Raw genomic sequence first — 227350 nt, 5'->3', positions numbered from 1 at the left:
GCACTGGCAGGTTTCCTGTGCCCTCACACACACAAACACCAGGCTCTGACGCTGGCACCAGGAGGGATCCATTAGGAGGACACCGCACAAATCTCAGTGTGATGCTGCAGCTCCTGACAAAATGAAGGCAAGTATCTGGTTCAGATCTGCACTTAAAACAATCCAGAGGGCCATTAGTATTCATCCGACGTGATCCAGATGGAGTAATAGCAGCTGTATGAATAAAATTAAAATTGGAAAGCTGAGGCTGCCTCACACTTAGGAAGCGGCTGAAGATTAGAGCTGGCACTGGCAGCACTTCAGCAAAGTTGGTCCCTCAGTCCAGCTGTGTGAGCAGGGCTACACACTTCCCTGGGCCAGTGCCCCTCTGCTCACCATGGCAAGGTGGCCAGTGCTTGATGTGCTCAGAGCCTGCCGTGCCAGGGGGGCTCCAGGGCATGGGGACAAGGAGCACCCTCACAGGAAGACCCTTTCCTTGGCCTGGGAACATTGCTGAGCCTCCCCTGAGGGCAGCAGCATGCAGGGAGCCCGGCTGTGCTGGGCACAGGGGAGCAGGGAGCCCCGGGGGCAGCACCCAGGGGGCACAGGAATCCTCTCTGAGCAGCAAGGGGGTGAAATCCATACTGCTTTTAACCAGGCTGCAAGTTTCAGGCTGTAGTTCATTAATTCAAGGAGACAGAATTGATGTCCTCCCCTTGCCATCGATGCAGTCAAAGGGTCTCTCCAATGTCCCAGTGCCACCATTGTATTCCAATAGCCCTGAGTGCCCCTGCAGAGCTGGATCATTTGGATCATTGCTTCCTCCAGGGACCCTTCGGAGGAGCTGTAACAAACCCACCCAAACCCCGCTGGCCCCGGGGAGGAAACTGCTGTGTGAGGATCTCAAAGAGACCGTGGCTGGCTGAGTCAAAACGCCGATTTTTGCCAAGAGTCCCTAAGCACTATTATTCATGGTTGCTTATGAAACCCCTCATTAGCTGGAAAAGCTAATTGTTGTTGTTGAAAAAACGAGCAGTGAATCTCCAGGTCTGGCGTTCTGCCACCCCAGGAACCTGGGCTTGTTTACTGTGAGGCTCAGCATCCTTTGCTGCTGCAGTCAGGAAAATATTCCCCAACAAACCCCACCTTTCCCCCCCGTACTACTGACTGTCTTGGCTTTTTCCCTGCCCAGATTCTATGCCCAGATACACTCAGGGGCACGAGGGGATGCCAAACTTTGTACTTTGTGACTGATTTCAGATAGATTCTGGACAGCAGTAAAGTGACCTCTGAAGCGCCCATAGTGTGGAAAACATCCACATGCAGGAGAGCATCTATGCCAGGACCCGGCATGGAAATCCTCCAGCTCCCTGTGCCCACCTCAGGAAGAGGCACCACTCTGGGGTCAGGAGCAGCACCAGGGCACCACCAGTTCACAGATCACCCCTCCCATCCAGCTGCTGGGAGCAGCCAGGCTTCAGGCGGGAGGAAATTGTTTTGCAGGTATTGTTGTGCTAACAAAAGCTGTTTCTGCTTCTGAGAATGCTGTTTTGCTTAATACCTGCTTTCTGCAGAGTGGCAACGTGATGGAGTAATAGCCCTGGCACAGCTATGAGGGGTCTGGCTGGTGACAAGAGAACAGACAGCTGTATCCATCAGGAAAGAAAGAAAACAAGTGTAAAGGAAATAAGTGCTCCACGTAGGAATCCCCTGACAACATAAGGTTTTAATCTTCAGGATTAAATGGTGTTTTGATCCCTTACTGCACAATAAATGTATTTGCAGGGGGAAATGTGCCAATTTTCTTCTCTGCAAAGAGAAAAGAGAGCTGGACCTGAGCAGTGTTCTACTTACAGGAAATAAAATGCAGGTTTGTTTTGAAAAGTTATCTGATAGAGGTGACATGAGACCCAAATCCTGTGGTGTGGCACAGAGCACAACTGGCTGGAGCGCCTGTCCCAGTTCCCTGTCCTGCACCTGCTTTCTGGGGACACTGGAGATCACTCAGTGGCTGCACAAACACCAGAAAATTAACTGCTGATAAGAAAGTGGGAAACTGAGTCCCAGGCAATAGAGGGGGCAGAGCCAGCCCCCAGCCACTGCTGCCAGCCCTGTGGTGTCACCAGCTCTCAGCCTCTGAACTGAACCCTAAAACCAGCCAGTGACCCAGGAGATGAAATTACTCCTTGGTGTCTTCCTGGGATTGTTTCCAGGGCACAGGGAAGGCCAGCACACACCGGGCACTGAGTGTTTATGGCAATGAATTATTCAAGTTGTGTGGAGCCAGGCATCATTATCCCCATGTGAGATAAAGGAGCGGGTGCACATCTACATGGATGCAGATATAACACCGGCTTTAGAAAGAATTACAATTCTTCCTATTCTCCTCCCAAACAAAACCCCCAAGATGCAATGCTCTGTTTTTTTCTTCCTTTGAAAGAAAAGCAGTGAACGCCAAGTCCTGCCAAGCTCCTAATGAGAGGCTGCTGTGCCTCACATCCCTGCCCAGCAGCCACTAACCCCTGCTCCACCCTGGCTGCAGCCCTAAACTCGCCCAGGGTGACCCACTGCACAGCAGTGCGGGCCTGAAGAAGTCCTGCAGGAGCTGCTGAGGTTTCCCAGCTGCTTCTGGCTCTGTCTGAGCCCTGCATTGCTGTGTCACCTCTGTCCACGCTCAGGAGCAGCCCACGAGCAGCAGCCCCCACACCCAACCATGAGCTGGGGGCACCACGAGCAGCCCCAGGGCTGGCAGAGCTCAGAGCATCCCTGAACAGCCAGAACACCTGATGTACCGTGTGGGTACAGCAAAGCACAGTGACCCTGCTGCCCAGAGCCCCCCAGAGCCCCGCAGAGCCCCCCAGAGCCCCCCAGAGCCCCCCAGAGCCCCCCAGAGCAGGGGCACCACAGCTCCCAGTGTCACCCCCACCACAGCCACCCTCTCCAGGAGCTCTGTGAGCCAGGGGAGCAAAGCTTCTCTGCAAAAGGAAAAAACACCCAAACCCCCTGTGAAGCGTGTGATAAACATGAGTGTAAAAGAAAGCAGTTGTTTTAAAAACGAGTAAGAAATCCTTCAGTGCTGTCCCTCTCTGCAGGGGTGATGGAGGGGGCCAGTGCTGCTATTGATCTGACCCACAGCACCCCGAGCCAGCTCGTTACCAAAACACAAAAACAATGTTCAGCAACACAACATCTTGTTAAGTGGGGAAGCTGGGGAGCCCTCCTGCTTCCCAGCAATCATTCCAGCACGGCTGCCTGAGCACAGCCCAGTGGCACCGCTCCTAATGGGGTTATTAATAACTGCCACAGCCCACGGAGGTGAAATAATGTGCTTGCTTTCATCCAGAGATTAGAATAAACCTGGGGGGAATTGTCTGGGTGCCCTGCCCTGCTCGGTGCCCCCATGCTGGCAGAGGAGCAGCACTGCTGACACCGTGGCCATCAGGATGCCCAGGGCACCTCCCCAGCACCAAACCCTCCACAAAAACATCTCCATTTTTGCTCTAAAACAAATGCGCTCGGTGCTTTCTTGTAGTTACACTTCAAGACCTAAATATAACTAAAAGCCAGAGAGAGGAGAGTGTGTTAAGAGACTGTTCAACTGCAGGCAAGAAAAATCCCAGTCCCCACGTATTAATTTAAAGTTTGAGGTTTTTATGGGGATGCTGCTGAGACAGACACAGCTATGAGTAAATATGTCAAAATAATCTATCAAGTGGAAAGCTGGTCCCTGAGCTGTTCAATGCAAGAGGTAAATTACACAAAGATTATCACTAGATTTCCAAAATGCCTTCCAAAAAAAGAGAAAGAAAGGGAAAGGACAAGATCTGGGTATCTTTCCTAAGGCTTAGGCTGTTCCCAGCTCTTTCTTGCTTTCAGAGACAGTCATTAAATTTTGAGGTTCCCAGGCAGAGGGGACCCCTGGTGTGCTGGAGCTCCTGACCAGGGCAGGGGCTGCTCCCCTTCCCCTCCCTGAATACCCCCAAGCACCTCGGCCCTGGCTCTGGTGGGAAGGATGCTGCCAAGCCCCAGGGTCACACCGAGCTGGGAAGACTGGATAAAATTTGCCCACCCGGCCAGAGGGCTCCGAGTCACTTGCTGGTAGAAGGGCTAAATGAATCCATTTAATAAAGAAAAACCCTGCCTTCAGAATGAAACAAGATCCAAGATCTCTCTGAGCAGTGTTTCCCTCGAGGCTTACCAGCGCTGTGTTTTCCATCACAAAAATAATGTCCTGTAAAAGACTGATTAGTCAGCTGATAATTGAGTTCTTAAATGTCAAAAACAATATGGTATGAATATTCAACAGATCATGCCATGAAACTTACCTGTTCCATCAACAATGACTAACAGTTTCTATCCCCATTGTTCTTTTCCAGATATTATGTTAATTTGACTTTTCTGAGGTGATGAACAAGGCTCCCTTAAAACGCAGTTTTGCAGGTTAATGTGTAAGGGGCTGCTTAAAAGAAAACAGTTTGGAAGTGGTGCCTGACTCCCATCCCTGTGCATTAGCTGCAGCTCGCAGCTCAGGGAGAGGGCCAAGTGAACCACGACTGCTCAAAGCACACAGAGTTCATATTTTGTCTGCTGAGAAGAAGAAAGCCTGGTATGTAGATTGAAAAAAAAAAGTCAAATTTTTGTGCTGCTTGAGGTTAAACGCAGCCCAAGGGTCAAGGTCACAACACATTTCAGACATCATTTAATTTACCAGGGGAAAACACAGGCTGTGCTCCATTCAGGGCTGTATCTCTGGTTTTTAAAGGGAAGCAGGGTGGTGATGTTGGCTATAACTCCATTCCCCAGCACCCTTGGGGACACCCACCCCAGCCAGCAGGAGAATCCTGTGGGAAATGGTGTCACAGGCTTTGCTCCGACCTGGGGGTCACCAGTGGAACCTGGCACCCAGAACAGAGGCAGCAGCACGTTTTAGGGCTGAAGGATTGCATCTCTGCATCTTCCTAAGCGTGTGTTTAATTAACACCTCATCCTAACTGGGAGCTGGGGAGCCTGGCTCTCAGTTACCCAAACCCAGATTTATGGGCTCGATGTGGAGTGGTTAGCAAAGACATTTAAAACCCATCAGGCCCTGGGAGAAGCAGATCCAAGCAGCCCAGGCTGCACTCATTATGCTGGAGAATACAAAAATAAAGCCATCAGGCTCACCAGACAAGTAGATTATTTGTACTATATTTTTAGTGATTAGTTTCTTTAATAATGCCTTTTGCCTGCAGTGGGAGAAACTCTCCATAGTGCTCTCATGCACGGCTCTGCTGATGGATGATGCTCCCATGTGACCAACCAAACTCAATTTTAATGTTTCCTGATGCCACTGAGAAGAATGAAAAGGCAATTATCATTTTCCTCCAGCCTCAGATGTTGCCAAGCACGAAGGGGTGTGGGCTCCCTGGTCGAGGAACTTTACACTCGACTTCTCTGGAGATTTTCAAACACATGAGCCAGCTGCAGAACTGTCAACCTTTTAGGGGAAAAAGCAAAATGGAACTTTGGGTTTTATCCCCTCAGTCTCTCTGTGCCTTGTATCAGTCACTGTCTGAACCTCCCGTGCATGATGCACTCGAGAGGAGAGGAGAGGAGAGGAGAGGAGAGGAGAGGAGAGGAGAGGAGAGGAGAGGAGAGGAGAGGAGAGGAGAGGAGAGGAGAGGAGAGGAGAGGAGAGGAGAGGAGAGGAGAGGAGAGGAGAGGAGAGGAGAGGAGAGGAGAGGAGAGGAGAGGAGAGGAGAGGAGAGGAGAGGAGAGGAGAGGAGGATGTCCCACAGCTGCTCTGGGTGCTCTCCATCCCTCCCAGATCCCAGGTGCACCTCGGCCCTGGCCTGCAAGGCATCTTAAGCCAGAGCTTAAGAGGGCAGATCAGTGTCAGACTTGTCCGTGGTGCAGACTGACTGCAGGAGCCATTACTGAAAATGATATATCAAGGACCTCTTTAGAAGCTTGCTCTGGTGGGACCCAGAACCAGGGAGGGCACAAGGGAAGAATCTGCCTTTTAAATACCACTATTTTGTAAAAAATCCGCCTATAAAAATGGCATTAAAAGGACCCTGTTTAAACAGCATCAATATTCCACCCGATAGAAGCCAGAGATTTGGGGGAATTTCTTTCAGTCTTTGAAGGTTTCCATCTCACACAAAACTCTGGGTATTGTTATGGACAAAACCCCGTCACTCACATAGTTCCAGCATGTCTGGTGGGGGGGCTGGAAAAAGAGGGATTTTTTCTTTCCTGGCAGGGTGAGAGAAGGTGACCTCTGGAGTTAATCACCACCAAGCCTCTCCTTTGCTGCCCAGGCCGCTGTCCCTAATTACACCAACCTATTTTTCATGAGTACAATGGGAGAGAGTTCCGAGGGATCAGGGCTCCTGTGGGGAGGAATTAACCTCCTTTCCTGTGCTGGGATAGAATGGCTGTTTATTCCTCCCCCTGGCACCATCATTCTCAGCAGAACAGCCGGGGGAACACGAGTGAAGCACGGGGCAAGCACAGGGCAGGATGCAGCCTGCACACAGCAGGTACCCGGCCAATTCCTCACCAGGCACTGCTAGGGAAGTTCCAGCCTCTTCCCTGGAACGTACTGCAATTACCAAAGCAATTGGAATTTTTAATCAGCGGCGCCACGGAAGCGTTTCTGACTCGGTCGCCGGTGTAAAAACCATGGAAATAACCCCAAAATGAATCCCTTGGGAGGACTGGGAATGGCCATCCCCGTTTGGAACGGGAGGATTTCTTGGCAGCATCGCCTCTCCCAGGGGCGCCAGCACTGCCAGAGCCGGCAGGGGAGCTGGGGGGACACCCAGAGCACAGAACAGAGCACAGAACAGGGGGAGAAGGGGCTGGAGCCCCTGGCTGCCTCCCCAGGACAGCCCTGGCTGGGTGCCAGCCACACCCCGGGGATGCTGAGCATCCCTGCCCGTGGTGTTCCTGCCCTGAGCCATTCCTGAGCCATTCCCGATCTATTCCTGAGCCATTCCTGATCCATTCCCGATCCCATTCCTGATCCATTCCTGATCCTTTCCTGCTCCATTCCCGATCCATTCCCGAACCCATTCCTGCTCCCATCCCTGATCCATCCCTGATCCATCCCTGATCCATTCCCCTGCCTGTGTCCCCCTCCTGCCCCGATCCCTTTCCCCCGTGACCAGCTGCGGGTCGGGCTCTTCTTTTCGCCTTCCCCAGGTCTGCAAACCGCCCTGCTCCTACTGCAGGAAACAGAAAACTAGTTTAACATCTCATTTATTTCATAGAGGAGAAAGTAATTCCCTGCTGAATGATTGTCCTGAACCAACAATTCAGAAACAGGAATTTACAGTGCCTGCCGGAGCTGGGAGTGCATTACTGTAGTGCTGCTCCATGATGGAGCTGAAATATGTTTTTTTCCCTCCTGTTAGCCTGAAGAGAAAAGCCATTAAATATGATTAAGGTTAAGAGATTGCTAAAATTACAAACAGCCGCCATTCAATTATTTTGGTCTATAAAATGCAACACAGATTGGAGTTATTTCTCCGAAATGTGTTTTTAGAAAATAACATAACACAACTAATGTGGTTTGATGTAGCAAATCAGGTTTCAGATACTCCTTGTAATGCAAAACTAAAAGGTTCATAATTTAGCTCAGAGTTCGTAACTTGAAGTCGTCAGGTGGCTGCTCTGTTAAAAAAGTGGGGGGCAAAAAAAAAAATCAATCCTGCCCCAACAAATACACTGTGGAGTTGTCTAAAGCCAGAGAGTCAATCAGTTTTAGCACCCATTAAAGCAAAGACAGAAAAATGCAACAACTTGGCATAACAGTCACACATTTTTTATGGAGAATAAATCTCCCCAACAGTTTCTGCAATTTCTAATGCGGCCTGAGGTGGGTGTGAGGGACGTGCAGGGATGGAGAGACTCTGCTGGAGTGTGAGAGGATGGTGGGCAGGGCTGCTGGGGTGCCACGGAGGCTGTGGGCAGTGGGGAGCACCCGTTCCCCTCCATGCCTCTGGTGCACACAGTGCCAGGCTCACCGTGCCCCAAGGAAACTGCACTACCATGTATTTTCTGTCAGCAAGGTGCAAGGAGCTGAAATAATTGGAAAGTTGGAAAAAAATGTGGATGGGGATATAGCAACGACTAGAGACTGGTGTTATTATAGTTAATAAAATATGAGAAATTGCATTATTCTGCTGAAAGCAACACAAACATCACGGGGTCCCTGGAGTCTGGCTCCAGAGCTGTTTCCATCAGAGTGAGCTGGGCCTGGAGCCAGGTGTGAGTGGGGAGCAGGGCAGGGCAGGGCAGGGCAGGGCAGGGCAGGGCAGGAGCTCTTTCACGTGCTGGGCACTCACACTGTGTTGGTGGCTGCCCCATCCTGCAGCCAAGGAACCATCCAGCTGACCCAGCCACATCCAGGCCTGGCAAATTCCTGCCCTGTGAGGATTTCTCACCCCCCAGATGCTGGTTACTCACCTGCCAGCATCTGAGTGCCTGGGGGATTCACATATTCCCACTGTGGTTGTCCCAACGGCCCAAAGTGATGCCCAGAAAAACATTTACTTCCACTTGTCAGAGTTTATACACAAGATCCTTTTGTAGTGGGTTGAAAAGGGTTAATGTGTGAAAAAAAATCATTTGATGAGTAACTGCATGATTAGGACCCAACGGATTGATAATTTCTTATAAATGTATAAATAATTCGCTCTGCTAATGTGCTTATAACAACTTCTCACATACCCACCTGTGTCTCACAACAGCTACTCACTCCTTTGTCAGCCCCACATAAAGCACAGAGGGCAGAGAAAAGGCAGCAGCCACTCCTGAAGCAGCCAGGGCTCAGCTGAGCAGGAGGTTTTCCAGCAGAAACCTCGTCCAAAGCACTGCACCTCAACATCTCGCCCTTGGGAAGATGCTGGCAAAGAGCAGCTGATGGATTCCTCAGCTGGTCAGCAGCTTCTTGCCACAAATCCAAACCTTCTCCACCTTCCTGGCAGGCACTGGCTGGTCAGGACATTATTTCCTCACCTTTTCCACCTCGAGTCCCTCAGGAGAAGCCTTGTGGAAACACAGATGGGGAATTTCCAATATTCCAGCCCAGCATTTCCCTCCCTGCCCTTTCCTGCCCCGGGTGCCTGACTGCCCTTAGAGCAGCCCGAGGACTCCCTGCACCTCCCTCCCCGTGGCCAAACTGCCACTGGGCACATGGACCAGCACAGAACTCTCTCTGACAGGTAATTAGCTGCAGAAAAAAGCAAATGAAAACCAGAGCCTGGATTAATAACAAGGCTCACACACGTATTTGTCTGGAGATGCACAATGAATTACTTTAATTTACCAAAAGCGCCTGGTTTATCTGCAGATGGGAGCAGATACATCTTCATTTCTGCTCATCTTTGGGAATTGCAGCAGCAGCTGGGGAGCGAGGCAAGGCTCCAAATTCCCATTGCCTCGTTGTGCCAGCAAGCACAGCCCTGGCACTGCCTGGCTGCACCCACGGTGACACCGAGGGGACAGTCAGAAAGGGCAGGGGCAGATGGATCCTGGTAATTATTGCTATTTTGAGGGGAAAAAGGAAAAGAAAGTGCCACTGCTTCAAAGGAACCCTATGAACTTCCAGGGGAGCTCTGTGTGATGACAAAGGGCAAGAAGAGATTCAAACAGAAGCAGCAGGCAGCCCTGGCAGAGCAGCACTGGAGGCAGAGCCATGGGCTGGGCTGGGCTGGGCCGTGGCTGCTCCTTGCCTGGGGAGGCAGCAACAAGGTGGGAGCGAAGGTGAGCTTTGCATTTTCCTTCAAGGCTCATTGCTTTGGAGTTTCGAGCTTAAAGCTGAATTTCAATTACATGACCAGTAATATTCCCTTAATGAAAAGCACCATCCTCGGCCCGTGGGCTGCAGTGGGGTGGAAGGAGAGGAGAAAGAAGGATTGAGCATCACTCCTGTGAGACAGGCACCTCAGCTGCCTGTGCCCCACTGCCCCCCTCCCTCTCAGGATGGTGATGCCGTGCAGGGAACATTGTGCCAGGCAGAGCTCCCTGAATCCCAGTGAGGTGATGAAATTTGGGGAGCTGGGCATTCAGAGTGTTGGCAAAATCCACCATGAGCATTGCTGTGCGGGTGGGAGGGATGCAGGGAGGGGTGGATGCCTCCCATGCCCTGCTGGGCACCCCTCCATGGCAGGAGGGAGGGAAATGCAGCAGCACCCGGCCCATCAGGGACTGCGAGGGCTGCCACACACCCATCCCAGCACAGCTCTGCTCCCAGCTCTCCTCCCACACTCCCTGGGCCTCCCTGCCTCACAGGGAGCAGCATTACTGTAGGATTAGGATTCCATCTGATGCCCATCAAAGGCTCTGGTCACCACCTCTGCTCAACACCAGACCTTTCAGGCACCATCAAACTTAACAGGGCTTGACAGATTTGGGATTAAACACAAAAGCCAGACAAATCCATACTTTCACAGGAGGCCCCAGTGGATGCACCAGGACAGGCAGGATTAGGGGGAGAAAAAAGGGAAAAGAGGAGAGAGACACTCGCAGAGTCTGGCTGGTGCTGCTCATGCCAGGAGCGCTGTCCCTGTGCCAGCAGCTCTGCCTGCTCTCCTCCCCAGCCAGGATGCTCTTTGCTTGGTTTGCCCACTTTCCCCAGCCCATTCCCTCTCTGCCTGCTGCAACAAACACCTGGAAGCCGAAGGCTGCAGAGCTGAGCCTTGCAGCAGAGCTCAGGCATTCCAGGGTACAAGGTCTGGTTTATAAACCACTCTTCTCCCTTAGCCAAACAGAAGCTCAAAAGCAGCAGGTCTGATTGAATTACATGTTTAATATTTAACAAGGGGTCAGGTTAGATAATCAAATAGTCTTTTTTGTCTGAAAATTAGTCCTGAGGTCAGTACAGAACCCGCACAGCTTCTCCTCTGCAGCAAGGGGGGCTGTTTCTCACTGTTGCAGTAATGATCACAGAAGGCTTGGGCAGGGAGCTCAGGACAATCCCAGGAAAGTCCAGGATGTTTTTAAAATACCAGTAGAAAAGAAACATAAAATACACTTCATCACCAAATGAAACTTTCTTGGTGTCATGGAAACAGAATTTTGGAATTAACAGGTTTGCCTCTGTCATAGCTTGTTGTCTCACCCTGCTCACAGGAATGAGAAAATGAAGGATGGAGTTTGTCTTGGAAACTGCAGTAAATGGTCACCCAGGCCTGAACCTCTTTTAAATTTTAAATTAAGAGATGCAGAGGATCAGATGATTTGTTCTGACAGACTGAAATAAACTCCCCCTGGCTGCTTTGGCACCTCCAGCCTCCGACTGGCCTGGCTGCCCTGGCTGCCCACCCTAAAGCCCTGAGCTGGCACAGGAGCAGCCAGCACTGGTTTGTCTGGGGCTGGGACCCTCCTGCCCCTGCCCCTGCAGCAGGGACAGCCTGGCCTGGGCAGGGCACTGACATCATTCACCTGCAGCTGTGGACAGGCAGATCCATTCTGTGAGCACACTGGAGCCATGGCCAGTCACTGCTAGCAATTCCCAGTAATTAAACGGGAATTAATTGATTAACCAAGCAATGCACTTGCTTTATATATGGTGTTTTTATTAGCAAACCCTGGTTACTTAAGTAATTTCCAAGGCATATTTATTAGCGCTGCATAAATCTGAGTAAACAAGTCATTTTTAATAGTGGGAATAATTAAAAATGGCTACGTGTGTTTATTGAAGAGCACACCCTGCCAGAGCTGTGTTTGAGGTGGTTTTGTCCCTCCAGCCTGGCACCCTGGGCTGTGCCACCTCCTGGAGTAGCCATCCCGGGCACCAGTAGCCCACTGCCCTGGGAAATCATCCCCTCTCCGTAACAAAATGCCCCTTTCCAGATTTATTTCCACCAGGACACGCCCCAGTTGGTGCAAGGACAGCTCCCCTGTGCATCCCACCCTGGCAGCAGCAGAGGAACGTTCTCCTCCATCCCCCCAGTGTCCCCCACACTCATCCTCACCTCCCCACCTTGCACAGAAAAACTCCAAAGGCGTTTTTTTTTGAGGGGGGGGGTCTCATGATTAAAAAATTGGCTCCCCAATGCTTTATGCATGCATCTGTTATGCTAAAATAACCCTCCTTCCTAACCATGCCCACCTGCTGTCTTTTTCAATTTTAAGTATTTCTAAGTAGCAATCAAATCAGTATAATTTGTTCTTTATCTCAGAAAAACCATTGTGAAAGAAAAATGTGACCATTATGTTACATCAGGGAAAAATAGCAGCCCTTTCTTTGCAGCCTTCTCTCTGTTCTATCAGATCTCAGTCGTCATTATGCCCGTCAGATTTAATATTGCTCGAATGCTCCCAGCTTTCTTTAATCACCGCAACCTTTCTGCCATCCCCCAGCTCCCCCCTCCCCAAGGTTAAGGCTTTTTCCCTTTCTTTTTTAATTCAGATACATAAATACGCGTATTAGGAATGCGTTAAGGGTTTCCAGGAGACGGCTGGCGGGGCTGTTCCCTTGCCATCAGCTGCTATTGTGCAGGACGGAGGGGCTGGGGCTACGAGAGGAGGGATGCTCCAGGCAGGGCCGCCACCCACCGCTGCTCCCGAGGGATCACAACAACAGCCCCGGCAAATATTGATGCTGTAATCAATGCTGAGATTAGGATTGACTGTCGGAACACACCCAGGTCGCTGTAAAAACATCCAGTGCTGCAGATTTCAATAAAGCCTGCGGATCAGAGGGCAATGGTAAATGATTATTTATAGACTCGCTGCAGAGGCAGGGCAGACAGGGAGCCCATTAGAGTTCGGATCAATCCCTCCACGTGCCAAGGGCTGGCTGCCATGCTCTGGGCCAGGCTTTGGGAAGATCTCTTTGATTTCAAGGATGGGCCAGCAGAACCTTTCATCCATTTCCAACCACCTGATTCCTTGCAGGCTTAGTCCCCTTCCAGTTCAGTGATTATTTAAACATCTTCCCAAATCGCCCAGGTGGTCTCTGGCCGCCCTGAGCCCCAAAACATCCCTCTGGAGCCCCAGACTGGCTGTGATGGAGCTGAGCCCAGCTGTGCTGTGTCCAAGGGCTCTTCCCAAGACAGGGCTACAGGACCACAGGGATCACAGGACCACAGGGACCACAGGACCACAGGGACCACAGGGAACACAGGACCACAGGGACCACAGGGACCGTGCTGGAGCCAGCACAGCTGGGCTGCTCTCTGCATCCCAGCACAGGACTCTGAGGAACTGACCCTTGGAGAAACTTGTCCTTCAGCCTGCAGACCTCAGATCAGCTTTGGCAAGAATAGATGCTAAAAATAAATCCTGTCCTTTCCTTCCTTTTTGACTTCCCAAAAGCCAGGCTAAAAATAAGAGCTATTTGCAGGAAAATCCCCCACCACTGAGACTCCTTTTCCCCGTCTCTCTCCCAGGACACAACACTATTGCTGTTAAGTGACCTGTGAGCGCATCTTCAAGAGATGAGAAAAACAGCACACAAGGTTCAGAGCATTAAACAGGCGCCCAGGGATAGGGTCAAACATTTCTGATGATGAGGGAGCTCCCCCTGCCAGCTCTTCAGCCCACTGAGGGATGAGCACTGACCTGCTGACCCGTGCCCGGGACTGAGGGGCTGCAGGACCAGCCCTCCTGGCCTCCACCCCCTTGCTGCTTTCCCACCCAGCACACCCTGCACACGTGCTCTCCAGCCAGCTCAGCTACACTTCACGGAGCAGAGTTTCCATAAATAAAAATTAAGCAAACACTTAACAAGCGTCATGCATATTAATACCCTCCAGGTGAAGGTTAGCATGAGCTGTGATTGTGGCAAATCCACATTTGATTAGATTGACTTGAAAACAGGGGAGATAAACAACCCACAAAAACCTAAAAATTACTATAATTTATTCTTTTGACCTCTACGAGTTTCTCAGATTTATACAGCTTCAGCCTCCTTCCCTACTCAGGGCACTTCAAAGGAGCAGTTGGTGGCACATGAAAAGCAACTCCACTCCCCTGGCCTCTGGAATGGCTCCCCACAGGGAAACACAGCCTCTGTACAGTCACTCAGAGTGTTTGACTCTGCCAGCTTGTAAAAAACTCCTTGTGGAAATGAGAGACCTGGTACAGGTCCCTGTGCTGAGCCTGAGTGGGACATTGTGGCTGTGGGATGAGCAGGAGGGGTTAGGGATGGGACGTTGTGGCTGTGGGATGAGCAGGAGGGGTTAGGGATGGGATGTTGTGGCTGTGGGATGAGCAGGAGGGGTTAGGGATGGGATGTTGTGGCTGTGGGATGAGCAGGAGGGGTTAGGGATGGGACGTTGTGGCTGTGGGATCAGCAGGAGGGGTTAGGGATGGGACATTGTGGCTGTGGGATGAGCAGGAGGGGTTGGGGATGGGATGTTGTGGCTGTGGGATGAGCAGGAGGGGTTAGGGATGGGACATTGTGGCTGTGGGATGAGCAGGAGGGGTTAGGGATGGCAGATCTGACCCGGGGATGGCTCGAGTTGCCTTCTCTCACAGCCTGGCTGTGGTGCTGCTGGGAAGCCAGCAGGATGAGGTTTGGGGAGCAGCATTTCCCCCCTGCCAGCCCCAGACACAAACACAAACTGTCCAGCAGATCTTACCTTTGCAGTAACTTCCCCACAGCCCAGGCAGCTCCCTCGGGGCCCAGGCACACATCTGGGGGAGTGCAGATGTTTGACCAGACCCCTCAGGGGATGAACAAAGGATCTCCCAGTTCCTGAGCAGTCACTGCGTTCCCACCCTGTAACCCAAGCCATAAAGGACATTCCAGCTGCAGACAGAGCAACAGCAGCTGTTAAAAAACCCCAGTAAAGGCGCTGCGGCAGGATCCAAAGTGGCTGGAAGTTCTCCTTGGGATCCCTGCTCCACTGCTGAGCAAAAGGAGCAGCTGCCGTGGAAGCCGGGCCATTGTTAGTCATTCCTGTCCCGTGGGTGGTGACAGTGTTAATCACAGCAGTCTCTGGGAGAGGGATGCTAATGAAGATGTGATGGGGCAGCGCTGTCCGCAGCCATTTCTCAATTCATTAGCATCCTGTCACTCCGAGGGGCGACCGCAGGGACCTGTGTTCCCACCTTTCACCAAAACATGACAGGATAATAAAGCAACACTATTTTTACTGGGGAAAAGCCAAGTACCTTCCTTAAGCTCAGTGTTTGTTGTGGTGAGTCCCTAAAACTGGGAACAAAAAAGAGGGAACAAACCCCCAGCACCCAACCAAGCAAGAGCTGCCTTGCAGCCCTGGCAGGGCACCACAGGCAGGTCCATTCCTCACTTCAAGGGGCTGCTAAACCCACGGCAAGGAGCAGGGAATTGCACGGAGTGAGCCTGCGAATCCGTGGCTGTCCAAGGCAGGACAGACCCTGGCAGCTGAAAAATGCAGCAGGCAGCTCCCACAGTGCCAGTGCCCTCACACCTGCACAAACTCTTTATTGGGTGGCAAGGATATGGAGAAGGGAACGGGCAGCAGTGCACAGAACTCAGATCTCTGGGTCTGAGGTCCAGACTGTGCTCCCCCAAGCAGACAATTGTCAATGTCCCCCAATACTTGTGCTCCCTCACAGCAGGTGAATGGTTCCTCCTTGGTAGGGCTGATTTATTCCAGCAGCTCCAATCATGAACAAGGACATTTCTCTACTGAAATCAGAGCGTGAAATCACGCTGCATCCTCAGGAAAGATGCAGTGTGCCATAACCAGCTTTAGGTTAGGGAATCCAGTCCTTCCAGCTGTCTGATGGGTGCCTGAGGTAACGTGGTAATAGATAAGGCAGTTTCCATTGTAGCTGTGAGCATCCCTCTGCTCTGGGCAGGCTTCCACGCTGCTTCCATCCCCATGACATCCAAACTCAACGCCTCTGCTCTGACCATGTTACCAGCAAACACTCGGGTGGGCTGTGAAGCTCTTGCAAATTCTCACTAAATCTGGGGAGTGTGCCTGTGTTTGAATGGCAGCATCTGCTTTTAGTGAGATGCTCATGAGCAGCAAGTTTGGCAGATGCTGGTGTGACAGAGCAGCCAGGAGGTCCCTGGCCATGTCAGGTTCCTGAATCCAAGAGAAATCCCATTGCCTCCCTTCCTATAACAGCAGAGCAGTCAGAGCTCCGAGGCAGAGAGGGGAGAACACGTGTTGGCAGTGCCTGGACAGCACCAGAGACCTCGCACTTCCCTGATTGAATTTCACTCCTCTCCCTGGATCCCTGCTGGCTTCCCTGCCAGCCTCAGCTGCAGCACAGCATCATCTGAGCTGTGAACACACAGCCAGCACATCCTGCCCTGCCCGAGCCCTCCCCAGAGCTGCCAGCTCTCCACAGCCATCACTGCAAGGCAGAGAGCTCCTGTGGATGGCTGGGACAAGGGACAGGAGATGCAGAGAAGGCAAGCAGGGAGCACAGCACATCCAGAGCCAGCCCATTTGGAGACACGGCTGTGCCCGGAGCCACATGGGGGTCCCAGCCCCGCATGGAGCCACCCAGCAAGGACAAGCCTGCAGCAGCAACCTTGTGAAGCAGCTGACAAGGAAAATGCGTTTGCTGCCCTCCCAGATGAAAGGGAATGTTCAGTGCACACTCTGACAATACAGGCCTCTCCTGATCTGATGCTCACTCCTCTTGAAAACACTCAAAAAAAGAATAATCTTGCTCCCCATCCTCCTCTCGCAGGCTCACACAAAGGCACCAGCTCTTCTCCATGTGTCTATTTTTTTTTAAATAAAGACCATGCACTTCCATTTAATTAAAAGTATCTACGTAGGAATGAGATTAATTAATTCTCCTTCTACCCAAGAGCCCTCTCATTGTGTTCACTTAAATGAGGTTTTAAATGTTGTCTCTGTGCCGTATCTGGGCCAGTTGTCTCCAGACAACACTTGGAATGTTCTTCCAGCTCGTGCTATGCCACCCTGCATCTCTTACAGGGAAATGAAGAGCACAGGGCCAGCTACTCCCAGCTTTGGAGGATGCTCAGAGTAGAGCTCAGGACGCAGCTGGCCATCTCCAAGGATCTGCTCATCCTCCCTGAACGGCGCAGGACACAGCAGCCCCCAAAACCCTGGAGGTGCCAGGGCAGAGCTGCCAAAGCTGCACAGCACGGCTGGAGCACGGGGGAGGGAAGCAGCAGCTGGGGCAGGACCTTGAGCCCCTCGCCACCGGTGCTGATGGTGAGTGAGAAGCACCAAGGCAGCCCCTCCACCCCTCCCAGCCCCAGCTCCAGCTCCTCTGATGCAAATCAGTCAATCCACAGTCTGGGAGATGCTGCTTCCCAACCTGACACTTTCCGTAGCCACCCGCCCATTTCTCTGTACAGGTCAAGCACAAAGACACTGAAGGATGACAGCTGACACGAGAACTCAGCTTTAACCATCCCAAATAAAAGGAGAGGGAACAAAGAAAATGAACAAGCTCCTCAGCCTCGGAGAGGTGACCTCAAGCAGTGCTGCAAGAACGGCCTTGTCTATTCTGCCTGAGGAGTAGCACACACTCTTTGCACCCAAATCCCACCTGTTGCAGGGGAGACACCTTTCTGCTGCTTGGGGCTGCCTGTGGTCATGGCAGCGAGCCCTGCTCTCCCCTTTCCAAACGGCTCCCCCAGGTAAACCCCTGGCAAAGCCCCACGTTTGCATCTCCCACTTCCCAGAGGCAGTTCATGTTTCACCCAAATTCCTCATGATAAATCCTTATCTGAGAGCCCGTGGCAAGCCTGTGGCGACTTTGTTCACTCAGATTAGCTCCACACAGATTAGCTCCTTGTGGCACTCAGCCAGTTCATACGGATTTCTGATAAATGTTTTGACAGATTTTTCTGACTTTGGGGGAAAAACCCGAGAGGAATGGAAGGGAAGAAGAAAGAGAGTCTTTGCCTGCCCACACTGCAGACAGCACTGGAGATGTGGAATATTCATTGCCTTTCAGCCAGGCAGGGTCAACAAGCCGGCAAACACTTCTCCACCCCAGGTAAGAGAGAATTTCTGTTTCCCTGGCCCCGCCCCAGCAGCAGCTCCTGGGTCTTGCTGCTTTCCTGCCCCATCCCACGCTGCCTAGCCTGGAGAAGCCAGGACTCCACGGAAGGATGCTGCTCTGCCTGTTCCTTCCTCTGCACCCCGAGGGGGACTGGAGGCTGCAGGTGGATCTTTAAAGCCGATTTGGGATGCCCAGGCAGCACTCACCTCCTCTGGATTTATGTCTCTGCAGCAAATTCAGTAAATTCAGTGGATCGCCTTAACCTTTGGTGTTGTCTCTCCCCTGTAACTCTAATCTTTTATTAATCTCAAATATGAGCTGGGACTTTCTGGATAGTGAAGTGACAATGAGGCTGGCAAGTATGTCACCTTTAGGCCACACATGGGGACTGAGATGCTCTTGGTGCCACCTGCAGCCCCCGCCTGTGCAGGACGGGGCTCAGTGAGGATGAGGTGCCTGAGCTCCAGCTCCTGGGGTATCCAAATCTCCCAAGGGCTTGCAGAGAGGAGCACACAGCCTGCCTGAGACAGGGCTCTGATCTGCCTGGGGATGGAAATTTCCACCATCCCTTTCATGCTCCCGTTTGCTCTCCCCGGGTTTCTCTGCCTGCCATTAGCCTTCAGAGCTCTGATTTGTCGGCCTGTCATTTGGACAAATGTTGACGGGCAGAAACAAGCAGGGCTTTCTTTTCCCCCCCTCCCCTTTTCTCTCTTTTTCCACCTTCCACACTCTCCACTGCCAGTGAGAACATCAAGGGAAAAGGATGAACAACTGACCCATAAAATAAATACAGGGCTTACAGTTTCTGATAGAGATTAAATATTGTAGGAGTCATGACTAGATAAAAGCCAGTGGAAGGAAAAGTCTCAGACCTCAATAGAGCATTAAATAAAAAGAAAGCAGCACATATACACACACCCAGACACAAGAAGATGTGCTGCAAGATTTATGGGGAGTTTGATAATCTGAACTGGTTTTGCTCCAAGCAAAACCTCAGGAGTGCAGCTCACACACAGCCCCGAGGAGCCTGAGGAGATGAGTAGAGGCAGAGCCATGGGCTGGCAGCCTCTGTCCCCAGTCCCAGAGAGGCCCCAGCAGCTCTCCCAGTGCTGGACACGCTGACCAGTCCACAGGCTGGGCAGACCATGGGAGCACAGTGCTGCTGCTGCTGGGTGATGGCAGCTCCTCCAGAGCTCCAGGGCTCTGATGGGCACATTTGGGGGGATCTGCTTGTGACCCTGCCAGTCTCAACAGCAGAAGATGATGCTCCAAGGATTTCCACTGAACACACAAAGGGTCCAACAACCTCAGCAAACCCTGCTCCCTTCTGCTCATTTCCCTTTGCCTCACTGAAAACTCTCTGCTAAGCTCTCCAGCCACCAGCTCCCGAACCTGGAGCTTGCCAGGCCACCACACATTTGATTTCCCCTCCCTCACCTTGCAGACCTGTGAAGTTTGGGGGTTGCTGTAAAGCTGCCCACTAGCCATGGCCCGAGCACAGTGTGTCCCCTCCCCAGGACCAGGAGCACCCTGGAGCTCCAGCCCAGCAGCCAAGCAATCAGGCAAACACCAGGCAGTTCAAGCAGCAGCACAGGGAGAATTGGAGCCTCTCTTGGCCACAAATTAGACATTTAAAAACTGAGGAGAGCGAGTGGCGAAGATTAAATGCGTTATAGATTTGCTGGAGGAGAGGCGAGCGAAGCAAAGGTGGATCATTGACACCCCTCAGGCAACTGGGTGAAGATTTGTTTATGTACTGGTGTGTAATCAAGTAGGAATGAATGCGAGACACGGGGCCTTAATTTTTCATTTGCAATCAAGGCCACGTACACACCTTTTCTTAGTCACAGAAAAACACTGCCACGCTCCCTGTCCCTGCTCAGCAGCATTACCCGGAGAAGGGACAATTACCAGGGATAATCGGGCTGATTGTGGACAGCAGCAGTGGGGGAAGGAATGCCCGGGCTGCAGGGATGGGCTGCCAGGCTGGAGGATGTGGGGAGAGGCCAGCCTGGCTCCCAGCAGGTCCCAGCCACCCCTGGAGGATGCTCTGGGCACCGTGCTCCCCTGGCTTGGAGCAGGTTATGTGGGAGGAACATGAATGCCAGAGCACAGCATGCACAAGGGCACGTCTGAGGAAGGGCAGTGTCTGAGCAAGCTGTGCCCCAGTGCAGGGCACGGGGCAGCACCTCCTGTCCTGGGACAGACACAGGTACAGAGAATGGAAAGCTGAACAAGGGCAGGGTGGAGAGCAGCTGGAGCAGAGAAGGGAACAAAGGTGCAGGGTCCAGAAAAGAACACGGAGAGCCACAGGCTGAAGATTACCTTCTCCACCTCATTGAGATTCCCAGGCAGGTCCCAATTTAAGGAGCTGCTGCCAGGCTGTCACAGCTGTGGTGCTTGGAGGCAGCGAGGTGCTGTCCCCGAGGGAGGCTGAGAGCCGAGAACAGAGCGGAGAGAAGGGCTCTGATCAAATATTCCCTTTGCTCCTGGCAGCCTTCACATCTCCCGTGCTCGCTCCGTGCCTGCTCCGGCTGTGCTCGGGCAGGCTCGGGGTGCCAGTGCTGCTCACCCCGCTGGCTGCAGGGTTCCCAGGAGGAATGCTGGGCGCTGCAGGGTTCCCAGGAGGAATGCTGGGCGCTGCAGGTGTCCTGGCATGTGGCACATGCTTAACCCGGGGCTCTGGAGCCCAGGGCTCAACAGCCCAGGTGTGGCACAGCATCATCACCCCCAGTGCACAGGTACCACTGCAGAGAGGGAGAGGAGGGGATCCCAATCATCCCAAAGGATGCTGGCAGCCTGCACCTGAGGGCTTGGGGCAGCACTGGTACTGTTGGGACACAAAGCAGGAAAACAGGATTTCCAGGGTTTCTCTGGGGACAGGGCACAGAACAGCTTGGAGCAACTGTGCCAGCCAGCACAGGGAGTGAAGTCAGGAGGCAGATGTGGGTCTGGCTCACAGCAGTGACAGAAATGAAACATCCCAGGGCTGCTGAATCCCTTCAGTTTTCCAAACTGAGGCCCAGTTTCCTCACCTTCTGGGGTGGAGGGTGTCCCCCAAACCCCACCCAGGCTGCCCAGTGCCCAAACCCCATTCACCTTGGCTTGCAGAGCTGAGGGACTGTTGAATGCCATCTCTCCCTACCCTTCCCTGTCCACATTCTGCATCCCTGTTCCATCTGTAGGCATTATTCCAATGCTGCCCACATCACTGCAGGTCTGTGACTTACAGGGCTGCTGCCATCCTGCAGAACAGGATAAGGAGCTGGAGCAGGAGCATGTGGCTGTGGGCAGATAGGCAGAGGCACACGGGTTAGAGCTGATATTAATGTAGCTCGGCCCCAGTGACAGGGAAAACAGATGGAGAGCTCTGCAGGCAGCTCCAGCACCGAGGTGTGAGGCACTGAGAGTCCTGAGCAGAGCTCTCCTCTTCCTCTTCCTCCTCCTCCTCCTCCTCCTCCTCGCTGGCACAGCTGGCCCTGAGCACAGTTTGCTTATTTAACTCAGGCTCTTTATTGCACTAAAGTTTGCTTATTCAACTGAAGTTTATTTTTTCACATAGTGTTTGTTAGTGCATCTAAAGTTTATTTTCCCTCCTAAAACCTGTTTGTTTACGCAAAGTCAGTTTATTTAACTGAAACTAACCGAGGAGCTGCTCAGTTTGCAGCCCAGCTGCAGGGCCTGCAGAGCTCTGCAGAATCAATCCCCTTTCCTGCCTCTCCCCCACAGGGCTCACAGGATTCCAGGAGAGCCCTCCAAGTGCTGCAGGGATCATCTCCACGGCTGACTCTGGAAACAGGACAAGCCCGGTTTAAACCCTTAGTGGTCAGGAGACTGAAATTCTTTTCCTGCTTACACTAATTCAGATGTAAATTTTTAAGCCAGCTGTTGGGGATTAGATGGAATTCGGGTTTTCCCTTCACTGAAATGACAGAGGCAGATAAAGCTGCTGGGCCCTGCCCGATCGATGCCACCTGGAGCAGGTGTTATCCCAGCAGCACAGCACCAGCCACTGCCTGGAAAATGGGATTGGATCTTCAGAAAAAGCTATTAGCCCCTTGTCAGGACCCTCTGATGAGAACTGACTGGCCAGCACGGATCGATGCTGCCAGCTCACGCCTCGTCCCTGCTCCCCTGTATTTCAACCACCCAGCCCAGATCCAGGTACATGTTACCTGCTGTGAGTTTAAGTGTCATTTATTGCTAATTACTTCACGTGGAATAAGGTTCTTGGAAACTTCAGCCTGGCAGAACAGGCTGTAATTACACAAGTCAGATACCCAGTTACAACAATTCCTCCCTGTATTTGGTTAAAAAGGGAAGAAAATTAAGAACTGTATTACTGACCTAATAAAATAATTTTGCAATTAGGACCAAATGACTTCTGCAACTCGTGAAAATGTGAAATTAAGGGCAAAGACTACATTCTTATTTGAAGTAATGATTATTTTCTTCATTTTCATAAAATCCTGGCAGTGTCCTCAGCTCGGGGTAATGGCCCAGGCTCAGCAGCTGTGGGGTCACGCCTGGGGAGCGTTTCTGCAGTTGGACACAGGATATAGGGGTCACCAAGCCTTGCTGATCAATTGTTACTCTTTCCAGCCTTCCCCATCCAAGCTCTTTGTATCTCAGTATCTGAGAAGTTAATGCCAAGGGTTTCATCATGATCCTGCATGCAGGTACAGTTTCCTGCCACCTGCTTGTAATGCCCGTGTAGGGCAAGAAAAGCAAAGGACCAGAGTGTTTAGATTCAATGGGAAGAAAAGCACCACTAAATAACCTTAAAACCCTGAAAGACGTGGACCCCTGGGAGGATAAATTACAGACCCCACAAGTGTGAGACACAATTAGTGCTGGCTTGAGGACAAAACCATCGTGAGCCAGCACTGGGGGCCTGCGAGCTGCAAACCTCTTCTGCACTGAAATAATTGCAATAGCCATGGAAACCATCAAAGCTGCTCTGCTCATTTCAGGTAAAAGAGATGCTTTTTTGGCTCTGCCCCACGGGTTTTCCCTCAGTGTCGTGATTTCTCTCAGAAAAACCTTGTTTGTGCCATAAGCAGGAGAAGCAGGGAGTGCTCGAGGGCTGGCACACACACCCTGGTCCATGCACGGCTGCTGCTGCACGGCTGCTGCTGCACGGCTGCTCTCGGGGTGAGCTCCTCCACCAGCAATTGCCTTCCTCCTCATCCTTTGTGCAAAACAGAAAAGATTAATGATCCTAATTTCAGTGCTGCAGCTGCCTCGCAGCCGGGTTTGGGGGGCTGTGGTGGGGGGAAAGGAGGGAGGAGGAGGAGGAGGAGGAGGAGGAGGAAGAGGAGGGCACTGCCCGAGGCTGAACCAAACGGAGCCTCCCTGGCAGCACTGGCTGGGGGTCCTGAGGAAAACAGACACCGTGTGTCACCACCTGGAAATGCCAGGTGTTTTCAGGACAGGTGCCAGGAAATCTGGCAGCACCAGGACTGAGTGGGAGACAAGAACGGGGCGAAGGAGGTCACACATTTCAACACTCACCTTCCAAGAGAGGATTTAAGGATTTGTCTGCTATTAAGAACTTGTGTACCGACCTACCCCAGCTTGGGAAGGTTGGAATATCAGTGTCAGATCAATTTTCTCCAAGGCATTACTCCTCAAAGGAATTAGCGATTATAAACAAGAAAGTTATGAAATCTGCTCTATAGTATAGGCAGGTTCAATCCATCAGGTTTAACTCCTTGTGTCCTGGCAGTGCTGGGTGTGACCTGCTTGGTCCCAGCTCCTCCTGCCCACGCTGCTGGTGGAGCTCCAACAGTTGTCCCTGTAACAGCCCGGATAAAGAGTGCAAAACAAGATCTAGTTTTGTAACATTAACTTTTTTTTATTAAGAAGACAGATATTTTATAGTACTTCTTTTCCTTTGTAAAAATGGGATACATGAACCAATACAAAATGTGAATGGGAACAGATGGATATGTATTTTCTTACACTGTAACATCTTCCATGGACACCTTAAAACAGAACTGGCCTAAGGGGAAAAAATAAAAAGGCCGGGTAAATAAAGAACAAGGTTGTTTATCATCAGTTCCGCGTTCTTCATTTGTGATCCTCCTTTAAACAAGGTTGTTCTTTCTTCACGCTTCAAAGTCCTAATGATCTAAAGCTGTACAAAGTAATACTCAACAATACATTTCAACAGTGCACTGTATACTGAAGAAAAATTACATAAACCGATATACAACTAAAATTAATAATTTCCTGTTTTTTCTCCTGTTTTTATGCGGGTTTTTTTTTTTGTGTTTTTTTTTTTTTTAATTATTTTTTCCAATGCGTGGGGCCGAAATTTTGCAATCTACCTGAGACGGAAAACACCAATCAAACACATGAACCTGAGACATGTCAACATTGTAAGTCAAAGTTACATCGGTAACACTGCACTACGGTACACTTCCAAACAAATATGGGCTGCTCAGGGCCAGGATGCCCGTCCTGTGCCACCGGGCCACGGAGCCCCGGCTCCAGCCTGGCTGCTTCTCACCACGATGGGGTTTGGCAATGGTGCTGAGGGCTCAGGACAGAGCTGAGCTCGGCAAAAGCTGCTCGGGAAAAAAGGGTGTTGTGCGAGGCTCTGCTCGTGAAGAGGGCACAGACGGAATTCTGCTGGGGAATGGTCGCCCCCCCCCCCGCTCCCAAAGGAATCCCACTTTGTAATGGTTCTGCCCAAAGACAGCAATTAAAAAACAAACGCACGAAAATGGCCCCCCCCCCCCAAAACCCCTAAAAAAATCCCCAAACCTGACACTAAGATTAATGCTTTCCTTAAATAAATCAGATACATTTGCCACATAAACACAATAAAAAAGTATCGCTCGAAATCCATGATTTACTCACCAAAAAAAAGTCAGCATATATAACTTTATGCCGTCTTCCCGCTGCGGTTTGCTACCTGTCGCTTACAATTCCGACTGAGCCAGAGTCTCCTGTGCACCTATGGCTTTAGTGGTCATTAGCACGCTCCTTTCAACACCAATTTTACTCAGCAGGTAGAAAAAAAAGGCAGTTTTGTTCATCCAGCCGCTCTGCAGGCCTGGGCTCACGGGCCAAAGGGGCTTTACCTGCTGCCCCCACGGCTGCCAAGCGGGGAGAGGATGAGGAGGAGCCCCCTCATCCAGGTGGGCTCTGCCCGCCCAGCAAGGACCCTGCTCCTGCCTCCCCAGGGCCGAGCAGCATCTCTGCCGAGCTCCAGCCCATTTCCCAGCCGCCACCATCGAGAGCACCTGGAACAGCCACAAAAGGGGGCTCGGGGGGTGGTGTCCGAGCCCTGACGGCAACAGGGGAACGGGACATGGGCACACTGAACTGCAAACTACGCATCTAAAATGTGCTGGTTCTCCTCCGATGAGCTCGAGTTCTGAACGGAAACCGGTGAAGAGAAAAAAGGGGAAACACCTTCAGAGAAACGCACCTACTCCACGGGGTCCCAGCTGGCAACTCCAGCAACAGGAAAGGGGAAACGAAGAGCCACAGAAACCCGAAGGGAACTAACGCACAGAAGCCCCTCTTCTTCCCAGCCTCCCCCCGACCCGAACGAACAGAAATTAAACAAGGCACAGAATCTTCTGCAAATGACTTCACTAAACTAAATCCAAGCTGGACTTGGCCAAAAAAAGAAAACCCAAACGAACTGAGGTGTCGAACAGCAGAGTGTACTTTACGAGGAATATTTTTACACAGCAAATCCCAGACCTTCCCGGCCTCACCGCTCTCCACCCATTTGCTTTTTTTTTCCTTAAAAAAAAAAGACACAAGCTGGTTGCAACTTCCAAGATCACTGTCTTTGTAGCGTTTAAATAGGGCCAGTAGTAACCGTCCACGGTTGGACACCTCATGGGAACCAAGGCTGCTCTAGATGAAATATTCTTTCTTTTCCTCGGAGTTGTTTTGTCCCCCCTCTGCGTTGATGATGGCTGTGTCTGCGTCGGCCGCATCATCTGCTCCTTTGGCTTCGTGAGTGAAGTATGTACCTGCAAGGCAAGTGGAGGCCCAGTGACTCTTTGGGGGTCTTGCTGGGGTGCCGAGGGAGTGACTGACAAAGGAAACAGAAGCGCCACTGGTAGAAACTGGGGGTTCTGTCACATCAGACATGACGACACTGCGGGGACACACGTGCCTGGCCTTCCATCCTCCAGCTTTGGTCTCTGTCTTACCTTTATGTCTGGCAAAATATCGCCCTAGAATGATGAGCAGGCAAAGCATGGCAAAGACGACGACGGCCACGACGCCACCAACCACGGCATGGTCCACGCTCCGTATGGCGCCTTCCTCACCCGCGCGGGAATCTGTGGGGACCAGAGCAGGAATGAGAACCACGGACTGACGACGGCGCTCTCGGCGGGCTCTGGCTGCAGCTGCTCCCAGGATGGGCAGAGCTGCCCTCAGGCTCTCCAGAGGAGCAGGGGTGAAGCACGGAGCTAACTAGACAGATGAGTTCAGGCAGAGGAGCTGTGTCCGGAGCCGAACTGATCTGGCGGCTCCACTCGCGAGGTGTTCTCCGCTAAAAGCAGCAGCACTATGACTACGCACGTGGGAGACAGCAGGAGAGGGCAGGAAGGGCACATGGAGTCGTTGGTGGGGATCTCTTTTGGGAAATTTCCCTATAGTGCTCTCCAAATCTCAGCCTTCCTGGTGGGCGGGGCACGGAGAAGAGCAGTACAATACGGGAGTATTAATTGTTAGCTCTGAGAAACGTCATTAACGAGTGCCCTGCTGAAAACATTTCAACTTCCCAAAACACTCCTTGCCCCAAACCCAACCCACCCAGCATGGAAAATGTGTTTACAGCCATCCTCTGCCCCTCTGGGTCCTACCATGAACCCCCCACCTTCACTGCTCAGTGCAACCCACAGTGACACAGCACTCCTGACCCAAAAGCTGAGGCCCAGCCCGAGGCCGGCAGTCAGCAGTAACTGCACAGTGCCTCCGAGTGCTTTCCTGTGTTTATTTAACTCCTCAGCACACAATTAGTTTCCTTTCAGAAGCGCCTCTCCCTCGGGATGCCGTCACCTGGGAGAGGGATGAGTGATGTGGCGGAGGACCCGCTCCGGAATGAACCCCGGATGAGCTATGGCCATGTAAAATGAATGTATAGCAGTGTAAACAATTTTAATTTAAGAACGCAGCTACATCAACCCTTGCTGCAATCCTAATGGCAACTGAGATTTATAACGCAGTAAAAAACAATTATTCTCCCGCTGATTAATACATTAACATTTTGGAATAGAAGCTAAACCATTGTCTCTTTTTTTTAGCGAGTCAAGCGCGACACCTCTATTAAAATGATTTACTGGCCATACCTTACAATTTAAGCACAGCAGCAACAGAAACGGTAAAAATCTTTTAACTTTACATGATTTGTGAAGTCATATGTGAAGGATTTACCATTTAAATCTTTCACTACAAGAAGCACATGGCCCATAAATCTGCCCTGCCTGCGCCTGCCTGGACACCTCGGAGAAATGCGTTTTGCCAGGACGACTGAGAGAGCAAATGCAAGTCAATTTTTAAGAAAGATTTATCTCCGTCTCCCTCCAAAGAACAGAGCAAATCTCTGAAGCCTCCACCTCTAATAATATTTGAAGTTTATCGATCAAGCGTACAGATCCGTGACAGCTAAAGGTAATGGGGCTCTTTTGAGCCGGGACCTGATACAAAGCTCTCGAGCAGCAGCTGGGATTTACGCTTTCCATCGATATTTCCAATTCTGCTCCAAGATTAAGGAGTGAGGGACCCAAGTAAATAACTTGGGACCAAGAGCGCCATAAAGCGCCTTTTAATTAAAACAATTTAAGAAAAAAAGCCCCTTTGAGTAACCTCTGAGAGCAGGAGCCTCAGTGTGGGCAGGGAGATGCTGGGATGAGCTGGGGCGTGGTGAGGGACGCTGTGGAGACCCTTCCAGCAGCTTGGCTGATAAGGTATAAACTGCAGCCAAAAAAGATTATTCCCCTGCAAACCAAAAGCCTTCACTGTCACATTGCTGAACCCCAGGCCATGGCACTGTGGTGACAGTGTGCCAAGGAACCCAAAAGCACAGCAAAGGGGCACCTTCTGTCTCACCTCCAGTGGGAACAGACCATGCTGTGATCACTTCCCAGCATCTGCTCTGTGGCGAGCAGCTGAGCACCCCTGCATGCTGAGGGAAAGGTGCCCATGGACACTGATGGGGTGCCGAGCTGACCCCGTGCCCAGGCACAGGATCTGCTGCTTGCCCAGGGTGGCAGCTGGGAAAACCAGTCACACCAGAGCTCCCAGTCCTTCCCACTGCTGCTCCAGCTCAGCTAATCTGGCCTCTGTGAACCTGCTCTCTGCAAAGCAACTAAACCGGCTCATCTGCTGGAGCAGCTGCTTTAGGCACGCTTCACTCCATTTTTTTCTTGTTTTTTTAGAAACTTTGTGCCCAGTTCCGCTCAGAGCAGCCAGCAGCATCCCAGCCTGGGCGGATGAGTGCCTTGTTGACATCTGGAGCAGCTGAGGGGCATAAACACGCTGAGTTATGGCTCTGTAATGTGCTTCCAGCAGGATTTTGCATCAAGAGGCATTTTTTCTCCATCATCATAAATTAAGGTTCTGCAAAGACGAAGCTGTGTGCTGGTGCTGGCGGCAGCCTCCTCGCTGTCCCACTGCTGTGGAGACAGGGCTGTGCCAGAGCCTCGTGCCTCACACACCCCTCGTGGCTTCCCCTTGACGGGCATCGTGCCAAGAGCAGGGACAGAGGGCTCCCCTGACAGGGGACTCTGGCCCAAAGCCTTGCCAGGTTTGCTCAGCAGGGTTTGTTAAGCAGGAGCTCCTCTGCCGAGACGTGCAGGGCCATTTTTCTCAATTGTTCCTCTTAAGAACCCCTGCGAGGTGCCAGCCCCAAGTTCACACTGTCACACACGTGGCTAAGCACATCTTCAGGCTCACACAGAGCCCAAAACACTCGTCCTGCAGCCTCTCCTCTCCCTGCCTCATCAAACCAACCCTGTATGCTCTGGCAGCATGATCCAGCACCAAGAGCTCTGCTGCCAGCACAGCAAAACCCAAATCCAGAGCCAGCGACCCCGACCCTGCTCCCAGCAAACCTGCCTGCGTGCCACCAGCACGGCAACAGCCCCTCCACATCCCATCCCTTGCTATTTCTTTGGTAATTAACAAAGTGTCAGGTCCATGGAGCAAGGAATAATTCCCCAAAGCCAAGGAGAGACTTGACCTTAACAACCCGAATCTGCTTTAAATGCTGTCTCCAATTCACCCGAGCTATTCCCGCCTCCTATCTCTGATTAAACCAGAAATCACAACTTTATTGCTGAAGAGGGAACAGTCGAGATGGCAGGAACTGACAAAATGCCACATTATTTGCTAATCCTAATATGTTATTCTTCCTCAAGATTTGCTTTTCTCAGCACCAATTCAATTACAGATGCTACAAATCCTTCTGACATTTAATTCCCTCTTGTCAGGGCGCAGTAAATGTATACATGCAGAGCTTTCCCATTAGGATGTTAATATATATTGGAGCAAGCTGGATCCTGGTCTCTCCAGCGAATCATCGGGAATTTTCCTATGAGGGTTTTGTTTTGGGTTTGCTTGTGAGTTTTTGTGGGTGGGGCAGGAGGGAGGGAAGGGCAGGGAAGGAACAGACATCACAGCATGTTGTCACCAACATGTCCCCTCAGGGCTACTCTGCAGCTACGGTGCACCTTGGCTGAGCCGTTTTTGGGTCGATGCTTTGCTTGGCACCAAAGCACCTTAAAGGAAAACTGCAGCAGTAATGGCACAATCCACTTGCCAGAGCTCAACTCATGCAGGAAAAAAAAATCAATTTGTCTTTCCAAGTGCTGTGCTGCTCCCCCAAGGGACTGGCATAGCTGTGCCCCACCACAGGGGATGCCAGGGTTTCAGGGGATGCAGTTCTGGGCCCGTCTGCCCGTGGTGCAGATCCCTGTACAGCAGCAGGAGAGCTCCAGAGCCTCTTCCAGGGTGGCCACCGAGAGACTTGGGTAGCTTGAAATTTGTTTTTGCTGATTATTTTTACCAGCTGCTCGTGCAATCAACAAAATAGTGATTACACTGCTGGAATGACAACCTTGAAGTTTTCCTTTAAACAAAAAGTGCGGCTCAGCAAACAGCACACAGACAGGAGAGAAAGGGGTCTGGGACTGGCTCCTACTCATCACAGAACTAAGGAACTAATTCCAAAGGTCAGGAGCAGGACGGAGCAGATGCTGAGCTGGGGACTGTCCATCTAAGCACTGATAATCATCATCTGCAATTCACACCTGCACGTTCTCAGCTTTGAGGGGGCTTTGGGGGACCCTCTTAAAGTGACTGTATTAATGATCTCCAGGTTTCTAACAATCCTACCAATGTAAGTGTTAAAACCAGCTTTGTGGGATCTCAAGTAAAATGTTGGTGATGGTGAGAGCATCACTCTGACACTCTGGGCCAGCACTTACACTGAGGTTTAGCAGAGGGAAGACTTTCCAGCTCCCAACTTCTCAGTGAAAATGTTCCACTCAATTCCATTTTAATGAGACTTTAAACATAGATGTATCTACGAATATTCCACTCTTTTTGTCAGCAGCAGCATCTCAAAGACTAAAAGCAAGACTGGGTTGGAGCGGGCTGCCTGTATTTTAAATCCTCCTACCCACACTAGCAGACCTATTTGGGTGAAACCACTCCAGGTTTACCTTCAGTGCTCCCCACGCTCCCAGCCGTGGGTCCTGTGAGGCTCCAGTGGTGGCTTTGGGCTCACCTTGGTCACCTCTGCACACACGAGCATCCTGCAGTGCCCGGAGGCTGCAGCTCCTTCCAGGGACCTCTCCACCGCCGCTGGCACTGCTCCTGACACTGCAGCTGCTGCCCTGTGTGCTCCAGAACCCTCCCCAGCCCAGGATTTAAGGGACCCCTGCTGCGTGGTGCTTCTGCCTCCCGTCCTTCCTCCTCACCTCCCTCCAGCTTCACCCTCTGTAGCCCAACTGCAACGTTTTGGGGTATCCTGGACAGCCCTCACCTTCCTCTATGTGCACTTCTGCTGTAAAAGCAGAGAACAGAGGGAGATTTCCATGAAAATGTAGTTTAGACGTTAATTTTGGCATATTGGGATTTATTGCTGCACTTGCACAAAAATTTAACTTCTATTTCTGGGTGAAAATTAATGTCAGTCGCCTGACATTGGATGGTGTGGGCTGAACTTGTGGGCAGGAGCAAGCTTATACACACCGACCCCATTGACAGCTCCTGAGCTTCCCAGATGTGCAGGTAACAGCTGCATCGTGGCAGGGGAAAGGAAACCTTTGCCAACGGCTTTGAAGAATTCCTGAACAAGTGATCTGGTCTAAATCTGGTTACAGCTTAGTTTATTAAATGATTATCACATCAGTATGCCTGAAGATCCCACAGGTCATGATTTGGGTGTTTAATGGCCTTAAGTCACTTGAGCACTCCTGAAAACCTGGTGAGCCAATTATCCCTTTTCCCTGGAGATAGGAAACATCAGGATTGCACTGACACTTCCCAACTGAATCTGGGGTCAATTCTTTTGTGGAATGAAGTTTTTGAAATGATGGAGCAGCACTAGAGGTTGGATTAGCAGGGGGTGCTGGTGGAAGAACAGGCTGCTGTTACTCCATGAACATTACAGACCACTTAGCCATGACATGGGAGGACAGAAATCACTGCCTGTCTATGACAGGATGAGCTATAATGTTATTCATTCCCACAGCGTGGTGTGGAGCAGGCTACCCCTCCTCGAATTTATTGAGGGGCCGTTAAAGAGCAGCGTTAACCTGCCTGTCGTATCGTAATTGAATTTGGTCTAATTTAAACCAGAGAAATTTGAGGAGTTCATCCTTCTTCAATCAATAAGCTCCCCTTCAGCGACCCATTTCAAGATCGCTTCATAAAAAATAACACTCCTTGTTTGAATAAATGTGCTCACCCTGGCAGAGCTCAGAGCTGCAGGGCTGCATCCACAGACTGCTGTCAGGAGAGGGGAGCCCAGCTCACAGCCACGGCCACCGACCCACCAGCACCCCTCGGCAAAGGTGCTGATGGGGCTTTGGGCAGGGACACGGCCCCTGTTTGACAGGAGGTGCCCATGCTGTGGAGCAGAGCCAGGAGAGCTCGGGGCAGGTCCCTGGAGCGCCGTGCCCTGCCCATGGCAATGTCTGTGTATGCAGCATGGCACTGTGTGTGTGCACACCGTGGCACTGTGTGTGTGTACCGTGGCAGTGTGTGTTTCTGTGTGTGTGTGCACCATGGCACGGTGTGTTTCTGTGTGTGTGTGTGTTTCTGTGTGTGTGTGTGTTTCTGTGTGTGTGTGTTTCTGTGTGTGTGTGTGTGCACCACGGCAGTGCCTGTAGGGGTTCACCTGCACGCCCAGGTGTGCACAGCACACACACGCCCAGGTGTGCCCTCACAATCCCCGGTGCTGCAGGAACCCTGCCTGCAATAAGGAACCGAGAGGTGCCAGGCCAGCCCTGTCCGTACCCTAAGGGCTCAGGACGTGAGGAACAAGAGGAGGATTGCGAGAGGCACGGACACACGGAGCTCTGCACTCAGGCTACCTGGGCGGGAGGCAAGGGATGCATTACTTAATTGCACAGTCGGCAGAGCCTCGGTGGAAGCTGTGGGCGGGACAGATGTACCTGGAAGGAACAGCACACTGAGCAAACACGGCAGCACCTCACACCCGCCACGCCACGGTCCCCGAGGGGATGGGCAGTGCCCTGCATCCCTCGGGATGGTACCCAGGGCTCCCGGGATGGGCAGTGCCCTGCATCCCTCGGGATGGTACCCAGGGCTCCCGGGATGGGCAGTGCCCTGCATCCCTCGGGATGGTACCCAGGGCTCCCGGGATGGACAATGCCCTGCATCCCTCGGGATGGTGCCCAGGGCTCCCGGGATGGACAATGCCCTGCATCCCTCGGGAGGGTGCCCAGGGCTCCCAGAATCGCTCCTGCTGGAGCAGAGGAGTTCCCGACAGAGAGCTCAGCTCCAGCACTCACCTGGACCATCTGACAGCCCCAGGGTGCTGAGCCCGGGCCAAAAACGTGACCTGGTTTTAGTTCCCACCATTCTGAACTGGGGCTATGGGGCAGAGGCCTCTGTTTGTAACAGACAAAGGCCTGGGGCTCTCTCCAGTGCCTCCCCCATACCTGACCCAGTATGATCCTGACCACACCTGACCAGGAATGATCACCCTTTGGGCAGGCAGGAGTAACCTGAAGAGCAACAAGTGAAATTTTGGAATTCTTACTGGAAAAAAATCAGTAGCCAAACCACATGTTCCAAAAAGGCTTTGGCAGCACGGAGAGGTGCTCAACGTGGGCAGCAGCTCTGCCTGTGTTGGGTTCTGTGAAGGTGGGCGAAATTTTGGCTTCCATTCCCGACTCAGAAAAAGGGCTACACTGAGCTGTGTGCTCAGGGAAAGGTGTGGGCCCCTCTGAGCAGCACAGGCTGGGGAGCAAACACCCATTCTGGGCAATTCCTTTGAGGAATTTTTTCAGGTTCTTCTCTTAATTAACCAAAAGATGTATTTTTCCCTAAAAAAACAGAATTTTAAAAAGTAAAAGAACTTACTAGAACAAAACATTTTTCCCCATCCACCCGGGGATGTTCACCAGTGCCCTGGTGCATCTTACCTATGGGATCTGTCCCAGGCCTGCAATAATAATTGTTAGCATTGCTCAGGTTAGAACACACCCGGAATGAATCCATCATTTCTGACCTCTTGGCCAAAGCACACCTGTAGTGGCTTATGGGATGGGAGGTTCCTGATTGGATCAGGTGAGAGGGAACCATTTGATGGACTAAGGTGACGACTTGGGGGTTTTTTGGGTATTTTTTTTTCTCCATGCTGAACCCCTGAGAGGAACAGCACTGGGCTCCAACCCCCTCTGGGCTGGGCTCTCCCCAGGGGGAGAAATGGCTGCTCCTGCCCCATGGCCAGGACTGTGCACCAGTCACAGAGCCCAGCAGGTACCAGGAGTGCAGGGATGCTCTGCAAGGGAGGGCAAAAAAAAAATATGGGTGAATTTCTATAGGAAAACCTGAAAAACAGAGATTTAGGTTTGTACCACTGGTACAGGCTCTGCTCTGAATGCACCCAACTGCATCCACTGAAGATGTTATTATGCTTTAATCTCAATCAGCACTAATTGGCAAGGTCCAGCCAAAGAGGATGCATTTATGCCCCTTTCAGTCCAGTGTGAATAAAGAGGCTTGAACCATTTACTTGGTTTGGCCTCACTGATGAAACAATCACCTCCTTTTTACCCCCAGTATGATGCTGGTATGATGAGGAATCCCTGAGCAGCCAAGGGTTAGTGCTGGCCACCTTTTTAAAGGGGGGTTTCACACAACACGGCAGAGCCAAGTGTTTTACAAACAAAGATTCAACTCAACCGGTCTCCAAATCAGCGTTCAAAAAACCCCAGCCAGGAGGGAACCACAATGGTTGGCCTCGGTGCCCTGCACCTCCTGCCCCATGTCTGAGGATGCCACACAGAAATGGGTGCCAAAACCAAAATAATAATAATTTAAAAAAAATTAAAAAAAAAAAAAGGGGGGGGGGAGGATAACCCCAACAGAAAGGAGAGCACTTCCAAGCTGCGAGAGCGTGGGGGAAATGGCTGTGCCACAGCGACTGCACAATGCAACATGGGCAAGATGCAGAAATCAGAGTGGAACCAGTGTCTAGCAAAGGACAGCAGCAGGTTACCTAGGACTAGCCCTTACCTGAGAGATCCCCATAGTCCAGCTCCTCGGCCGAATTGGGCAACTGAGTAAAGCCTTACAAGTGAAAACAGACTCGTTTTTCTCTGCGTTTCTCAAGCGACAAAAAAACAACACACTTAAGAACTGAGGATGAATTTCTTGGGGGGGAAAAAGAGAATGTGTCAGTCACTTGCCACTGTCTGCCAGGGCGGGCAGAGCCATCGTGTGACACCAGTGGCCTTTGTTACAGACAGAAACGCTCCTCGCTCTACACTGTTGGCACACGAACCATGGCACTGAGACCACCCATAACAGCATGCAGAGCCCGGACTCTGCCTTGGGCCACCACCGGGACAAGCTCCCAATTTAGGCCAGGCTGATCTCGGCCCTGCAGACAGACAGCAATGGAAAACTTGCCTCCAATTTTGCACCCAATCCAATTAGTTCTGGTGATGGTGACAAGTCTGGACATTGCTCGATGAGAGAATGCAAATATTGCACAGTGCATGTCATGGCCTGCTTGCAGGCTGTGGGCTGTGTCCTCTGCCAAACCATCGGACAAAACAGCTTTTTTTTTCACTTGCCCAAACGTGATGGATTTCTGGGAAAAGCATCGGTCCTCAGAGCTGTAAAGCAATCAGGGAGGCAGGTGGCTGTGGCCAGCACAGGCAGGCAGTGCTGTCTGTGAGGGCACTCACTGGTTTGGGAGTCTGAGGAAGTGCTGGGCTCTGCAGGCAGAGCATCCCCAGGGCTGCACATCCCAGCACCAGTGCCAGGGCACACCAGTGCTGGGAGGCCACCCAGACTTACTGAAACACTGGGGCACTGTCACCCTGTGGGCTGCGACTTCCAGGGCTCATCCTTGCTGCTGGCCACTAAAAGCAAAGGCATAAGCAAAGAAAAAAAAATCCCCATGAAGAGATCCCACATCCCTGGGCACTGGGGAACCTGGGATGGTCAGGCTGCTACCACAGCTGGCTGACTGTTAAATGGCCAAGCTGTGAGTGCAGTATGGTCAATGTGCAGACTTGGCTCCACTGAAGAGCAGCAATATGTATATTTATATGTATATACACTGCTCTTTAAAAATGAATCTCATTTGCAGTGACTGGTTTTTAAATACATCAAATCACCAGGAAGCTACGTTGGAATTACCTCCTGAAGTGGGAAGCCATTTAGATTAATAGCAGGAAATTTGTTTGTGTGCCACTCTCGGGTTTCAGGAGCCTTTTCCTATAAGTGATGTGTAAATATAACAGTTGACTCACAGAAGCACTGGCCATACAAAGCTGCACTTGGCAGAGGAGCCCTTCAACTTTTTTCTCTCCAAAATTGCTTCTGTAGAGAGTTCCCTTTAAAGGAACTACATTTTCTCACTGATGAAAAAGGGCAATGTTGCATTTTTTATGAAGCAGAAAAAAAATCCTTTTCAGAATGGAATTTGCAACAATTCCACCGTTCCGTTCTCCCTGCACCTGGGACACTCACAAATGCCACCGGGCAGTGTTAAAGCCTGTTGTGAGGCATTTAAATAGGTGGCAAATTACTTCTTGATTTTTCTCATTAAACTTTCATACCGGCGACTAAAGCCCCTTCTTTTCACTTCTGAGGGGATGAACTCGAAGCCTGCCACTACTCCTGTCAGAGAAATGGAAGGGAACTTTTCACTGGGCTGCATTTCCCTGGAAATGATCAACCCTGGGCAGAGTCCTGCAGCTCAGCCAGGTGCCCCCACGGGCACCAGGCACCCTGGCTATATTTGGGTTTCTGTGGGCTCCCACGCTACAGCCAGATTTTAAGGAAAAGCTGATTTCTCTCCCATCTCAGGCTCTAAATAAGCAATTAGGGATTCCGTTTCATGCCATGCTGCGCAGACAGCGCTCTGATGTTTTATTCAACCGCCCCAAGGATGGAGCTGTAAAATACATTGAGGAACGGATTTACTATTAGCTGCACTTTTAAGTAGGGCATTTCCAAGGGGGAAGGAGGCAGCTGGACTGGCAGAGCTGCTTGGTGATGGCACTGAGAAAGCTCTGAGCCCTTTTCCGTGGTGTATGAGTGCAGTATGGGCCTTGGCTTCAGCCAAGCAAAACTCATTTTCAGGGACTGAGCACCCTCAGAAAAAGGAACAAGAGCGTAACACAACAGTGTTACTTATTCTTGTACCAAACCTGCTAAGGCCACAATTAAAAACCCACACAGGCCTTCAGGGAAGATATTCCAGCCTGTAAAATAATTTACCTGCTGCATTATGGGCCAAGCATTTTCTTATCATTCTTCATTTGTGATTGGGGTGTTTTCCTTATTTAAACCTTCACTCCAGGCTTCCTGCTTTGCCAGCTTCAGAGGAGGCTTTTCCAAATGGCTCCAAACCCTGCCTTTCCATGAGAATGAGCAGGAATTCTGCCTGTGCTGAGGCAGCATTACCTGGTTCTTGCCTTGCCAGGGTGGGGAGCAGCCCTGAGCCCCCCCATTGCTGGGCAGACAGATGGACATCCTGGGGAATCACTCCGAGCATTTAAAGCTCTCTGTTTACAACAGGGTAGTGGCAGAATTTGGAAAAGAGCTGGATGCAAAGTCTGTGTGTCCAAGGTCATGGCTGCTTGTGTAGGGGGCAAACATGAGCTGGGCATCTCACCTGAGGGGCTCCACAAGGGCCAGCAGCTCGTGAGGGCCAAGCTCTCTGGCCACTGAGGGGCAGCAGGGGCCAGGACATTAAAAACTGGCCCACTGATTTCGGTGGGGAGAGGGGCGGGCAGGAGAACTGCACGGGCATGGCAGGAAAAGCGCTTTGTCCCCAGCCTGAGTGGCGCAGACACTGCAGGTTCTTACACTCCTGGCTCCACCGAGTTCTGCCATTCTGCACTCCAGCTCAGACCTGGCACCTGTGATTTCAGCCCCACGGGCACCCTGACCCCACGGGGCACACCGACAGGGAGCAGGGCTGGAGCTGGGGAGCCCCAGGTGCGTGGGGTGGGAAGCACAAGCCTTCCTGCCGGCCATGACCATGCTGTTATTGGAGCTCTGGCAATGAACAGTGCAGAGAAAGGAGAAAGTGCATCAGAAAATTCACAGTTAAGCTCTCATTTTTCAACAGAAGAGTTAACAACGTTCGTGCGTCAGGTCACTCATGCATCGCTGCCGTCAACTCCATCCCCTGAGGGCACGGGGATGGCAGGGCCTGGGCTACACCTGGGACATGCACACACACACAGGACTCCTTCCCCCCAGTCCTCTAGGATACACTCCAAAACTTTCAGTGGCTCAAAACCCTCTTTCCCCGATTGAAGCATTGTGCTGGCTCCACACTGGCCTTACGTTCCATTTTCTTTGCTAGCAAGCTCTTTTTTGGGTTGGTTTTTGGTTTTGTTTTGGTTTTTTTTTGTTTTTTTTTTTGTTTTTTTTGTTCGGTTGGTTTATATTCTTTTTTCTTCCCCCAATTCATTTAAAATCGTTTTTGGAGAAAATCCATTTGGCTGTATTCATGCCCATGCATTTCTAGTCATTCACAGACATGCTCACTCCCATTGGACATTGGAAAGAACAAATGGCCAACATACAGAAACACCTGGTATACTCCATACACACTCCAGCAACACAAGCTTGGAAAGAAATCCAGAGTCTTCATGGGAAAAGCACCCCACAAGGGCAAGCATGGGGGAATTCAGAACAACCTGGCTGGTTTTAAGGCAGGAAAGTTTGTGGCAGCTCGTTTGACTGGGACAGGTTGTCATTTCAGCTGGCCACGTCCCTGGCAGCGATCCTCCCCACGGAGGGGGAAGTCCTCTAGTTAAAAACAGGCTTTTAATGGCTTCCTCAGAACAAAGGAAAAGAAGGAAAGACATGAGGAATTGCTTTAAAAAATGGGGCAAGGGCTCACCACCGAGCATCTGCCCAGCCTGTCCTCACTGCAGTCTAATACATGCCAGACTGACCCTCTGCTGATGCAGAGACATCTAGAAGGGATGCTGGCAGTTGTGCTATCACCAGGGCTATCTGATCTTACTCAAATTTAGGGATCAACATCTAGCCACCAACATGTAGCTACAAAATCAGCAACGCTGGCTCTTACATTTGACACACACAGGGCGATCGTCACACAGACAAAACACCAGTGTGCCCGAAGATTTCCCATCTTTATGCCAAGGGGGAAAATGCATCCAGGCAGGTAAGTTATTTGGGATAAGAAGTGCAAGCCCCTCCATCTGATATGGCACATTGCTACTGAATGGCTGCTTCACTCAGTCCTGCCTGACCTCACCCAAGCAGAGCCTCGAGGGGAGCAGGCAGGACAACGGGGTGCTCTGTGCCAGGGATTTCTGTCAGTAAAAAATCAGTCAATTTATCAGAGTTAAAAGAAACTAGAACAGCAAAGTTCTAGTGGATTAGCTGTAATTAAAAATTGTCAGAGGGGTTTTGTTTGGTTCCTCAGCTGAAAAGTAAGCCTGTGCCAAATTTGGGATGCTCAACTCCCAGCCTGCAGTGTGTACGTAGGCTTGCTGGGGAATGCAGGAAGCTCAGGAAGCTGTCAAGCTGTTAGCTAGACTGCCTGCAGCAGACGAGAAGGGTTACTTTGCTAGACTGCTATGCTGAGAGGAAAGTGTTGCTATTTGTTTTCCCCATCTCCTTCTGCAGTGTAGTAACACAAACTTCCCTGCCGACCTTGGAGGCGAGCGCTCCTCTGTGGAGCATCCCGGGGTCCCAGTGCTGCCCTAGGCCAGCACACCTGCTGGATGCCCTGTCTCAAAAACTAACTCAAAATGCAGGAAAAACAGTCAAAAATCTAAAACAAAAACAAACAAAAAAACCCCAACAACAACAAAAAACCACAAAAAACAAACAAACAAAAAAACCCCCTTTTTCACGTGTGAAGTGACTCTCTCAATAGGTGGAGAAGCACCTGGCATTGCCTGGACCTGGATGCCACTTCCAAGGGGTTTGTGCTTGCCTGGCACCAGGATGATCGGCTGGGGAGCTCGCAGCAGAAATGACAAGAGCAGACAGACTTCCCAGCCTTAGAACCCATGTTGCATTTATGAGATGAGTCCACCTGAAACACAGTTTTCCCTTGAAGACTCCGGTTCCCTTTTTGGCTTCCCCTTCCCAGGCTTGTCTTGCCACTCAGCAGTGCTGAGAAATAAGATAAACAGGAATGTGATACCAACCGTGAACTGCCGGTTCTGTCGTCGCCGTTGTGTCTACACACGGGAACAGAGGATTGGAGGAAGGGAAGAAACAGGAGGAACAGCATGCAAAAAAAGGGAAAATGGAAAAAATGGAACAGATAATATATGAGCAAGCTTTCAAAGAACATTGCGTGACAAGCAATAATAAAATGAAAGGCAAAAAGCATTTGAAGTGAGTTGCACTGTTTAGAAGACATGCCTCCAGTTCAAAAGCTATGAGCCTGAGGAAAACAGTAAATTTTTCTCTTTTTCCAGGTCCTTGCCAGAACAATTACTGGTGGTTGCAAAGTCAGGGGAACAGGAGACAGGAGAGAACACCAACACCAATGGTTTGGTTGGCAGGGACAAAACAGAAGCTCCAGAGCAGGATGAGGAGCCGAGGCTCAGCATGGCACTGTTACACACTCAAACACTGCCTCATCAGAGCAGCCATGGCCAGGAACAGTCTGCCCCTGCCTCTCCTCCAGCTTCCCAGCCACCACCTGCATGATGAACCACTCTTCTCAGCATAAAGTATGTTCTACAACTGGCAACTGTGGACAAACATTACCAGTCCCTCTGCTGCAGCAGGTACCCGGTTGAACAGCTATGGGTAATTAAAATATCCTGGATTATTTTTTGTTGGTTAGTCTGAAGCTGACTCCACTCCATATGGACTAGATCCCACTGGAAATTTCTTGGGGGGCACTGCCTTGCCAATGGAGAGATGTTTTGTCTTTTCCAGGTGCTTGCAACAGGCAGTTTTAAAAGACTGACCCAAATCTGAAGGCTTTTTCTGACAGTTATTTCCTCCACACCAATAGATCTAAGCCCAGTGCAAGCACATCACCCAAATTTACCAGTTTATTTAGCTGCTGGAGGCTGTTTACTTTCCCTGGAGGTGGGTATTCCGTGGCAGGGGTCAGGGGCTGGAGAGGGCTGGCTCCTCAGAACGTGTCACTGGAATAAACCCCTGGAGCCAAGGGCCCTGCCCAGATGGAGGCAGGCAGTGTTTGAGTGAGTAACAGTGTGAGGGAGCACACAGCAGCCCCGAGCTTGTGTTTTGCAGCAAGGACAGACAATTCCCAGCGGCGTTTCCCCCTGGTGACATGCTGGCACACAACCCTGCACGGGCCCCCTGCGTGGGCACAGGCAGCAGTGGAAAAAGGAGGACCTGGGTTCTTGGCAATTTAGCTGAGGACAGCCCAGGGCTGAATTCCTGAAGCAGCAGCAAAGACAAGAATCATACAAGGAATACACAATACTTACAAATACAAGGTCTACATGCTTTAATTATGGAAGCAAAACAAATAAACCCTGCACAGTTTAGCAAACTGCACCGAGATTTGCATAACAGATTATCAAGCCGTCATTAGCCTGTTTCCACTGCCAACATAGGCTGTTCTCATCTTGGCAACCAAATCTAAGGCACCCTCAAGGAGGCCAGCCCTTGCTCTCCCGTGGGAGCTCTGGGGCTGCAGGGGAAACCTTCCAAAGCCACGAGGAGACCAAGAGCAGGGCTTTGCTTTGGTTTTGGGCAGCAATCCCCATTTGTTTTAACCAAGCAAATGGTGGAAGGGGAAATGGTGGTGGAGGTGGGGGGGAAAGCCATTGTTTAGAGGGGCTGTAAAACTGAGTATTAACTCCTGGGATAGCATCCTGGCATCTATAAATAGTCTCAATTTACTGTCTTCCTGAAATAAAAAAAGTTATGTCAGCTTTTACACTAAATAGAGAATCTGCTGGAAGCAAACTGGCATTGATGTGCTGGAAGAGATTATTAGTGAAGAAACAGTGCAAACTGGACAGTGCATCTCGCTTCCCCGTCCGGGGACAGAGACCGACAGGTTACACAAAATAAATAAAGTTCTCAAGCGGTTGTAAGTGCGAACAAAGATCCACGTCAAACAACATGTTGGCTGCAGCTGGAATGACAAAGTTATGATTAGCAAATGGCTGGGATGGTTGCAATAGGAAACACAGACCGGTTAAAGTTCAGAGTGAGCTCTCGGGGAGTGCTGGGCAGCCCCAGGGCTCTTTGGGGATTGTACACACCAGCACTCAGAGGGAGTGACCCCGTGTCAAACACGTCGTGTGTCCACATCAGCACTTGGCACAGGAGAGAAAACAGTCACTGCTGCTTTGGTACCAAACCAGGGCATTCCTGCAAGTCTGTGTGTGTGTCCCAGCCCCTCCTCACCTGGGCAGGGACATCCCAGCCCTGCAATGCTGCTGCTCTCATGACCTGCAGCTTCAGGCTGGACTGCCTAACTCTGAAGGTGTTTCCTCAATCCTGCGTATTGCCACCAGCTTCTGCTTTGCTTTCAAGAACAGCCACACTTCCACATCAGAGCAGGCACACAGCACCCCAGGGACCAGCCCTCTGCCCCAAGTCCTACAACAAAAACCATCTCTTCTCCACAAGTGCTGACCAACAAGAAGGATTTGATACACTCCTGACTTAACCAGTGTTGACCAAGGCCAAGGAAAGGCTCTGCTGTCACAAAAAAGCACTGCTCTGGTCCCAAGCCATCAACATGCAGATCAGCTACACAATCACCCAAGGCTGACAGCTATCTTTAAAATGGAAAGTGGTGATGAAGAATGGGCTGGTTCACCAGGTGCAGCAAAGCCAAGAGGATGTAGGAATCACATAACCAAACAGACTCAACGTGGGATTTTCTATCTTAAGATCAAGGCTTCCTTCCCAAAGCCAATCAGTAGGATGCTGTTCAGGAAAAGCAGAACAATGCTGAGGCCCTCCAAAATCTCCGTGTACAAAAGCTCCTCAGAGGCCTGGTTTATAGTTACAGAAGGCACCCCAGGGAGTAACCATTGGCCTCTACAAAGCTGCAAATTTCACTTTATTGTGATTTCTGTGTAGCACTGGCCGTAAGAAATAAATATCTGCCAGCTAAGACAACTCAGATGACACCCAAGCTCTAGGCACTCCCCACCTCATTAGGCAGCTACACGAGGGCACACACACATATACACACACATATTTATAAAATTACTGCGTGGAGGCAGCTGGGCCACATTTCTCAGAGTTATGAGCTCCACTGCTGAGCCTCCTCGTTTTCTCAAATGGATTCTCTCCAACTTCAAACTGTTTGCAGAGTGTGACAGACCAAGCCCTTTAAACTTGGCCGTAATTAGTCCACAGCCTCAAACAGAACAAGCACGATGGAGGAATATTAAAACCCCAGCAGCAAAATTGAATTCCCCTGGCTGAATGCTGCAGCTGCAGTGCTGCAGCCTCGCAGAGGTGCTGGGGCTGAGGAGCACACACAGAATTACAGCAGCACATCCACCAAATAACGGCAAAACACGCTGCTGCCTTTTAAATTTAAAGAGGCTTTAGCAAGTATAGATATCCATTCAATATACTGCTTTTTAAATTGCTTTCTGAACTGAAACCAAAAGCCAATCTGATCCCTGACGCGTGGAGCTCTTATTCTTCCCGATTTTCCAGACTACTTCACATGTACTGACCAGGGCGAGTGTGAATTCCTGCCCATCACAGCCCGAGGGAACAGCTCTGCAAACGGATCCCTGCTCTGCTTCAGCTCTTGGGGCTGATGAAAAGGCTACAGAACCCCTCCTGGCATCACCCTGGATCCAACTTCTGTGGGACAGCAGCACAGCTGTCACAGCCCACAGCAGTGTGAGAGCTGAGGGGTGAGAGGGCTCAAACATCCGAGTGCAGTGGCACAGCCATCCTCTCCCTGAACACATCCATCCTCTTCCTCACCTCAGCCATCCTCTTCCTCACCACACGCTCCTCCCAGGACGGATGGAGATGTCCTTTGCATCCCAAAGCCCTGATCTGCCCTGTGCAGAGCTCCAGGTTGGTGCTGAGTGCCCTGTCCAGGCATGCAGCAATGGGCCCTGGGGACAGCTTGATCAGTGGACCAGATGTTTCACAAAAATCATCACAATCTGTATGGATACTGTGTGTGACCAGAACAAAAACAGTCTGAAATTAGCACAGTGGCTCCAGCCATGCTTTTGCACGTTTCTCCATACAGATTTGGGAGGATTTGAGTTTGACTTCTAGCCCAAGCTTGCACACACCCCAGGCTTCTGCTCAGAAAGGTGATGGTTAGTGCATTGCTTATGCTGTGTCACCAAAGGTAAGGCCACATATGACAGGTCCTGCCCGCTAAAGGCTGGACAGGGCACTGAAAGACTGAATTTTATTTCATTTTATTTCCTGCCCCAGGCCTGTCAGCTCTGCCTTTAGCCCCTTTAATGCGGACACATCCTGGATGAAAATGTCAGAAAGGCGCAGAATCATCTTTAAATTAACTTGACATTTTACCAGGGACAGGCAGAACCTTCAACAGAAAGCAGAAGTTAAATAATAAATAATTTGGGGGAACAAATCCCTGTGCTGCGTCCCTGCACAGTGGCACCAAGCACCTGAACGTGTCACAGCTCGAGAGCAGCCTGGGAATGCTGAGAGCAAAGCTGAGAGCAAACCAGGAGCCCTGGCTGCTCCTGCTGGTGTGCCCGGCTCCTGCTGGCATCTCCACATCCCTGGCAAAGCCAGAGACTGCAAGAGAGTCCAGCCAGCCAGGCTGAAGCTGCCCACTCTGAGCTGACTGGGGAGCAAATGTGTTTTTGTGATTAAATTCCGTGTCAGTGCCTGCAGCAGCCCCAGGCAGCAGTGGCTGTACCTGAGCCAGTGCTTCAGCCATCCCCCCCTCCCAGCAACCCACGGCAAGGAAACCTGACAAAAGGATGGCTGGGACTGCGTTCCTCCTGCCCACCAGCCACGGGGATTACTGCTGGAATAAACCCCTGCAGCTGCAGCTTTTCACACCACCAGCTGTAATTAGAAAAGGACAAACTCCTACTGTGGATAAAATAATATTTCTTGTTGTGAGGAAGTTTTTTGGCATGTGAAATGCTCTGAAAACCTGCAACACTATTTTAGCTCAGAGAGTTCACGTTTCCACGTGCTGTTATTTTTGAAGCAGCTGTGGGGACACAAAGGTGTGCTGCTCAGGAGACAGTGCCTGTCCCCACGGGTGACAGCAGAGTTCCAGCACCACGTGCCCCTGCTCCAGAGCTGATATTCCAACTCAGCATCCATTCTCAGCTCCTGCACACCTCCAAGACAGACAGAGCTTGCTCCTGCTTGAACAAATCCTGAGCCTCAGGAAGGGACTCCGAGCTGTTTCCATGGGATGGGCTCGGTGCTTCCCACGTGCACTCACTGAGGGGGCTGGAGCACCTCTGGGAATTCTCAAGGGGAATTCACTGCCTGCAATGTTACAGTCCCCTGAAATACACACACCCCCACACCTGCTACTCCAAGGGATCAGTGGGATTGAAAATTGGCCCTAAATGGGAATTCCAGGGAGGACATGGGGAGCCCCCAGCCTGCAAAGGATGCTGCTGCAAAGGATGGAGAGCAGAGCCTTTGCAGAGTCAGCAGCATCTGCTGCAGGGCTGGCAACACCAGCAACCTGCACGTGTCACCCCCAAACCATGACACCTGTGCCATTCCACCTGTGGAGAAAGTGTGGGAAAGGCAAACGTGCAGCTGTGGATGCTGCCGTGGATCCTGGGAGGCTGGGACAGGGAGGAGAGCCCTGGGACAGGCAGGAGGGACCTGGGACAGGCAGGAGGATCCTGGGACAGGCAGGAGGGACCTGGGACAGGCAGGAGGGACCTGGGACAGGCAGGAGGGACCTGGGACAGGCAGGAGGATCCTGGGACAGGCAGGAGAACCCTGGGACAGGCAGGAGGGACCTGGGACAGGCAGGAGGGACCTGGGACAGGCAGGAGAGCCCTGGGACAGGCTGGAGAGCCCTGGGACAGGCAGGAGGGACCTGGGACAGGCAGGAGAGCCCTGGGACAGGCTGGAGAGCCCTGGGACAGGCAGGAAGGACCCTGGGACAGGCTGGAGAGCCCTGGGACAGGCAGGAGAGCCCTGGGACAGGCAGGAAGGACCCGGGACAGGCAGGAGGACGCCCTGCACCTGCCCTGAGGTGAGGGCTGGGCTGTGATTAAGAACCTTCATTTCCCAGGAAACAAGAGCTGCCCAAGCCCAGCATTTCAAGGAGCGACTTCAGGGTAATTCAAATGATGCTGTTTGCTCTGCTGTATCGTATTGTACATCTTAATGAAGAAAGCCACAAGGACAATTTAACTGATAAAAAAGGGCTCAGCAGCGATAACGGCTGAAACACCAAAGGATGGCTGGAATATCAATGCTGCTGGAGGATACATGGAAAAGATCAAGCTGTCACGCAGGAATCTTTTCAAGCACCTACACTAAAGTGACAGAGGGAAAGCTCTAAAGGTCGTGGTGTCTGGAAACTTTACCACTGCTCAGCTTGTCCTTCGCTGCAGAAAGCATCAGGTCAGCTTTCCAAGAGCTCCCCCAGAAACGCCCTGAACAATAAATCAAAAGGACAACTCCAAGGGCAGAATTTTCTAGGGTCACTTGCTACAAACTGCTTCAGTGCAGCCTCTCTCCCCATGTTTTATTCAATTAAAGCAAGACAATTGTTTTTCAGAACTACTCCATGGTTCCAGGGGACATGAACTAGGTCAGGGTTATACTAAAAGTAGGGGGAGAAAAGCAAAATGAAACAGATTTCAAGCCCACCTCATCCTAGGGACTGGATTCCACTGGGCTGGCTCCAGATGCCTGGATTGCCAGCAGCTCAGAGAAAACCCTGCTGGCTCCCACCTCTCCTCTGTCAGACTGAAGAACGCTGGAGCATTTGGGTGAGAAAGGGAATTAAGGTATCAGGTGTCTCTCAAAGCTTTGAAAAGTGTTCCAACACTGCTATGTAATTCCAGAGATTATGTTAATTTGACCTAATTTCTTCAAGCTACAAAATCTCTTAACTACTGAGGGGCAGAAGCTGGTGTGGCTCCGTGCTCCTGAGCACTGAGTGGAGAGGACACACACACATCTCTGCATGGCAGAGGGAGGAGGAGCCTTGGCTGCTCTGGGTGGGAAAAGCACACTGAACTCACGGGCAGAGGATGGAAAGATGCATGTCAAGAAGGCTCAGTGCCAGGGAAGAAAACAGCGATTTCTGTTATCAGCATTAGTGACTCTTCTTCCGACAAATCCTGAGCAGGAACTGCTGGAATCAGGGAGCAATATCACATTTTCATCACTTTTCCAGCCTCCTCAGCAGCTCAAAGCCAAAACAAAAAAAACATCAAGAAGGCAATGGAGACCCACTGGGTTCTGCCACCAGAGTGTGAGCTCCTCCAGCCCTGCAAACGAAGGTGAGAGAACAGTGCTGGACAGACACGTGCTCCTTTGCCCAAGGGACCTCTGCCAGGCTGGTGACACGGCCATTTCCAACTGCAATCACCACCTCCCTCCCCTTCTTATTTTCAATATAAAAAAAGCTGGAAAACTACGTGAAAGAAAGCCCAAAGGCTACTGAGCATCCACAGACAAGCCACTCGCAGCAGGAACAGCAAACAACCAAACTGCTATTTATTGGGAAGAACCAACCACTGCTGGGGAACTGACACAGCAGGTGAGGACAACCAGGACAGCACAGGCTTTGGAAAGCAGTGCTGGGGCAACCCCTAAAACCACAGGCTGCTAACAACCCAGCTCCCAGGAAAAGGACAGTCATCAAGGGTTTGCAGGCACCAAGATCAACTGAAGGGGTTATCCAAGCATCAAGACACAATTGTTCCTTTTAGCCTTCCAAATTCCACTGAAAGCACGAGCAATTACCGTCGAAGAAAGAAACCCGTGAGCACGTCCAGGCCCAGCTTCTCTGCCAACAGCCCTTAGGGAGGCTTTGAGAAACCTTCAAACCTCCTCTGAAACGAAAGCGGGTTAAGTCGAGGGATCAAAAACACGGAGAAGGGAGAGCGGCCACGGCAGAGCAGGGCCAGCGTGCCAGGCTGGGTGCCCGCACCTGGGGCTACTGGGAGCACCTGCAGGAGGAATCAGAGCACGGTGAGGGCTGGCAGGGCGATGCTTGGTGGCCACTGCTGGGGTGTAAGGCACGTTGGGACACAGGCTCCGCCGGCGCTCCCTGCCAGCTCGGGTGCAAAAAAAACCTCGAAAGGAAAAGAAGCCACGAAACGCCCTGGGCAGGGTGGTGAGAGTCAGCTGAGCAGCGTCATAAAAGCAAATAAAACGTGAAGGCATTTACACAAGGGGTGGTTTACAGCAACAGTAAATGTGCCATTAGCTATTCAATGGTCCATCCTCACCTGCCGTTTGTCACCTCTGCCTCAAAAAAGTAAAAAACAAAAAACCAAACAAAAAAAACCCAAAAAAACCCACAAAAAGCAGCAAGCAAAAGCAAAAGCAGCGGTTGGAACAGGAAAGGTCAGAGAAATGACAATGCAAATGGTTACAAATAAATCAGAAGGGTTTTCCTGATGAGTCAGGTCTGTGAGGAGGTATGAGGATGTGTCAGAGAGGTGTCATGATCTTGCTGGTTGTTTTTATTCATCTTTTCTCACAAGACATGGAAAATCTCACAAGCTGAAAGGCAGCTCCTGGAGAAGGGGCCTGTGGATGGCATTCACTCAGTAAAAACAACTGGTGGAATTCCCTTTTCTGGGAGAGTGAGGGAGAAGCTCATCACAGAGAAAGACCAACACCTCAGCACGAGAAAAGGCACCTTGAGTCACATCAGCGAACTGAATGGCCAAAGCCCAAACTTTCTATAAATTGCTCAGAAATTGTAGTGACAGGATGGAGCTGGAAGGACTGCCCGTGCTAAGGGAGCTCGAGGGCTGCTGGCACCCTGCCTTTGAAGTACCCAATGCTGGCCACCAGTAAATGAATTAATCACTTTTCCTGCCATGACAATTCCCACGTTTCAGGAACACCCACACCCACAGCAAGGACCAGGGCTCGTGCTGTGGGTGGGTGTATTCCAGGGAAAAAAAAAATAATACTGCAAGTGATTGGTTTGTTGTTTTTCCCCAGGCTTCATGCTCTGCTTATATACATAAAAGACAATAAACATTTAGGACATTTCCAATGGTTATGAAGGTACCATACCTGTGATGGTGGTAGGGATGGTGGTGGTAGTGGTGGTGGTTGTTGTGGGAGGAGGGATAGTTGTGGGGGGATCTGGATAAAATATAAAAAGGAAAATAATAAACAAGCAAATTAAGAAAAAAAACAGGCAGAACACAACAGCGGTCAATCGTGATCAGAGGCAAACAAGGACGCTAAGAAGCAGTGCAGGGGTTGGGGGCTTTCCTTGCTAAACCCCGGGGGAGAGCCCAGCAGCTGCAGGGACAGCAGGGCCAGATCCTCTGCCCACGCTTATTCTGGCTGGAGAACCTGGCCCCAGCCTCTCCCCCCTTTCTGCCTTCTACAAATGCTAAAAAAAAAATAAATAAATAAAACCCAGCACAAATTAGTCAATGAGAGAGAGGAATGGAATGGGAGAGGCATAAGGAAAATAAACTGCACGCTTTCCACAACAAAAAGACCGGTTTGCACACACAAGGAGACACAGAGCAGTGCTTTGGGGGCTGGCTGGGGATGCACCTGCACACCTGGCTGGGAGGGTCGTGTGAGGGGCCCTGCTGTGCTGCACAGCCAGAGCACTGACAGCACACCACCAGATCTCACTGCCTGCCCAGGGCCACGAACCTCACTGCTCTCCCTCTATGAACACACGGCAGCAGGATGTTAAAAACAACTTCAAACGTGGTAAGGAATACAGAGAAACGACAACATCATTGCTGAATATCAATTCCCAGGTATGAGGAATTCCACCAAGATCTTTTAATTAAAAAAAAAAAATCAATATTTTTCTGACAATTTCAGTTGCACACTCTTGTTTTCTGCTGCTAGGGCATCGTTAATGAGATGTTTCTCCCTGTGACCATTTCTCAGATGGACTGGCCCTGTTGAGATTCAAACCCTGCTGCTCGTCACGGGATTGATGTTACACACAGGGACACATCCTTATCAAAACTATCGGGCAGGAGAAGGTAGATATGAGAAGATGTAAAAGAAAAAATATGTATCAATGCCCAGATGATCAAACTGAATGCGCTAAGTAGTCAGGAAGACTTTGAACTACGGATTCATTCGGCAATAATAGAGCATGAAACCTTTCACGGGCTTTTGATTTCAGGTTTCCTCCGTAGCACGTCAGCTGCTCCTCACTAACACATCTGCTACTCTTTTATCTCTGAGCAAGCTCCCTTGGATCCCCTAATTAAGATATCTGAACTTTAATTATATACTGCACCTTTATTATATTCCACCCAACTTCCCAAGAGTTAAGGAACGTCACCTCATAGCTGGCTGTGCTGTGAGCAGTCACTGTCTCCTCTACACCCCACACATCTCCCTGGGAGCAGAGGGGACCCTCCCAGCTGAGGCACAGCAGCCCTGGGGAAGGGCTCCAGACTCACCCTGACCAGCCTGGGACTGGCTGTGCCGTGGGCTCTTCCTCCATAAAAGAAAAAATTAAAAAATTTAAAAAAAAAAAAAAAATCTGGAGTGCTAATGGAGCTGGAATTTTCTAGCAGTGTATCTGCCCACGCCCATGGGGAGGAAAAGCATAAAATGAAATTTAGAAATGAGCAGGTGTGCAGTGTGTGTCAATGTGATCCCCATGCCATGTGGGCAGCAGGGAAGGTGCCGGGCACAGCTCAGCTGCTGGAAGCCACAGCACAGCCTGCAGAGATGTCCCTTAGGAACAGAAGTGCCTGAATGCTGCCTCTCCTGGGGCTGTGCCACACCCTGCTCCGTGTCCCCAGCGTGGCCTGGGCACCTCAGCAGCCACAGCTGGCCCAGCAAGGCCAGCCAGGCACGGCCACCACAGGGACAGCACACACACCCCAGTGCTGCTGGGGATCTGGCTGCTCCTGGTGGTGAAAAAAGCCAGGGGCCAGAGGTGTAAGAACTCCTCCAGAGCAGGGTGAGACCCCCAAGCTGAGCCTCCCCTCAGCAGCAGCCCCAGCCTGGCTCTGAGCCAGCTGACAGCCACAGCCCAAACACCCCCTGCCCACACTGGGCTTCTCCCTTTCACATCAAGGGTTAAAGGATTCCTGCTGCTGTCCAGAGTGGCAGAGCCTAGCAGGATGGCCCCAAACGTGCAGGAACTGGAGATGATGGGTGTGTAAAACCCTTCTCTGCCCACCAGCAGCCCTCCTCTACACGGGCAACACATCTGCCAGATGCCTAAGCTGGAACCCACAGGTCTCCATCCCCTGGGAACCTGCATCTCCTTCCAAGTAATGCCATCTTGGGTCCCCTCCTGGGGATTTAATCCCAGGAGGAAGCAACCCCAAGGAAGTCCTGCACTGTCTATTCTCACTCACATGCAAAATGCAGAGTAATTATATGAGATTTCCCAGGAGCTCTAAACCCCAGGTTAGTAATGCTGGGAAGTTCCTGCAGCCCTGCCTTGGCCCAGGATGGGTACAGAGCCCTACAGCTGCCCCACAGCTGCTTTATGGCAGCAGCTTTCCTGGTTTCCACCCCGTGGGGAACTGCCTGTGTCCTAATCCAACTGCTCTGCTCTCTGCAGCATTGGTAGTTTTTTTCCAACAGTGATGTAAACAAGAGGAGTTTTTATATTGTGAGCATGCAAATTACCAATCATAAATGCATATCTGACTTCATTTTGTAAACTGGAGTCTTGTGGAGTGAGAGGCACTAGAAAAACTACCTACATGAGGGGGTACATGAGTTTTGTCTAAGCTCAAAGCTGTTGCTACCTTGATCTTTAGGCGACTTTCTAAGTCTGCAGAGGTGGCATTTGGAGAGGCATGGGAGGTTCTCCAGCCTTTCACTGGATCAGAGCAACGACCAGAGAGCTCAGACTGCAGAGCTCCAGGTGGCTGCTGCATGGAACAAACCTCAAACCCAGGTTCTGCCTCATCTGAGTGGAACCGCAGGGAGAGACCAAGACCCACCAGGAGCTCAGCCCAGCCACACACACCCACCCTTAAGAGAGAAAGTTTAGATATGCAGCCCAAGGAACAAGCTCATCATTAAACTGGGGGATCACTCTGCAAGTGCCTCCTGAATCTCCATTCCGTGCAACACCTCATGGCAGGAGCATGAGGTTTACAGCAATGCCAAAGTAACCCAGGGGAAAAGAAGAATTAAAGCAGGTACTTAACAGTGCTTTAAATGATGCTGAGGCATGTTTTAGAGTCTGCCCAGCTTCAGACAGGCTGAAGGCATCTCATTCCTCCAGTTTATTTACTGGTGTGTAATTATCTGGGGATGCTGGCTGATTAACTGGCTAGTGAAAGGCTCGGGACCCCTCGGACCATTGTTCAGGCATTACCAGAAGGACAAGAAATCACTGAGAAGTCCAAGGAGAACTTCGCAGTTCTCCCCACGCCCCTGCTCTGGCTTTTCCTGAGGCTTGCCCTGGCAGCACGGGGCAGGCTGTGTGCCCCCCGCACACAGTGAGAGCCCCAGCTCAGTGCCCCAGTGCTCTCCCAGCCCCTGCCCCAGCCCAGCGCAGCCTCGGCGCCTCAGCAGCCGCCTGCAAACCTGGCATTGAGCAGAGGTAAAGTTCTGTGACGGCTTTGGGAGCAGGGCATGTTGCAATGAGGTGTAAAGGATCTAGAAGAACGGTGGTTTTTCTCACGTACCGTATACAAACAGCATGTAATCCGCATGTGATTTCCCCACCGCGTTGGAAGCCTCACAGCGGTATGTACCATTATCTGTTTTGTTTAGGTTACTAATGAGAAGGTTTGAACCAGACACTACAACGTGTTGAGGCATCTCATCATCTACTCTTAACCACCTCATGTCCGTAGGCCTACAGAGGAGGGAGAAAAAGAAACAGTCACATTACTATTTTCCTATGGTCAAGATGGCATCTTCAAAAGTTCATCCACAGACAGAAAGCCCAAACCAAGAAAAACTGTAAAGAAACAACACATACTTTTTTGCACTACTCAAGCCCAGATGCTGTCAGGCTTCCTCAATTTAAATTTATTTTAACCCAACAGGAAACTGTATCCAGAGCTTAAATTTTCTGAAAACACTAATGCAAGCAGGAAGAAAGTTCATTAGTGGTTAATCATTCGCTTACTCAGCAAACCTGAAAGCTCTGAGGCTACAGACTCAGTGTTCATCCACGGGGTGCTCTGAGGGCAGAGCTGGACAGCAGAACAAGCAAGGTTTTGTCAGGTTGGAACCCTTCCACAAGAGCTGCCAGGGACCTGGCGACCTCAGCGGGGGCTGTGCCGGGCACTGAGAGAGCTCCAGCCTTCTCCTGTCCCCCAGCCCGCCTGGCAGCCCCTTCCTGCACCCCACCCTGATGGAACCCGCGGGGGCAGGGGGTCTGCATCACTCCGGGAATGAAAGGAGCCTGGTTCGTTAGAGCTGGTAAAGACTGGAAGCACTGAAAGGCTTTGGGGGGGGGGGGGGGGTGTCTTTTGGGTTCGTGAGGGTGTTTAGCACCATTATTATGATGTCTTTAAGCAGCAGTGAGGGGACAGATCAGCTCTTTCTCAGCAAGAAAATTCCAGCATCCTTCAGGCCACTCAACTCCCCTTAAAGGAGAGTTTCCTGCAGCACAGCATTTCTCAAGGCTGGCAAGTGAGGCTTCACATTGCTGGGGGTATCCCACGGCTCAGGCTTTTCCCTGGGTCCAAACAGCACATGACAGCCATGATGCAGCAGCTCCTGATGCTTCAACATCCCAGCCATGCTGCTGGATGGATGCAGCACCAAAGCAAACTCAGCTGGGCCTTGGCTGACTGGTTTTGGACACGGGCTCAGAGTTCTGCCCCTTGCTGCCGTGGCACATGAGCCACGGCGTGGGCAGCAGAGCCCAAATGCACTTTAACTTCAGGAAGGGTGGGAAGGGTTTGAATGCTCCTGGCTACAGTTTTTAAAGGGCTCTTTGTGCCGTGGAGTCCCCAGGGTTCCCAGCTGGTACACGACACAGCAGCAGCTGCTCAGAGAAGTGTGTCCCTGGGTGCCCCACAAGTGACCATTTCAGCATCTTCCCACTTCTGCCATAGTTTTAGGGAGTTGTGTCAAATCTAACAGAATATCTGTATTAATACCAAATAGAAATATCTCCTCTCTGGTCTTTTTTTCCCTCTGAGCTTCCTTCCCCCAATATTTATATTGCAGAGAAATCACTTCGCTTAACTGGAGAAACCTCTCCCTTCATCTAAAACCTCTGTAAAAGATTTCATGAAACCTTTTTCTCTTAAAAAGATGGAGCCAAACCCAGCTCGTTATTTTACTGTGTATTTTCTTAGCTTTGGGAGACCCAGGTAGAGTGACCTAGAGAAGCCAATTCCCAGCACATCACCAGCACCACGCAGTGTGCAGCAGCAAGCTGCCAGGGAGATGTGTCTGTCCTATTTAACATGGGAATGTCTTACTCATAGCCTGCAAGGAAAAAATGTAGAGAAGCCTGTTCATTAGATTCCCAGCTGATAGCGAATGGGAGGCACTGCAGGTACCCAGGGGAGCAGGAATGCAAAGGGGCTTGGCAGGCTCTGAGCAGGGAATAGCTCCTAAACGGAATTCAGCAGGGACTGCCAGCCTCTGGTGCACGGGGAAGGGACTGGCCTGGTGCCCAACAGAACAATCTGGGAACTGGGAATCAAGCAAGTACTATGGGAACCAAGAAAATACCGTGGAAGGGAGGATGGGGGCAGCCCGAGCCTCCTCGGTGCTGCCCTGCCCACAACGCTGAGCTGGACGGGGCCCAGCTCCCCACGCCCCAGCTCTGGGCACACTGCCAACGAGGCACTGGCAGATCTCAGGGATGTTTGCAGAAATCTTATGGACATGATGAAAATAAAGAAGGATAGTAAATACTTGACAGCCACAAATCCAAGTGGAAGAGAAAGTATTTTGAAAAAAAAAAAATAAAGCCGACAAAACTTAAATTAGAACAGCAATGAAAGTGTGAGAAAATCTACCCTCCCTTGCCAGGATTTTCCTGATGCATAAATTTCTTCAACTGCCTAAGAAAGCCTCAAGGGCTTGGCAAGAAGAGGAGAGAGAATAAAACTGGTATTCTAAAAAAACCACAGGGGGCACCGAGGGGGAGGAAAACCATCACGGGGCCAGCAGGAGCAGAGGGATGGAGTGCCTTACCTGGGGTCCACCCCAGCTCCCCACGGCCCGGGGCTGGCATCCACACAGCAGCACCTCTGGGGCCACACCTGCAGCCCCCCACCTTGCTCGTGCACACCAACCCAACCCAACCCAGGATGGGCTGCACATTCCTGCCACCCAAGCCATTCCCTGGGGGAAGAGGTGTCCAGCTGGGAGCCTTTCCCTTCTGCACCCCAAGGCTGCTGCAGGGTGGCCGGGAAGGGCTCTCCAGGAGCTCCTCCAGTGGAAATCCCTCGGCCACGAGGTGCACAGGAATAAAAGCAAATCAAGCCAGGTGTCTCCAGCAGATGTTTGGGTGCAGGAAGCTTGTCTCTCCTTCGCTCTGGGACATTGTCTTCGCAGCAGAGAATGGCAGCAGGAACAGCAGCCACACCAAGGTCCCGTCACCACCCTGGGCCACCCCTGGGAAGGGTCCAACTTACTGTGGCTTTCCAAAGGCTGTGCACGTCAGCTCCAGCGGCTCCCCTTCTCTCGTCAGGCCTTGCAAGGGGTAATTCTGAGAAACCCGCACTTGAGGCTTATCTGCAGGACACAAAACACGGCTCTGTGAGCCCCGGCTCGCCCCCAGCAGCAGGAGGGGCTGCAGCCCCCCGTGCTGCCCGGCTCATCCCGAGCTCCCTTCCAGGTCAAGGGAACTTCTTTGATGCTGGGGGGAAGCTGGAGAGGCGTGAGGGATGGAAGGGTTTGTGGTGTATCAGGATTCCTGCACCACAACGCCCGCAGTCCTCGAGTGCTAACGCTGGGCTGGACGAGAGATGCTCGTGAGAGACACAAACAGAGCCACAGGCACTGCAGCCTCTGTGCAAACAACACGGGGCTGCATTCCAGCCAGACACAGCTCCCCTAAATCCCACAACAAACACTGAATTAAAGCATGGACGGTTAGGGAGCCAACTCAGAAACACTTTAGTAAGACCCTGCAGGAAAAAAAGAGCCACACCACAAACCTAGAGTCCACAATTAAAAAATTCATTACCTCCCATGACTGAAACAGAGATTAAAAACGCAATCTGAGCTGTAGCTAAAACATTATCAGTTCAGGGAATCAATTCAGGGCTACAAGTGCCATTAAGCCATAGATATTTTTCAGGAATTTACTCAACTGTAAGGAACAAAGGAAGGAAAAAAATCAGCATGCATAAAGGTTGAAACAATTTAAATGTTTCTATTTCCTTTGAGAGTAACTGCTACCCAAAATATTGGCTGGCTGCATTTTATTAAGTGTGTTTAACTCATTAACATGCCTCCTATGGAATAATAGAGATTAGGAAAAAAAACCCGCGTGTCAGGATTTAACCAATTTAAACTCTCATAATTTTCAGTAATGGAATAAGCTACACAAGTAAATCCTCTCCCGAGATGACTCTACCACAACATTTCATCAACTAATCCCTGTTACAGATGCTTCCTGCAGCTCTGGCACAGGGCTGTCCCTGTGGGCTGGGGGCAGAGGCAGCCCTGTGGGATGGGACTTTGGGGTGTCACTGCTGAGGGGACAAGTCCCAGCCCCACAGGAGAGGAGGCAGCTTTGGTGTGCCTGGAAACGCCCTCCAGCCCTGGAGTGGCAACAGCTCTGCACAAGGAGCAGGGGAGGACGAGTTCACTCCGGAGTTACACAGCAAATAAATCACCAGGCTCGTCCCCAGCACTGCACTCACCATCCCACTCACTCACTGCACTCCCCATCCCACTCAGGCACTCACCATCCCACTCAGTGCACTCACCATCCCACTCACTCACTGCACTCACCATCCCACTCACTGCACTCACCATCCCACTCACTCACTGCACTCCCCATCCCACTCAGGCACTCACCATCCCACTCAGTGCACTCACCATCCCACTCAGTGCACTCCCCATCCCACTCACTCACTGCACTCCCCATCCCACTCACTGCACTCACCATCCCACTCACTGCACTCACCATCCCACTCACTCACTGCACTCCCCATCCCACTCAGTGCACTCCCCATCCCACTCAGTGCACTCCCCATCCCACTCACTCAGTGCACTCACCATCCCACTCAGTGCACTCCCCATCCCACTCAGTGCACTCCCCATCCCACTCAGTGCACTCCCCATCCCACTCACTCAGTGCACTCACCATCCCACTCAGTGCACTCCCCATCCCACTCAGTGCACTCCCCATCCCACTCACTGCACTCACCATCCCGTCCACCATTCCCACCCCAGAGCCACCTGCCCCCCTCTCCAGCAGCATGCATGGTGCTTGTATCTGTGCAAGGAGCACGAAACCTCCCCATTCCAGTTCACTGAAACACCTCCTTCTGCTGCCTGCCTCTCCTGCTGCATCCCCTTTCCATTAGGTGAGTTTAGTATTTCTAATGAGCTGTTTACTAATGACAATTACCTATGGAAATCAGGGGAATACACCCAGCTCACTGTACTGAGAACAAACTGCCAAATCCATGGGTGAGCCCTTCCAGCCCCATGGGGTTCAGTAACCCCGGGGAACTGGACCTGTCCCACTCGGATCCAGGCACTGCCGAGGTGTCACCTGCAGCAGGAGCCTGGGTTTATCAGCACATGTGCCAGCACTGCTGAAACCAAGGGATTCCCAGAGGAGCTGCCACAGCAAAGCTGGGAATTACACAGGGCATTAAAAAATGTACCCTGAAGGATCCAGAGGGATGGCTGGACACTCCAGAGAACCAGCTGGCATTAGGCTCATGGCATGCACAAAAAATTTCACTCACTCAAGAATCTGGAGGAGCAGTGGTGTCTTTTTCCCTTTGTTTAAGGACGTGCCTTTAGACAATCTTAAATTCTCCTTGCAGTGCCCAGGCCATGCCAGTCAGTGTATTTGCTGCAGATGATGGACTCTGAGTGCAGTGAAACACTCCTGGCTTGTGAAATGCCGAGTGCTGTGACATTTAACAGCACATGGACAGGGCAGAGCTGGCTCCAAGGTGTGCCCCAGCCTTTGCCACCACCCTGGTGCCAGGGACACGTCCCAGCAGTGATGCCTGCAGCTCTGTATGACCAGCTCGGATGGTAACACAGGACACCAGGCAGGCAAGAAGTGGCACTTTTCACCACCAAGGGCACGCCAGCACCCCGAAATCCTCAACTTGGAACTTCCTAACATCACACCACCGGATTGTCACATAAAAATAAACACCGGCATCTGCACACCCAGGGCCCTGCCTGCTCCATGGCAGCCAATTAGACCCAACAACCCAGAGCTATTTCCTACCATGCCTCTTTCCAGCAGCTTAAAAAAAAACAGCCTCGTAATTTAATAAGGCACCTTTATTAAGCTAAATTCATTCAAAAGCTCAGAGTGATATACAAGGTTAAATACCAGTCGTCTAAAGGTTACACTGTAGCAGCAGCCAATTTGAAAAACTTATTACAAAGCCATTCTGCATTTGATGAGATTCTCTCACAACAGGCACCACACGTGCCAGTGCACCGGGGTCTGCTGGGGGCTGCAGCACCCCAAAACTCTCATCTCCCCAAAACTCTCATCTCCCAAAAACCATCACCTCCCCAAAAACCATCACCTCCCCAAAACTCTCACCTCCTCAAAACCCTCACCTCCTCAAAACCCTCACCTCCCCAAAACTCTCATCTCCCCAAAACCATCACCTCCCCAAAACCCTCATCTCCCCAAAACCCTCATCTCCCCAAAACCCTCACCTCCTCAAAACCCTCACCTCCCCAAAACCCTCACCTCCTCAAAACCCCTCACCTCCTCAAAACTATCACCTCTCCAAAACCATCATCTCCCCAAAACCCTCACCACCCCAAACCCTCACATCCCCTCAGGATGCCCCAGGCCACCAAAGCCTGCATCCCCCATTGACTTTCACAGCTCTCAAGCTCCGTGCTTGGGAACTTACCAAACCACTCCAGTTATTCTGCATTTGTCCCAGTTCTTCCTTTTTTAGCTGCTCGCCCATTTTTGTGCCATCAGCAAAGATTATTAACAGTGACTTTTTAAGAACTTCAAATGCTTCAACTGAACAGCATCAGGCCAAGCACCCAGGCCCCTGCATTCCCTCTAAAAAAACCAGCACTGCTGATTACTCCCTAATGACTATCCTTTGAGATCTGCCAGTTAGTGATTTCTTAATCCATTTAAACATGCACTTCATCGATAATGCTTAGATGTCATTAATCAGCCGAGATAAAACATTACACCGAGTTCGGGGCCTCACAAAACCCTAAGCCTATTATTTCCACCCGTTTCCTTCCATCAGGCCAGGCAAAGACCTCGAGGGCAGGCGAGCTCCCTGCCCACAGCAGGCAGGTTTGGCCAGCCCAGGGGGCTCCGGGGGGCTCACCAGCCCAGCCCATCCTCCCCAGAGGTGGGAGGGCTCTGCTGGGGCTGGCCACAGCCAAGAGGCTCCTTCCCAAGCCCTGGGAAACCAGCACGTGGTGGTTTTGGCAGCGCCAGACCCCGGCCAAGAGGGAGGCTGGCAGCAAGGAGTGATTGAGCCGAGCAGGCTCTGGGCTCTGCCACAGCTCAGCTCCCTCTGGCTCCAAGGCTCAAATGCGTTTTCTGCTCCCTGCACGCCTGGCTGACTCACCTCTTGGCACACCTGATGCCAGATGGCATCCCTGGGAGCAGGACCTGCCCACTCTAGGTAAATCCAGCCTCAGCATTTCCCACGTAATGCTTCACACGTCTCCCTTCAGGTGGGCATTGCTTCATCCAGCTCCTCATCCCTGCTCCCTTCTGTGCCCAGGAGAGCTGCTCAAAAAACTGACTGTGGCAGTCTCTGATCCCACTCAGGGAAGAGCAGGGAAAATGTGTTTTTCAATATTAGAAGAAGTCAGCAAAGTTACCACTGATCCTCAGGTGTAAACAACAGGCACCTTAATTCCAAAATCCAGGGGGGCTGCTCATCAGGAATGCACTCTGCATCAGAGCCAGCCCAGCCTGGCAATCCCCTGCCTGCTCCTCACCTCTGACAAGGACAAGAGGCTGCACTGCTGATTTTCAGCCAAAATACAGAAATCTATTCAATAAATAGATCCCGTGTCTAAAATAAGGAATGAGCAGGACTGGCAGATCACAGCTTGTCTGGAAGAGCCTGTCAACCCCAAACACAACGCTGCAAAATTCACCCTTAGCAAAAGCAATTTAATCATTTTGCTTGTTGCAGGATAAGGAATGCCAGAGCCCGACAGGCATTTTGGGGATAAACACTTCTCTTTTAATATTTAAGCACACTCTGCTGCTTAATGCCTGCAAATGGCAGAGCCCCGGCCGCCCCACACGCTCTGTGCTCCCAACAACATTCCTCTGAGAAAACCTTATTAATGAGCTCACAAACGAGCACCCAACTGGGAAATGTCACAAACAAGAGTGGCTAATGCCCCAGAAAATCAAATAACTGAACACTCGGCTGATTGTGGTGCTTTTCATATTCACTAAAAGAAAAAAAAAATAGCTTTAAATCAAAGTTTCTGAAGGGGTCAACACCTCGCTGAACAAAACAACTCATTTATTCGCTTTTAGCGATCTCCAGATGATAAATTACATTGATGTTAATAACTTCACTGCAAACTGTGCAATTAATATTTGTACTGGACGGAAATGTAAGGATTACTGGAGATGAGGCAGCAAACTTATGTGGCCGATTTGAAACATAATTGGGAACAAAACGTTCTCCTACTGCAACAGCAGAGGCTGCAACAAGACTCCACTGGGGCAGGCTTTAAAGGTACACGTGTAGGTATTACAAAAATGAATGCACAGGTAATTATAACTTCAGAAAAGGACAAAAAGGCAGCCCAGAGAAAAGGCCAAAATCCGGTATCATGTAATGAGAGCACCACACGGGCTCACCTCCACGTCTCCCAGAATATCTGCTTCCATCCAGTTCCTTAATGGTATTTTAATGCATTTTGTTGCTTCATTTCCTTTCTAAAATTACACCCAAGGCAGTGGTGTCCCCTGGCTCACTGATGGGTCTGAGCCATGGGCAGAGCTGCTGCAGCAGACCTGGGGACATTTCCACGCCAGGGCCAGGGCTGAGCGTGCTCCTCAGGCATGGAAGTGTTGTTGTGGCCACTGTGAGTGCACAGCACACTAAGTCCAGCCCTGCTTTGCTTCTGAGGATGTCAGGGGAGGGTTTCACACATTACACTGCTTGTTTGCAGAGATTCCTGTTCATAACACACCCTACAGCCACGTGAAACATTCACCTCAAACTTCACCAGGGCCACGCTGTGCCAGGGCAGATAAGCAACAAATGGCTTACTCCATGAGTAGGGCAAGTTAACACCCAGCACTGCTGTTTTCTGCTTTTTTTCTGGGAAAACAAACCCCACAACTTACGAGCTGCATCTCAGAAAAAAACATCTCCCTACTCTGAAATTTAGTCAGACAAAAAATACCTCATTATCTGAACAGGCTCCATCCATCATCCTCCTGTCCTTCCCCAACACATTTCATGCTCCAGTTGGATACATTAATGCAGAGAAATACGACATCTGCTGAGAAAAACATTTTCTTGTGCCCTGCTGATGTTCTGAAGGGGTGGATCCGCTGTGCCCGCGAGGGGAGCAGGCAGGATTTGTGGGGAGAGGATGTCAGAGCACAGAGTGGAACACACAGCCCAGCTAACTGCCCTGCTGCAGGGAAAGCAGCTGCATCCACATGGGATGAGCAGGGAATTCCAGGTGTCACTGAGCAGAGGGCTGGAGCCTGCAAGGACACGCCACGGGCAGTGGCAGGCAGGAGCTGCATCCTCTGCTGCACATCCCACGTGCAAAATCAACGGAGAGGTGTCAGTGCAGGAGCCCCAGGGCTCAGCTCCACAGCAGCACTGATGGAGGTGCCTTGTGCAAGGACAAGAGGCTCTCCCTCCTGCCCACACTGTCCCCCTGGCCAACAAACCACCACTGTCAGGCAGGAGAAGCTCAAGGCTAAGAGTTTGCTCTGAAATTGCCTTTTCTTTAAGCTAAAGCCCTGCAGCAGGTATGAAGTGCAGGTGTCTGGCCATGCTGCAGCCCATGGAGTCCTGGAGCCACAAGGTCACAAGGCAGGACAATTCTTGGGCAGGGGCTCCTCTCTGGCCATCTGCTGCTGCCCACTCAAGAACAGACTGGGGCCAAGCCCCCACACTGGAACATCATTACTTTTAACAAGCACAGAGTTTAATTCAGAACATGAAAGCAAATCAGTCTGAGCTCCCTTCTCCTGCCCATCCCCATTCCCTCTCGAGGAGCCTCATTCCCACAAACGGCTCTGGAACAGCCCAAGGAGACACAAAAATCAGCAGTAAGGGCAGAAACGTGCACAGGATGCAGCAGGGCCTCCAGGGCAGGAGCTGAACAAAGAACTGTGCTTTAGGGGTGCTTTGTCCTCACGGCATGGGCAACCCCTAAGGCTGCAAAGCAAGGAGGGATTTACTTGAGGAAGGAGAGAAAAAAATGTTAGGGTTTTTTTTTCCCAAAACAACGGCCCTCTCCCATTCCACCAAATCACCAGGATTCCAGAGAGATTTCTGAAAGGAAGCCTCAAGGTTGTCCAATGCCCTTTCAACCCAGTGAGCTCCAATCCCCTCACACAACAGGGTGGATGGCATTTTTTGCTCTTCCCCCGTTAAGTATTTGATCAAGCCTCACAAAGGTGCTAATGTATTATTAAAGCTAATGGAGCTCTACAAGAAATGTTAATGGACATTAAGTTTGCATAAATGAATTACACATTAGCACAGTCGCAAGAAATCTCGGATCTGTCAATTTAGGCAGTATCTGATCATTCCTGTTTTCCTCATTACAGGAACATTACTTCCCGCTAGTTTCGGAGATACGAGAATTGTAACCAAGATGTTCATAATGAAACTACATAATGAAGCAGATGAAATAAATTAATACAAAACTTCCTCTCCTCCTTTCAGGGTGATGTAGTTGAAGGGACCCTACAAAAACAAAGCCTTTGAATTGAAACCAGGGTCTGGTTTTCCAAGCACACGGCCTCGCTGTAGGGACCATCCTGCTTTGCTTTTGGGAGATGTTTCAGAACACAGGGATGCATGTACACAGCTCCAAAATTTCCACCAGGTGCTTTTGGGACCACAGACATTTCCAGGTAGCTGCTTGCTGCTGTCATGTACAGTGGAGCAGCTCCTAAGGGAAGTGAGATGCATTATTAACAATGAACATGTCAGGAGCAGCACAGGAAACAGGCTGGCTTCCACCAGTGCTGCTACTACAGATTCCACACAACTCCACACTCTGATGTAAAATCCAGGTGATGCTGGATGCTCACAGAGGGCACAACACTGGGTTTCTCCTGCACAATACCCAGTTTTTGCCACGGTGGCCAGCTGCTTTCAAAGGAGAGTAGAGAAGCACTTTTCAGAGGTAAGTAGGTTGCTACAAGAAAAATACTCAGATTTAATCTGTTCTGACAATTAAAAAGCGCAGAAACCTCTGATGCAAATTCTATGTACAGAGAGTTATTTCATCAGAGAACAAAGGTAAGTATTTATGATATCACAGAGGGCTGGGCAAGTCATGTTACCTTACACTGTGATTCCTATGTAACAGGACATAACCCCGTCAACGTTGGAATTTCAACACGTAGGGAATGGCTCCTGAGCTCCCAAGCACACAATTTCGCATATGAAGAGAATGAAAGGCTCTGCTACTCACACATGACTTCCAGGTAGCGCTGTGTCTGCAGGTCTTTGACAGCAGGGTGATCCACCAGGCAGATGACGGGGACGCCGTCGTCCTCTCGCCCCACCTTGAGCAGGAGCTGGCTGGTGACGGTGTACATGTCTGACCACCGCTCCACCTCCGACTTGCCTGGCCAGGGAGCACAGACAGGGCACTGAGCACGGGCTGCAGCACCCCTGCGGCCAGGACACCTCCCTCCTGCTCCCTCTGGACACCCATCCCTCCTCTCCATCCCCGCCACGCTACTGAGATCATTTACAGTCCCCTTAACACCATCCCCAAATCCCCAAACTCCGGAATCAATGAGCTACAAATCCCCTCCCACTCCCGAATCAGCAATTAGCTATAATTAGGTTTAACAGAACAAATTAATTGTAAGTAGTATGGGTAGGTGGGGGCTGTGTTTGAGGGAGGGGAGCCCAGCTCTGGACCCGCTGCCTGAGGGAACCCGTGATGGAAACGAGCAGGAAGACAAGACAAAACGAGACAAGACAAGACAGGAGAAAAAGGATTTTTCCAGGAACTCAGCAAGCACCCGCTGACAGCACAGCTCTGCTCTGATCTGTGCCTTTTTATTTAGGAATTCACAGGCAAAATGCTAAGAGTAACTTCTGTAGCAGAGCTCTGCCAGACACCAAATATTGCTGTATAATATATGAGAGTGAAACAGGTGACACACGCAGACACCCCTTGATATTTGGAGGAAAAGCTTTCCCATGAGCAAAGCCACACTTCCTGTGATTCACAAACTCACAGCCAAGTGTTTAAGTCTCTACTTTGTTAAAAAAAAATATCTGAAGACTGAGCAGGGTGAGGTGGTATTACATGAAGCTCAGCATTCTTCCCAGAGAACCCAAAGCTGGGATTTGATTGCTAACACAAGAAAACTCAATCGAGAAGCTGGACAGGTGAGGCAGAAAGGGACAAACAGCTTGTGCTGCTGCCCACTGCCGTGGGGAGGGGATCCAGAGGGGATCCAGAGGGGATCCAGAGGGGATCATTAACTCCCTGCTCACCACGGCGCTGGGACTCAGCAGGCACCACTTGGCCAGGCAGCAGGTTTGCATCCCACCTGTATCAGCATCCTCCCAGCGTGTGGCCTGCTCAAATGCTCTGAAGTGTTGGGCTTAAAGAGAGGATTTTATCCTGTCCTTGCAGGGGGGTGGGTTTGAAGTAATGAGTCTGGACTTCTGCAGAGAGTCCGTCAGTGTCTCAGACTGGGTAAAGCACAAAGGTGTTGTCAACCAAGCTCACATCTACATGCAGACTTAAACCAACAGCATGTCACATGCAATCAGAGTCAGTGACTTGAATGTGCAAGTACTGGGAGCCACCAGACTTCAGGGAGTCAGAGAAACCCATCTTAGATGAATATTCAGCTGAACACAGGGAAAAAGCTCCACAAACAAGGGAGCCAGACGTGAAGGTGAATTGCAAATCTTTACAGCCCAAAGCACAGACCATCCCTCTCGTACCTGAAGCAGGGCAGAAAGCCACACAAGCCATGCAGAAATGAATTCAGTGCACAGCTCCGGGCTCCTCAAGGTCACCTGCAGTTACAGCAGGACTCCAGAGCCCGGCACTTGAGGCTGGCAGGTAGGCAGAGGACCAAATGGAGTTCAGCCCCCTGCGTTAGGGAATAATCTGTCTGCCCACACAGTCCTTTGTTCCTCAGCTGGCGCTCAAAGAAGCTCGCTCTACTTTTTTTTCTTTTTTTTTTTTTTTTTTTCCCTTAAACTGGCAGCAGAGAACAAACACCCAGCGTTACATAAATCACTCCAGCTCCCTGAACAAAGCAAGGGGCTGAGAGGACACATCTACCCGTGAGCTCCTTGTTGCCTTTGAACCATCTGATGGTGGTGGCTGGTCTGCTGGCCATGGCAGTGCAGTTCAGCTCGATCTCCTCTCCCTCCACAGCCGTCTCCTTCTCGATATCAATTACCAGATTGCGTGGTGGGACTGCAACGGGAAACACGACACAACACATACCAGGTGAAAAAAACATCTTTTGATCGCTAACACAAGACAAAACCTTGAGGAAAACCTGTAAAATCTACTGAAGGAAACAAGGAACCAGCATTTATTTGATGTTTCAATCAATCAAACCCTTTGATAGGTGGTTTTGCAGTAATTGGAGTGAGCACTTTCACTCTCCACCTAATAATCACCGCAGTCTCACAAATTATTGCTTATCAGGGTTGTAACTTTGTGTTCCCTCTCGCAAGCAGGCACGGTTCCAGGGAGAGCCGCAGCCTCCTGTGCTGCTCGGGTGTGTGCTGCTATTTAAAAATCCAGCTTGACTCCGTGCACATTTCCTGACTCCTCTGACAAGGAGAGGAAACACAAAAGCTGACACTTGGCACTGCATTACTTACCAAGCCTCTAACCTCCACGGCAATTTTTCTCTCCTGCTGTTCAGCTCCAAGGCTCAGCCGTGGGCATGGAAGCAGGCCAGCAAACATCAACCTCATTTAAGATGCTCGGAAAGCCACTGAGCACAAGCCTGGAGCCGAACAGCATCCCTTGGGGACAGCCCTGCCTGCCATCACACCCCAAAAACCACCCCACAGCACCCCAAAAACCACCCAAAGAGAGCAGGGAGCTGGCTCTGCACCCAGCCACAAGGGCCACGTCCTTTGGGGTGCAGATGTGCTGCTCTGCCCAGGCACACATCTTCCCCAGATCAAGAGTCTCCCAAAACACAAAGCTGGAAGATTGTACCCAATGAAAAAAATCATCCAGTGATAGTGAAAAGCAACCTGTAACTTCAGGGATAACAACCACTGCAGCACAGCCCAGAGATGGGACAAATGAGATTAAAAATTAAGACAAGGAAACAGGGGAATCTCTTTCCCATGAAAGCACCAGCAGCAAGGCAAAACCCAGGAAAAAGTGAACAGTGAGAGTCCTTATGGCAGAGTCACGGCTTCAGAAAATCCCAGAACTTCCAAAGGAAACTCAACTTTGCTCTGATCAATGTGATTAAGCAACTGCATAGTTCAGATGTGACTCACAGGTCTTCAAGCTAATGAAGAACAAATATGTATAAATACCATCCAGATGATCAAATGGACTAATTAGTCACTTGTGGCTTCTCTCTAAAAAGAACAGAATGAGCTACATATTTGAGACTTTCACATGTTCCAATTAAGCATGAATAAATCTCCATATTGTGTCAGAGAGGACACGAAAGTGCTGCAGCAAGCGTGCAGCTCCCTGGGAACACTGGCTGCAAAGGGGGCACCGGGCACCCCCTCTGCCCTCCCGAGCTGTCACAGAGCAGCCAGCAAAACCAGTCCTTGGTGCAAGCCCAGAGCCATCAAAGGCTGGGGGATGGCCACGGGATTCCTGGTGGGGAACAAGTTCCTGGGAGGAGCAGCCAAGACCAGCACACAGTGCCACTCCCCCGGCCTGGCTCGTTCGTTCCCTTAATTAGGGAGCCACTAATGGAAAAGACAGGCAAGAGGAGCCATCCCTGGCTCACAGTGCCCAACCTCTCCGTGTGAGCGCTGCACCCCTCCTTCATCTTGCACTAATAAACCTCCCTCAGCCTTGCCTGCTTCCTGAGCTGAGGTGTGACCCGAGTACACGACGAAGGTGACAGGAAACCACCTCCTGTATGGATGTGGGGGAAAGGCAGCACACACACACACTGGCCACGCCACAAAGGCTTCTCAAAAAACAACTGAAGTACAAGGCAAGAAAACGCTCTTCCCTCACTTCTGTACCACGGCTCGTGCTTAAAAAAAAACCAACAAAAACCTGCATTATGTCTCCCACTTGAGAAGCATGCAGTGCTGGCTTACAGGTGAATGAAATGAGGATTCTCATTTCAAACATCTTCTCAGCGCTGCCAGCAGTGAAATTAAATCCAACAAACTGTTTGTGCTGGTGCACGATTAGAGGCAGGAGCTGGGAGAGCTTCCCGTGCCTGTGAGCGCTGGGAAGTGCATGGAAACTTTGAAGGTGTTGGTAACTGTAATAGCTGGAGTAAAACTGCTTATAAACATCACTTAACAACGTATAAAAACCTAAGACCCAAATCTCATTAAGCAAAAGAAGGAAGATTTAAACTAATCAGCAAGTGAGATCGCACATTAAGTCACCCTCCCTGATTCAGGTTCTCCCATTAATGGAGCCTTAAAAGCTGCTGCTAATCGGCAGGAGCTGCTCTGATGGAGGAGCTGCTGTCACTGCCACTGTCCCTCCCGTGCCTGGCCATCAGCACTCAGGGCTCAAATCCCTGCTTCAAATCCTCTCCAGGTGGCTGGAGCTCTCCCAGCTCGCCCAGACCCCCATCCCCCTGGCCCAGTGTGCCCAGCAGGCTCCTCACCCAGCACAGTGATGGTGGTGTAGATCTCCTGGGGTGGGTCAGTGTAGAGCTGGCAGAAGTACCTCCCCTCGTCAGAGATGGACACGTTGGTCAGGGACACTCGGAGCTCGCTGTTGGAGAAGTTCACCAGCTGGAACCTGCTGTCCTTCAGAGCTGTGGGGCAAGCACAGCCTGGGTGACTGCACGGAGACAGGACACGTCCCCTTCCCACCCCTCCACGTCCCAAAGGTCCCCACAGACAGCAGCACACCGAGGTGAGCACCCCTGGGCTCCTGACTGGCTTCCATCCTGCTTCCCACCTTGAAGCTGGCCCTATAAAATCTTCTGGTTCTCAGGTAATTTCAAATAATCAACGTGAGCCAATCACCGGGCACAGCATCAAATCTTTGGATGTGGTTTTATTACCAGGCTGAGGGATGTAAAATGCTTATGGTGTCTACACAGCCCCAGCACCAACTGCAGGCACTCAGGGACAGCCTACATGAGGAAGGAATTGGGAAAAGCAGAATGTAAAGTCTGTTTCCTGTCCTGTGGCTTCCCGGGCACAGAGCACAGCCCTGTCCCCACAGTGACACTGACACAGACCATTCAGTGTCTCACTGCAGCCACCTTGGCACTGTCACCACACGACACACTTATCCACTGGACATGCAAGTGATGAGAGATCTCAGTTATTTCAGTTTGGGTATAAAGCAGCACAGATTGTCCTGAAATTTTCAGTCTTTGGTCTGAAGAGATTACTCCTGAGAGCGCTGCGCTGTCTCGGTGTCGCCCTGCTCAATTTGTTTGTGTCAGCTAAATATTTGGCACTCAATTGCAATTCACCCTGAATTACAACAATCAATTCCCATTGCAAAGTAAGATGCTCTGACTTTTAGAGGGGACTGTGAAGTTTTCCATTAGGGAGAAGATGATGGTTGTCTATCTCACCTACCTGCACAGAACCAGCTGAACTGTAAGTGCCCAGCATTGCACAAACAGGAGAGATCTCAGCCAGTGCCGTGTCCTGAGCACAGGTGAGGCTCAGAAGGAGTCACGACCAAAGGAGGAAGGACAAACTTACGCCTGAAGTCTCTGAAGTAGATGGTCTGCCTGTTGGGGTTCAGGAGCTGGATCACCGAGTCATCGCTGTTCTTGACGCGGCAGCTGATGGTGGCCACGTCCCCCTCCACCACTGTCACATCCTCTGTCACCAGGTTCTGCCCATCACCTGCAGCACACAGCAAAGGCAGGACTCAAGGTCAGACATGGCACCAGTGGGTTTCCTTTGGGAATGAAAAGCTCCACTGCCACCAGAGGACGAACATGGGCCAGCGAGCCACTGACTCTGGGTCCCCATGCAGCTGGGAGAGAGGAGCAGTGAGAAAGGAGCTCTGTGATGGGAACAGAGGAACACGAACTCCTGCCCCACACAGAAACACCAAAAATCCCCTTCCTCTCCCAACAGACACATCTTGTTAAATTACCCTGAAAGAACAACTCGCTGTAAGAAGCACTTATCCTTTGACTGGAGCAGGCAGACTTCAGGGAATCAGTCGTTACTCACTCTGTGTAATCAGTAGGTGCTATTAATGTCCAGAGGCAGGGAAAAAAAAAAGGATCCCATGCAATTATGCCGTGGGAGCCTTGTAATCATTTACAGGTCAGCACCCTGAAAAGTCTCCTCCTAATGAATCGAAGCATCACCCGCACACTGAGACATTTGCCAGAGGAACAGGATGGCAGAGGGAACTGTGCCCTGCATTTCAATTCCCCCATAACCACTGGGAATCAAAGTGGGAGAAATATTGAGACTTTGACTGGCAGTGTTCCCAATGAAGCCAGGACACCTGGCCACAGGCTGGGTGCTCAGAGAATCCTCTGCTGCTCCACAGCTGCCTCAGCCACGAGAAACCCGAAAATGCTGGATTAGGATAAAGTCTGCACACAGGAAATCTGGGGATCATATTTAAACCCCAGTTTTTCTCTCATGCTGCATTTTCTTCATTTTTCTTTCTTTCCAACTTGCCTTTATTATTTGACATCTCCTGGAAACAAATGTTTGACAAAAAGGTGCATTGTTTGGAAAGAGAAAGATTGATAAACCATCAAACTCCTCTCCACGCCTGATGGGCAGCGAGCTGAAGTCTGGGCACATTTTTCTGCCCTCTCAGTAAATATTTTAGATAGATTCTCCAGACTGATGACCTTTGAGGAGCAACAAGAGGATTTACTACCAAGCAGTAACCCCCACATTGGAGCACAGACCCCCAGCCCTGCTCAAGAGGGGCAGAGAGCCTGTCCCAGACACCTGCCTGGTCCTGCCCAAAGCCCCCTGATCAGAGGATGAGCATCCAGCCACCCCAGCACACTGTCAGCACCCTTCACAGGGCTTGGGGACACACGTTAATGGCTGGACTCGATACTCTCAGAGGGCTTTTTCAACCTCAATGATTCTGTTCTCAAATCCCCAAGCACTGTGCAGGCCCCAAAGGCTGTCACAGCACAGCCCTGCCCTGCCTGTGCCAAATGCTGCCCTGCACAGCCACAGCCAGGCCCTGGCATCAGTGAAATCAAACATCCCCAAAGTGGTTCAAGCAAAAATATTAAACGTTACTAACTGCTTCTGGGGAATAATTTTATCAAACCCATTCAAAACAAGGTTCTTGCACAAGGATCAGCTTGATATGTTCTCATAAATGCAATATTCCCTACAAATCATTAACAAAGCTATTAAGATTCGATTTCCATCTAAGCAATTATTGCCAGCATATTTTTTTACATTTACTTTAAAAGACTCAATCCTATTTTCAATTCATTAAACTGTTCCTTGCGTTTACTGAATTTTACATCAGCTTAGAAGACTATTTGAATTAATAAGAATTACAGTAGAAGTAATTTAGAAATAAATTATTTGAAGTTCAAGCCACTGAAGCTTTTCACACCGGGATGCTGCTGCCTGAGACCTGCCGAGGGATGGCTGCAGAGCCCAGCAGCTCGGAGTGGGCTGGCACCACATCCCTCTGAACAGGGCTTTTGTGGGGTTAACGAGGGCAGGGAGCACGTAAGGACAGGCTGAGCCCCTCCTGGGCTTTGCCTCTTTGTTCCCCATCAAAGGGAATCTGATCAGCCCCGTCTGCTCTGCTGACCTCAATGTGCTTGGCCCCAGCCAAGGCGTGCCCCCCTCCAGACTCTGGGCATCTATTCCCATCTGCTCCCAGGAAAGCTATTTCCATGAGCAGCAGCGATTACAAGCTCTAAATGAAATAAAAAATACAGCACAAGGCAAGAACTCTTCAGACCCGTCCTCGTTGTTAACACGTCGGGAAGTTTCTCAGTAAATATTTACTGTCAGGGTGTATGTATTTTGAGGAGCAATAAAGTACACACACAGCATGACAATATTTTGGAACAGAGAAGGACAGGCTGGGGAGGGGAGATGGAATTTATGGACTCAACAGGGAATCTCAGGAGCTAGGAAAAGCAAAGGAAAATTACTGTTGATAACCAATATTAAATCCCTAGCAATGCTTTGGAAGGGCACAGCACAAGCAGATCCAGTGGAAAGCCCCCAGCAGAATGAGATGGGACAGATTTTCATCTGTTACACGTGAAGGGACTGTGACAGCACAGTGTCCATGTGTCCCACCAAAGCTTCCTGCTGGGACAATGAGGGACAAACCCTCACCCCAGTGCGGGATGGACAGACACCAGGACAGACAGACTGGGCTTGGAGCCTTGAAAATCTTGGCTTGGAGTACAGGGATTGCTCCAGAGGGAGTGGAACAGGAACACAAAGAAGTCACAGTCTGGGGGGGTCTCTGGGGTGAGCTCCTGTCTAACACATGCACCAGTGTTAACCAGCAAGGGAAACACCAAATTAAGTGTCTGCAGTGCCAGGACGAGGGAAAATACAATGTGTGCTTCCTTCATTACCCAAAGCAATTCTCCAGCCTCATTTACTGAATGTCCCTTGGCAAGGTGAGAAATGACACCTTGTTTTATACCTGCTGGAAGGGGGGTGAGGGGGGACACAATGCTTGAGGGACGCTTTGGCTGCAACCTGTACAATTAATTTCTGCACTTGTCTTCTTGCCTTAGACCACTGCAGTCTCTCCTCTCAGGGCTGCAGACAGACACAGACGAGTAAATTGTGTTTCAAACAAGTTCCCCCCAGCTGGACACAGCCCAGGGACCTTGGCTCATACGCAGTGGTCACATTTAAAATCAATTCTTTCTCCGCTTGTAGGACACTGGGATAGAGGGAAGCGACAGGGAGAGAAGAGGAAAGATTAAAAATACGTGCTGGGGAGCATGGTTTTTCAATTTCCATGGAATTTCTAACCACAGGTGCCCCAGCGTGTGCTGGCTCAGCCTGCAGGATCCCGACACAAATGCTTTCCAAGGAAGAGAGTTTTTCATTACACCTGAACTATGTAAGCCTGTAAAGCTAAACAGAATTCCTTGTAATAGATTGAGTCAGAAGAAACAGCTCACACAGATACACAAACTGTCCACGTGCTCAAGGGAAAAAGCAACACAACGCTCCATCCCCAGAATTAACACAATTTGAATGTCAACATTCATCTATCAGTTTCAAGCACCTAAAAGGAACGTGGTGGTTAGAGCAGAGACAAGTGGGTTTATAAACACTGAGCATCCACCTCCCCAGCAGCTTTGCCTCCTCTGTGCTCCTGCTCCTCCCTGAGCTGAGCAGCTCCTCTGCTCTCTCATCCATCACTGAGAGCTTCATCTCCTCCCTTTAACACAAATATCACCACTGGCTTTCCAGGAAGAGCAGGAGCCAGAGACTCCCGGGCATGGATCAGACACAGGAGAAAGGAGGGACCCAAAAGCCTTTTCACTGCCCTGCAGATGTGCTAGAGGAGAGAGAGGAGAGGAGAGAGAGGAGAGGAGAGGAGAGGAGAGAGAGGAGAGGAGAGAGAGGAGAGGAGAGGAGAGGAGAGGAGAGGAGAGGAGAGGAGAGGAGAGGAGAGGAGAGGAGAGGAGAGGAGAGGAGAGGAGAGGAGAGGAGAGGAGAGGAGAGGAGAGGAGAGGAGAGGAGAGGAGAGGAGAGGAGAGGAGAGGAGAGGAGAGGAGAGGAGAGGAGAGGAGAGGAGAGGAGAGGAGAGGAGAGGAGAGGAGAGGAGAGGAGAGGAGAGGAGAGAGGAGAGGAGAGCTGCCAGGGCAGGGCTCTGTGCATCCAGGCTCCCAGCCCTGAGACTCTGCTTTACACAAGGCTGCAGTTGTCACACTTGAACTCGGGAAAAGAACAGACAATCCACACTGATTGTGCTGGCAAGGAAAGGCAATTGCTGCTGATGGAGCTGATGTGGGGGCATCTTTTCCTGGGCAGCAGCTGGAGCCCAGGCTGCCCACGGAGCACAGGGACAGGCGTGGGCAGAGCTGCAGCAGGAGGCTCCAGGGAATGCCACCCTCCTGCAGCCCCAGCAGAGCCAGCCTGGAGCCCTCCACGGTGCTCAAAGCACCCAGGACAGGGTCACTGCCACAGCCTGCGTGCAGGGAGGGCACGAGCAGAGGCAGCTGCTGCTCCTTGAACTCCTGCACAAGGAAAACCCTCCAAGGCCACAGACCCTGGAGCAATTCTTCTGTCACTGTGACCCTCACCCCAGAGGAAAATCTTGTTTTCCACCAGGATTCGCAACTAACCTTTTGCAACAGCAACTTTCTCTTCTAATAAGATGTAATTACCAGCTTTGTGACCCTGAGTCAAGCCTCTTTGAGATTTTCCTGCATTCAAGTAGCTCTTATTCCCTCTTCAGCATCTTCTCCACGGCCAGAAACAGACTCAGCAACTCCAATTCCCTGGCAAAGAGCTCTTCAAAAAAAAGTGATGGTGGCAAACAAATAGAATTCTAGAAAGATCTCCCTTTTGAATTAGTTCTGTGCAGGTCTATCAGCTGCAATTCAGGACTGGGGAAATTCAGCCCATGACAATTCCTCCCTGAGCACCAAGAGGAACAAGGACTTTCCAGCAAGGTGCTGAAAAGGTTTCCAGCTGAGCTGAACTGGACCAGGCTCGCTCAGTGATGATGGGGATGGGGTATGGCAGCTCCACGGCTCCCTCCGAGGCAGAGAGCTCAGCAAACTGACACAGAAACGCTCACCTGGTACCTGGATTTTCACTTTCAGATTTAATGCCTGTTATCCTTTCTTTTATGCTGCAGCCAGAGAACTGCTCTGAGGAAGGGCACTGCCAACAGACAACTCTGCCGTGCCAGGTTTGGGATCCCCAGCGATGCTCAGAGCCCCAGTTCCCACTTAGGAGGGGGAAAAGGAGGAGTGGGAGAAATCTGCACTCACAGAAGCGCTCCCGAAGTGTTGATTTCCCTGAGTGTCCCTGGCGCTGAGAGCAGGGACAGAGCAGCTCCTGCTGCCAGGATTCATCCCCTGGCACAGGCAGGGCTCAGCCCAGCACTCCCAGGGACCTTTCCCCTCCTTCTCAGCACAGATTTTCCTGAGCAGCACTTTCGGCACCTCCCGCTCCTCTCCCCGCTCACACTTCCCCTGAGCTGCTCTCCACGCTCAGAATGTGCAAGATGGTGCTAAAAATTCCTTATTGTGAGGAGCGAGTTTACGCTGTGAAACAGCCACTTCACAGAAATATACGGCAAATTCAAGCGAGTTGTGCACAGATATTAAATTTGTGGGGAAAAAAAACCGCCATTGCCACCTTTATGGCTTTTCTGGCTTAAAGAGTAAGAATAAAAGATGACAATAGCTCCGAAATTACACTGGAGGCTGCGCTGACTTTAAACATAGTGAATATCTATGTGATGCAATGGCATCAGGGGATTCTTTCCACTGGCTGAAACCAAAATGGTGCAGGAACAAAAAATCCCGTGTTATGCCCAAATTAAAGTATTTCTTTGGATCTGAGGAACATTTTTTTTTTTTCCTGCCATGAAGACCTGTGCAGCCGTGGCCAAAGCGAGTTTCAGAGTGAAGCAGCTCCTCCACCCTCCCCTGACACTCCTGGTGCCGCCAATCGCCCCGTCGGCACAGATTTATGATCTGTCACCTGTGCTGGGATTAGATGTCACCCTTGTCTTTCTATTACCCAGATATTGATAGATCAAACTCCCTGGCCATACGTCGCCTGTCCCCTCAAAGGTTACTGCTGAGGATCAATATCCATCTGCCCTGTCACTGACCAGAGGGGACCGGGCAAAGCAGACCTGGGAACGGCAGCACAGCCCTGCACATCTCAGGGCTGTGTCCCCCATTTCTACCGTGCCTCTGTGAACAGCAGCAGCTGATGTGCATTGGCTGGACAGCAAAAGGTCACTTGCTAAAGGCTGTCCTTGTCCCATAGGGGCGGGGGTTTATCCAGGCGTGCCCCAGGGTGTGAGCAGCATCTTCCAGGGGGGCTCCTGGGGGACCCCGAGGGACAGAAGACAGGAACACCAAAAGGGCAGCAAGGGCAGAGCTGTGAGTGGCCCCTCTGCAGAAATAATCAGGAGCCCTCCCCTCGTGTTCCCCCCATACTCAGCTGTCACCCCGCCGAGGACACCACCCCAAAATCCGCCCGTGCCGTGCCCCAGCTCTGCTCGGAAGCAGCATCAGCAAGGGAGAGGGTTTGACAACACGAGACGGTCCCAGCAGGCTGCTGCCTCCGTTCAGTGTTTAAATAACACTCAGTTAGCACCAACACACGTCTATTATTAATGGAGCCCTAATACAGAATTCCTTATCTGCATTTATCTTCCAGCTCCATCGCTACCAAGGACACCCAGAGCCCAGATCCAAGAAGGAGATCTCGATTAAACCCCCGTTTCAAACACAGCTGGAATTTCCTTTCCCTGCCTTGACTTACTCCATGAGGAGGAGGTGGCTGCAGCTAAGAGGAGGAAGCACAGATCAAATATTCAGTTTTCACAATCAAAGAGTGTTTTGTGCATTTCCCTGACCACAACAACACCTGCCTGACACTCCTTTCTGTCTGAGCCACGGGGGCAAAGCTGCAGCAGCCCCTGCCAAAGCCTGAGCACAGGAGGAGAGAATTTACATGTTTGCAGGTTTGTCACCACCATTGTCACCTCTGGTTTTGCCACCTGCCTCGCACGGAGCTGGCACTGCTCACACCCCGAGCTGGCACACGGCTCTGTGCAGGGAGCTCCCCATCTGCTCCCTGTCCACCTCAGCACATCCCTGCTCCTGGGGTGGCACTGGGGACAGGGACACAACCGGGGAATGTCCCACTGGGGACAGGGACACAACCGGGGAATGTCCCACGGCACTGTCCAGCAGCAGGGAGCCCCTCCATGGACCCCACCATCCCAGCCCCGCAGCTCCAGACACTCCCTGGCCCCTCCAAGCCCCCTGGGATGATGCCACTGCTGTCAAGGTGTGCACGCTCCATCTCTGGCTCCTGGCACCTGCCCCAGGTGTGCCCCAGAACATCGATTCCCATTAGTCAGAGCGACAGGGCTCCCAGGAACAAGGAATCCTGTTTCAACTCAGATGATGGGTTTCATTTTACTCTAATGAGCAGATATGTCTTATATCCATACCTGTAACCCATTTCTTGCAGACTTTTTCACATCCTTTTTATTTTTTACTGTCAGTAGCATCTGTCACAACGTGCAGCTTAATAATCTCTTTTAAACCCAAGAAATCTGTATTTCCATAAAGCACCCACAATGAATTCTGATCAACATCAGCCTGGTCTCTTCCCTATAAAAAGGACCTCCTTTCAACTGCCTGCATATTTAAGTCTGAAATTTTTAGCTCGCCACTGAAATAACCAAGAAATGAAAGACAAAATTAATAATGAATGTGCAAACCTGTAGAAAATGTCCTCAAAGCAAGGGACCAACAAAGAATACACAGCAATACTGTGGGACTTTTTGGGGTATCCTGGCCTGTTCCCACCGTCTGGCTCAGCATGCAGCCAGCCTTCAATCCCAGCACTGTCCTGCCCATGTCACACACAGCAGTGACTCGGGGAGCCTTTGATAAAACATCTGCCCAGCTGTTATCCCAAACCTGGGGTGGAAAAGCACAAGACAGAACATTTCCCAGCTGGAATGACCAAGAGCTTGCACATGGCAGTGCCCTGACTGCTTCCAGCCCATCAAACACTGAACACTCCAGGTCAGGCTGAGCTCCTTTCACCCCCTAAAGTTCATTCCCAGTTTGCCATCAGGGGAGGAAAGCTGATCCCACCTTCCCTGAATTCCCAGCCTTTGGAGTGGCTTTGCTCACAGGTTCCATCTCCCCAGGCAGGAGCACAGATCAGAATGCCACAGCCCTGGATTTTGGAGCCCTGTTGTGCCCACAGTCATTCCCTGCCCACCCATCACCTGGAGGGCCTCCATGCCATGGAAGGGCACTGTCTTTACAGGTCTTTTCCTTCACTTTCTTTTTTTTTTCAAGTATGTCCCCTCCTTTCAATTTTTTTAGAGATGGCAGACAAGATCTTTTCTCAAAGGACAGACCCCCCCAGCAACAGACACTCCCCAAAACAGGTGAAAGAATCTCAGCAGCCACATTACGATCAAAGGGAGGATTCCTTCCAATTTCTACTTCCCAGGAAGGATAAAAAGGTATAAGAAAAGCCTTTAGTCTAGATCCCAGATCAGACATAATGATGAATGCTCACCTAAAGGGCAACATATTTGTAAGTTTTAAGTCTCTTGCAACACCAACTGTCCTGATTCATCCCCACGATAAAGGCAGCCCTGAGAGCTATTTTACCATATTTATTATTTTACAGAGGAGGAAGGAAAAACGTGGAATCAGCCCTCAATCTGCCACCAGTCGGATTTATAAATGTTAGTGTGGGACCAGTGCTAATATCTTTAAACATTAATCTCCTCACTGCAGATCCTGCACGTCCCCCTTCAGCCTCTGCCTGCTGCCTCGTCCAGGCTTGGGGAAATAAAACACATTTTGGTAGTTTTTTTCCCTTCATCTGTGGGATTTGTTTTGACTAAACCCATGAAAAGAAGAGAAAGGGCAGATGCTCCTGAACACATTCTTGCCTGCTGTCAGTGCTTTGCCAGCTGAGTGGAAGGCACAAAGCTCTGCTCCAGTGTTTATTTTTAAAGATGCAGCTTGCCTGATCCACACTCATTCCTCACGCCTTGTTTTCAATAGAGGCTCTGTTCTCTTTGCTGGCTGCCAGGACAAAGGCAGAGCTGGGAGGAAGGGAAGAGAAACCGTGTTGTGCACACGAAAATAAACCCTTGGGTTTATAAACTGCATCAGGCCAATCCCTCTCACTGCCTCTGCAGGTGCAGCGACACGACTGCAAAGCATATGGCCAAAAAAAAAAATACAGCAATGATGAGAGGGAAAACAAGTCTGGATGGGGTCCCCATCATCCCACCCTGCTCAGACCTGCACCCAAAGGCCCCAGATGCCCACCCCACCCCACAGCAGGCACACCGAGCACAGCACTCTCCTCTCCCAGCAAGCTCTTTGTAAATTTTATCACTTATTTCTTAAAGTTGCAATTGCCTTTTAAAATTAGATTGTATTTAGTTCTTAATTAAATCGTCATCGTTCTGCAAAACCCCACAGGCTCTGAGGTTTAGATTGTCATTTTAAACAAAAGTAAAATGGTAAATGCCTTTTCCATCCAACACCATTAGGTATAATTAAGCAATGGGTAAAGCATACATCGTGCTATAAATGTCATTTAGTTTTACAGTGAAACTCATCAACATTTATCAAAACACTGCCTCGAGAAAGAACGAGACAGCTCCAGAGAGTGACTTCCACTCGCTGCTGCCTTTGAAGCGTCTGCTCCGAGGGAGAGCTGCAGCAAGAAAAGCCTTCCCGTTTTATATTTTTATCTTTTGGGCTGAAATGTTCAATTTCTGCCACGCTCCCATATGTGGCAGGACGGGTGGTGAAGGAGGGGCGTCCTGGAGAGCCCCAGGGGTGGATGAGCAGCCTCAGGTAGAACAGAGCCCCAGGTAACACGGAAGGGGATTTATGGGGGCAGGACAGTGCCACTGCTCTCCCTGGGGACAGTGTCCCTGTCACAGCCCCGTGGGCACTGGGCTGCCCAGATCACCCCCACCTGTCCCAGAGCCCTGAGCCCTGCAGGATGGAGGGCTGCGATAAATGGCATTTCACTGCTGCTTTCAGGTGAGCTGCCACCAAAGGGACGTGGAATGCAAAGAAAGACAAACACCAGCCACGCACACCACCAGGCACTGCTTCTATTTTAAAACCCCGGCGTTTCTTGTGCTCTCCTGAGAAGCATTGAAACAGCCAAAGCGAGCCCGTTCAGCAGCAATTTTCAATGTTCTGCTCCTCCTTGATATCCCCACGGCAAACATCAGCTCCATCCCCAGGGGCTGGGCACCCGGCTCCTGTGCCGAGCCTGACGCTGCAGCTTCAGGCACCCGGCAGAAAAACAGATTTGAAATTGATGCTTCATCATTACCCGTCATTAAAAAATTATGCTGTTGTACAATCTCACAAGCAGCAAGGAGCGAGTGCTGAATGCCTCTGCAAGTGTTATTAATTCTCCCTCCCCGCCGTGGTGCATGGGGGTGTTTTTGGGCGGTGAGGTTCTCTCCTCCTCCCTCTCTTCCTCCTCCTCCTCCTCCTCCTCCTCTCCCTGGAGCCCTCGGCATCTCGGCTGTGCTGCAGCTCTCTGCTCCATCTCCACAGTGTTGGCAAGGCAACAGGAGCAGGGCTTGGAAGGGCTGGATCCCCCAGCACTGCCCCAAACACAGCCTGGATCCACTCCCAGAACCATCCCAGGGCTGGATCCCCCAGCACTGCCCCAAACACAGCCTGGATCCACTCCCAGAACCATCCCAGGGCTGGATCCCCCAGCACTGCCCCAAACACAGCCTGGATCCACTCCCAGAACCATCCCAGGGCTGGATCCCCCAGCACTGCCCCAAACACAGCCTGGATCCACTCCCGGAACCATCCCAGGGCTGGATCCCCCAGCACTGCCCCAAACACAGCCTGGATCCACCCCTGGAGCTCCCAGAACCATCCCGGGCTGTGCCTGGCAGGGGCTGTGCCTGGCAGGGGCTGTGCCATGCTGCTGGCTCCCAGATGGCACCCAGGTGTTGGAACCCTGGAAAATGAGAATTCTAGACTTTGTGTGCTGACAGGCACTGACCCCCAAGGAAATACTGCATTTGAGCTGAGGCCGTGGGGAAGGGCTCCAAAAGGGAGTGATGGATCACGGGTGTGTGGTTTGAATGGAGGTGGGTGCTATCACATGGTGGAAAACTTGGGATTTGAGGTTTTGGAATACGGCAATGTGTAGAGAGCAAGGTGGAGGTTTTGTCTTTCTTCTCCACCTTCCTCTTCACCCAGGGACCACTGGGAGCAGTGGGGACCTGAGTGCAGCTCCCTGTGCAAACTGCACACCTGTTACCTGCAGGGCTTGGCCACACCTCGGGCAATTCCCAGCGCAGCCCCGTGGCTGCCAGCCTCACTGCCAGCCTGCAGTGTCCCATGTCAACGGGACAGCAACTGGGAACGGCAATGCCTACAGAGCAAAGGTGACAGCAGAGAGAGCCTCGCTGTGCTTGCCATCTTATGGAAAACCCCCCAAAATCAGTCAAAATACACAAGAAACTCATTCTTCCCCCAGTTTTTTTTTTGCCCTTCTTGTTCCCAAGTGTTTTCCACCTCTTCTGCTCTCTCACACCCGTGGGAAGCCCTTGCTGGCAGCCTGCACCAGGATGTCCTTAAGATCAGGGCAGGCAGGGGGGACACACTTTGTGCTGCTCCTCTGCCACATTTCCAGGCTCAGATACAAATGAATTTTGGTCAGCATGCACCCAACTCTCCCTCCTTTCTGACAGGCAGTGTCAGCAGCACCAGCAGGGAAACAAACTCCTGATGTCCAGCCCACTGCAGCGCCCTGAAGGAGAAGGGAATATGGATTTGCAGGTGGAGTGAGCAGTGCAGCCAGGGATTTGGGAAATGGACACTACATCCAGCACCAATCCTCCAGGTCACCTTGTTTGAAAACCGCAAATACAGAGAGGCCACTCCACCAAAAATCCGTCTTCTTAACTGCTTGAAACTAAATTTAAAATGCATGTATGCAGTGTTCCTCTCTGCTCGCTATTCTGAGCTTCTCCTTTGGCCTTATGATAAAAGAATGCAGGAAATTATAGCCAACCTTCCCCCAGCCCGGAAAAGGGAATTAATTACTGCAAGCACAAAGTCAGCGCTCTTCCAATAAAGCAATGCAATCCATCCAGGCTCTGAAAAGCAAGGAAAACATCCCGGGGGCTCGATACCTTGCTAGCCATTCACAGCATGGATATTGCACAACAGCTGTGCCCGGGACTAGCACAAAGCCAACATTATCTCTGCCATTATTAGAATTAAATAAAGCTCTTCTTCCCAGTGTGCCCAGGATTACAAAGCACCTCAAACCCCTGCAGGCTCTCACCATGGCCCCACCGTGGCTTTGCTGCTTTCACCAGGATTACAGGGACTGCAGTGACCAGTGACAAAGTTCCTCGAGGTGCCACCAGCCCTCAGTGGCACCCACAGAGCAGCTCTCTGGAATGTTCTGAGGAGCCCAGAGTGGGCACAGGGCAGGGATGTGGGGCTGGGGGGGTCACTGCTCACATCCCAGCTCCAGATTTTCCAGCCCTGCTCTCCTGGGCACAAACCTGGGCAGTACGGGGAGCCCCCAGAACAATCTGGCACCCCACGTTCTGGCTGCAATTTCGGATAAATTCCAGCTCTCTCATGCCCACGAGGGAGCAGCTGGGCAGCACAGGTGAGTCCCCAGGCCAAGGTGCACCAACAACCTCCCTTCCTTCTACTGCACACACACTGAGTGCATTTCAAATACAAATACACTCCAACCATCAAAGGCAGGCAGGCTCCAACCCTCCTGCTGCCATGTCACAGGAGACATGAGACCTTTTACAGATGTTGCCAACAGCAGCTGAAAATCTACCAGACATTTGCTTAGCATTTCTTGAAAGAACAGTTTCAATTAGACACATTCTTCACAGTTCTCTTCTCAAACCCCAACAGTTTGAAGAGATCTGCTTGTTTTTGCCAAGTTTTCATGAACTGTAAGCCTGGCCCCCTCGCACTCAGCTCATCAAGGGTAGGATATTTAAAACAAGGCTCATTTTCAATGGAAATGCTCCACAATAAATAACTCAGCAGTGCTGTTGTGAAAATTTCAGATTTCAGCAGCTGACTTTTAATCAGGAGCTGCATTTGCACCTGAGAGCAAGAGAAATCCTCCCCTTAATCACTTGCATTTAAAAGCACTTTATAAAGCCTGCTCTCACTCCGAGCACAGTGTGTCCAGAACACCCCTCCTTCAGCCCCAGCTACCGTGACCTTCCAGTAAACGCTGCTCTCCCCAAACTGGATGACACACCACATTTTGGAGCTACAAATGAAGGACAATTCCTCACGGGTATTTTTCTAGCAAGGCACTGAAATGACAGTCTGGCTCAGGCTGGCTTTTAAAACTGGTTTATAAACGTTAAAAGGGTTTTTTTTGCTGAGGAGCCACTTGGGCAGATCGTGTAGTGAAGGTGCTTCTGGGCTGGGGATTATTTTTTTTGCTACACCTGGCAGGGCTGTGTGTTTCTGAGAGGTCTGCAGGTTCTCTGGAGCACGGGGCCATCCATCACTGGGGTCAGGCACTGGCTCGGATTCCAACCCCTCGAGCCCCAGCATCCTCCCCGGAGCATCACTCCTCCCTCAGCTCACCCCCTCAGCCCCGGGATAACCAGCCTGTGAATGGAATGTGCTCAGCTCGGCTGATGAGATCAAACACTCCAGTTTTGTGGAAAAATGCTTTGACACAGACACCATATGCTCAACACCCACAATGAGGCAGGTGACTTCAACCAGCAAAATTTCCTTTTCCTACTGCCTGCACTTAATTTGGGAGTGAGCAGCTCATCCTGCTCTCGTAGCCTGATCTAAGCAGTGTGCATGGGATGGATGGTGGAGCACAACAGGTTCTTCTCCAGGGGGGCTGGATCCTCGCTGTGGATACCCTGCAGCAGAGTGATGAATGGCTCTGGAGTTTGGGCTGCTCACGAGAACTCAACAAGCCATCTTGAATCTGAAGGTTTTATGGGTGTGCTGTTTCATGTAATTTCCCAAAAAACGAATTACACTGTGCTCATTAGCAAACGGCAGCGCACAAAGCAGAGGGCTCTGCAAGCGGATTACACACGGGGACAGCGGATAACGACTCCAGTCAAATTCTATTTTAATGTGCCCAAAGAAACAATAGCGCAATCAAACGGGGGGAGGGAACCAGAAAAGAAGGAAATTCATCTGCCATACTCTTCCTTTCCACCCGAAATGCAATACAAGGAATTAAACTTGTCACTCTCAACTGCGAACCACACGACAGAGAGGAACCACGTGCGAGCCCAGGAATCCGTCCCTGCACTGCCAGAACAGAACTCTGCAGGATGGGAAGCACTGGCTCCCTGAACCTTGCTCCAACTGCTTTCCCCAGGGAAACTCCAAGTTTGCAGTCCTTTACCCCGAACGGGCAGAGCCTCGTGGAGGCACAGCACACACAGCGTGCCCCAGGCTGTCACAATCCACACCGGACCTGCTGCCTCACCCAAAATCCCAGCGACAAGTGTCTCACTCGGGCCCAGAGGGGTTTTGTTTGTCTCCTAAACAAACACCAACGCAATATTCTCTGATAGTTACCCACACAGCCACGACCAGCCTGTGTCTGAGCCCCCTCATCAATAACCCACTGCAGAAACCAACACTCTGCTTACTCAAACTTCACTTCTTATGTGGGACCTACCACGCTCTAGAAAATAAGGAAGCTTTGAAACACTGCAATACACATCCCAGGCTTGTAAATAAATGGGAGCTTGGCCACCTGCCTATGTGACACGGTGCCTGTCGCCAGCACAGCCTGCTCCCACTGTCCCACTGCTGCTTCCCAAAGTCCCACTGGGGTGGGCACCTCTGGGAAAAGCTCAGTCAGAGCAGCTGCTCCATCCCTGCCACCCACAGCTCCTGAGGATGGTGCTGGTGGCTGAAGAAGCAAAACCTTTGGAAGCAGCAGGCGAGCTGGCTCAGCTGGGAACAGCCCTTGCAGCAATTTCTGCCCCAAAAAAGGCTCAATTGCGCCTCGTCCCCATGGCCAGGGATCACTAATGGTGAAACCCCAAAGAGCTGCAGCTTCTCAGCCCTCTTCCCTCGCTGCCACCTCGCTCCCCTGGCCAGAGCCCGGTCACCCTGCCAGAGCCGGAGGGAGCAGGGACTGTTCCCAATGGTGATCCCAATTAACAAGCCCACAGCTATTCACGTTCAAAGGCTTCGCAGCTTCCATTGAACGTTTCCCTTTTGTCTTCCTGTCCCTTCCCAAAGCCAGGGCTCATTACTGCTGCAGCCCCGGCTGTAATTGCTTGGGAATGCGGCTCTCGGCACAATACCCCAGAGAAGCTGCTTTATGAGGCTCCTCATGCTACTGAAGAATGCCATGAAAACCCCAATCCCAGATGTCTGGCTCTGAACCAGGGAACTTGGCCGGCCTGCCGAGATTTCCATCGCGCTGCTGCAGCACCGTGCTTATGTAAGGGCGGCACTCACAAAGGGACACTGTACAGCACAGCCTGCCCGGGGCCGGCTCCCCGACAGGGAACGAGCCCTGGCAGCACCTTCCACCTTTCGTGCCCTGCACACGACCTAGAGAGGAATTGTGCACCTGCACTTTGGTTCTGCCCAGGTGAAACCACGAAGGCACCTTCTGCCCACAGGGAGTGAGCAGCCAGAGCATCCTAAAGCAGGGCAGGGTCAGGAAACACCCCCTGCCCGCCGGGCTAGTGGCCAGATGTGCCAAACTCGGGCAATCTGGGCAGTGTGGATGGCCAGAGCCATGGGACAGCCTCTCCTCACAGCCAGGAAAAACACCTTATGGGTGAGCTCTTCAGCATCAGAGAGGCAGAGTGACAACAATCTTCTTGGAGCAGAGAAACAGGTCAGGAACAGCCCCACAACTGCAGCAAGAGAATTGTGCACAAACACCCCTCCAGTAATGGGCAACCAAATGACACGGTGCAATTATCCACATTAACAGCTCTCATGTGGCTCAGAGCATTTAGAGCAGGGTTTGGAACAAAGCCACATGCTCCAGTTTCTGCCTGAACTGGAAGGGATGACCAAGGGCAACGGGAGGCAGTATCACCAGAAAAGCACTGATTTCTCTGCAGCAAACTGTCAGCCTGCTCCTGCCAGGACAGCCACGGACTGACTGTGCCATCCACCCAGCAGAGCACAGGGCAGTGCTGCCACACGAACTGCGCTGCCCACAGTGTCTGCAGCAGCAGCTTTTCACTGCCAGCAGCACTCCAGGAACAGAAAATAAACAGCGAAGCCTCTCAGAGACACTGCCAAGCTCAGACAGCCAGAGCTCCCCGCAGCACCACGAGCTTCCTCTGCGTCCCCAGGATGCTCTGGCACACCTGAACACACAGAACTGCTGGCCACCACTAACAAAAGGATTTCTCTGAGTTCAGCCCACCTTCTGCTGCCGTTATTTTTGTCACCAAACACAACCCACGTAAGACGTGCCCAAGTGTCACAGGTACTGTGTGCTACCTGCAATGCACATGGGGCTCTCCAAACCAGCACTTCCCAGCCCCAAAACGCAGCACAGGAGGGGAAGCAGCTCTGCTGGCTCAGGGGCCAAAGCCAGCTTTCCCAAATCACCCCCACTGTCCCACCAGGCAGGAGCACTGCAACCCTGCCAAGGACAGCGGAAAAGGAGAAAGCAGAATTAACTGGGAAAAGGACACAGGGAAAAGTCCATAGCCAGAGGCTCCAGACCACAGGAAATGCAGGTCTTTACTCATTGAAGACAACGCTGAATTTTCCTTGTTTGTCAGCTCGGGTCCTGCTGCCACATCCCTCCTTCCCCGGGGGTTACAGGGGAAGGTTTTCTGCGAGTGACACCCATGGCGTTTGACAGATTGTCCTTCTGCGACAGGGAAATGGAGGATCGGGCTGCTAAAAGCATCAGCGTGCTTATCAATCTACGAGCAGCATCTTTAAAGGTCACAACTGGGAAAAAAAATAAAAAATCAGCTACTCATTCTAATTCCTCGCAAACAGGAGCTCGTTTTTCACAAATCCACCCTGCCGTGCTCGGTAACGTGACCTTTCACTTACAAAGAGAACAGCCAATTTCTGACTCTCATGCATTACCCTCCCTTCTTTTCCATAAATTAAACACAGCCTTTGTACCTCCTAACAGGCTTTTCCAGCAGTCCCCTAAAGCTGCCACAGCTGCTCTGGTTTTGGTCCTGCTGAGGGTGTGGAGCCCACTCAATGGGCAAGTAGGGAAAAACAAAACTTCACTGAAAGAGGGGTTCTGTCACCACAGGAGTGCTGGGTGCCAGTCCAACCCCAACTCTGCCAACACTATCAGTGTGATATTGGCCTCCTCAATGGGAATTTTTAATGGTACCTGGTATACATAAAGACAATACAAAACTTGACAATAAGAACAGGACCTGTCCTCTCCAAAGCTCTCCATTTCTCAACAGCTGCAAAAAAAACCAGATCAAGACTGGAGTCAAGTTGGAAGACATGTGGAAGTGGAGCCAAGTACAATCTGGAGGATTTGTGGAGCCCTCAGGGGAGATCACAGCACGCCTTCCTTCAATCCTTAACTACTGCAGACTGCCAAACCCAAACCAGAAGCACCCCAAAAAGCACCTTTAGAGCTGGGGGTGCTGACCTGGGCTCCTGCCCAAGGAGGCAAAGGAACAGAGTCATCACTTCCTACAACACAGTGCACATCACAAAGAAATTAACAGGATTGGCTTGAAATGCCACGTATTTAACACAATTGTTACACTCTGCCAGCAACAGATGCTGGCAATGGGAGGAGAGGTTGATCTTCAACTCCTGTACTTACTCAAAAGAACCTTCACTGCTCGTGCACTCTGCCCACTTTTGCCTGCACAGCTCCAGCTCTGACAGGATCAGAACCCAGGACATTTACCACGGCTGCTCTTCCATTATCTCTGATTTCAATTATCTCAGCATTCTGATGCTGAAGGTATCTGAAATGTCGGACAGGATTCACCCACCCATCACTGCCCGACTTCATTTTGGCCACAAATGTTCCTGCACCTCCAGCTGGCCTGGCAGTTCCTCCTGTCTGACACATCAGCTTGAGAAGGGGCTCAGGAGCCATCCTTCAGCCTGGAGATAACAACCACCATGTCCTGAAAGCTGTGTCCTGTCAGTGATGCCAGGCTGGACAGCGGGAGGCACCTGAAGCTGCAGCTGCTCACCTTGCACAGCTGTAGGGCAAAGGAAACACCACCCAGGCTGTGCTAAGGAGCAGATTCTGTACAAACAGCCCGTGTTCCTGCCAGCACACAGATGGGGAGGGGGTGCCAGCCCTCCCTGGGCTCTGCTGGGCCATCAGGACCAGCACCATGGCAGTGCTGATGGGGCTCCAGCCAAGGCAGGCGTCAGGAGCTGCGGGAGGGGAACAGCCACGTTTATATCAGGTTGTGGGAGCTCCTGACTGCGATTGTCTCCACCCCCAGTCCTCTGGAGGTGAGTCAAAGATGAGTCAAGGCTGCGGGCAGAGGTGAGCACAGACCCACCACGCTCGGCTGAGGCTGACCAGCAGCATCAGCATCTTGCAGTCATTGAGCAGCCTCGTGTCCAGAGCTAATGCTGCTCCATACGGCCCCGAATTATTGATCCCAGCTGCTCTGTCAATGGCAGGAGGCAGAGGAGATCACAGGCAATGCACCCTGTGCGAAAGCAATGCTGGAAAACTCAGTACAAAAGAAAAAGCCTCATTTTACAGATTTCAGTTTAGTTGTGTGTTGCCAGCAACTCCCTTCATCCATATCGTTATCGCTGGTATTTTATATCGGCTCTGTGCTTTTAATCCTAACTTTGTGTGGAAAATATTTCTGAGAACAGCCTTTGTTTGCCACCCACCACTGCAAGGCTGCTGCCAGCTCCCGTAGCGGCACCGCCGACAGCATGTGCCAGATGAAGAGAATGGCACGTACCTGTCAGTCTTTGTCAGAGCAGCTATTTCTGGCTTAGGTTTACATGCACAGCCTCCTGCAAGCTGCTTGAAATCTCCATTTTACAGAGGGATCTGATGCTACCTGAATGCTGGCAGGTATGGGCACGCTGACAGCGAGCGGCCAGCGCCGTGGGGTCCAGGCTCAGGTTGGAAAGGGCTGACTACAATGCTCAGCTCACAGCTCATTTCCTCATAGATTTAATTAACTCAAAAGCCTTTTGCCTCCACACTTGCAGAAAAAGCATTTTACATCTTAAACTAGGGATAACAAGGGCAGTAGGGCTAAATCTCCAATCGATGTACAGACACTGCAACGCTTACGAAGGACTGATGAGAAACCAAATAAAAATGCTCTTTTGTGTTCATCAGCCTTGTTATGCTCCAGTGTTTCATCCTCTGTTGTGCTTCAGAGCTCCAGCACAGTGGTCTGTCCTGGGGAAGCCTTTTGGACCAGAGCTTTTGATGCACCTTCCTGAAACGTGGCCTTGAACGACTAAATACTGCATGGAGAAACACAACCACACCCCAATGCCTGCCCAGGGAAAGTGCAAGGATGAGCTCCTTCCCCAGACAGTGCTCAACTGCTGCTGAGGCTCAGCCTAAATAAAAGTGGGAAAACACTAAAGATTTGGGAACCAGCCTCTTTGATGAAGGTGATGTCCAACACTTCAAAAGAGAGTTTTCTGAGCCCATGCCCTCATGTGCACGAGGAGACAGCTCATGGGTAACACAGGCACTGTCAGCAGAACCTGGGGCTGCTGAAATTTCCACTTAGGCAAGTGCTGTCACCAAGTTCCCAGCCCAGGAAAAGTAAGGGGTTCTGGTTCTCCCAGTACAGGGACACTGCTCTGTTCCATTTGCACAAAAGCTACTTCTCTTCAGTAATGGCTACAAACTCTGATCCTTACCACAATCTGCCAGCTCGCCCACACCAGCATCATTTCAGGATGAAAGCTGCAAAGGTGAAAGAGTTTCCCAACTGAAATTGTGAGAGCAGCCTCGAAAATAGCATCACACTAAACCCTGCAGCCACTGAACAGCCTCAAAAGGCATTTGCTGCACGTGGATTCTTTGAATCCAGTGACTTCCCTTTTCATCCCCTCGAGTACACTGAGCAGCAAGAGAAAAGTCTTCCAAACGCAGTAAAATAAAGTTCAGAGGGAGGTGCTGAATGATTTTCAACGCTCAAGTCACACATTCTGACACTGGAGCTGGAACATCCTTTAAGTAATTGTAAGAATTCTTTCTCCTACCTTCCCTCAAAGGCCAGAGGCTGCTGCTGAGGGGCACAGCTGACCCCTTAGAGTACACACACAACTGCTCATCACATCCGTATTTTTTAAATTATACGACACCAGGAATGGCTGAAACCATGAGAAGTGCATAGAGACCCCATGAGTACAGCAGGTGCTGCTGAAAGGCAGGAGCTCCCTGGTTTCCATGTGGAGCAGGGCTTTCAGAGAGGCTGTCAGAGCAGCAAAGCAGCTTCCTGCAGCACTTGGGTACGTGGGACAGTGGCAGACTGGCAGCTGCGGGCTGTGCCACTGCCACACCCCCAGATGCCCAACTCCTGGAGCTGCTCCCTGAAGCAATGCCAGCAGCTCCTGCAGGGATATTTTATCTTCACTCTGTCCCGGCTGGGACTGCTCCTGCAGCCCTCAGGACCATGAAAAGGATTCACCTGCTTGGTGTGGAACTGGAGGGCAGCAGCGACGAAGAGCAGAAGATGAAGGCGAGCTGCCGTGGGGAGGTGGGAGCGGATGCTGAGAGCACCAGGAATGCTCCAGGGAAGGCAGAGGCTGCTGTGGCTCCCTGCTCCCTCCCAGGCAGGCACACGCTCAACAAACAACCAGCTTTGAGCATTCCCTCCCCTGTGGAAGCCAAACACGGGATTCCAGGGTAAGAAAACAGGGATCAGGGCACCCCTGGGGCGGGGGAAGCATCCCGAGCACGGCATCCCCCGCTGGGAACATCCCCCTGCGCCGAGTCAGGGAGCCTTTTATCAGGGATGTGCTGGATAAAAGCTCCGCTGCTGCACGGGAGTGACCGAATCTACAGGGATATTCCGTGCAAATTGTCTGGTTAGAATAATAAATAGTGGCTTCGCCTCGTAATGTCGGCCGCGCACAACACGTTCATTTGTGATCCGAGGCTCCGATTTAGGGGAGGAAGAAAGGATCCTCGCCTGCCTGGAGATAAACTTAAGTAAATAATGTTTGCCATCAACTCCAAATGAAGAATGACAGTTAAATTTTATAATCATCTTCACAGCTCCAGGACTTACTTTATATTTTCTCAGGCTCATGACCCAGGGGTTGTCATAGCAACTAGGAAATCCTACCTTATCAGCCTCTTACATTTACATTCCTTACGGCTGCTTCCCTTTATGAATTAAATCCATCACGGTCTTCTATTCTCCAAATAAGAAGTTCTTAGGATTATCTCGCAGAAACAAGGATCAAATGCTTTGATTGAAACACTATGCAAAAGCTAATTCACTGGTGGTTTTCTTTAAGGGAAGATTGACTGTGCTACAAATAAATGGCTCCCATCCAAGCATGCAGTTGGCAGCCGCTCGCAAAAAAAAAAAGTTTAGAGAGCAAACACGGTTTCTGCAGCGTGTTCGTGTCGCTGGAGAACGTTTCTACATCTGGACACTAAGAAGGGCACCTGCTCTGCCAGGCACTCTCCCGTTTACTGAATGTAACAAAGATTCAGCGCTCCTCAGGGAGAAATGTGAACATAACAAATACCCATCCAGCACGGGACAGAACCCAGGCATTGCTGAGAGCCCGGATACTCCATGCACACACCAAAAAAAAAAAAAGGTGGCTGGCTTACAGACACTGAGCCCATCAGCCTGGGTGTCTGTTCAGAGACAAGACGTCCCCAAGGAACAGCATAAAGCCCCATTATACGTGGTTATATATATATATATATTTGGGTGAGAGGCGAGACCATTTAACTGCTAAAATTTTGTTTTTCCACCTTCAATGGGTTCAGGTTCAGAGCCCTGCTCAGTATTCAGAGAGACCAGCAACAACATCACTTGTCTCTGTCCTAAACAACACAGAAATAAAATAAACTTTAATTCCCAGAATGTTTTCTGCAGGAGTCTCTTGATTAACAGAACTCCTATAAACTGTAATGAATTTCAGAAAGGCAACTCTGCAGTTACAGACCTACAGGCATCAAGAGTTTAATTTACTTAATGTACTTTTTATTCATTACTGGTCCTCCACGAGAAGCTGATCACCAACTTGCAGAGTGCATTGCTTAATTATCCATGCTGCACTTCTTCAGATGAGAACTATCGGAGCTGCCTGTCAATACGGCGGCCGGGGATCGATTGATGCAGGCAGGGCCGTGCTGCTGGAATGCCAAAGACTGGCAGCACGGAGCAAAACAATCAGGAGCTCATCTCACAGCCTGCAAAGCCCTTCTGCTCGCAGGGATGGGATGTGCAGCGTTCACGGGTGCTGGGCAGAGCCCGGCGCTGCTCCCCGTGTGCCGCTCTCGCTGCAAACAGCTCCTGAGCGCCTTGGCCAGGCACTGCAGCCAGCACTGGCCATGCTCCCGCTTTGTCTCTGCCCTCCACACACGGAGCGAATGTGTGAGCCGGTCTCTGGATCCCCCAGTGCCCCAGGGAACACGTCCTGGAGGCAGACTGAGAGGTCTGCTCACCTACAGGGGCTGGTGAACAGCACAGTGCCGGCACAGTGTACCACCTCAACTCAATAAACACCAGCTAGGGCTTCTTTGGCACCAGCAAACACTGACAAAATCCGCATTTCCAAGGAGTAAAGGCCCTAGGAAGCTCCAGGGCTGTCCCAGGGTGCCATTCCACAGGGATCTCCCCATCCAGACCCGAATGCTGCCTCCTCCAGCTGCAGGGGTTCACAGCTCACCTCTGCCTTCCCAGCAGCAGCAGCGATGCTGATTTCAGGGAGAGCTGTGACAGCCTGAAGGGAGGCTGAGGATCTGTGCCCTTGGAGCCACGTTCCAAGGACGATGCCCAAGGAGCTGGGCTTGGTCTGAGACGTGGCAGTGTGAGCCTGGGACACGAGAGACTCTGCTGGGCCAAGGGCTGGACCTGCCTTCCCCGGAATATTCACAATCAGTGGATCAATAATTCATTATATAATGTGATAAAAGGTAAGCCACTGTTTGAAGTCAAAGCTTAAACAAACTCCACTCAGTTACAGCACGGAGAGGTCTCACTGAGCTCCATACCCAGCAAAAGGCAGGACAGGCAGTGGGAAGGGACACGAACATCCCTGCTCCAAAACTTGCCCATCTCTGCTGAGCAGAAACTATTCACAGCTCCAAGTTAAGCCAGAAGCCCTTTGCAGAGGGATGCTAATTCAATATGAAGTAACATAAGTCAATATTCTTGTTTCCCCTTTCATCCTCTCAGCCAATATAAACTAATACAAATGATAATGACATGGCACCCATGACCCCTTCAATATGCTGCTCATGTTGGCAATTGGGTGTTGATTCTCCCCTTAAGCAGACAACTCAATTTGAGTGAAAATTAACTCTGGGCAAAGGAATACCTAAACTGTGTCAGTGCAGAGCTGCTGACACGCCCCAAACAGCAGCACCACGTGTAATGCCCCTTTTTGAGACCAGACACTGGATTACCAATGCCAACCAGATGCTTTGCTTGAGCAGCCAAGGCTGGAACTCAAGCACATAAAGCAGGGACACAAAGCTGATTCTGAGGGGATTGGATCAGCCTTGCTGTCATTTCTAGACCATTTGCCAAAGGTGTCAGAACTGGGAATATGAAAGGTGCTGAAGCAACCGGACCCTGAAGTTCCAGATTGTCAGAGGCAAATGCAGCCTGCACTTCCCCTCATCTGCCTCAATTCATCAGGAAAACCTGAAAAAGGTAAATATCTACACCAAAAAAGGGTCTCTACATTCCCAACCACCTCATGGGCACAATAAATGCTGACTGAGAGATGCACGTGAAAGGGAAAATGAAGCCTCCCACCTTTGCTGGCATCCTCTGAGCATCACTAATGCTTCAGCAAAGCTGGTGGCCACAATAGGGGCTTGTTCTTTGCATAAAAGGCCACAACAGCGCACAAGAAACCCTGCTGATAGTTAAAAGGCACAGATCCAAGGTCAGCCAGGCTGGGAGCCAAGGCTCTGGCAATAAACCACCAGATCTGTTCTGAAGTGGGGAAAGCAAAAGACCTTTTAATTGTAGAGCTCTAGAAGTCTTCCATATTAATTTAATGTTCACCTTGGAAGGTGACCTCGCTGCAGACCCTCCACAGAGCACAGAGGATGGGGGAGACCACTGGCAGCAAGGAGGAACGCTTCTCTGCAGTGTTTAATCCCACGATAATCAAGATTATGAGGGAAAGGCCACCCAACTGATGTCCCAAAGCCAGCCAGCACGAAGACAGCGGGCCCAAAGCTCCTGCAAGCCTGCTCACACCTTCACAGCCTGCCCCATCCACTGCCAGCACCAACATCAATCCTGCACCTGAGGATCTGCACATTCGACCAAAATAGTTACTGTGGGAGAGGCTTTGTTCGTAAACTGAGTGAGAAAGTTCATTACACGATAAAAATTCCAACCGTGCCACCGGGATGTAAATTACCTCCGTACCCAGAGCTGACATCTTAAACAGTTTAATTTAGGTACCGCTCTCAGCAGCTTTGGGTGTCTGCAACAGAAACAGATGCCTTGAATCATTTCAAAGTATGCTCCTGTCAGAAATGTCCTTTCTGACACCAAAATCAATTTCCTTCTCCTTTACTAACTACTTTTCCAAAAATAGAAGGGGAAAAGTTGCCTCATTTTATCTATTGTGAGCGGCACCAGACGTGCGCCAGGCTCCAAGGAGGAAGATGGCAGCGCGCGGCACGTGTGCCTGCGGTAATTAGTGCTATTTTGATAGAGCAACTGGCAACGAGAATGAACCTGATCCATCTTCATTATGGAGATCTATAAAACCTCTGACAAGCCTCGTGTGAAGGCAGACAGGCTGGATCCTCGCATGCACACCGGCGCTCCCGCACGGCGGAGGATGCGGGGCAGGGATGGGGAGGCAGGGATGAAGCAGGGATGGAGCAGGGATGGGGAGCAGGGATGGGGAGCAGGGATGGGGAGCAGGGATGGGGAGCAGGGATGGAGCAGGGATGGGATGGGGAGCAGGGATGGGGAACAGGGATGGGGAGCAGGGATGGGGAGCAGGGATGGGGAGCAGGGATGGGGAGCAGGGATGGGGAACAGGGATGGGCAGGCAGGGATGGAGCAGGGATGGGGAGGCAGGGATGGGGAGCAGGGATGGGGAGCAGGGATGGGGAGCAGGGATGGGGAGCAGGGATGGGGAGCAGGGATGGGGAGCAGGGATGGGGAGCAGGGATGGAGCAGGGATGGGATGGGGAACAGGGATGGGGAGCAGGGACTCTGCCCTCTGTGCTCCCCCTCTCCCTGCACACCTCAGCCTGAGCAAACCGAGTGCACGGGGCCCGAATGATTTTGCACTGATGGTCAGATGAACACCTCAGCAGTCCCCAGGATCTCACTGTGCATATCTGAGCAGCTGCTGTAAATCACGGCTCTTCAGCAGGCTGCAAATCCAATTAAAACAAGAGGCACTGCTACCCAGCGATGTGCTGGGCACAAAAACATCCTTCCACCTCTAACAAGCTGCACCAACGAAAGCCTTTCCCTGCTCTGCAGAAGGCTGGCTGCTGCCCTGGCAGCCCTGTCTGCCCCGTGGCTGTGGAGCCAAGGGATGGGGACAAGAGCCACCACTCCTCCTCCACAGCCCAACACCAAACATCCCCCTGGTACACGGTACCACCAGCAGCCTCCCTGCTCTTCAGCACATCTGAAACCTGCCCCATTCTCACCTTCCTTCCTTCACCTCTGCTCCCACCTGGTGTAGGTCAATGCCTCTCCAGCAGCAGGAATTGAAATTCAGCAGGAATTCGGCTTGCTCAGTGCCAGCCTGGCACCCAGACATCAGCAGGGTGACCTGGTACCTCGGGAAAGCCACACTCCTCTTAGGGGCAATGAGAGGCCAAATGCCACCCCACCTCCCATGCTGGAAAATCTGCTCTGGAGCTCCACAAAGAGCCAAGAGCCACCAAAAAGGAGGATTTGGGTCACACAGCAAGCAAGGAAACGATGTTCCTGAGAATGCCAGCACTGCCATCACTACACAGGATACTGCTGGACTTGCTGGGGAAATGGTTGGAGTCAATGATCCTACAGGTCTTTTCCAATCCAAACAATTCCATACAATCCTGTGATACTGGCTTCAGGAAAACCCTCACAGATCCTCAGCCCACGGACAACGTGTCCATTGCCAGCTGCCTCCTCCTGCAACATAAAATGCTCCACTGCTTTGACTCCTGCCCAAACACACCAAGGTATTTCCAAGGCTGCTTCCCTGCAAACGTGCCGTGCCAGGGTCTGCAGCCAGCGTTCCCTCTGCACTCACACAGCCAACAGCAAATTTTTTATAAGCGATGCGAAGGAAAAATCTGTGAGGATTTGTGTTCTAAAAGGAAACACGGTGTGGAAAAACCAAGCTGGAAACAAGCAAAGCGACAAAAAGGCAGCCTGGAGTCGACAGTGCCAGCAGTGCCAGCAATGCCAGCACTCCATCAGCAGCAGTGCAGGGTGCTCACATCCATCCTGCCAGTGACAGCTGTGTCCCCACGTCCCCAGGCGGCCCGGATGGAGCGCCCCGCAGCCATTACTCACCCGGCACTTTCATTAACAAACTGCCCTTAATTACAGCGCTAATTGCGAAATTATTTCATAGCGGCAATTATTCTTCTCAGCCCGATCCAGGCTATTTAGGCAGGGCATTGTCTCTGGGAATGGCAGCGAGCCAGCTCGTCTCCAGCCCGGGGTTCTCTGGGTGCTGTCAGTTCCAAAATGCAGCACCCCAGGACGGCAGCTCCGGGCTGGGGGAGCCCCAGTGTGGGACCCCGAGAGTGGCACACACAGTGTCCACCACTGGCCACCACCCTGTGGCCACGGGAACAAGGAACTGGCTCAAGAAACAGAGGAAAGAAAGGTCAAGAAGGGACAAAGCCCTCCGAAACCACAACTTGGAGCTCTTCTGAGTAACTGCTGGTTTTCAAAGTTCACCACTTAAAGAATGATCCCAGATCATCTTGTAACAGCACAAGATCAAGACAAATGGGAGGTGTTCTCCAAAAAAGACTACAGCTTTGTTAAAAACTTCTCATAGATCATCCTTGTAACAACTTTACAGCCAGGAAGTGAATCTATTTCATTTTGATCATTTCAAATACTCCATTAATGAGAAAAATTGAGGCATATTAGTCAGAGATCTGAAATACTGAGGAAGCACAAGCTCAGGGCGAGTCTGTGAGCAATTCCCATGTCAGGCAAGTGGGGAGAAAGAAAAGGGGATGATGACAATGCAGCAGTGGGAGAAACTGCCAGAAGGCAGAGTTAGATGGGATATTGGGAAGAAGTTCTTCCCTGGGAGGGTGCTGAGGCCCTGGCACAGGCTGCCCCATCCCTGGAAATGTTTGGACAGGGCTTGGAGCAGCCTGGGATGGTGGGTGGGCAGGGACTGGAATGAGATGATGGCTCAAGGCCCTTCCAACCCAAGCCATTCTGTGATTCAGTGCCTGAGCCCTGCTGCAAAAGCCTCGCACTGGTCAGATTTGCTCAATTAATTCCACACTGTCCCTTGCTTCTGCTGCTTTCCAACATCTGAAGTAACTATGGCAGCTGCCAGCGGGCAGAGGAACACCCAGCATAGACAAATTCATGCAAAGTTTTCATGTAATAGAGGGGGAAAAAAAAAATCAAACAGCAAATCAACCTGCCATGACCTCAGCTCCTCTCAGCTTCCCGAGCCCTACACAGCAGCCGTGCTACAATGCATCTTTAATGCCTGACCTGGTTATGTATATGCAAATATTGGAACAGCACCATCCCCGGCGCCCTGGCTGTACCTGATGTGCAGACACAGGAGCTGGCTGCTGCTCTGGCTTTCCAGCCCACTGCGTCTCTCAGTCCCTCCTTGCTGTGCTGCTGCCAGTGCCATCTCATCAGCCTGGTGGTTCCTACAGAGAGATGTTTCTGCAGATTGAACGCTGGGCTTTGGGGGCTCTTCGAATCCGTGTAATTTTGGAAATTCTAGGGTAATTTTGGAAATTCTAGGGTAATTTGTTTGTCAATTTTATTAGAAGAGCACAGCACAGACCCGCCTCTGCTCAGGGCAGTTGGTACAACAAGAACATTTCCCTGCAGAATCTCACACTTGGAAACTGCTGAGGGATGCAGAGGTGGCTCTGCTCTCACAGCCAGGCAGCTGAGCCACAAGAGGTGGCCAATGCCACCCAAGCACCTTGGCCAAACAGGCTGGAAAATATCAGGGTGAAATGCAGAGGGGCAGTGCAGACACAGCCACCAACACACGCTCTTGAAGAGCTCAGGTATTTCAAACCACAATACATTTGTGATCACGGTGCTACTGCACTTCTCAGTCAAAGCAGAGACATTCAATAATCACCCAGAAAAGCACCATCTGTTATGCCTTATAGCTTAATTAAACTAAAATACAGAACTCCTTAATTCTCCCAGCTCATAAAGATAAAGGTCATCCCACAGCTTTACTGTCAGGTATCCTGTACAGAAAATGCAGAGGTTGGAATTTCTCACCCACACATCACTGAGATGTGGCACCATTCCCCAGCACACACAAACACAATTCCAGCAGTGACACTGGGTTGATGTGTGGGTGCTGGACTGACAGCCAGGCTGGATGGACACAGTTCATTCCTGCAGTACAAGGGGGCTGGACCACCCAAACCCCCCTCATCCTGGCCCCAGCACCTGGAGAACGCTGCTCCAAAGGGCTGGAACACCAGCAAGATCCTGCTAAAGGCTTCTGCCCAGGCTGCCCTGGCTTCTGCCCAACAGCAACACTGATATTTCAAAGTGCCCAGCAGCCCAGTGTGCCCCGTCCTACAAGCCCTCCATGCCAGGATGTCCCAGACAGAGATCTCCTGTACTGGAAAACCACCCAAATATTCAAATGGGAACCAAACACTGAGCACCTGAAGGGGAGTGATGGGCAGCAGTGGGATGGGAGGAAGTGACAGAGCCACCCATCATTTTGGGAGTGAAATAGGAACTGAAAGGTTCCCTGTGAAGAGGCCCTGGAGAAGCCAGCCAAGCTCTGTTTTTTTCTCTTCTGCATTCACAGGCAGGGAGAAGGTGAACAAAAGTGAATACAGAAATGACTGTACGGGTAGCAGCAATGGTAACCCAGCCTCAGCCCCACTGCAGGCACTGCCAGTGCCCCCTGAGCTGTCAGCTCCACGGCAATGGAAGTTCCAGCTCTTTTCCCAGCTGGAACTGGTGTTTGGTGTGCAAACACGGATATCAATCCTGGTCCTGGTCTCCTGTGCCACTCGGTGACTCCACACCCAAAGCTCCACTGTCCCCAGAGTGATCCCCCAAACCTCCCTGCACCATCACTGCTCTCCTCACAGAGATCTGCTCTGTCTTTCAGCACAAACCCCAGCAGAAGCCTCGCCAACACAACCAAAATTCAATTATTGGCTTGTCAGCTTTCACAGCATTTCCTTCTTGAGGCCTGGGTAGGAGAAACAAAGAATTTAAACCCGAGAGGCACGGAGCCTTAGGCTGCCAGAGCAGGCACTGCACGCCCAGGGACGAGCTGCTCCTCTGCAGACCAGGGCTAACAGACAGCACTGTGTGACCACGGGGGCTTTTCTTGCTTTCTGCTTCCTGTAGGTGGAGGCAAACTCCTTGCTGAAAAGCAGAGAGACAGGAAAACAGCCCAGAGGTACCTGCAGCAGCTGCCAGGGAAGAGCCTGCACATCTCTCCTGCAGCGATGGCTCCTGCACAGGAGCACCCTCACCTTCCCAAAACCCGCCCCAAAACCGGCTCCCAGCCCGGCCTTTGTGCACCCCACCATGGTGGAACAGCCCCAGTGCTCCAGGCTGTCCCCTGGGGTGGCTGTCCCACAGCATGCCACCCTGGATGCTGTTCTTGCCAGCCCATGGATCACCACGGACCCCGGGCAGGGGTCACCACTTGCCCGTATCTCACCTCCCTGAGATTTTCAAGCTGCCCAGTCTGTGTAGGGGTGTCCTGCCCTCGCTCCCTGGCACACACAGGTTATCAGCAGCACAGACATCCCATCCCATCCCATCCCATCCCATCCCATCCCATCCCATCCCATCCCATCCCATCCCAGCCCAGCCCAGCCCAGCCCATTTCCAGCTGCACCACATCCCAGCACCCAGCAGAAGGGAGGGGTGCCCAGCACAGCAGGCTCACCTCAGGGATGTTCCCAAACCCCTGGGCTGGAAGGCTCCTTCCCCCCGGAGCCATCAGCTGCCTGGGAGAACCACCACAGCCTCTAACGAGCTGCCTAACCTTGCCCTCTTCTCCACCCAGGCTTTAAAATTTAAAGCTCCAGCCAGCTCAACATGAATAGATGAGCAAGAACATCACACTGCTCTCAGTGTAGGTGCAGTGCTTTATATCTTCATTAATATTTCAGTCTCTCCCATCTCCTCCTCCTCCTGCAACTGGCCTCATTTTATTTATATCTGCAAGATACCACTCTTAACTCTCCCAAGTTTTGTTTGCTTGGAGCGAGGCTCCCTGCCCAGGGACTGCACCTTCCTGGCCCTGCCCCCGTGCTCTGAACTCCAGCCCCGGGGCCAGGGGACACCCTGGTGCCTCTGCCACCATGTGGGTCCTCACTTTACCGCCAAATGAATGACATTTGGGGTGGCAGAAGCGGGGTGTGGGCCAGCCCCAAGCCGAGGGTCAAGGTCAGGCTCCACACACCGAGGCCCATCAGAGGGGTGGCACAATGGAGGGCTCCGAGCCCCGTGGTCAGTTGACACTTTCCTGACTTGATTATGAAGAAATTAAATTATACAAATATTTCATTAAATATCTTTTTAAGCCTATTAATATTAATATCAATTCTGCCTCTTATGTGCCTGGCATTTAAAAATCCATTTTAAGAATCTCAAACTAATATAAGATTTACATCTAGAATACAAATCAGCGAGCAAGACTCCCCACTCTCTATTTTGCCTGGCACCCATATCTGCCCAGTTACTCTTAGATGTCACTCGGTGGCACTCAGAGAAGATGAATATTCAAGGCGTGCTCTCGCCTGCAAATGTTTTACAGCTTTCCGGCCACTGAATTTGTTTAAAGCCGCAATTATCCCGAGCAGGCAGCCCCTGCAAGACCAAAGTATTCTGTTTGTCTGCACGCCACCACATCACACACTGAGAGGGCTCCAAAGGAATAATCAGGATTCTGAGCAGAGGGGAACGGTGAGTTTGCCTTTCTGTCAGCTGGAACCTTGGAGGGATGGCAGTGCGTGCTCCTGGTCACAGCCTCTCCTCTCCTCTCCTCCTCCCCTGCTCAACATCCACAGGGCTCCCGTTATTTATTCCCAGAGCCACTTTTCCTGCAACCATCTTGCACGACACGCTGCTTCTTTTGAACCACCCAGAAGCCCAGCGAAAATGAAAAAATTATCTTTTCTGAGCAGCCATCCACCAAATGAAAGGCGAACAGGAAATTAGCATCGTTTAAACACTGGTACATCAAGGAGGACAATTGGGAGAGGCTTCTCATGCTAACCAAGCTCTCCAGTGCCTGAGCCCCTGCCCAGGTTCTCTCTGAGGTCAATATTCCCTAGCTGACATGAAAAAGAAGCTGTAAGTGGCCCAGGCACTTGCCCTGACACTCGTCTGTCTCACAGGCACTCCAGGCTCCAGGGAGGAGCATTCCCAGGGGAGCACAGACGCTGGAGAGTGCAAAACCCCCGGGGTCATCTGAGCCCATGCCCTTTGTGGCAGCCACCCCCGGCAACTCCTGTTCAGGTCACAGGGTGACAGATGGTGATGGAAGAACCCTGCAGGCCGTGTTCTGTGAAGGTCACACCTGTACAGCCCAGGAGGGGACGGCAGGGTGGCCACTCATCCTCAGGGACAGCGTGTGGCTACTGCACAGGGAGGAGCCTGCCCCAGGGCTGACCAGGAGATGCCCAGCACGGATCCACAGGGCTCGGGGCTGGTCCACAGCTGCTGCTGCAGCCCCAGTCACTGGGAAGACAATGGGGAACCCCCGGGGTGCCACACCTGCCCTGCTCTGGGGGCACGGGCACTGCAGGGTGACCCAGCTGCTCCCCACAGCACAGTCCTGCATTTCAGACTCGGCTGCTTGGGAAGCCACAGGCAGCTCCAGCGCTCAGACTTCCTTCCCTGTTACCTCCAATGACTCACGAGCTTGTATCAAAATATTTTCTTTATAGCTGGCAAAATCTGAAGCCAAATTTTCCTTCCCTCTTACAAATGCCAGTGTAAGCGCTGCAGATGCAGCCAGGGAGCTGCTCCTCTCCCTTCCAGCTCCCAAACCTAAAGGATCACACGACATATTCTGAAGGGCAGCACCCAATTAACATCATGCTAAATAAAACCTCCTTTCATGCAGAAAAAACAGCACATCAGCAAAGCCATGGGCCTCACACCAGCACTGCCTGGCTCGCAGTCAAGGCAGAACAGAAGAGGGAACACTGGGAGAGGCTGGATCCATACCCTGAGCTCTGTGCTGACCACATCTACTGGCACTCTGGCAGAGGAGGAGAGGAGCCAGCCCAGGACCGAGGCAAGGAGCTCATCCCCACCAGCACTGCTGGCAATCCTTAAGACAAGGCTCTGCAGCTTCGTGCCAAGTCACTCTGGTTTCTGGATGTCCTTTCTGCAGCTCCTGCCCGTACCAGCCAGCCAAGAGACAGCAAAGGAAGGCCCTCCTCTGCATGATCTGTGCCTTAAACCAAACATCACCATCCCTTTGAACCAGACACGCAGCTGAAAGAGACATTGCTGGAGACTCAAACAGCACTCTGCCATTTGCTTCATACAGCAGGGGCTCCCCAGGCCATGTCCCAGGTGTGTGCCCTGCCAAGAACCACCCTGAGCTCCACCAACACCCTCACCTACACCCTCCCCTCACCAAACACCCGGGATCCCCAGCCTGGGCGAGGCAGCATCCCTGCTGGAGCATCCCTGGCACACTGGGCACTGCATCCCTGCCCCAAGCACCCTGCAGGGCCACCCTGGGGGATGCACACACCTGCTGGACCCCACAGCTCCGTGCTCAGGGCAGGAAAGGCAGAACAAACCCCAGCGATCTTCATCTCAGGGATTATTCCTCCTCCCATCCAAATTACACAGCAACAAGAAGCTGCTGACGAAGTTCACCAACTGAGCTCCACTTTATGGCACCAACAAGACCAGAAAACAATTCTCTGTCTTCTTGTCACGTTAAGTGTTTCAATATCCAGCTCAGTGTTTCCAGTCTAAAAATTTATGAATTCAGCGAGCAGGCTGTGCAATATCTTCCCTTTCTATCCATCTGCTAAGGAAAGAAATTACACTGGCCATTTGTCATGACCGTCATTGCAAAGATAAGTAACAACTGAAATAACTTTAACTTACCTTAAGACCTGCAGCTACCATAAAAAACAGCTGCATGTGCAGGTTCTGCCATGCTGTAATAAGAGATTGCTTTAATTTGATTACTCAGAACAAAGGTAGTAGAGGACCTAAAAACCAAGGCAAATTTATCATACTGCAGAGCCACTGTTATGTTTGGTTCATGAACGTTATCAGGGTGTAGCTACAAAACACATCAACTGTGTAAGGGAATTTACAGAACTTGTAATTTTCATCTAAACAGCACTGAGGAAATGTGATTTGGGTTGGGGAAACTCGAGTTTCATTCCCAACTGGAAACAGCACACACATCCCTTCGGTTTCAAAAGTAAAGGGCACAGGTAGCTGTTTTTCATAAGTAAAAAGCAGAAGGGAATATGCAAAGTGCTGTTATTTAAGAAGAAGATTGCTGGGAGCGTTTCTGCTCACCCAAAGAACCTGCTGGCATCTGGCACATCCCAGCCCACAGCACCAGGTCCGCATTTCCCCTGTGGGCAGCTCAGCCCACTCTGTGCTCCCTGTGAAACCCAAGGATGGCATTTGCTCAGATGTGTTTGGGTCCGAGCACACCCGGGCACGTTCAGGGGGCCACGGGAGGAGGCAAAGGGGCAGCCAGGTTCAAGTCTAATACCAGGAATGCTCACCTGCCATCGAGCAGCATTTCAGCACTCAACAGGGCTCAATTCCACGAGCCAGGGGGGCGAGATAATCCCGGGGTGTCACCAATTCCTCCTCACTAGATCTGCACACCAACTGATGGGGGAGGAAGGGATGGACAACAAGGAGCAGCAGAGACAGCAGGAGCTGAGGAGATGCTGGGGCTGGGCAGACAGAGCCCTCAGAACAGAGCTGGGGCAGAGTTCACTGGGGTGCCTTGGGAAAGGAGCAGCCATCCCATTCTGTCCCAGGAGCCGGGTGACCAGAGCCACACCATCTCCAACACTCAGCTCCTTCCTCAGCAGGACAAGGGGCTTTCAGTGTCCCACCCTACACATCCCAGCCCTTTATCTGCCCATGCACAGGCACAGTGGCAGCAGCTGGGATTTGTTCATTTGGAGCAGAGCCCATATCTATCAAGGGTCAATTAATCTGCTTGTCCAAATGCAGAGACAGGAGTTCAAATTAAATCTTGAGGCTCAACTGCCTTAAAAAATTCCTTCCCTCGAGGGCTCGGCTTCGAACAGCCATCACAACACAGCAAAATAATTAATCTCTGCTCAAACAGGGACTAAATGAGACTATGGGACTGGATGAGTTGGGGGATGTGTGAGCAGGGCTCTCGGAGGAGCAGCACGCACACAGTCTGTCAACACTGATGCTCACCAGCACCAGCCACGAAATTTCTCCAGACCAGCGGCTCCATCCTGCACCAAGAGATACAGAAAATCCACCTCCCTGAAGCACAAATAAAGCAGAAGGGCCAAGACAGGAATAGGGCAGGGCACAGCCTGACAAGGGGAAACAGAGTCTGCAGGCTCACTTCTGCAAAGGACTGCAGACATGCCACGCCAAGGGCTCACTTCATAAAAAAACCCAGGCTTCTCTTCAGCATCACTTTGCAAAACTTCACATCTGAAGCAGAAACCAAGGGCAAAGCTAATCAAAAGGATACGGATGCTACGCGTGGAATGGGTAAGGTGGGGGGAAGGAGGGATGGGGGCTCTGCTCCCTGCTAAATTTAGTCTGATTTTCATCTGCCTTGAAAGTGCCGGCACTAGGCAAGGAATAAAACAAGGTTAAAGAATGTGAAGTTGAAAGCGGGTGTCTTCGTGTTTATCTACAAAAGCAGCACAACTTTTAAGAGCATCATCCCAAGCGGGCGCGCCGCAACGCTCAGCTGCCAATTTGCATAGCAAACCAGCTCGGAGAGAGGCTCTGCCAGCACGTCCACAGCCCCCAAACACCCCCAGAACCCTCCTCCTCCTCACTGAAACCCTCCTGACACCCACGGGTGCAGCAGAGTTTAACCAAAGCAATTCCCCATCTCAGCAGGGTTTGCTTCGTGACCTCCCAGCACGGCGCCAAGGCACTAAAATCAACACCAAGAAAACAAACTGCTCTTCAGGTTGTCTTGGGACTTTTAGGAAATTCAAAGCACTTTTAAGTCCCAGTCACTGACGCACTGCAGAGTCAAGGAAACTCCAACAAGCCTTGGAGGAGTTTCACTCCACAGCTTCTCCCAACTTTCCACAAGACTAGACTACATATGGCCACTATTTTCTTCGCAGCGTGTCTCATACCACTGCTTGAGAGAAACCCAAAAATCCCACATAAAATCTGTGGACAGGCTCTAAGTCGTGGTTAACCACTGAGGATCATCTCAAAAAGAAATCCTGGGGGATTTGGCAAAGCAGGCGGAGAAGCACCAGGAATCAAAACAGGCTTGTGACTCATGTGTGGCATATCACTGGCAAGAGGCACCGTGCACAAGTGGAACAGCCCTGGAGCCTTAATGAGCTTGGCTCAAGATAGGAATACCAGCACTTCTTTCCTGGGAAAAATGACACCAGCTACAATAAAGGTGCCCAAAATAAAGAGGCTTCCAGCGTTATTGATAAGTTCTACAAGTTTGTTAATAAAGGCTGCAAATTACCAGGCTGAAACCTGTCATTTACTAATCAAATTTAAGACTCATTTTCCTCCTACAGACACAAGATGAATTATTAATTCCTTCATATCACTGGTTGAGGAGCAGCCTCCAACACAGCAGAAGATGAGATGGTGGAAGCTTCCCACCAGCAGCACTCGGGGGTGGCCAGTGCAGGTGACACTCTGGTGAGCCTGGGCTCTCACACGGTGCCACTGAGGGGTCCATGGCACCAACATTGTCACTGGATGAAAGCTCCACTTGGGTCTACAGCCAAAATCCAGTGCAACACAAAGTGCCAAGAAGGAATTCCCCCACCTGGGTACTTCAGCACTGCCAAGGATTTGGGAGTCATCAAAGCAGGCTGTTTAATTCCAGCCTCTAAGGAGCATCCTGACATTGTAACACCAGGATTAAGGACCCCAGGCAGATCTCCCTGAGCACTTCTGAGGAAAGGGGAAGGCAACTACTACCCAAGGATTTCCTACAGAATTGCACATGGAAGCACAGCTTTAACCAAGACTCTGCTGGAGCACAGCCCTTGGACCCTGCCGTGCAGGGAAACCCAAACCAGTGTTTGTCCTCAGCGTATGGATGGAAAGTTCCATGCTAATGTGACATTTTACTATCGTGAAGAAAGCCCAAGACTAAAATTAGAACACAAATCAGGCACAAATATTCCTCCAGACAGGCAGTGAGCTCTGCTTTCCACCCATGCTCCTGCATGCACGGGGGGTCACACTGAATTCTGCTCCACAGAAGGCAGCAAACCCAGCAGCTGGCTGCACATAAACCCAGTGACTGGAGCCTGGAATATCCCCCAAAAACCGAGCTTGGAGGATGAATCCTGCAGAGCCTGGCATGTTCATCCCAGCACAGCAGGCTGGGAGCAGAGGCAGCAGCAGCTCAGGAACAACAGTGGCAGCCCCAGAATGGCCATGGCCAGCCCGGGGCTGGCTGCAGAGCTGGGGCAGGATGGAGGACAGGCTGCACACCCCAAAATCAACCTCTGAACGAACCCAACCCACGCCAAGCCTCCCCTGGATCACCCATTTGTGTCCAGACCTGCACAGCCCGGGTCTGATGGTGGAGCCCAGAGGGAAAAGCTCCTAAATCCAGCTGCAATTCCCTGACACCAAACCACACACAAACACAAACCTTGAATCAAAATGCAGTGAAATAGAAACGGGCCACCACAGGCCTTGCAAATTAAACAGCACGTTCACAGCGATCACAACTCAGTGCATTAATAATTAGCATGTTCTTTGTTTCGAATTCAATGAATTTATATCATCCTTCAATGCTGTTTAGCCAAGGCAAATAAAAAACAAGAAAATCACATTACTTTTTTCCCATCCACACAGAATGATCTGGATATTCACATTCAAATTTGCCGTCCTGGATTAGCTGAAGGCAATTACTCGACTTGCTGAATTCTTTTACAATAATTTAAAAAGAGAACTCCAGTCTGTTCTAATAAGAAAAATGAAATCCCATTAGCTGCGTCTCCCATGTATATTAACATTTCTTTTGTTTAGAAAGGTTAATATCCCCCAAATAAAGGAGCACAGACTGCCTGTTAAAATAATTACATCATGACATTTCCAAAGGGTTGGCAGATAGACATGGTTTCCAGCAAAGAAACAAACAAAATAAGAGGACTTTTATAAAATTATCCAGACTTAAAATATGGGAGGAATCAATGTCTCTGGACCTTCCAACAGCTTTTGGGTGGTTGGACTCACCTAAAGGAAACACTTTCCAATCCCAGCTCCCCTGACACACAATGAGGGTCTCACCTAGTTGGGTGATTTGGGGAGGTTGGACCTTCAGCAGAGCACTGAAAAGCCCCAGATCCACAGGGTTTCTACAGAACTGCTCAAGACAAGAGCAGAGAGGGCCAGGTTGAGCTTCCACTCACTGGGGCAGGGAGTCTTGGATCCCATCAACACAGCAGAATGTCTGAGCAGCACAAGCCAAACACTTCACAGTCAGAAAGCAGCAATATTTAAAACGCTGTGATCCCAGGAATTCCCAGCTCTGACGGGTCAGAGCCTGTAAATGCTGCTGCAGGCAGTGCCAGCCCCTGGTGGCTGATGCCCAGCAGCACCACGACAAACAATCCCATGAGAAACCCCCTGCACATCCCTCATCTGCAACTGGGAATGGTCCTGGTCACCTTCCCACCACTTGTTTAACAAATTCCAGACGAAGAGAGCAAACAAACTCTCCACCTGCTCAGTTCTCACCTGTGATTACACACTGGCACCATCACAGAACCCTCCCCATCCTTCTCCTCCCTGCTCCTTTCAGGGCACCCAATGGATTTGCTTTGGGCCACCTCTAAAATCACATTTGGCTGTAACACATTTGTGGCTTCTTGCAAAAATCAGCTCTCTTCATTGCATGAAATATTTGCATATTTTAAAGCGCTTGAAAAGCAACAAATGTTACAGTTTCCAAATGATTTTGGAACAAGCACATGTAATTAGCCCTGTCTAACAAATCTGCTCCTGACTGTGGTAGTAAACAACTGAATTTAAGCCAAAACCTGTTTCAGAGACATCAAATGTCAAGGTCTGACTCCTGTTCTAAGGAGCCTGGCAGGTAACAGCACCTTGGGGCTTTTTGCTTTGACTGAGCCCTGTCAGAGGATGAGATGCCCTTAATGCTGTGTGGGTTCCTCCTGCAGGAAAATGCACCCCTGGGATCCTGCAGCCTCCCATGGCAATTCCACTGTGGCTTGCGTGGCACAAATGTGATTCCTGGGCTACAAAAACCAGCCCAGTCCTTCCCCAAGTGCCTCCCCTGAGCGCAGGGCTGGGAGTCAACTCATCCTGGAAAATTCTGGGAGCTGCTTAAACAAATCTGCTTATGATGACAGCAGTCAGCAAGGGATTTGAAGGCAGACCTGTTAGTGAGCCCTGCAGGCAGTCAGGCTCCACTCCCACACACAGGGTGGCAGAAGGTGACAGAGGGTGGCAGAAGGTGGCAGAGGGTGGCAGAGGGTGACAGAGGGTGGCAGAAGGTGGCAGAGGGTGACAGAGGGTGACAGAGGGTGGCAGAAGGTGGCAGAGGGTGGCAGAAGGTTGCCCACTCCCACGTGGAGCTCGCCAGGTGCCAGCAGGGCTCCCAGGAGCCGTGGGTGTCTGTGCCCCACAGGGATGCAGATGCAGAGCTGCAGCTCCCCAGCTCCAGCACGCAGTGGGAATGCAGCTCTGAAACTGGAGACACCCCAAGAGCCAGGGGAGATGTGCTCACCATGCACAGCAGCACACAGCTGCTTCCTCACCAGCAGCCTGCAGGGACAGGGCACTGTCCCTGGCCTGGCACCTGGGACACAGGCAGGAAACCAAGCCCTCCATCCCATCCAAGCAAGGGGCTCTTGGTGACTCCAGGCTGGGCACAAACCCTCTGCTCCCAGGGCAGCTCTGGGGAAGGTCAGACCCATCTCCAGGTGCCAAACCCAAGCCTCGGTGACACGGTGACATGGGGGTGAGAACCAGGACACCAGCCTCTTTCTGCTCCCTCCCCTTTCTGAAACAAGCAGAGAAAAGAGTTTTTTTGCACAACTGTTTGCAAGATGATTTCTGTGAGAGCGTTGGACCACAATACTGCACTGTAAAGAGGTTTAATACTGATGATGAAAATCCATCTTATTGCCTCCTCCATGGGCTGGGAATAAAGACTGCCTTCATCCCGAAAAGGTCATGTTTGCATTTCTGGTAAACACAACACTTTGTTTTTTCCTCTCCGCCCAATATGCTCAAGTGAGTCACATCTGGCTGACTAGTCAAAAGATAGTGAAAGTTTGAGGAAATGGTGTTCCACAGATGTTACTGCCTAAAAATAGCCTTGCCACAACTGATAACAATTTTCCAGCTCAGTGGCCAAATATTCTGCTCCAAGGCATGTATTGCCAATCGAGATTATTGCAGATGCCAAGTTCAGCAACTTGTTTCTTGTCCTGGAAAAACTTTTCTCTCCTACCATCTCCTGTCAGCACAAGCACATGAAACCATTCCAGGATTTCAACACTGCTACTGTTCTATCACACAGCTCAGACCTATCCATCACAAATATAAATTCAACGCTGCTTCATCTTCGTCTTCCAAAGGAATAATTTTCAAATCAGGTGCCTGTAATAAACAGTTGTTCTCTCCCAAATTCATACGAGGAAAAGTGCAGATTTGGCATCTCAGGGTAGCATCTTTCCAAGCTGTGTCTTTAGCAGGGACACAGAGAAATAATCACATTAGAGTGTCAGCCAATAAATACTGGAGGAGCAAAGCACAGACAAAGCAATTTCTGCAAAGTCTGCTCGGATTGCTTCTACAGTTATTGATAAGGGGAGAACTGAATGCAAACAACGTCAGGCTGGCAAAAATAAGAAAAATATCTTCCGGAAAAAATTCCATAAAATGAATACTGATATCCCATTGCCATCTAAGTTAAAACTCTGCAGAGGATAAAGAAACTTCAAAAGCCGGTGCATTTACTGTTGAAAATTCTTTACATTCCATGACTAAATCACCTCGGCACGGAGGCATTTCCATCTCCGATTGTGCTGATGGTCACAAACCGAGCTGTGCTCGCTGGCTCAGGCTCCAGCAGACCCCCCTGGCTGAACACCGTGTCATTGACGAGATAAAGTGTCCAAGAGGCAATTCACCAGGTCTTAAACAGCAAAAAGCGATGACCTCAATCCCCTTAGGAAGAATCTCTCCCCAAAATGCCTTCAAAAAGTGAGAAAAAAGGATTCTGCAGGAATCCATCATCTCCTCCTTAAGCAGCCAGCCTTAACCTGCACTCCTGGCCTTGGATTATTCAGCATTTCAATGTGTTCCTGTCCTGTGTGCCAGGTGCACACAGGGGCTGCTGCCAACACAGAGCCACAACTGCAGCTGGTACCAGCCCCCAAAAAAACAACTTTGCTCCATCTCAGTTTCTTCTCAGGGGAGGAGACGCTCTGGATGGCACCACAGCCACCAAGACAACTGAAACCTAACCAGGAGGGACTTTATACTCAAAACTCCTGTTTGGATTTCTGATTATTGCCTCAATTCAGAAACCTAATAAGAGATGGAAAGAAGGTTTTTGCTAAGTCTTTCACAAGCATCCATGTAACTGATGGAACCAAGAGGATATTATCCCTCAGTGCTGCTGAAAGAAAACATAAAAGAATTTGAAAATCCCACAGCAGCTCCTTCCCTCCAGGGGAGATGGGTATTTGATATTCTCAGTCTCCCTCCAGCAGAACTGTAGGGAAAGAAGCAGGCAATGCTCTCAGGGGTGCTGTGTGTGCTGTGGGGCAGAGGGAAACACTTCCAGCCCCGTCCCTGGGGCTCAGCCCCATCCCTGGGGCTCAGCTCCATCCCTGGGGCTCAGCCCCATCCCTGGGGCTCAGCCCCGTCCCTGGGGCTCAGCTCCATCCCTGGGGCTCAGCCCCGTCCCTGGGGCTCAGCTCCATCCCTGGGGCTCAGCCCCGTCCCTAGGGCTCAGTTCCATCCAGGTGATGGAGAGGGAGGGATGGGACAGGCAGGACCTGCAGCAAATCCTCAGGGGACACTCTGCAATCCTGTGGGACACTCTGCAATCCTGGTGGGACACTCTGCAGTCCTGTGGGACACTCTGCAATCCTGTGGGACACTCTGCAATCCTGGTGGGACACTCTGCAGTCCTGTGGGACACTCTGCAGTCCTGTGGGACACTCTGGTCCCCACCCCATGGCTTGGATGAACGCTCAGCACCGCTGCTGAGACATGACAAAATCTCAGAGGGTTTCTGGGAGGTTTTCTGCAAGTTGAAGAGGATTTAAGAGGCCAGGAAGCAGCACTCCCAGCTCCTGGTGGCCCCGAGAACCCACAGTGACACCTCAGCACCCCAGCCAGGTCCCTGCAGCAGCCACTGCAGGAGGCACAGGGACAACACGAGCAGAACACGCCAGAAATAAACATCTCGCTGAGAAAAGTTTTGTAACATCTCCTATGCCTGTCACATCCAAATGTTCTCTGCAGAGACAGATGGTCCAGGCTTCTATTAGCAATGAATAATGAGATGTGAAGTGGAAGGTGTGAGATGCTGCTTAACCTTGCTTCCCCCCAGCACCCTCCGTCCTGAACCGTGCAGTATTCGATATTTTTGTATTGTAAACCACCACGGAACACCACAATAATCACACGTTTGCCGTGCACCGCTTGTTTTGCCGTCTTTAAAAACAAACCTGTTCCTATTTTAGCCTTCCTCAAGACTGGCAAAGCTGAACCATCTGCCACGAAATCACGCTGGAGCCAGCCACAAACCAAAGGGGGCTCCCAGCGAGCATCCCACCACCCTGCCAAGCCACAGCAGGCAGCTCCCACACCTCACACCGAGTTACCCTGGACAGGCAGGGGCTGGGGATCAGCTGGGGCTGGGGGATGGTGCCCACCCACGCTGCTGGAAGGGAATCTGGCAGGGACAGGCACAGCCAGGCTGCTTCCAGCTGGAGCAGGACCTGGCCGGGTGCTGCAGGCTCCCTGGAAATCTGAGAGCAAAAGGGAAAGAAAACTCCCCAGACACCTGAAAGGCAGCTGTGCAGCAAGGAAAACACATCCCTCTGCACAGAGAGCAGGTGAGGCTGCACAGAACAGGTGAGGCTGCACAGAGAACAGGTGAGGCTGCACAGAACAGGTGAGGATGCACAGAGGCAGGTGAGGCTGCACAGAACAGGTGAGGATGCACAGAGGCAGGTGAGGCTGCACAGAACAGGTGAGGATGCACAGAGGCAGGTGAGGCTGCAGCTCTGAGCAGTTGAACAAAGGGCTCGGGCAGCCCTGGTTGCCCCCAAGGCCACTGGTGGCCCTGGCAGGAGCAGGGCAGGGACACTCAGAGCCCCATCCCCACCAGGAGCAGCAGCACCAGCACATCCCCTCCTCCAGCACTGCTCACGCTGCAGCTTTTAGAAGGAATCACTGGAAACTATTTAAAACATTTTGTTCGAATTAATGGGGCTATTTCACACAAAAGTGGGTTCCCTAGAGCCCTGTGCATTTGCAAACGTGCTTGCTTAACCGGTTTTAGCAATTTGTAGACAAAAGTTTGGCAACACGATACACCCATCTGGGGAATACACATTATGTCTTACTTAGATAAACAGACATAATAGCTATTCTCTTCTCAGCACCTCTGCTACCACCTGAACTGAGCAATCCCCACACAGGACCAGCACCTGCACAGGCAGGAAGGTCAGAGCAGCCACCAGGGACGTGGTGTTTCATCCTGGCAGTGCAGAGAGGCTTCAGCAGCGTTTCTGGGATCCCCAGACACGCGGACACGGCTGTGAATGATCTCAGCTGCCTTCGAAATCCACTGGTAATGATGCTGCCCGCAGCATCCCCACTGCCCTTTCTCTCTGGATGACAGTAATCCTGCTGTGTTTTGGCCTGTCTTTATCCACAAGTGGTGGTGAACAGGAGCAAGGGGAATTTCTGTGGGAAACCAAAGGACTGGCTCGACTCCATCAGGACACTCACACAGTGAGTGCCCTTTGTCCAAGGAGCTTTTCCTGTTGGACAATTACAGCAAAATCAAAGGGGACATGGAATGAACAGTGCACCTTGGGTTGTAACTCCACCATTCCCAGCAGCATGCCTTTGCTTCCTTCCCAAATGAGGTGAGAGATGAATGTGACACCAAGCAGTGACCAGCAGGACTCCACACTGGGATCAGGAGACACCAGGACTGGGGACTGCTCCTGCTTGCTCAGCCTGCATCCCAAACTCCGACCAAACTGGGACAAGACAACAAGCAGATGCTGCCTGTGTCAGTGTCAGTGTGTCTGTGTGTCTGTCTGTGTGTACACACACCCTGAGTGCAGGGAGGCACCAGCAGCTATAGCAAATCCTTTCTTCAGGGCACATAAAAGCCTCTCGCAGGAGCAAGTGCTTTAAATCCAATTTGCCACAACAAACAAAGGCATGAAATGCTGTGTAACCCTCACACAGGCATTTACATTCCTTATTGTTAATTTGAAAAGGGAAACCACGTTTCTGCCAGGCAGATGAAGCCGAGGTCTCGTGCTCACAGCCAGGATTTCTGCCAGAAGGACAGAACTTCCTAAACGCTGCAGCCACTATTAATGGCTTTGGAAGCCTCACGGGATCAGAAGCAAAAATTAATCCAGTTTAACAAAGTCTGAGGGCACAGTGTGCTGCTATAAACTCCTGGAAGTTCATCTGAAGGTAATCAATAACTTAACCAGGCACTTTCTACCTGTTCCACGAGAGAAACTGCAAAAATGCCCAACAAAACAAAACCAAAACAAAATGTTTTTTCCCTGCAGGGTCTTCACTGGCACAATGCTGCAAAGATTCTATTTCTGAGCAGCCTGGCATTCACCACTGAGACATTCAGATCTGACTGACCCTTCCCAAAGCACCTCCCTGTGCCTCACCCCTTCCCACAGAGTTGCTTGTGATTCAAGCAGAAAATTTCTTCTTTAATCGGGACCCCCGTGGAAACTGAATTAACCCCTGAGAACTTTCACCCCAGAGTTAAAAAATCAGATTTACTGGTATTTCATGAGAAGGTTTTCACAGAAGGATCCAAATGCTCCCAGGCAGCTCCTGATGGATGCAGGGACAAATCCCAGATGAGAAGGGAGGGCTGGGAGCAGGCAGAGACTTTCACAGCTGGGCAGAGAGAAGTGGCAACCTGGTCAGGAGCAGCAGTGGCCACAATCCCCAGGTGAAGGAATGAAGGAATTAAGGAGTGAAGGAATGAAGGAATGTGAATGCCTGTGCCTCCTCCTGCCATCCTGCTTTTCCAGGGGCTTTCACAAGAGTCTGGTTTTAAACTTGATAAACCAAATTGTAAGCCACAAGTTAAAGTCAGGTGTCGAGCCTGAAGTGATTTCAGTGTGAACTGGAGGACAAAGGCCAAGGGAAAGCCCCCAGGAGCCCCAGCTGGGACCTGAGATGCTCCATGCACGGATTGCAGGAGGGAGGGGAGGCAAACAGCCCTGGGGCAGCAGCAGCACTCACACAGCTCAGTGGCCACAGAAAGCCCCGGGGCCACAGGATGTGAGGCTCCTCCTGACACCCAGCTGCTGTTTTGACAATAGCTTTTTTTTTTATGAGACATTTGTCATTAACAAACTTTAGACAAGGTTAATGAAAGTTCTGTCACTTTAATGTCTCGCCTGCTTTAAATTACAGATGTCATCTGCCATGACTAAAGAAAGGGCACTGAGCAATAATACCATAAACTATCATCTCCAGGGACACACAGGTAATTGCATAGCTCATTAAAAAACTGTTTTAATTATTAATTGACCGTGTCAGAGTTGTCCTTTGAAGTCAGTTTTAATTTTTTTCCTTGCAAGCATGATGATTCCAAGCTGACCTACACAACTTTCTGTACCACCTCCAGGAACTGGAGGGAAGGTTTGGGACCTGGCTCACAGCATGGTGACTGTGGCACACGGGAAATGGTGTGAAATGAAAAGACTCGAGCAATGAAGTGAAAAAACATCCTAAATGTTGGCTGGCCACCAAACCTGAAAGAAGAAAAAATATATCTAAATGGCTGACAGGCCACAGACACAACAAAAAAAAATGCAGGAGGAGTTTTGGTAGCTCTGATGGCTACAAAATCATCCAAGTCACCTTCTCCAGCTCTGCCCAGGCTGTGCACTGTGAGCTCCCTCCCACCTCAGTGACTGCAACGAGCACAGCAACAAAACTGGGCTGGAAATGATACTGGAAATCCACACAGCTGAATAAAGTTTCACCCAAGAGCTTCTCCTGACATTGCCACCTTGAACTTTCCCCCATGGCCCCAGGAATGCAGGGAAGTGTCTGGAAACACAAAGACACAGGGGCAGCTCTGCTGGGCTCATGGTCAGCCAAAGCTAGAAGGAAATGAAACACAAACCACCACCTCCACAAAAAAAAACAAAAACACCTGCACAAAGCCTGCCTAAAACACAGGAAGAAAGCAAGACAGAACCAAGTTATCCTGCAGATAACTCCAGATCCTGCAGTGCTTCCAGGCACATTCCAGGAGGGGAGAAATCCCAGGCGAGTGTGTGTGGGTTGGGGCTTTCAGCTTCCGAGCTGCTTTCTGTTAAACAGCCAAGTGAAAAAGCCCCAGAGAAGGCAGAACGAGCTCACAAGTCTCAGCAACCTACTGGGGCCTCTTGTCCTCCAGCCCAGGAGCTGATAGGAGATGTTTGCAGTGCAGGGAGGACTGGAGCACACAGCCCTGTGCTGCCAGCCCCGGGGAGGGGTCACAGCCACAGCCCTGCCTGCACTGAGCCTGAGCCTGAGCCTGAGCCTGAGCCTGAGCCTGAGCCTGAGCCTGAGCCTGAGCCCGAGCTCAGCCAGCACTCAGCCTGGGCAGACACTGCATCTGCACACCTGCCCAAGCAAGGGCAAACCAAATGTGGAAAAAAAAATCACCTGTTTTCAGTAAGATGAACCCCGGTGGAGAACACAAACACAGTAACTCTTCCCTGCACTGCAATTCCCCACTAGAGGAGCACTAGCAGAGAACTGAGGAGTTTTGAGGATGAGAGTTTCACCCCAGCAGGTTTTGGTTTGTTTTTTTTTTTTCACAGAAGGAGCACAGTGAAACACTGACAGCAAAATGCCACACGAGCCCTGGGTCACAGCAATGGCCAACACAAATTCCCCTCTCTGAGCCACAGCAGCACCAGGCACTGCAGAAAAGGGTAAAGATCCAAGTGCTGCCATCACACGGCTCCTTCATTGCCAAGTGCCAGACTGGGAGGAAAAGAACAAAGTTTCAGCTCAAGACAAGAGAACACCTTGCCCACAAGCACCAGGTAACTGCACAGCTCGGGGAGTGCTGCAGGAAAAGGGGTTTACAATGGCAGTGCTGCCTCTGAGCCTCACACTGGCACAATACACAGTCACCTGCTCGTGTCTGTCTTGGGCACCGATTAATTGCACCAGGAGCCCTGTACTGTCACACAGCCACCTCGGTGCTTGGCCTTTTCAAGCACATCCTTTACAAGCCAAGAACACAACTCATTTCTTTCTGTGCATGGCCACAGACTCACCCTTCCCGTCCTGAGAGCACTGGAGCAGCTCAGGATACGCCCTGTGAGCCAACACAGATTACCCAAGGGCTGGGGCAGGTTTCTCCCTCTCCCAATTCCGTGTACCTAAGGCAGGGAAAGCCAACATCACCTCCCAGCCACCCAAAGGCACCAGCACAGAAGAGATTCCCAACAGCAGCACAGCCAGCCCCAATTCCCGAGCTGGAAGGAGCCCAAATTTGGGATGAACACGAACTGTCACACACAGGGATCAGCACAGAGCCACCCCAAAGCAGCTCCAGGTGTCTGCAGCAGCAGCACTGCCCTGTGAACAGCAGGGTTTAATGAAAACGATGTTTTTATCACACAACTCCATAAATTCACATCCCACTGCCCCACCAGCTCCCTTCCCACCCAGCTCCTGCTCCAGCTATTTGCCAGTGTAATTGAATCCTTCTCCCAGACTCTTTATATTCCACTCTGGTTTGGGGACAATGCTGCTGAAATACGTTTACCATCCATCTTTCTTAACGTGTTTAATCTAAATAGAAGACTCAAATCCAAGATTGTGCAGTTGATGGATAGCTCACCTTCTTCCACCAGCACGCCTTAAATGCCTCCTGCTATATTGCTCTCAGGAACCTCACAGAAAACCTGCATTCACAGGGATTTCAGCCTCTCCTGCCCAGTGAGTGATCATATATTCTTATTACAGTAGAGTACCATTAAAAATTGATAAGGTTCAAGGAGCTGCCACGTGTAAGACAGAGATATGTGAACACACTTAACAGACCCCCAGTGCCATAGGAGACTTTCACCAGTCCCAGGCTGCAGAACTGAAGCCAGCAGTGAGGGTGAACCCAGTGAGGGACCTCCAGCAGCTCCCCAGCAGCCAGGTGTGCTGGGCTGGCTGAAAAGGGGACAAAAACAAGGCAGAAAACTCCCCCTGCTTACTCCTCAAACCAGGCAAGCACAAATGTGCCTCCCACACTGGTCTCACACCACGTGCCCCATGCAGTCCCCAGCAATCCCTAATGGAACCCCAAGCATGGAAGCAGCAGAGGCAATAACTCTGCTATTCCTACTGCTGCCCTGTTCCCACTGTGAGGGCAGTGCTGCCCTGGCACAGGCTGCCCCATCCCTGCCACTGCCCAAGGCCAGCTGGGACAGGGGAAGATGTCCCTGCCCATGGCAGGGGGTGTGGAATGAGATGAGCTTTCAAGTCCAGCCTGAATCACTGTGGGATTCTGTGTTTTACATATTTAGATGCACAGCTGGGATATTTGAGGGTATTACATTGGAACCAACAGAGTCCATTACTGATGCCACACGGCGTGAGAAATGCATCCTGTGTACCCAATAAAATTCTGTATTATGAGACTAACCTGGGCATTCTGGAGAAAATGCCTGTGTTTTCCTGTCTCCAAGGGGCTTGGAGTACTGCATTATGGCAGCACTCACAATGAGGGCAATGCAACCCTGCAGTTCTCATTGTGCAGTGCTCTAAGGAGCCGTGTGTTCCCACATTTTGCAAAAGCACATTATTCTGTGCTGCACACAAAACTGCCTGCTCTTCCAACCACGACAGCATCATCCCCTGGAGCAAACAGCTGGCAGCACTCCACATCCCATGGATTTTCTACATAATCTCTGCTTAATCCCAGCCACACCCCGTGCCCAGAACCCAGATATTACAGCCCAGGGGAACACGAGGGGTCAGGCAGGGTCACTGCAGCCCCAGCACTGCCAGCCATCTGTTCAGGAGGCTGCAACTCACTGAACGTGCAGGTCTGGTGTGTGCCACAAACCTCTCAGGGCACTGCCTCTCCATCCCTGAGCCAGAGCTGGGCCCTGCTCAGCTGCCCCAGGACCCTTCCAGCCATTCCCCCACGTGTGAGCTCCCACACTCACACACTGCAGAGCCAGCTCCAGAGCTCCACTGCTGCACATGCTGACACAGACACGACTGCCACCAACACCAGCCCTTTATTAAAAACTTCTTGTGCCTTCTACCAGTGGACTTCTCTCAGGCAACTCCACACAGCACTGATTCCTTCTCTCTGCATGACTGGCTAACCCCAACCTGTCCCTAACACAGCATCTTCTTACCTTGTCTGTCCCCTGCAGGACCACACGTCCCTTCCTCCTCACAGCACGGCCAGCACACTCCGACTAACTGCAGAGCAGCTAGCCCACTCTTCCATAGCCCCGTCCTCCCTGGGCAGGCAGGGCTGTCTCCACTCCTCAGCAGTCAGTACAGCTGTAATTCACTGAGGAGAATCCCCTCCTGCACTGTCCTTACAAACCATCTTCCCACCCTCCAGCAGGAGCAGGCAGCTGTGCCAAGGAAGTGTCACCCTCAGCACACCTGGCAGCATCCCAGGGACTGGCACCCAGTCACCTGTGCTGGTGCCTGACGTGCTGGATTCTTCCTGGAAAAGCTGTTTGTGGTGCCTGGGTGGAACAGACATCCCAGCCAGAGGCTGTGCTGTGCCCCTTCCCTTGCACACAAGCCAGCAGGCACCACCAGGAGAACAGGGATTACATGGAGCCCCAGAGTGATGGGGTTCCTAAATCCTGGCAGAGTCAGGCAGAAGCAGGTCCTTCCCAGGGGAAGGGGAGATAAAGCACAAAAGGTGCAATAATGAACTGAAACCATTTGTATTTCTGGGAACAAAACTGCCCCACCACTCTCATTCCTAAAAGCTCACCCTCACTTTCACAGCACAGAAAAATCTATGAGGTCAATGTCTCCCATCAATTTTGCTGCTCCTCCTCAGTCAATGAAATAGTTAATTATAGTTTTTCTCCTGGTTTAATGCAGGGAGAAGAGCCGACCACTTCATTTAATAATTTAGCTGAAATGTGTCCACACGAGAACACGTTAATTCCTCATTCAGTTTTCAAATTGAATCAATGGCAAAGCTGCCAACAATACAGAGGCAGAAATGCAGCCCCCCCTCACTGACAGCAAAGTTCCTCGTCCTTTATGAATGACTTTTGTCTCCAGGCCTGCAGAAGAAATCAATGTACATCCCTGCCTGGGAACCGTGAGCCCACCCGCGCCAGGCGGGAGTAATTGAGCACAATTAGACACACAATCCAGAGAATTCATCAAAAAGAACAAAAACAAAGACATTCCCACTGGATTGCTCAGCTCCTCTCCAGGAGCAGGGCTGCCCTGTGCTCCACTGATCCTCTGCTGCACCCACGCTCTCCATCAGCTGGGATGGCAAAGAGCAGGGGAGCCCTGGCTCCAGCTGAGCACTGGGAATCCAGCTGAGAACTGGGAATCCAGCTGAGAACTGGGAATCCAGCTGAGCACTGGGAATCCAGCTGAGCACTGGGAATCCAGCTGAGAACTGGGAATCCAGCTGAGAACTGGGAATCCAGCTGAGCACTGGGAATCCAGTTAAACACTGAGAATCCAGATGAACACCCAGATTTCAGCTGAACAGCCAGATTTCAGCTGAACACAGAATCCAGCTGCACACAGATCCCATCTGAACACAGATCCCATCTGAACACAGAATCCAGCTGAACACAGAGCCCAGCTGAACACACCAAGGCTCCTCAATGCCCTTCCCAGAGCTGTGTCACCCCCTGGCTCTGCTCCCATGGAACCCACAACAATGACCTTGGACTGAATATTCTGCTGCAAACCTCAGTGCTTCCCTACACGTTTTTTCCCTAGAAAGATCTTCACCTACAGCTCACTGGCTCTAGAAGTCAAATCAATTCTGCCCTTGCAGCTCCAGAGCTCCCTGGCTTTTCCTGAGCCCAGGGATCAGCGTGCAGGCAAAGCCACTCAGCTGCAAGGGAAGCAGGAGGCTGATGTGAGGGTTGTTTGCCAAGAGGTGTCCAGAGGTGCCATGGCTGGGACACAGTTCTGGTGCCTGTTCCATTCCACTCCATCCCAAACCTCCAGTGCCTCAGGTTCAGCAACTGTGCCACAGCCCACCCCCTGCAGACCTGACCCAGCTGCTGATTTTCTGGTCTGAGGTGGCAGCTGATAACTTGACTAACTTTGGATTGCATCCTTCAGAGGCAGTTACTGCATCTTTTTTAAGTACCCTCACATATTTGGACACAATCAGGGAAAGAGTCAAGTTAAGGCTAAGAATCTCTGCTTCCCAAGTCACACTTCCCTGGTTTTACCCCTCCATCTTCAACTGAAAAAGCTCAAGACTAAAAATGGGCAGAGCACTAAAAGGAACAGCCCTCAAAGTCTTCTGGAAGTGCTGCCCCGTGTCCTCAGGATCTCCCAGGAGGTGGAAATCCGAGTTACCCTTATGGCTTCACATCCTCACCTTCCCCAACAACACACCTGGCTCAAACAGGTCCAGGGTAAGATGGAACTGAGTAAAGAAGCAAAGACAAAGGGCACTTGTGATGCCAGCACTCCTCTTCCCATAAATCTCCTTCCTTTTATATTAAAGGAACCCATTGACAGCAAATGCATTTTTCAATATTTCAGCCAAATATAGAATCACAGTGAACTCGGTCATAAATTCCCCAGGAGGCAGAGGGCTGGCTGGGGAGGGGAGGGAGCTGTTCTTACACAACGTGCCCTACTTCCACATCCAGCATCCCTCCCGTGCTGCCAGCTCCATCTCCTCCATCCCATTCTTCCAGCTCCATCCCCTCCATCCCGTGCTGCCAGCTCATTCCTGCCGGGCACCACCCGCCCCTGCAGCCAAACAAGCAGGAGGCAGGACTCCAGCAATGTGCAGGAGGTGTGAGGGCACTCTACTTGGACAGAGCTGTCCCCAAGGCACTGCAGCCAAAAACAAACCCAGGCTGTGAGTGAACCCAGGAGGAGCAAAGAGCCTGCACTGAGATGCTGCTGCTCCTTTTTGAAGCCACACACCTCTGAAGGCAGAGAAGATGCTCTGAGAACAATATTGCTCCTTAGAGCCTCTTTTGGAGTCTGTCTCCAGAGGGAAAACTCGTGTTTGTTAAACCCCAACACATGTGAGAAGCCACGACAAAGCAAATAAAGCCGCAGAGGTTTAAGTTGCAGGCAGGACTTTACGGTTTATGGGTCGCAGAGATCTGAACTTACTCATCTCCTCTCGTATTACCAACTGCAAGAGGAAAATGATCCTTAAGCTCTTAAGAAGCCAGAGGACAGGGAAATTGCTTAAGAGAGAAAGGAAGTGCTGAAGCACACGCTCTACAAATCAGTCCAGCCCTCGTTTTATTCCCTGCAGGAAACCCAAGGGATAAACAGCAAGGAGATGCTGTTCCTGTGTCCCTGCACACCGTGTGAGATCCCCTCCAGAGGCTTTGCCAAGGCACTCAGGTCTGCCCTGCCCCTGTTGGGCTGGCTGGCTCCAAACCAGGCTCTTGTCCCCAGCTGCCACCTGCCCTGTGAGCCCTGGGGAGGGGGAGCCCAGGCTGCCTTGGCCAGCGTGTGCCAGAGCAGGACACACACACTCACCTCAGAGTGCTGCCACGGCCACTGGCTCTCAGCCTGCACAAAGACCTCATTAGTGCTCTAAAGGATTGTATTAAAAATACATGAAACATGCAGAGAATGGCACTTCTGGATGCAGCTCCAGTGCCTGGAGCAGCTGCACAGGGAGATAACACTGGAGCAGCACTGGCTCTCTGAACCTGCCTCTCTGTTTTTATCACCTGGCTTTGAGGCAGTGCCACACCAGCACCTGCCCCCAGCTCCACTGCTGGACCTGGCAGCTGGGGCAGCTCCCAGCAGGGGAAATCCTCTGCTTTGGGAAGTGCACTGCAGCACTCTGGGGTCAGCACAAATGAGCAAAAAGCACCAGAAGTTGCAACAGCCACTGATCAATCCCCCAGGTGTGCAGAATCTTCTGCTCCATCTCACTGCCACGACACGTTACCCAGCCAGTATGTCTGTGACAGATAATCAAATCTCTTGTCTACCTTTCCTTTATTAATCCTTGCTTAATCCTCTTTCACATTTTAGCTGCAGCTTTCATTAGGGAAAGTCTGATTTCTGAAAGGCATCAAAAAGCATCACCTTGACACCTGTCACTGCAGACCCCCCACACCTTCCACAGTGCAGCAGTGCTGCAGCAAACCCAGGGCTCTGCTGCTCCCGTGTCCCCATGTGACACAGGGCTGGAATCCCAAAAGGACAAATACCTGACACTCACACAGAGGTGGAGTTCTGCACAGCTGCCAGCCCTGCTGTTTGAACCACGGCTGAAGGGAAGGGTCTGCTCCTCCTCTGCCACGGGCACCCGGCAGTGCTGGGCACCAGCAAGGTTCAACTGGCTCTGGAGCAGAGCTCCTGCACTCCAGGGCTGGGGTGGATGGATGGATGGATGGATGGATGGATGGGTCCATGGATGGATGGATGGATGGATGGATGGATGGAGGGAGGGAGGGATGGATGGATGGATGGATGGATGGATGGATGGATGGATGGATGGATGGATGGATGGAGGATCAGTGGGGACCAGCTCAATGCTCCCCAGCCCCAGCTCCTCCTCTGTGTTTTATTTCCCTGTGTCTCCCGAGGCCTGGGGCTGTTTTTCCCCTGCTGCCGATGGTTCCTCATGCCCACATTCTCCTGCTTTGCCATCCCGTTGTGAGGTCACGATACATTTGTGACAGAGTTGCCATGGCAACAGACTGATGACATAAACATAAGCCGAGGATTTCTCTGCAAAGCGGGAGGAGCAGGAGATGGGCTGGAGGCTGCTCCTCAAACAGCTCTCTCCAGCGAGAGCTCTGGGAATAGAGAACATTACTGGCAAAGTAAATTGCTTTTTGTGAAAGTGCTCTCTTTTTTTGAAGTTTTCCCCCATGCAAAAGTCTCTAAGTCAGAACCTGCCCATTATTTTAATGTGCTGCTCGGTATTTAATAATCTTCTGCCTCAGACACCAGTCTGTTGCCATGGGAATGACAGCAGCACAAATACAGGATTAGGGCTATCAGGCAGGAGAAGAGAAATTATGAATAAGCAGTTATGTTCAATAATTAGCAACTCCATGAAAAAACCCCAAATGATGAATTTAGATGGATGCATTTATCTTGTGTTTGAACACAAGCACGAGTTGCTGCTCCAGAACAGGATTCCCACAGCACACATGGCTTTTGGGATAAGTGGCTCCTACCTGGGAACACAATTTCTCTTGCTCCTGCTCCTGTTTTCCCTTCTCCCCCTGTACATCCCTCTCCACAGGGATGCTTCTCCCAGCACCAGCCCGAGCCACCATCCCCATTCCTGTGGGAATTCCAGCTGGGGATGCAGCCGGGGTGTCCCAGCTCAGGAGGGCACTGCTGGATCCAGGAACATCTCCTGCACGTCCAAGCCACGAGCTGCAGCTCACTGCAGCAAATTAAACATTTTAAGTCTTTCTTTTTTTAAAAAAAATGGGAAAAGCTTTCTGCTTTAATTGGAATTAGTTACAGCACCGCCGAATGGCAGCTGCAGCAAAGCCCTGCGTTATTTATTTAAGCACCCTCCCAGCACTGGGAGCACCGTGCCCACGGTGAGATGCTGCTGCTCCCCTGCAGTGGCAAAGGAGGATTGTTCCCCCCGGGCCGGGGGTGCTGAAGGCAGGGAAGGGCGTCCCACAGGACACTCAAAAGCTCAAAAGCCTTCCCCTGGCCACAGGAGTTGGGTGCAAACCAAAAAGCAACTGGCAGAGCCTGCACAGCCACGGGGAGCCCGGGGATGGGGATGCTGCTCCCTCCTGCTCATTCCTGCTGGGAGTCCCCCCCTCTCTCCCAGGAGAAAGCCAAAGGGGGCTGGCTCCTCTCCCTGGCTCTGCCGGGGAGCCCCAGGTTTGTGTCTGTGCCACAGAAACTCTGGGAGCTGGGAAAGGATCTCCTGCTCACCAGCCTGCACCTCCTATTCACCTGAGACACCTCCCTCTTTGCATATCTGTTGCTATTAAAATTCCACTTCCAGCATGTAATTCCCTCTACTAGCTTCTCTTGCTTATTAGAGAAGACAAAAAGTATTCTGAGCATCTGATCAGAGAGATCTCATTTTCTCCAGGCACTCCACTGAATTTAATTCTAGATTAAGCATTATTTAAAAAAACAACAAACCACCCCTGCTGCCTCCTACCTCCTCATGCTCCCTTTCAACACGAGGCTGGAGAACACTCCCAAGCCCAGGAATCCAGCTGCATTTAAAAATTACTCCTTGAAGAGTTACACTCCTAAGTATACTACAGAAAATCAGAAACAGAAATCACAAGACAGGAAGGGCTGTCTGGGATTTCCCCACAGTGCTGTGAGAGGAAAAGTTCTGAGTCCTCCTTTCCTCATCCAAACCGGAGAATCTCAGAAAAATCTCTAAAAGCTGTTGAAGCATTATTTTATAGCCCATCATTTCTAGACTTACTACTGAAGCATCTCCTGGCTGACAAGTGCCTGATGAGCTGTCCAAGCCTGAACCTGTCCTGTGCCAAACACCAGCCTTCAAATCCCACCTCCAAACGTGCTCACTTACCTAAAAAAAAGACAGAAAACAAAATTAGCACGAGTGTAACAACGTGGATATAAAACCCTGGACAAAGACGAGTTTCAGCCCAGGGAGGTGCTAACAGCTGCTGCTCCAGTCCCACAAATGCAGGAAAAAAAACCCCACCAGATAAAATAAAGCCCCTGCAGAGGAGGAGAGGTTAATAAATGCTGAAACAACCTTTGAGGCCTTTTTATTTATACCTACATACATATGAGCAGAGGGATTTGACAAATAATGCTTCTCAAATCACTCCTACCATGTTAACACTCCTGAGTATTAACTGCCCGTGCCTGAAGGAAATGGGTCAATTTTAATTCTTCAAACAATTCTTGGCAGCACAATAACTCATTCTTCAGGCTGCAGATAGTGAGCTGTGCTCTGCTGGGTCCCAGCACAGCACAGGGAAGGGGGGCTGCACCCTCCAAAAAGGAGCCTTGCTGCCTTATCAGAAAAAAAATAAAAACCAACAGAAAAATCCACTCAAAACCCAAAATAAAGGAATTAAGAGTCGTGGGAAGTCTTGATTGAAAAAAAAAATAAAAATTAAGAAAAGAAAAAAGGAAAGACATTAGAACACCTGCCTTTGCCAACACATCTTTTCACTGCCCAGGGTCACCTGCAGCAGCACAGCTGTGACAGTGACACCTCCTCCCAGCACAGGGAGTGTGAACAGAACAGTGACAGAGCCTGGGAGATGCTCCCAGGGCAGCACTTGGGTATCCCAGCGTTGGGGACAGCTCAGTGCCACGTCCATCAGGGAGGCACACCTGACTGCTTGCCAGAAGGACAATTCTGGCAGGTACACACGGGTCAGTATTTCTCCTCGTGAGTTTTTTGGGGGGTTTTTTGGTTTATTTTTGGTATTTCCTGTGCAAACACAGCAGAGTGTCACAGAGAGGGAAGGCAGGCAGCCCCGTGTGCACAAACACTCACAGGAATTACACAATACTGCAAAAACTCCACGAGTTCGGGTGGGCAAACAGAGGAATGCAGGTGGGACAGGTGAAAAGTTTCCAGCAGGATGCTGTGAGCTCACCCCCATGGGCTCACCCTCCCTCTCCCCGCCCGTTCTGGATGCTGGGCACCGAGAGCAGCCAGCACAGGAGCCCAGCCCAGACCCCGAGCCCTGGGCCAGCACAGCCCCCAGGCTGCCACCAGCCACCCCTCACGCCACTGTAATTACATATTTAATTGTTGAGCATTAATATCACCTCAGCCTGCAATTACAGCTTATTCATGTAAACCTAATCAAGGAAAACCAGCGTATTTGCATAAAAGTTGTAATGAAAAGTATAATGATTTCACTAACAAGACGTGGATAAGAACGCATATCTGTGACAAACACTTTGTGTCAAGGAGAATAGAAAACGATTTTCTTTCCTGAAGATTATTTCAGGCCCATTTAACACAATCTGTACCACTCTGCTGATGTGCAGTATCTCACACACATCAAGTCATATCTCGATAATGTTCCTGACTTCAAATAAAATTTCATTACTATATTTAGTTCTAGGATGGTTGGGAACGGTTGCATTGTTAAACTTAATAAAAACTGGAATTTGTGGAGTATTAGGCAATCCTCAGTGCCAGTTTTCCTCCTCGTGGGTTGAGCTCTATCCCAGCCCCCCCGTGCTGCCGTTTACATCCCAGCTTCATTTTCACCCATAAAACAAGCAATTAAGAATAAGTACAACTGCTTTGGAGTTCCCGAGGCCAGAGATAAAAATAAATTGGCTTTTATAAATTCACTTTTTGCAATGGTAAAACAAAAACCAGCCCTAATTATCAGTAATTTGTTACCTCTAATTTCAGCAGCCAGGCTGACGGGCGTGTGCATCTGGGTCCTCCCAAGCCCCGAGTGGGCACACGGGGAGGCAAATCCTGGTTAATTCAGATTGCAGCTCCCAGGGCACTGCTCAACCTTTGCTCAGGGATGGGGCAGCACCCACTGCAGCCCCACACTCACCTTGCTCTACAGCTCGGTGTGGGGTTTAAAGCCCTGGACTCAACACCCTAACTTCAATTTTCTGTGGAAACTTTACAGAGATCACTTAGACCTGTTCAGCATCAGGAAAGCATCTTCAATTTCCCACCTCTTAAATGTTATTTCCTCTCCAATTACAACTTCTTGCATCTCATCTCATCTCCTCTGGTCATTACCAAGGTGGCTCCTTAGAAAAACCACATTATCAAGGTAAGCAGAGAATTTCCAGAGCACAGATAAGAGACGGGGGAACGAGTTCGCTTTTTGGTACACAGATTTGAAATCTATATTGCAAAGGCAGCCAGCTGTACACAACATCTGGAAGGCTGCACTGCCTCAGAGTGATTCTAGAACAAGGAGGAGCCGTGCCAGTGTCTCCAGTACAATCCCTGCGAGTTCAACCGGCTTGATTTGTCTCCTTGACAACCCGCAGCATGACTCAGGCTTCGGCCCCTGCTAATTAAGAATTTCATTTTCAGCAAGAGGTCAAGACAAGGGAGGCACCAGGGGCTGTCTCCAGACGGGAGGGAAGGGAAGGTTTGGGAAGGGAAGGTTTGGGAAGGTTTGGGAAGGGAAGGTTTGGGAAGGTTTGGGAAGGTTTGGGAAGGGGAGTGCCATGTCCCAGACAGTCTGTGGGAGTGCATCTCACTGCAGTTCAATGTTATCTATTGCTCCACAACAGATAACAATCTATTAATATAAATATAAATATAACTTAAACAATAGTATGTGTTGTTTAAACACAGTGGCTCAGCCTGAGCACAACCAGCACGAGCAGCAGGAATGCAGGAGCAGGGATGGGAAAGCAGAGAGAGAAACCTCAGCCTCCCAAAATCTGCCTCTTTGGCCAATCCTCTGCCCCTGCGGTTTTACACAGACTGGCCAGGGGCAGGGGCAGGAAGCAGCGTGGTGCCAGCAGCAGGCAGAGCCCCGTGCTGATGCTGTGGAACACAAAGCCAACCTGAAGGAATGCTGGCCACGGCAGGGCCAGCCCTGCCTGCCCCTTCTGGCTCTCCCAGCACAGCTCTGGGCCAGATCCCTGCCCTGAGCCCGGGCTGTGGGGGCCCAGGGCTCCCCCAGTCCTGCCCCAGCAGCCAGCACACCTCGCCCTGCTGAGGACTGAGCACTTGGCACCATCTGTGCTCCCCTCTGTGTTTGTATTTTGCCCGGTACCTGTTATGAAACCGTGCGTATAATCTCACCATCAGTTCATCAAGGGAGAATTTAAACATGACACACCAGTAATTGAACTGCAGGAGGACCTGGCTAATTCGTGGTGGTGATTAAGAGCCACTGCAGACTAGCGAATTTTACAAGCGAGTGAACATGCAATAAAAATCTCGCTCATTTGTTTTGACAAGTGTCACTTCATATTAAAGGTACACTCCACCATGAACTCCAGTCTGGGAGCACAACTCTATTCCCAACATGGCCCCTCATTAAATCCTAAACTCAGCAGAATGCTCTGCCCTGTGCTCAGCTCAGACTGGAGAGCTGGGAAAGCTGCAGGGACAGGGGTGAGAGCCCTGGCACCAAGGGGACCCTGCCAAGTGCCACCTGCAAACAAGACACCAAATTTCCCATTTCATTTTCCTGCCCTCGTGTCCTTGCCCTTCTGCTGTATTAGGTCAAAACCAGAGTCAAGACCAGCAAAAAATCCTTGGGTGCATGTTGCCATTTCCCAGGGAACGAGACCAAGACTGAAACACAACTTCCAGGGATTTATGGAACGTTCTGGGAGCGTTCTGGGAGCATTTCTCAGCTCCGAGTTACTCCCACTGAAATGGGCAATGCAGGTGAAGGGCACGGGCAGGCACACTGCTGCTCCAGCCAACACAACACCAGGGTCAGAGGAACAGAGCCACCAAAGGCACCTCCAGCAGCCAGGAAACATCACAGGAGATGTGCAGGGACACCCCGAGAGAGGAAACATCACAGGAGATGTGCAGGGACACCCCGAGAGAGGAAACATCACAGGAGATGTGCAGGGACACCCCGAGAGAGGAAACATCACAGGAGATGTGCAGGGACACCCCGAGGGAGGAAACATCCCAGGAGATGTGCAGGGACACCCCGAGGGAGGAAACATCACAGGAGATGTGCAGGGACAGGGGCACAGGCTCAGCTCTGCCACCGTGCTGAGCAATGAATGGGGATTTTCATTTATTTACACTGCAAGTCCCCACTGATGGGATCCTGGGTTTTCATTGCCCAGGGTGGGTGCAGGAAATGCCCGTGGGAGCAGTGAATTATTTGTGACTCAGTGAGGGACAGGGCTGTGTGTCCCACAGGGACAGCCAAACCCAGCAGGAGCTCACCCCTCAGATGGGGCACAGACAGAACACTGCAGCCGACACAAAAACAGCTCCAAACAGGCCCACACCCCTGCACTTCTCTTTTTTTTTTTATATATATTCTAGGAAACTTTGCAGTTCCAAGAAACCAGGCTGCCCCAAATTGTAGCTGTCAGCTCACACCCCCGAGGGTACAGGGCTGTTCACAGGCTCACTGGGAAGAGCCACAAAGCAGCAGTGGAGCCCTCACACAGAAAATCTCTTCTCAAACAGCGAGAGGAGCTTCAAAAAGCCAACTCAGTTTCCAGCGAAAAGAAACTCATTCTATGCTCCTGCCTGAACAAATTGTACAGCTTTCCATCAGGCACTTTCATACCCGTGTACTCAACAACTTCAGAGATCGTTTAAAAAGAAATATGTTACAGGAGCCCTGCCAACCACAAAAAGGTCTTGTGACTCAAAAAGATCAAATCTGAGAGGAAAAAAAAAATACTTAAACATTTTTACACAAACCATTTGAAGTCAAAAGTTCAAAAATTAGTATTTTTACATGCCTGCTCACAGGCAGATGCCCTGAGGTTATTTTCTCAGCCTCTCTATCTCCAGCTATCTCCTTGTAACACTCCGCCTTCCGAGCCGTCTGCATCCAGGCAATTAACTTCAAAATTCTGCTACAGGCACGGGCTGCTTTGAAAATAAACAGGAAGATCCTTCCGAGACAGCCACGGCTGAGCGAGGTGGGAAGCAGAGGAGTTCCCAAAGGGGCTCTGAGGTGAAACATCCCCAGTGCCCAACCCTGGGCACCTGGAGCAGCCTGCCCGGGGCTCTGCAGTGCTGGGCATCCTCCCAGCCTGGTCTGCACACCCAGAACAACGGGGGGGATGCCAGGCACAGGGAAAGGAGCCTGGATTTAGGACGAGGTGCAGGAAGGGCCAAGGAAAGCTCTGTGCCCATCAGAGGGACCAGAGGGACACGCTGTGAGCTGGGCAGCATCACCCAGCTGGGACAGCAAAACACACCCAGGACACAGAAAACCCTGAGAGAGACAGCAAAACACACCCAGGACACAGAAAACACTGACAGAAACAGCCCAGCTACCCTAGGACACAAAAAACACTGACAGGGACAGCCCAAACACACCCAGGACACAGAAAACACACCCAGGACACAGAAAACACTGAGAGAGACAGCCCAAACACACCCAGGGCACAGAAAACACTGACAGGGACAGCAAAACACACCCAGGACACAGAAAACACTGACAGGACACAGAAAACACTGAGAGAGACAGCAAAACACACCCAGGACACAGAAAACACTGACAGGGACAGCCCAGCACACCCTGGACCTCATCCCAGGCAGCTCCAGATGAAGCTGGGAGCTCCCACAGGGAGTTTTTCCCAAAGCAGCAGGAATGATGGGCACAGCTCACTGTGCTGCTCTGGCCACAGGAAAGGCACCCAGCAGCTCCCACCACAAATTCCTGCAGGAGCACTGGTCCCCCATACAGCCGGGTTTAATGCTGCTGTAGTTTCTATGATGCAGGTTCAGCAATGGCTGCACAGCCCAGCCTGAAATGAAGGATTAAAGCTCCTGGTCACCAGCAGTGCTGCTGGGGTATTCCGAGGTGCAAAGCCAAGCTTTGCAAAGCCAGGAGCTCCCTGTGCCACAGCTTCCCTTTGCTGCCCTGCACCCACCTGAGCTGGCTCTAAGCCACCCCAGCAGCCAGCAAAGCCCTCCACAGCTATTTCCTGATGCACTCGGCTCTGGGACACCACAAATCCCTTCAGCTTTCTCCTTCCAAGGACATCGGAGCCCTGGGGAATCCCTCCCCACAGGGAAAGGCCCAAGGAGCACGGTGCTCAGCCCAGCAGGGAAGGTGAGTGCTAAAAGGCTGCTGCAAGGAGGGACGAGGCTGAAAACCCTGCATGCTCCTCACAACAAGTCCCTTGGTCACACTTCAGAGCTAATGCTGATACCCCTTCTCTCCCAAATCCCACACTGCCCTATTTTGCATCTTATGTTTAGACAGCACTGAGTCTTGCAAAATATCCCAAATTGCTTTGGAAGGGGTGGAATGAAAAGAGAGGCAGCCACCAACAGGCTTAAGCCCGAGATCTGCCAGAAAAAAATAAAAATAAAGGATTAACCTTCTTTGCTGGTAATTTAAGAATATCAGTAATTGAAAAAAAAACCCAAAATCTCATTTTCAGCCTCTAAAGCAGGAAGAATAAGGATGTGCTGCTTTTACAGTGTTCCTGCTGCTGGGTCCAGCAAACGCAGCCCCTTCAGGCAGAGTCTGTGGATCAACAGCTGATCCTTAAAGAATCCTCCAGAGCCCTTCGGCAGGGCTGGCTGGGCACTGTCTGTCTGTCTGTCCGTCTGTCCGTGCACCCAGCCCACCCTGCCCGGCTCCAGGGCTCCCCGGGGACCGCCCAGGTTGCCCCAGGAGCCCCCAGGTGGCCCCCAGGAAGGGTCAGGGGCATCCGTCCCGTCCTGCCCCGAGCTCCTGCAGCTCCCGTGTGGCACCGGCAGCTCCTGGCTGCCATCCCTGATTAATCTCTGCTGCTCCCCGGCTGACACTGCGAGCTGGGGAAACCACGGCCTAAATGAGCACAGCTGATTACCTGGGAAAGCAATTCTTCAAGATAGCACAGCCAGCTAATAGCTCCATCTGCTACAAAAACACATTCCTGAGCCCCAGAGTGGCGGCAGGGTACAGCCAACGATTTTGTTGCAGCTGCCAGATTTGGAATTGTTTGTCGCAGGTTGCCACAAAAACGTGGGCAGCTCCTCGTCCTTCCTCTCCCTGTCTCCTCCAAGCGCAGGGAATCTCAATCTGAAGGTCCGTGGGGACCTGTGACAGGGATGCTGAAGGTGAGATCTGGACTGAAAAAAACAACCTGATATTGTACATTAAATGCTTGGCCAGAACCATCCTTTTTTATCTTTCTGATTCCAAGCAGGCTCAGGGAATGCACAAGAGGGGCTTCAGCCCCAGCTGAAGGGTGGGACCTTATCGAGGTTCACCAGCCCCTACCATTTCCAGAATAACCCCTACCTGAACAGGAAAACATTGATTAATCCACATCTGAACAGGAAAACATTGGTTAATCCACATCTGAGCAGGAAAACATTGGTTAATCCACATCTGAACAGGAAAACATTGATTAATCCACATCTGAGCAGGAAAATATTCCAAACCCCAGGTGATGGCCAGCACTGCCAGCAAACAGCAGATCCCTGTCCCGCTGAAGCTCTTTGAAATGCAAATCCACTCGTCAATTTTATTTGTATTTTTTAAGTATGTGGACACTTCACTTTGCAAACGAGGCAATCGGGAGCCTGGCACTCCCGGTGTCACTTTCAGTGTCACTCTCACACAAACCATCTCAGGTGCTCAGGATTTGCTCAAACCTTTCTGCAGATTTTTCCCTAAGATCCTAACATTGGGGTTCCCCCTCTTGCTGTTCTCAGCCCCTGCTGAAATCCCAGCTTTAGGTACATTCAAATGCCACATTTAATCACATTCAAATGGCTTCTGAAGCTGGAGCTCTAACAGAGTTACTGGGAAACTCCATTGCCTGTAATCTGCATCCATCCATCTTCTTCCCTACTCAAAGCTCTCCAGAAAAGCTTTGCCACAAATGAAGCTACACTTGGAGCTCTGCTGATCCAGGCAGGCACGGCAAACCTGGATTTTTTTCACGTACAGATTTTTATTTTTTTAATTTACTGCATGTTTTTTTTACAGAGCAACCCCCCCAGGAGAGGCAGCTGCTGGGCCAGCTGGGTGGGTTCTGATGGCTCCTGACATTTTAACTCCAAAGCACCTTGCTCTCCTTGGCTCCTCAGCACATCCATTTCCCTGATAGCCCTGCCACGCTCCCATCATGTGTCAGCAGAAGCCAGCAGCTCTAAATTAGGACCATTTGAGTGATTTGCTGGCTGTGGTTTATTTATCACATTTGTGAAATAAGTAAATTACCATGGTATCCAGTGGAATGATAGAAGTTCAATCACTTAAGAAATTAGCCTATCAAACAGAGAACCACATGACCCTGATCTCAGATTTGCAACCTGATTTAATAACCTGGTTGTGCTGGTTGCTCACATTCAAATCAGAACTGAAGGGTTATACACTTCTGTAATTAATACAAGAAAACAGTGAAGGCAAAAGCATTCTCCTAAAAATTACTTAGCTTTTACCTAAACATATCTGTTGTGTTTCCCTCTGCCTTGGAAGGAGGAGAAAAATGCCTCAGGAGCTGAGATTTCATAATTTCATTCAAAAGTCACCACTCATGTGTTGTGCTGTTGACAGCTAATTAAGTTCTCCCAAGGTAAAATAAATGTAATGTTTTAAAGCTGCTTCCTTGCTTTAAAAAAAAAAATCTTGACTGATATTTCACTCACTTATTATTAATCAAGGAAATACAATGAAACAGGGAATTTGAATTTGCTTCAGCCAGAATCCCAGCACCTTCTCCATCCTGTAAGTAGGTCACTAATCAGGTCTGGGTTTAATTTTGCTCAGTTCTGTTTCTTGGCACTGACAACGATCACCCTGGACACAAGTCCTGACTCGGCAGCTTCGGTGATCAGACAATAAAAAACTCCATCTCGCTTGGTAAGGGCAAAAGATGTGGGAAGCTGAGCAAAGGAGATGAGAAGGCTGAGACAGAGCACCCACAGCCCCAGGGGCTTTGGGAGAGAGCCTTGGGTGTCTGTGCTGTTCCCTGGGTGTTTGTGCTCCTCTTTGGGTGTTTGTGATATTCCTTGGGTGTCTGTGCTGCTCCTGGGTTTGTGCTGCTCCTCTTTGGGTGTTTGTGCTGCCCCAAAGGCCAAGGCAAACCCTCCCTGCAAAGGCAGCACCCCCAGCAGTGGGAGCCCCTTGGAGCTGCCCCCAGCACCCTGCAGCTCCCTGACAGCCACAGCAAAGCAAACGCTGCTCTGGGGATGCTGCAGCAGGGACTGCCCTGTTCTCTGAGCCACACGGACCCAGCCTGGCCAGGCTCAGCACACCGAACCAAACCCGTGATTCAAGCACTTAAACCACCCCAGCCAAAATCACTGCACACCCGAAAGCAGCCACGAAGCATCATTTATCAGCCGTGTCCACTGGGCTGCTTTTAAAACCAACGAGGAGAAAATCTCTGGAGCCACATCGTGCTGTGAGAGCTCTGGGGTGTTATCCTGACACCCTGACTGCAGCAGAGCCTTTTGCTCATCCCCTGGAGATGATATTTCAGCAGTGATGGCTCATCCCTCCCCACAGCTCTGCCAGCCAGCCCCAGTGCTGCTCCCAGGGCTCTGCAGCCACCAGCAGCCCCTAAATCACCCCAAGGACGAGTTCAGTAAATCACTCCCCGTGAGTTATGGGATCACTGCTGCCCCTGCCTCGCCCACAGCAGCACCACAGGAACCAGCGGGGCCAAGGGAACCCACCCCAGGGTGACACGGAGGGACAGAGCACGGGAACACGAACCATGTGGCACCTCAGGGCCCCCAGGGCAGCCCTGCACCCTCCCTTGCCGAGCCACCTCCAACCTGCTGGCCCCAAGGCTGAATGCAGGCAAGGGAAAGCTGCGAGCCAGCTTCGCCAGGGTGCTGCACTGCAAAACCTGCTGCAAACAAAAATAAACCTGTTTACTTTGCCAAACCAAAGGAACTTGGTGTCCTCTTTGTGGCGAGTTATTCCAAGCTGGTTTTCACACGAGGCTGCCAAGGAGAATGTGAGGTTTGTGGGCTGGGTGCCGGGGGGGTTTGGGTGCTGCTGGAAGAGATTGGGCTCAGGGTTGTTTTTGAAGTTCTCTGATTTGCTCAGATTTCCCCTGAAGTGACCTACAAAAGCAAAGGGGAAGGGAAGAACTTGTGCTTATTTTCTTTAGTTTACTGCTGTCAAAGACACCTTAAAAGCTGTTGGGAGATATTTTTCCTCTCGTTTTCTTCCTCCATGCTGTAAATTCAGGTCAGGCCTGCATTTGAACATTATCAAAAGGCAAACTGGAGAAACTGTCTCCTCTGAGAGAGGCACAGGGGCTGTGTTTGATGTCCTGGGGGCTGCTGTGGCAGCAGCACCCCCGGAGGGTCCCAGCTCAGCTGAAGAGCAGGATTGCAGAGATGTGCCCCAGCTCTCAGTGGGGACACAGCACGGGCAGGGACTGCCAGCACCGGCTCCACACTGCAACTGCTCAGAGGGGCTCAGCAGCTTCCAGCTCACCCTGAACGCCCCGGGAATGACACAGGACAGCAGGTCCAGAGAGGTTTGGCATTCCCACAACAAACCCCAGGGGATAACACCAAGCTCCCACCGAAATCAAGGTGCACCAGGCCAAGCCAAGCAGGGAGCGAGGACAAAACCCCCCCAAAGGCACAGGAAAGGCACAAAACTGGGAGGCAGAGTGCTCTGGTCTGGGAATGTCCCAGCTCCAGGAATCTCAGCTGTGTCAGCTCAATGATGTGCAGAGGACACTCCAGGCTGCCTTTCATGTTTTCTCCTGTGTGTTGGGGACAGAGGATGAGGGAATTCTTTACCCTGAAAATACTCAATTATTTTAATAGGATTACATTGGAGATTGACAATATTTAGAACAGTCCCTGGAATTTATTAGCCTGCCAGCACTCCAGATAAGTAATTTGAATGCAAAGATCTCTTAAACTTAAGTAACTAACTGGCAAAGAGCCAATTCCCACCCTCCATGGTTTTAGGCACAACACTAAGTTTTGGAAATGAGCAGTAAAACACCTCAGTCAGTCTCACACCCCAAACCTTCCACACAGAGCTCTCCTAATGATGTTTTTGCCTGATTACAAACACAAGGGCAGAGGAGCTAAACCCCAGAGACTAATCCTCCTCTTTAAGCATCTCCCATTAAGAGCAAACCAAGCCATAAACTCATGGAACATGGAGTCCAGAACGGCAGGGATGAATGCAGATCTTCTGCACAAGAACACCGTGCAGCACAAAGTGGCAGGACATCGAGACCTGGCACTGGGACATCATCATTCCTGTGAAGCCCCAGAAGAAGCCTTGGCTGTGGGGAGGTGGCAGGGCCTGAGGGGCTGATGGGGGTGACCCTGCTGCATTCCCAGGGAATTCCCAGGGACAGGATGGGGTCACTCACCCGGGCAGGGCAGCAATCCAGCACCTCTGCCCAGCTGGGCTCCCAGCACAGCAAGGGGAAGGGGCTGCAGATGTGGCCCTGGGAGGGGACAGGGTCTGCCCCAGCCCAGCTGCCTTCCCTGGCTCAGCACACAGCACAGCACAGCTTATTTACCTGGGGGAGGGAATTAATAAAAGAGTCATAACTGCTATTTACATAAAGCTTGACATACTCAAAGCCCTGTGCAAACATTAATCCTTAACAGCCCTCGGAGGAAGGTCAGAGTTATCCTCTCTCTGCATCAAGGAAATCTCTGACTGTGCTGGCAGCAGCTCTGGCTGCCCCAGCTCTGCTCCCCTCACCTGCCCAGGTGTGCTGCCACACCTGCCCAGCTCCCCTGGGACCCCATGGCAGGGACAGCCCTTTAAGGAACCATCCTGTCAGCAATCTGAGACCCCCCAGAACAGCCGAGGGCTGCCTGGTGCCTGGCTCTGGCAGGAGGAGCCGGGGGAGGGGAGTCCGTGGAACAGGGACACAGCAAAGGGGACTTCAGCTGGCCCTGGAGCCAGCCAGCACATCCCTGCTGCAGGGCTTGCACCAGCACCACTGCAACTGCACTGACAGAGCAGCTGGGCAGGGAGCTTGTCCCTTTTGTCACAGCCACTCACCTTCAGTTTTTGCAGACAGGACAGGAGGGGCTGGCAGGTAAAGCAGGAAAGTCCACAGCAATGCCCAACCCTGCTCAGTCCTGCACAGCTCCCCCTGGACATCACATCCCATCCCCAGAGCCCTCTGGACATCACATCCCATCCCCAGAGCCCCCAGGACATCACACCCCATCCCCAGAGACCCCAGGACATCACATCCCATCCCCAGAGCCCTCTGGACATCACATCCCATCCCCAGAGCCCCCAGGACATCACATCCCATCCCCAGAGCCCCCAGGACGTCACATCCCATCCCCAGAGACCCCAGGACATCACATCCCATCCCCAGAGACCCCCAGGACATCACATCCCCCTCCCTGAAGTGGAGCCACACATGGAGCTGCTGCTGCTGACAAGTCCAGGGGCAAAGGACGGGTTATGAAAGCCAGTGGACACCAAAAAGTCAACTGAGGAGGAAACAAAAGGGCACCTGGGGTGAGAGCATGGAAAAATCCATCAGCAGGGTTCAGCTCCTGCTTCCTTCCTCCCTTCCCTCCCCAGGCCTCCCTCCAGCAGGGAGCTGTCTGAGCAGGCTGCCAGCTCCTCCTGAGCCCTTTGCTGAGCTTTTCCCCCCCGAAATTCAACTCCCTGGCACCCCAGGGTGTGAGACACAACCGGGATAGGGCAGAGCAGGCGCCCCTTCCACAGGCTGCCACACTTCTGAAAAGGCAATTTAATGCTCGCTTTGTGTTCAAGCTGGGGGAACCAAACAGAGGAGAAGGAACATGTACAGGCATTATCCTGCTGGCCAGCCACCAAAAAGGTAATTAAAAACCTCCCCCCGAACAGGTGGGTCAACAAAACCCAGCATTAATTCCTTGGATTGCCAAGCAAAAGTGTGTGAGCACAGGAGCTGTCCCAGCAAGTCCCTGGGATGTGAAAGCACATTTCTGTGCTCTGACACCTGGCCCGTGGCAGAACAGCCCTGGATCCACTGGGAGCCTCCAGTGGGATGGAAGGGGCTGGATGGGGCAGGGCAGCACAGCCAGGTGTGCTGGGGGTGCACAGCTCCCATCCCCCAGAGCCCCTGAAAACCCAGGAACTGGGGCAGGAGAGGAGCCACAGAGCCCCTCTGGGTCCTGTCTGGGGTCAGAGGAGCCACAGAGCCCCCCTGGGTCCTGTTTGGGTCCTGTTTGGGGTCAGAGGAGCCACAGAGCCCCCCTGGGTCCTGTTTGGGGTCAGAGGATCCTCTCAGCCCCCCTGGGTCCTGTTTGGGGTCAGAGGATCCTCTCAGCCCCCCTGGGTCCTGTTTGGGGTCAGAGGACCCTCTCAGCCCCCCTGGGTGTGGCAGTGCAGACCCAGAGCAGGATCCCAAGCCCCGGGTCAGGCTGTGAGCCCCAGGCTGGCGCCAGGGGGGTTCTGTTCCGTCCCACACCACAGGAAATGAGGAACCAGGGCTGGAGCCCCAGGGAACAGAAACCAGCCCAGCTCTGTGGTCCCAGCACAAGCAGCTCTGTGATTTACAGCACAGGCAGTGCCATTACAGCACCCGCCTCGGAAGGAAAAGCTCCATTAAAAGATTGCTTTTAGTATGAAATTTCACCGGAGATACATTTTCTCTTGTCAAGGGCAACAAATTGCCCACGTAATTTCAAGACCTCTGCAGTAAACATCCTAAAAATACAGAGTTTTTGCAGCAAATCACATTATCTTGAACGGGGTTTGCTGGATTCTGCTCCTGTGCTGGCTCAGAGCAGGAGAGCTCTGGGCTGGCCCCAGCAACCTGCACACACCTGCTGAAACCCAGTGAGCAACTGCACTGCACACACCTGGCCAGAAAGGAAGGTTTACACGTGACAGCTCAAACACAGAAGTGCCAGGACTGATGAGCACCTGGAAAAGCTGCCAGGAATGTCACTGCAAATGGAGGACTTTCAAATCTAAATCAGAAATTATCTAATAGCTCAGATCCTATCTCAGAAATAAAGGTAATCTCTTTCAGCCACCCTTCCAGATCTTGGGTGCTCATACCAGGAAGCATTTGATGGTTTTAGATGCATTTTTTAACTGCAGAGGTGTATTCTGCTCCCTAAACAAGACTCAGGGAGGCTGTTTGGATCCTCTGCTGCCCATGCTAAAAACGAGTTTATAGCTGATGTTAATCGTGCAGGTGTTCTGATAAACTTCTTCTGCCATTTTTTGAGAGGTCAAATTTGATAAATTTGTCACAAAAATCTCCTCTGAAAACAGGACACATCCTGATCTCTCCTTTCCTCTAGAGGAACTGGTGCATCTTTGTTTCATCAAAAGCAGCCAGGACAGACACACATCCCAGCAGCACCTCTCAGGTCCGGGGGCTTTTATGTGAATATTCACCCATCCATCTGCCAAAGAATCAGGGAAACTCTGGAAGCTGCTCCCTCCACTTAGCAAGGCCATAAAGAATCACATTTAAAGCACAGGGACGTATTCTCAGCAAAGCCACAAAACTTCCTTCACCAAAACCTTCCACTGTCACTCCAAGTGCAGCTGAGGCAAGCACAGACCCTGTCAGCTCTCCCAAGGTGACCCAGCTTCCCTCAAAGCACCTCTGCAAATGTCAAATCAGAAATCCTGAGTGTTCACAGGGTGCAGGAATTGTGTCCCTTAGCCCAGGGGTGAGGACACTCTGCACCCCTTGCTCTGTTTGATATCACAGCAATGTAATGGGGCTGTGTGGATCCACCAGGCTGTGGATTCACCCAGCAAGAAAAGCTCCAAACACACCCAGCACAAGCTTATGAAAAATACTGCATAGAAATGCACATACATTAAGGCTACAGACCACTGGGTACCTGCCAAAAATGATGGAATACAGCAGGGTTTACTTATTTCTTCTTAATGGCTCCAACATTCCACCTGAAAAATGGGTCCTGGAGCTACATAATTGGGGATAAAAATTAAGCAACAGTTGCCATTTGTCAGCAGGCAGGCTGATGGCACAAATCACTCACAGCAGCACGCAGAGCACACCTGATCCCAAGGTCCCTGGTGGCTCAGAGCCCAGGGGTGCTGCACAGCCAACACCCACACTGTGAGTCCAGCACAGCATCCCAGCCGAGGAAAAACGTGTTTATTGAACAGTGGGATGGATCTGTGCTTTGCTTTCCACTCCTAACATCACCTGAACGTGTTTCAGTCACAAGCTCCTGCCTGACCATGAGTCTTCTCAGAAGACACAACTGGGTCTCAGATTTAATGTAATTTCTTGGTTTTACTGTGACACAGAATCAGGAAAGGCTTGGGTTTGAAGGGACTTTAAAGAGCATCCTGTTCCAAAGTCCCTGCCATGAGCAGGGACACATTCCACTGGACCAGGCTGCTCCAAGCCCTGTCTAATCTGGACCTTGAACACTTCCAGGGATGTCCTTCCTCTCACCCCTCTTTTCCTGTGGTCAATGGGGCAACATTTTTAAACAAGCTCCTCCAGACACCGCTGCTACACCAACACCAGCAACATCCCCAAATTCTGTCTGCAGGAAGCAGTGCCAAGCACAGGGCAGCAGGAAGGTGCCCTGGTTAGGGGCTGTCCCCCTACCCAGGAAGCTCCTCCTGCACCTTCTTTCCCTCCCTGACCTCACGGCAACGCCAGAAAATAAAAAGAATCTTTTCTTTTCCCTGCCAAGTCAATTCCCAGAGACTGCCACAAGGCCAGCCCAATATCCAGAGCAGTGATGGGAGCCTTTCATTCCCACTGCTTCAGCCCAGCTCTAAGTAAAACCTGCCACAAAGGAAGACAGTTTAACACCCTTTAATATGTAAACAAGTTTTCAGGAAACTGGAGCAGACAGAGAGGAAGAAAACCAGGTTTTATTTACAGATTTCCTGACGCTCTGAAGGCACATTTTCATTTCAGTCCCATACAAACAGCTCTCCGCTGGGAAGTTCCGCCTTCATCTCCTCATTCACTCCTGTCCCTCCTCTCAAAGGAGGCAAGCAAGGATTGAGATCCTCACGCTTTTTCCCAGTCACAAAGCAGCCCAAAATAAACACGAGAAGGCTCTGAACCAGTGAATATTCTTAAGTACTTGACACCCAGTTCCCTCCGAGAGCTGCACAGATTGCACATTCACAGAATGCCGGAATTCTTCGCACATTTTCCAGGCCATGTTTCCCAGAATTTACACAGTTTCTTCCAAAATATTGTGCAACATATTACACCACCAGAATATGCAACTGCTTGGCTGGACACACGAGATTGGTTCATTTTCTCTTTTTAATCTCTCTCAGGTGATGTTTCCATATATGACTTTCTCAGCCAGAACAACAATACAATAAAACCATTCCCTAAATCCCCCGAAGAGTTGAACCAACATCCATTCTGCACCGAGCCCCAACCCCAAGAAATTTGTTCTAGGAGAGTACTGGAAGCGAGTCCAATAAGTTGAAAGCCAATTCTTTCAAATTCAACTATCAGAGATCTCCAACCTCACTGGGGGGAGAGAAAATCATATATAGGAATATATCCACCTCTGTCCATACACACAGAGCTGTATGTCCCTGCCCTGGCTGCCCACCTGGAGCCCAGGTGAGGTGCCCAGCACTGCCAGCCACGCAGCACCAGCGCTGTTATGGCCACAGAGCTATTTTGGTTTCGTGCACAGACTTTACTACCACCTTATAAAAGGAGGATTTCCAGAAGGCAAATGGACCGACGTCTCAAAATAGAGTGTTTACATTAACGCTTGGCAAGCAGAGCCTGCAAACAGAGATGAATAGAGATAAGCTATAAAAACCACGGACGTTCCCTTGCTGGAATAGGAGCTGTAATCCAAGTGCAGGTCCTGCTGCCAAGTGTTCCACACAGCATCCCTGTGTGTGACAGCCCCAGCCCCGGCCACAATTCCAGAACGCTCCATTGCTCCATGTGGGGATGCCCAAACTCACTGTCCTTCCATTTGTGCAGGCACTAAAAGCTCGGGAAAGGACAATAAACGCTGCCTGACAGCACGGGGGATGCGGGAATGAGGGCGGAAAAACAAACCTTTGTGCACCTTGGTGCTGTTAACGGAGAACAAACAGGCTCTGCCTGAATTTGGAGAGCCCCAGGATGGAATTACTGCTCGGTAATTAAACGTGTCTGTTTGTTCCACACACAAAGTCACATAAAACAAGCCAATCTGAGCCAGCTCCTCCTGGCTGGAGCAGAGCAGGATCACCTTGGAGCAGGGGGCACAACCTCACAGCCCACTGCTGGCAGACCAGAGCAGGGGGAACTCAGCCCCAACGCTGACCCCACCCTCCAGAATTTCACATTTCTCAAAACTCTTCACAGCCCTGCTTGCACCGAAGTTTTGTTTTTAGAGCCCCTAGTATCACCTGACATCCGGGAAGAATCCTTCTTCCTCTGGATTCTCGTTTGACACCACACAGCAAAGATCCCTAATTCAGTTAATCGCTCATCACATAAACAAAGAAACCTCTTGAGAGCCAGAGAGCAACACGCACATGTATTTGCAATGCATAAGAGGATATTTTTTTTTAATGGTAACAATGCAATCTATTCAGTGTGAAGAGTCTGGGAGGCCAATTAAATACTTTGGGTTCCATAATTATAATTGCAGTAATGAATAAGAAGGAGCATTACAGCTTGCACAAAGCAGTTCCTCCTCAAGTCAATGATTCAGTTCTTGTCTGCTTTCAACTAACCTTTTGTGTCTCTTCATATCAGATCTTGCAGATTACTTTGAGTAGAATAAAAATATCCCCAAATATCCCAGGTAATGTAATGCAGTTGGCATCCCTTGATTATGCCTACACACAGCCTACAGAAGGGATTAGGCACTAAATGGATAACACTCATTTTGATTAATTTTAGACATTAGTGAAAATTCAGCAAGGCTCCAGCTACCATCTGAATGCCCCTGGCAAGCCTTGGTGACAGGGGAAAGCTGAAACTTGATTGCCTGGGGGTTTTTGAGGTTTTCTCCCCCTCTGGAAGAGCTTTTCCTGATCATCCCTTGCCTGGAAAGCAGCTTTGCTAAAGGACTCTGCTCCCTCATTTTCCTCCTGCAGCAGCTTTTATCCACCATGTGTCTGCAGAGATCAGCCTGGGGAAATTGAGGACTCAATCCCAGAAAAGTTAACTCCAAACTGCTCCATTGCTACTCAGACAAGTAAGAAACAGCTTTTGGTTGACTGGGTAGGATGGTCTGGATATTTTGCCAAACATTCTTAGGGCTCCCCCAATCTTGATGCTCACTGTACTTGGCTGCAATTTGACAATCAATCACCTTAAAAAAATCCCCTAACTTCTGAGCATTTCCAAATACATGAGACAGGGGGTTTTCCCCACAGAATTATCTCATTTGGCAGAACCTTCCCCATCACCTCTCACACAAAATGAAGGCTGAAGGACAAGGGTTAATGCTGGGCTGCAGCTGCACCAACTTCCCCCTTTGTGTCCAGGGAATGAAAACCAGAGACTGGAGCAAACCCAGCTCGATGAATTCCAAACTTCAGACACTGCCTGCAAGACGGCAAAGCAACATCCTTCATAGATGCACAGAGGAAGGGAAAAGTTAATTTTATTGATGGAAGACCCAAAAAAAAGCAGATCCTAATCTGGGGGAGAGAAAAATCTCCTGCTCTGTACAATAAATGGGAGCTGGAGCAGCAGACGCTGCAGGGATTTATTACCTGAGGAGACAACAAAAGCCACCTCCTGTCCGGGGTTAAAGGAAGGTGAGCTGCTGTGAGGATCTGGTCACAGGGAACACTCTGCACCTCACAGCACATTCTGCTCGTGAAACACCACGAGAATCGGGCTTTGGGAAACTTCTGAACCCAGAACCTCCCCTGGGCACCCTGCCCACCTGGGCACACCTTCAGCCCCCCCAGCCCCCCTTGCTTTGGGTGTTTTCCAGAGGGAGTCTGACTCCAAAAGCCAACCCTCGCTGGCTGAGGATGGCTCCGAGGCCAAAAGGAGCTTTTCAGGATCACTAATTACTCACTGACTGCTCTCAGAGCCTGTCATGGGGCAGTGAGGAGGCTCAGCCCCACGCCTGCTCTAATTAATCCAGAGCTGGAGCAGCGGGTCCGAGCAGCACGGCCACGAGCTGACATCTCCTGTTGACTGAATTACAGCATCTCCTAATGAGGCTCGCTTCAAAATCATTTTACATCCATTTGCTCATGTCAGCATCAATGTATTCAGCATTATCTACCAATTAGTAAACCGGAAAACATTCTTTAGATAATCTAAAATCTCGCTAAAATATTCAACGTGTCATTCATTTACTACAAACTGCCCTATAAAAACAAATTACTGGAACCAGCTGTCACAAAGCAACAAGTGTCTCAGGACAAAGTGGTTTTTAAACCAAGGGCTTTCCAGGACACATGTGGTGCACTGGTATTGTCTTCATGTCCAGCAGAAGTGGTCACTCAGCACTGTCCCTGTCCCCAGCGAGCAGGTGAAGGCACCACAGGCACTGGCACCACCAGGAGGAGGGGGATCACTGTGTCCTGGAGCTCACAAGGACATCCTGGGGATCAGGGGTCAGGGCTGGGAAGGGCTTCACCCTTTGGGAAGATCCAGTTTGGGGCTTCCTGACCCCTTGGACCAGTCCAGTGCCAAGGACGCATCACCACGACCCAAACCTGGCACCTCCCCAGGTGTGCAGTGAGGGACGAGCTCCCCTGCCATTCGTGGCTCCTCCAGCACTGGCAGGCTCACTGGGAAGGTGTTTTGCACTGGGGCAGGCTGGCAGGGACGTGGCACAGCTCTCCCTGTGCACGCCAGGCTGGCTGAGCAGTGCCAGGGCTGCAGCTCACTGTGCCAGCCCAGCTCCACAGGGATTCCCCAGCCAGCAAACAGCAGCCCCCAGGCAGGATCCCCCCAGAACAGCATCCCACCCCTCGCTCTTGGGGCCACAGCCACCCCCAAATCAGCAGCTCCTCAGCCTTAGGAAGAGGATCCTGCATGCCTTGGCAAACACGGGGCTAAACCCTTTTGTCTGGGGTTATTTGGGGCTTTTTTACTCAAAAGAAGCAAACCCCCTTGGTTTTCCCTAAGTTTTGCAGGTGCAGGAAGGGAAGTTTGGAGGGTGGCTGTTTGGATTTTTTTTTTAATCTCTTGAGCGTGGCAGAGCAGTAAATCTTGCATTATGCTCTGAAGACTGTCAGGTTTGAGGTTCATTTTGGTCTCAGATTAGACTCCTGAAGCAATGAATCTTCCATCACAGAGGCCATTACCAGCCCAGTTTTCCTTCATTTTGCACTGCTTTATTCCTGATTGTGTTATCAAACTCACCTCCAGCCGCCCCAGCCAGGAGGGGCTCAGCACATCCACAGGCTGCCCTGCACCAGGGGAGGTTTGGGGCTGGATATTGGCAAAATTCCTTCCCTTCCAGGCTGTCCAGGCCTGGCACAGGCTGCCCGGAGAGGGGGTCACCACCCCCGCAGGGATTTAAAAACCATGTGCATGTGGCACTGCTTGGGGACACGATTTAGTGGTGGCCTTGGCAGTGCTGGGTTAATGGCTGGACTCGATGATCTTACAGGGCTTCTCTAACCTAAACGATTCCCTGAGTCTAAATTACCATATGCAAATCGTGATCATTAAAAGGCATTTATAAAAATCAAGTAAAACAGCCCATGAATATTGAAAAACGTTTAAGTGTGAAGTTAAACGACAATTTTCAAAACACACGAAGGAAATCTGACCGTAACCAAGCAGTCCCATGAAATACCATATCTATCATCAACTTTTTAATTACCAATTGATCAACATGTAGACAGCGTAATAGCTTACAGCTTTTAATTACTGAACTATCAAAATTCCAACCAAAAAAGGAACCTCCAGAGATGAAACTGTAATGCTTGATTATTCACTGCTACATAATGAATGATTTGTTTTTAAACAAGATGTCAAGTTCCTCATGTAATCCATCTGGATGTGTGACTCTGCAAAGCTCACACTGCCCATACTAAATACTTTGGGGCTCCTCTTCTCCCTTCCCTCCTGACCCCACCAGTGAAGGCTTTTTGGGGATTTTCCCCCCTTAAGGCAAAACAGTCCTGAATCAAGGGGCTGACAGAAAATCCAAGTGCCAGAGCAGGCTGTGGATGCAGACTCTGCTCCAGCTCCCTCCAAAGGGACAGGCTTTGCCTGGCAGGGAACAGAGGCTCCTTCCAGCCTGCCTGGGCTCCCTAAAACAGGAACACATCCAGGGAGGGCTCCCTAAAACAAGAACACATCCAGGGAGAGTCCCCTAAAACAAGGAACACATCCAGGGAGGGCTCCCTAAAACACGGAACACATCCAGGGAGAGTCCCCTAAAACAGGAACACATCCAGGGAGGGTGGGCACGGCTGGGCTGCCTCTCACCCCAGTGCTGGAATATCTGGGATGCAGCTCCCAGGTTCTCTTCCCACTGCAGGGATTTAAGTGCTGGCATTATACAGAGGAGTACATCGGGGTGGGGAGAGGCTTTTATCTCTGCCCTAAATTCAGCACTGAGCCGAACATCACATCCACAAATCCCCTCTGCACTCAGCACAGCCGGCCTCTCCTCCCGTGTTTTATCCTAATACCCATTCCCACCTCGGAGCTCCAGATCACCCCACAAATCTCCTTTGTGGGGGCAAACACGGCATCCACGGGTTTTCAGGACCGTGATCAAGACCGCAGAGCCCTCCACAATCCTCGCCCCCCGGAGAGGATTCTGCCAAATCCAGGCTTTTTGCGTTCAGAGAGGAGACATTTCCTAGAAATACTCGTTTGCAGAGTCAGCCTTCTGAGCAGGGATGGAAAACATTCTGGAAATAAGGCTGTTAAACAAGGGCGGTTCGAGCAGAGCCGATTAGTCAATTAAAAATAAAACCAGCAGCAGATAAGACATTTGTTCCTCCAGCCCAGTGGCAGCGATGAACATCCCTCATCCCGAGCCCCTGGTGTACAACCCTACAGATGCTCCCTGTGCACACCAGCCCCGAGTGTTTGCTGCACAGAACAGCATCTGTTCCCACAGAAACGGGCAACAAGAGCCTTTTATTCTCCCTCCATCGCAGCCTCGGAACCCCAGTTGTTGCCAGCCAAACCCGACAATGCTTCCCCCATAAATTCCCCCACTGCAGCCACATCTGGGCTTTGATTTCCACACGGAAACCACAAGCTCCTTCCTCGCACTTCCCTTGGGAAGCTGCTCGCACGCCGAGCTTGTACAGATTTCCACATAAGAAATTCAGTAATCAGTCCAGGAGCTGTAAGCACTTATGACAACAATATCTATCAACACTTAACCATATTTACAACTAAATCATGTAAATACCAGGCAGCTCTCCTCTGCATGCTGATAATCTGGACAAATGAAGGCTCAAAAAAGCCTCTCCAAGAGGAGAGCAGACAAACAAAACCACGTTGGGTGGGAAACAAGCACGGATGGCACTGCAAGATCACTGACAGCACTGAGGACACGATGGCAGAACCCCAGGGCCACCCTGCCTGGCACAGCCACCAGCCCTCGGCCACCCACTCCACCCTCCTGTGCTTGGCTTGGAGCATTTTCTGTACACACCTGTGTATTTCGTGTCCATTTCCTAAACAATTCATCCATGGGACCCGTGGATTTCTCAGAAAAACAGGGATGGCTTTGTGCATTTTCTGTACACACGTGTGTATTTCGTGTCCATTTCCTAAACACTCCATCCATGGGATCCGTGGGTTTCTCAGAAAAACAAGGACAAGCTGCTTCAACACCTACCCAGAGCTCTTCCCTCTCCATCTGCCTTTGAAATCCTTATAAATCCTAGGAGCCAATTTAAAATTAAAAGATCCCAATTTCAGAGAGGCTTTTCTGTCCCCCTCTCACCCTCCCCAAGATGGACCATTTTATTACACCCATTAAACTGACAAAAATGACTTTTCAGCTGGTTCACTGAAATGCCGCTTCCACAGCAGTTTAGGCAAACACTTTCCCAGACCTTTATAAAGGAGAAGTGATTCCGTATGTAATTGGATTTTTTGGCACAACAGAAATACCAAGTTATTAAAACTCTCACACGGCTTTGGATTGTGTCTTTAATGGACGCCAGCATCCTCAACTGCTACAAAGACATTTTACATGAAGCAACAAGGAGCTGCTTTTCCAAAGACTTCCCAGAGGATTCAGGGACAATTCTCAGCAAGATTTGCTCTTTGGGCAGTGAAATCCAGGAGGAGAAGGGAATGATCCCAATATCCTCCAATATCCTCCCTGTCCATACACAGCCACCAACATCCACACTAACTCCAGCACAAAATCCCCTCATCCCTCAGGACACTCCACTGAGCTCTCCCTGGGAAGAAAGGCTGAAAATAGCTTATTAATCCTCATTTATTTCCTGCAGGAGTGACTTGTGAATACAACAGGCTGTCCACAAGACATTTGTTCTTGCAGGAACTGAAAAAGAGTCATTCTGTAGGGAACACAGAAATTCCATTTAATGGGACTCTTGCTAAACTTCCCTTTTCCAAAATAGGAAGGAGATCAATGGATCCAGCCAACCTCAACACAAAACAGAATATCCCAAATCCAACAGCTGGACCTTCCTGAGCTGCATTCCACACACACATCACGTCGTGTTAACATGAAAATTTTGGATCCAATTTGCTAATGAGAGCCCAGAGGAGCGAGTCATCCTCTAACTGTGCCTCCAGAATTCTCCCGGAGTGATTTAGGAGCCACAGCAGTGGGTTTGCTGTAAACCCTCTGTTTACAAAGCTCCACGGATTCCTACAGAGCAGTAAGTGATTTCTCCAAGTATTTCCTTTACTGCTGCTCTCGGAGTGTCTCCCCTTTCCCTGATGTCTGAAGGGAGCACTGCTAATCTCCCGTCTATCCCACTTTAATCTTCACCCTTCCCAGGGAGAGGAGTCACTCTGCTGCTCGTGCTGAGGAAGCAATACCTGGCAGTTATGGATTCAGGGAGTTGATTAAAGCTGCACCTTCTGTTAAAGATTCTCCGGAACGATTAAGGCTGTAAGACCTTTAAATCGAAGGAAAAGCTGTTTGTGTGGACAGAGCTCAGCAACCTCAGCGTGGGATTCGCTTTCGGTGGCTCTGCCGACTCGGGGATGAGTAATGTCTCCTTCTGAGCCACCCACAGACCAGGAGCTGGGGAAAACTGGTCTTTAACTGTGACAGGGCAGGAAAAGCCATTGTGTGTCGTGACCCTGCAGACACAGACTCTGAATGATGCAAGTCTTCATTCCAAGCAGTCTGCAAAATCACAGCAAACCAAGGGCAGGAAAGCGCCAAAGGAGAAATCACACTCACATTTTATGCACCAAGAGAAATCTTCCCTGCATCCACCCTCCAGGGGTGGCTGTGCACAAGAAGCAGGAGCAGGTTACACAGTCCTGCTCCATCCCAGCACGGGTGACCCGCAGGGACAGGGGTGTCCCAGTGCCCAGCAGCCTGCTCTGTGCCACACAGGCAGGACAGGAACCCTGCAGGCACCGCTGGGGAACAGCACACTGCTTCTCCTCCTCCTCCTCCTCCTCCCAAGCAGGGCTTTGGCTTTGCTCGTTCCTGCTGTGCCCACCCTGGAAAAGCTGCTGGCTCCGAGGGGTCCCAACAAACCAAGCGAGCCCCAGCAGCTCTGCCTGACAAAGGCACGGATGCTGATGGAAGTGGTCAGGGCTGTCACGGTGTCAGCAGCTCCCCCCAGCCAGGAGCCCAGGCAGGCTGTCAGCAGGACATGATAACAGAGACAGCATCACTCGGGATCCTGGCACCGAGCCCCCAGCCCTCAGCCACAGCCTTCCCCAGGCAGGCTGAGATGTGGGCACGGGGCTTTTAAAGAGCTGCTGACACCCAAACCAGCACAGGGTGATTTCTGCTCAAAAGAGCCTGTGAGTGCACAGCAAGGGCTGGACTCAAACAGCTGAAAACAGCCCCTGATTCCAGCCAGAGTGGGAAAAGCAGGAGGGGCAACGCTTGGGAGCTTCCACCAAGCTTCCAACATCAAGTCTGCATTAGCCAAGGCAAATGACGACGTCAAAGAGGCAATGAGAGCACAAACAGTTCCAATGTTTTCAAGGAAAACAGCTTAGAACGAGAATGCAAAACAAACTCAGCTACAGCAACAGCTCTCTAAATGTGGCTATTTCAGGTTCTCATTACCGTGAAAACAGGGAGGATTAGCTGAACAACCTCACAACAGGGTTTCTGTGACCACAGGCACTGCAGCAGTGCAGGTGAACGTCCAGATGCTCTGGAGCAGTGCCAGCATTAAGGACTGGGGTGGATGGATGGGTGGATGGATGGACAGATGTCCACTTGCACCCAGCCAGCACAGAGACACTGCATGAAGAGAAGCCTTTCAGCTGACCCAGCAGTATTTCCACTCCTCTCCACACACAAAGGGCAGCTGCTGCCCAGAGTTATCCCGTGCCACGCCAGGGCAGCGAGCTGGGAATGGCTTTGGAGAAAGCCACCGTGCTTTTCCACGGCCAGGGATGGAGTGGCATCACAGAGCACATCCCCGAGCAGCAGCACTGTGATAGATGCACGCAGAGAGCGCTCTCTCTGCAGAATTAGGGACAGATGTGCCTCTGCTTGGCTACAAAACCAGGGCCGTGGGGGCACAGGGAGCCTTTCTTTGTGTGTGTTAGCCCAGAGGCTACGCAGGAAGTTCCCTTTCCAGCCCAATTCTCACAGAGCCCGACTTTGCTGCAACCCCAGCTCCAAAGCTGAACACGAGTAATGTTGAAAGTGCTCTGCCAGGGAAGCTGCCAGGCAGCCTCATTTAAAAACAGGGAAGCAGCAACAAGCAGTTCCTCATGCTTGATCCGATTACTCTGATCTCTCTTTTGACGCTGCAGACTCAGGCTCGTATTTCTATTGCTGCACGGGGGGAGAAGGGGAGGGAGGGAGGGAGGAAATGTCACTTTGCTGCTTCGTATTTCTCTCTTCCTGTCACACTTTGGAGAGGGGATATACACTGCAAGGGCTGGATGGGAGCAGGGCTCTGGGGTGCACCCACCTCGCAGAGGAGGTGTCACACAGGACCCCAGGACCACACAGGTGCCCCAGTACGAGCACTCCCAGACCAGCCTTGCTGGAGCTTGCCAAGCCCCAGTATGGTCCCATGCTGTCTGTGAGAAATTCATCTCTATCAACAGCACTACTGCTCTAATAAAAATGTCTGCTTCTGTCCCAAATATTGAGGTGCAAGAGCCACCACATTTGGGATTAGCCCCCAAGTGCATCTCTGTGAAGGGGAGGCTCCCACTGCAGAGGTCCAGGCAGAGCCACCCACCCCAGAGCCCTGCTGACAACGTGGGGAATGCAATGACATCCCCATTCTGGAAGCAGACCTTGGAGGAGGTCATAAATCAGATTCAGGCACTCACTAACTGCTAAAAGAGGACACCACGAGATCAGAGATGTAACCTGAGCCCTGGGGTTTATACACCCAACTCTTCAAGTCTGAGCACAACCTGAGGAGGCAACCCGACCCTGCTCTGATGGCTCACTGGCATCTCCTGATCTCCATCCCCCACGGCTGCCACTGCTCAGCCAAGGGCTCCACAAAACGGGACAGCTCCTAGGGAAGGCTCCAGCCAGGAGTGCAACTGCTCAGGGCAAACGTCACAGCTGGCACTGGCACAGGAGGAGAGTTTCCAACACAATTTTTTCCCCACTGCCAAATGCACACCTGGGCTTTAAAAAATACTGGCAGTGGTTCACTGTAAAAAGACTATTCCCCGTGCAATGCTGGAACCTGACTGAGAGGGGAGGGGAGAGCCGGGCTGTGTCACTTGGGCAGGACCAAAGCAAAGCCACGACAGACCACAGGCAGCACTTGTGTGTGAGACTGTCAGCAAACCAACACCAAGAGCTGCCAGCACTTCCAGGGACAAAAAAATAACCTTAAAAAAGCAAAACTAAAGACATTTTCCAGTTAAGCTACAGCCCACAAAAGTTTTATATCTCTGAGAAAAAAGATGTGCCTAAGTATCTCTTTGATCCTTCAGACTGGAACTTAATGGGGTATCAAATATTCTACTGATTCACCTTGAGAATTTGGTAAGGGCAGTCTTTGTAATGCTCAAGTTTTTAAACCACAGAAGAACACAGTAAATTAAAACCACACCACAGAGTAAAAATAGCCAGCCCAACCCTACAGAGGGACACTGTTGGTCTAAAATAACCAGGAGTGGAGGGCAGCAAATGTCCCTGGTACAGCCCAGCCAAGTGCTGCCAATGCAATGAGCCAGCAGGCACATACTGGGGGGAACATGAGCTGTGGGCTCAGCAAGGGCTCCGGGAAACACACAGAACCAAAGCTCCTCGGGGATTTGTATTCCTGGCTGGAATTTGGAACGGGTGGGAAAAGTCTGACACAAAACCCAGGTTTTCAGAGCCTGGTCCAGCACTTTGTGGGGCTCCCCAACACCTAACTCACCACCCTGCAAAGATGTGAGAGCCTGAAGTGCAGCACAGCAGGAAAACCGAGAGGTTCAACAGGTAACGAGGGCAGCGGGAAGAAGGAGAACTGTTTTCACAGCACAAGAGGCTGGCAGCAGGCGGGTGGTGGTCACACACGGGCAGGGCCATCAGAGGAGTCGCCTGCAGCACAGCATCGCAGCTGGGGCTCACCCTGCCCTCCCAAATTAAAACCTGGAGTAACTAAATCCAGCTCGTGGCTGAGGCACAAAGGCTGGCTCCTCTCGGCACCGCACGCCGACAGCTCGCTGTGTTCCAGCTCCCAGAGCTGAGACAGCCTCGTGGTGCTTCCCTTCCAGCTGCCTGCCACACGTCCAAACCTCCTTTACCCCAGCACCAAACCCACCCTTTTCCCCAGCACCAAACTTCCCCTTTTCCCCAGCACCAAACCCATCCTTTTCCCCAGCACCAAACCTCCCTTTTCCCCAGCACCAAAGCTCCCCTTTTCCCCAGCACCAAACCTCCCCTTTTCCCAGCACGCTGCCCTGAAGCGCCCGAGCCCACGCTGGGCGACCTTCAAAGCGTTTGTGGTGGAGCTCCCCAGGAACCGCAGCAGCAGCTGCTCTCCGCAGCCTGCAATTACACCCCGGGAAAGAGCCTGATTTATGGAACTTAAACAAGTACATACCACTCCTAATTACAACATTCCACCTAGGCTCTCTCCTTCACGGCAGGATTCCACAGCGTCCCTTTATTTAGTGCCGGTGGGTTTGCACCTCACAATGTCCCCCGGAGGAACAAGCACAATTTTTTTTTTTTTTTTTAACATGCAGCATCTAATTTCTCAGTAGACACTGGCTGCGTGTCCAGCTTTGCTCTCAAACCACTGTGTCAAGCATTCACGTCCTGGCTCAGCTCCAGGGAAGGCTGCAGGCTCACGCTCTGCTCCTGGAGCCTGCTCAGATCGGGAGCTGCAGACAGGAGCCGAAATGCTGGGATACGGGAGGGAGCCCTGCTTTCCTGACAGAAGTACCACCAAGCTACCACAACTCAGAAGAGGAACAGGTTGTCAAAACCCCTATACAAAGTCTGACAATAATCCCTAGAAAAACAAGCCATTCAAGAGAAACGTCCAGAAAACTCTGCCTACATGCAGGAAGGCGGATTTGCCTTCTATGTGTTCTGAGGAGTGCTTGGATGGTCCATGCAAACAGAGGGTGTATCCAGGCTGGAACACAGCTTTTACTCCGGGTGGCCTCAGGCAGACGCAGGGTTAAGGAGCTGACCCATTTTCCACCCAGCAATAGGGCAGAGAGCTGACCCATGGCACGGCCACGGCCCCACCGGCGCTGGCAGGGCCGGGGGAAGGCTCGCCAAGCACCCGGCCACCGGAGCCAGCGCTGTTTGATTACAAAGCCTCCTTTATTTACACACCAGCAGAGACAGCGCAAGGCAAACAAAGGCCACGGCAGAGCAGCATCAGCACAACGGCCGGGGGTCCCCGGGGCAGCGCGGCTCCTCCGGCCTCCTGTCACCACGGCCACCTCTGTGCACCAACGGCGGCACCTGCGCCAAGGGGATCCCGGCGGTGCCCATCCCAACAGCATCCATCCACCTGGGGGACGTCCATCCCGACAGTGTCCATCGCGACAGTGTCCATCCCGACAGTGTCCATCGCGACCGTGTCCATCCCGGGCACGTCCATCCTGCAGCCGCCCCCTCCTCAGCGCAGAGCGGAGCCATCTCCTCGCTCTCATCTTCCCATCCTCAGGAGCCTCCTTGGCAGGGGTTTCAAACCAGATTGTCGTGCTTATAAACCTGGGCTCAACTGCCTACACGCAAGACAAATGAGCCCAAGCTGCAGCCCAGATGGATCACTTTATTCCCCAGCCCCTTCCCCGCCGCTGTTTGCGCCGCATGCAGAACGCCGCGCGTGTTGCTTGAAGGCCAGGGACGAGCAGACTCTCGCTTGCATACAAAGGCTCCTTGGAAACTCACTCCGTGTTTACAAAGGAGCCTGGCTCAGCGCAGCCGCGCTGGGAGCGCTCGCTGCCTTCACGGGGGCTTCTCCCGGGCCGGTGTGGGGTTGGCACACACGGAGGGCACAGCCACAGCCAGCCCCGGCCATTCCCTCGCAGCTCCGTGCCACGGCCAGGTCACAGCTCCATCCCAGCGCCGTAGCGAACACCTCCTGTGGCTTCTGCTGGAAAGTTGTTCTCGTCGTTCTCCCTGAAGTGCCAGTGCAGACAGACTCCGAGTTCTGAGAGCTCTCCTCAGCCTCGCCGGCTGCACAGGGGCATTGGGAGCTCTGGTAACTGCAGAGCACGGCGAGCAGCTGGAGAGCAAGCACAGAAACGCACGGATGCACCCCATCGATGGCACAGGCTCATCCCAGGCTGCGGCTCAGCTCCCACTGCTGCCTACTGCTGAGAACGAGGCAGCAGAACCCTCAGCCTGGCTCTGCATCACGGGCTGCCACCACGGCGGTGACAGCGCTGGCACCGCTGTGCCTCGGGTGGCAACCGTGCGGGAGACACGACAGCGCTCTGTGCTCTGCGCTCTGCGCTGACGCTGCTGCTCGCACCAATTCTCTCTTTCAGAGCACTGGAGCTAACACTGTTAGCTTGGAAAAGGGGGAGAATGGGGGGAAAATGGAAAAAAAACCATCCTCAACCGTAAGGAAATCTTGCCAAAACGCAGACAGTCTCGGATTTTATCCTGCGATTTACAACACAGCACTGCAACCGCAAAATATCTGCCTTACCACAAGCTCAGCTCACGCCGCGCCGTGTTTCTCACCCCGGTGCACGGGTCAGGCACAGCCACTGCGAGCCAGCATCCAGCCCTGCTTTTGTTTCCCTTCAGCAGATCCGCGATCCCAAATCACAGTTCCACCCGTCGGCTGGGCAGCGGTGAACAGCCTGAGCCTGCCGGGGGAATCACTCTGGCCTCCAGTTAAAAACTGCTCTTAGAGAATTTGAGGTGAGCAAGACAGCAAAACAAAGGATGAACGTGGCCGGGCTCGTATTTCCAACCTGGGCGTCTCTCAGCACCAGGATCCCCAGGTGACACGGGCGGGAGACTCAGCAGGCAGCGAAAAGCACCAAACACACAAACAGCGCCTTGTGACGAGACATCCGAGAAGCTACAACCCAGCGATGGCACAGGAGCCCGGAGCGGAGCGGAGCCTTTCCCCGGAAAGCCCCAGTGGCTCCTTCCTTCCCTCCGCTCCGGCTCCCCGGCACGGCTCCGGCTCCGGCTCCGCGCAGAGCCCGCATCGGGGCAGAGCCGCCCTTGGGGAGCGCAGCCCTTGCCGGAGCCGGCGGGAGGGCACCGGCCCCGGCCCCGTTCGCAGGCAGAACGAGCTAAAAACGACCCCGCCGCTCTCCCCCCATCATCATCACACCAAAAAGGCCGCCCGGGAAGAGCGGGGAAGGCATGGACATGTACACAGGCTGTGAATAAAGCTCTTTGTTCGCCGGGCTGGCGGCCCCTTCGTCCCCCCTTTCCTACGAGCGGGATTCAACAGATCGCTCAATGGCCTCTTGTTCTTCCCAAACATCCCGGGCACAGCAGCCGCTCCTGCGGCCGTGTGGCCCCGTGCCGCCCCACGGACATACTGGAAACGCGAGCGGCGTTAACGGGGGATGCTCGAACCGAAGCCATCGGACACGAGCGCAGGTCGCTGCTGCGGCTCCGGGCTCGGCGGAGAGCGATGCCAGCCCGGCTGGGGGGATCGCCCAACGCACCGGGGACACCGCACCCCGAGGCTGCCGCGGAGGGGCCCCAACCGGCCCCGCTCGGGGAGCCCCGTTAGCCTCATTGAATTGAACGAGCGCCCGCTCCAGCCGCAGCGCCCGAGCCCCGCGACCGCCCCGAGCGCGCCCGGCTGGGCGGGGGGCGCGGCTGCGGCAGGGACACCGGGGGAGAGAGGGGAGGCAGGAGAGAGAGGACAGGGAAGGGAGGAACAGGGGGAGAGAGAGAGAGAGAGAGAGGAAGGGGGAGAGCGAAGCGTCGCGCAAGTTCCACTCAGATTCCAACAGGTTCCCCGCTCCCGCAGGGGTGCAGCATCCCCGCGCCGCCGCAAACACCGGGAGGGGCGGAGAGGGGGGGGGATAGAGGGGGCGCGCAAAGCAATTAGTTTTTAATTGCGGGGCCACTGATGACCCCCCGGGCAGAGGGAGAAGCCGCTTCCATGGAAACCGGCAGCGGCTGCCCGCGCCGCGCCGCCACGCGCGGCTGAGCCCGCCCGCCGCTCCCGCCGCTCCCGCCGCCGGGGGCGCTTCCCCGGGACCACCGCCCGCTCCGGGCACGGCCCGCAGCGATGGACGGAGAGCGGGCTCGCCCCGGACCCGCCGCAACCGGGGGTACCCGAGCGCCGCCGCCATCCCCGAGCGCGACCACCACCCCCCCCTCCGCTCCCCGCGCCGGTACCGCCCGTGCGCGGGGGCCGCGTCCGTCCTACCTCGGGGGATGATGGCGGCGGCGGACAGGAGCAGCAGCAGGAGCGGGAGGAGCCCCGGGGCGCCGCCGCCGCTGCCCGCGGGGCCGCTGGGCTGGGCGCGACCCGCCATCGCCGGCACCTGCCTCGCTCTGCCGCCGCCGCGCGCCGCCCGCGGGAGATGGCGCGTCACGGGGCGGGGACACGGGACACGCCCCGCGCGCCGCCCCCGAGCGGGGCCCGCCGCGCCCGGCCCGACCCCCGGGCACCGCCATGCCGGGGCCGGGCCGTGCCCCGCGCCCCAACCGCAGCTTCCACCCCGTTCCCCTTTCCGGAGCCCTGCGTCCCCCTCCCGCCCCCCGGAGCATCCTCCTCCCACCCTGGGGTACCACCCCGGCATCCTTCCTTCATTCCTTCCTTCCTTCCCTCATTCCTTCATCCTTTCATCCCGCGGTGCGCCCCGCCGGCGCTCTCCGTCCCGGGAGCATCCCCTCCGCGTCCCCGCCATCAGCAGCGTGTATTTCCCCGCCGTGTCCGTGCCCCGCTCTGCCCCCGTGCACCGCGTCCCCCTGCCCCAGCACGCCGGTGCCGGTTCCCCCGTGCCCGTTCCCGATGCCGGTTTCTGGCGCCCCCGTGCCGGTTCCCCCGTGCCGGCGCCGGTTCCCGGTTCCCGGTGCCGGTTCCCGGTGCCGGTTCCCGGTTCCCCGCGCCGCTGGAGGCGGTGTTGAGCCTTGGCGGCTCCGGGGGAGCGGACGGGCCGGAGCCCACGAGCCCCCGGCGGCGGCAGTTGGTGCTCGAGAAGCGCAGCCCGGCAACCAGCCCGCCTTGACTGCGGATTTCTCGCCCACGCTCCGCGTTCAAACGGAGCAAATGAAGAAATAAAGCCCCCGAGTGTCCCCCCTGTTCCCCTGAGCGCTCGGCTGGAGCGGAACACGCGGCACCGGGGGATTCATCCCGCCCGGGTAGGGTCCGAGCTTTTCCCCCACCCACGGCACCAGGAATGGAGCCACAGAATCGCTGACAATGGGTCCATGCAAGCGTTAATGGAGCAAATGCAGAGGATGTCAAATATTCCCAACCTTATTAATTAGGTTTTTCCAAGTTAACCAGAGGCAGGTGAATTGTCAGTTCGACTTTATCATTCCAGATTCTGCCAAGCTTGAGGTTAAAACCGCCCAAGGCAAGCACTGAGTCACACTGTGGGGCTGGAGAGAGCTTTCACCCTTTGGAATGTGAAACCAAGCCAGTTTCACACGAAAGAAAACCTAAAACGCTGCTGCCTGAGACTTGGTTTGGGGCATCATCCCTCCCTGTATCCCCACCTCGCCATGCCACTCTCTCTCTCCTATGATGACGAGCCTTTCTGCTCCACAACCACGCCAAACATCTGTTTCCTGCTTAATGAACAGAATTTTGGGCCACCATAACCATCACAATTCCACAACTGAGCCAGCTTCACCCCAGTTAGTGAGAAAGCACTGTTCTTACGCTGGGACCCCAAATTCCCTCCTCTCCAGGAGGAGTCCAGCCCTGCTGAGCCCAGCGGAGCAGCTCCCCGGGCTGTGCCATCCCATACCCAGGCACACCGTGTCCCTGTCCCTGATAGCACAGTGCAGCCCCCCTGCACGACATCACACACTGCGACCCTCTGCGGCGCCCCCAGCAACCGAGAGACAGCCCCTATTAACTAAACAGGTTTATAATAATTCAAATATTCTGAGGGTGAGGACAATAAGTAGTAGGAAATACAATTTGCATAATAAATATCAATATCACAACAGCTAAAGCAAACCATGACAAATTATCTGCTGGTAAATGGCCGGGAGATTATAGAATGCAAATTGCAAATGCTGAACTCTAGGAAATGACTTCCCTAACCTGCCACGTCTCGTGCAGCAGACGGAGAGGGACTGGGGATGGACTCAAACTGGCGATGTTCCTGCTGGAGACGTCTTAGTGCCTTCCATTATGCATCAACTTTAATTTCAAGAGGAAAGCGATTTCCTCTGTCCTGGAAGCTTAGCCTCAGATTATTTGTCACAGAGTGTTTAGCAGGGATGCTGCTGCAGCGCGAGGCCCGCTGGCAGTGATTGAAAGCTGCATTAAATCAAATCACCAGCAGCCAGGGACAGCCCGGAGCCGGGAGTGGCACTGGGGCTGGGCCACGAAGGACCACAAAGACTGAGCTGCCCCACGAGCACGGGGTGTAATCGAGGGTGTTGGGGGATGAGGTCACTCCCTGAGTCCTGCTGGCCAAGGGGCCACTCACTTCTGAGACCCATTTGTGCCAGGGATGCTGGAAAGCCCTGTGCCAGCTCTGGAGCAAGGGCTGTGGCCCAGGGAAAGCCCACGGGCCAGCAATGCCTGTGGATGCCACTCCAGAGCTTTGCAGCAGGGTGAGGACAGGAGCCAGTGACAGAGGAGAGCTCCCAGGACGCTGCTCTGAGTGAGGGCTGCAGTCTGCACCCCCTGAAATGGAGCTGTCCCCAGCCACCAGCTGCAGCTGTAGTGATGCCCGCACCAAAGATCAGCTTTCCTTGCCTTGACATGGGTCAGGAGTGGCAGGAATTCTCCTGGGAGCCTCACCCGTGCCTCCTGGACACCCTTCCCATGTGTCATTCTGGCTCCCCCCGCTGTGGTTTAGCACATCTCCAAGACCAGATGGTGTTTTTGCATTTTAAACCAAATAAGCCATTGTTTGTTAATTCAGCCTTTAAATCAGAGCAGAAATGAACTTAAAAATGAGAATTCCAATCTGTGGTATAATTCCAGAGACAGAGCCAAGCCCCACAGTTTCAGAGACAGAGAGAAAGGCAGGAGAAGGATAGAGGGATTTGTGCTCTATCCCCCTGTGACACAGCACAGGACAGCGGCTTGGACATGCCTGGAGTGGCATTTGGAAGCAGGATGAAGCCTTAGATCCGTGGATGAGCAGCAGCTGCTGTCAACACATTGGGCCAGGGATTGGAGCAATCCTGGTGCAAACTGGTGCCAGTCCTGCCACTGCCACCATTGGGAACAGTCCTAGGGGGGACAGCATCTCCCAAGGGGTGGCTAATTAAAAATAACTGACACTAATTACATCCACTGCAGAAGAATTTATGGCAGAAGCCGATTTCGGATGGGATGACAAAAGCAATGATCAATTAGTTCCCTTTCCTTGGTTTCACAGACGGACAAAGGGAGCCAAGGTGCTGTTCCTACATCCATGTAAGAAGGGAAAAAGAGCCCGAAGCCACCCAAGTTTCCCCCCTAGAAAAGGGAGATCCTGCAGAACTGGTCCGGGGGCAGCAGGAGTTGCCATTCCTGCGTGGCTCTGCCAGCCCCACATTAAAGGTGCAGCAGAGACCGCGACCAAACCTCTTCCCCCTCGCCTGGCAGCGTTTGCTCCCTCTCCATTTTCTGTCAGGAGAAATAAAACAGCTGTCGATCTCGGGGAAAGCGCCGGCTCTGAAATTTTCAAAGAGCTGCACGGAACTTTAGCCACACAATTCACATGAAAGCGGCGCGGGGCTAAATCCTGTGTAACTCTTTGGAAATGGAGGAGTTTTGTCAAAAGCAGCCTGCAGGAGAAATAATCAAGTTAGAGCATTTCGGATTTAATGCCTCTCCTGAAATGCATCCCAGTGCTTGCCGGGTGTGCCCTGTCCCCTCCTCGGGCAGGACCCCAGGTGGGACCATGGAGCATCTCCTCTCACCTGGCCCCAGCCTGGGGAGTCCCCAAATGCCTCTCTAAAGGTCAGGTAAAAGTGCAAAGCCCGATTTCCAGGCTTTCATGTGCTGTGACAAAGTTGTCGTTGGCCACGCTCTCCCTCTATAAATTCATGGTTTAGTTACAGCACAAATTGCTCCCAATATATTTTATTTATCTGCCTTCCACTGCAATGAGCAACGAATTTGTTCAAAGTTTCCAGAGGTAAAAGGGAGGCTGAAGCTCAGAGCTGTGCCAAGGCCAGGGGGAACGTGGGGTTGTCCAGCCCTGGGGTTTGGTGCCCAGTCCTGTCACACAGGGCACTGGTGTCACCTCGGGGCCACACGTGTGCTGGCCACCCACTGCAATCACCAGATTTTCACCCAGAATCTGCACAATCTGCAAATTCACACAGAATCCAGCCACTGGATATTCCCATTAGCCCCTTTCCTGCAGGTGTGGGGGGCTGGTTTTAAATTTTCATTTTTGTTTCTGGAGCTAAAAGATTCCATTTAATTATTTTTGAGCAACGAGTGTGACAATAAAACGCAAAAGTCTTTTGATTTTGGAGCAATCCTATTGAAGATCTGAGGGGCTGTCATCAGTGCAGCATCAGTCTTCATTATCTGATTCTTTTTTCAATTGGCTGAGCTTTACAGAGCACAGGGCTCTTTCAACAGGATGATAAAGGGGTATTTGAAATAAACAGAGAGTCCCCAGCCAGCGAGTACCTCGGATTGCTGTGGACTGTGACTTAATGCTAACTCCTGTGAACTCCAGCTTTTTATCTTTTAATAAAAAAGCCATACAGATGGGATTCTTTGCTCAACTAAAACCTTTGTTAGGGGGGAAAAAAAAACCCCAAACCCTAAGGAACAACAGATACTAAAAGTATAAAAGTTCTCCCCGAGCAAAGTCTCTTGCATGGATTTATTCAAGACCTCCCAAAAAAAGAACATTTCCGTGGCACTGATGGCTGATGTGCTGCTGTCCCAGGCTGCAGCTCTGCTCACACCAAGCAGGGGTGGCAGACACTGCTCTGACTCACTCTGATATGGGGCAGGGCTCTTTCCACCCCTGAGTTTACCCAAAAGTCTCATTTTTGCCCCAGATCCAGGCTCGTGTTTTGGCACGAGGAGCTGTGGCATTTAGTGCCTGATAAGGTGTAGGCTCCAAACACTCGCTTTCCTCTCATCTCCAACAAGCACCACCAGAAAGGTTAAAGCTCCCCAGTCTGCTGAAACGAGATGAAATATTTTCAGAACGTTTTAAAGAAAGCAGATTATTCCCCAGTGTAAGGATAAAGCAGGGCCAATCCAGCCAGCCTGGCTCCCCTGCCAGCCCAACCCTTTTACTGCTGGAGAATGAGGAGTAAGCTATAATTCAGATATTTAAATAATTTTTTTTAAACACGTATCTAATTGAGGAAGGAAAGGGACAAATCATTTTGTGCTCTTGCATCATCCTTCCTGCAGATGAGTCTCTAATGCACCCGCGCCATAAAACGCAGGAACTGTGCCCTCTGCATGTTGTCGTGACAAATTTCAAATCAAGAGGGTGCTTGAATGGGATTTATTACAATTGGAAGACAAGAAATTGTAATCTTTATGAGCCAATGACACAGAGCCTTATAATAGGAGAATGAAGTATCATTTTAAATGTAAAGCAAATTAGATTACTGGGGTCAAACCCTTCTACAGAGACATCATGTCTTCAGAGTGCCTCGCACATTTGACATCCTCTTTTCAGGTTTCACATTAGCATTTAAGTGTTTTTTAAGTGTGTTTAATATTCTTATAGGAGAAAAGTGCCTGGAAAAGTCAAGACACTGAGATCACAGGGAGGGGGGGGAAGGAAGACATCAAAATAAATGCCAGGGGAGGCACAGCCCTGTGTGAGGAGAGCTCCAGCACCAGTGACTGCTGCCTACAGCAGAGCTGGGGTCAGCTCCACTCCCCATCCCAAAACACTCCCCATCCATCCCAGAACACTCCCCATCCATCCCAGCACAATCCCATCCATCCCAGCACAATCCCATCCATCCCAGCACAGTCCCCATCCCAGCTTTCAGTGTCAGCATCTGCTGGGAGCAGCCAGGGACACTCTGGCACTGCCAGCCCAGCCCCACGCTCCAGACAGGCACCACAGTGATTTACTCGGGGTTTTCTGTTTGTTTGTTTGTTTTGTATAAGCTGCTGGGAGAAAAAAAAAATCCCCCCTTTTGATCCCATCAAAGGCCTTATCTCCCCCGCCACATGATGTCTCATGGGTGTTGTCTGCCCCACCTAAATTCACAAAAACCCAGCTCCATCCCTGTTGTTTGACCCTGGGGTTTGGAAACGTCCAAAAGGTGCAGAGGCAGCAATCACTGGTTGCCCAAATCTCAGTACAGGGTTTGAGTCTGCTAAAACATTCTGCTCCTCATCTGCACAAAGTGAGCCTCGTGAAGTGACCTCTAAGGACAGCAGCAAATCCAGCAAGAGCAATAAATGCACTGCTCCCAGTAAAGGACTGGTTTTCCTTCTGGTACCTCACTCTGCAAGAGGCAGCAGGTCCTGAGCCAAAAAGTGAGGCTGAGATGATTACACCGATGTGAATAAACACCTGAGCACACAATGCAAAACCGGGGCCGTTCCTCTGATTTCAGAGACTTCACATCTTAATCATCTGTCAACAGCAGCCGTACAGCGGAGGAAAGGTCTCCCAGAAGGGATCCAAACGCCGCACATGAAAGGAAGAGCCTTACTTAGCCTAGAGGGAATTTCAAATGAGGTTCAGCATTACCGCAGCTCTCCCTGTCAGGAGCAGTTAGGTTTTCACTGACTCCTTTTGTACCAGCCGGGTTCTCTTTGAAGAATTCGCAAACATCTTCACCTTCAGCTCCCATCTGCGCTCTGGCTGGTGCTGGCAGGGTGCTGGAGCTCCAGAGGCACGGCCAGGGCTGGGACCCAGCTGCAGCAGCAAACAGGAGTTTACCCCTCCTGCCCCAGAGCAGCTGCTCGTCTCAGGCGGGTGAGGGGCCAGGACAAACACTGCCGGAGGGTCACAGGAAGAAGTGGCCAGCCCTGGTACACTGCTGGCCAGAGCTGACAGCCCAGGAGCATTCTTGGTGCTGCTCCAGGACACACACCAGGGTCACCAACCCCTCCAACCAGGACAAGGAGACTCTGCTGAGACTCAGTGCTTATCTGTCCTCTCCTTCACCGGGGAGCATCCTTCTAGTCCATCACCAGAGACTGGTGTGGGCATCAGCACAGGCTGGGAGAGCAACAGTGCCTGCTGCAGACACACAGCGAGCAGGGAAAGTCTCAGTGTGCACCTTCCCCGAGGTGAAGTGCAAAGATCTCACAGAGGTGCTCACAAAAGGACCCCAAATTTATCTTCTTAAGAAAAAGACTTTACATGCCTGGGGATTTGGGAGGGCAGACAGGGGCAGGCTGATCTCCAAACAGACTTAGGGAGATAAAAGGAGAGCTGTGCTTTCCAATGGGATTGCTGGGCTTGCTGACCACCAGGCAGGATGCTGCAAACAGCAAAAATTGCAAAGGTCCTGCCATTCCCTGAGCTGGATGGATGAGACCCCCAAGTGGCTGAGCACAGCCACCCTCTGCTCAGCATCCTCTGCCCTGCTCAGCACACCAGGCTCCGTGCATGGAGCCCTTGTACATAAACACACACACACACAGGGTTTCAAACATGCATCTTAGCCTGGTAATTGCGGGGCTTTTGTAAGCTTGTCTCAACTTGCCGACAGCTACAGAGGAAAACATAATTCGTTAACTCCACGCGAGTATTAAAGAACAAAGCTGGAACTCCCATACAATTATATTTTATCTCAGAGCAAGGTGAAATCATTAGATATTAGTGAAGTGCAGTGGCACAAAAATGATCTGTTAGCGGGGGTTCATTACATTGTATTTGCAGAGCCAGGAAGATCAATGTGTTCATGCATCATGAATTAGTCTCATGCCTTCGTCTTCGCTGCTCTCCGGAAACCCAACATGATCTATGGCCAGCCATACATCATTGTTTCAGCATCCACAGCAATGACAAAGCTCCAGTTTCCACTTGTCACACTGACCAGCTGCATTTTTCTGCACAAGAGACAAAAAATGTCTAGGAGGAGGAAGAGGGTCATTTCTGGGCCAGGCTTGGCAGTAAATTTCAGCCCTTCAAACCTCTCCTGTTTCTGTAGATCCATCACTTTTATAATCTGTGCCTAAACTTGCTTTCCTTGCTTATATCCAAAGGCTGGAAGAGCTGAGGGGAATTGAAGGAATAAATCCATTAAGGGATTCTGCTGAGCGCCTTCCTGCTGGTGCAAAGCTCTGCCTCCTTGGGCACATCCTCTGGGCTTGTGTCTGCAGCAGAGGGGTTCCCATCCCTCAATCCATTTGTGCTCTCCCCCTGTGAGTCGTGGGAAAACAGCATTTTCCCAAAGCCCTGTCAGTGGGAGCTCTCTGGAAGATCCTCCTCTGCTCTTTCATTGTTCTCCCCTTGGACACCCAGCCCAGGAGATGCTGCCTCCACCTTTGCTCACCACCAGCCAGGGCAAAATCCTCTTTTTCCCTGCTGTCTAATCCAGTCAGAAGTTTGAGTGTTCCCTTTTCCCACAGAAACATCCATGGCTGCACGTTGCCATTAATGATGGAGAGACAAGCAGAGCTGTGTCTCAGGTGGCTTCTCCCACCTGCAGCACCCACGCCCTGCCCAGGCTGCCCATCTGGCCAGCCCATGGCTCTGATGTCCCCTCAGCACCCAGAGCATCTCCAGCCGTCACCGTGCCTGGTTCACAGGGCACTGAGCTGGGGACACACGTGTTCAGCCCCACAGAAACCAAGGCAGCATCCGGGCAGAGCAGAGGGGCTGTGCCTGCTCAGCTGGAGGAGGGAGGGTGGGCAGGAGCTGCCCTAGCACTGCCAGCCCCCACCACCCAGCCAGAGCTGCTTCTGGGCACGCTCGGGCCAGGCTGCAGTGTTTGTTTTTTTAAACCCATTGATCAGCACTGTTTGAAACATGACAGTGTGCCAATACTTCCCTTGTTACGTGACAGATGACTGCATGGACCCAGGGCTAATGCTGCTCTCGCTCCTTATTATTCACTAATGCTCACAAAGCAGCTGACAGTGGGCTGAGCTCTTTAGGGCAAATCGTTTCTTTCCTGGCCTCGGATGCTTTCAAGGCAATGATTCAGCCATGGCTGGTCCCTCAGACTCCGTTTGGGTTTCTCTGAACACCTGCCCTCCCTACCAGGAGGGAGCTGCCAATCGTTCCGTGCCCTCTCCAGGGAATCCCAGAATCCCTGAGGTTGGAAAAGATCCCCAGGACCATCCAGTCCAAGCTGTGACAATGCTCACCTTGTCCCCACTGAGTGTCACCTCCTGTCCTTCCTTGGACACCTCCAGGGATGGGCACTCCAAAGCCCCCTGGGCAGTTCCAGTCCCTGACCACCCTTTCCATGGAGAAATTCCTGCTGATGTTCAACCTGATCCTCCTCTGCCCAGCCTGAGGCCGTTCCCTCTCCTCCTGTCCCTGTTCCCTGGGAGAAATCCCAAATCCCCTCGGCTGTCCCCTCCTGTCAGGGAGTTGTGCAGAGCCACAGGTCCCCCCTGAGCCTCCTTTTCTCCAGGCTGAGCCCCTTTCCAGCTCCCCCAGCCAGAATTACTCTCCCAGTCCTCTCTATCCCCCATCCTCCTGCCCCTCTGCAGCCCCAGCAGGGGCTGGGCAGGGGCTCCTGGCCGGGGCAGCCTCTCCAGCCCTGCCCTGGCCGTGGCTATTGACAGCAGCGAGCAGGGAGCCTTTCAGAGCCTCTTTGTTGGCTTTAAACAATGACTGTTGCCAGAGCTATTTTCGTTTCCTCTCCCTCGCTTGCCCCCTCCACACAGCGCTGGGGCTCTTTTTTATTTTTTTTTCTATTTTTTTTTTTTCATTTTTTAAATCAATGGGCTCAGATAGCGCCGTACTCAAAGTGACCTTTCGAATCCCAGCCGGAGCCAGGTCAGCTTAAATTGTGCTCTCCGCCCCCGCAGAACATGAAAGGCTTTTCATTCCTGGCTGAAGGGCCCGGGAAGAGCGTGCCTGTTTTGAGGACATGCCCTGTGATCCCGGGCCTGGCACCAACAATAATCGGTGCCTTCCTGCCCTCGCTGGCAGCACCAGCACGGCCACCACTCTCTGCTGCAGACTCATTCTTTGGCCACCCCGTTTCTGCACTCGGAGCTGGGGTATCCAGCTGGGATCCTGAGCACACGTGGAAATCCAGACAAACCCCAATGTTGTCTCCACAGGGGGGTTGGCAAGCATCCCACCGAACGTGCCTGGCAGGGCAGCACAGCTCTGGAAGGCTCCAAGCAGTCAGGCAGGTGTTCAGTCTGCTGGGGAAACCAGAAACCTCACTTTCGTGCCCTCCAGTCCATCATTCTCACACACACACCCCACTAAATTCTGGCATGTGCCTCGCTGCAGCACCACAGAGCCTCTCACCAGGAATTACCCCAGCCCCATGGATTCCCTGGGCCCCCCGTTTCCAGGTGAGATATTTTCCTCCAGCAAAGAGAAGGAACAGAGCGAGACATGCCATGCTCAGCACAGGCAGGAGCATCTCCTCTCACAGGGAAGCAGCAACAAATTGCTTCTATTTCTTGAAACCTCTTCCCAGGTGTACTTTGCCCTTTGCAGATGGAGAGGGGAGGCAGCTGGGCTCCAGCAGTGCTCTAAATTCCCCTCTGTTATGGCACCACAGACAGCCCGGATCAAACACATTCAGCTACAGAGACGTTCCATGGAAATGGAAATATGGAAAAGTTCCATGGAAATGGGCAAATATGCTTTGCCCGGGGCGCTCTCCTTAGGGAGGGAAATGTGAGGCTCTGCTCGGCCCAGCCTTGTGCTGCCCCGTGCTCTGGCCCCACAGGGTCAAACACAGCCTGGATGTGTGGCTGCTGCCAGCAGCACCTCAGCCCTGCCCGGGAATGCCGTGCCAGGCCAGCTCCTTAGGGCTCCACCATTAATCCAAGGGCCAGAAATGCAGGGAGCACAATGGAAAATGAGCACTGCTGTACTGATGCAGTTTGGGAAAAGCTGTTTGTTCTCTACTGTAAGCATCCTGCTCTCCCAGCAGAAATCCATCTTCTGCTGCCTGAAGTGATTTTTATCCCCATTTTATTTCAAGAAGATGCTCAGCATCTTTTAGCATTTTATTTGAAAGTAAGGACCTCAATGGTCTTTCATACTCAGTGCTTAAATGAGTAGCTTGCTAATTATTTACTTGACCACTTAGGCTTCTAATATCTGCAAACTGTTTTCAATTTTCTCATTATTGGGAATTAGTCAAAAAGACACTGTGTCACTACAAAAAAATCAATGGCTTTGATCATATTTCCTTTGCCACTATTGGATGTTTACAATTTAAGCTGTATCAAATTACAATTGGCTTCAGAGGTCCAGATCTTATCGGGGCTGATTTGCTTGGCGGGTGGAGGGGTCGCACAGTTGAACTCGAGACTTGTTGGACTTGATCCCAGCCAGCCCCTGATAAAGAAAACAAATGTTTTAAAGATAGGGAAGGGGTGGGGGGAAAGCTTATCCAGAGCTTTGCCATGGCTCAGTGAGGAGGAGCTGCTGGACATGGGGGGCTGCTCCTGCAGGGTGTCTGTCCCTGGGAGCAGAGGGACAGGGCTGGCATCCCTGCAGCTGGGGGGGGGGCCCTGGGAACCTGGGGCCCTGCAGACCCTCACCCCAACAAGGACCCCCCCAGCAGAGCAGATCCCACCTGCCCAGGGGCACCGAGGGACCCTTCAGTGGCAGAGTCAAAGCAGGGAGTGACCAAGCAGGCTCTGAAGTGGCATCACACAGAGATGCAAACCCTGCTCTGGACATTTTATCTGATTCCAAAGCCTCGGGGAATGCAGGCCACAGCACAAGGTGCTACAGGGCCCCATAAATATTTAAAAGAACGAAAGCCAGGCTCGGTTTGACAGGGACCTGGCTCGCTGTGACTCAGCCCTCATCCTCTCCTTTGCCTGGGCTGGGATGCCGGCCACCCTGCGTGTTTTAAATTAATATCCATGAGTCTCCTGCCTCCCTGGCAGCACCTTGGCTTCTCAGTGAGTCACAGCAGGCCACCGAGCTGGGACAAAGCCCTGCCTGTGTATCTCCCTCACCTCTCCAGCCTTTGTATGTGGCTTTGTCTCCACGATGCTTTTGTGGAGAGACATGCACGGGCTTCTCTTTCCTCTAGAGCTTCTTCACAGGCTGATTTGGACTGAAGGGTGGAGGAAACAAGCTCGTTTTTCTCGGGCATTGTGTTAAAAATACCTTCACCTCTGCAAGAAGCAGCTGCTGCTCCTCGCTGGCATCTTTCTCTTTCAGACCCTGGTGCCCGTGGTTGAAGGGACAAAAGCACAAGGATAAATTGAAGGGACAGAGCTGCAAGAGAGCTAAATATAAGTGCCCCAAGAGCAGTGTTTCCCAATTTGAGAGTTGTTTGCTGCTGGATTTCTACTCTTCTGACAAAAGGTCCCTTTCACAAGCCTTGGAGAAAGCGCCAGCGAGCCCTGGGAGCACATGGCCAGAGGGGACAAGGACTGTGGCACACAAAGGCTCCTCTCCCAAGTGCCAAAAACCAGACACATCTCACTGCCCACGCCTGGGAACGCGGCTGCACAGCCCTAATGAGGCTCGGGGTGGGCTGGGTGGCCCCGAAAGCACCCTGAGATGTGATCAGCAAAGCTGAAACCTGAGGGATTTTAAACACTTTTGACTGGGCATTTCATTCCCCTTGTAGGATGCATGCAGAGATCTATTATGGCTGTCAGGCGAGGCTGGGGCTGCAGAGGAAGAGTTAAGTGATGCCCAGTGACACTTGCTGTAATCAGATTTTCACGTAGTTTGAGCAGATACAGTTCCTGAGCTCCCCAGCTGTCCGGCCTCATAACCGAGCACATCTCCCAGCACGGGCTGGGACTGAATTCCCGAGGAGGTCACAGCATCAGGAGCACAGCCAGGAGCACCCCAGGGCAGGGCTGGTGCTGGGCTGGGAAACCAGCAGCTGGTTTTCTGGTGGCCAGAGCTGCTCCCCTTCCCCTGTGCACTTCTGTCATGGAGCTCCACATGCAGTGGGGAAGGTTCTCCTCACCCAGGCAGGGGATGAGCCCTGGCACAGCACATCCCAGAGGGCTCAGCCGCTTTCTGAGGCCAACAATTTAGGAAAGAACCTCAAATCCCCAAGTCACACACAGGTGTCTGGGGTTTTTCCTTGCTCTCTCCTGAACAAAGAGCTCACTGGAAAACAGGAGTTATAAAACCACATTTGTGACCCAACTCATGCAGACCTCAGAGCTGGAACCCTGACTGCAGGGTGAAGCCACCACTGGGCTGGTGCCAGGGCTCCACTGGAACTGGAGCCTGGGAGCCCTGGGCAGCCCAGGGATGGCCAGCAGTGGCCAAGCCCTGGCCACAGGGCCCTGCACAAACACAGGAGTGCAGCCCACAAAAGGATGGGGGCACACACAAGGATGCACCAGTCCCTGGCAATACATCCCTGCTGGTGGTGCAATAAAGTACATAAAGCCCTTATTTTTCTTAATTATTCCTGATATTTCACCTGTCATGTTGTCAGCTTCCTCTGAGAGCAACGATAAATAGTGCTTCTCATCTCACACCCTCAGGGAAAGCTTGCTATTTATTCCTGTGATGGGCAAGACATCATGACTAATTAGGAAAAATGGGAGCCCACTTGCACCCCAGCAGGAGAGGTGTCATCAGCAGCTGCTCTGGGGGACATGGGCTTGGGCTGAGGACCTTCAGCAGCTGCCCCTGAGGCATTTGGTTCCTGCAGTTTGGGAGAGGGGAAGGGTGAAGGGGTTCCTCCATCCCCCAAGGCTTGAAATTGCAGAATTAATGGGTTTTCCATCAGGTAAGTGGTCCTAAGTGGGCGGCTGCATTAGCAGACAGACTGGCCAAGAGATCAATTATTAAATTATGAAATTGGGGTGTCCCTCCATCCCCACTGAGCCCCTCACAGACCCAGGGAGCTCAGTCTCTGCACTCCCATCACAAATCCCAGCCAGCAGTGCAGTTCCAGGGCTGGGAGGATTCATTCCCCTTCCCCTGCCACCCCCCAGGCCCCATCAAACAAGGTAATGGAGATCACCCTGCAGAGGACAACTCCTGGCAACTGCAAACACTTCAGATTAATAGTAAGGAAAATGAAAGCAGAATTGCTGTGACCGCAACAAGAACAACGTGTGCTGTAACTCAGATATGCACTGAGCACCAGGGGCCTCGTCCCTTCCCTTCTCCCTTTCCCACCAGAGGTGGATTCATCCCGGTGAATGTCCCGAGTGCACAGCCAGGGGTAGGAGGCTCCCGGGGATGCAGAGACAAGCAGACGAGGCAGATGCTGGTGCTCAGCAGTGCAGAGCAGCTCCCCGGGGATGGGAAGGAGCCCCCACACCCCCAGCCAGTCACAGCATCTGCACAGCAGCCAGGAGGGAGCTGGAGGAGTCTGTTCTGTGACATGGGCAGAGCTGGAGCCTTTATGCTGGGAAAACTAATGAGCACAAAACTCCTCTTGTCACTGTCACGTCAGGCAGCGCATTGTCGCAGCCTGTTCCGCACTGTCGTGTCGGGTGAGAGTTATTTGTTTGCAAATTCTACCTCTGGGCACCAGCCCCCTCTAAATAAGCTGTCAGAGGCAGCGGCGGGTGGGAGAGGTGCGTGGGGGAACCTCCTCACAAATCGGTGTAAAAGAGGAGATCGCAGCCGTGAATCTCCTGACTGGGAGCTCCGAGCAGGAGCAGGCAGGGGCGGGGAGCACAAACCTGGGGCACGAACCTGGAGCAACAAACCTGGAGCAACAAACCTGGAGCAACAAACCTGGAGCACGAACCTGGGGCAACAAACCTGGAGCAACAAACCTGGAGCAACAAACCTGGAGCACGAACCTGGAGCACGAACCTGGAGCAACAAACCTGGGGCACAAACCTGGGGCAAAAAACCTGGAGCAAAAAACCTGGAGCAACAAACCTGGAGCACGAACCTGGAGCACGAACCTGGAGCAACAAACCTGGAGCAAAAAACCTGGAGCAGAATTCCAGCCCCAGCACAGGCCCTGCACTGGGTGGACTGGGAGAGAACCAGCCCAGGCACGGGGGTGAAACAGGGCACAGCAACTCCTGCGTCAGTGCCTCATTTATCCAGGATTTATTTTGGCTAATGTGCCCCAGCTGCCAGCTCTGCTGCCTTCCCACCCATCCTGCTCCAGGCTCCCAGCCATGCTCTGATGATCCAGAGCTCCCTGGGGATGAGCAGCTTCCCCCAGAGCCACGGGGATGGGACAGAGCTGGAGATGGGCAGAGGGAAAGGTGTTTTCACTAAAGCCTGGGTGCCAAAGAGCCTCCCCTCATGCTGGGCTCTGCAGGCACCGGCACCAATCCAGGCAGGAATGTGGCTCCTTGCAGCCACCCCGAGCTGAAAGCAGCTCACACCCTCTCCCTCTTTTCTCACGTTCATTTTGGGCTCAGCGCTGCCTCCCATATGCCACCAACATTCCCCATTCATAAAACCCCACGTCTCCACAGAGACACTGTTTGGAGAAGGAGCCAGGCACCAGAGCCTGCCTGCCAAGCACATTCCTGAAACCAGGAAGACTCCAAGAGTTGTGAGAAAATGTGGAAATGACGTCTTCTGGAGTGCAGGTGGGTGGAAGGAGGGAGCTGCCCTCTGGGGCTCTGGCACCTCAAACTGGGCCAGCATTGGCCCCGTTCAGGATCAGCTCACTGCCTTCCCTCCTCAGGGATCTGGAAGGAATTTGGCACCCTCTTGGCATCTTTGGCAAAAAATTATCTGACCTGTGCAAAGAGCATCCCACAAGCAAAGCTCCTGGGCCCTCTAGAAGGTGAGGGAAAGGTTTCTTCCTTAGGAAGAAGAGCAGAAAGGAAAAAAACCTCCAGAAAATATTGGAGCACCCAGACATTTCTTCACCCAGCAGGGACTGGTGGAATTCCTGTTTGCAGATACAGTTTCTTACAGCAGGCCGGTAAATTAAATTAAAGCTGTTTACTCTGTATTTACAGGCTTACAAATAAATCTCAGAAAACATTTTAGCAAGAGAGGCGGGGGGAGGAAAAGCATTTTCTAGGCCTGGTATAAACAAACAAAGCCGTGAACCTCCTCAAAATTCCTTATTAGTTCAGGGAGAGGGGAGCTGGGGATTGGAATGGTTGGAATAATGCAGAGCTTGGGAGGGCAGCATTCCTCATTTGCAGGTAACAGGGAAGAAAAACCAAAGTGGTGCTGTGGAAGGGAAGAGCTCTCCTGATCCCACATCCCCTGCCTGATCCCACATCCCCTGCCTGATCCCACATCCCCTGCCTTCACTGGCTGTGGCACAGCATCACCACGTGTGGCACCACCAAGGCAAAGAGACCATGCCAGAGCCAGTCCCAGGGGTTTCATGAGTTTCATGAGCACATTCTCCACCTTCAAGGAACAATTGGCAGGCACCATCCATTTCTAGGTTATTCTAAGCTGCATTCAAGGCTTCTCCTGGGTCATCCCCAAAAGCTCCAAGGCAAAGGCTGAGGTTGCCACTCCTTTCCACCTCTGCAGCAGCCAAAGGAGAGATGCTGTGAGCAGCTCGAGCACTGTGGGATCCCCACACTCCCAGTAGGATTTTTCTTTCCAGACAGAGGCTGGCACTGATGGTTACCAGGCAGGAAGGAGCGAGCCTGGCTTTGGCACTCGCTCTACGACCAATCTCTGCTGTCAAGGGGCACAAAGACCCAACCAGAAACCCCACCCCGAGCCAGGAAGCCGAGCCACATACTTGAGGCATGAGGTAATGAGCTTAAAGCCACTCATCTAAACATACAGCTCGTAAATGATTAGCCCCATGTAACGAAGCTCTCTTTGCTGGTGAGGCATTAACCAGAGAATGCATGGCCTTCCTGACTCCAAGCAGCTCTTCTCTCCTGCATTCTTGGGTTTCCCAGGAAATCCAAGATGAAAAGCCCTATTTCAAAGCCCCCTGTGTTCCCAGATTTCCCTGGAGTGCAAGCAGGTGACCCCACGGTCACAGCATATCCCCCTTCCAGAGGTTGATTTAATCACTGGAGCTGGCTGAGGCCGTATCAGAGCCAGCCCATTTGGAGGCCAACCTTGCCAGTGTTCACCCTGGCCCCCAGCTCTGAGCTCTCCTTTCTGCTGTGGTTCAAACCAGGGCAGGCAATTCCTCCTCTCCTCCCACACCTGAACGCACCCAACGCCGTGTCCAGCACCTGCCCGGCTCCCCCGCAGGACACAGGAGCAGCGTCCATCCCACCTGCAGCTCTTCCAGCCAGAATTCCACCGCACCCCTGCTGCCAGCTGTGCCCCAAAATCCCCAGCCCCATCTGCCCCCGTGGTTTTTTTTTGTTCGGGTACAAGCTCAGAGCTCAATCAATCCTTTCCCAGCGCTCAGCACCGGCCGCTCGCCGTGCCCTGCTTTCCTTTCAACCTCACCTGCTCGGAAACAAAGAGCTTGGGCTAATCTATAAAAATATTTTGGATGCTGTGTTCAGCAGCTCTGGGTTCCTGCTTTCTTCTTGTCCTCCCCGATTGACACAAGTGTCTAAGAATAGTTTCCATTTGATGTGGGGATCATTAGTGGTGATCAGGCAGGCGCTGCTGGTGCTCCCCGCGTGCCCGGGGAGCCGGCGCCGCTTTCAACCTCGGGCTCTTTGTGTGGGTGACAGAGCTGGGGCTGCCAGGGGATGTTTGCTAATCAGGCTGGTGGCTGCAGCCATGCTCTGTGCTGGCAGCCAGGCTCCAGAGCTCTGTCTCCAGGCAGCTGGGGTGCAGCTGAACCTGCATCGCTGCTGCTGCTGCTGCCCCGGTGGAGCGCTGGGGATGGAGCTGTGGCTGCTCACACCCAGGGCAGAGATGGAAGTGCTGCAAGCAGGGAGAGAGGAGATGGGGAGCAAAGAGATTCCTCCAGCCCCGAGTGAGCCTTTCCCCACAGGAGGATGGGAAGCACTGGTGGCTCCTGACCCTGAGCCCATGGGCACGACAGACTTGGCACCCTTGGCTGCCCTGGATGAGCTCAGCACGTTCAGCAGCACTAAGAGCTTGTTAAGCAATCCCTGGGTTTTCTGCTGACTTCTCCAGCTCTTCTAGATGGAGGCAGAGCTGGCACCCATCCTGAAATCCCAGCTTCTCTCCTGGCTCCCTACTCCTGCACAGGGCACTGGTAGCTCCGTGCCTGCCACTGCTCCCTGCAGGAGGCAAACACCCAGAAAATCCAGAGCCGCCGGTGTCCCACAGCCTGGGAGGGCAGCAAGGCACCAAGAGGACCAAGGGGACAGCGCCCAGGGCTCAGGGCTGATTCTCATGCTCATCCTGTGGGAGGAAGGGCAATGACCCCAAGCCCTTCACCCCTGGGGTGAGAGGCCCATCACAGGCACTCCCAGCTCAAACAGGAGCACACAGAGGGAAGAAATGAATGTTTCTGCAGGAGACCAAGCAACAGGCTCAGCAACCGCCTGGATTTTCCTGCTCTCTGGAGCAGTGTGTGTGGAATGCTGTGTGTGTGGAATGCTGTGTGTGAGGAGCGAGGGCCCCGCTCTGAGCAGGCTGCTGGAGAGGTTGTAATCCAAGCTTAAGGACAAACAGCTGGTGATTAAACAACAGATGGGAAGGAGGGAGAAGGGGACAGATTTCTTCCCCCTTCCCTGGTTTGGTTTTTTTTTATTTTTAATACGTTCCCCTCTCAGACAGAATGCAGGGGAGAGGAAACCCCCCAAACGCACTCTCCAAAGCAGAGGAAGGGTTTAATTTGCACAGATGTTCGGGAACAGAGAATTTCCCACAAAGTGTTACAGCCTTTGGGGAAAGCACACACTTAAAATAAACCCCTTCCTACCTCTTCCCAGACCAGAGATCCCCAAAGCTGTAAATTCTTCCAGGGAGAAAACCAGATAAGAGTCTGAGCTGGCAAATAGTTTTGCCCCAAAAAGCCCAACTATTTCAGCCCTGATGCCTCATCCTTCCAGGGATTTTCAACTTCCAAGAGAGCACAGAACCCCCTTCCTTGGCACACTAGAAAAAAGGATCAGACTGTGAAAGAAGCAGGGTGCCATAAAATGAGAGCTGGATCCTGCACTGCTCCTCTCCCCACAGCCCTTTGGGACATCTCCCTGCACAAGAACAGCAGGGAATAAAGCCAGGGATGGTTTCAGCTTGGGTTTTCTCCCTTTTCTGCAGAAAGAGCCCTCCTGTGCAAATGAGCACCATGATAAAGTATGCGAGACAGGCTTCCCTTTGGAAATGGGAGATTACAGCCGAGGGATCACAGGAACACATGCAGAAAGCAAGGCTGCCGCTTCTTCCCCAATTATTGTGCACTCTCGGCTCTATTTTGTTGACCTCGCACATTTCAATCAGGCTCCAGCACATTCTGCCTTCACCTGCTCTGAATCAAAACCTGGAGGGCTCAGATCTCCCTGCAAAGGAACCCTTTGATAAGCTTGTTACGGATGCCAGGCAGCTCTGGTTCGGAGGGAGCTTTTGTACAACACCATTGCAAATTTATGTCGTCACCCGAGAAAGTTGCGGGATTTACTTGGCAGCGAGTGGGAAGGCGAGGGAGCTGAGACACTCTTGATTTGCTTCAGCAACAAAGGGCTGGAGAGGAGGAGAGCACTCCCCAGCAACCACGGCCAAGGGGAGAGCTGCTGAAGCTGGATCTAACAAAAAAAAAAAAAAAAAACCAAACAAAATCAAACCATGGAGGAATTGGGGCGCTCCGTGGAGGGTTCAAGGCAGAAGCATATGGCACTGCCACCGCATTTGGGTTGTCAGGCAGCCAAGGAGCTGCGGCTGCTTTAAAGAAACACTCGCCCACAGCCACAGCCAGGGTGTTCAGCCCTGGGGCTCCAGGAGCACTGAGGGGGCACCTCTGGAGCATCTGACACCCCCTGAGCTCCCAGGGCAGCCCTGCAGGTCCCTGCACCCACCGGGCACTTCAGTGAGCTCTGCCTGTCCAGAACCCATCTGTGCTCCCCACTGATGGCTCTGCACTCAGACATTTGAAAGGGAAGGGCTGAGGCTGTCTGGGTGCAGCCTAATTATAGCTGTGGGCTGCAGAGAGTCAGACGAGCTCCATCCCGAGGGCTGCACTGCTCTGCTGTGTCCCAGGCAGAGCCAGCTCATTTTTCACACACAAAATTGTTCTTGTCCATCTGCACAGCTCCATGGGCACCGGCCACTTTCTCCTGCTGCTTTTCATCTCTGTGCTGAAGCTTCCCTGATATCCCAAGCTGTTCCCCATGCCTTTCCTCAAGGTCTCTCTGAACACATCCCTTGCCCAGTGAGGGTTTTGAGTGATAGATGGAAACCTACCACACACCGTGCCCTGCTTCATCCTCTCAAGGAAGACAGCGTGGCACAGAGCTGGGTTTAACAAACCATTGGGACCATTCCATCCTGTTTTCCTTTCAAAGGCAGAAAATCCCACAAGGTGTTTTATTCTCCTGGAACATCCCCCTGCACCCATCCGTGGCTGCACAGTGTCCAGTCCCCTCCCTCTCAGCCACGAGGGGCTGCAGTCCTGGGTGTGCCCCCTTCCCTGCCCTCCACGTCTCTCACTCTCCTCTGCACAGTAGAGTTTATTTTTGTGATGAAAGCCCAAGCTGGATTTTGTGTTTTTCCAGGGTTGTGGCTGTTGGCTCACAGACTCTCCAGAGCAGTGAGGGAATCCAGCGCCTCCAGCACTGAGCAGAATAACCCAGCACATGCAAACTCCGCAGGGTAATTGGAAACATTTGCTGCTGCCGCTCTGTGGAGGCACAGGGGCACCAGGAATGTTTTCCTTCTCCCCCAGGTTTGTCTCATGGAGCTCCAGCACCCGAGGCTGAAAGAATTTAGCAGAGTTCATGACCTCTACAGCCCCCAAACCCAGCGGTTCAGGCATTTTTGTGTTCTGAGTTGTCTCTTACCTGAAGGGACTCTTGTCTTTCAACCCCGTGTTCAAAGAGCTGCCAAATCCATTACTGAGCCAAAACCACACTCCCTGCTCTGAGCAGTGAATTATCCCTGGACATGTTTGGAGCAGAAAATGATGATAAAACCGAGTGCTGGATTCACACCTGGATGCTCTGGATATACCTAACACCCAATACCCTGCAGGTAGTTTTGGAATCCTTGCCCTTGTCCCTAATTCCACCCCCACCCATCGTGGTGGCCTGGGCAGCCATCAGCACAGTGCTCCCAAATCTGGGGGACAGCCCCCAGTTTCCCATGGCATGGATGAGGTGACAGAAGCAGCAGCAGGGATTGCAGTGCCAGGCACAGGGGGCTGTTCTGTGCAGCAGGAGCACGTTCCAGTCCAGGTGGATGCTCTGACCCAGCACACGGGAGAGGTGACAGCACCACTCCTGCTCCCTGTGACACAGAGCCCACAGCCCAACCCCAGCCCTGAGCTGAGCGTGGTGATCTCCAAACACAGCCACCCCTGTCCGGCCACCACTGCCTCAGGGCAGGGAGGGGGCCTTGGAGCATCCATCCATCCATCCATCCATCCATCCATCATCCATCTGTGGATCCATCCATCCATCCATCCATGGATCCATCCATCCATGGATCCATCCATCCATCCATCCATCCATGGATCCATCCATCCATCCGTGGATCCATCCATCCATCCATCCATCCATCCATCCATCCATCCATGGATCCATCCATCCATCCACCCATCCATCTGTGGATCCATCCATCCATCCATCTGTGGATCCATCCATCCATCCATCCATCCATCCATCCATCCACCCATCCATCCATCCATGGATCCACCCATCCATCCATCCATCCATGGATCCATCCATCCATCCATCCATGGATCCACCCATCCATCCATCCATCCATCCATCCATCCATCCATGGATCCACCCATCCATCCATCCATCCATGGATCCATCCATCCATCCATCCATGGATCCACCCATCCATCCATCCATCCATCCATCCATCCATCCATCCATCCATCCATCCATCCATCCATCCGTGGATCCACCCATCCTTCCCTCCCTCCATCCCTCCCTCCACCCCCAGTGCTGGCACTGGGAGCAGCAGCAGAGCTGAAGGCTGTTCTGTGTCTCAGCCCCTGGGAGCAGCTGGAGCCGAGGCAGCTTTGTGTTATTTGTCCTGTGCTGCAGCAGAGCTGAGCTGCAAACTGCAACAGAGCCCTCCCAGAGCACCCCTCAGCACAGGGCAGGGAGAAAGCAGCTCAGCACAAGGGAGCTTAAGGAAGGGGAGCCAAGCTCTGCCAAGCCAGGGCCCTGGGCTCTGGATCACACACAATTCCACAGACTCCCTGTGATTTCCTGCTCTCTGCTGCTGCGAGCTGCAGGGCCACATGAAGGAGGAGAATTCAGCTCTCGCTTCGCTTGGCCCTGCTGACTGGGCAATATCAGGCTGCAGACACAATTAAAATCCTCAAACATGTGCAAAGCCAGAGACAATTAGTTCGTACTCCAAAATAACTTTGCCTCAGCCACAAAGGAACGTGCCAAAGTGCCAGAATAAGTCTTGAACTCGCAGATGCCCCTGCATGAAATTTAAACCCGGCTTTCCCTGTTCTCTCCGCCCAGAAAAGCCCGCTCTGAGCACGAGAGGAGGCACTGCCAAAGCCAGGGATGCTTCAGTAAACGAGATGCAGGAGCCAGAGGATCGTTCCAAGTCCTCCCCCGAGAAAGCAAGCTGCTTGCAAACAGATTTGCAAGTAGTGAGGGGGATAAAAAAAAGTAAAAATCTGCCAAGTTACTCATTCAGGAGACATTCAAAGCAGCCAAAGGACAAATCTCTCTACACTGTGCAACATGGTGCAAAAATCCCTGAGTCTTTCATCAGAGGAGGACGTGTCAGAGCCATCAGTGCCCAGGATGGTACAAGGGATACAGGACAAAGCGGAGCTGGAGATGTGAGGAACACCCTCTCCTCTGTGCCCCTGCTGCCAATTAAGCACCACCAGCTTTACCCTCGGCAAACCTGCTCCAACCTGTGTCAGTGAACAGCCTCAGCTTTGTGGCTGTGCCTCCAAAGTCCTTGCTCAACCTCGGGAACACCTGAGCACAGCAATCACTCCCGATGCAATCTGGATCGCCCTCCCGGCCCAAGGATGGGAGTTTATTAGGCTGCGGCCCACATCAGAGTTATTGTGCTGTGTTAAATTTATTGGTACTATCTCACCTCATTAAATGCTTAAATAGACCTGACAAGACAGAAAAATGGGACTTTAAAAAAAAAAAAAAAAGAAAAAATGGGAAGGAAGCTGGTGTTCACATGCTTGGAGTCACCTCTAACACAACAGCCTCCAGAAGGGACAGGGAGGAACAAGGAGGGAAGGGATGTTCTACATCACCAGCACACTGACATGCTCCTTGCCAGGAACCCCCAGAAAGCTCTGGCATCACTCCAAACTCCACTGGCCCTCCAGCCAGAGCAGGAGGTGGGGATGAGGAAGGAGAGAAGGGAGCAGACAGGAGCCATCCCACCCGTGCTGTTAAACTCGGCTCAGCCTGGGCAGGACAGGGCTCTGCTCTGCCCACCTCACACCCTGCTTGGTTCTGCTTTAGCTGTGGGACCCCCCTTCCCTGTGCCAGGGCTCTGTCCTGCTGCTATTGCTACATTAATTAACCACCCAGTGGCTGTTAATGGTAGGAGGTGTTTATTACAGTGGAGAAGCAGCTCCCAAGCAGTTAAGGGTCAGTGCCAGGTTCAGCTGAGGTTTGCACACACTCCACACCTGCAGTCGTAGCACCATCCCAAATCCCTGTGCCCACAGGGAGCTGGCAGCTCCTCGCTGTGCCCAGAGCCAGGTCTGCATGTGCTGAGCAGAGCAAATCATGGGCAGAGGGGCCAGGGAGCAAGGAGCTGTTATTTCCCCATTCCAGAGTTATTACAGCTACAGAGGGAGCAATGCCCGCTGACTGGAGCAATGAAACTCTGCTCCCCGGCTGGGATCTGATCCAAAACAAGGAGTCAGGGCAGGAATTCCTGCGCCCTGAGGAGTACAACTGGCTGCAGGCATCTCCAAGCCCCGAGTGCAGAGCAGGACAGGCAGATGAAGTGCCCTGTCCTCATGGCAGGCACTTGTGGCTGGAGGGAGCCATGAATTCCGAGCTGTGCATCCCCAGGCAGTGCTCAGCCCGCTGGAGTCTCTTAAGGAAAGATGTGCCTGAAATCTTAGGAGCAAGTTGTCACACAAGAATTTTATCTGCCCTGGGAGAGCCATGGCTCACTCCAGCAGCCTCTGCAGTGCCCGTCCCCGTGCCAGGCACTGGGGAACCATCCCGGGCTCCTCAAACACCAAACACCTCCCAGTTTTCAGGAGGAGCCGTGCAGATCCCAGCTAATTGCTATGGGGTGGCCTTTGGCACTGCTCAGGTCACTCCCTGCCTTTCCAGCACACTTCAAAGAGCCTCCAGGCCAGCACGGGCTGCTCCCCAGAGGAGCTGCAGTTGGGAAGGGGCTGCTGTTCCCACAGAACTGCCTCCCTCTCACAATGACAGCGAGATTATCTGGAGAGACCTTCGCTCTCATTTAACAAATTAAATGACTGGATTTTTCATGAGTTCAGCATCTGAAGTACTACGCTGTTTTTGAAAATCCTGGCTGTAAATGTCATCACGCTGGGCCCTTTAGAAAAACCTGACTGCAGGAGTGGCTGGGAACCTTTGAAACCCAAATCCTGCTCTGCTGAAGCGCTGACCCTAAATCGATCCTATTCAGGAGCAGACACCCATCTTTGGATGTGAAATTTACTCTCTACCTTCATTTTTATTTAAAGTGGAAGCATTATAAAAGGAGGCAAATAATGAAAGAGCTGAGCATCCCTTTCCCCCTCGTTTCTGATCCAACAGCACCGAACAGATTTCACACAACCGGGTCCCATATCCCACATCCTCCTTCTCCCTCCTGGAGCATCCATGGGCAGGCTCTCACCTTTCCCAGGACAGCTCCAAGGGCACGGAGCCAAGGCTGTCACACCCTCTATTAACATCATCACAGTCCCTGTGTAAAGTCAGGGCACGGACACAGAGGATGCTCTTTCCTCTGGTGATGCAGAGTTCTCCCTTCTCCCCTTAAAATGGGCTGAAAAACCTCCACACAGCTTGTTCCTCCCCATTGCACATCTCCCACAGCACATGGATCACACAGGAATGTCAACACAGGGCTCAGGCCCTGCTCAGGAGCTGTGGTGTGGGCAGCCAGGAGGCCAGAAGGAAAATGCAAAACAAATCCAGAAATGAATCCCTGGATAGCAGCAGGAGAGAGCAGCCTGCCTCACATTTCAGCCTGTGTTTACAGGCTTGCTCTGAGCTCTGCAGGGTTTCAGGGTGGGCAGGAGCAGTGCTAGGTGCACACACGTGCTGCCCAGCAGTGACCCCCAGCCCCAGAGCAGGCTCTGCTCAGGTTTGGCTCCAGCTGCTGAACTTCCCCTTGCAGCAGGCTCAGACTGCACCCCCGGGCTGGCACTGCTCACTTCTGCCTTCCTGGAGTGAGCTATTCTTGTCTCTGCTGTCTCTGTGCCCCCAGCCAGGCACAGGAGCAGCTGATGGGGGCACAGAGCACACGGAGCCGCAGCAGAGCCCTCACATCTCCCCCTGCCTTGGCCATGCAGCACTCAGAGCCCTCCAGTCCTGCTTGTAAAGAGCCAAAAATCAGCATCATTCCTGCTGTGGCAGCTCCAGAACACCCTGGGTGAAGGGATGGAGGATGCTGAGAGCCTCCCTGCCAGTGCTTCCCCCAGAGAGGCTCCCAAACACAGCCCCAGCCCTTCCCCTGCCTGCACACCCAGCAGCCACCCTTCACCGGGCACAGCATCGCACCAAAACTGCCCCCAGGAGCACAAACCCTCCTGTAAACCCACAAATTTAATATGCAGACAGCGAATTCTTTAAAAAGAGCCCTAAAAAGCAGCCTCATGCTGCAGGAAAAGGGGGAGTTCGGGTATCGAACAATAATAGCAAGATATTATCAATGTAGAGCTGTGATTGTGCCATATAAAAAATAAAATACACACTGGTTAATCAAAGAACTACAGACACTTTTAAGTAATCCCAACTCTGGCTTTGCATAACTCCATACACCGCCAGCAGCACTCCTGTCGACCACAAGAGACCATCATATACATCAAAAATTCTCCTTTAAATTTATTTTCTGTAAAGATTGGTCTTTTGAACTGCAGTGGTGGAAGCTTAAGGGGACAAAAATCTGCCTTTTTTGTCTCTCTGTCTCGTGGAGGATGCTGATCTGTGGGGAAAGTGCTGCCACAAGCCTCTGTGCCTTGTCAAGATACCCGTCCTTTTCATGGATCACTTCTTTTATCAGCCACTTGATTAAGACATTAAAAGAAGGAAGGTGAAGGAAGGTTGTGCAGCAGGAAAAAGGCAGCAAGAAGCTTCCTCCCCCTGGAAGGTTGCATGAAAACTGCCTGCTGTCCCTTCTGGAGCTGGGCAGCAGAACCCACCTCTGGATTCTGCCCCTGGCCGGGGCAAGGAGCCACCAGGACCAGGCAGAGCCACTCCAGAGGAACACGATGGGATGCTCGGGCAGGTTCAGCACGGTGGGACCCCGGGGATGGTGCTTCCCTTGGGAAGGGAGCTGGCAGCAGGCTCCTGGCCAGCCCTGAGCATTAATGGCTCAGGGAACTGAGCTGTGCACTAGAATGGGAACAGGGGGTTATGGTTTTATTGGCTACAAGTGACAAAAATAGTTCTGGCCTGAAGGCACAAGCACGGCTGGCTGGAAGCCCTGGGGGTGGGAGGGTTTGAGCTCAGATGTGGGATCTCTCTCAGAGATAAAAGTGGGACATCACTGCCTCGACTTCCCTGAAACCTGGCTTTATATGCAGTGCTCTTACATTGTCAAAGAAGTTCATAAAAGTTAAATTAAATACTTGCACTTCCCCTGTGAGACATCAAAGCCCTCCTTATTGTACCAGTGGGGACAGCAGAGGTGGAGGCAGAGCCAAGCCCAGCATTCAGGGCTGTGTTTGAGAACATGCACCAACACATGCCTGATATAAACACCGTGTGTAGCTGAGGCTTTCATGTGCTGTACAAAGCCTGGAGCACACAAATCCCTGCTCAGTCCCGGGCGTGGTACCAAAGGCTTGCTAAAAAAAAATCTGTTTCAACTCTTTTTTTTTTTGTGCAGAACATGTTTAGTCTGGACAAAGAGATGAAGCGATTTTCTCTCACAATGACTGGGAGGCAAAGGAAGGATTGCAGGAACATCAGGGACATCAGGGCTGCCACCAGCTGTGAGCTGCCTGAGCACCCACCAGGAAAACCAGCGACTCTGGGAAGCAGCAGTGGGATACCCTGGGATGCCCTGCCTGGAAAAGAAGCACCAAGCCAGGCCAGGAGTGCACCCGGCACAACCAACCCCATGCAGCCCCAATCAGGGCCAGGGATGTTCTGTACTGTGGCTGCCCCATCCCTGGAAAAGCTCAAGGCCAGGCTGGACAGGGCTTGGAGCAGCCTGGGATGGTGGAAGGGATGGTGGGAGGTGTCCCTGCCATGGCAGGTGGCAGAACCAAACGATCTGTGAAGTCCCTCCTATGACAGAGGCAGCAGCACTCCCTGCTCCCCGGCTCCCGAGGGGAGAGCTGCGAGAAGATGAGGGGATGGGCTCATTTATGGAAATGCTGGCTCCCAGTCCCGGGAGAGGCTGCAGACTCCCCAGTGTAAGCAGTGCATTAACGGGGGGAGGAGACACATCCCTCCAAACCTCTTTGCTGCCTTTAATAATTCATCCTGGCACACGCAGCCCGCGTCGAGCGCGCTCCCTCGGAAAGCAAAAGCCTTTCCCAGTGCATGGATTCAGCTAATGTCTTCATAAAAGGTTCTCAGCCAGACCTCCTCTCCACATCAGCAGCACCAAAGGAAAACTAATAGCTCCAGCTGGCACTCGTTGAAAAGTCACTTAATATTTCACAATGCAGGGAGCTTTGTTTAATGGGACACGTTGTTTTTCCCTAAGCAGTTGGAAAACCCCTTGACATCATATTAATAATGTCAAGTTTTATTGGCACTCTGATTTGAAATGATATTAAACTTTTCAGACTGTCTCGACTGAAGTAGGAAGCTGTTACGATGCAGACAGTTTGGATAACTGGAAAAATAATAGATCTTGTCAGCCACAGCTTCCAGACTGCAAGGGGATGATGTGAAAATCAAGGAAGGGGCATTTATTCTGTGTCCTGTGCAGGAGATGTGGCTCCTGACTGTGGGCACTGGCTGGGCATGGGAGATGCCATGGCCAAGGGAACAGGAGTCACTGCTGCAGCAGCTGGAATGCAGCACAGCTGGGTGCCCAGAGCCCCCTTCCCAAGCCCTGCCCCTGGAGCAGAATTTCCCGAAGGCTGGTTGTGCCCAGGAGCAGCTGGACAAGCCTGGCAGTGCTCAGTCCATGAGGCACTTCCCTCCCACACACACCTGCAGCTTGCTCAGGCACCTCCTTCCCCAAGGCACAGCTCTGCTGAACTGCCTGTGGAGGTGAGGAGCTGCACAGGGAAAAAATAAGTCACCTAAATGCACGATAAACTAGAAACTCTTGTATTATTTTCATAGACATGTTTCCAGCTTGCCTGCTGTCAAATGACTCTTCATTACCAGTTTATTCTGGGCCACTGCCTTAAAGAAATGCAGTTGTGACAACCAAAGGCTGCTCGCTGCACCTGAAGGATGGGATTTTAAATTGCACCTTTTCTCTTGCATGACATGAAGTGGTGATATTGTAACTGGGTTTCTCGGGAGGCTGGAGCAGCCCCTCCCCAGGTCCAGTCTGCAGCCTGTGGAGCTGATGGGATTTACTTGGCTCCATTAGGAGGTGCAGAATGAGCTCTGGCTGCTGCATGTCAAACAGCTGCTCCGAGCAGAGGCCCAGCCTGTGCCCGCTGAGCTCACCCAGGGCATAAATCCTCCTGACACCACCTCACAGGCCACTCTGCTCCTCTCACCCTTCAGACACCAGAGCTCAGACCCAATTCCAAACCAGCTCCCCCACAAAGAGCAAGAGGACCCCTGGCCCTGCCCCGGGGGGAACCTCCCTTTGCTCAAGTCCTTATTTACGAGCTCATTTCCATCAGGCCATAATCAGCAATATTGCAATTGCAGGTACATGACAAGCTCAGCCTGGTGGATTTCAATCCAGCAGGAACTGCCCTGGGGAGCCCCCAGGCCCCAATCCCTGCCGTGCCCTGACCCCCAGCCCTGTGCCAGCCCCAGGGCAGCAGCACTGGTGTCCCCAGGTGCCCTGCACACAGCTCTGGCCACGGCAGCCTCTTGGCTGCCTCTCTGCTGGCACTGGGTGGCCTGAAAAGGCGGCCTCTCATTTTGATTATTTCCCACAACTGTGCTGTAAATCTCATTTCAATCATGGTTTTCCACTTTAGCAGGTGAATAGCCCCATTCTTGCTGACAGAATAGCCAAGGCGGGAGCTCGAGCTGTGCTGGGTAATTTACAGGACAAGCTCAGCTTCACTCATGCAGATTCCGGCCTTTACTCTGTGTCAGATTTTATCAATTAACAATTAACAGTGTCATGGACATCCCCTAAAGCCCCTCTTTCCAGTGACGTCTGTTCCAGAGCCCGGAGCAGTTTGCTGGCTGCTGTGCTGCCCTTGCCACTGCAATGTCCTCTGCTGCTGCCTGCACCCCTCCCCGGGCACCAGAGCCCCCAGCCCCACCCAGGCTGCCAAAGCCAGCACTGACATCCCACAGCTCCTGCAATTAGCCACAAGGTGTAGGAGAAAATGGGCCACGAGGCCAGTGGGCAAAGCCCCAGGGGCCCACAGTGTGTGGGTCTGAAGACACCAGGAGCACAAAATGCCCAGAGCAGGGGACAAAGCAGAGGCAGCAAACTCTGTACAGCTCTGCAGGCACGGGCAGCGACTGCTCCCTGGGACTGTGGGGCTGATAAGAGCAGCATCAAGGTAAGGTCCCAGCTTACCTCTGGCATGCCATAGATCATGCATCTTCCTGTTAATTGGAATGCACAGCGGACTGCAGTGTCTTCAGGTTTATATATAGGCTCAGACACTATTGTTAGCAAATTTATACAGCCACACTCGCCGGCGCTGTGCTGCTCCAGAAATTAAACAAACTCGCTCTCAGTGGGAGAGTTATAAATAAGTGACTCGCCCACTCACGAGGCTGATCCTGCTCCTCTCCCAGGCAGCAGACAGAGCTCCTCCAGCTCCTCCAAGCAGGATTCACCCGGAGAGTTATGTGGAGATCTCCCCTCGCTCCCAGCTGGGTACAACGGGCTCCACACCCCCCAGTTCTCCAGCTGGGGCACAGGGAGGTGGCAGTGGGTTATGTCATGCTGCCACCCCCAAATCCATCCTCCAGCTCCTCTAGGGGGGACAAGGTGGGCAGATCCACCCTATAAAACCCACAGGGATGAGCTGAGCAGAGTCAGCTCATCAGCACCAAAGCCAAATGCATTACCAGCAAAGTTCAGTGTAGCAGAGTGACACAAGAGAGAAGTGTTATTAAGAGTCTGAGGTTAAGAGAAATTACTGTTATTTGATTTATTTAAAGCCTGTTAGATGTTGTTTATCAGGGCAAAAGTTAAAGGTCGGTATCAAGTTGCCAGAGGTGAAGAAGGGATTTTCCCAAGTGGCTCGTGAGGTTCAGTGCCCAAACCGCAGCACTTCCAAGAGCATTTCTGGAATGTCATTAACATGCAGCCCCCAAGGTCAGGCTGTGCTCAAATAGCTCAATTTCTGACTTTAAACTCGGTGTCACTGGTCTGTTTGGAAATCTTGACATATAATTTCAAATTAATCACTCCTCCAAACCTCCGCATCTGCCATCAGCAGCTGACTCAAAGCTGCCCATTTGTACATCAAACCAGGGAAACAAACATTTCTGGTTATGCAGATGAGGTTCTATTCCCCTGGATAACCACAGGTAGGAGGCTGTGTGTGCAAAGTGGAGACACGGTGATGAAAACATCATCTGAAATTAAACTAAGTGCAAATGAAAAGAATTTTGCAAGCGCTCTTTAAGTGCATGAAAATGTAACAGGGCCGAGGGCTGTTTGGCTTTAGAATGTAATAAAAAGGCTTGACTTGCTGAATTCATTCTACTTGTGTGTAAGGGGGATGAAAACACGCCTTAAGGAAGTTCTTACCGGGGGTGGATTTTTATTTTTACCCCCCACAGCAATGTTAGAAAGTGTTGCTAATTATCATTATCCTAAACAGAAGCATCTTTCCTGGGGGACTGTGTGCCACGAGCCAGGAGGGTTTTGAGAGAGAAAACAGCTCCATGCAGGTTCCTGGAGCCTGGGGTGAGTGTGGGGCCACCAGTCCCAGCAGGACTGAGAATCCCTCAGTCACACACAGAATTTGGGTCCCCAAGGTGTCCCCTCCCTGCCCAGGACACCCCGGCTGCCTCTGCACAGGCCCAGCCACAGCGTCTGTTTCAAGAGCCCCCAACCTTTAATAATCGTTTCTGCTGCTATCTGAACACTTCCTAATTCATCCCCTTCTGTCCCTGAAAATCTAAATCCTATTTAAGTTAATGCCCTTCATTTTCATTTATAAAGACAGATACAAAATAATTATTTCCTATCTCTGCTGTTTCCTTATCTTCTGTCCTAATAATTCCTCACTGTCTCCCTTTCATCATCTGTCTGCCGTACAAGAAACTTTTCTGTTAGTTAAAATATTCTGTGTGTTCGTTTTCCTCCTCTTTCATATCTCGCTGCCTCTCTCCCCACCTGCCCTGGCTCCCCCCTCCCCAGCCTGGCCCTGCTTTTCATGCTCACCCTTGGCGCTGATTTTCCCATCTCTGCTGTTTGCATTTGGGCTGCAATCGCGTATGCAAATGCCGGCATCCCCTCCCTGCAGGCTGCGCTTTGATATCCCTGCCCTGCCTGGCTCGGCTGTTCTGCATCCTGCGCTCCAAGGTTCGGCCCCGTCCTCACCCTGATGAAAGCAGCGAGGCGAGCGGGAACAGTCGTGTCTCCTGGTGACAATTTGATTAAAAGCAACTAAAGGTGTTCTGTGTGGGAGACCAGCCCTGCCTGCAGCAGAGGAGAGAGCCCCGTCCTCCAGCAGCCAAGGGCGCGGGGTCGGTGCGGGGAGGCAGCAAGAGACGGAGCTGGGCTGGGACCAGCAGAGGATCAGCACCCCCAGACCTGCTGGGCTGGGACCAGCAGAGGATCAGCACCCCCAGACCTGCTGGGCTGGGACCAGCAGAGGATCAGCACCCCCAGACCTGCTATGCTGGCCTCGGCACCCCCAGAGCTCCAGGGCTCCTCTTTGGGCTCAGCCCAGCACTGTCAGCACTGATTTCCTGGGGCTGAGCATCCTCTTTGTCCTCCCATGCCCATCTCCAGGGCAGCCCCAGTGCCCTTCCCTGTGCACAGCCCCTGGGCAGAGCCTGTTGCAGTTGTGAGGCCAACATCCCCAGACTCACAGTAATTACAAATATCAGCTCTGGTGAAGCCAAATCACAAATCCAACAGCCTCTAAACCAACGCAGCAATCCCTCAGAGCTGCCTTCTGGGGGGTACCTGGCAAACCTCCTGCCTTAAAATGTTTGTACTTCTACATCCCACCCCACGGCACACTAATAAAATCTCGTTGTGTGTGTCCATACACATTCATTAAATCCCTTTTCTCACCCCCAGCCCTCGGTGTAGCCTGGCTGCTCTTTTCTCTGCATGGTGAGTTTTCTCTCTCTCTGGCTGGAGAGTGTTTGTGTGTTTGCAATCACAAGAAATGGGAGCGTAAGTGCTCAGGAATTGACAGCAGAGCTCAGAGCACCGAGATGCCCAAATGCATTTCTAACAACGTTCCCTGGGAATGGCTCCAGCCTTGCCTCCACCCTCACACTGTGGAAAATCCTGCATCCCCAGCACCCTACCTGCCCTTTTCCAAAACTGCTCCCACTTCCCAAAGATGTTAAAGTTGACTCCAAATTATTTAATCGTGGGCAGAGCTGGAGGGCCCCGGTAACAGCTCTCAGTAACCACGTAGCTCTGGCCAGAGAACAAAGAGCTCTGTCTGACGCTGTCTAGCACAGAGCCATCGCTTCTGATAAATAATTTTGACTAGTGACTCATCAGCAGCCTATGCAGGAAGTGTATATTTAAACCTGTGCAGCTTAAACAATTGTTAAAGATGTCAGTTTATCATGCAGACAGTTTTTATTGAAAGAAGAAGGAAAAATATCACTTTTTAAATTAATGAGAGCAGACCTTATCTCAGCTGCTTTTACTACACTGTATTTTGGAAAAATATTCTTTCATTGTTCACAATTGCTTCTCTTTGTTGGACCCACATGCCAGCAGCCACATTTCAAAAGGCTTTATAAACATTAACCAACAAAACCTCAGTGCTGGGAGCTGCAAAAGTAACAAGTGCAGAAAAAATAATTCATCTGCCCGAAGTTATATTAAATCAAACCAAACTCATGAGTAGCTCCTGTGTTTTGGCTGCCCAGTGGCAGCCAAAGCTGTTCACGTGCTGCCACTCTGGTTTTCCTATCCAGACACTCCAGGGCATGGCCAGGACACCTTGCCCTGCTCAGAAGGGACCATTCCCCTTCATGTTTTACCCAGCAACTGCATTATTTATTTTTTCAGCTGCTGTGTCAGATCTAGGGTCAAAGGTGGGCACTTCCCCCTTCCCCCAAACTCCCTAAATCACTCCCACTGCTCCACAGAGGACCTTGAAAGTCCATATGGCTCCGAGCATCCAGTTACAGCCTTTTATTGCCCTGAGAGAGGCGAGAGTGGCACCAGCACCTGGGCAGGACAGCTGCTGCCCACGGCTGCCCCGGGGCCCCAGGGGTCAGCAGAGACGTGGCTGAGGTGGCAGCAAGACACCAAATGCAGCTCCCTATCCTCACAGGGAGCAGTCTGGGAGGGAAAAGCCAACCCTTGCACCATATGGGATTTTAAATTAATCCTGTCAGCTCAGCTAACGGGGCTGCCAACATTACAGACAGCTCGCTGAAAGCTCCTGCTCCGTGCTGAAGGGCAGGAGGCTCCTCCAGCTGCTGGCGCTGCTGCTGCGATGGATCCTGCAGCCCACAGCCCCCAGGGCCTCACCACCGGCTCTCCCCACCCCAGAGAGAGCCCAGAGAGCCAGGGCTGAGCTGGAGGAAGTGTCCTTATCTCAGAGGTGCCCAGGAGCCTGACAGATCCTAAAAAAAAACGAGACTCTGGCTTTGGAATGGCAACTGCTAAGAGGAGACAATAAAAAGGCAATGGATGATCCGTAAGGGGTAGACTGGGACTTCTGTGCTGTCTCATATCACACAAGAGCTGGGGTTTTCAATAAAATCAGACGGGAAGAATGTCCAAGCAGATAAAAAGGAAAACTTCTCCAGCACAGTAATGAAGTTGCTGAAGTTATTGCCAGAGAAAATCAGGACAGGAGCCGAGCAGGGCTCTGGAGGGGCTGCATGCTCACACAGCCACCAGGAACACCCAGGCTCCTTGAAACACAGGGTGGAATGATTCTGAGGAGCGTTTTAAACCTCGCATTTCATGCTGAAGAGCAGCTTGAACTAAAGAGGGGCCGGGATGAAGCCTCATACACGGGGCAGATAATGACACATTTATTAATTTGACCGAGAGTCCTGTGCCAGAAGCGGCTGTGAGAGCAGCACAAACCCTGCTGGGACCGCTCACCACGGGCCCGGACAGGTGGAAGGGGAAGGGCCAGCAGGTCTGGGACCCAGCCTGGGGAGGGGGCAGCTCCTGCCCTCCCCTGCCATCCCCTCCCCGCCCCGGGATCGGCTCAATCAAGCCCTGATGGACCAGCGTGACGCTGGCGCTGATGAAATCCGTGCAGCCGTGCGTGCTTGAAGGGCTGAGAGAACTCTTCAGCCAAGTCCCCGCTGTGCTCTTTTCAGGAGAGGTCCTTTTAACTCGCTGCTATTCCCAGCCCATGGCGCTGATTTAAATGTTAACACGCTCTCCAGGATGCGGGCACCGGCGATGACGCCGGCAGCAGCCGGGCCGGTTCCGAGGGACCGCGGAGCTTGAGCATCCCGGGACCCGCGGGATGCGCTCCCTCCTCCCGGCACACCGAGCTGCCAATTCCCGGCCAAGAGCGGCGATATTTACCGAACACCTCCTGCAAATTGCACCAGGCAGCGGAAACAAAGGCGACAGGGAGAAAAAGGCACTCAGGAAACAGCCAGGAAATCGTCTGGGGAATATACTCGGAGATTTGCGAAAGCTTAAGCCTGGGACACAAATCCCTGCGCTTTGTCCGTGACAATAGGGGATAAAGGCTGGTGTAGCTCGGCCGGCGGTGAGGCAGGGATCAGGCTGCTCAGGGCCAGCTGCAGAGATAGGATCTGGAGCGGGGTTCACATCCCTGACAGCGGCTGCAGGATCAGCGACCGCGGATTTTCTGTGACAACGAAGGGAAAAGCCCCGGTACAATGTAAGGCAGGCATTACCCGAAGGGACAAGGCTGTAAGCTCTGATTTTGCTCCGAGAACAGGGTTTGAAATCGGATAGAAAGGGGCGAATCCCAAATGTAGACAAGCAAGAGGAGGTCAGGAGCTGCCTGCTCTCCACGGGCTGGGATGGAGGACACAGGGCAGGGAGCTCTGCAGGACAGGCAGGGGTTTCCCCGCACCGACTTTGCCATGGGAAGAGCCCCACCGCGAGGTCTTAGCCTCAGAAAAGGCTTTTTATTCCCTGCTCTGGCCACTTTTCTGCCCCGGGGATGCACTGAGCCACCCACCCACGCCCTGCTCCCATCCTGGGCAGGAGGTGCCGGAGAGAACGAGGCGTGTCACTCCGGAGCTCCGCAGCCTCCTCTCCACGAGGAGAGGAGATTTCCCCGTCTCTTCCCTGCCGGTCTCTGCAGCAGCACGGAGCCCCTCTGAACAAGGCTCCCTGTAATCCATCAGAGGTGCTGCTGCCCATTCATGCTCCACAGGAGCTCTGCCTCTCCGCTAAATCCCTCAAGCCATCTCCAAATCACCTAATCTCCATCTCCTCCACCTCCCTCTCTCCAGTGACCTTCCTCCTCACAACAGTATCTGCAGGCTTCCAGATAACTCCCTCACATCCTTATCGGCAGGAGTGGTTCAGCTGCTGTCCTGGCACTGTGCTCACACGGCAGAAGGGACCGGCCAGGCAGGCGCCAGGAGGGTCCAGGAAGGGATGGCAGAGCAGCAGCGTCCCAGCTGCTCACCTGAACCCCGGCAGCACCTTTGGGTTCACACTAAGGACAGCCTGCAGCACATCCCGACCCCAGAGCCTCCAGCAGAGGAGCCTGAGCATCAGCTGCACCAAGCAGCCAAAGCACCAGCAAGAACGGGGCTGGCACGATCGGGTTCTCCTCCTGTGCCACCCTCCCGGCTCTGTGAGGAGTCTGAGGAGCAGGCAGACTGTCCCAGAGCATCCAGTGCTCCCCACGCTGCACACCCCCTGCCACTGACGGCCATTCCAGTGCCTGTGACACCTCGAGGGCTGCGAGCAGCTGATCTATAAAACTTGAAAGATGTGTGGTTTCCAAACGAGACGGAATTCCCAGGTCCCTTATAACCCTGCTTTCATTTCCAACGGCACGGAGCTTCCCTCAGAAGCTTCCCCACTGTAAACAGCCCCTGTAAAGGAGACAGATGTTGGTTCTGCCACTCTAACGAGGCACGCTGGTGTTCTGGGGGTGGGAGGTGAGGGCTCGTCCGTCCCGAGGAGCCAGCAGGGAGCAGAGCAGGGGCTGCAGCTCAAGGGTTACTCAGAGGTTGCACACAGCCTCTGTTCAGTGCTTCAGCCTGGCCCCTGTGCAGCTAATGAATGTTACAGGAGGAGAGGCTGCGGGAAATGGAGCAGAAATGCGAGGCTGCCATGTCAGATATTGTCTGCCTGCCTCCAGACAGGCTCACACAGAGCCACAGCAGCAGCACCCGGGAGCAGAGGGCACCTGGCCAGAGTGGGCACAGGTGAGGGACACGTCCCAGCCTCAAAGCTGTGCCCTCATCACTGCCACATGCACAGGAATCCATTTCCAGTCACATTTGTGACTGGAGACCAGAATGATAACTGAGCTTTCTGTTCACCCTGTGCTGAGGCAGAACCCCAGCTCTCACCCTGGCCCAGGCACTGGCAGCCCCTGAACCTTGTCTGGAGCAGCTTTCCCATCACACAGGGGCTCACCAAAGGCTCTCCCTGCCCTCAGCCCTTGCCAGCAAATTGCCACAGCCAAAGGAGATTAATCCACGGGCTCGGGGTCACAGAGGGAACGTGAGTGCTGTCCCCAAGTGCTGTCCCCAAGTGCTGTCCCCAAGTGCTGCCCTGCTCCCCCCAGCAGCTCAGCCTCCTGCTCTCCCTGGTGTCCCACAGGCAATCACAGCATAGAGGCTCTGGCATTTCCTTAGAACACCTCAAATTGCTTTTTTTACACCTCACTGCTCGGTGCCAACCCCAATTCGTGTTATTTGTGCATTTGCTTAGAGAACATTATCTGATCGGTCACCCTCGAGAGAGAGGCTGGGGGAGAGGCTGAGGCTTCTCCCTGGCACCAAAGCAGCTCGGGAACAAGGGGATCTCTGAAAATATTGTGTGAAGCAGCCTGCCCATGCACACAGGGGGCTTGGGCACAGGATGGCATGGCCCAGGACAAGGGACACCCCCAGGGCTCCGTGTGGCTGCTGCTCCCAGATTAGCAGGAGCCTCTTAACAGGAGGAAGCAAAATGGGCACATTTCTGTACATTCCCTCTGCTGGCAGAAGCTGGAAAAGGCAACACCCAAAAGCCTCAGGAAGATGTTGGGATTTGCAAAATACACCAAAAAATATCTGTACTCCATGCCTCTCCATGGCACATTGGGTGCTCAGTGGGAAGTGCCCCAGAGGACAACACAGTCTGGTTCCTCCCTCCACGGGTGAGGGAGGCCGAGCACAGATCCCAGCCAGCTCCATCCATGAAATCTATGGATCCATGGATCCATGAATCACCCAACCCTCCCCACTGTCCCCATCCAACCAGCACCTACCCAACAGGCACCTTCTTGGGGAAAAGATGCCAGAGCCTCTGCAATTAATAATTCTGTATTAGCCCATCCCTCCAAGCTGTTCCTGCCTCACCATCTGCATGTCCTGAAATGCGAGGTTTTAGTCATAAATGCCAGGCCTCGTTTTGGAAATTTATAATCTGTTTTGCTTCCATTACCTGAACAGCTTCCAGCTACGGTATCCAGGCATTTTAATTCCCCCAACTCCACCACGAAATGGCACAAATTTCACAATACACGGCTCTGGTGTGACAGACACCCATGATTTCATCATTCCAAGGAATTTCCTCCTTCCTCTGACTAAAGCCAGGTAGCCAGCAACTCAAACCTGGGCTGAAGCACACCAAGGCACAGGGGCCTTCGCAGCAACATTTTGGGATCTGTGCTCAAGAAAATCGACTCGTTCCAACTCCCATATTGCAGCCACAACCCCTGATGCACCATCAATTAAGAGCAGCAATAATTACAAATGGAAAACTGCAGACCTCAGAGCAGATAATGTGTTGCCATTAGATTAAGTAGTCATAGAAATCAAAAATAAAACCTATACTTGGGCTAATTAAGCCCACTCACCATCTGATTAAGATGTGTTGTGATACCATGGAAAAGCACCAAAGAGCCATTGTAAGCAAACCAACACCACTGGGTGTCCATGTCACTCCCTGGCACAGGGATAATTGAGTGGCAGGGCCATCAGAGCTCAGGCTCTTGTGTTTGGGGGGGAGATAAAAACAGTCTCAGCCCCTGGCCCTGGTCAGCCCCACACTCCTGACCCTGCTGACAGGACTGAACCAACCCCCACGTTCACCTGAGTAAATAATCCACTCTGTGACTGTGACTGTGCTCCCCAACATCCCAGTGCTCCCCAGGGCTTGCATTCAGGACCAAAAGGAGGGAGCAGAAAGAGGGATTGGATTTCCAGATCTGGCAGCACATCAGGTAAGTGCAGGATGGATAATGATCCACAAACTGGAAATGTGGCAGCTCAGGGACTTTTAGGGTGCTGCCAGAAAAACCTGGAGGAACCTGGGGCTACTGGTGGTCACAAAATGACCACGAGTGAAGGGCATGGCAGCAGGAAGCAGCCCCTGGCACACTCACAGGGCACGGGGGGGGCTGTGCTGTCCCCTTGGTGCTGTCACAGCCCCGAGGCCACCGAGGGGTCTGTGCCTGGCCCAGGCAGCTCCCCTGAAGGCTGTCCTCTGCTAGCTCCTTTAGGCTCCGTGTTCCCATGAAATCTGTTTAGGGAGATCCACAGAACAAAGATAAAAGGGGCATGACAGTGAATTTAATTAAATATTCCAGGATTTGGTTTGGCATTATTTACTCAGAAAGGACTCCAAGCTCCGGGTTCCAGGTTTGGTTGTTACTGTGGAAACCAGCTGAATGTGATGTATAAAAAGAAAGGGCTCATCAATTAAATCATTTAAAAAGTGAAATGAAGCCTCGGGAAACACAACATGACAGGTTGTTCTGTATTGAGGAGTCTCTGTCTCGATGCTTTGCTCCAGGAGGACTCCAGGACCTCGAGCAGCAATTCCTGATAACTTACAGGGGAACCAGTGGGCAACATGCTTCCCAAAAACCCAGTGCCATGGAGCAGGAGCTTGTAAGTGGGCAAAGGAAACTGCAGAGCCCTCAGCCTGACTTCCAGCACCTGCAGGGCTCTGGATTCACTTCAGCAAAGCCCTGGGTTTGTGTCTACCTGGTAAACACTCCCTGATCCCACCTGCCACCTTCCTTACCCTCTGCAAAGGGCTCCAAAACCTTCAGGTGCAAAGAGCAATAAGACAGTGCAAAGCATTATTGAGCCCCCCCTCCAGCCTGCTGGGGGGATTGAGAGCTAAACCACTGCTTGAAATGGCAAATCTGGGGAAATGCAGATGGAATTTGAGGTCAGCCCAGGATTTACACCTCATCAGCATTCAGCAATGAGGGAAAATCAGCAAGTGAGGAAGGGGCTGGGAAGCCCCCACACCACCTGTCAGCCTGGCCTCGCAGCCTGGCAACCCCCCCTGGCCATGGGAGGAAGGGTCACTGTCCCTGCCACGCCTGTCCCTCTTGGAGGGCTCAGCCAGGTCCTGCAGGGAGGGGATTGAGGAGCCTGTGGTGGGTCTGGGGGCACTGGGGGCACTGGGACAGCTGGGATGGCCACCCCCATCTCTGCCACACGAGCCCAGCACCCCAGCAGCTGCTCAGGGCCCTCCTGCCCCAGGCATTCCCATTGCCAGCAGGAATTCTGCAAATCCCATTCGCTCCCACACGTGCCGTGGCAGGGAGGGAGGGAGGGGGGGACCTCCCAGGGGTGATTTGTCTCACCAGGATGGGCTCCCAGGAGCTGAGGGCATGGCTGACAGCACCCACACGCTTTTCTGTCACGCTATCCAAAGGATATTTCTTTGCTGCCCGAACAGCACCACCATTATTTAACAGTGCCAGAAGATGGATTTCCCTTTTGTTTCCTCCTGTTCCGCTCCCCATCCTCACTCATCACAGCCAGTCCAGCCTGCCCGAGTGAGCTGTCCCATCTGTCACAGCAGGGGCAGGGTCAGATCCATATCCCCCGTGCCTGGCTGTCAGAGCTGAGCCCCCTGAGAGGGGAGCAGGGGGGACACAGCTGAGTGTGCCAGCGCCAGCACTGGGTGGGTACCCTGCACCTCAGCTCCAGTGCCTGCCATGAGTCCAAAGGGAAGCTCAGCTCACACCCAAACCCCCAAAAGCTCCTTGTCAGAGGAGGCTGGGGCATGAACTGCCCTCCCAGGGAGGGAGAGAGCTGCCCAGAGCCCCCAGAGCCCCCAGGGCACGCCTGGCACAGACATCTCCCCCCAGGAGCCGTCAGAGGAGGAGGAGCTGGCAGCCAGCGCTCTTCATCGAACAGTTTAAACATTGATTTTTCCTACTGGCTGGCACCAAGGCCCAAACCCCAGGCAGTGCAGACATGATTAAAAAGCAGTCTCTCCTCAGACAACTAAGACACCATTCTCCTCCAGCGTGGAAGCAGCAGATGGAAACTCAAATGAGCTGCTGGGTCAGCTTTGTTCCCAGCCAGAGGAGACAAGGGGAGTGTTGCATCAGAGCATCCCCACCTGCCCCCTCCACACAGAGGAGGAAGATGGAGAGAGCTCACAGCTACACATGAGCAGTCAGAGCTCTCAATCCTGCGCTGAAAAACTGCCCAGCACCACGGCACTAAAGGCAGGAATACCCCAGGCACCTTCACTCTGCATCAGCAAACGACAAACCCTGGGTGAGGAGGGGAGGCAGAGCCGTGCTAAAGGGATCAGAGGCCCCGCCCTGCCAGCTCACTCCCTGTCACTTATTGCATACAGGATGTGTGATTTGTCATTTATTATATATAGGGGATGTGATATATCACTTATTATAGACAGGGTGTGTGACGTGACACTTATTATACATGGGTTTGTGATATGTCACATATCACATACAGGGTATGCAAGATGTCACTTATTACATACATGGCCTGTGATAGATCACTTCTTATATGCAGGGAATGGAAAATGTCACTTAGGACATGTGGGGCATGAGATATGTCACTACTATATAACACCTGTGAGTGTGTTTGAGTGTCTGAGTGTGCCCGGGTGTGCCCGAGTGTGCCCGTTGTGCTGACCCCCGTGGCAGCCCGGCTCCCCCTGCCATGTCCCTGTGCCATGTGTTCCCAAGCTCTGTGTCCTGGTCCCCCCTGCCGGCTCATGCCGCGCAGCTGCAGGGGAGGCGGCCACAGCGGAGCATTCCCCTTGCTGCAGGACATGAACTCGCTCCAAAGCCAGAGCCGGGCTGAGCACGGCAGCGGCACCTGCAGAAACTGGAGATGTGCTTTAATGGCTTTGGTATCGATCCGAAGATGGGGATTTTGCCTTTGACATTGGAGCGCCAGTGGGAAAAGGGAAAAGGCAGCTCCTGAGGCTCCTGAGCACCCTGAGCTGCTCCTCGTGGGCTCACAGTGCAGGTACCACTGCACATAGCACACCTGGGCTCTGGGACAATCCCTACCCCCTCTTTGAGGTCTACAGCTCTGAAATGGCATCTCCCGAATTGCACTCCTCAGTCACAGCCTCAGACTCTTTGGAAAACACTTGGCAACCATCCCAGCAGCAGCAGTGCCTGGGCAAGTGGAGCTGAGGCCTCGTTCTCCAAGCAGCAGAAGAACAAATCCTGAATTTACAAAGCTGAACCCCAGCTCAATAGCAAAACAGCCCCTGAGCTTCATGATACCCAAACACCAATGGAGAGGATTTAACAATCTCGTATCTCTCCTCAGTAACCTGGAACTTCAAGATAATTTTCTCTTTTCCATTCCCTCAGCTTCCCTAAAGACAACAAGCTAGCCAAATGGACCAGCCTATCAGGAAATCTTGATGCACTTAAATAAGAAAGCAATTAAACACTTTAATAAGGTGAGGGGGGTGCAGGAAGGAAACAATTGAAGCGAGCTCGGGATGACCTTAAAGACTTGCACTGTTGTGGCTGAGAAAGTTCCTGTTTAGCAAGTCTGGGTGATGATCAGCACCAGCACCCAGCACCTCACGGAGCTCAGGGGCAGCACAGAACCTTCCCCAAACCGACCGACCCCCCCCCCCCCCGCTCCCCCCTGGCTGCTCACAGGCACTGTTTGCCCATCATTTGCAATGAGGAAGGACAGGGCAGTGCCCAAATAATGCCCTCCCTGGGCAGCAAAGTTGAGTGCACAGAGCTCAAGCGTCCCCAGAGGGTCCCAGCCCTCGATAGCCACGCACCTCACGTATTGATGACAAGAAATGCCTTCCCTTCCACGGTGCTTTAACAAGAGCACATCAAAGCCCTGGCAGGCTCAGAAGGCCCTGTGACACCCTTAACAAGTACATTTTTAGTCTCAGTTTTATGGATGAGGAAATTGAGGCTGGGAAGTGGAATGATTTGCCGGCACAACAGAGGGAAGGAAGAAAAGCTGGAAGGAAAAACACAGGAGCTGTCTCTCAACCCTCGCCGAGAGGAGCCCCCGGGGAGCTGCCTCCCTGCCAGGGCTGAGCTCAGACCACCCAGCCCCTGCTGGCTCCAGAGCCAGCCCTGGGAGCTCGGAGCACTCCGGGGCACTGCTGAGCTCGGCATCCTCTCGGAGCCCTGGTGCTGAGAGCCTGGGCCACGGAGCAGGGGCTCTGTGCAGAGATTACACGGGAAAAGGGCTTCGGCAAACAACCACTGCACAAGGGTTATTTGTTCCTGCATCAGCCGAACACCGGGCTGGGGACCTGGAGGCAGCAGCTGCTGTTGTGTGTAATTTGAACAGGCCCCCAAAGAGCAGGGCAGAGGAGGAGCTGCTCCTGCCCAGCGCCTGCTGCGGGTCCTGCCCAGCCAGGAGCACCCCTGGGTGCAGAAGGGGAGATTTCACAGCAGGCTGGGCAAGAGGAGGGCAGGGCAGGGGTGAGCCAGGGCAGGGGATGGCCGGGAACATCCCTGTCCCCACGCCTGGCTGTGCAGGGCACAGCATCCCGGCCCCCGCTGGAGCAGCCTCACTGACGAGCCTTGTCATCGTTCCTCAAGACTAATTTTTTTAAATTGCAAAATCTTACAGAGCTATTAACCTCAAAAGAGTTTAACATATGGCAGCGCGAGTCTCCCTCTTACCCTAATTATAAGGCTTGCAGTAATGGGGCTGTCTTTTAAGTTACAGCTGCTATGCTTTTGGCTTTTCACTAACATTACATCCTATTAAGGAGCTACATTTAATGCATGCAAATTGCCAGAACACCGAGTGCCTCGGACCAGCGAGGGGATGCATTTAAGCAACAGCAGCAATATCCCAGGGTCAGGCTCACCCTGCTGAGAGCTCCCTATGATCCATCAATCAAACTCCACTCATTAATTAACTAATTCATTAAGTATCTTCCTAGCCGAAGGTTCTCCAAGGCGGAACATTGTGTTGACAGCGACGTCCTGTCAGCAGTTAGCAGTACAAGCCCCCCTCCAAACCCAGACACCCCAGACTCAGGGTGGCTTCAGCAGTGCTCCATGACCTCAGCTCCAGGGAAAGAACTGCCCAGCCTGCCTCTCCTGGCCCAGCACACCCCAAAAGTGCTGTAAAAGGAGAGTAAAACCTGGGGTTTTTCAGGAATAAAGTTTGCACATAAAAGGAAATAGTAATTAATTAATTAATAACAAAGGGATTGGAGCAGCAGGAAGGGCCCACTGGAGCCCCAGGTTTTGCAGCCCAGCAGTGAAAGTGGTACCCTGGTGCTGCTTCCTGCCCAGAACTGTGCTGGGCTGTGCTGGGGATGGCACAGCTTGGAGCAGGCTTGGCTACAGCCTGGAAAGGCTCTCCCGGGAGAGTTCTGGGAAAGCCTGGCCAGCAGTGAATGGCGTTTTCCTCCTGTGTAAACAAACCCAGTGCAGGGTGGGAGGGGAGCTGTGCACGCCTGGGTGCTCCCAAAATCCCTGTGAGCGATGGGTGCCCTGGGATCCCACCCTGCTGTCACCCTGGGACATCACCCCACTGTCACCCCGAGATCCCACTCTGCTGTCACCCCCTGCCCAGGGCACCCCTGCCACCGTTCCCTCCTGTCCCCACATTCCTGGCAGCACAGGAACCCCACATTCCTGGCTCCAGCCCAAACTCTGATTTGCTTTCCCAAGGCTGGAGTTGAAATGAAAAGGGAGCGGGAGGCGCTGCCAGCCCCCGGTCTAGACAGGGGCTCCGAGCCGGCTCTCCTGGCTCCTGCAGCTCCCAGGGCTGGTGGAATCCAGCCCTGCAGCCTCCCCATCCCTTCCAGCCCGCAGGAGAGGCAGTGTGTGCTAATGGTCACCTCTGCAGCAGCTCCTGCTCCCTGAAGAAAAACCTCCTGGCCTCAGTGCCACAGGCTGTAATACTGGAAATGGCTGTCAATGTGAGAAATTGGCACATTGTAGTCCAACAAGACAATTTTTGAATTGCTGCATGCAGCTGTGCAGTTCTAGATTCGATGCTGCCTGCATCCTAAGCTGGGAACCGGAGCCTCTGAGATTTAAAAAAAAAAAACAGTTTTGGGTTGGGGCTTCCTTTCTGCTGGTCCAGAAGAAGGAAGCAGAGTGACCCCAGAGCACAGATCACTGCAGGCTGAGGAGGGGGTGCTCAATCCACACAACATCCCTGCTCTTTGAAGAGGAGCAGCTTTTCTGTGAGGCCTTTCTGCCCGTGTGCTCTGAAGAGTCAAAATTCCAGAATAAATAAATCGTGGCAAGATGAGATGGTGAAAGAAAAGAAATTGGTATCTGGAGGAAGAGGAAAAACAAACTCTCGTTTAACCAGCCATAAGGAACCACTTCACGCCTCGTTTCTCCCGGAGAGCAGGGAGTGGGGAGGGTTTGTGGATAATACCTGGAAGTCAGGCACCTTTCCGGAGCCACACTTTTACTGTAATGTGCTTCTTCGGGGAAGCCAACAAGCCCGGCTCATTAAATTTTAGTGCGATCTTCGCAGCCCTCTGCATTGTTTGATTAAAATTTAATAATGGATTTGGTGGCTTTCCTTGGAGTCTTGTCCATGCCAGCGGCAGCTCTGGGGCAAAGGTGGCTCTGGGGGGCTGTGGGGTAGGAGGGGGCAGGGTTGGTTTGCAGAGGGGGGCTCAGGGAAAGGTTCTTCTCCCAGAAGGTGGAATAATCACTGGAACAGCTCCCCGGGGAATGGGCACAGCCCCGAGGCTGCCAGAGCCCCAGGAATGTTTGGACAGCAGGGATGCTCAGGGTGGGGTTATTGGGGTGTCTGTGCAGGGCTGGGTTGGACTGGATGGTCCCTGCGGGTCCCTTCCAACGCGGGGACATTGCAGCCTCTCGGACCTGAGAGCCTGGGCAGCAAAGTCCCCAGCTGTCCTTTGCCGAGGGGACCAGGCAGCACAGCGCAGCTCCAGCCTCATGGAAACGCTGTCCGGGAGCTGCAGCGGATCCAGCAGGGTTTCAGCGAGGTGTCTGTGTGTGCATGGGAATGAGGAATGGCCCGGAGCTGTTCGTCTCCGGAATGCAGAGAAAGGTTTTGTTTATGGTGAGCCCAGGTGTGGGTGATGCCCTTGGGCATCCGTGCCCGGGGCTGTGCTCGCACACCCGGCGCTGCAGGGAACGCTCCCTGCAGGGTCGAACTCACCCTGAGCTCCTTCACCACGGCTCGTCCTGAGCCGTGAGCCCCCAGGGCAGCTCTGGTGAGGGGCTCAGGCTCTGCAGTTCCCTCCTGCCCTGAATCCCGGCAATGGGAGGGGTGTTCTGTGCACCCCGAGATCCCTTTGCAGCCTGTCCCCGTCCCTGTCCCTGTCCCTGTCCCTGTCCCTGTCCCTGTCCCTGTCCCTGTCCCTGTCCCTGTGTGGGATAACACCACCCTCCAAGCTTGCCACCCCCTCTCCATGGCATCAGGGAACTTGCCACGTTTTTGGGGTGTTTCAGAGAGATGGGAATTTGTAGTTGGGAGGGTGAGTGCTGCCACAGAGCCCCCATCCCTCAGAGCCCCGGGGTCAGCCCCACACCTCCCAGGGCAGCACGGCTGGACCAGTCACCAAACTGGCAGCCTTTCACTTGACCTGCTTTCTGTGGAGCTACAGTGAACCTTTCTTCTCTTCCCCTCCTTTTTTTTCACCAAAAAAGAAAAAAATCTGAAGCCATTTCCAGTATTACAGCTTTTGCTGCATAAACCAGGGGGATTTTCTTCAGGGAGCAAAAGATTGATTCCGAGGTTTCCATTAAGTGACATTAGCACAGCACGGCCTCTTCCAAGGGCTGAGCTTGGCAGTCAATGTGTTGGGAAAGAAATGGGGTCTTTGCAAGGCCTGACTTCGGTGGCACTGGGCTACAACAGCCCCATGGAGCTGAATTTAACGTGGGGCAGGGGAGCTGGCCTGTGGCGAGGGGCAGCCTGGCACTGGCACGGGGCTGTGCTGGCACTGCACAGGTTAATCCTGTCTGAAGACACGGGGTCCGGGCTGGAGGGTGCCCTGCAGTGGGGTCAGCTCCTCCAGAACAGCCCTCAGCCTCTTCCCCAGTGTGCCCATGGCTCCAGCATCCTCAGCAGCATCCCTGCTCCTGGCAGGGCTTTTCCTTTTCCTTTTCCTTTTCCTTTTCCTTTTCCTTTTCCTTTTCCTTTTCCTTTTCCTTTTCCTTTTCCTTTTCCTTTTCCTTTTCCTTTTCCTTTTCCTTTTCCTTTTCCTTTTCCTTTTCCTTTTCCTCTCCCTTTCCCTTTTCCTTTTCCCTCTCCCTTTCCTTTCCCTTTCCCTTTTCCCTCTCCCTCCCTCTCCCTGCACTGCCGGGAGTTCACTGATTGACACCGCAGTGACGGTGACGAGGCGGCTCCGCCTTGGCACGGCAGTGATTGTGCCAGACAGAGCTGTTTAAATACCACCAGACAGAGTGTTACTCACAGGAAAACGAGGCCTTAAATGTCATTATTTGTGTCATTATTAATAGCCCCTAATTGTGTTCTCTAATCATCGTGAAATTATGTTAATATTAATATTCACATCAAAACTGCCTAGGGAAGGAGGAGAACTTTTTTCTTTAAAAAAAACCAGCCCTACTCTGTGTCAATCCCCATTAATGGGAAACACTTGCCGGAGATAGGGATGGCTGCAGGGAGTTCTCTGCTCCTCCCTGCCCTGGGAAAGGCTGTGCCTGCTGACACCCAGGACCTGTGACACCCTTACACCCATCACGGTTCTGTGGGGAGCTCTGCTTCATCCAGCAGTGCTTCCAACAAACCCGCTGGAGGGAGGGAGCCAGATTCTTTACTTACCCTGGGAAATCTCAGAGGTGCAGGAATATCACAACATTTTGTAGCATTACTGGCTTTTGGAACATGGTTTTGCTTTGCTGAGTTTATTCTTTTCATTGTGTTTTTGCCAGCGTGAGAGAACAGCAACAGTGTGAGCCCACCAAAGAAACCTTTAGAAAAAGCCTTCCAAAGGCTTTTTTATTCATTAACTTCAATGACTGTTGCTCAAGAGCTGAACTCTGGGATGCTGAGGACATTTGGCCCCCCGGACCATCATTACAGTTATTTTAGCAGCTCCCCAGGGGCCACATTGAAGCCTTTACCATTCCCCAGGGGATGCCCACCTGCCAGGAGCTGCAGCCTCTGCCCCACCACCTCCTGTCCTGACCATCAGATGTCCTGGATGCACGACAAGGAACCTTTTTTTTTTTTTTTTCTGGAAAGAAATGTAATCAGAAGAAACGGCTTTCTCTGCAATTTTCTCCATTTTCACAAGCTCTGCTTGTGAGTACGCCTGGCTTAATAAAAAAAGAGGTTTTGGAGTGGCAACTATTATACCTCGAGTTAAATACGACTCAGAGCTTGACACTGACCCCAGAGCCCAGCCCAGGGAGCTGACAGTGGGCTGGACTGGGGAACAGCTCCCACAGGTCCTTGCTGGGTGCCTCCCCTCAGCAGCTGCACTGCCAGGCCCAGCCCGGGCAGCTGCAAATCCCCTTTTCCCTCGGGCTGGGGGAAGGAAGTTTGCAAAGGTGTTTAACACTTCCATGTGAATGATTTTTCCATAAAATATTAATGACGTAGATATAACCTAATTGAGTCCTCAGGGCAATAACCTCTGACAAAACGGCCCTGATTAGGAGATAATTGACTGTGGGAATGGTGCTCAGGGAGCTTAATGTTGGCAAGGTCCATTATCTGGGGATAACGACCCCCTTTTGCCAGGTGCCAGGGCCATTATTAGGGGGCTTTTGGGGGAATAAATCCTCCCTCACCTCTTCTGTCCAGTACTTTAAAATATTCTGTTATCCTGTGATGGGATGGGGCGGGCTGGCAGGGTGAGAGTCCTGGCTCTTGTCCTGGTCCTGAGTGCCCGGGACAAACACAAAGAGATGGTCTTTACCCCCAAAACCAAAGGTTTTCTGGGCTCTCCCCCAGACCTGCACATATAGGGACATTCAAGAAAGCATTAATATAAACCACCATTGACTTCAATTTATATTAATACACTGTGCAGTGAACTGAGGTGGCTGATTCACAATCCTCATCAGATTTCAGTGCACCGGGTAAATCAGCTCCCTTGGTTCACTGTAGTTTAATTATAAGCAAATTGCAAGTGAATTAAGATAAATCGAATTAGAACCACTCTAATACTGAACAAAAACGCCCACCGAGGAGTCTGTGAAAGTTTAACCACTCCACTTGGAGAGGTGACTTGGGACACATTGGCCGGGCACACAGAGAGCCACGCTGGGCTGAGCAGGGGCTGGTCCAGGAGGCTGCTGAGAGTGGGGAGCAGCAGGAGAATGGCCACTGACCCCTGGGAGAAGGAGAATGGCCACTGACCCCTGGCTGCTCCCTGGGTCCGGGCCCTGTGGCCACTGGACCACAGGACTGGCCACTCTCAGAGCCAGGGAGCAGAGCCAGAGCAGCGAACGGGAGGTTGGAAGGAGGGGAGAGGAGGAGCTGGAGCAGACTGCTGCGGCACAAATTGGAAGCTGGGGTGGCTCTTTCTTCTTCTCCTTCTTTCTTCCCTCCCAGGGAAGTGTCATTTGTACAAATTGCCCGTCCGTGCCAGCTTGGGAGAGACCTCACAAGGGAAACCTGGAGCCTTCCCCGCTTTTCATGTGAGCGGATGCCCCTTTTATTTCTGAGCAAGGAGTAAGTGGAGAAGAAAGCAGCTCCTGTCAGCCTCCGGGAGACAAATTGCTTCCTGCAGCCCGAGGTGGCTCGGCTGTGAGAGCCAGAGGTGAGCCGAGCTGCCCCCAGCCTCTCCCCTCTCCCCAGCTCCGGCTCCAGCTGAGCCCTGCAGAAGTGACCAGCCCTCCAGGCACTTTTATCAGCCCAGGATAATTCCCGGGGCTTTCCTCCTGCTCGGGGCAGGAGAGGCGCTGCCCCAGTGCCATGAGCCGGGATGCTCCGGGCTCAGGACAGCGGCCGTGCCCTGAGCTGCTCCCACGGGCTCGCATCTCCCCCAGGGCAGGTGGGCAGTGGCCCCCGGGGCACTGCAAGCCATAAAGTTATTTAAACAGCGGAGGTAACAAAGCTTCCCCACTGCTCTGACATTTCCAGAGGGTGAAAGGTAAAAACGCGCTCTATAAAAACCCAGCCCGGGCTTTGCGGCTGCTGCTCTCGGAGCAGCTCATTAAACGGGAGGGGCAGCAACTTGCAGATGAAAGCCCAGCCTGGCAGGGAGCGGGGGCTGGGGGAAGGACACCCCTTTTCTCCTTTGAACCTCCTTGTTTTGGGGAAAAGTGGGAGCGGGGCTTGGCGTCAGCGAGCGGCTCCATCCACAGCCCCTAATTATCCCCCCGAGCCAAACCGCAGGGAAAGTGCTGCTGGTGGCAGAGCCCCCGGGCAAGTGGCAGAGCTCCCGGGCCAGTGGCAGAGCCCCCGGGCCAGTGGCACAGCTCCCGGGCCAGTGGCACAGCTCCCGGGCCAGTGGCACATTGCCACACTCCAGCCCCAGCCCTGCTGGTTGCTGCCCCGCTTTGCCCTGGGCTCTGTGACCCCGGGAGGAGGGAGGGAGGATGGAGACCCCGGTGTCTGTGGGGTCCCTGAGGGGTCCCCAGCTCCTCTGTCTGCACAGACACATCCCTGTGCCCTGTGGGAGCTGTCCCCCGCCCCCTGTCGCTGATGGCCTCGTTGGTTAGGGAAAAGGCTTGCTGAAGTCAATTTATTGTGATATGGAATAGTGAAAAACCAGAAAAATCAATAATTCTGCAGAGTCGGGTGGGCTGGGGGGAGGGAGGAGGCCCAGGGGTGAGCCCAGGTAACCAATGAGCTCAAAACCCCCGTTCCCGGCATCCTGCCCCTGCTCCATCCCTGCTCGGCAGAATTCCATTGGGATGAGGCAGCCTGTGCTCCTCCCCCGGCCGGGACCAGCAGAGCATCCCAAACTCCCCTTCCCCGGCGGGGCTGTGCCCCGGCCACCTCCTCCGGGAGGGAACGAGGTGCCCAGGCTGCCCCCACCGCACCCCGAGGGTCCAGAGTCACCCAGGGAGAGGCCAGATGTGGCGAGAGCCTCCCCTGTGCTGGCAAGAGACAAATGTGGTGGAAGTGGCTCAGCAGTGTCCCTGTCAAAGGCATCCTGCAGCTGTGGGGAGGCTCAGGAGCTGGAGCCAGACAGGTCTGCATGAGTCAGGAGGGGGGAGTGAACCGTGGCAGGAGTGATGGAGGGTTTCCTGTTCTGGAAATTCACGGATGGATTTGTTCTTTTGAAGCCTGCTGGAGTTCAGGCAGGAGTTAATCTGGAGCAGCCAAATGTGCACAGAGGGATCCCAAAGGCTCCCTCTGATCCACCATCCAAAACCACGAGCCCCCTGTGACATGGGCTGCTGTAAAAGCCTCTTGCCAAATCTCTCTGTTCTGTGGTAATTCCTATTACAGCTGATTTCTACCATGTGCCTGCACACCCTGTGGTTTACAAGAGCTCTGGAGCACTGGCAGAGAGCAAAAATTGGGAGTTTGGAAAAAAAAAACCCCACAGAACAGTGAATGAGGTTTTTTTGAACTTTCCTCATCAAATTATGGCACGAGAGGAATCAGAGGATGCCCTCCATGCCCACCCTGGCTCACAGCCACTCACCCTCCCTCCCTCCCACCCAACCTGTGCCTCAAAGCACACACACCTCAGTTCCATCCTCCCTGTCTCTCGCTGTTGCTTTTCCCCAGTATAAATTTTGCATTTCTAGCCTGCTTGTCATATTTCCTACCGGATTGGGTGTTTAATTAAAATCATAATTAAAATTGATCTCCTCATTAGCATGCACCTGCTCTGCTGCTCGCGTCCTGGCATTTAATTATCCGCTGAAGATGTCAAGTCTGACAGGCGAGAACGAGACCCCGGCCAGTAACCCCTGACAGGACTTCCCAGTGACAACATCTGGATACTGGAGCCCATCTGCTGGAATGGCCTCAGTGCCGGGCAGGGGGACGTGGGCACTGCTGGAGCCGGGGGCTGGCAGCCCCCGGGGTCACTGGGGTCTGCACCCAGCAGCCTGCACAGCCCCTGCAGCTCTCTGCCATGGAAATGTGTGGGGACAGTTCCCCCAGCCGGTACAAACCTCTCTGTGCTCGCTGGGCTCTCATCAGCCCCAGGGCTGAGAGCCAAGCCCGCTCTCTTCTGGAGAGGCCCAGCAGCCCGGGGTGCTCTCCCTCCTGTGGGGAAAGCAAAGCTCCCCTCACCTTGCCCTGGGGTGGCCATTAAGGGAATTATCCGAGTTCTTTCCGGTTCTGAAAGTGCATCTGCTCTTTTCCCTGTGTGCCAGGCAATAAAGCTGCCAAAAGGCATTTTTGGGGCTGTTATCCACGAGGAGTTTTATTCCCCTGCAGTTTTGGAAGTCTCTCACTGATGGATGTGGGTTCAGTGGGATCTGTGAAGCAATGAAAGCTGACATGGAACGTTCCCTCCAAATTGAAGGCTCTCCCTATGGCTCCCTGGGGTCCCAGCCTGTTTGGAACCCAGGGCCTGCCTCTCCTCCTGCTCTGGGTGTTGGATGGGGCTTGGGCAGCGCTCAGCAGTGTCTGCAAAGTCTTTGCACTGTGGAAACCCCAGCTCAGCCTCTCCGAGTGGTGCAAGGGCTGCTGCTCCTCAGCAAAGTGCCTCCCAGGGAAGAGCAGAGAGGATAAACCCTTTAAATGCTGTTCAGCTCGTTCTTGTCCCTGCCTGGCCAGGGGCTGGTGGCCCAGGGCAATGCTCCACCTGTGACAGGGACAGGCCATCAAATGCCACTTACAGAGACCTTTGTGCCTGGGGAAGCTGGGAGTGGAGCTGAGGCTGGAGCTTTATTGCAGCCTGGCTCCCCCATTTGGGAATGCTGTGGGTGCTGTGCACACGTGGGAGCAGAGTCACCTTTGCAGGAACAAACTCCACGCGTGGCCTGAGAGTGAAGCAGAGACGTTCCCAGGTGGCCACAAGGACACGAAGGGAGCCCTGGCAGCAGCGAGCCCTGCAATGTGAAGCCAGGGCTGTCAAACCCCCCAAACGTGGCAGCAGCAGCAGCCAGTGACCCCTGCCCGGCCCTTTCGGCAGAAATGAGGCACCTGAACGTCCTGAGGAGAAACCCACAGGCGTTAATAACCTGACAGCAGCCCAGCATCCCATTGGGAACGTTATTTATGAGGCTGCATCGTTGCCAATCCTGCTGGGAAAAGCCCTGCTGCAGGGAAGGAGATCCGGGAAGGCTGCAGTGGGCACGGGACAGAGCAGGGCTGCCCTGCCAGGCCCTGGGGTGCTGCATCTGGGCACACATCCGTGATTTTAACGAGATTTCTGCAGCAGCAGTAACTCATCAGCCTGGAGCACAGGCCAGGGATAGATGGAGGGAGGGCATGGCCAGGCTGTGGCTCAGGGAGCAGCTGGACACCCCCGTGCTGCTCTTGGAATGGGCCTGGGAGAGAAGTGGAGCCTACAGAAACATTTGTCATTTGAGCTGTAATTACACAATTACGTAAATGCATGATATTAGTAGTCAAGAGCCTGGAGTTTTCACTAAATAGTCCCTTAAGTAAATAAACATTTTCGAGCGATTACATTATTGGGATGAGATTTTTTTTCAAATAAGATGTTAGGAGTTGTGTAGGATGACAGTAGAAAGCAAGAGGGAAAACCAAACCAAACCCAACCCAAAGCAGTGACTGGCAGGGCAGCAGGTGAGGGCCAGCAGGCTCTGCAGTGCTGCCTCGTTTTTGGACTGCTGCTCCCAGACACAGGCTCTGGACACGAAGGCAGTGTGGAGCAGAGGAGTGGAAAGACAATTCCATTCCACTTTAAGAGATACCACTGTGGAGAAGGCACATGAGGATGGCAGTTGCAATGGAAGCACAGAATATAAATAAATATATGTGTAAAAACAAACAAGAGCTCATCAAAACAAGCAAGAACCAAACCCAATCCCTGCATTACACTCAGTAATTAAATATTTATCAGAGCAGAGGAAGTAAAATCCATTTACTGCTTTGGGCCAGTTACAATCCTTTTAAAAAACCTTTGCAATTAGTTCATTCCTCCCTGAGAGACGAGAACACTGGAACAGTCTCCAGGTCCATCCTGAACAAACTGTGGAACATTTTCTCTCCTGGTCTGTGTGTGTGCACGAGGGTTCCAAGGAGCTTTGGGCAGCTCAAGCCCTGAGTGTGGGGTTACCATGGGCCCTGAGGAGGGAGGGATTGCCCTGTGTTTGCCATTAATCCTGGTGGGATCACCATGAGCTTCCTGCATTTCCTCTGTCCTCAGGAAAGGCTCCAGAGCCGTGTCTGACCAAGACAGATTGATCCCAGCCGGATTTTGGGGCGAGGGCTGCCTTAGCTGCCCGTGTGATGCCATCGGGTTCGGGATTCCTGATTTAGGACACGGCTCTGCTGCTGTCCCCGGCACTGCCCATCCCAAACTGCAGGACGGTCTGTGTCTGCAGGGGTTTAAACAGCACAGGTGCCAGGGCACCAGACCCTGCTGGCACCAGGAGAGGGGGCCCAGCCTGGCCCCGGGCACAGCCCCCCCTTCCCCTCCGTCCTCCAGGAGCCAGGACACAAGCGCGGCTGTGGAATTTCACATCGGAGATAATTGCATTAAGGTAATTGCCACTGCAGCATTATTTGCCATTCCTGGGAGAGGCTGAGAGCGGGCTGAGTGCATTGTGTCTGCGTTAGCAGATTAATAATTACAGCCCTTCGGAGCAGCGCTGCTGTGTGTGGATTCACAGCTGCCGGATCATTACCCGGCACGCCCGATAGGAGCACAACGCCGTGTGTGCACAGTTTGCCTCCTCTGCTGCTGGGTCCTGCCTTTGCTACGCTTTCATCAGACTCACAGCTTGGAAGAAATAGAAAACATTTACAACCTGAAGCAAGCGAGCTCTGGAGCCACGTGGAGCTGTCGGGGATTCTCTGGCGAATGCCTTGGGAAGGAAATGTTCAGTCCCTCCGAGGAAAACTTTGCCTTTCCCAGCTCAGCCCGGTCCTTGGGAGGCTCTGGGTGCACGTGGGACTTATCCCAGCCCACAGCACTCCCTGTGACAAAGGAGATCTGTGGAGATCTTCTCCCACTGCAGAGCCACCGCTGCCTCTGCAGCAGCTCTGTTTGCTGCAAAATAATTTAGGAGAGGGAGCAGAAGGCTCCTGTGGCCTATTGAAAAAGATGAATAATTTAGGGAAGCTGGATGAAATTACAGAGCAGGATAACTCAGCCTCACAGAGAGGATAACACACCATCTCTAACAATCCCATAGCACGAGGGAACAGCAGCTCTGAGTCCCACCTGGCAGAGCTCATCCCCACCTGAACAGTGTGGCATGGGAACCAGGCAGACTGGGAGGAGGACACAGACAGTTCACACTGCTCTGTTTAGCTCTTCTTCCTATTCAGAGCAAATTGAAAAATAAAAGCATTAATTGTGAGCAGAAGATTAGATTGATAAACTGATTTCAGTTTTCACAGTCTGGGGTGTCAGAGGGCAAAGAGTTCACCTGAAAGCCAAGAATTCTGTCCTCCATAATGGTGTCTCCTTCACGTATTGATCAATGTCTGTATGAAGCAAGCATCTCGTTTAGGACACAAACAATATTGTATTTCTTCTTGAGGGATTTCACAGGGAACTTCAGCATAGAGCAAGAGCCAGTGACTCAGAGGTGACACAGTCAGACAGCCAACCAGGGAGAGGACATGGGTTATTTTGGAAGGTCAGTGAGTACGAGGATGGATCTGCACATCCATCCATCCATCCATCCATCCATCCATCCATCCATCCATCCATCCATCCATCCCCTCTGGGCCCATGGGGGCAGAGCAGGGGGCAGGGGGGAGCCTGATCCCAGGGTCCAAGGTGATCCCAACCCGCTGGCAAAGCTCACCCAGCACCTGCAGGGCAGGTGGGGGCTCCTGTGCTCCCCGTGGTCTCCCCATCCCACCCCAGCAGCATTCCCAGCTCGCCTGCTCCAGGGCAGCCCTGGCAGAGGGACCTGGATCAAGCTCTGAGCTGGATAAGTCCTTGTTGGAGGCACAGGGCTCCTGAACAGCCTCGTGGCTTGACCTCTGTACATTGGAAATTACATTGCAGTCTCTCTACAACACCCAGCGGAGCAGCAGGACTGAACACCTACAAGCACTCCGGCAGGGAAGGAGGATGACAGCTACATCTGTAATACCCAGCAGAGCACAGGAGCCCGCTCCCTCTCGCTCTCCTCTTCCCCATTTTTACATATGCAATTACAGTGCCGAGCGTTATTTGGATTTGCCTCCGCAGCTGCTGCTGTCCTGCAGCGTGCTCCAGCCAAATTACATCTCAGAGATGGCATTTGCACTCGCAGCAGCGCAGCCCGGCTCCCCTGGCGAGGGCGAGCAGAGGGACGCAGTGGCTCCGGCATTTGTTCTTCCAAACAAGAAGGGTTTGTTCATCCGCAGGCACAGCAGGGCTGGCTCAGGGGCTGCCTCTGCTCCCTTTGTGGCGAGCTCGCCGGGACAGATCGCTCCCAGCTGGGCAGCCGGGCCAGCGGGAGCTGAGAAATAATGCCAGCTAATCTGGCTGTTGCATTTATTAATTCCCATTTACACTCCTCTGTCTCCGTCCCTGTCCATCAGCGCTGATTACACCCTCAGCAGCCGATGCCCCCGAAGCATCGCTGTGCCATCACCAGATCCTTGTCAGCTTTTCCACAGCATTAGGATAATGGTTGCATTCAATGGTCTTAAAGGTCTTTTCAGACCTAAACGATTCGATGATTTTAGAAACTATCATTTTAGAAACTGCCATCAAGGCACCTGTAGCGAGGGCTTTGCCGTGCTCATCACCGCGTTACCTTTCCCTGCAGCCACACTAATTGCTAACCCTGGGCAGGAAAAATGTATTTTCCTTACTGTCAAAATGACAACCTCTAAACAAATCCTAAATCCTGTTCTGTGCTTCCAGCAGTGTTTTATCTTTCCGCTGCTGTTCTCTTGAGATTTATGCCTCATGATCTGGAGGAACCTGCAGCATCCATCCCTACCTGTTTCTTGTCTATTTAAGTGGCAAGGGCTTGTCAAGGCACGGAAGTTTCATTGATTTACTGTAAGATGCGGGATCAGGCTGCTGCAGTGAATCCCTGGCTGTGCTCCCACTCGGAGAGGGTTGGCAGAGCCCAGCCAGGAACCAGGGCCGGAGCATCCAGTGTCTGGAGGGGGTGAGGGGAGAGGGGTAAAGGATCCAGATTGGAGGGGTCTGTGATGGTGCCTTGGGCTGAACCTCCAGAGCTGACCCTTGGAGAGGAACGGGGGCTCTGCTTGTCCTGTGCCATCTCTGGGATGCCCTGGAGCACGGGGACTGGCGATAAGTGTGTGTTTGTTTGTTTTTACAGCCCATTGCCATGCTCAGGTGCACGGGCCCCATTAAAGGAGGAGCAGCCTGTAAATCGCTGCTGCAATGAAGGGTTATGTCTCCCTCGCTGCTGCATTTCATCCTGCACAATCAGGGAAGGGATTTGTCCTGGCACAGGCTCCCACTTTACTGTGGAAAATGAGAACGGGATCACATCCCTCCTGCTCTTCCCAGGCTGGAAAAGGGGTTTTACCCCACAAACCCAGACTTTCCCGGAGCTGCCAGGGAGCTGCAGCTCCACGTGGGGAGGGATGGGGCAGCACCAGGATGTGCTGGGGATGGAGCACGAGGAAAGCAGTGCCAAGGCTCCGGGGATGTCTCATCTCCAAGCACGGAAGGGGTCAGGAATCCTGAGAACTTGTGCCAGTAATAAATGATTGATGCTGTTATTCTCCAGGGTGTGTTAGAGAGAAGATTTATCATGGTCCTGAAAAGGCAGAAGATGTGACAGGAGAGCTCCTGCCTGCTGGAAAAGGAGACGTTTAAACCCTGAAGTGTTCGTGCAAGATGGATTTGATATTCCTGTGCCTTGGACTGTCAGAATTGTGCCCCCCTCATCCCTTCCCTTCTCCTCATGGCATCTTCCTTTGGGTCAGGGATGCACGAGGATCCTGCGGCTGCTCCCAACCCTTCTCAGTATCTGAAGTGCTGGAAGAAAATTACCCTGAGGTCCTCCAAGGAGAAATTTAAGCAGCAACTTGATCCTCTTTCTGTCAAACTTCCTGGGAAAACTCCGCTGTAGTTCACCAGGAGATAGATAAAGTGCATTATTGTCACCATTACACATAAACGCGGCCAATTTCGTAAAATTCATCTGCGCTGAGTCCCGTGCCTGTGCAGGTAATGAATCAGGTTAGCAGCTACAGCCCTGGGCTCCCAGCAATCCTCCCGCTTCAAAAACATAAACAGAAAATTGGAAGGGAAATGTCATCTCAGTGAGTTCATTCTGAGTCACATGTTTGATGAAAGACTCTTTACAAACCCTTAAACTGCCTAAAGCCATTCACCTGAAAAAAATGTAACATTCCTCACAGGAAAAGAACAATTAGCAATACAATTAGTTTTCTAAGAGGCAGCGATAAATAATTGAATTTTTTCTTTGACGGGGAGGGACGGCACTGACAGTTCTCAGCTCCTGGTATTGACAGCAGAGGAAACGGGCCATGAAACCGGTCGTTTGCGGGGAATTTTGATCTATCAATCGCAAGCGAGGAGAACAAGAGAAGCATGAAAGAGAAGCTCGGCTGTCAGGCGGCAGCTGCAGCCACTGGCCGGGCTGTAAGACAGGATCCAGGAGCCTTCCAGAGGCTGCACATCTGGCTGGACACCTCGCGCTCCTGCGGCTCTGCACAGCTGGATCCCAGCAGCCGCGACGGACCGAGGGAGCTGCGGCTCCTGATCGTGCTCCGAAGTGGCCTTTGGCCAAACTACCGAGCTGGACCCAGCCTGAGAGGCTTCATCAGATGTGGAAACACAGCTGGACCCAGCCTGAGAGGCTCCACCGTCCCAGCCCTGGGCCAGGCAGATGTGGAATCAGAGCTCTGGGAGCAGCCACACAGGGCTCTGGGTGGGGATCCCGGCCGGGAGGGGAGGCAGGGATGCAGCTGTGCCAGGAGCAATGAGCCAGGAGCAGCAGCACACTCCTCAGCCATGAGTTTGTGATCAATACCCGGCTGCCATCGATTCCCTGCTGCCCCAATGAACTGATTAAGGCAAGCACAGCTCGTCCCTCTCGGCCCACGGCTCTGGCCGGGCACAGCCAGCATGGCCAGGGCCACCACCTGGGCACGAGCCACTCTGGGGCTCCCTGGCCATGTGTGGGTGACAGCCCCAGCCTTAGCTTAGAGCCCACAGGAGTGTCAGGGGACTTCTGCTCCTGCCTCCCACCAAACACATCCTTCCTCCTGGCACCACGTTCCAAGCCCTCCCAAGGACACACACATGGAGAGAGGCCAATCTCTCCAGCATCCCTTAAGCTTGGGGCCTTCTCCTCTTTGCTAGTGCATTTGTACCTGCTCTGCTCTGTTCTTCCTCAGCTCCCATCCTTCCCTACTCCCTCCAAAAGAGGAGAGTGAAAAATACACCTTTTGCCCCCTTAACTGCTTTCCTGTGAAATTAGAACTCCCGTTGGCTGACCCTGCTGTGGCTGAATCTCAGCCTTTTCTCCATCAAATCCTTCCTGCAGAATTTATTGGGTGGTGCAGCATTACCCTCATAAAAAGGCAATAAATGGCCCTGTTTGCATTACACTCCATAATGGCTGTAACCTCGTGGCATTCTTGCAGAGCCTCCTTAGGAACAAAGGGGCAGAGAAGAAGGCTCCCAGAAATCTTTGGGATAATTACTCTGCGGGAGTGCTGGAATCTTTAAAATCACTTTAAATCAAAGGAAACCTGGATTTTAAATCTCAGGTTAACAGCACTTGGGACACTTGCAAAACTCCTCAGCCTCAGCAGCTTGCAGCATCCCCCTTGGATCCTGCCAGCCAAGCTGGGACAGCAGCTGTGGGGACAGGCAGCACTTCAGGGACGTGGGGATGCTGCAGCTGGGTCTCAGGGTCTCCAGGCTGGTGCAAAATGCACAGGAGATTTTGTTCCCAGGAAAAGAGAGTTATTCGGGATCACTGGAATTCATCACTTGCAGGATGACCAGAAGAACCTTTCTGTTTGTCCAGGGCTGGCCTGCAGCTCGTCCTTCAGCCCATGTCCCCAGGGCTGGCGTGGGGACCTGGGGACTGCCACCACCTCCCCCAGTCCCCGGGCACTGCCCAGCAGTGCTGCAATCACAGGCTCCTCCAGCTCTGCTAACACTCTGCTGTTTGCCCGACCTGGCAGCCTTTTATTGCTCTTTCAACAGCCCCTTCTAAACATTATGGCTCACTTAGAGTTTAGGAAGGCAGCACTTCGGAAATGCAGGGTTTGCTGTTTCAGCCAGGATGTGCATTACCTGCCCCTCATTTCTTCACTGGCTAAAGCAGTTTTATCCTCTCCGTGGAGTTAAGTTATAAAGCAGAGGAAGAGTAAAAGAAGGTTGGGATAAGGATCAGGGAGAGGAGGCAGAATTTGGGCTCTGCTGCAGAGCCCCTGCAGCCCTGCCAGGCTGTGGCCACCAGGGCACTGAGCTGCTCCATGGTCAGTGCCACAGAGGAGCAGGGCACAGGCAGGGCCCCAGAGTGGTGACAGAGGGGACAGGGCTGTGCTCAGCCCCCCCTGCTCACCTCAGGGCAGTGTGGTCCCAGGTAAAGCCAGGCCCAAAGCCGTGTGAGAGTGGCCAGCAGCAAACCCAGCACCAGGATTTCTCCCCAGCATCCCTGGGGCAGGGCTCCCATCCTGTAATTCACTGGGACGTGGAAATGAAAACAAAGAGAGCATGAACACAACAGCTCGCAGTGCTCTGCAAGGCCGGTAATTGAAAACTCCTGACGCTAAACAGAAATGAAAATGTTAATGGCAAACACCCAGAGCAAATGTATTCCATATGCAGAGCATTGCCATAGGCTGACAAATACAAATGCTGCTCTAGGCACAGGGGGAGAGGCTGGTGCAGGAGGAAGGGGCTGCACTCCCTGCCCAGCATGGAGCAGCTCCCAGCTCCTGTTCCTGCTGCTCTCCTGGCCAGGAGCAGCACCTGCAGAGCTGCCACTGCCATTGTCATTGCCATTGCCATTGTCATTGCCATTGCCATTGTCATTGCCATTCCATTGCCATTGCCATCCCATTGCCATTGCCATTGCCATTGCCATTCCCATTCCATTGCCATTCCCATTCCTGTCCTACACACTCAGCTCTTGGGAAGAGGCTGGAACACGGTGAGGAGCCCTGAGCCAGAGCCCTCTCAGAGGGACGAGCATTCCCCTCTGACCAGCACCTTCCCAGGAGGGAAAAGCCATCCACGGATGGGGGAGATCCATCAGCGTGGGAATGACTGCTCTGCTCGTGGGAGCCACTCCATAAATCCATCCTGTAAGAGTTCCAGGTCGAAACAGGTACAGGGTAACGACTTAAGAATAATGCACAGCAACCCAGCAGGAGCTGTGAATGCCTGCTGGAAGCCCAGGGGAAATTATCCTAATGCTCAGCAAATGTTGGAGAGCGAGGGGATTACTCTTCCCCCGGGCCGCTGCTGCCGCTCAGAGAGTTTGCAGCACTTTGTCATTTATGGCTGAGCCCTTTATGGCTCTGGGGGTTTTCATAGCCAGAGTGGTTCCTCCCCACATCCATCTTTGCTGTCACGGACACAGAGATTGGTGCTGGGGCACCAGCCCGGGGCTGACAAACCTGGACTCACTTCACAGCCTGCTTCTGGCAGCTTTGCCACGGTGAAACCAGGGCACAGCAGCGAGGCCAGCCCTGCTCACAGCCCCAGCCCTCGGGTCACCTCATTTCTGGAGCTGCAGGTAAAGCTTTGTGAAACTCCTCATGCCTTTCCTTTCCTCCCCATTTCCCCCAGACTTGCAGCCTCCAAAGCAGGCAACGTTCACACTCCTTGGGCTTCACCACAAGCATTCCTTCCAGCTCCATCTGTGAGCCCTAATTAGTGAATTTACTGACAGAAACTTTATTAATGCAGCATTTAGCTCTGCTGGCAGCATCTTGTGCCCTTCAGAGCCTCCTGTGCATCGACACAGGGCCTCGGGGGGTTTTCCTGCCATTATTTCCCCTTCTGGGGGCCCAGGAGCTCCCACCCCGAGCTGCTGCCCTGCCCTCAGTGCCCGTTTGCAGGGACAGTGGCATGCACAGCTCTCCAGGGAATGCACACAGCAAAGAGGAGCCTGACAACACCTTGGCACCCACTCCATCCCCACTGGAAGCAAATCAGAGCCCAGATCCCCAGCTCTGTGCTGTGCCAGGCACACCCAAAAACCTCCTCCTGCAGGACAGAGACCCCACCAGCAGCTCCTACAGGGGCCACAAACCAGGATTCCTGCCACATCTTCCCTTTCCTTTCCATTTATTTTCTCCTTCTGGTTGTTTTTTTTTTTTTTCCTCAAAGACATTAACCAGATATAAAAAAAAAAGTTAAATGTGAAGTTGAAACAATAAGGCATGGAAATAGCAGAAATAACTTAATTAAGTTTTTAAAGATTTCCATGCTTGAATAAATTAGCCTTCCTGCAAATGTCACAACAGGCAGAAAAAAATGTGTAATCAATGGAGCACAATGTTACTTTGCTCTTTAGTTAAATGCAAGCTCCAGCAGTGTGTTCTCCAAGCTTCCCTCTCGTGCTCCACTCTCCCCACTGCATCTTCCCCACATGCCGAGCTGCTCTGGGGGAGAAGCTCCAGAAAAGCCAGCAGCAGCTTTTCCCTGTGCAGGAAACAAACCGAGAGCTTTCCTTTGCTCTGCTCCCCTGAAGCACCGCAGGAAAGCACCAACAACCACTTCCATGTGCTGGTGACACAACTGGGAGGGAGGGGACACTCCTAATTTGTCAATTAGGCAAAAAAAGAGGCAGAATCAGCAGGAATAAATTGTGGTTTTCGCTGGGGAGAATGCCAGAGCTTCCCAGAGCCACCCAGGTCCCTGCCCATCCTGCTGCACAGAGAGAACACCACTCCTGAGGATGGGAATTTATCGGGGAGGGTTTGAGGGGAGAGCAACCAGGACAGGCAGGGAGATCAAAACACTGACACAGGGTGGGAGCAGAGGGAATTTTGGCTCACTTATTCTGGAAATGAAAGACGAGGCGAGACATGCAAACAGTCTTCAAACATTTAAAGGAGAGCTCTGAAAAGGGAAAGAATAAACAGGTTTTCATGTTTGCTATGAGGATGACAAGATAAACATAAACTGCAGCAAGGAGCATTCATGTTCCACATCAGAGAAGCGCCTGCGATGCCGAGGTGGGGCTGGGAGCGGCTCCGTGAGCGCTGCCAGCTCGGCTGGGTCTGTCCCGGGCCACAGCCAGAGACAGCAGTGACAGCCTGGGCTCTGAGGAACAGGTCCCGGTGGGGCCCTGGAGCCAGGACAGACTCTCGGAGCCTCCGGGCTGGTTGCCCAAGCCCCAGTTTTGCAATATCCATCGGAGTGCAGCAGCAGCGCTGGGAGAGCTGGGAACCGGCTGGGAATGGGTTAAACCTTGCTGCTGAGCCCACAGCGCTGAGCCCGCCTTGCCTTTTCTGTTATGGCCAAGAATTGTGAACAATTCCAGCTCAGCACTGACCCAGGGCATCACAGGGGCTTTAAACAATCGCTGCTCCCGTTTGCTTCAGCTGTGCCACATCTGAGCCCTGAACACCCCGAGCAGGAGTCGCTGGCTGCTTCTCCCTGCACTCCTCCCCAGGCTGGACCTGCCACAGGGACACAGAGCCAGCTCCCGATCCCCCTGGATAATGATAAGGGTGAGCAATTGAGCTGCACTCTGAATCCCAGGCTGCGAGTGCTGCTGTCTGCGGTGTGACACACGCTTTATTAGAAAGTGAGCCGCGGGAAAGTATTGGAGATTCTTCTAAGACCATTCTGATTGTCCTCGAGGAATCAGTGGCTGAGGCTGCAATGGTGGGAGGACAAAGGCGGCTGCCAGATGAAAGTAAAGAGAAAGGATTTCTCCTCTGAATCATCAGCCAATTAAATTTTCAGCACAATAAAAGCGGAGGGCAAGTGGCTCCACTAATGGCTCTCACCAGCTGATCCCATTACCAGGCAGGGCCCGGGGCTGGCAGAGCCCCAGGGGGACACTGGGGACATCCAGGAGGCTGAGGAGCTGCAGGAAGGTCCAGCAGGGCTGGGAGCCAGGCAGAGAGCACAAGCACTGGGTTATTGATGCCCATCCCTCCAGAGCTGACACCTCCTTCACCTGAGCCCACTGTGCTGGAGCTGCAGGGGTAAGGCTGCACAGAGTTACTGCTTTCTTTTCTTTTGCCCAAACAATGTTTAATTTGACTGGAGATGAGCTTGCACAGAGCCATGGGAATCTTTGTTTAACTTGAAAGGAGCAGCCCTTGCTGCATGGGTTCCCATCTCTGATCATGAGACACATTCTGGGTTTAAAGACACGTCCTGTGGGTGACTGGTGCTACCACAGGCACACGGTGAGGCAAATGTCCCAGCACTGGAGAGGGTTTTATTTGTGGTTCTTGATTCTTTGCTGAGCTGAAAGATTTGCAGTGACAGAACATTTCTTCCCGACTCTGCCCTTCGCCCCCTCCAAGGCTACTGAAACATATGTACGGTCTGAAGAGGGAAGATGGATCTTCTGAGTCCCCACAGGTCGTTTACCAGCCAGACAAAAGCCTGGAAAGCTCCATGTGTTGGTTAAGGAGAAATCCTCCCTCCCCTCGCAAAATTTGGGATGGAGCATTGTTACTAATGACCTCCTTGGATCCGTGCCCAGGATGTGGAGATATCATCTCCTGCTCCCAGTAATAAGGTCACAACTGATCCTGAACAAATGGCAAAGTTATTTAATAATTATTTTGGAAGGTCTGCTCGTGACCTTTCAGCTCGTCAGGGTAAGTAGCACGAATTTATCACCGGTGCCACATGAAGGGGCTTGATTATTCGAGTTGTTTTTCCTGGCAGGAATTTGGTTTTCCCCCATTTTCTGAGCCCTTCAAGGTGTGCAGCAGCTGGGAATACAAATACAGTTCCTGCCCGTGCTGTGATGGGGTTTTTGCCTGGTGTTGGGGGCATCCCTGAGGGACACCCAGCACAGGGATTTATTCCCACACACACCAGTGAGGCCACACTGGAGCCTGCAGCAGGTCCCTTTAACCCAGCATCCAAGCCCTGCTCTGCCAGGAATCGCTTCCCAGTGGATGAGGATGGGATTGGAATGGCAGGAGCTTTTCTGGAGAGAGGGCCAGGCCCCGTTCCCACTCCCCCAGGACCTCGGGAGCTGCTGCAGAGTCTCTGGCTTCTCCCTTTGGGGAAGCTGCCCAAAGCCTCTTACAGCAGTGCCTGGAAGCGCCCCTTGGCTGTCCTGTTTGGATAACTGTTCACAGGCAGCCTTGCCTTTCATTTCCTTAATCTTAAATTGCATCAAAAGGCAGAGATTAGAGGTAAAACCTCAATAAAAGACGGAACAAAAGCCTCTGCCCACATTGGATTCTCATACCCAGCTTTGCTGTGGTTTTGTTCTCCTCTTGTCTGACAGGCTGAGTAGCCAAACCTTAAAAAACTGAAAAACCCCCTAAGATTAAAACACTATTTAGAAAAGGCCATGCCAGTCTGAAATCACCTGTGGTTCATACATTAAACATCAAATGTACGCTAACTCTGAATTATGGTCATGAAAAGCAAATCCTTTAATACCATTTTCTGTGTTACACGGGCTGGAGCTTAGCATTAAGAGTTCTGGTTTTTCTCGAGCCAGTCAGTGCAGTGGGACTTTCCCAGCTGGAGTTATCCCTCCACCCTCGGAGTGTTTTAAACTTTCTGCCCTAGGAAGGAGCAGGAGAGCAGAGACAGGAGCAGGAGCCTTGGCCGGGTGCCCCAGCCCCTGCCAGCCCTCCCAGAGGTTTCCCAGGAGCCGTGGCAGCCGCTGGAGCGGATTTGCAGCACCAAGGAGATGATGCTCCTGTGCACTGTGAGCGAACAAAGCGGTGCCGGGAGGAGAGGAGAGGGCAGAGAGGAGAAATCCCAGCCCCTCACCTGCACAGCCCTGACCTGCTGCAGGAGCACCCATGCCCAGGGCTCTCCAGGAGTGATGGACGCTCCTCACCCATCCCTAGGAAAGCAGAGAAAGGGTCTGATCCGATGGGGCAGGGGCTGGGAGCAATTTGATTTGGAGAGTGTATCAGCTTTGTGTTACATCTCGTCGCTGAAGAGCTGGGTTTGCACTCAGCAGCTGGTGGGGAGCAGAGCAGTGAATGACACATCCCCCAACTGCACTTCTGTCCTAAAATAACCACAATTAAAGGCGAGCAGAGCAGCAGCGACAATGAACAGCAGTAAATCAGAGTGTCAGTGGGAGTTATCCAGCCAGGCATCCTCCTGGGTGACAGCACTTCCCAGAAAGCGCTGTCTTAAAATGGAAAGGGGAGAGACCAATCCCCACGCCGAGCGATTGGAATTTCCCTCTTAGGACAGAGGAGCCCGTTCCTGCTTTTATTTCCAACTTCTCCTGAAAGTTATCAGAAAGTTCTGCTTTTCTCTTCTGGATATTTTTCTAGTTATTACCCTGTAAATAAAGCACCCCAGGAGCGTTACTGGGAGTCTAATCCCGAGAGGTTGATTTATCAGCTCTGGACAAAAGCCCCTTCTCACCAGGGCTGCCTCAAGCCCAGATTACTGTTCTGTCCCATTCCTGAGGCTCCCGGGTATCCGTAGGGCACTCGGAGAAGCAGAGGGCGAGGTGACATTTCAGCTGCCCATCAGCCCCGGCTCTGCGGCTGCAGGGACCCGCGCAGTGACCCCGGAGGGCAGGAGCATCATCCGAGTGCCAGCTCCATCCGAGTGCCAGCCCCATCCGAGTGCCAGCTCCATCCGAGTGCCAGCCCCATCCGAGTGCCAGCTCCATCCCTGTGCCAGCTCCATCCGTGTGCCAGCTCCATCCCAGCCCCTTCTCCGCGCTACAATTCAATTATCTCCTTCCCGTCCGTTTCACCTTGAAGGCAGCACGGGCGCTCCCCAGCACACGCCGTTCTTGCTGCCATGGGCACACCAGGACAATTTGAGCCCTCCCTCAGCACATCGCTCCTCATACGTTACATTCCATGAGCTTTCAATGACCCGTGGATTTTCCTGGTACGTTTTCCCATCTCCCAGACACGACTCCGGCTTTTTTAACCCTCACTTTGGAGAACCCTCCCCAGGCAGGGACCTGGCTCCTCTCTAGATCAGCGTTTCTGACTTTTTGTTTTGTCACCCCTGCTCTCCTCCTAATGAGCTGTTAATGATATGACCATTACCTATGCAAATTAAGAGAGCGGATTCAGAGGATGTTTGTTACCTGGAGAGAGAGGCTGCTCCCAAGCCTGAGAGATGATAAATCATGCTGGTGTTTTTATTAAACTGCCGCTCTTGGGGGACCTGGCTGTGCCCAAACCCCCCCATCGAGCAATCAACACCTTCCTCGGAGCGGCCCCGGACAGGCGGCCAGGGGAGCGCACGTCCAGCTCCGCTTTAATTAGGCGGACAAATAAAGCGTGATGTCTAAATCCCCTCGGCGGGCAGAGCCTGCCCAGGCGAGCCGGGCTCAGCTGAACCCGCCCTGCCTTTGGGAAGGGCCGGGATGCTCGCACAGGGATGCAGGGATGGGCAGCGCACGTGTGAATATTGCCTCGGACACTGAGGGTGCGGCCACGTCCTGCAGGACAGGACCCACCCCTGCTCACACCCCCCAAACCTCCCAGCCCCGAGCTGGGCTGCCTCTGGCCACCCCCAGAACTAATGCCCAGGCACCTGCAGGAGGATTAAATCTCAGCTTTCATGGACCTTCAAGCCTGGCTAGGTGATAGGAATTTATCTGTAAAGCACTCATCCTGCCTTTTCTTTTTGCGGGCTTTAATTAAATATCTCTTTGTTTGAAGCAGCCACTGGTGGCCACGAGCTCTCCTGAGCTTTATCAGTGGCAGCAGGGAGATAACTGCCCACAATCTCCCCTGACCTTTCCTCAGCTCACAAGAAGTGGCATTGGGTGCCTTCGTTCTTCCATTCTTTCCTATTATCTTCTGCTTTCTCTCCTCTCTGCCTCTTGCCAAGGGCTCCCATAGCCACTGAGTCACTACCAGAAATATCAAGAAGAGCCCCTAAAATATGGCTGGCAGTTTAACGGCCCGGGAAGCAGAGGGGCTCCTGTCTGCCTGGCCATTGTAAGCCACCACTGAGAGCAGCAGGGTCAGGCTTTAACGAACTGTTGAGAATTAAACAGAAGGAATGAAACTGAAAGGTGCCCCGGTGGCTTGAACCGAGTTTAAAGCAACTGACCTTTGGAGAGAATGAAACAATTCCCTTCCTTAAGTGTTCAAGGGTTGTTTTTTATTTCTCCCTGTGCAGCCCGGTGCTCCTGGGATGAGTGGAAGTGGTGGCAGTGACGCGGAGCTGGGGCTGGGTGCTGAGGCACACGGACACTGGAGGGTGATGCCCTCTGCTTCAGGGCTTCAGGAGGATTTCTCGAGCTTTCCTGGAGCTGTGCCTGTGCACAGGGGCTGGCACAGGGACAGCCAGGCTCTCCCCATAAAAGCATTCTGAGCTCTTCCTTTCTCCTGCACCTTGCCAGGCCCAACAACAAATGAACAGCTAAAAACGAGGCTGGTTCCAAGGAAGGTGGAGCAGGAGCTGCATCACACCCAGCTCGTGGTGCCTCGTGTGCTGAGCTTCACCTCTGTCCAGCACAGACACCAGCACTGCACGGGGACACAGACAGGGCAGCCCTGGTGCCAGCTCCTGGTTTTGTTCCTGGTTTTGCTCCTGGTTTTGCTCCTGGTTTTGTTCTTGGTTTTGTTCCTGGTTTTGCTCCTGTTTTTATTCCTGGTTTTGTTCCTGCCTTTGCTCTGGGGGACTGGCACGGCCGTGGCCGAGGCTGAGGGAGGATGGAGCTCCAGCCCTGCCCGTGTCCTGATGGCTCCTCCACTCCCCACAGGCGCCTGGGGATGACAAGGACACTGAGCAAAGTTGGTAAAACACAAACTCCACTGGAGCTCTCCCTCAGCATGACGGGTATCGGCAGCGGCACAGTGAATAAATCCATTTTAATGGAATTATCCATTTCAGTTCCCTACTTAATTGAGCTTTGCCCTGTAACTTAGCACGGGGAACCTCTCTTCATTAACCCCATGGAGGCTGCAGAGTGTTCTGTGGCCACTCACACACACTGCCAAGGCTTTGGTGGGAGTTACATTTACCCAGGATTTATCCAGGATGGAATCCAGGGCTGCTCCTGGAGCTCCCAGCCTGCCTCCCCAGCTGGAACACCACACGTGCTGCTCCTCGGAAGGAGAAGTTGCTTGAGCAGACAAATTTCTTCCTCCAAGATGGAATCGTGTTCTCTCAGGGGCAGTGGAAGCCTGTCCAGCTCCTTCATAGGCAATCAAGGGTGTGTGGTTTAATTAGCTCACCCCAAATTCCTCCTCTCTCTCTCCCATTTCTGCTATTAATGTTTTTCTCCATCTGATAACGCTCCATTGCTAATTCTTTCTGGTTTTATAATGAATGATGCCGTGATGAAAGGAAGGTGCTCCGGGCAGATTTCATTATCCATCTGAACAGGTGACAGTCTCATTCCCTGCTCTCTCCCCCTGCACTCCCCACCTTTCCTCAGCAGGTACCTGAGGAATCCTCCTGCCCCTCCCTGCTGCCCAGGGGTGAAGCAGGGACAGGCACAGACGAGATCAGGGTGCACAGGAAGGTCCCCCACCCCCAAGGAGGCGACAGCACAGCACAGGAGCTGTGGGGAAGGACGTGGTGGCACTGCCAAGGCCAGCACACGGGGTCTGGCACAGCCAATAAATCCAATATTTCCAAGGCTGCACACACACAGCGGCACAGCCGTAAATCAGAACCAACTCGGAGCAAAACTTTGTTCGGGTGCGAATAAATAACATTTTTACAAAATGCACTGGGTGCCTGGAATACTGATCCAGCAGAAGGAGCCACGTGAGCCCACACCAGCCCCTGCACGAGGGGCAGCTCCAGGGGGATTCTGAGAGGGAAAAACCAGGAGGGTTCACCGGGAGCCTGACCCTGACCAGGCACCTGCACTGTACCTGTGCCCAGGTGAGGAGGCTGAGGCAGGGGATGCTCAGGGCTCCAGTCCTCCTGGATCCAGCCCCTCCCCTGCCCCTCCAGCCCCTGTCCCAGCCCAGCAATGTATTTGTTTTCCTGCTGTAAAACCTGAATGGAAATGTCACGAGGACAATCACCATGGTGACATTTCAGCAGCTCCATATAGAGCCATGCAGGAAATGAATTTCAAAAATCCCTATTAAAAATGGAAGGGCAAAAACAATTTTCTGGGGGAAATTTGTTCTGAGAGAGCTTATAGACTTTTTTTTCCTTTTAAAGGAAAAGGTCTCCAGCACAGAAAGTTTGAGGTGTGCTGTTTTTTAGGGCTCCATTTCTTTGGGAAAGAACAGACCTTTTCCAAGGGCGGTTTTGCTGTACGATTTTTGGTTCAGAAACCAAACTTTGTTGCAGCATTTACCAGTTTCTTTTTCCCAGCCCGGCTGCTGCTCCAGAGGATGATCCCAGCCGAGGGTTTATTCTCCAGCCAGCACAGAGCCTGGCAAGGCCAGGAGAGAGGCGGGTGATTATTTCAGTCCCTTGTTCCTCTGACTGGCTGGTACAGCACAAAAGAATGCTAATGCTCGTGTCTTTATGAAAGCACTCGAGTTCATCAGCTTTGCAAAGAAGAGAAATTAAATCAAGATTTAATTGGGATATGCATGTTTTATTCATGGTACTATCCACAGGAGAAGCCAGACAGCTGAAGGTAAAGAGGAGGGGGGGGGGAAATCTTTTGAAAAGTTGTTTCTCTCTGATTAAATAGAGATAGTTTCCCACTTCAAAGGGAGGGCTCCTTTAATGTATTTTAAATGCTCCAGTGTGCCATTCCGTGCTGCAGCCTGGCAAGGGCAGCGCTGGCCCCTCGCTCTGCTGCTCTGCACAGCCCCTGGAAGGAGCCCAGCACCCTGGAGTGGCTCCTCCAGCAGGTTCTGTGGCATTGGGGATGACCTGAGCACCTCAGCAAATGCTTGGTCTTGTCCCCTCGCTTGTCCCCAGCTCAGGAGGGTGGTCCTGGGCTGCTCAAGAGACCCCACATCAGGCTGGGTGCAGGGCACGAGACCCTGGGGAATTTGGAGACTGGCAGCTTCTGGAAGGCAAGGAAGGAAAGGAAGGAAAACCCAGCTGGAGTTTTCACATCCACCTTTGTAAGTTTGGGAAGGGAATTGTTTCTGCCTCTCCTGTGGCTGCACCAGGAGGGGAGGATGGATCT

At 52.2% G+C, this 227350-nt stretch overlaps 1 protein-coding gene across 8 annotated transcripts; it reads right to left on the bottom strand.

The window, feature by feature from the left end:
* Window positions 1–23743: 23743 nt before the first annotated feature.
* CADM1 (cell adhesion molecule 1) lies at window positions 23744–156614 on the bottom strand. Of its 8 annotated transcripts, XM_014884634.2 has the most exons (13): window positions 156471–156597; window positions 68970–69116; window positions 67907–68059; window positions 65395–65532; window positions 63547–63702; window positions 55332–55431; window positions 52407–52579; window positions 48829–48900; window positions 39810–39842; window positions 34666–34719; window positions 32493–32573; window positions 26094–26225; window positions 23744–25910 (listed from the first exon to the last, which is right to left on the bottom strand). In XM_014884634.2, exons 1-13 carry the CDS (start codon window positions 156577–156579, stop codon window positions 25792–25794), a joined length of 1467 nt encoding a protein of 488 aa, XP_014740120.1. In that variant the 5' UTR covers window positions 156580–156597; the 3' UTR covers window positions 23744–25791. The 8 variants fall into 8 exon arrangements, with proteins under 8 accessions (XP_014740120.1, XP_088034041.1, XP_088034040.1 ...); XM_088177915.1 differs by lacking the exon at window positions 32493–32573; XM_088177914.1 differs by lacking the exon at window positions 48829–48900.
* Window positions 156615–227350: the final 70736 nt, after the last annotated feature.

Source organism: Sturnus vulgaris, chromosome 23 (assembly GCF_052056855.1).
Source record: "Sturnus vulgaris isolate bStuVul1 chromosome 23, bStuVul1.hap1, whole genome shotgun sequence".
Taxonomy (NCBI): Eukaryota; Metazoa; Chordata; class Aves; order Passeriformes; family Sturnidae; genus Sturnus; species Sturnus vulgaris.
Note: the sequence above shows the minus strand (reverse complement) of the source record. Positions and strands in the feature narration are given on the sequence as shown.

Excerpts from the sequence above, each read along its gene's own strand:
- CADM1 (XM_014884634.2), bottom strand. The coding sequence starts at position 156,579 with ATGGCGGGTCGCGCCCAGCCCAGCGGCCCCGCGGGCAGCGGCGGCGGC. Across the intron at positions 48,901-52,406 it reads TTACATGCTGTTTGTATACG|ATCCCCCCACAACTATCCCT; the intron begins GTACGTGAGAAA and ends TATTTTATCCAG. Across the intron at positions 39,843-48,828 it reads CATCCCTACCACCATCACAG|ACACAACGGCGACGACAGAA; the intron begins GTATGGTACCTT and ends TCCCGTGTGTAG.